This window comes from Mercenaria mercenaria, chromosome 4 (genome assembly GCF_021730395.1).
Source record: "Mercenaria mercenaria strain notata chromosome 4, MADL_Memer_1, whole genome shotgun sequence".
Taxonomy (NCBI): Eukaryota; Metazoa; Mollusca; class Bivalvia; order Venerida; family Veneridae; genus Mercenaria; species Mercenaria mercenaria.
Genome location: NC_069364.1, coordinates 38,066,284 through 38,310,121, shown reverse-complemented (window position 1 = coordinate 38,310,121; position 243,838 = coordinate 38,066,284). Strand labels below are relative to the sequence as shown.

Below are 243,838 nucleotides of genomic sequence, written 5' to 3'. Positions count from 1 at the left end.
AGTAAAAGAAAAACAGCAAAAACGGTACTGGCATAAAAAATTGTAAAAATAAAATAACATAGAAAGTGTGTATCATGTGGTTTATGGTGGAGAAAAGGTCTCCAAAGACATCGGTTCGTCCTTCATTTTCCTGTAGTGCACACCTAGATTTTAATTCTAATAAATAAATAAATGAAGTCATATTTGAAACTTTAAAATTTGAACACAGTCGGAATTATGACACACGCTTTCCCGCATTCATAGTGATAAACAGAAAACCAGATGCTCATATGACGAAGAATGTCGAAACGCCATACAAGAATATGTAATCTCCCGGAAATTATCGACTGCCATTACGGATCGACCACCTTAATTAAAAGAATGACAACTTCATTGCCTAAGTCGCTGACTTCAAATCACTTGCCCCTCATCGATGTTGGTTCAAGCCTCCAATAGTTCTACCCAGGTGCCCGCTCATGATGGAATAATGCACGGTGAGGGACCTGGGGTCTTCCTCCGCCATCAAAGCTAAAAAGTCGCCATATGACCTATACGGTGCGGCGTTAAACCAAAAAAAAATAAAAATAAATACATTTTTTTAGTTACTCAGATGGGCGATACAGGGCAACTTTGATCCTATTGTTTTTTCTTAATTTTTGGACAATTTGTCAAAATCTAATAGGTCCTTTTAATGGTATCTTTTAACCTCCGCGCAGGAATATTGTAACGACCTACAATACCAATAAAGGGAAGTAACATTGTGTTGTAGTTTGTTTTATGAGTCTGGTCAGCATGATTATTATCAAAGAAATAAGATGTTAAGTATAAAATGAATTTCATTATACATTTGTTTTACAATTTTACAGATTTAAAATAGAAAAATAGACGTAACCAAAGTCTTCTTTCGTTGTGTTGCTGCACAGCATCTGTAATCAGAATATAAAACAAAAAAACTTGAGAAAAATACACACATGCGAGTTTGCGATATCAAGAGCTTGTTGAAAAAGTCCTAGAATAATATTATTCGTCTCTCCTGCCATCTTCATCAAATGATTATCCGAAAAGTTCCTCTTTGTTTTAAACCCAAATATATTCATGACGTTGTTTATTTCATATCATATTTGTTGACTTCCTGATGAAGACTTAATAAATAGTCGAAACGTTGAATGAAAATGGAGTTAGCCTTGTAATTCTCCTGTTCTCCAAATATAAATTAAGGTATCCAAGGGTGGTATTATGAACAACTTGAATCTTGAATATATCTTTTAACATTTTTAAAAAAAAATTGTTTATATTGATATCCCTAAAATGTCATAGTGCGGAGTATGAAATATTTTACTCTTTCACTAAAAATCTTCTTGTACCCTTTTTATTCGATAAAATAATGTATTATATATGTATATTCATGAAGTAGTATATTCATTAAATAGTAAAATCAATTCACGACCAAGTCTGATACGAAAGAAGAAGGTCAATTTCAAGGGTTGAGAAAACTTGAAACAAAGAGTTTTACAAAAGAATTTTGATCATATCTTACTCGGAACTGTAATATAAATATAATATTGATGTATAATTCCGGTATCTGTTAATTGGTTTCGCCTATGAGTAGCTTTTTATCGATTCAACGAACCAGATAGCAGTAATATTTGAAAGACAACAATACGTTTCTTATTTATGAACGAAACTTACGAGTGTGAGCATTCATCTTAACCCTTACCCTGCTGAATTTCTATAGTGAACTTGACCATCTTTCAGTTTGAACATTACCATTAACTGTTTAAAGGGGTGCTTACAAAATAAAAACTGACTGAATAGAGATCAGTGCTGATCATGATCAGACTGCACGGATGTGAAGGCTGATCATGATCTACACTGGTAGCAAAGGCAGATACAATCATGTCCAGCATGGTAAGGGTTAATAGATCGTAACCTATCCGACGATCATGGTTTCGAATACAAATTTAATAAAAAGTCTTTTTCGAAATTGTTGGAACCATGAAGCAAAATCTATTTAAAAAAAAATGAAAAATTGGTGTGGAAACATATTTTCTTGCAATTATACAGCAAGGAAAAATTATTGTGTAACCCTGCCTTGTAACGCCCATTTTAAACATAATTAGCCCCATTCGGGGCCCATTCAATGTGGGTGATATTTTCTAGGGCTTACAAATAGATGAAAACCAGAAAGAAATAATCATAATTTTCCTCCTTGCTATAATGAATTATCCTTCTTGCTTTTCATTTAAATGACATTGTGTTCAAATATGAATATTTTCTGATATTGTTTTGATTTTAGGAAGGATAAGGAAGTTTTGTGTTTAACAAAAATGTCAAGAAGAGTATATTTTCGAAGAAAGAAAACATCTCGTGCTATAAATTACCTACAATTATTTCGTTTGCATTAAAAAAAACTTACCTTATCAAACTCGTTGTGAAGACTGCTGTCAGCATAGACCGACAGGATTCCGAACATGTCTTCATCGTGGATGTCGTGATCGGTTTTGAGTTTAGTAGGAACATCAGTATTACGTAGACGTGTTTCTGGTAAAGGCAGTGGTGTCTCACATAGGCCTACTTCGGCTGGTGTTTCAAACACCTTAGGTATTTCATCTAGCGGTCCTGCTTTTCCAGCGGGAACAAACACGTCCGCGTCGGCTTTTGGTTGAGGGTCAATCTTCTGCAACCTTGTATCTCCTGGATGACCAACTCGTTCTGTAGCAGGGATGTTGATGTTGGGAACAAGTTGATCAAGGCATCCTGCAGCCGTACCAGGAACAAAAACTTCCGCGTCTGCTCTCAAACTGGAAAATATTTCTGGGGTTGTTTTTGATACAGTAGAAGCTTTCGGGATTAAACCATCTTTCGGGGTATCCGAGACCCCTACACGAACAGACGTATCAAATTGTTGCTTAGGGTCATTGACTGACAAAACTGACTTCGAGTGTTGCGGAACTCCCGAAGCTTGCATATTTGGGACATGCCTTTCATAGCGAGTGTCTGCGTATGAGACGCCACGGGAAATCGGTAAGTCAGCTGGCCTAATTACAGGCCATATTAATGGATAAATATATGGCATTGCATATGATGCACATTTAGCTGGGTCAGCATGGCCATTGACAGCATCGTGCATATAATTTCTATATTTATTTTCTCTATATCTGTCCCATCTCTCTATCTGTTTTGCAGATCTCTTCCTCTTTCTTGGTTTCTTCTTCTTTTCATTTTCCTTCTCGCCTTTACCTGTCCTAGGACTGCTGCATTTATTTTCTTGGATATCTGTTCATTAAGAAAATGAGTCATTTCATTTAAGAAGCATACTTTGCTTTACCTTAAGGTACTGTCCTCAAGACGTGAACTATTTATTTAAGAAAAGGTTTTGGGAGTATATTGACAAAAACATGTAAATTAGGCCTGATTCCATTTTAGCTCTTTAGTTGCACGTGTTGTTCAATGCAAAATGACGAAATTATATACTTTGCATTTTACATTTACATTTTGTATTTGCATTGAGAAAAACGGAAATTACTCTGTTACTTTCGACATATTTTACACAGACTTAGAGGCGCGTCCCATCGAAAAGAAGGAACATGTTTCATTTAATTGCCTACCTGTAACCCGAGGGGCACTGTCTTGTTGGTTTTCGTTTTGATTCTGCTGAGCTTCTTCCATATTTCAACGAATATACTTGAACATTTAGAGGCTGTTTCAAAGAGACGTCTGCGAGACTGGTTGCTTAGACGCAGTTACTGTGTCGTGACGTCTACAATTACGTGACGTATTTAACGGGCGTCAATCATCAGCGAAATCCACTGCGGGTAGTGGTCTCCCTTTACAGTAAAGTGTATTTGGGAGAGATAATTGCTAAGGGTACCACGATTTTCACTCGACTTTTGCCAGTCTACTTAGATCTACATGCTTTCTCGTGCAAATTTTATTAACACATCAAAATACATTGAACATTTTTAACTGGACAATAAATAATACCATCATATTCATGCCTCATCTTCTAACACCCCGTTTTCTTTTCATATTTTGACAGCTTATTGATTGTAGTTAAGAAATAATAAATCTGTTCCTATATTTTATCAGTTAAATAAAATATGGGCATGATATGCGTAATAATTAAATCACGAGTGCGTAGCACGAGTGATTTAATTATTCGCATCCAAACGACTGCCCATGTTTTATTAATTGATAAAATTATTGGAACATATTTATTATTTCGATTCTAACAACGCAAATAATTCGCATTTTACAGTACTACATTTTCAGCGTATTTACGTCATTTGGGTCATATGCTGTTACAATTTTACCCTCTATGGTTAAAAAGTGTTGCATAGCTAATGGAACGTATAGATATTTGTTTCTTTTTTATCAGAATTTTGAGAAGTATTTATAAATTAGTAATCTAACAGCTTGCAAACTAATTATGAACAGAATCGTCAAATTAGGCGAGTTGACCCTGTGTAACCAGTGACGAGCTTAACTTTTATATGACGTCATACTTTATGTCATACTTTTATGACGTCACCGCTTAATCATACTTGAGCTAACTGAATTTGCTCGTAGAGATGAGAACGTGTTTTACGGTCCTACACATAACGTCACTATAACTTTTTATCATATTTATGTTTTTGAAATAATATATTGAATGAGTACTTGAAATATTGTAACAATGATGAGTTTGTTGTAGTTATTTGTAAATTGTTCAATATAATTTTGGATTCGGGCATTTTTCCCGAAATTTGGAGTAAAGGTATTATTTTACCTATTTTTAAGAATAAAGGTAGATCTAGTATGAATAATCCAGATAATTATCGTGGTATAACAATTCTAAGCTGTTTCGGTAAATTATTTACGGCAGTTCTGAATAATAGATTAAATTGTTTTTTAGAAAGTAATAATGTAATATGTGAAGAACAAGCAGGCTTCCGTAAAGGTTACAGTACAATAGATCATATGTTCTCTTTGAAACTTATTATAGATTTTTATTTAAGTAAAAAGAAAAAACTTTTTTGTGCCTTTATTGATTATAAAAAGGCATTTGATTCTGTTAACAGATTAGCACTATGGCGGAAACTGTTAAATAACAACATAGATGGTAAATGTTTAAGAATAATATACAACATGTAGATCTATTCACTAGCTAAATCATGTGTTAAAGTTGGTAATACACTATCTAATTTCTTTTCTAGTGATACTGGTGTACGCCAGGGAGAAAATCTTTCGCCTGTTTTATTTTCACTATTTTTAAATGATCTTACATCATATATGTCTACAAGGTTTGAAGGGTTATCCACATTGTCTAAAACTACATTTGACTGCTTAAGCAATGAGGATGTTGAAGTATACTTACGCTTATTTCTATTATTATATGCTGATGACACTGTGATCTTGGCTGAAAGTCATACTGAGTTACAAAATGCATTATATGCTATGCAAGATTACTGTGCCTTATGGAATTTACAAGTTAATGCTGCTAAAACAAAAATTGTTGTGTTTACAAAATCTAAAATTGGTAGTAGAAATTTTGAATTTTTCTATGATAATATAAAACTTGATCTTGTAGAAGACTTCTCTTATCTTGGGGTACAGTTTAATTATAATGGTAACTTCTCAAAAACAAAGAAAAGACTGGTTGGCCAGGCTAGAAAAGCTATGTTCGCTTTAATTACAAAATCTCGCAAACTTAACCTTCCAATTTCTATTCAGATTCATTTATTCGATTCTATGATTACTCCTATTTTGTTGTATGGGTCGGAAGTATGATGCTTTGAGAATATTCGAATCATTGAACAGTTCCAATTAAAATACTGTAAGTTTATACTTAAACTTAAACCTTCCACACCAAATTGTATGGTTTTTGGTGAATTGGGTATAAAACCCATTAACTGGTTAAATCCAGATTATTATGTTATTGGAGTAAAGTTATTAATGCAAGGGAGGAAAAGATATGTAAGGTTTTATTTAACACTGTTTATAGTTTACATTCTAATAATATTATCAAGTCACCATGGATATCTTCTATTGAAAAATGTCTAGATGAATTAGGATTATCTGAGTATTTTACAAATCAATCTGTAAATGACACTATTCACTTCAAATCTTTAGTGAAGTCAAGGTTGTATGATCAGTTTTTGCAGAATTGGAATAGCAATGTTTTTAACTCTTCTAAATGTTTGGCATACAGATTATTTAAGACAAACCATTGTTTTGAAGAATACCTTGATTTACTTCCTAGTAATTTAGCTTTTATTTTGTGCAAATTTCGAACTACTAATCACAAATTGCCAATTGAAAAAGGGCGATATATGGATATTGAACAAAATCAGAGACTCTGTCATTTGTGTAATTCCAATTCTGTAGGGGATGAGCTTCATTACTTATTTGAATGTAATTTTTTTAATGATGACAGAAAGAAATACATTGCAGCTTATTACAGAATTCACCCTAATGTTTACAAATTTGAGGAACTCATGAACAATAATAATAGACCAAAACTTACTAAACTAGCTTTATTTTGCAAAATTATTTTGGCTGCTTTTCGATAGATTCATCCTCCATGTAAAATTTCTTTTGATTTAGATAATTTAGTAACTGTAATGTTAGGCAAAATATTTTCAAATCTGATACTTGTAACAATTAACTACATTATCTTATTATGAGAGCATACTGTTCATATGTTTATGTAACTGTTTCTTGACTGTTATATTTTGTTACTTGTGTTGTCATGATCACATGCATGCAATATGCCATGATCAAAATAAATTGAATTGAATTGAATTGAATTGAATTGAAATGCTGTTTTCAAACGTTTGGTCCTGAAATAATTCGTATGTAATGGAACTGAATAAGAATCTCTCATGTCACAACCATAGGGGGGTGAAATGTAACAGCCAACCATATTTTATCGTAGATTCATGTATATAGGCGATTTCACTATATGTTTAATTAGCAATTGCTGCGGATCGTGTCAGAATTTGCGATGACATATGGGTTTCAATGGGTTAAAATTTTAGAAAGTATAGCACATGGATCTAAAATGTTGCGAATTTACTCTAGAACCCTATGGGAAATGTTTTACTGGTATATATCCTATACAATAACGCGCATTCTCCATTAAATATGTAATAAACGCCTATAAACCGTATTTCTATCTTAATAGAAGCTAGAGCTGCCGCCTAACGATCCCCGCTTTCGCCGTCCTGGACCAATTCATAATGGCAACCATTTCTGAAAATAAAAAGTACCAGTGCTATATACAATTCTATATTAGGATGCGTGAGCCAGTAGCATAAGTTACGGTACGGACCCTTTATTTTTATTTTGTGGTCTTGACACTGAAGCAAGGGACCAGCTTTGGCCAGTCTTATCAAACATCTTATCGTATCGTACGACCAAACTTTTGTCTGAACACTTGTTTGATACCAGTAACAAAACACGTTACCAATTTCATGTGTTCAAGATTTCATGTGTAGGCCCACGGGCAGGTAGCATGTTTTCTATATAATGTGTCCATATTTACCTTTCACCTCTTTAAAGAGAAAGAAAAAGAAGAGGTCGAGCATTAACTACATATTGCTTATGTGTATATGAAGGTTAAGAGAAGCAGATGTAATAGTATTCAAGTAATTGCATAGGCACACATACAAACAGACCAGACAGACAGACAGACACCATGGTGACTCCATCTCCTTCCAACTTCGTTTGCGGGTTATAGAAATACTACAGGAGCAAAGGAAATTGAGCCGATATTTAATAAACAACTTAGTTGCTTACAGGCATGCAGTCTTTTTTTTTTACGAAAGTCGCAAGCATTTATACAGTACTGCAAGCAAACATTCATACAGTCAGGACGTCACACCGAATCCTCTTTCATTGAAGGTTATAAACAAAGTGGATCTTTTAGCAATGATTTTATTTAATTTTACCAAACTAGCATTGTTTCTTTATCCACGAAACAGTGGGATTTATATGTAGATCATTCTTCAACTAAGGAAACATGCATTTGTGACGCCAACAATGTGCTATTTCTGGACAAAATCAGTGATCAATCGAGTGTTTTGCTATAATTTTACCTGTAATCAGACTAACACATTATATAAAGAAACAAATCCTGTTCAACTTCCATTAAGATAGAAGTATACACACCAACAAAACACATTAATCACTTTAAAATACTTTTTTCCAACTTTCAGCGGTCAGATTATAGTGTTGGTCAGTCGCAACAGGAAGATGGGGAGTACAGTTGTTTATAGGGCGTGAGTCAAATAATTGTCTTTTATCAGCTAGACCGGTTTTAAGAGGTCAATGGATTTAGAGCGAATGGACGATCTGTCTGTCTGTCCAAGAACTCACGGTTTAAATAGTGATATATTTATGAGCAAACGCTGCCCGGTTATCTTAATCATATGACCCTGTAGGGCTACCCGATGGATACACCAGGTACCTAATATTGGCCAGGACATAAACATCAACGTAAACTATTGTAGTAAGTAACTCAAAATTTCAAGATACGTAACTCGAAATTTCGACTCAATAACTCGAAATTTCGACATAGTAGCTCGAAATTTCGAGATACATAACTCAAAATTTCGACTTAGTAACTCGAGATACCTAACTCGAAATTTCGAGTTAATAAATAACTTACACCTGGTACTAATGCTCTTTCGTATCAAAGATCTTAAATTCAATATTTTGAATTACGAAATACTGTGGTTTGTATTATAAAACTATGCATCCAATACATATTAATAATACGTTTTTTTTAATTTAAACATATCTGTCTTTTCCTTTTTACCTTTAACTCTGATATTCGAGGCAAAATTTATTCGATTTCAGCCATTTTTTAACGCAACTGGAAGCAACATTAAATATTTTTGTTTCACAGTATCCCTTCTACTTTCATGTCATAACAGTGATAAAATTTTCTTTCAAAGAGACACACTGAACATTCCCACACACTTTTGTGGATGGCATGATATGAGGTCAAGAAGAAAAAAGTTTGGTATGCTTAGGTAAATGAACACAGTACTAAGACATGGTCCAGGTGCACCGACCATTTCCATTTAATTCGGTATAAAACGGGTACAAAATGCTTTTAATGATACTTGCAAGACCCAAAACGTATAATTTCAACCATATTTCTCCACTTGTTCTGCGTAAAATTCACCACTCTAACAACGTTGGAACCACTTGATCTGATAAAGCTGAAGGAATATCTGCATCAAGCCGTGTGTCATAAACAAGGCTTTTGAGTGGTTTGTTGTCTTATTTATCACAGTTCAGACTTCAAATGCGCAGGAATTAAACCACGAGGGCTTTAGCCCGTATGGTCTTACATGTAAGCATCTGAACAAAGAACCCTGGGTTTGATCACAAGCCAGTATAAAGTCTCGAGGATGATTTGATCTGCGACACATTCTTTGGTCTTTTCTGCTGTTGTATTTGGAGTTCATTGCCTAGGTCGCTGGCTTCAAATCACTTGCCCCTCATCGATGTGGGTCGAGCCTCCATGACTCGGGGCGTTGGATTCAAAGCTGGAAAGTCGCCATAATTATGACCTATAATTGTGTCGGTGCGATGTTACACCAAACAAAAATAAACATAAATACACTTTTTTAGTTACTGTTTTTTCTTAATTTTTGGACAATTTATCAAAATCTAATAGGTCCTTTTAATGGTATCTTTTAACCTCCGCGCAGGAATATTGTAACGACCTAGAGTACCAATAAAGGGACGGTAACACTGTGTTGTAGTTTGTTTTATGAGTCTGGTCAGCATGATTATTATCAAAGAAATAAGATGTTAAGTATAAAATGAATTTTATTATACATTTTTTTTTTAAATTTTACAGATTTAAAATAGAAAAATAGACGTAACCAAAGTCTTCTTTCGTTTTGTTGCTGCACAGCATCTGTAATCAGAATATAAAACAAAACAAAACTTGAGAAAAAATACACACACGCGAGTTTGCGATATCAAGAGCTTGTTGAAAAAGTCCTAGAATAATATTATTCGTCTCTCCTACCATCTTCATCAAATGATTATCCGAAAAGTTCCTTTTTGTTTTAAAACCAAATATAAATTAAGGTATCCAAGGGTGGTATGAGTAACAACTTGAATCTTGAATATATCTTTTAACATTTTTTTTTGAAATTGTTCATACTGATATCCCTAAAATGTCAAATTGCGGAGTATGAAATCTTTTACTGTTTTACTAAAAATCTTTTTTTTTTTTTCAGTTAATATCAACAATAATTAAAGGGAGAAAAGACGCTCAATTAAAACTCATTTAATGCTGATCAATATAACCTGTGTAGGAAGCGACACAATGTGGTTGCGCAAGGCATGTAAACGTCTGCGTAAGGCTATAGAAAGTCAATCTGGGAAGTTAGCTGACTGCTTGAAGCAAGTAACTGCTTTGTACATGTGACCGCTATGACAAGTTCAACTTGACCTTGATAACCATAAAGTTGTACCCTTTTTTATTCGATAAAATAATGTATTATATATGTATATGCATGAAGTAGTATATTCATTAAATAGTAAAATCAGTTCACGACCAAGTCTGATACGAAACAAGAATGTCAATTTCAAGGGTTGGGAAAACTTGAAACAAAGAGTTTTACAAAAGAATTTTGATCATATCTTTCTCGGAACTGTAATATAAATATAATATTGATGTATAATTCCGGTATCTGTTAATTGGTTTCGCCTAAGAGTAGCTTTTCATCGATTCAACGAACCAGATAGCAGTAATATTTAATTTAAACATATTTTATTTCAGAAATACATGAAATATTTACAGAACAATAGTTAGGAATTGGCCGGAAAGCTATGTCAGCTTACGGTTGTCCTCTCCTTAATGTATAACCCTGCCTTGTAACTCACAAAAAAACTTACCTTATCAAACTCGTTGTGAAGACCGCTGTCAGCATAGACCGACAGGATTCCGAACATGTCTTCATCGTGAATGCCGTGATCGGTTTTGAGTTTAGCAGGAACATCAGTATTACGTAGACGTGTTTCTGGTAAAGGCAGTGGGGTCTCACATACTTCGGCTGGTGTTTCAAACACCTTAGGTATTTCATCTAGCGGTCCTGCTTCTCCAGAGGGAACACGTCCGCGTCGGTTTTTGGTTGAGGGTCTATCTTCTGCGGCTCTGCATCTCCTGGATGACCAACTCGTTCCATAGCAGACGTGTTGGTGTTGGGAACAAGTTGTTCTGTAGCAGGGGTGTTGGTGTTGGGAACAAGTTGTTCCATAGCAGGGGTATTGGTGTTGGGAACAAGTTGTTCAAGGCATGTTGCAGCCATGCCAGGAACAAAAACTTCCGCGTCTGCTCTCAAACTGGAAACAATGTCCGGGGTTGTTGTTGTTACAGTAGAAGCTTTCGGGATTAAATCTTCTTTCGGGGTATCCGAGACCCCTACACGAACAGACGTATATTGTTGCTCAGGGTAATTGACTGACAAAACTGACTTCGAGTGTTGCGAAACTCCTGAAGCTTGCGTATCTGGGACATGCCTTTCATAGCGATTGTCTGCGTATGAGACGCCACGAGAAATCGGTAAGTCAGCTGGCCTAATTACAGGCCATATTAATGGATAAATATATGGCATTGCATATGATGCACATTTAGCTGGGTCAGCATGGCCATTGACAGCATCGTGCATATAATTTCTATATTTATTTTCTCTATATCTTTTCCATCTCTCTATCTGTTTTGCAGATCTTTTCCTCTTTCTTGGTTTCTTCTTCTTTTCATTCTCCTTCTCGCCTTTACCTGTCCTAGGACTGCTGCATTTATTTTCTTGGATATCTGTTCATTAAGAAAATGAGTCATTTCATTTAAGAAGCATACTTTTGCTTTACCTTAAGGTACTATCCCCAAGACGTGAACTATTTATTTAAGAAAAAGTTTTGTGAGTATATTGATAAAAACATGTAAATTAGGCCTAATTCTATTTTACACACAACCTATGCAATAAATAGCTATTTAGTTACACGTGTTGTTCAATGAAAAATGACGAAATTAAATACTTTGCATTTTACATTTACATCCTGTATTTGCATTGAGAAAAAAGGAAACTACTCCCTTACTTTCGACAAATTTTACATAGATCTAGAGGCGCGTCCCATCAAAAAGAAGGAACATGTTGCATTTAATTGCCTTACCTGTAACCCGATGGGCACTGTCTTGTTGGTTTGCGTTTTGATTCTGCTGAGCTTCTTCCATATTTCAACGAATGTACTCGAACATTTAAAGGCTGTTTCAAAGAGACGTCTGCGAGACTGGTTGCTTAGACGCAGTTACTGTGTCGTGACGTCTACAATTACATGACGTATTTAACGGGCGTCAATCATCAGCGAAACCCACTGCGGGTAGTGGTCTCCCTTTACAGTAAAGTGTATTTGGGGGAGATAATTGCTGAGGGTACCACGAATTTTAGTCAGCTTTTGCCAGTCTACTTACACGCTTTCTCATGCAAATTTTATTAACACATCAAAATTATTTATTTCTAACCGGACAATTAATAATACCATCATACTTATTTCTCATCTTCTAACACCCCATTTTCTTTTCATATTTTGACAGCTTATTGATTGTAGTTTGCGATGATATATGGATTTCAGTATAGCACATGGATCTAAAATGTTGCGAATTTACACTAGAACCCTATGGGAAATGTTTTACTAGTATATATCCTATACAATAACGCGCATTCTCCATTAAATGTGTAACAAACACCTATAAACCGTATTTCTATCTATCTAACAGAAGCTAGAGCTGCCGCCTAACGGTCGCTAAATTATACCCCCGCTTTCGCCGTCCTGGACCAATCCATAATGGCAACCATTTCTAAAAAATAAAAAGTACCAGTGCTATATACAATTGTATATTAGGATACGTGAGCGGGTAGCATAAGTTACGGTACGGACCCTTTATTTTTATTTTGTGGTTTTGACCCTGAAGCAGCCAGTCTTATCAAACATCTTATCGTATCGTACGACCAAACTTTTGTCTGAACACTTTTGTTTGATACCAGTAACAAAACACGTTGCCAATTTCATGAGTTCAAGATTTTATGTGTAGGCCCACGGGCAGGTAGCCATGTTTTCTGTATAATGTGTTCATATTCCAAGAAAACAGATATCACAGACCTGTTATCGATTTTAGTCGTACTATGTTTGATAAGACGGGCCCCTGTGTCTTATGCGCTACACATCGACTCATGGTGGTGAATATTTGTAACAAGTTATTTCAGAATCCTTTCATGCATAAAGACGTTATGGCCCTGACACGAAAAATGAACTGACAGACCCTATTTTGAAATTTGACCTCTAAGCATGACCTTGACGTTGGAGCTAGGGAACTGTGTCTTGTGCGCGGGACATCGTTTCATGATGGTGAACATTTGTGCCAAGTTATTTTAGAATCCCTCAATGTATAAAGAAGTTATGGCGGCACGGACACGAAAATTGAACCCTTTTTTACCGTTGACCTCTTTAAAGAGAAAAGAAAAAGAAGAGGTCGGGCATTAACTACATATTGCCTATGTGTATGTGAAGTTTGAGAGAAGTAGGTGTAATAGTATTCAAGTAATTGCATGGACACACATACAAACAGATCGGACAGACAGACAACATGGTGACTCCACCTCCTTCTAACTTCGTTTGCGGGTTATAATTATGAAGAATTACTATAGGGACAAGGGAAACTGAGCCGATATTTAATAAACAACTCAGTTGCTAACAGGCATACAGTCTTTTTTTTACGAAAGTCGCAAACATTTGTACAGTACTGCAAGCAAACATGCAAAAAGCCAGGACGTCACATCGAATGCTCTTTCACTGAAGGTTATAAACAAATTGGAGGTTTTAGCAATGATTTTATTTAATTTTACCAAACTTGCATTGTTTCTTTATCCACGAAAAAGTGGGATTTATATGTAGATCATTCTTCAACTAAGAAAACATGTATTTTTGACGCCAACAATGTCCTATTTCTGGACAAAATCAGTGATTAATCGAGTGTTTTGTTATAATTTTACCTATAATCAGACTAACACATTATATAAAGAAACAGATCCTGTTCAACTTCCAATAAAATAGAAATATACACACCAACAAAGCACATTAATCACTTTAAAATACTTTTTTTCCAACTTTCAGCGGTCAGATTATAGTTTTTGGTCGGTCGCAACAGGAAGATGGGGAGTAAGTTGTTTATAGGGTGTGAATCAAATAATTGTCTTTTATCAGCTAGACCGGTTTTAAGAGGTCAATGGATTTAGAGCGAATGGACGATCTGTCTGTCTGTCCAAGAACCCACGGTTTACATAGTGATATTTTTATGAGCAAACGCTGCCCGGTCATCTTAATCATATGTCCCTGTAGGGCTACCCGATGGATACTCCAGGTACCTAATATTGGCCAGGACCTATACATTAATGTAAACTATTGTAGTAAGTAACTCAAAATTTCAAGATACGTTACTCGAAATTTCGACTCAATAACTCGAAATTTCGACACAGTAGCTCGAAATTTCGAGATACATAACTCAAAATTTCGACTTAGTAACTCGAGATACGTAACTCCAAATTTCGAGTTAATAAATAACCTACACCTGGCACTCATACTCTTTCGTATCAAACATCTTAAATTCAATATTTTTAATTACGAAATACTGTGGTTTTTATTATAAGATTATGCATTCAATTCATATTAATAATACGTTTTCATAATTCAAACATATCTGTCTTTTTCCTTCTTACCTTTAACTCTGATATTCGAGGCAAAATTTATTCGATTTCAGCCATTTTTAAACGCAACTGGAAGCAAGATTGAATATTTTTGTATCACAGTATCCCTTGTACTTTCATGTCATAACAGTGATAAAATTTGTTTTCAAAGAGTAACAACATTCTCTCGCTCTTTTGTGGATGGCATGATACCGGTATGAGGTCAAGAAGAAAAAAGTTTGGTATGCTCAGCTAAATGAACACAGTACTAAGAAACGGTCTAGGTGCTTCCATTTAATTCGGTATAAAAAAACGGATACAAAATGCTTTTATTGATACTTACAAGACTAAAAACGTTTGATTTCGTCCATATTTCTCCACTTGTTCTACGTAAAATTCACCGCTCTAACAACGTTGGAACCACTTGATCTGATAAAGCTGAAGGAATACTTGGACTGCTTAAATGGTTATGGAACACTGAGGAATGTATTGGGAAATAATTATTTTAAATGCCTTGGTAGAGCGAGCTACCTTTCGTAACCCAGCTGAACGCTTTTTTACATGAAAAACTAAACACACCAAGCCAGGTTTCGAATTCACATCGGTGAGGGGCAAGTCAATTTTTTTCAGTGTTTATTTGTCTATTACATTTGTCAGTTGCTTTATTAAAGAACAGCTAAATGCTTAGAAGATATCCAATACAAGAATGTTTATTTGCCGTCTACCGTACCAACTTAAAAATACCACCATATTTTCACCTTTTTTTGCAGTTCTAGGGAGTTTTGCCAATTCTGTTTAAACATTACGTAGGGCTAAATATTGCACGCAGCCGTTCGCCGGCGTCCTGTTTTGGTAATTATGTTTTATTCTAACATGGCTCGATTTGATTGCCAGTTAAACAAATAAGAAGTTCAAGATCTGTATATTCTGTTATTAACCAGAACCGGTAAGAGAAAATGATGTCATATTGATGCAAGACGTTACTACTCGGATAAATGAAGCCCAGCATAATTGTTATCAAAATATTAAAAATGAAAACAACAAAGGCCAAAATCGAACCCCTGACCTCCCGCACTCAAACCTGAGCTATTGAGACGGTCTTTTTTCATCGGAAGATATCATTTGAACATGAGCCACTAACCTACATTTTCCAAAAATTAGCAGTTAAAAAGGATATCCCGTTAAAAAGGTTATCCAGTTAAAAAGGTTATCCAAACCGCAAATAAGTCATCCAAACAGGTACATAGCCTTACCAACTCGATATCCAAACCGTTGCACTACATTCCACGTTTTGTCCTTTTGAATCTTTAGGAACTGTGTACATATCGCAGTTTATGCATACTGACACGAAACTGAAGAAATTCCATAAATTTAGAAGAAATACCGTTCAGATCGCAATGCCAGTCACGGTGGCGATTATTTCTTTGGACATTGCCAGGATTTCTAATGTTTGAAAACGAAACGTGAAATCTGTAAATATCTTCAAGAACTAATATGATGTTCCACTGATTTTTGTTTGTTTGTTTGTTTATTTTGAGATGCCATATTGGACAAATCCAAACTGTAGTTACCATACAGTGCTGTGCTGTGGTAGCTGCCCGATAAACATAATTATATGATGCTAAAATCGTTAATACGTAGGTGGGTATAATTATATCACATAAAAAACACCTGTCATCTGTGGTAGATAAAATCTTGTTATGTTTTATCCATATATTTTTTATTTGATATTTAACTAAAGGAAACAATTGCTAACAAGTTTCGCATGATACACATATTTATTTCCTTTATATCACGGTATTATCTATATTGCATAAAAAATGACACTTTATATACATTTTACATAATCTCCAAAATAAATCTATGTTTTATATCAATTTTACGGTTATTTCATACCACCATAACATTGAAACAACACGTTTATTATTTTGCGCGAGGTTCAGTTTCACACTATTTATATCGCATTGATTTAGAAAAAGGTCACTATTCGTTTGTTTTCTGTCCAGTATTTGAGCCTTGCCATCAGGTTTTGACCCCGCGGCTATCCTGTTGCTGAAAATGACTGTAACATACATGCGCAGAATAGAATATTATGACCCTCCTTAACCCTGAACATGCTGGACACAATTGATTCTGTCATTTGCGATTAGTGCAGGTCATGATCAGCCTGCACATCCGTACAGTCTGATCATGACTTGCACTGTTCGCCACTCAGTCAGTATCTTTTTGGTATGCACCCCTTTTTGACAGTTAATGGTACAAATTGAAAGGTGGACAGTTCATTATAAAAGTTTAATAAAGAACATCTTGCTATAAAGATAAAGTATTTAAATGGCTGTGGTACCACAGTTGTTGTATTAAGATACTTTAACATATTTATTACGCTCGATATTACAAGCAAAAGTTTTAAAGGTGGATAATCAGATTTTGGCCATGTAACGGATTTGTTCGAAACTTTAGCATCTGATCATTTACACTCATTTATGTTCACTTAACACTTAATACAAATTAGATTTTCACTGGAGGTATTTTTAAAATTTCATTTTCCTATCCTGGTTGCCCAACCAAGATAGAGTTATTTCATCATAAGTATAAATTTGATAAACATACTTTGCCTAAGAAAATGTATAAATATTAGACATATTGTAATATATTTGTAAAATATTTGCATTAAAAATTATGTATTTAGATGGAATTCATTAGAAACGCAAGTTTGAAAAATTATTATTACCTCCCTTTGCCTATCTTGGTTGCGCAACCAAGATAGATTGGAAATAAATGAATTCAGAAGCTACAAACAGCTTTAAAACTTGCATTTTGGTTCAGATTGTTCCATAGTTGATATGTCTATCAAATGCAAATGTAAAACTAGACATAGTATCGAAATAAAAAGAAATACCCAGCTTTTTATATACTTTCATATTAAAGGGGAGTAATTACAAATTTTTATAAAAATAATAAAATATACATTTCAAATAGGAATCTAACTCTATGTAATCGGTCTTTTTGTTCCTTAAATAATTCTCTGCCAGAATATACAAAAAGTAAAAAATGTCATTAAATGTTGTTTAAATGTGATTGACCACCTTTAAGGGTTTTCCATTGGTCTTACCATTTTCAACATTTCAAATATCTCAGAAATAGTTAACGATAATTGTTTTAATAATTGCTTCAGAAATAGTTAACGATAATTGTTTTAATAATTGCTTTAATTAATGTTCAAGAAATTCGTTTAAGCAAATCAAGGTATAACCAAGGTAGAAAACAAATGAATAAAGAAGTTTGTAGGAGGTATCTGGTCGGATGTTATCATTATTACCATTATTCAGTTATGTGATTTCCCGCTTGGTTTGCTCAAGAAACTCTGTTAAATTTGATTGGAATCTCTCATAAAGTATGGTAGGCTGGCGTTTTTAGGAGTGTTATATCTATGGGTTTATCAGTGTAACAATCAGTCTTGTGGTCAGTGAGGCAGGTGTCGATACGATAGAATACCACTCGTTACGTTTTAATCAAATGAACTTACAAACATTGCATAAGTGGACTGAACTAAATTGGTAATTAGTTATATGATATAAATTTATATATTCAAAACTCAAATCGAAATTTTTGAAAGTTGCCAAAAAAATTTTTGTTGCAGGTTCAACCTAAACGATATTTTTACAATGTATTTTTTTCTTTTACCGAAGAATTGAAGAAAGACTTTACATCTAGATAAGGTTGTCGATTTTCCGCTTTTTAAGTCATTTACGTGATCCTATCTTGTATTGACTTCTAGATAATTATTTAGGTAAGATACAATACATTAAGACAAATATATGGTAGCTGATTTCTGCCATTTTGTTCTGGCGCGCCAAAACGGCAAACAAACAAACGTCAATACAACAAAAACAGTACATGTATGTATTTGTCGTATCGCTCTTATTTGACAGATCGACAGTTAGCACGCCAATACGACATACATACCCTATTTGTCGTATCGGCACTTTATTTGTCCTTGTGGCGTATTGACGTGTTGGCGTCCTTCAAACGCGCCAAAGCCAGGATGACGAACTAGTGTGCCAATATGACAAAGGCAATACTTGTCGTATCGGTGCTCTAACTGTTTTAAAGGACGCCAACACGCCAGAATGACAAATAATGTGTCATTAACGACAAATACCATAATTATATTTGTCGTACTGGCAGGCTAATACGGCAACACGCCTGTAAGGAGACCTGCTGACCTTTTTTATCTTTAACAAGGGGAGTGGCTGATAATGTTGGTTGAATTTATCTCTAGTATAATATCGCATCTGACAGTCGTAATTGCTAAAATATTTTCATTGTTGTTTGGAATTTGTCAAAAATGTTAATTAAGCACTGTCCATATTTGGTGGAATCTATTCTTAGGTTTGTATCCAAGGGTATTTTTCAAGTTTTCATTGGTTGCTTATTACGCAAATATATATTTTTGAAAACAATAGCCATCGCGCATGTACAAAAAATCGCCCAAACGGACATTAAGAATTTATACACTGAAAGCGAAAGACATATTTTTTAGTCTGTTAGAATAGATTTGTTTTTCTGAGTTTACGAGGGAAATACGTGGCATTGTTCAGTAAGTTTGAATTTTGTTTAACTTTTTATTTCTTATAATTTTAGAATGATTTTTGCATAGTTTAGTAAAGAAATACGGTAATGAGCAAACATTTTTCACTTATTGTTTTTTGACAAGTTCACGAAGTCCTTTGTTAGAATTTAGAACTGATTTTCATTTTTACAAGTTTCTTAAACTTTTCACCTTTCATTATATTAAACATGTTTATTTGTATTTGTTAATTCTGTACTATTACTTATTATATGTTATTGTTAATTTTTGATAACCGTTGTTGATGTACGATATTGTTTGTGGTACTAATAAAAGACTTAACGAGTATATTGAATAGTCCAATTGTAAACCCCTGGAACTCAGATATATCAGGCTCGTGCCAGTGTAAATGGTGCGAGGCCGTGACATTCTTACAACGCCAAAGTGACAAACTATGCGCGGACTGTCTTAATTCATTATGTACAATAAAGTGAGAAAGTATTTTGTTTCGAACACAAGGTCTGGCATCTTGCATGGGGTTTGTATGAATTTCACTGAATTATTGTTAAAGGGAGTTCACCTTAACCCTTTCATTGAACAGACCGACAGATAGGTTTTTGGTACATTAAGAAAGTGATTATCTCTAGCCCTTTAAAGAGGATTTTCCACATGAAACTTTGATATCAGTACCTAATCAAAGTTGTCTGACTTTGATCATTGCCTGTGGTTACTAGATCACACCCTTATTGTTTTTGGTATTAGTTGGTCAAGTGTCAAATACACAGTGACCTTTAGACTGAAAACAGTTTCTGATCAATAAATGAATCTACTGCTTCGGGAAATGACTCTCAAACTTTGTATGCTGATTGAAGGTAAGTAAATGATCCATTTTGTTACGCAGGTTAGTAGATCAGGGAAATGTTAAGGTCACAGTGATATTGAAAAGCCAAACGGTTTCTGATCAGGTAAAACTCTATTGGACGATTGCTGTTGGTTCCTAGATGACCCCTACAGTTTGAAGGTTACAAAAAATTATTTATGATACCTAATTAACTTGGTGTTGGCCACTAAACTTTGAGATTAACAATTACACACCCAGTATCTTTCCTTATGAAGTTGTTGCAAAATAGTAAATGTTTTGCCCAGATAAAAATACTTATCCACCGGCTGTAGGTATTTTGAAAAATAATCAAATCAGTTTTCAAGTAGAATTTTACAGGTATTTAGACCTATAATGAGAAGCCTGTCTGAAAAAAAAATGAATTGGGATAGCAGATTTTCGTACGCAGCTGTTCGTAATATTTGTGATTGATCGGGTCATTAGAGAGTACAAGTTCTATTTTGACCCACATACCTAATTGACAAGGTGATATCATGCATACATAATGGGATCAGGACAGTTTTCAGTTTATACAAAACAATTGACGGGGTATGATTATTAATAATTTATACATTTATTGTAATACTGATGATTTTCGGAAATATTTGACATGCAGAATTGTAAGAATAATTATAGCTGTTTATTTTCTCCTTACTAAATTTGCCTTAGTGGCACATGATAGATTTTAATATATCTTTGGTCATTTGCGTTTACAAGCGCTTTCCTATAAGGGAGTACCTTAACGCTTAGCTTTACATTTTGAGAAAAAAAATCAAACAACACTAAATCAGAGAAAGAAACAGTTGTTTCATAAGAAAATTGAACAGCCTGTAAAAAATGTATATTTTACTTTACAAAACAATTGTCGGTATACTAATATACATCGAATTCCAGAAAAGGACTGCATAAAAGGGCCACACTTTCGGACAGTTCAGCCCTTTAAAAACTCACCATTTTCAAAGAACTGTTACATAATATTATCTTCTTTTCGATGTAGTTGCAATGCTGTCCTAGTGCTGAATTTTCACATAACAGATAGACCGCGAAGTTTTCAGCAATTGTTTATTTTTATTTAAAGGGGCATATAACTTTTCAGAATATTTGAAGTATCCATCGTACAATAGTGATTGCTGGTAAAGATGGTGTTTGTTTATCAAATATTTCTATGTTATGATGATATATTCCTAAACCTTAATGTTTGACCTACGACACATAGATCTGCACAATTCCACAAGATCCGCTGCAAATTAAATGAATCATCAGAAAAACTCGGTAAAATTGAGAAATGTAAAACAGTTGGACCTGGCTTTTAAACATATATGTATGCAGCAATTAGGAATGTTTCGTTGTTTGTTTTTACTTGAAATTGTCTTTTTTTCTCTCGATAAATTGACAGTGACGTCATATAGTACTTCGATATTTACTGGTTATAGATTATTTGTAGGCCTTATACGGTAAGCGATTGGTCAAGTAGATGATCAACTTACGTGGTCTGGAAAAATATACAGATAAATTTAAAAATTTAAAGATTGAGAATGCTTAGAATGGTGAAACTATACAGATAAGTTAGTTTATTAAATCAAATAAAATTAACTTTATTTTGGCTTTAACAACTTAATGTCGCAAAATACCATTTCTACATAAAGGAAGTTAAATTTTACAACCTTTGACAAGAGTAAAATTGGTTACAAGTCTAACAAATAAAGAAAAGAAGACATTGTTGATCGAAACAGATCATTTTTGGTGCACAGGAATGCCACACCAGGAACTGGATTCCAACCGTTACCTAATGTACTAACCGATCAAGCGAATTCTTGAAAGAATCTTCTATGGTATTCTCTTTCAATTTAGGTAGTAAAAATACAACGACAGCATATTGGTGGCGTTCCTTTAGGAATACATTCGAACAGACGTTAGCAGTATCTAAACCTTAATCTAGTGTAGCATGTGTTAATATAAACTATGAAATAGCATTGACCAGCTGGCAGATTGGCAATTTACGTTCCAGATATTTCGATCAATTACAAAAACAGAATACCTTGAAAAAAACATTTCTGAAGAAATATGATATGCATAGCTAATCTCGTAAACGTTGCTGTTATTCACAAATTTTTGATTGATTGGGTCATTAAGGCAGACGAGTGCAAGCACTTCGTGACTTGCGAGGTTAATAGACAAATTTCATGTATACGAAGATGAAAAAGGTCATTTCTCAAAACTGTGACTTTCAATTGTATGTACGTAACTATTTCCTAAAATATTCTTCACACAATGATAGATACCAATTTTCTAATGCCATTTCTGAGGCCATAAGATATCTTGACTCAGGACGATAGCTTCAGTGTCTATTTAACATGCCAAACCCAGACACGTACGTGTATTTGTATTTCTTGAAAATAAATACATGATTTAAAACGCAAGTTCAACATAACTGGACGCATTTATTGGTCGCGTTTAAAGGGACATGCCTTCATATGAACATAAACAAGAAGTATCTTTAAAAAAAGATACACGGCAGCATTAGTCAATGCACACTTCAAGCTACGAAACGTGCATGCACTCTGCAACATTTACCGTGGTACGACTGGGTATTTATAAAGCAAAACAAAATATAATTTTTAAAGTAAAATTTTCATGTTTTTTGATGTAGAACATAATTTACAGAACATATTTTACATCATAATTATATTAATCACATTATATATCTTTCGTAAACAAACGCTTTGTATTTACATTGAATCATATTCGTTCCGGTAAATATAACTGAAGTATACCCCCAGCACTTCCAACGTTTTCAATTGAGTGTATATTGTGAAGTCAACGCAGAAGTAGGGTTTTTACCATCCTCATTGGCTTTCACCCTGGAACAACTGATATTAGACCTTCCTGCTTTCACCGAAGTCGTAAACAGTGCCATGATGCGGTCATTGATTATTAAATAAAAAAAATATGCCGTAACTGTTCACGCTTGCGAATCTACGAACTCCTTTGCGTTTTCAGTGTTTTCCTTTGCTTTTCTAGCATTAAGAAACGGTTGTAGTAATTCACGCACCTTGATTTTATTACCGAGTAATGATTTACTATTGTAATACATATAGTGTATGGTAGAGTGACTTCGGCCAAGAAAGTCCACTATTTCCAGGGGTAACCCGGACTCAATTTTTAACAAGGCATGTTATTTACCGAAATGTTCGTAAAAGTTTGTAGATTCTGAAAGTGTCGGCATAAATGTTGGTGGCGAGCTGAGAAATCCAAGATGGCATCCAAGATGGCCGCTATAAAATGAAAAAGGTGCTTTTTGTAAAAAATAAGGTCTTCTTCATTCACTTTTGATGAAATAAACTGCTGGAATGCATTGTTTTGTAGAATTGTTGCAACGCACCTTTCATGAATTGTAAAACATTTAAATTGTTACAATTAAAGGTAAAAATGTGTCAAAAGGTCAAATTCCTGCTAAAATACAAATTTTACAAATTCATTGTCATTAATTTGCAGTTTTGAAAATTAGAACTTATAAATCCTTTAGAAAGAATTCAAAGAATGACACAAAATGATTATCTGATACAAAGAATGACAATTATTGATGTTTTACAGTAAAACTGTTGTTAAAAATACTCATACTAATGTGACTTTCTTTGCGCATTACAAGCAGGTAAACAAAAACGTACTTGAGGAAGTAGATATATATTGAAACATGTCTAATTTTCTTTCTCAAGTTATGCAGGTTTGAAAAACACATTTCGTGGTCAGTTTCTAGTGTTATTTTATGTTTTATATTCCACCAAGGATAAGGATTTTTTATCCAGTATGAGGTCAGAACATCAGAATAGCTACATATTTGGTTCATTACGGTAATTGTTTTAAGTTTTGTATATTAGTGCATTTATTTATATTTGATATCATGGATAATATATTATCCATAGACAGGTTTTCAATGCTGTTCAATTATTGTGCACATATTGCCTCAAGCAAAGATTTGCATACAAAAATAGAGAATATTTTTGCATGATTTGAAATATATGCACCTTAATAGAACATTATTAAACGTTTCTAAAACGTTCCGGCGATGTCACTGAAATAATTAAAAGTCTTAATAACTCAGTTTTACAGGAGCTTAAAAAATAATCATCGTCATATTTTCCAGAAAATTATATAATCATATTCGGTTTTAAATGTCAAAACTGAAAACAATTTGACACCATTACCCTGCTTAAACGTAAGAAAGATGTCATATATAAACTATTTCTTCAAACCCCTTGATAAATAGTTGACTGATAACCAGTCCCAAAAGGGAATATGGTAGCTTGACAAAAATGTCGCCCCTTATTTGTTAGAGAAAGGGGCATCAAACCTGTGATGCGTGTATGTGGTCGCACGGTCACATTTTTTTTTACAATGGTGTCCCTTTTTTTTTTAGTGTAGTGAGAAATGTTCAGTGGAAAGTACTCTGTGCTTGGGGTTATAATTTCTTAGTGATACAGCTCTGAGTACTTTTCACAGAACATTGATCATCTAGCAGTGTACATGGATTGTGAGTACTACTTACTGGGTAGTGTTCATGGTACTGTACTGTGACTATTGCTCACTGGGAAGTGATCACGTCACTTTCAGTACTGCTCACTGAGTAGTGTTCACGGCACCGTGATTTCTGCTCACTGAGTAGTGTCCACGGCACTATGAGTATTGCTCACTGAACAGTGTTCACCGTGAGTACTGCTCACTGAGTAGTGTCCACGGCACTATGAGTATTGCTCACTGAATAGTGTTCACCGTGAGTACTGCTCACTGAGTAGTGTCCACGGCACTATGAGTATTGCTCACTGAATAGTGTTCACCGTGAGTACTGCTCACTGAGTAGTGTTCACCGTGAGTACTGCTCACTGAGTAGTGTTCACCGTGAGTACTGCTCACTGAGTAGTGTTCACCGTGAGTACTGCTCACTGAATAGTGTTCACCGTGAGTACTGCTCACTGAGTAGTGTTCACCGTGAGTACTGCTCACTGAGTAGTGTTCACGGCACCGTGATTTCTGCTCACTGAGTAGTGTCCACGGCACTAATAGTATTGCTCACTAAATAGTGTTCACCGTGAGTACTGCTCACTGAGTAGTGTTCACCGTGAGTACTGCTCACTGAGTAGTGTTCATGGTAATGTGAGTAGTGTTCACTGAGCATTCACGGTTCTATAAATACTGCTCACCGAGAACGAACTTAAGGACATGTTTTTGCATAAATACTTTTGAAGTCTGAAAATTGAGCTGAAATCATATGCTAAATATATACTTTTATCTATCCGATATTTGAGTTTTATGATTATTTGATTTTTTGACCTTTAATCTGCATAATAATTTTAGGCAATTTATGTTAAAAAGATACTCATAAAATCTGACATATCGTAGTTAAATATTAAACAGAAAAATAATTAAAGTTATTATGAAAATGTAGACATGATAGTGTGTTTAAACATTGTAGTCGTCAATACTTTTGTGGCGGCCATCTGTGACGCCATATTGGATTTCTCAGATCGCCTCCATTTATGCCAATTTATGCCGGCAGCCTGATAAACTTCAGCCCATTACGAATATTTTGGTATATAACTTGCCTTGTTAAAAATTGAGTCCGGGTTCAACTTTTTGAATGGCCTAATTGTCGCCCTATCAGTAAACGACAAGTGCGTATTGATCTATATGCGGCCACTTTAAATCCAAAGGTGTACTGCATTTTATACAAAATGCTCCCTGACTGAGGGAAATATCAAATTTTGATATCTGTCTTCAAATTAATTTTGTGCTTGTACATAATAATTATGTAACGACAGAGGATCATTAGGGCATAACTATACCTAAAAAGGTCAAGAAATTGAAACAAATCATGTTTTAAAAAATTTACGATTCATCACCCTCAAGCAGGGAATAACGTTTAAAATGTCGTCGAACTACGAAATCAGAGACCATAGGTTCGAATCCCGCTCCTTTAACTAAAATTACTAACATTCGATTAGAAATAGTTATTTGTTTCTATTCGTTTTTTTTTTTGTTGCCTCATTTATTTTCTATTATCATGTGCTATGCCTTATTTTCTTGAGCGAAATAGAAAGAAATAGAAAGAAAACTTGAAATTAATAAGAGTCCAAAGTATGAATACTTTACGTTTGACAAGAAGTTTCTGGAATTGGACCGTTCTCTGTATCTTGCACTGTCCTCCAACTAAACTTGCAAATAGTCTTTTAATGAGTCGCCCATATGGGTAACTGGTAACGACTTTGAACAAAGGTATACGTAGTTGGTCCCAGCTGTAAACCTTGATAAAAAATATGATGGGTAAGTGCTTTTATTCTCTTTTTTACACACATATATCTTTTGTTAATCTTACGGTTTATATTCGTTCCTTTGATTAATGTGCAATGTCAACCTTGGTATCGATATAAACTTTTTATTCGATTTTCTTTATCCTAATCCCGCTTACAGGACATTTCTCCTAGTTTACCGGCATTAAGTTGACTTTGGCCTTATTTGCCTTATATGCAACTCCCTACTTTGATATCAATGCAGGTTTCCTACAGCCCAAGATGATAAAGTTGACGTTACCCTAATAGACATGAAGTGGACTTTGATCTAAGCCCAAATAAGGCAATAAGGAGCTTTGTCTTATAATATACTGCCTATTTGCCAAGTTCCGTATCAATTAGTAACTCCAAACTTAAGTTAATGAGTGGAGTGGATCAAGCCACCCATAAATATAACCATGTTAGTATAAGAAAAGAATTTACTCTAGGTTTTATAAAGGTGTCATGATATAGGACCCAGTAGGTGTATTCTAAGAAATGGTTCCTGCTGACAAATGGTGTTCAAAATCCGTTACATTTGTACTTTATGTAATACCAAACTACTTCATAACAAATAGTCAGTGCCATGACATGACATGTCTTTTGAACAATACTTTTAATAAGTTATGTTTAGGCTAAATGCGGACACAGTAGTCAAAGTTTATGACTCCAGTCAATTTTTATAATTCTTTCGAACATAAGCCAAGTATCTAAAATTGTGCATAAAACTGATGATGCGGACATGAACAAGTTGTTCACATTCTCTGAATAAGATCATCGCCGTGGTCAAAATCTAAAACCTGTAAAACCATGTGCAAGAAAATCAGAATAAAAAAAGACTGAACTTCTTCGTACAAAATTTAAAGGCATAATCTTTTAGAAAATATAGAAAATGAATTAAAACCAAACATAAATCTTTTGATGTATCAGAGGTTTACTGAAGACCAGACTGGCGACAATTCTTACACGAAGAAATATAAGGGTAGATAAAAGCCTACAAGAGAAACAGATTCATGTAGACCTTGTGTCTAATCTTTGCTTGTTGCCAATCATAGAGTAAAAACTGTCCACGTTTCTTTTCGAAAATGTAAACTCCAACGAATTACGCCTCACATAATCAACAGCAAAAATCAAGATGTAGATAATTTTTATCTTACTTGCATTATCAAACACAAGTGGACAACAATTAGTATTATAATATTTGCAGTAATTGCAAACGAAGATATGCAGAAGGAAATGTGAAATGTTTAAACGTATGCTAGGAATTTGTTGTTCTTTTAGTATTACTGCGTCCACTTATCACTTTTTGAATGGCTTGTCTAAATCTGGTCGAAGAACTCGGTCTTCTGGCACGGATATCACGTGAGGTTCGTAATTTTCTGAAGTCCCGAACAAGATCTCCAAACATGTCAACGATTTTATCCACTTGCGTCCAGTCAGCAGCCGATACTTCGTACAATCTACATCCGATTTCATCCGCCAGCTCTATACCGTCTGATTCCGGAACATGGCGGTCGTGAAGTAAATCCGATTTATTCCCTACTAACAACCCACACACAGTATTTCTTCGTACACTCTCCACTTGTCGCTTAAAGTTTATAATTTGCTCAAAGCTGTCTTTATCATTTATGGAATATACATAGATAAAACAGTCTCCCCAGAATGCGTAATAATCCTTCCATGCACAGCCTGTATCTGTCACCTGGAAAATACAAGGTCATCATTAATTATACAAACTTGCTTAATATGCAGGCGTTTTCATGAAGGGACAAAGTAACATTTGTTACCTTTAATATAATATACATGTACATATATAGTGCATTTAGGTTAAGTAATATATCATCAAACCACAGAAATATTTGACAAACGAACAACACTTTTACCAACAATCCACCTGCCCAGTACATGTATACATGTTTTGGGCCTATATGACTGGATACTTAAAATACTCTCAAAAAGTTGCCCCCCTCTGAAAATGAACAATTGCTGAAAACTACGTTAAAACCTAGTTAATTGAAGTTTGAGCACTGGGTTAAAATAGTAAATGCCTCTAAACGAAGATATGTAACAGTTCTTTGAAAATGGTATTTTAAAGGCGCAGAACTGTCCGAAAGTGTGGCCTCCGAGTCCTTTCCGGAATTATATGCGTGTCTGAGTAAACTGACAATCGTTTTGTAAGGCATTTGAGCCGTGCCATGGGAAAACCAACATAGTGGGTATGCGACCAGCATGGATCCAGACCAGCCTGCGCATCCGCGCAGTCTGGTCAGGCTCCATGTTGTTCGCTTTTAAAGCCTATTGGGATTGGAGAAACTGTTAGCGAACAGCATGGATCCTGACCAGACTGCGCGGATGCGCAGGCTGGTCTGGATCCATGCTGGTCGCAAAGCCACTATGTTGGTTTTCCCATGGCACGGCTCATTTATATTCATGTTTTACAAGCTGTTCAATTTTCATGTATAACAACTCTTTCTTTCTATGATCTGGTGTTGTTTGAAATTAATTTTCAAAATACGGATCTAACCGTTAACTTGCCTGCTCGGTCCATCTAAATAAGACACTAGTAACGTATCATATACAACAAAGGCATGTGTGTTGTATACAAAAAGCTGTTATTACAAATGTTAACAAATGGTTTTCATCTTTGCTTTGTCGAGTTCTTTTCAAATCTGCGCATAGATCTGATATAATTTCTTTCTAAAGCTGTGTATTAAACATACAAAGAAGCCTCAGTGGCCGGGTGGTTAAGGTCGCTGATCGCTTCGAATCACTTGCCTCTAACCGCTGTGGGTTCGAAACCTCGCCTCGATTTAAAATTCTTTTCTGCGAAGAGACTTTCCAACTGACTTATGGAAGGTTGGTGGTTCTACCGAAGTGCTCACTAGTGCCTACAATAATGCTTGAAGGAGTGTATGTGGGTGGGTGGGGCGGAGGGGCATCTAGGGTTTTCCTTATCTAATCTGTACTATATTTTTATTATATGTGTGCCATATAAAAGTTTTGTCGCAGAGTAGATTCAATTTAATAATTCTTTCCCTACAGACAGAACATTCTACATATTAATTTTGACATATCTTGATATTCATTTTTCAGTTTTTAACTTAAATGAATTTATATTGTCATCGGAGTTGTAAAATAATTCTATCGAAGTGGTTTTGGAACAACTTAATTCCTAACTCCGGATCAAGCTGTTGTCATTGATATGATGCGTTTCTCATTTTTATAAACTGTAGGTGAAGAAGCCACCCTTAAATTTTATTCCTTCAATATGGAAAAATGATTTGATTGGTGTATACCTGACCTGCTGTGTCCAATATCTCTAGTCTTATGTCTTCGCCATCCACGGATGTTTGAACTTTGTGAATGCTTTCTGTAATGGCATATAAATTAAACATTATAAAGTAGAATGCTCGGATCTGAAACCTTTCTCTTTCCCTATGAAAACTTTGCTCAGAAATACTATGTCTAGCTCTATACAGAGGTAAACCCCTTTGCTTTGTTGTACGCACAATTGCAACGAAGCCTTAACGTTTTATGACGAATGAGGGTTCTTACGGCGATTCCACGTCATACTTGACATAGCAGAAGATGTATAGTTTCATACCAATTTGCCCTCGAAAATATGCTAAGAGACAAAACACACAGGCAAACTATTTAACTATAGCCGAGTTACAGCTTAATACCTTATTGCCGAATTTCTCTTGAAAAAGAACACAATAAATCTAGATCTACAGCTCAATTAACTTTGCCAGATTCCTCTGTAGACATAATATATCATATTGTTATCGTGGGTCTAGAAATGCATATGAGTGAGATAAAACGCTTGATATAACGCTATTTATTCTTATTACTGTAAAATGGTGTCTGCTGCAATGCTACTTGACGTTACAACAAGAACGCAGAACACAGTGACAGACCGAAATATCACACAGAGCAGCTAGATATTCTTTCACAGACTGTATAATGTTTTATACCTAATTATGGTTATATATTATCCACCACGCCGAAAGGCAAAGTGAATGAAGAAATGATCTCCGTCCGTCTGTCTACCCGTGCCACTGTGCGTACGTGCGACCATGCGTACGTCTCCAAAGCATATCTCCAAAACTAATGAAGGAATTTTGTGAAAACTTCTCACAGTGACAGAAGCCATTACGAGACAGAGCATTGTGCAAGAACTGTAACTCTGCCATACTTACTTTTAGAAGTATCTCCCTTGGCAATAGTTCACTTCCGTATTAAAGGGGAGTAATACTAGATAAAATGATTAAACATATATTTTTAATAGAGATCTAACTCTATGAAATGGGTCCTTTTGTTTAATAAATTTCTAACAAAATGAAATAAAAATGAAAAATGTCACATAATCTTGCTCAAATTGACTGATCACCTTTAATATATATTTCAAACAAATTTAACCTTCAAGAAAACTATCAAAGGAAGCATTAACAACTGTCAGAAGCCTTCAATTCTTCTTGAACATTTACCTTGGAATGATGATGACAGACTATGTACATGTTCATCAAATAAAATAAACATCAGACGTCCAATATGATAAGTTTTATATTTGTTCATCTACCTGTTTTTATAGCAGCTTTGTGTAACAGCTATTACTTACATGCATATTTGTTTGTAACTGGTCAGTAAGTAACTTATATACATGTACTTATAATATGAAAGAACAACTGAGCTTCTAAACAGGTGTCAAACTATACGTATCTTGTTCTTTATAGGGAAATTTAGGTATAAAACAGCGAACAATATGTAAAATTCTGATCTACGGTGATTTTATCTTTCCTGAAATTCATTTTTAGTTAGAATCAAATTGCTGTCAGTAAATTACTAATATGAAACCATGCCAGCACATTTTAAAATAATTGAAATTCTGAATCTAGCTATAGTGCTTACTTACCAAGTGTTGGACAATATTCTCCAATAAATCTTCGGGTGAGGTATCGAACTGTCAGAGCTGAAAAAAGTATAAACAAAATGCTCGAATTATTACATAACAGTACAATGTCTCCTACAGGTGTACAGTTAAAGGTCCATAACTAAGGGAAAGTGAGTTGGCAATTTTTTTCATAGCCAGTGCATAGACTTCTGCAAGACACTAAATAATGAAGATTGGCAGGCCAAAATTTACGGAAGGTCTTTGGAACTCAAAGAAATGTATGTGTATTATGTTGAAATTTCAATGAATCGACAGAATGACCCCCAGGTCTTTTTAACTTTCTTCATACTTCATAGAAAAATAATTGTACATATACTGCGATTTATTTCGAATTTCTACATACCAACTTTCATTTTCCAATAAAATGAAATAGTTTCTGTGCTTTTTAAAAGAAATTAAAATGTTCACTTTCCTTAGTATTGGACCTTTAAGGACCTACAGTGCTCCGTTAGGACCAGAAGTTACGAAGGCGGAGCGCAAAGCCGAGATGGCGAAGCGCAAAGTTACGATGGCGAAGCGCAAAGCCACGATGGCGAAGTTACGATAGCGAAGCGGCGAAGTGCTAAATTACGGCGCTTTGCCATGGTATATGCATATAGGGAAAATAAACCCGTTTATATTAGCGACGATAAAGATACTACTAAATTATTGTGTTTAAGCGCTTGTTCGATTCCAGAATAACTCTACACAGTTGTTCCTTGGGTTGTAAAACATAAAAAGTGGCTCATTTATTTCTCTGTGTTTGCAAGAACCCTCATTTTCCAACATCTTGAACCGACATGACTGAAAAGTATCTGTTTTTATAAACATTTTTTGAGCCAAGCTATTTGAAGATCCTAGACGTTTGATAAATACAGAACGGATACACAAACCGATTAAGATCTTCATTTTGCATGACGACAGGAGAAAATTAATATTTACACTCAATGATGAGGAACTTTTTGTTCATTTTTATTTCAAAATTTCATAAACATCTTATTCAACGTATAACAATGGCCAATAACCGAAAGCCGTTGTTAAAAAATAACTTGACATCTCCGCCCAGTGTAGGGATTACAATCAAATGTAATGATTTATTCGACAGTGGCGGAAAACACCTTAAACCTGTAAATAATCATTACGTGATTACCGAGGCAGTTACGATAATAAAGGTTAGACACACACCGAGATTACGTCTTGTTCGCAATTTCTTATCATCTACAGTTTCGCTTCAGAATATTACTGTATCGGTAAATGTCTCATAACTTTTGCATACCCCTTTGTCGGCACAATGAAGGGCATTTGATATCTTGGAAAAGAAATATAATTTTGCCATATGTATTCCTTTAGAAGAGTGAAAGTGTTATATCATTTTAAAATGACAATATTTGACAGCATTAATCTTTCTCAGAAACATGAAAAACATATAGCAGAAAACATAATGTAACAAGTGCAATAATGAATGAATGAATATGATTATTTAAGTAAGTAGAAATTGTTTTGACCGTCGTAAAATAGTCTGCATGTTCCATAAATGTCTAAATGTTGATTAGAAAACTGATTTTTGCAAAGAACGTAAAACTAAATACGGGAATAAACAGGAATAATTCCAAAAGAAAAAGAAAAGAAAAAATACAGCCTGATGCATATTTCTGTATATTTGTTCAATCAAACATTTTATTTATGCCAAACCATAGCTTAAGACTAGTTTGGAGTTTCGTGTGAAAGCGTTTCCTTTGCACTGAAGCAAAACGGTTTACATTAATAACAATCGTAATTTTATGGTATTTTTCTAGACAAAAATATCGTTTTCTACGTACTTTGTATTTCATATTTCATTGACCAATGTGCATAGTCGTATCAGGACTGCAAAAGTAATTAGCTGAAAGAGTTAAATTATGCTTCCTGTTTTTTTTTTTTTTTTTTTTTTTTTTTTTTGTTTTGTTTTTGAAGATATTATGTAATTTATGTAAAATAGTAACTATTTTAAAGAGATTTACAATTTTAACTTATTTAACTGCATACCTAAATCAAAAGCATGTTTTCTTTTGTAAAATTTATATAATTATATCCTTAGCGTGATCATAATTTACAATACAATGTTACGAGAAAAATACCAGTGTAGTAAATTCTGGAGACGGACCTGTACTTTTAACAATCATTTTCCAGCAGTGTATTTTATCAGTTCTAATTCTCTTATGTAAAATACGGGCATTTTTTTTTCGGCGACGCCGTCTAAATTCGTTTTCGTTTCCTATGCCACGTGACTTCAGTTTGCAAATCAAACTACTTGATAACGCATTATAGATAATTTATCAAAATGGAAGATTTATGCAACACTCTGCCTGATTGGACGAGAGTGTCAATTTCTTTCACTCTGTTGATTGTGCTACGCTGAGTGAAATGTAGACAAAGCATTTATCCTAAACGACCCTGTTCACAGTTTTAAAGCTAACTTTGGCTCAGTATATTTAGCAAGAATATTGATATATCTCAAAATGATTTTTTAAAGTTTAATAAATATGATAAAAACCTGTTCAAACCTGTTCAAATACCAACATATATCAAATTAAAGAAAGAGCTGAATACGGTCTGCGTATCACATGAATAAGGGTGTGATAAGAGTCTTTTATGTAGAGAAGTGCTTTTTAAAAGATTTTCCTTGTTACAATTGTCGTCTGTATATGAAAAGGTTTCTTGCTTTTGTGACTTATTCAGATTGCATATTAAAATGAGTACTTGTTTGCTTTGATATATTTGTTATATTTGTTATAAATTATTTAACTGATTTATCATATATGAATACTTTCTTTAGTATGGTATGCAAATATTAAAATCTGTTTTATTATATATATGTTATATAATGACTGAATCTCATTACACTGAAATGAAGGTACGCTGCATACAGTTTATCTATGTGATATGACTACGGTCAAACTTTGCTTATGAAACAGAAATATTGAAATAATTACAATTGTATGTTTTGCTTGACCTTCACTTTTTTATAGGTGTGACGTCATTGTCCAAAGATTCATGAATAGCGAATATGCTATTTGTTAAAGCGGGATCAGTTGGCCTATTTTAGAAATAAATAAAAATAATAAATAAAAAAAAAACTTTAATTGATTTTTTCTCATGTATGCTAATCAAACTTGATTTGTAGCATCTTTATTCGGCCCGCAGCCAACTTTGTTCAGCTGGGACATTTGACCCCTTTTAGGGGCTGCTAGAGCTAAAACTAGAAATGCCTTTATACAGCGTCTCATGAACAGCTTGGTGGATCTTTGTCATACTTGGTCTGGAGCATCATTATAAGGTCCTCTTCCAAATTTATTTATATAGGAACTTGGGCCCTATTAGGGACCACTATAGCTAAAAGTAGATATGCCTTTCTTCGCATTAACCACTAAAATGTAATGGATTTATCAAACTCGATGTGTAACAATATCGTAAGGTCTCCTGCTATTTTGTTACAAATGGGGATAGGGACCAATTTAGCTAAAAATATAAACACGTTTAATGACCTCTTCTCATGAACCGCTTCATGAATCTTCATCAAACTACTGCTGTAATTATTCCTCTAAGGATAAACGAAACAAAATTGCAACCATATGAAACCTTTGCGAAAAATTAAAAGAGAACCATTTAAATTGTTAAAGTGCGGTGTTTAGTTTTGCAATTTGAAAAATGTTAGATGAAAGATGAATGTTAGATGAAAAAATCATAAACTTCTTTCCTTATTACAATTCGCCGACCATCATTTTTAAAGATATTTCTTGTCATGTCATAAGAACGTTTGAAACGTCAATCGACGGCGGAAATATTTTTTCTTCGATTTAAAAAAAAAGTTGTTCATCGGAGTTGCCGCAACCACGAACAAATGTCCCAGATTATCTTAAAATGGAATCTTATCACAATAAAATTATTATAATAATATAATAATATATCATGCCACTTATAGTTAGTTTCATAAAATTGATCCTCTGACGTATTTACAGCAATTTCTTGGAAACTTTACACAAACGTTTTGTATAACTTAAATACGGATAAGCAGATTTACAAATTAATTTGATATATGAGCCGTGCCATGGGAAAACCAACATAGTGGGTGTGCGACCAGCATGGATCCAGACCAGCCTGCGCATCCGCGCAGTCTGGTCAGGATCCATGCTGTTCGCTAACAGTTACTCCAATTCCAATTGGCTTTAAAAGCGAACAGCATGGAGCCTGACCAGACTGCGCGGATGCGCAGGCTGGTCTGGATCCATGCTGGTCGCACACCCACTATGTTGGTTTTCCCATGGCACGGCTCAGTTATGTCAGTTTTTTAATTGTGTTGTTTCCTGTTCAATCTATCAGGGTGGGTGGGGTAAGGAATTCGTGTCTTCAGACTTATACTTTTATTAGATTTAACTCCTGCTTTGAATAACATAATGTACGTGTATGCATTTCAGACGTTAACTGGGTCTTTGTTCCAACCGATTTAAACATTAATAAGTGCGAAAAAATGCTGAATTTATTTCGCTTCATTTCTTCGTTCCCATTTAATGTTTTACAGTAAATATTGAAATCGTATATTTTATTGTCATCTGGAACAACTGATACGGGGACTGGAAACCGGCATTTATCTTATCTTATGCTGTTGTCCGATCGAAGCGCATGCCGTAGGTTATTCTGCTATTACTCAAACACTTACGCCTTACAGTTTAACTTGTCCTTTCAGTGAAAATCTGGGAAAGCATTTGTTGAATTTTTTGTTGAAAACAATAGTTCTGCCATGAAATTATTGCCTGCATCTGTTTTTAAATGGAAAATATCTACATTATTGTTACTTTTCGCCCTGTGAAACTGGCTAAATCAAGGCTTGTCTTACCCAGAAAGAAAGATGTCGTTTTTTACATGATATTTGCCTTGTTGATTCAGAGTATTTAGAACAATAAAATTAGGACATATTCTAATGAAAATAGCAAGTCGGAACTGTAAACCGTATTAGACCTTCCTGTTGTCATAACTGTGGTTTAAGGTTATGCATCATAGTTCATAATAACAACCAGTTACATTATTTAATTACACTAGGCTATACAAAATTATTTTCACTCGCTTTACAGTGCGTTTCATTTATACAATCCCTGGAAGTAAAAAGGATGTTCTTAGTAAAAATAGAGCCAAAAAACAAAACAAAAAAATCGGTATAAGTTAAACCCATGCCCCCTTACAGAAATTTGCCATTTTACATCACAGTCATGTGTGTGCGATATATAGATTTATGTATACAAATTTTCTAGAACGCTTGAATATAAGCTTGAAAAGTGTGGTAATCTTAAAATGTACATGCTATTTAACTCGGCATCTATATTTTGAAATTAATGATAGTTCAGACAAAACAACATTATTAAAACTATTATCTGTGAGAAATGAATATATATTTTCTATTTCTATTACCCAAACGCAGTAAATCAATCATCGTTATCTACGAATAGGGCACGTGTCCAGTTTTAATTTCTCTTTGATCCATTTCAGTTTTATCACAAACAAGGTCGACCAGACAAGATGTGGCGCCATGGTTTAAGCATTTTTGTTAGATTCATGATGCTGGTACACCATTTTATACTAACAAAGAAAACGGAAGCTTATCGACACAAATTTTTTGGTAAAAGAAATTTCTTCTTAGAATAAATAAACTTGATAATGTTGTGTGGTTGTAGCTATGTTTGATGTGCACGATACTTCCTATCTTTTAAATTTCGGTGTTCCAGCGAAACAAATCGTCAGCACAGCGCACAGAAAGTGGATAACTGCACTGACTTTAAGAAGCATTTTCCCACATTTATGACGAAATGTACGGAACCTCTAAAGTGACATTCGACACTTTTATTTTAAGTATTATTTCGAAAATAAGAAATATTGTTTCGTAAAAATTAATTTCGTAAAAACACAATAATATTTCGTAAATATGAAACATTATTTCGTAACTGCACACAATAACAAGAGCTGTCTGATGACAGCGCGCTCGACTATTCGAAGAACTGACTGAAGAATGGGGTCAAAATATTTCCACGGATATTCAGACAAAAGAAATAAATAGATTAGACAAACAATGTTCCTGTATTACTTTGATTTCGATAAGTCTCGCACTAAATGGCAATATATGAGCCAATTTCAAAGTCCAAAAAGGGCCATAATTCAGTCAAAATAGTTATGTACTCTTGCCTACAGATGGAAATCATAATGATAAACAAGTATTCAAAGTTTACAAGCCACATGTCCAAAAGTTTTGACAAAACAGGGACTTTTATGAAAACAGAACCAATTTCAAAGTCCAAAAAGGGCCATAATTCAGCCAAAATAGATGACAGAGTTATGTTCTCTTTCCTACAGATAGAGACTATTATACTAAACAAGTGATAAAAGTTTCAAAGCCATATGTCAAACACTTTACAAAAAAATATGAACTGGTACGAAAAACTTAACCAAGATTTCTAAGTCAAAAGGGGCCATAATTCAGCCAAAATCCTTGATGGAGTTATGTACTCTTGCCTATAACTGGACATGGTGATGGTAAACAGGTGTTGAAAGTTTCAAAGCTTTATCTCAAAAGACTTTGCCAAAATATGAACTGGTACGAAATATTAACCCAGATTTCTAAGTCAAAAAGGGCCATAATTTAGCCAAAATCCTTGATGGAGTTATGTGCTCTTGCCCATAACTGGACATGGTGATGGTAAACAAGTGATGAAAGTTTCAAAGCTTAATCTCAAAAGACTTTGTCTAAATATGAACTGGTACGAAAAACTTAACCAAGATTTCTAAGTCGAAAGGGGCCATAATTCAGCCAAAATCCTTGATGGAGTTATGTACTCTTGCCTATAACTGGCCATGGTGATGGTAAACAAGTGTTGAAAGTTTCAAAGCTTTATCTTAAAAGACTTTGTCAAAATATGAACTGGTACGAAAAACTTAACCATGATTTCTAAGTCAAAAGGGGCCATAATTCAGCCAAAATCCTTGATGGAGTTATGTGCTCTTGCCTATAACTGGCCATGATGATGGTAAACAAGTGTTGAAAGTTTCAAAGCTTTATCTCAAAAGACTTTGTCAAAATGTGGACTGGTACGAAAAACTTAACCAAGGTGTGACACCGACGCCGACGCCGACGCCGACGCCGTGGTGAGTAGGATAGCTCTACTTCTTCTTCGAATAGTCGAGCTAAAAAGCATTACTGCGGTTTAATGAAACTGTCTGTACTTTAATTTTAGATTTTACATCTTTACTTTATTTCGTAATAACGAAATATTTTTCGGAATGTACTATGTATTAGTTCTTACTGACAGTAATAATAATAATAAAAAATAACGCAAAAATACTTTGGACTTTCGAAATAGAAGAATATCTTGATGTCACATTACACGCCGGAAAATTAAAAAAAAAAAAGAAAAAAAAAAAAAGAGAAAAAAAGCAGGTACCGCCCACAGACATCGGAACTTACCTTTGCATCACAACATCGTCAATGTTATGACAGCGGCGTTATCAATCGTACTCGTGAGCGTTATTCGTCTTTCCGGAAGTCAAATTGAAAAACTCAAATTTAAATGCATGCGCATGTTTTTATCACTAAAATTTTCCTCAATGTTTTTCGTAAATTTTTCTGTTAGCGCGACCTGTTCTTAATTTTCCGGTGTTTTTCTCACCACGTGAAATGGTTTATTTTTAAGCGTAACCTGACATGATGCCACAAATAGTAATGGAATATTTATTTGACATTACCTGGCAAAAAGACTTATTATGCCAGATTTTTTTTATTCACTTTGTTTAAAGTATAGATAGCATTGGTTTTCTACTTATCTGCGGTCAACTAAAAAATCTAAAGCGGCGCTTCGCATTCGCTCCCAGTTCGTATCTATCTGTTTCTTATTCACTGAAAGTTCCGTCAACATAAAAATATTTGCGATTTGAATGTAGACGAATTAAAGTTTTGTGTAGTCTATGCAGTTCTATAAAGTTGATCTGCATCCTAATTAGCAATTTATTTGCTTTTCTACCATAAAAGACAACAGCTATTGCTCTTGCTAAAATTCTGTATCTTTTTGCTGAATAAGAATTTGTAGATTTCATTGTACTCCAACATGTGCTGTGTTCACTTTAGTTTGGTATAGAAAACTGTCTGTTGAATGCTTCTCCTACTCATGCAGCTGTTTGTTAACTTGATCAGTATTTATAATACAAATGCAATCACTTGGGCAGGTTGAGTCACATGCTAACGGTATTGTCAATGTATTCAAGGACAGCCCTTAGATAGCTCATTGGAAAAAGACATGTAATGGAAATGAAGAGTTATTGGACAAAGGCACTAGACTGCAACTGTTGTCGCTTGTATTTTAAAAGATGGTGGATATTTATTTATTTTTTAAATAAGATTTGTGCTTTTTATTTACATAAATTCTTCACAAATCTATGGACCGACTACCAACCTAATGAGCGATTCTAATTTTTTTTTTCATTTTTCAACTAGAGGCTTGATTCGTTCTGGACAGCGATCACCCATCAAAATAACCGCACTGCGGCGGAGCTCATTGCCAAATAACATTAAATGTTAGGGCTACCAGACAAAACTATTGGTAGACCAATGGGCTATTGATAAATTTGCAAATTTCTGAAACCCTGCCATAGAAGATTTAGAATATTCCGCATAGTTCCGCCCAAAAATCCCAGACTGTGACCGTCGGACAACCGACACAAAATACAACTTGCTTAGACTAGGTAAGCTAATTAATATCGAATGATTTATCATCTTAAGGAAAAGAGTTACCGCTTCTTTTCTATAAACAGCATACCATACAAAATATTTCGACAGGTCTAATTATAACGCATTTAAAAACAAAATCCACTCTAAGAAATGTCTGCAGAACATCAAGTTAAAAGGAACAAGTGGAAAACGTTCTTTCAATTATCAATCCTCATCTTATATCAATAAAATCAACCTTGAATGTAAGGAATGTAGCGATTTTAATAGCGATTCTGAAAATGATCTGTCCCATATACGACTGCAGACTTACCGATTTGCACCGATGTTGATGAACCTACAAAATTTAAAGCCAGTTTGGTGTTTTCTTATTATAAGCACATAAAGACTTGTAAACGTACATTTAACGCTCACCGGACGGATTTTTGGGGGATTTTTTTTTTCAAATGTCCGAATAACTACGCTTTGAGAAAATCTAACAAGAAGATCCTTTGGAAGCATACATCGCAACGAAGTTACATAATTAGAGGTAATGAAATAATGTGCAATACCCCTAACGCCATCTAATACAGCTCTCCATCACACAAGTAAGATCCAAAAGGAACAGAAATTCCCTTACCAAAATATCAGGCTTCTGGCGAACGTTGCGGCAAATTTGCCGCAAACGTTTTGGTGAATTTGCCGCAAACATTCTTTTGGCAAACTTTTACCATGCAAATGAGTTTGCGGCAAATTTGCCGCAAACAATTTATGCAAATGAATATGCAAATGATGTTTGCAGCAAATTTGCGGCAAACCTAATTTGCATGGTAAAAGTTTGCCGCAAATTCGCCAAAACCTTTCTGGCGAACTTCTGGCAATGTTCTGGCGAGCTTTTGGCAAACTATTTATGCAAATTAGTTTGCGGCGACTTTGCAGCAAACAATTATGCAAATTTGTTTGCCGCAAATTTGCTGCAAACTTTTGGCGCTAAAGTAACAGACCTTTTTGTTTTTGAAGAACAAAGGATATATTTTCAAGAAAAGTAAGAAAGGTCTATTTAAATTAGCAAAATATCATCTGCTAATAATGATTTAATGATACAAATTATTGTATTGTATTGTATTGTATTGTATTGTATTGTATTGTATTGTATTTTCAAAATAATTATAAAGAAAAAATACAAATGCACGAGATCATTATGATAAAGTATGTCGTTAGTAAATATATTTTATGCTTACATGGGTTTAAAACTCTTTAAATATTCCAAAGGAACCGTTGTGAAAGCTGATAACTGATTTGCAAAAATTTCCTCCGTGTGCAAATGTCTTAATAAATTTGCAGATTCACTAAATTATTGCAATCTATTAATTGTATCTAATGGTATTTAGGTGATGTCTGAAATAAACAAAGGCTAACCGTATAAAAATCATTCTGGTATTGCATGCGTAATAATGTGAAAACTAACCTTACATCGCAACATTTATCCACGGAATTAAACACAGTTTACTCCGGTGATTTATCCATCTTTTTGTGGAAGTTTTTGTTTAGTAAAGAAACATAAATAATTCATGTTAATACATCGATGTTCAACTACTGTTTGGCAGTTTGAAAATGGAGCCAAACTCTATGCAGCCAATAAAAATAAAGAAGAAGTCATGTGATACTGTTCTGGCAATCCTCTGTCGAACTTTAACATCTGGTCAGATAATTAAAAGATCATATGGCGAATGTTTTGGAGAAGAAAATATAGATAAAAGATTCTGGTGACGTTTTGGTGAACAAAATCATATGATAAAGTTTCTGGCGATGTTATGGCAAACTCTTAATTCAGTAAAGTCTGTGGTGAGTTTGAAGCAAGGTCACCGAAACGTTTGCCGAAAGGTCGCCGCTACCGGCGAACTCCTGCAAACATTTATTACTCTGTTCTGGTGAACTAAAATGTTTGCGGCAAATTTACCGCAACGTTGCGGCAAATTAGCCGCAAACTTTTCATTTTGGTAAGGGTTATAACCTGTCATATTCGCGTTAACTAAAATAACGTATATCCAAAAGAGATACGAGCACAACTTGTAAATGATTTACATTAGGCAAGACAGATGTTCTTGCCGTACTTACTCAACTAATGGTGATAAACAACTGAACAATGCATCAAGGCTGCATCACATAGTATTCAAGGATAGTGGACGTACTTAGCTATGTATAAAACGACTTTACTTCTGACAAAATACAAGGGAAAGAAAGAGAGTTATGATTCTTTGCCTTGTTACTTATTTGATGGCGAAAACCAAATGTAAAAAGATACACAAAGTTATATCTATTACAGTATTTAAGAAAATAAGACCCAAAGAAATACCAATTTATTGAAGTAAGAAGGGCAATAATTCTGACAAAATTCAAGAGAAGTTTGTTGATATTGATTTACGCACTGACGAAATGATAATGAACTAGTATTAGTTTCGCAAAGCTTTAGCTCTTAAAATTTAAGAAGAAAAAATCATAATCGCAAAAACGACTGTTTATGCTTGTTTAATAGCCATTATTATTATTATATATATATGAACCGACATGGTCCTTTCAAAAGTTTGACAAAGGCTTTCTTTCAATACAATGACAAGTGGACTCGGGGCTTTGAACAACGAAAGTAAAAAATCCAATGAAACAAAAAAGTTGAGGGTACGTAGGTACACAAAGGTAATAGAACATTTCCAATGTAGGCGTCGATTTCCAACAGCGTAATAAGGACCTTAGAAACGCATTTCCGCCGAGATTACAGGCGCGGTCTGACGTCATTCACAAAAACTTAAACTCGTTCGAAAAATTCATACAAAGCTGGACACCAGAATTAAAAAAAAGAACATTTCATTAAGTTATACTGGTTTCGAAGCAGTTTCCGTCATAAAATGAAGGTTTTTAAAATACCTTTTTTCTTGAACGTTTTAGTTCCGTAAAATGCTCCCAAAGAGAACACCTTAGCTCTTCTGCTTTACGAAAACATGAATATCAATAGTGTCTAGCGCAGGTGATAACACACAGAGGGGCTCCAAAAGGGGTGAATAAATAGAGCTGAATCGGTTGACTACAGAAACAGTTTCCGTCATTAAATTTTGTTTCAATATTTATGTACATTTTTACAGTGAATACGACTAGAAAAGCACCATCCGTGTTTTTTTAATCTTTCTGGTGAAATTAATTAATACAATTTTAAGAAATTTGAAGGTTCATGTGTTAAATTAGGCTTGTTGAAAACAGGAGGTAAAAATAAAGCAAAACCTGAGACTCGAACTCCCGATCTCATGCTTGTGAAGCCGATGTTCTACCGATGCACAAAAATGACTCATTTTTATCTTTATTATGTATTTTTGGTAAATCATCTGGTTTCGACTGCCAAAAGGAGGAACTTTCAACTAAATTGGGGATTACGGAGTTATTCTTTGCGCATGCGTATTGGTTGCACGTGAAATCCCCCATGTGCGGAATGTAAACAAAACAATTATGGAATGAACAATTCGAGTTTTCTTGGAAAGTTTTTACCCTTTGTTGCTGAAATTTCACAGAGCTCTGGATTGCAGGGTAGTGTTATGGAAACAATCTCGACTTCATTGTGAAGAACGTCACGAAACGTAAAATAACGCGTTGACGGATACTACTAGCCGACGGAAACTGCGTCGAAACCAGTAGGCTAACTTATGGTAAAGATAAAAATTGAACCAACTCGCCTGTATGATTATTTCCTGGATTTAAGGACTCGGGAACTGTATTTTATCCGAAGGCGAATTATAATTTAATGTGAGCGGATCTTTTAACTGTTCTATGATCGATAGCCTGACATTTTTCGTGACTTTCTGATACTCGTGGATAGTAAACCACTTATTTTACAGACAAGATACCACAATGACTGAATCTGTGGGTATTTCTATAGATTTAGATGGGTATAAAACACACTGGGACTTCGTGTTGCCTGGCTCGTCTAAACGCACAAAATAGCATTTAAATCTTGACTTAATGCGTTTCTTCAATTGAACTATTGCGTTATCTGCAACCTCTCCTGTATAAGCAAGCAATAACCGGCATGATAAACAAAAATTGCCAGTTTATAGATGTGTTTATATTTAGATGTCAGAAAAGTTTGCCTGCTGTGGAAACAGTAAAGGTGAGAAATATTGCATGGATGTCTAAGAGGAATCATTTCATCTTTTTTGTGTTATCCCTGGTATTGGTGAGCATTACATGGCTTTGCTGAGTAATATGATATAACTATCTAATGATTTGTTGGTTTGTCACTATGTAATATTTATTATGCATTGATTTGTCATTTGTTTTATCGCTATATTGCCATGTCATGTACACTTGTGCCAAATAAAACTTACTTACTTAAAACTTACTTAAGACGCTTGTTTTATTTTGGCAAACAGACATGCCTTGCATAAAGGCAGTATTTCCATTATAGATCAGACAATGGTCATAGAAAAATTCTCATATAATATTATTAAACCCGTAACGTCTGTTCTCCAGAAATACCGGACTTCCTGGAGTATTTCAAACACTAAAGGAAGAACATCTAGAACACACACATACACTCTCTTGTAAACGTCAATTCCATGAAAGAATAAATGTATAAAGTGTGAGCTTAGTATATATCTTTACCTAAATAGTTTTAGCAGTGCTTTATACCACTTTATTTTATGTTTTCCAGTGAATTATAGAGTTTTCTCAATGAAATAAAAGTGATAATCCACAGTTTTGAAACAGTAGATTATCAATTTTATTTTCACTGTTTTTGCCGAACTAGTTCCGGTCCTCCGTCGCAATTGAAGTCAAATTGTATACCGGGCGTTATGAATACCGGGGACCATAATGACGATGACGTCGTTAAAATGACGTCATTTGTGTTATGCTTTCTGTTGATCTTTCCCGCGATTTTCGACATTTTTATAAATTACGCAACAAAAATAGAGTTTTACACTTAAAATAAAAAGAAAATTTGCTTGTTTCAGTGTAATATCAATTTAATTTCACTCGTGAGCATCAGAAAAAGTCATTTTCACTCGTGGCTACGCCACTCGTGAAAATATCCGTTTTTGATGCTCACTTGTGAAATAAAATTGATATTTCACTGAAACAAACAAATATCCTCTATTTAATCAATGTTATCTAATTAGATTAATTTTGCGATTCGTTAGAAATATGCAATGCCTGCATCAACATAAATCTCCTTTGGTCGGCATTTTGTTTAGTAGATCAACATTAATCTTGCCTTGAAAAGTGAAGCAATATGTTTAATTAATATTTTACTATAATAAGTAATTATTGATAACACAAGAAATGATAATAACCACTTATAGAAGTTGTAGCATTTCATGAAGAAGTGAACTTAAAAGAATTCCGTCGGAAAAAAATGAATATAGAATACAAAGACTTGAACATAAAACATAGTTCCCTTAAAAGCTTTTGTAATGTATTTTACTGATTTCAAGATATACCGTTAATGATTAACACGCATTAATGAGCTCTAAGTAAAATGTTCTTGCTCCCTACATTGTAGAACTGCGCTCAAGCCTACTAGTTAAGAGACAAGATAATTCATTTTCTTTAATATTTATGTAATTCAAACGAAGCCAAGTTTTGAATGTTAATTGCAAATCAAACGTCTGTAAATGGAGGAATTTGAATTTGCTCAGCCTTTCTCTACATATAAAGAGAGAAAACACTTTTTCTACGACATGAAAAAATGGTCAACTTCCCTTAGGCTAGTATAAACGTGAAAAGACGCAACACACTTGCGTTACATTATTGTGTACCACATAAAATCTGAGAGGCATTGTTAAAAAAATTAATTATATTTGTTTTACATATTTGGTAAAAGTCGTTCATACCTACCAGTTTTGCCAACACCAGAATTGCCAAGGAGGACAATTCTACAGCAACTAAAATCACGCTCTTGATTCGGTGTTCTCGGTCTCTGTCCATTAACCAATGATTTTCCATTTTGAACAGGTGGCTTTGTTCCATTCATTTTTTCAATTGATTTTAGTTAAATGTTCCAAGAATTCCTTTCAAACATTGTTTAAAGATTTGATTAATTAATTCCTGATATATAAATACTGGTAATTTGCGTCACAATCCACCATCTACGTCCTGATTAATCACTAAAGTAATTGCTTATATTTCGTCCAGTAAATAATATTTCGCTACTCACACAACATGCGAACAAAAATCGGTTTAAAAAAGGTTTTTGTGCACCTGTAAGTATTTTTACTGAATCGCCACATACTATTCAAACAGATTAAGATCTCTAAGAATTAGCCGATAACACAGTGCGTTACTGTAATTACACCGTACAGGTGAACTTCCGTTGATTCAAATCTTACTTTATCTTTTTGAATCTACGGGAAATGGTAATTGCGCCTTTTCGTTCCTGTTTTATGATAAAACTGGCCAGTTATGCTGTAAGGTTTATACAGAATTTAGAGTGCAAAACCGCTCCGACATGACAGAAGGAACAGATGGGATTTTACATTTTTTATTTTAGGAACATCATTCCTGTATCATTTCAATAGATACATGGCAGGGCAATTTTTGGTGAAATGAATTCCAATATCATCAACAACCTTGTCCATTTTCTGTCGTTTTGATAGAAATTCTTACAAGAAGCGCTCTTTAAAATAGATCACCAATGTTAATCCTACTTTATGTTTTAAGTAAAAAGGTATCTATAACATGTAAATGAAGTCTATTAACATTTTATGTAATATTAGATATTGTATTTAACATTTTTTTTGCAACGGTAATTATTAAAGAAAAAATACGGTCATAAATGGATATTTCCAAAATATTTTATTGTTTTTCCTTTTCATCTGAACAGCAGACATGTGTATCTGTGTATATTGATAATAAATTGAACATGTTACCTCCCTATTTAAGTTACAATACGGCGACTTTCCACTTCTCGGCATTAACACAGAGACCGAAAGCTTATTTAATTTATTCGTACTGCTTCCAGTTTTCGCAAACACATATGAGCCGTGCCATGAGAAAACCAACATAGTGGGTTTGCGACCAGCATGGATCCAGACCAGCCTGCGCATCCGCGCAGTCTGGTCAGGCTCCATGCTGTTCGCCAACAGTTTCTCCAATTCCAATAGGCTTAAAAGCGAACAGCATGGAGCCTGACCAGACTGCGCGGATGCGCAGGCTGGTCTGGATCCATGCTGGTCGCAAACCCACTATGTTGGTTTTCTCATGGCACGGCTCATATGATGTCACTTAGAATAAGAATAAACGTAATTTTAGATTTACTGTACTTTTCATGGAAGAAATCGTATATATATTTGATCAAATAACGTACATTACGGACAGTAGTATTTTTTCCTTAAAATTGAATTCATTTCTAATCTATAATAGCATATACCTTTGCTATATAATTGTTTTTAGAATTTTCTTTCATCTTTTTCACTGTTAACTTTTGTAAACAAATCACCTTAATGGCATGTGTTCTATTATCATGGTAAGTAAATCCTACATTAGCGTCTTATCTTCTACAAATTAAGTTTAAATGGAACTGTAAACCGACGGCGCCGAAACTTTTCATTTTGAATAGTTGGCCGAACTTGTTTGCGATAAATTTGAAATGGATCAAAGGATATCAAAACTCAACAGTGTCCTTTGGTAGATAAAAATGATTAATTCATTTAAAATGGTTAAGGAATATTTAGATCATGTATATTCAGTTTAATCGTTGTATTTTAACTTTTCTCTATTTCCAAAACATGGGCTCATTTACTTAGAAGTCTTAGATACATACTTTTTCTTACTTTATTACTATAGGAAGTGACAGACTTACTACACTCATTAAGCAATCTAGTTTTTAATCAATAGAGAACTGACTTACATTTAAATCATGTTTCTTAAGTTTATAGGAAATATTAAAGGCCTGTCGCTATTGAAAATCGGATAATACCATGGTGTTCGGCAAGTCAAGCTATAGTACATTCGAGGCTAAATGCACACTTTTTTCAGTTATGATATTGACTGATTGAAAAACAAAAATTTAATTATGAATGTGATTTACATACAGATTTTTGGGAAATACAATTGAGGTCGAAAATACAATGTATAATATTGGACCATTCCGCGACAAAACCCGTATTAGTGACAAAAATCAAACTATTCACGAAGGACATTCTTTTACCTTTCATATCTGAAAACTTGAAGAAATTGTTTTCTCTATTTCAAAAGTTACAGTACTTTTAAGTAAGTCACCTGACGCATTTAGAGATGTGATGTCAAGGACGTCGCGAAAGCAGTATGACGTCGTCGTGTAAGGCGTGTATATTGCATGTCATATGTGTGACAAATTATGTATATCACTAATTTAACATCTTAAATTTGAATATTTTAGAGATAGTTTAAAATGTTGTTTCTGAAAATTTCATCACGGGCCTTTTTGTTATAAACCTTTGTATTCTCATGGTGCATAAGTGTTTTGGAATTAGGGTTGCCACGAAACACACAAATGATATATATTTAAAAAATCGTAGACTCTGATTTGTCTTGGGTCACTGAATTATTATTATACTTGTTTCTCGTTTCTAGACGCAGTGACCAACTTGGATTTTAGCGGTACAGTGCCAGTTTTGTGGACAGTATTTAATTAGAAACTCACATGTTACACTAGTCAACGGTTACTCTCTATTGAATAATAAAGTTGTTTTAAAATGAAAATAATATTGTTGCACTTGTTTATTGATCATATCATGATAAAGAGAATGGAGTCACGACTGTCGATTGAAAATAAAAGGTTAAAATGATTTTGTTAACCATCTTAATTTAATAAGATGTTTAGTAGCAAAATACACAACTTCACCTTTGCACGTGTGTATACTGAACAGCACATGCACAATGTACTTTAGTACAATTAGTATTTTACAATACTGCGAAGTTATTATACAAGGAATATCTACGGTGTTCCGTTAAGGCCAGCGCCTGCTCGATGTGAACGCGAAGGGCGAAGGTACGACGGTACACAATGGCGAAGCGCGACAATACGATGGCGATAACACAACAGTACGGTGGTGAAGCGCGACAGTACGATGGCGAAGCGCGACAGTACGATGGTGACATTCCATCGTACTGTTGCACTTCGCCATTGTACTGTCGTGTTATCAGCATCGTACTGTCACGCTTTGTCATCGTACTGTCGCGCTTCACCATCGTACCTTCGCCCTTCGCGTTCATAGGGAGCGGGCGCTGGCCCTAACGGAACTCCGTAAATATCACACGTTAACATTTTCTAGACCTTCGATATTTCTTATTTTACAAGAGCGAGAGAAGAAATATGTAAGGAAGAAATTCGTACAAAATCTGCTTGCAGGTATACTTTTTGTAAATAAGTAATAACGGTTCAATACGGATCATGTTTATATTACACTGTAACAGACAGAGGAGATGTTTCTACACCTCTAACAGTTACAACGTTCGTTAATATAAACCATAAAACACCAATAAACAACTGACGTATTGGCTTGCAGCTCCTCTCTTTTTACGTATAGATAAATCTTTCTCATTAAATCAGCTGTTCTTCGTAAAGTTCTTGCTATATAATATTATTATTTTTAATTAATTTCTTGTTATTTGAGTAACTAGACAATAGAGGGTGTTGACACCGAAACTGGGTCTAACAACGACCCGGTTAATGTCACCCTTTAACTTCACAACAACTTCCCTGTCTGACCTAGAAAACTTCCATAACTACCTCACAAACCCCTGAAAATATCACCCTGTAACTTCCAAAGCAAGTTCACTGACCGATAAAATATCACATACAATAAGATGTAAATGTGTGATAGTCCTTGTATAAGAACTTCGCAGTATCGAAAAGTACTAGTGGTACTTAAATACATTGTGATACAGCTTTAAAGTGTGTCGATGTCGTGTTCTGTCGTGCTGTATTTTTCGTTCTGTCATTTTGACAGCGGGCGTCAGAACGGAACAACGAAATAAGCTGAAAATATCGTTTTTGTAGTTTTGGTGAGAGTGGCAGAATCTAACAACGAAAACACAGCAATATGTCGTTGTGTTGTTAAGGCGGGCGCGAAGGGAATGGCAGGGCGAAAGAGGCAGAAATCAGCCAAATCGTAGCTGGTCCAAACCCCAAGTATCTGCACTATACACATTTCCTGTGGCCCAGACATTCGGAATAAACACGCTCTGTTTAATTTAAGCAGGATCAATAAAAAGTCTTGTTACAAATTCCGGAGGATAAAAATAAAACAGCATGCAACATACGATAACAGTCATAAGATTATAGCAAATGAATGACAAGATTTACAATAACTATATCACAAACGTACAATAACAATATATGAGCCGCGCCGTGAGAAAACCAACATAGTGGCTTTGCGACCAGCATGGATCCAGACCAGCCTGCGCATCCGCGCAGTCTGGTCAGGATCCATGCTGTTCGCTTTTAAAGTCTATTGTAATTAGAGAAACCGTTAGCGAACAGCATGGATCCTGGCCAGACTGCGCGGATTCTCATGGCGCGGCTCATTTTAACAACATAGATGTATAATTTAACAACGTTTGACATATGATATACTATAGTGTAGTAGAATTATTTTGGCTTGATGCAATTCTTGAATTCTGTAGATTAAACATATAAATTTAAAGTTTGGAGGGTTCTTTTGGCCAAAGTTTGTCTCGTGTTCGCCCAAGTTTAGATGGGCCTTTGTGTTTCCATTCTAGGTCTTAGTTTTGGGTGGTGTTAAAGAAGGCTTTGGCCCTAATTGGCTAGGATTATTCCAGGTACAAATAGCATTCTTTCGGAATCGGCGCAGCTAAAAGGTCTAAAGGTAATTCAAATGCCCGTCACAATCAGTGTCTAAAGAAAATTAACTTTCAGCATGCTTTTTATCTCACTTCGTACTCACTGTTTACCTAAACGTAATTGTGAAAAACAGATGTGACAGACAAGTAAATATTATTTACAGGCTTTGTTCTGTGGAAGCAAGTTTCATTTCCTCTGTTTGAAAGACGAACGATAAGGTTTCCTTAAGAAATAAAACACAATCTGCATGTTAAGAGAATATTCCGAAGATGTACACATTATAAATAAACACAGACACGTCAGTGATGTAATAATTATCTTCAAATCGAAGATGATAGATACAGACTGTGCCTGGATGGATTATTGTACACTGTTATATCTATGTATTTTCCATAAAGGATAAATGGCTTGTATCAACTGATATTGTTTAGCTAAAATATCAAAATTTAAACCAAATTTATAAGATAAATAATATCGTAGTAACTTCCGTCTTCCTGTTGTGACAGTTCACTAAAGCCCTAATTAAGAAATATAATTCTGGGTTTTCTACTGATATTTTTTATTTGATGGATCATGGAGAAATTGGAAAGGTATTCTGTTGCAAAAAGGTAGAGAAGTGGTAGTAACCTAATAGCTATCAGGCATTTTTTGCTCTGTAGAGTTATTTCCCTTATTTTTATTGCAATGTATTTGCTGAAAGCACATGGCAGATCTGTACTAGACATTTAGGTAGTTTTTTCGCCATGAATTTGAGAGAGAATTTGTCATGGAAACTTAGGTCAAACACCATGACAACACTTTAAGCAGAAGTTACAGTGTGTTTTGTCTGAAAACAATCCTCTTGCATCATATATGACCCCAAATTTTCTTTTAATTTTATACAACACTGAAATATCAAGAAAATGTTAGTTACAGACATTTTACATGGACCTTTGATATGCTGCAACCACTGGTATTTTCCCAGTTCTATATACAAGAAAGACCAGTTATGTAGTTGGTTTATAGCTTATCACAGAACAATAATGCCAGATGATGTCGCAAATAAGCTATTTTGATTAGAGTCCGATGGAAAATGTCAAATTCATTCGTTTTCCTGTATAAAGATGTTTCACTATATTGGGGTTACTTTTTTCAGTTATCAAAAATATAAACTTACAATCGAAATATTGCCGATTTCTAACAGTGAAAGATGAGACTAGACAGTTGTATGCAGATCAGAGTAGAAAATGATAAAACAAAGATTTATTTAGCGCCCCTTTCACGATAAACACGTTCAAAGGCGGTTTATATAGTGCAAAAGCAGCCACTCGGTGTGCCAAATTTATCATCTACCAGTACAGACACAGAATAATCTGACCAGAGGCATAGAGTGAGACAAAGCCCCTGAATCAGAGAAATAGAAATCTCTTTAGATACCTAGGCCTGTCCGGCTAATTTACCCTAGCTGTTAGCGAAAGGACAGTGTCAGACTGGTTCTTTAACGTGCCCGGTGTATAGCACTATACACACGAAGCCGTCTTTTCAGGAAATAACCAATACTAGCCTCTTAGTTAGGTGGGATACACTAAAAAAATCTCAGAACTTTCAAGTGCCTGTACCGGGATTCGAACCTCGGACCTCTGGGTTGTCAACTTGTCAGTCAATTGTGTTACCACAAGACTACCGGGCTACAATGATGCAATAACTTCACATTCTCAACATTCCCACTGCACCTAAGATGTTCGTCTTATTATTGTCCCTGGCTTTGTCTTGCTCAGAGACTGTGTTGCACACTGGAATGCGGAAAAATACATTCTGGATTTTTTTTATTTTAATTTTGTAAATTAAACAATTTTAAATTAAATTAAATTAAACTAAACAGTCAAGAAATAAAGTGCAATAGTAACGCAACTGTCGGTTGAACACTTCAAATTTACTTTTGACTAGAAAACAACACAGTGGAAAGTCATGGTGATCAATTTTTTGGTGGAAAAGTTTCCATTTTTTCTCGAACCACAGACAGTCGTTCTCTAAGCTCCCGAGAATATTTTATTGTAACATTAGTTTTTAATCTGGTAACATCTACACCTTCTGGGTACTCAACTGGTGACTTCCGGTAGTGATGTAGCAGTCCGACACTTGGATCCACTCCATACTCGGCCCCTGACCGAATCGCCCATACATTGTGTATACCTAACGTAACTACGTCATCAGTCTTTGAGATCATCTTTGAGCGGTCACGTGGTCCGTATATAAAGTCATCCCTCATTAGATAATCTGTCATTAAAGATTTATTTTGTATATTACCTTCACTATTCTTTAGATTTCTAATTACAAACGAGTTCCTGAACAGATAAACACTCTGATCCGGAAGATTTAGTAACATATCAAGCCATGTTAAATCATCTTTTTGTTGCGGAATAATGGCTTCATCAAGATCGGCAGCAGCAATGTAGTGACTGTAACCTTTGCTGCGGTATAGGCAGTCATTTAGTGCAGCAAGTTGCCCACAGTAATGCAGTTTAACATCATTGCAAAGATCTTTAGATAAAGACCATAGCAATGTTGTTACCATCACGCTATTCTCTTTCTCATAAAATTTTAATACTTGCTTCACGTCATTGGATACACTTTTGACGTATATAAGAAACCTTTCAACACCTAGAATCTTATGAAGTTCAATCCATTCCAGAAGCTGTGCACTGTCACTGAACAATGAATGCATAGGCGACAAACACATTGTAAATTGTTTCTGTGTCTTTAATTGCGGTTTTACGTGCACGGGTAAAATGTTAAGTGGATCATGAATGGTAGACAACGTCACAATAGAAACAGCATCTGGCATATCTAAGTCACACAGGTAACAGACAAAGTACGCAGCTGTATGACTGAAAATTTAAGAAGAAACAAACGTATATAACAAAGGTGTAAAAAAGCAAAAAAAAACTTGTGCCCGTATGTTTTCCGTAAGAGATGAATTAAGACTAACAGTATATTGCACGAATAAAAAAAAATAACTAGATGGAAGGCCGGTTCGCCAGCCACGCGCTAAAAGGTAAATGCCAAAATTTTAGTGCAGAATGCTTTCTGTCAGATGGTTAATGTCGAATATTGACTGTTGAACTGTAATTGTCAAATAATAAATGCTAATGGTTAATTGCGAAATGCGAAACAATAAATGCCAAATGCTTATTGTTAAATGCTTATCTACATGAAGACATGAATAAATCAGTGGATGAATACAGCCTTTAAAATAGTCATTGGCCTTCACTTCATAATTTTGATAATTTTAAAACTTCTTTTTTTTCTAAACGATTTAGAGGAAAAAGTTTCCGTCAAATGTTCCCATGACTGGTACGACATGTTATTGCCTCAAATCAGATTGGTAGAGTACGGAAGAGCATTAGTGCCAGGTGCGTTTTATTTATTAACCCGAAATTTTTAGATACTTAACAAGAAATTACGAGTTACTAAACTTGAAAATTTCGGGATACTAACTCGACATAGTATTACGTACCTTTTCCCATGGTTTTCGTTGATATTGGCTATATACGCTTTCACCAGCTTCGTTGTTATGTTTAAGGACTCGTACCATAATATACAGTGTAAATCAGCTTTCGTGTCGTTTGTTATACCAATCACTCGAACTTTCGTCTGCCTGAAAACAAAATAAAAAATAAAATGTACTAGTAAACGGACACGAACATTCGGACAAAATGGGACGTCTTTCATTGGCAGATGTAAATTACATTCCACTGACTTTCCAAAATGTATTATTATATGTTTTCTTTGTTTCCATAATTCGATCACAATCTGTAATAACACAGGTGTAGTAATTCTTAACATACTCAGTGGCAAAATAGGAAATTTAATGAATCGAAAATTATGGTATGTCTGTAAAATAAAACAAGAAATATCTTTAAAAAAGATGGTCGGCGTGATGTAACTGAAGCACAAGTTATATATGGCAGAAACTTGTATTAAATTTTTGGCAATGTTGAAAGGGGCCTCTGTGAAGTTTTGTATAAATGAGGACAGTAGTTCTGAAGAAGACTGTGTTTAGAAATTGTGGAGGGACACACGACGGACACCAAACAATCACAAAAGCCCACTTTGGTGCTTAAAAGATGGTAACAGTAAGCAAACAATATTGAAATACGTTCTATACTTTATTTCTGGAATTGCTGGAAGAAACATCAACCCTTACTCTACTTCAGCTTATTATCAAATTTGTCTATCATTCAGAATATGTACAGTACTGTTTTCACCGGAAAGATTAATTTAAAATTTAGAGTCTAAAATTTAACAGTATCGACATGTTGTTGCAGGTTAATAATGATTTGCACTGGTTAGAAATTGTTGCTGTAATGCAGGGTAAGAGTTAATGGCTGTATAAAACAAGTAACCTTTTTGTAAAAACAAAACTTAAGGAAAGGAAACTTAACAAAACAGAAATAACTTAACAAGAAAACTTAAAAAAACAACATAAAGTTACGCACACCTGTTCAAGTGGTACGCATACAACCCGATGGTGTTGTACTTATAGAGGTTATAGATGACGAACGCGTTGTCATTTCACTTAATGTCACACATGAGAGTGAAGCATTTTCAGCCTTTCCTCCAATCAGCGCCACTCTTACTAAATCTCTCATTATGGCTGAAAATACCGAGAATACCTTAACAAGCAATCCGATTGGTACATTATTCAGGCGGCATTAGGTCATACGAGGTCATAAAATCGTGCTTAATGCGGCACGCCGAAAAAGAAACAAACAAGAAATATCTTTAAAAATGATGGTCGGCGAATTGTAATAAGGAAAGAAGTTTATGAATTGTTCATCTATCATTCATCTTTCATCTAACATTTTTCAAATTGCAAAAACTAAACACCGCACTTTAACAATTTAAATGGTTCTCTTTTAATTTTTCGCAAAGGTTTCGTAGGGTTGCAATTTTGTTTCGTTTATCCTTAGAGGAATAATTACAGCAGTAGTTTGATGAAGATTCATGAAGCGGTTCATGAGAAGATGTCATTAAACGTGTTTATATTTTTAGCTAAATTGGTCCCTATCCCCATTTGTAACAAAAAAGCAGGAGACCTTACGATATTGTTACACATCGCGTTTGATAAAAAAAATCCATTACATTCTAGTGGTTAATGCGAAGAAAGGCATATCTACTTTTAGCTATAGTGGTCCCTAATAGGGCCCAAGTTCCTATATAAATAAATTTGGAAGAGGACCTTATAATGATGATCCAGACCAAGTATGACAAAGATCCACCAAGCTGTTCATGAGACGCTGTATAAAGGCATTTCTAGTTTTAGCTCTAGCAGCCCCTAAAAGGGGTTAAATGTCCCAGCTGAACAAAGTTGGCTGCGGGCCTAATAAAGATGCTACAAATCAAGTTTGATTAGAATACATGAGAAAAAATCAATTAAAGGATTTTTATTTATTATTTTTATTTATTTCTAAAATAGGCCAACTGATCCCACTTTAACAAATGCATATTCGCTATTCATGAATCTTTGGACAATGACGTCACACCTATAAAAAAGTGAAGGTCAAGCAAAACATACAATTGTAATTATTTCAATATTTTTGTTTCATAAGCAAAGTTTGACCGTAGTCATATCACATAGATAAACTGTATGCAGCGTACCTTCATTTCAGTGTAATGAGATTCAGTCATTATATAGCATATATATAATAAAACAGATTTCAACTGAGTTCAATATTTGCATACCATACTAAAGAAAGATATTCATATATAATAAGTCAGTTAAATAATTTATAACAAATATATCAAAGCAAACAAGTACTCATTTTAATATGCAATCTGAATAAGTCACAAAAGCAAGAAACCTTTTCATATACAGACGACAATTGTAACAAGGAAAATCTTTTAAAAAGCACTTCTCTACATAAAAGACTCTTATCACACCCTTATTCATGTGATACGCAGACCGTATTCAGCTCTTTCCTTAATTTGATATATGTTGGTATTTGAACAGGTTTTTATCATATTTATTAAACTTACTTATCATTTTGAGATATATCAATATTTTTGCTAAATATACTGAGCCAAAGTTAGCTTTAAAACTGTGAACAGCGTCGTTTAGGATAAACGTTTTGTCTACATTTCACTCAACAGAGTGGAAGAAATTGACACTCTCGTCCAATCAGGCAGAGTGTTACATAAATCTTCTATTTTGATAAATTATCTATAATACGTTATCAAGTAGTTTGATTTGCAAACTGAAGTCACGTGGCATAGGTAACGAAAACGAATTTAGACGGCGTCGCCGAAAAAAAAGATAGTGGCAATCAGCGTGGTACAGGTATTTTTGGGGAATTTTGAATTGGCAAATTTTATTACAGGTCCGATAAAAAAGGATTTACGCGTGTCGTATGTTTTATTACTATCATTCATTAAGATTACAGTATAGAAATGGTTTCATGTAAAATTATCTTGAATTGAACATGTACAATAAATTATGAAAGTAAGTAAATCAGGAAGACTTTTATGATAACCGAAAAGATCATGAAACCAGGTAAAATTTTCACGAAAACAAAAATAATTATTAAGTTACTGAAGTAAAAATCAATTCTGTTTTAAATGCAGATACTTTATTTACATTGCAAAAACATATTCAATATAAGAATGTGGTCGCAATGGAGACGCCATTTCACATAGGCATGTGCTATTTGATGACACAACTGAAGGACTTCTGGACTACCTTTTTGTACTGTAACCGAGTAGAAAAAATACCGACAGTTCGCATTTGTGATCGTATGGCCGATAGAAAAGCTTTCCTTTGCATAATTGACACTGATATTTAAATGTATATGAAATAAGATGAGAACAATAACATAAGAAGAAATGGGCATCTCTTTCTTTTTAGAACCGAAATAGTCATTGCAATATTTAATTGAATTTCATATGTTGTTAATTTGTGATATTAACACAAAATGAATTACTCGCGAAGTAAAATTACATTAGATAAAACCTACACGAATAAAACATTCAAACACAAATTAACTTAACTGATTAAATCATTGCTTTAAACTTTTGATCACAATATCGTATAGAGATGGTACCTAAAAAATTCAAATTCATCTTTATAGGTTTTTTTCAGAGTGAAATGATAGCTAAGTGCACCAATTTTCTAAATATATTTATGGTTTTCCTCTTCTCCATGTCAAAAACATAAATATTTGATATCTAAAAAATGACTTTCTCAAAATATCTGAAGCAAAATGGACAACTCTTGTATTGACCGTTTTTCAAAGATTTTAGGACTTCCCCAATTATAGTCTATATCAAATGCTCCCACAGCTAAATAAATTCAATAGAGTATAAGGTAAGTTTACTCTACTTTCAACATTTTGAAAGAGCCTATACTGAACTTCCTTGGTCTTTTAATAAAGTCAAATTCCAAGACTAGCCAAGAGTCTAAAACGCTTGAAAAAAATTCTGAGTGAAAGAGAACGACATGCTCTTTATTATAAGCTTACCAAAACCATACCAAAATGTACCTTAAAGAAGTTATTAAAGATTTTATATTGTAAACAAACCCCTACACCATTTTACCATCAATATTTTCCACTCATGAATACACTCAATTCAGGTGATAATTGTTGATATATTTGTAAATGAGAGGCCCCAACAAAAACCTTTTTTCAAGTTGTGTAAACAGTATAAGTTTTAAATTAATGTTGATATCTGAAATTATCCGATTACTTTGTTTTCAACAATAAATAAAACACCTTTTAGTTTGTTTAGGGTAGTTGACCTGTAACGAAAATCATCAAATAGAGTAATCTCCATATGCTTTTTCAGCATTTATTCGTTTTTCAAGGAAAGCAAATGATCGTGCTAGTTCCCTCCAGAGAATGTTTAAATTGAGAATTGCTTAAAATACATTACATAAGAGTCATTACCTGTCAGCTACCTTAACATGTAGTAATTACAACCACTACCTTAAAACATTGTAATTATATTTGACGACAATGAATTTTTGTATTACCAATTTAACTTTTTTTGTTATTTCTCGTTGGATATATACATTTTACATTTTGATATATAAATGTTGTGTAAACCAATGTATCACCATTGAGAACAATAAATAAACAACTTTGGCTAAAAGATCAAAACTTAATAACGTTTCTTAATGTCGTTAATTTTCTTCAAAGGAATGTATGCATTATTCTATATAATCTTCATGCATTACTAAACTTTCTATCAGGGCCTCACTACAACTTACAAAATAACTGTCAGTGTGAGTCATGAGAAAAGCGTGCATTTTGTATATTGAATACAAAGGGATTTAAACAAATGTAGGTCATATTTTGTTTGCCTGATAAGGTGTTTGAAAAAGGACCTATCTGATTTTTCTTTCACTTTTGATCAATGTTTAATGTTGGCTTCAGTTTATTGATCAATTCAGAGTTGTCCCCCTTTGATTTATTTGGGTAGGTACCATCTCTACAATACCGCATGTTCACGCGGCATAATAATATCGTCTGCATATGACACAACAACAACAACTTCGCGCTGAAGTTAATTTTTCTTCCAAATTAGTGGAAATAAACCGTCTGAGAACGAATCAAATTTTTATTTCACAAAAATGAAATAAATATCATTTAAAAGATACATTCAATGAGAGTAGGAAATTACTTGCACCTAAGCTTTCATATCAATGGTTTTATACAAAAAATTGTTTTTAAGAAACGCATGTATGAGATTTTTACACATTTTATATGGAAAATAGAAGGCAAAAATTGACGAAATGATGACATTAAATATCATGTTAAGAACGAATCAAAAATAAAGATAAAATTTTATTTAAAAATACCGTGTGATCAAATGTTGAACTTTGGTAATATCTTTGTACCTAAGGTTTCTTATTTTTAGTAATTTTGTTATTAAGTAAAATGTGTACATACCCTTTTTATTTCTATATAGAAAATCTGACCGCTATCGATTATTGGCCGGAGGAATATTCTTCGGCATGATTCTCTATGCATTCCGGGTTTTTAACACCGAAGGTATACAAGAAATTCAACTAATGCATTTTTGGCACCAGTAGCAGAAACATAGAAGAAATGCAACTGTACTTAATGAGATACAAACAGACAACACAAAACGTATATGTATATTAGTGCAATGGCATTTTCCTTCCTTTTACTATGTTTTTTTTTTCTTATTGAATACTTAACACATGATATCTATTTTACAAAACCATTCCCAAACTGTACAATTTGAAACAAAAGATGATGTAGATACGTTAGTTTTTATTCTAGAAATATGGCTACATGTCTTTTCTTATTGTCCTGTCAGGGAACTTGAAAAGAAATACTTCAAGTCTCGGCATGACATAAAAGCAAAACAAATAGGGTTAGATAAAATAGTTCGTTTTACAAGCCAGCAATATTATTGCTTCGTTTGTATGTGATCTTATTTATAGTCGCTACCAGTAACACCCCCGGAAGAATGTTATTATTCTAGTTAAAGGATAGTGCAATATGTAGAACACTCTCCAATTTCAGCAGCTACCCTGGTTCTTTGGCGTGCCAGGCGTAAAGCATTCATACAAGTGGCTCATGTTTTAATTGGACGAGCATGGGCTCGACTTACGGCCCCTGGTTTCGTAGTCAGACAGTGTTGCCGTTGGAATACTGAATCCACCCTGAAATGTTAATGTAAAAAGTGGAGGGTGCGTTTCCGCAATCATCACTCAGTACACCTGTCACGGTTGGCAATAATATATCTGGTGTCATATTTGATTTTTAACATTAGAAGTTTGTCATTAACCACAGTGCCGGACCTGTTAAACGGGTAGTCATATATTCGTATTGACTTTGTCACACATCTGTATGAAAACTATTGTATTTATTAAATAGGCGGTAGCCCGAATCAATATAAAACAGGTTCAATTCGCACGTTGTATTTGTCAACCACCATTTTACACGCCCGTTTTGAAAAAAAAAACTTACGTATTATGTGATGACACGTGTGTCTGTACGCCCGCCCGTCTGCCTGAGCATATATTTGCATACTTAGGTGGCTATAGGAACCATGTGTAACTGTACTTTTGCTTTGATGTCATTCATTCCGTAAGCTTGTATGTGACTTCTTTTTCTTTTACCTGGCTAAAAGAACAATAGAGGGATAAAAGAGTAGCCACATAAATACCCATACATAGGAACGTCCATCTGTCCGTCCGTCCATCCGTCCGTCATATTTCTTGTCCGGAGCATAACTTACCCTTCAAGATTAGCATATTGGTAGATGATGATAACACGAGGTGCAGGTCGGTTCAAATTTGACCTTCATATTTCGTGTCCGGAGTATAACTTAATAACTACTCAAGGTATTGACTTTAAACTTGGCAAACAGGTAGCTAGTGATGAGAAGATGTACAGAACACATAAACCAGGTTGGCAGGTCAAAGGTCAATGTCACAAATGGAGCTCAAACCAAATGTGTCCTTCATATTTTGTGTCAAGATCACAACTTAATAACTATTCAAGGTACTGACTTTAATCTTGGCATGTAGGTAGGTGGCAATAAGACGATGTGCAGAGTGCACGAATCAGGTCTGTAGATCAAAGGTCAATGTCACTTTAGTACTTAAGCACTATTCAAATTATTGACTGACTTTAAACTTGAAGCACTTGTACTTGGTCAAAGGTCAATGTCATAAATTGATTTCAATCTGTATTTTGTATTTTGTGTCTGGGGTACAACTTTAAAACTTCCAATAAAGGTAGGTTTTAAAATGATGAAGTGACTTGGAGAAGTGCAAAAAAAATCCACATACCCCCCCCCCGCCCCCTCCCTCCCCCCGCACGCAAACACGCACACATTCAATACCCCTCTCCCCCTCCCGCCCCAACCAAAAAACAAAAAAAAATTATTTTTTTTTAAATTCTTGTTTCTTAATATTCTATCACCGCTGCCGCACATCCCCCACCCCCTGCAACATTACATCTCGCCCCTTCCTTCCCCTCATCTGATATAGTACTGTGGTCGTATATTACCCCGTTTTGCGAAACTCTTGTCTTTTTCTATTACTCAATCAACAGTAAACTGTAATTGAGAGGACGTTCAACGTGAAAGGAAAAAAAATGTTTTAATATCTACTTCCACATGTTTTTGCATTTACTAATGTAACAAAGGCTTAATACACATGAGTTAAGTGTCGAGCTATTGTAACTTACCCATCTGTGTAAGCCGAATATACAAGCATTGTTCCCTCACTAGTTACAGGTTGGAAGTCATCAGTCCATGTGTTACGTTTCTCCACAGTGTGTGTTTCTATAAAATTTCTCCTCGAATGGGCTGATGTTGTTACTGAAGCACTTGAACACGTCCTCAGCACTATTTTCGTCCAAGTGTGTGTTAGAGAAAAGAAAAGAAATAATCCAAAACTACATATAAAAACCACGCAGTTAAATGAAATTTTCACCTTCGACTTCATTTCAAACGTTCAGTTTACTATGCGTCTATGGTTTATATGAAAGTGCAATTAAAGGTCATGTTTAATTCTTACCTAGTGTGTAACAATGAAAATTTTATAATATAATAAGCCGATACTAATAAATTGTCTGTTTGGATAGTTGAACGTTCAATAGGGATCAATACATACTAACACAGACGGCTTATACAAAAGCTGTAGGATTACCGGAATTTGGATACCCGTATAAAAACCTGTACATAGCCTTTGGCTAGTTTGTGTGTATATCAGGGGTTTTCTCAAACTACTTGAAAACCTTAAGGAAAGGATATACATTTTCAATTTCACTGTGGGGAATCACATGATCAAAATAGTCTCTTAACAAAAGTTATAATTTGAAGAACATGAAAAAATTTCCTACCAGGATAATATATGAAATTAAAACATAGCCTAACATATGACTAATGAAAGTTGTTAAATTATCATGTAGTTGACTACAATGATAGATATCCTGTAATTACAAACACTAAGGAAGATAAGAAGTATCAGTTTCTTGAAGTGTTCCAGATAATCAGAAAGTGATTGTGATTGAAATCTATGTAGTTTTAGGATACATCTATGTTGCCATATGATAGGCTATATTTTAGATTTACAGCAAAAGTTGCTTCAATATTATCCCAAAATATTCATAAATTTATTTTGGTTTAGAGATTCTCTTGATCATGTGATTCCCCACAGTGAATTTAGAGTCAGCACAAGCATTAAATGATTGCCCAGTCGACTTACAGTGGCTAGTTCGATCACGGATTATAGTTACACTAGTTTGACTGTTGTCTCATTGGACATGTATCTAGTAGGCAGGCATGGCGTAACTGTTTCAGCTAAAATTCAAATCATGACTGTCGGAGATGTAGGTCAGTCAGGTTTCAAACTGGAATATAGAGATAAAAGTTTTATTCTAATTAATCATTCATTTTTATTTTTAAAGGAAAACGTGAACAGCGCAGATCTTTGGAGAGTGCATCAGCCTGGTTCTCATGCTTGTTTAAACGAAATTTTTGACACACTTCAGTCTACAATATATGTATTTATTTAACAAATAATCAAGGCCTTCGAGTGGTTTATCGTCTAATTTACCACGGTTCAGAGTTCAGATGTGTAGAAATTGAACCAGCCCTCGTGGTTAAATTCTGAAGCACCTGATGACGAACCGTGGTGAATTAGACGATAAATCACTCGAAGGCCTTGATTATTTTCATTCTGACATGCTCATTGATATATTTTAATATATATATTATGCTGGACTTCATTTACGCGAGGAGTAATGTATTGGACGTCATGCGGCAATTTGACGTCATAATTGACGTCATAATGCTCTCTTACCGGTCCGCGCGTCAACCGTTGTTTATCGCAGAATAAACAGAGCTTGAGTTTCTTCTTTGTTTAACTGGAAATCAAATCGAGTCATGTTAGAATTAACAAATAATCAAGGCCTTCGAGTTATTTATCGTCTAGTTTACCACGGTTCAGAGTTCAGATGCGTAGAAATTGAACCACGAGGGCGTTAGCCCGAGTGGTTGAATACTAAAGCATCTGGACGATGAACCGGGGTAAATTAGACGATAAATCACAAGAAGGCCTTGATTGTTTTCATTCTGACATGCTCATTGACATATTTTGATATATATTATGCTGGACTTCATTTACCCGAGGAGTAATATATCGGACGTCATGCGGCAATTCGACGTCATAATTGACGTCATAATGCTCTCTTACCGGTCCGCGCGTCAACCGTTGTTTATCGCAGAATATATAGCTTGATTTCTTTCTTTGTTTAACTGGAAATCAAATCGAACCATGTTAGAATAGTTTTTTTACTACAGAAACAACTCAAACGAGTGTGCATAAAGGCGGCTGTAACTAATATAGATCAAGATGTATATGCAGTAAAGTATAGAAATACAGTGGTTTGTTCATATATTGGTAAAATGAAGTAATTCAAATGCGATTAATGCAATTTTATACAAAAAAATAAGATTTCGGTCAAATTTTTATATTAAAAATACAATCTTGCATATAGCTTTTAGTCAATTTTAACAATATTTTGAAATTAATATATGGGCGTATATTGCCGTCTACTATGTAATAATGTATATAGCAACTCTCTTATTTATTTAGCATTTAAAGATTTCACGGTAGCTTAAGTACACACAGTTTCGTGTTTGTTTTGAATTGCATAATAAATCATCTATACAAGTGATGTTTAAACGGGCTTTCAGTTTAAATAAAACATTTATTGACAAACTTCTAAATATTAATGGCAATTGACACATTGTCCGATACCGATTCAACTCGTTATCCATCGAGATACATATGTCACAGCGCGTGTAATAAATAATTTGGTACTGTCATACCAAGAAAGTAATGATGTATGAGAGATTTTAACATCTCACAAAACCACGGTGTTGGTGGAAAATTGCAACGTACATTTCACTTGTCATAATTTTTTAACAGAAACATGTTGTTTTCAACCCATCGTGTTCAGAATCTTCTCAGCTCAGGTAATACACGTCAGTCCATTGTATTGTTAGTCCAACAGCTCATATCTAACATCGTCTATATTTTCTTTCGGATTACAGCAATATAAACAAGGCAGTCTGGAAAAAAAAAGACAGCTAAATCCCCCGCCACTGTTATGGATAGTGAAAGGGTAAACCTTTGACTTTAGCTGTGACCTTGACCTTGAACTGATATGGCTGACTCATGTATTCTGCACAACGTCTTGATGAGGTGATCATTTGACCCAAGTTTCATAAAAATCCTTCATGGGGTTTAGGAGATACAGAGCTCAAACCTTTGACCTTGATCTTGAGTTGACATGGCTGATTCATAAGCTCTTAATGAGGTGATCATTTGACCCAAGTTTGATGAAAATCCTTCAAGGGGTTTAGGAGATATAGAGCGGACACAAAATGGAAGGCTCAAACCTTTGCCCCTCAGTTGTGACCTTGACCTTGAGCCGGCATGGCTGACTCATAAGTTCTGCACATCGTCTTGATGAGGTGATCATTCGACCCAAGTTTGATGAAAATCCTTCAAGGGGTTTAGGAGATATAGAGCGGACACAAAATGGAAGGCTCAAACCTTTGACCTTCAGTTGTGACCCATGACCTTGAGCCGGTATGACTGACTCATAAGTTCTGTACATTGTCTTGATGAGGTGGTCATTTGACCCAAGTTTGATGAAATTCCTTTAAGGGGTTTAGGAGATATAGAGCGGACACAAAATGGAAGACTCAAACCTTTGACCTTGTGTTGTGACCTTGACCTTGAGCCGGCGTGGCTGACGTATGGGTTCTGCACATCGCCTTGATGATTGATGAGGTGATCATTTGACCCGAGTTTGATGAAAATCCTTCAAGAGGTTTAGGAGATATGGCGCGTACAAGAAAGTGTTACGGACAGACGGACGGACGTAGACCATTCCTATAACCCCCACCACTTGTGGCGGGGGATTAATAAGACACTGTTCGTGTCACGGCCGATTTTGCTATATCTGATATTTCTATGGGATCCTTACCAAGTTCCATCATTCTCTCAAGTAATGAATGGTTATTCGTTATTAATGTACTCCAGCGTTTTTTTCCTATTCCGTAGAATGCACTAGTGGACACAGGCACGGGTCCAAGTGTATATTTTTTGTTTAATATAAAAAAAATCCCTTTTTTCACACAATTAACCTTTTATACGTTAGTCAAATGAAAAAAAAGATCGATGACAAAAAATCCGGTCACAGTATCATATACATTGAAAAGGTGAACTATGCGAGCGTAACGCTATGGGAAGCTACTCGGCAAACTTGTAGAACATTTCAAAATCGGAGTTTATACACTTGCAGCCGCTACCTGCATGGTTGCACCTTCGAAACATTTAAAGCCTTCCATAAGTACTAAACTGACCACATAAATTGCTTTGAAAAACACAGTACAAGTCTCTACGAGCGAAATATTTCAGTTATCCCCGGTGATTTCATTCCGGATAGCGGACGTGTTCCTGGTTTTTATCACTTCGTTTGGCAGCTGAAATCGCCGGGGATATTTGAAATAGTTCGCTCCTAGAGACTTGTACTGTGTATTTCAAAGCAATTTATGGGGTCAGTTTAGTATTTATGGAAGGATTTAAATGTTTGCAAGGTGCAATCATGCAGGTAGCGGCTGCAAATGTATAAACTCCGATTTTGAAATGTTCTACAAGTTTGCCGAGTAGCTTCCCATAGCGTTACGCTCGCATAGTTCACCTTTTCAATGTATGTGATACTGTGACCGGATTTTTTGTCATCGATTTTTTTCATTTGACTAACATAATTTATATAAAGTATATTTGTGTGAAAAAAAAACAGATTTTTTTTATATTAAACAAAAAATATACACTTGGACCCGTGCCTGTGCTAGTGGAGTCACAATCATTTAATGTGTGTATAACTAGAAGAGCCATTGAAAGGTTTTCTTCCCAATTCTGACGCTACATCATGCATTGGAATGAGTCGTATCAACTGAAGAACACCAGTCTTGAAGAATATCTTGATTCTAAGAAGTAACAGTCTTGGACACGTAGCTGCAACATCAGAGTCAATACTCCAAAGTGTGAGACTTGTAACATTTTGCTCTCTCACAGCATAGTCTATATGGATGAACATTCTCATGTCAGCCTTTAGCCTCTTCATAGTCTGACTCTAGACACTTTGCTTTCGTTATGATTTATCTCAACTTTAACAGCTTTCTTTGGATCTTTGAAACCACCAGCAAGGAATAATTCAAAAAAAAAAAAAAGTATCGTGGTCGTAACATTCCGGCTCTTCCAAAGAAGAATCATTCGGACCTGACCTGTGGTGATGAGGGCGAGGCGGTGTTGGTCTTTTAAGTCTACAACGTCCAACCGGTTCAATCCCAAACTTACAGGGGTGTGATAGAAAAGACTGAAGAATAGAGAAGTTGACCACTTTTAGCTATAACATTCAGATTATTGTACATGTGACCTTCGGCTGCGTGTCGCTACCCGAGACAATGGCTAAAGGTATTACAGCAACTGCATCCAATGCGCAATTACGGTCAAAGTCTATCAGTCATGGAGTTTAATCAGCATTTGTATGAACTTCCTCCACAAATGATGTAACATGAACAAAAGATAGCTTGATCATTTTGGAAGGTACAACAGCGGTGGATGGGGTGCAATGACCCGGTAACTCTTATGAACTCGTACAAAACATGTTTGACATATTCCTACACAATTCACTCCCCCATTGTGAATCAATCAACCCGGGGCACTGTTTATGCTCAGTTCACTTAGCACGTGACTTTTGTGACGTTAGAGCTAGCGTGGGTTTTCGGAGGGAAACATCAAATATCGTAGGTATTTTTTTCTTCCTACGATTTCTTTTTCTATTTTCTCTCTACTTCTGTCATTCTTTCTTTTCTAATGTCTTCAGTTAAACTATAAATGATTTATGTTGTGTTTTTTTTTTTTTTCATTTTTACCTGTGATTATCATTCAAACTGCTGTATTTTTAGAGAAATAGCTAATGCTACTGTTTTCTTTGGACTGATAATAAAGAATAATACCAAAGATTATTCATAGCTTTAATGTATTTACTGTTTGTTCTGGAGATTTTTATACATACATCCATATCGTGGGACCGATGCCACGATTATGCCCAAACTGGAAATATATGATAGAGTTTTGTTACTGCCTGAAATGAACGGTTGCTACGAAAACAACAGAATGCATGTATGGCAAGCCAATTGTCAAATAATAAAACATAGCGAAAAAATAGGATAACATCGTAAACCATAGTTCACGCTCGTAAACATAGGATAACGACCGAAATTCATAGTTCAATCGAGAAACCTAGTTTATCGAACGTGAACCATAGTTCACGCTCGTAAATGTAGGTTCACGATTGTAAACCCCAGTTCACGGTCGTAAACATAGGTTCACGTTCGTAAACTATGGTTTATGAGCGTGAACCGGGGTTTACGAGCGTAAACATAGGATAACGATCGTAAACATAGGATAACGACCGAAACTCATAGTTCAATCGCGAAACCTAGTTTATCAAACGTAAACCATGGTTTACGGTCGATATATTAGGATTATAGAATCAACAATGAATTTCGGGCGTGAACATGGGTTTACGGCCATGAACCTATGTTTATGGACGTGAACCTATGTTTACGACCATGAACCATAGTTTACGGACCTGAACCTATATTTTCGATCGTGAACCTATGTTTACGAACGTGAACTTGGGTTTACGAGCGTGAACTTAGGTTTACGTTCGATAAACCAGGTTTTTCAAACGTAAAACCAGGTTTTTCAAATACTAACCTATTTTTTTCGAGCGAAAACATAGGATAACATCGTAAACCATAGTTCACGCTCGTAAACATAGGATAACGACCGAAATTCATAGTTCAATCGAGTAACCTAGTTTATCGAACGTAAACCATGGTTTACGACTGATATACTAGGATTATGAAATCAATTATAAATTTCGCCGTAAACTTATGTTTACGGTCGTGAACCTATATTTACGAGCGTGAACCTAGGTTTACGGCCATGAACTACAGTTTTACCTTCGTAAAATTGTGTTTATCGATTTGTAACTATATGGCAAGCCAATTGTCCAATAGTTACGTGAACCCTAGTTCACGGTCGAAAAACTAGGATTAACGATCGATAAACTAGGTTTTTCGAACGTAAAACTAGGTTTTTCGAATACTGACCTATATTTTCGAGCGAAAACATAGGATAACGCCGTGAACCATAGTTCACACTCGTAAATATAGGTTCACGATTGTAAACCCCAGTTCACGGTCGTAAACATAGGTTCACGTTCGTAAACTATGGTTTACGGGCGTGAACCAGGGTTTACGAGCGTAAACATAGGATAACGATCGTAAACATAGGATAGCGACCGAAACTCATAGTTCAATCGAGAAACCTAGTTTATCAAACGTAAACCATGGCTTACGGTCGATATATTAGGATTATAGAATCAACAATGAATTTCGGGCGTGAACACGGGTTTACGGACATGAACCTGTGTTTACGGACGTGAACCTATGTTTACGACCGTGAACCATAGTTTACGACCGTGAACCATAGTTTACGGACCTGAACCTATATTTTCGATCGTGAACCTATGTTTACGAACGTGAACTTAGGTTTACGTTCGATAAACCAGGTTTTTCAAATACTAACCTATTTTTACGAGCGAAAACATAGGATAACGTCGTAAACCATAGTTCACGCTCGTAAACGTAGGTTCACGTTCGTAAACCCAAGTTTACGGTCGTAAACATAGGATAACGACCGAAATTTATAGTTCAATCGAGAAACCTAGTTTATCGAACATAAACCTGGGTTCACGAGCGTAAACTATGGTTTACGCCCGGTATCTGATGTTTTCATTCGAAAATATAGGTTAGTATTTGAAAAACCTAGTTTTACGTTCGAAAAACTTAGTTTATCGATCGTTAATCCTAGTTTTTCGACCGTGAACTGGGGTTCACGTAATTATTGGACAATTGGCTTGCCATATTCATGGATCCGACCTGTCTATCAAACCAATAATATTGGCCAATAAAATAAAGCGTGGTCCGTAGACTTTCAACGGTTGCTAAGGCGTCATTGTGTCTCACAAGCTTACCGTAACTAAGTACCTACAGACTGTAAAGTTCCAAATAAAACAGTATTTTACGTTCTCTTCACGGCCATGTGTGAAAAAAAAGAGATGCTTCACATATAAAATGTAAATATGACATTTAGAAATAAGAAAAGAAGTGACCACATGTAATAAATAATTGAAATAGTATTGCGAAAACCCATGAAGCATGTTCACTTATCACGTGTATCATTTCAAGAAATTGCAGCTATTTTTGAACTGGTTCTCAGACAGGTGTCACAGGATTTTCATTCGATGTTGCACTCGAGAAAACGAAATTCATTTAAGGCAAATAAAACATATACATGTGAACGGCGATCTCCAAATTTCGGCCACACTCCACACATTTTGTATATTTAAGAATTGTAATGCTTTAAATATTCGTGAAATGACTTTTTGCTTTGCTCCTAAGAATGTCAGAAGTAATGTCGAATGCATTATTATTATTAGTTTCAGTGAATATAGAATTAGCGTGCGTTAAATGATCGTATGGTTTCTTTATTTAATAACCACTTAGATGTCCATAAATATCATTGTGTACAGCTTGTAAGAATTACGTCAATTTTTAGCAGTGACTGATCAAATAATAAGATAATTAAATTAATGACATGAATAAATGTGTCGCATATTGAAAAACGTTAACACCTGCTGATTTGTTACTCCTTCTTTTCAATAAAAACATGTAAATTATCAATTACAACTTATAACATACACCCTCTACTTGTGATTAACACCGATATGACGATCAATCTGCTTCCTTTTGTCGTTTGCAGCGGGCGATAACCATGATACCAGCTGCCAAAGTTTAACTTTTGCAAACGGCGGGATATTCCTTCAGAAGGTACACACAAATATTGCAGAATTTCCACACATAACGATGTTTTAGCTAACAGTATTAGTCGAGTCTCCAGAAGAACACAACATATTACAATAAAATACAATGATTTTAATTCACATTTCAATAATATACTGGTACTTATTCGCAAATATAGGAATAAATGAAATTTTGAATCATAATATATCGGTTGCGTAAAAGCAAACATATCATGCACGAACATATAGAATTTACAACGCGCAGGTGTTATTCAGTGAAATAAACACACTCAACTTTAATTTATTTATAGACATATTCCTCTATGCAAGGACGCAACTGTATCGTGATTTCTTTTTATTACATGTATTATACTTTATACCAATTGTCTCCCTTACCAAAATATCAGGCTTCTGGCGAACGTTGCGGCAAATTTGCCGCAAACGTTTTGGTGAATTTGCCGCAAACATTCTTTTGGCAAACTTTTACCATGCAAATGAGTTTGCGGCAAATTTGCCGCAAACAATTTATGCAAATGAATATGCAAATGATGTTTGCAGCAAATTTGCGGCAAACCTAATTTGCATGGTAAAAGTTTGCCGCAAATTCGCCAAAACCTTTCTGGCGAACTTCTGGCAATGTTCTGGCGAGCTTTTGGCAAACTATTTATGCAAATTAGTTTGCGGCGACTTTGCAGCAAACAATTATGCAAATTTGTTTGCCGCAAATTTGCTGCAAACTTTTGGCGCTAAAGTAACAGACCTTTTTGTTTTTGAAGAACATTTTCAAGAAAAGTAAGAAAGGTCTATTTAAATTAGCAAAATATCATCTGCTAATAATGATTTAATGATACAAATTATTGTATTGTATTGTATTGTATTTTCAAAATAATTATAAAGAAAAAATACAAATGCACGAGATCATTATGATAAAGTATGTCGTTAGTAAATATATTTTATGCTTACATGGATTTGAAACTCTTTAAATATTTCAAAGGAACCGTTGTGAAAGCTGATAACTGATTTGCAAAAATTTCCTCCCTGTGCAAATGTCTTAATAAATTTGCAGATTCACTAAATTATTGCAATCTATTAATTGTATCTAATGGTATTTAGGTGACACATGTCTGAAATAAACAAAGGCTAACCGTATAAAAGTCATTCTGGTTTTGCATGCGTAATAATGTGAAAACTAACCTTACATCGCAACATTTATCCACGGAATTAAACAGAGTTTACTCCGGTGATTTATCCATCTTTTTGTGGAAGTTTTTGTTAAGTAAAGAAACATAAATAATTCATGTTAATACATCGATGTTCAACTACTGTTTGGCAGTTTAAAAATGGAGCCAAACTCTATGCCAATAAAAATAAAGAAGAAGTCATGTGATACTGTTCTGGCAATCCTCTGGCGAACTTTAACATCTGGTCAGATAATTAAAAGATCATATTGCGAATGTTTTGGAGAAGAAAATATAGATAAAAGATTCTGGTGACGTTTTGGTGAACAAAATCATATGATAAAGTTTCTGGCGATGTTATGGCAAACTCTTAATTCAGTAAAGTCTGTGGTGAGTTTGCAGCAAAGTCACCGAAACGTTTGCCGAAAGGTCGCCGCTACCGGCGAACTCCTGCAAACATTTATTACTCTGTTCTGGTGAACTAAAATGTTTGCGGCAAATTTACCGCAACGTTGCGGCAAATTTGCCGCTAACTTTTCATTTTGGTAAGGGCTAGCTGTGAACATTTTGTGCCTTCCCAAAATAAACAAATGTATTAAATTCTACGACTTTCATATTTATGAAGACTTTATCAGCACCGACATTTAACAGCTATATTTCATCGATTTTCTTCATGGAATTAATGTAACCTTAAGTACAATTATTAAATGATTCATTTAGCGTGTGATCCGACAGGTTTTTGATCTATTTACAGTAATGAATAGAAGATTTAGATACTTTATAAAAGAGAATCCGTCATAGCGGAATCCGTGATGTGTATCCGCCATTTTGGAGAAAGCTTGTGAGACATAGCAACAATATCCAAGGGGGACGTCCCTTATCAGAAAAATCGGATCTATGCATTATGTATTGTGCAAGGTTTTCAATGAAAAAATGTTTAAATCTCATTTATTTGACCGTGCCAACAACCTGACATCCAGGAAAAATTGTGCTAAGTGGGACACATGATACCGGTGTACCATCAAAATACAAGACTAATTTGAAAATATTGACTTAAAATCAAATTTGATACTTTTCCTTTACGCCATATGTTGTCAAGTAATAACAGGCAAGTAATCGTTAATCGAACTATTAAGGTTACACTTAGGCCAATCCTGGAAATGAAAACGGTTAGGCTAGAAAATATTTGTTGAAAAAATCATAAAAATTATCTCAAGTGAGACATTTACATTTAACAAAACATGTTTTACTTTTGCAGTTTTTTTTCAGTCTGCCATGGCAACGTAGATGGACGACCATACATACAGAACATTGACGGAGGTGTTTTCAGATTTGGAGCATATAGGACGTTTATGTTTTCTTTTTCTTTCTGTTTGAAATGTCCACTCACAACACAACGATATATGTTTGTTTCTGTTTTATACATATTTTTTTTCTGTATCTCATAACTTTCTATGTTAAAGATATTTGGCTTTATTTTGGCCCTTTTTTGGACATGGAAATTGGTTCAGTTATCGCACAAGCCCATATCTTGTCTAAACTGTTTGATATATGGCTTTGAAAATTTGACCACTAATTTACCATCAAAGTCTCCATATGTAGGGGGGACTGCACAACTAGGACAAGGATTTTGGCTTAGTTATGGCCCTTCCATACCTCATGTTTTTATTTCGATGTAAATGAGAAGTGGAACCAAAATTTGCAGTCCTGTTTGGCGCCATATAACCTATACTGTGTTGGTGCGCCGTAAAACCCAAATAAATAAATAAATAGTTATGGCCCATTTTGACATAGAAATTAGTTGATAATAATAATAGTAATAATAATAAGTTAAACGTTACCATATAGTGCAAGACTTATCCAGTTCAACAAATACAGGTATTTGTTTTCCTTCTTTTCTCTGAAAATCTCTGGTTATATATATTTTGCCTCCATACTTACATCAATTCTTCGAATAGCCGAGCGCGGTGTCAATAGACAGAAGACTAGATAGAGAATATTCAAGACTGTTTGCATGAATACGGTTTTTATTTTCATCGAGTGGTATGAAAATAAAATATTTTATACATTTTTCATTTTTTTTATATATCAATAAAAAAACTTGAATTTTCTGTTTATTATACACACAAATGGTTTAAAACATTTAGAACAAGCGACAATAACAACAAAGTACGCATTTTACAATCGAAAGTTAGTCATATTTTAGAAATACAATGTACATGTAAATGAAAAACGTTACATTAGTCACTACCCAAGAATACTAAAATAGTTCCGGAAAACCAGTGAAAACAGAGAACATATGTTTCACTACAGTGAAAATATAGAAAAATATGTTTCACTGCAGTGAAAAATAAATACAATGAAAATGTGAATTATATTTTCATCAATATTTTTCAGTACTTGAGCCGCGCCATGAGAAAACCAACATAGTGGCTTTGTGACCAGCATGGATCCAGACCAGCCTGCGCACTAACGGTTTCTATAATTACAGTAGACTGCGGATGCGCAGGCTGGTCTGGATCCATGCTGGTCGCAAAGCCACTATGTTGGTTTTCCCATGGCACGGCTCATTTCATTAGTATGTATATAAATAATAATGAAAGCTATTCTACTCACCTTGATTAAAATTTTATGTGCAAGATCATTTCTCAGTAACAACTGCATGTTTTGGATTGAAACTTTACACAACGCTTTCCAGTCATCAAACCTACTGATATAGCCATGTTAGATAACTCGTTGTTTGAATTTATACAAATGATGGCCCTTTTTCTACTTAGAAATTTCGATTTAATTAACTATCAAGCTGTGTCTCAGTAACAACTTTATGTATTGGATTGAATCTTCACACAGTGCTTCCCAGTCAACAAAACTACTGCGATTATCTAGTTGGATAACACTTGGTTAAATTTGATATAAAGTGTTTGATTTAGGAAATTGGGTTAAAGTTTGCATGCAAGTAACAAAATTTGTATCTCAGTAACATCTATATGTAATGGACTGAAACTTTGCACAATGCTTCTCAGTCATTAATCTTAATGCAGTAATCAAGTTAGATTACTCTTGCTTGACTTTAGTTCAAAGTTTAACCCCTTTTTCGACTTAGAAAATTCGATGAAGTTTTACATGCGACTATCAGGTTACATTTAAGTAACAACTACATGTATTGGACCCTTCCCAGTCCTCATACCCACTGAATAACCAAGTTAGATAGCTCTTGGTTGATTTTAGTTTAAAGTATCACCCTTTTTCGACTTAGAAAAATCGATGAAGTTTTACATGCGACTTTCAAGTTGCATCTAAGTAATAGGACTCTTCCCAGTCCTCAAACCTACTGAAATAACCAAGTTAGATAACTCTTGATTGGACTGCATTTAAATTAGGACCCTTTTTTGCGGACTACATACGTTTCGCGTATGAAGAGTAACGATTGAAACTGCATACAAGACATCCTTCTCATCAAATTAATTTCCATAACAAGGTTAAAGAACTCTTGCCTTATTTATATACTATAAATATTTATTGTGTAGGCTTTAAATAATTATAGATTATTCAAGTTATAATTGATTTGATTAAATAGAAAGTGTCTGGCACATTTATAATTGATAATTAACAGGAGGTTAGCGGAACATTACCACACTGTAACTCATTACTTATGTCCAAACTTAATCTACATTTCAAGAGGGAACTATCTACCCAACCCTTCTAAACGGAGACTTTTCTCCAGTTGTGGTATTTTCAATGATAAGAAAAGCTGTGCCGGCGGAGGCACTTCCCTGGTAGCGCCACGCAAGCCGGAGTGGTTAGCACGTATAGTCTTTTGAGGAATATCACAACTGGGCAATCTTTTACATTTACTTCCTGGAAAAAAATGACAACAAACCATTCTGGAGATACATCAAGTCAAAAGTCAAGAAAATATTGGAATTGAAGAAAGGTCAACTCTTGAACGATAGAAAAGCAAAAGCCGAAATCCTCCTAGAACAGATTAGTTCAGTCTTTACAAAGTGTCGTGATTGTAACATTCCGGCTCTTCCAAAGAAGAATCATTTGGACCTGACGGACCTCAGAATTACACCAGGCGGAGTTGAGAAATTGTTAAGTGCGCTAAATACGACAAAGGTTGATGGTCCTGATTGTATACCAAACGTCATGTTGAAAAATTGTGCTAAACAGCTATCAGTCGGAATAAGTTGCATTTTCCAACAGTCGGTAGATGTAGGCATGTTGCCGGATGACTGGTTGAACGCAAACGTTTCTCCTGTTTTCAAAAACGGTGATATGCACCTAGCGGAAAATTATAGACCTGTTTCACTAACTTCTGTGCTATGCAAGATATTAGAACATATTATCTACAAGCATCTTCTGAACCATCTAGAACGGAACAAAATACTTACAAATTTGAACCATGGATTTCGTAGTGTTTTTAAGCTCATCTGATTTTTTGAAAAAAAAAAGATGAGTTATTGTTATCACTTGATCGGTGTCGGCGTTGCCTGGTTAAGTTTTATGTTTAGGTCAGTTTTTCTCCTAAACTATCAAAGGTATTGCTTTGAAACTTGTAACACTTGTTCACCATCAATAGCTGACCCTGTACAGCAAGAAACATAACTCCATCCTGCTTTATGCAAGAATTATGGCCCCTTTTGGACTTAGAAAGTATCAGATTTCTTGGTTAAGTTTTATGTTTAGGTCAACTTTTCTCCTAAACTATCAAAGCTATTGCTTTGAAACTTGCGGCACTTGTTCACCATCATAAGCTGACCCTGTACAACAAGAAACATAACTCCATCCTGCTTTTTGCAAGAATTATGGCCCCTTTTGGACTTAGAAAATCAGATTACTTGGTTAAGTTTTGTGTTTAGGTCAGCATTTCTCCTAAACTATCAAAGCTATTGCTTTAAAACTCACCATCATAAGCTGACCCTGTACAGCAGGAAACATAACTCTGTTCTGCTTTTTGCAAGAATTATGGCCCCTTTTGGACTTAGGAAATATCAGATTTATTGGTTAAGTTTTATGTTTTGGTAAACTTTTCTCCTAAACTATCAAAGCTATTGCTTTGAAACTTGCAACAGTTGTTTACCATCATAAGATGACTCTTTACAGCAAGAACATAACTCCATCCTGCATTTTGCAAGAATTATGACCTTTTTGGACTTAGAAAATCATGGATAGGACAATATTTCTATCATACAAAAAATTAGATGCTCTTGTTTCTAGTGAAACGCAGTTATTAGTAACTCTTAACGATCTATTAACATTTAATGATAAAGGCCAACTAACAGACATAATCATTTTTCTAAAGCCTTTGATACAGTGCCACACAAAGAATTGTTCTGTAAATTAAACAGCTATGGCATAAATGGACCTGTTCACTCATTTTTAAAGTAATTTCTAACAGAAAGACATATGCAAGTTGTCGTCGAAGGTGAAACTTCCCAGAAATGTGCAGTTGACTCTGGAGTTCCGCAGGGTACGGTCCTTGGACCTTTGCTCTTCGTGTGTAACATAAACGGGCTTCCGAAATCCGTTGAATCATAAGTACGCCTATTTGCAGACGATTGCTTATTATACAGGATTATTAGAAACCAAAAGACTACATCTTACAGACTGGAAAAATGGGCTTATATCAAGGGTATGAAGTTTAATGCTAAGAAATGCTACGTACTGAGTGTTAACAGCAAAAAACCCACACTTTTATTCCTTATGTGGGCATATGCTCTAACAATTATCAGAAAATCCATACTTGGGACTAACATTGGCTGAAGATCTACGTTGGTCATCACATATAAGTCTTCTTCTTCGTCTTCTTCCGATGATGTACATAAATCCCACTCTGGGACATTGTCGTACAGTGTGATATGTACAAGGCTGTATGAGGCGCGCAAGTATATACAAGCGCAGTTTAAACGATAAAAAAAACTGAGTCCCGTGACTACGGCGTGGCATCCAAACGTCTCTTCAAGGTCTCGACGCCATCGACCATTGTGGCTTGTTCGGGAAGCTGGTTCCGCAGTCTGGGGGCGGTGTGGAAGAATGAATGGAGGAACACGGCAGTGCGGCAGAAAGGGAGAAAGAATTTGACAGAGTGACCCCTTGTGTTGATGGAGGCTGGATGGAAGTAGGCCATGGGTGATACGGTAGACCATCACGAGCTTGGCGTTGGGGCGGCGATGTTCAAGGGGCTGCCATCCAATATCAGCAATCATCTGACTGGTGCTGCTTGTTGTGCGGTAGTTCCCCTTGACCAATCGTGCGACGCGGGGCTGGACGGACTGCTTCTAGTTGTGTGGTGCTGGACTTCGTATGCGGATCACAGGCGGTGCTGGCATACTCAAGGATGGACCTGACAAGGGTCTCGTAACGCTGTGCCTTGATGTCTTGCGGACAGGTTGTCAGGTTTCTCCTGAGGAAGGCGAGGCTGTTGTTTGCTTTCTTTGCAGTGGATGCGATGTGGGCATTCATGGACAGTGTTTCGTCGATGTCGACTCCCATGTACTTACCACCCTTCACTGTCTGCAATTCACTGCCATGGATGCAACAGGTGGTCTTGATCGGGTTCCTCTTCCTGGTAATACGCACGACCTCGCATTTGGTGGGATTGAAGGACATAAGCCAATCTCGTTCCCATTGTTGGAATCTGTCCAGGTCTTCTGGTAAGGCTTTGGCATCATCTGAGGTACGAATCTTCCTATACAAGAGACTCTCATCAGCGAACAGGCGTAATGTGGAAGTAGCTTGGAGTGGGAGGTCGTTGATATAGAGCAGGAAGAGGAGGGGTTCTATGACTGATCCTTAGGGGACATCTGAGATCACTGGAGATGGGTCGGATGAGTTGCCCTCAGCTAGAACTTGTTGACATCTGTTTGCCAGGAAGCTCCGGATCCATTGCAATAAGTTGCCCCTGATACCGTAGTAGTGCAGTTTGAATGCTAGTCGTTCGTGGGGGACCTTATTGAAGGCCTTGCTAAAGCCAAACAAGATGGCATCGATCTCCTCCCCCTCGTCGAGGCCGCTGGCAAGGTCATGCAGTGTGAGGATGAGCTGGCTCTCCGTGGACCTCCTCCTCCGGAACCCATGCTGCTGATCGGAAAGTATCCGGTGCTTGTCGAGATGGGCCATGATCTGGCTGTGCAGAAAGTGTTCAATTAGCTTGCTGCAGACAAAGGTGAGGGAAATGGGCCTGTAGTTGGCGGGGTCACTGTCTGTGGTCTTCATTTTTGAAGATAGGCGTGACGTTGGCATTTCTTCAATCTGTTGGTACTTCACCCTGTCGTACAGATGCTGAGATGAGGGCCAATGATGGAGCCAGCTCCTCTGAGTGGTCCCTCAGAAACTTTGTCGGGATGTTGTCTGGACCTGTAGACTTGTGGATGTAGAGACCGGCCAGAAGCTTCTGCACTCCCTCGACCCTTACATCAAAGTGATGAATGTCAGGGTGGGAACTGAACCGAGTGTTGGTATGTTGGTCAAGTCCTCCCGGGTGAAGACACTACTAAACTGCCGGTTTAGGATGGTTGTCCTCAGACTTCAGTGGGGATACGCCGCTGCTATCGCACCTTTTCTCCTTCACTAGTATAGCTTCTTGGGGTTGCAATCTGTGGTGACCATGTCGTTGATGTAGCGGTTGTAGGTCTCCCTGCACTCAAAACGCATGTCCATTCTTGCCTGCTTGTAATTTGCGATGCCGGTTGCCCTGGCCCGGCGGTATGCCCTCTTCTTTCTTCTGGAGAGGCGCTTGGCTTTCCGGGAAATTAATGGCTGGTTGTAACGAGTGGACGACATCTTGGATGGAACATGTGTCTGGATTATCTTCTCCACCAAGTCTCTGAAGGTCTGCCAAAGGATGTTTATGTCAGTTTCGTGGGTATAACGGGGGGTGAAGACGAGAGTGAAGTCATGGACCGAGTGCGAATGTTGTCGATATCTGCATTTTTCTACAGCAGGATCTTCCGGCGCGGTGGCTACAGTCGTGCTGCTGTGGTCTGGTCATGTATAAGGACAACGTCGTGGTCGCTGACTCCCGGTAGAGATTTGCAACGATCGACCAGTGATGAGCGGTTGGTAATGAAGAGGTCGAGGATGTTCTTCTCTCTAGTAGGGAAGATTACTACTTGCTCCGGACTGGTGTAAAGTACTGTGTCCAGGAAGAGCTGGGTTATGGTCCGGCGTACATGTTACCAGAAATGGTGCCTGTTGCCCAGTCAACATCTGGTAGGTTGATATCACCACCACGCCAAATAGTAGAGGTTGGATAGGCGAGATGAAGGTGGCGTATTTGTGTACAGACTTCTTCCATGTAGGCTTGGTCACTGCTGGGTGGTCTGTCGACAGAACCAATAATCAATGGGTCCTTGCCTCTGCACACGATTGATGCTGCTGCAAATTCTGTATATGTGTCTAGCTTCAAGTCGGCGCCGGTAACTGAGTCCTTGGCATCGATGATGACTCCACCGTGTCTGTCATTGGTGCGGTCCTTCCTGGATATGAAGTGGTAACCATCAGGAAGTACTCCGCGGTCAAACATTCTTGGGTATAGTCAAGATTCGGTGCCTATGATGATGTCAGGGTCAGCTTCCTCAAGTAGGAGTCAGAATGATGTCGCTTTGCCCTCAAACTCTGGAAGTTTAAGACAAGTACACGCAGATTGATTACACCTGGTGGTTTCCTGGCGGTTGCAGGTCTGTGGTGAATTGGGGATGAGGCAGACTGTGGTGAGCCTATGAAACTTGTTGCAGTAGTGAATCTCTGAGATGTTGAGGCAGTGCTCCCGTCAGGGGAAGAGGGCATGTTGGACTCAGAGAGGATAGTGTATGTGGCAATGGACGTGTGGACAGAGTCTGCTGACAGGGTGTTGAACAACGTTCAAAGAGAAGTTCGGAATCCCGCAGCTGAAACAAATCCAACTGGTGTTGGGTGTGAGACCTCTGTAGATGGCTGATTGCATCCCCATGCACTTGGTGTCGCAAGTATCACAGGCTACTGCTTGCTGGTTAGATCTACAGGGCTTTTCACAGACTCCACAAGGAAACTTGTATTGTGGGCCAGGATTCGGATGGCAGTCTCCGGCTGTCAGTGTCCGTAACGTGCAAAAGTTCCACACAGCATCATAGTTGGTGGCCGGTAGAGGAGGTACGCTAAAGCTGACTAAAGCGAGGATGGTGTAGGATAACAAAAACTTACCCAAACCGTTGTGGACTTTTAGAGTAAGCTTAGAAGAACGTCCAAAAAGCCGTATCCGAAATCCTAAAATTGTTACATGATTTCTACCGGAAGTGCGTTTACCGTAAACATTCGAAAAGACGATCAGTAGAAGGTTTATAAAAAACAGTTAAGATGGGATCAACCGGGCTATTTCTGCTCTAGAGTTGATGAAGTTGATGAGAAGGACAATCCTGCCAAAGATCGTCCCTGGTCCGAAGATAGATGCGTGCCGCACACGACCTTGACCTATTACTCAAAAAGCTTATTAAGTTGCAAAAGGGCGAACTCTACAATGGCTCTTCTTAGAAGAAATATGCGTTATTGTCCACTTAAATGTCGGAAAATCGCTTACATTTCATTTGTTCAATATTGGACTATGGATGGATTATCTGTGTGTTCAGCGTCAGGCGGCTAGATTCATAACAGGCGACTACAAATCCAGAGATGTGGGCTGTGTAACAAGAATGCTGAGTACACTCGGACTTCCGAATCTACAGCAGCGCCGTCAGTCAAACCGGTTGATCTTCTTATTCAATGTGGCTGAGGGTCTGGTGCCAAGCAGAGGAGGCACATTAAAATTAGGAAATTCACAGACTTTGAAACAACAAACGTTCTCGAAAAACAAGTGATTAACAATTCACGTGGTTTACTAGTTAAAGACAGTGGCATTATACGCATCTGACTGCACATAGTGTGTTTTGGTGAATGTTTTATAAAAGCAATTTTCAGTTGCTGTGCATTTAAATGTGTTAAATTAATGATAATGCCGCATAAGTGTTTGAAGTTGATGCTTGAGAAATAAAGAAATCGGACTAATAAAATGATTGCTCTTTTCTTCAATCTTCTACGCAGTGATCTCCCTTACCTCTAGGTAGAGATTTATGAAGTTGAAGGGAAGCAACTCCTGCGTGCAGTTTGACTTTTCTTAAAAAGACTGCCCCAGTCAAAATAAGAAAAGTCATATTTGGAAAGTTATTAATTCGTACTGGTAACAGGATGGGTTTGGTATATTGGAATAAAAGCTATTATTTCCTCCAGCCTTTTTATACACACATCTATTTCAGTTGGATTTTTAGTTGAAAAATGCTCATAATTTCACTTTAAACATTGTAAAACTGAGCGATTAAGAAACTCTTTCTTTGTGCAGGATTGGAACTATCTGGAAGACCATATAGTGTGCGCAAAGACAGTACAGGCCTTTAAGTCGGCCCTCCAATATTACTAGCGCCTCTCACGGTGTCCGATACCGTAACTGGTTCTGCACCTACCACATATAGGTACATGCAGATACAGACTTCCTTGCTTTCACTACATTGCACTTGTCGGAGTCTTTTCATACCTCACTTTTCATTTCTCTTTTATCTTTTATTTTTGCGCATTGTGATAGTAGTGGAAGGTCAGTGATGTAGTCGAAAGAAGTCCATTATAAATAGATCATAATTTTCCCAATTTCTGCGCAAATTCGTGTAGAAAGAGTGCTTTAATCACACCTTTTCACTACTAGAATACATTCTGCATGAAATAAGACGGGTTTCATGTTCATACACTCCACACGGCAAGTTTTGCAGATCGAAACCGGAAGTAGATGTTTATTGTACGGACAAGAGCAAATATGCGCCATTTTTAGGGTAGCAGACCACAACTGACTGGCATTTCACTAGGAACTATTCAACCCCCTATTTTCTTTTCATTTTTCGTTAATTTGTGATAGAACTTTCATGAAAAATAGGTGTAGGAAAAAGTGATGTTCTATAAAGATAAGTAAAGAGGTAACACACTAAGATGGGTCAAAGGCTTCTTAGATAATAGGATCCAATCAGTAGTCCTAAATGGTACTACCTCTGATGCCATCCCAGTATCATCAGGTGTCCCGCAGGGGTCTGTACTTGGTCCCCTGCTCTTCCTAGCTTACATAAATGACCTCCTACAAAACATCAGTTCCAAAGTCCGTCTGTTTGCAGATGACACGGCAATATATCTAACATTGTCATCTGCAGACCAATCTGTCACTCTCCAAAATGACCTAAAGCTTCTAGAAAAGTGGGAGTTGGAGTGGGATATGGAGTTCAACCCCTCCAAGTGTCAAGTGATCCACGCCACTAGAAGGAAACATCCTATCCCTACCCAGTATTACCTACATGGAGTCCAACTTGAATCGGTCAGCTCAGCAAAATACCTAGGCGTGGATATCTCAGATGACCTATCATGGGACAATCACATAAATAGGTCAACCAAAAAAGCTAACCAAACCCTAGGGTTCTTACGAAGAAACATTAAGGTCAAATCCCAACCCATTAAGACCATTGCTTACCAGACTCTAGTCCGACCCCAGCTTGAATATGCCTCCGAGGTATGGTCGCCCCACACCCAAACCCAGATAGACCAAATTGAAAGCGTCCAAAGGAGAGCCGCCCGTTGGATCAAGACTGACTACGGCCGTACATCCAGTGTAACAGATATGCTACACTCCCTAAACCTTCGTCAGCTGGATTTAAGGCGTATAGATTCTAGGTTATCACTCTTCTATAATATTCATCATGATCTGGTTGCTATCCCAGTTGTAGATTACCTTACCCCAATGACCCGATGTGTCCGTTATGGCCATTCCCAAAGTTATAGGTTAATTACTGCAACCACCGACTATTACAAGTTCTCTTATTTTCCGAGAACTGTGTACCATTGGAACTAATCCCAATCCGTGACTCTAGTTACCTCCCCTGACGGTCCGTCCACAGAATAATAATAATATCAAACTGAAATGAAAGTGATAATTACGCAACAGGTTGGACTACATTGGAACCAACTTCCCCCAAGTGTCGCCCACCTCCCTACCCTAGAGTAGTTCAGTGCCGCAGTTTGCAGCCTTGAACATGTCTCCCCCTAGTTATCGTGCTAACTCAAGTTTTAACCTTTTTATTTCACCAAAGTTATTTTTTTTTTTTAGTTTCTTCCACTCTAAATTTTTATCACTATATTCTTTCTCTTTATGATTTTGACGCGCAAAACGTCTACGTCCCCGCAAGGGGTTCGACGGTTACGGAAGATAGATAGTAAAGACGGCCTGAATTTGTCGTTTTTTTATATGAAACAAAGAGGGATTTGAACTACTGACCTAGCTTCAACCTAGTGGTCAAATTTTTCAGCATCACGTACCTGTACTGTAGATGCAGAAGACAGAATTTTGCACAGAAAGCATGTTTAATTCTGCTGTACGACCAACAAAGACATTAATGGCTTTTCATTTATAGGTAGCACCTTAAATTATTTCTTATATGTTATATCTCTAATGTCTGTTTTCCTCCCGCGTTTATTTAGATACTTATTTTCCTTTCGTGTAATGATATTCATTTCGCATAAATCTATCGCAGTTATTACAACGTCATCAATACTTGTGTAGGAGGCGAAATGGCAGGCACCGGACAAACTGCAACGGCAAGAATTCAACCGAAGAAACAGACACTGGAGGACGCGTATTCTCCTCCAGCGAATTTTCTAGAGATAGATGTTTTAGATCCACAGACACATGGTGTTGCTAAGAAACGTTACACAGATTATGAAGTCCGAATTCGGGTAAGAAAAAATAAAAACAAATGTGACAGACAACCGGAAGTGCTGAAAATGAAGCAAAATATTTCTTGGATGTTCTTACTTTACCAAAATTGATGTAGTATTTGAAAGTTATGACATTATCTATCTGTTGTAAAATCCTTTTAATGAAGTGAACAGTGTTACTTGTTAAAATCTTGCACCTCCCCAGGTCTTTGACTAGGAAGTTGACTTTGGTCTGGAAGTTGGTCATAAAAATAAGACCAGACACAACATATTTTTTATATGTTGACATCTGTCAGTTATTTTAGGACATATTAAATCCCCATGTATGAAATGTGCGGACGCATTGGCAGATGTGTGTACCCATTGGTCAAGAGAGGGCTAAGACACTTTCCTATGGAGGTAAAGGCCCAGGTTCGTTTCCTTGCTACTCCCAAATTGTGGTGTGTCCTTAGGCAAGGCAAAGAAGTATAAAATACACAGAATGGCAACTGGCTGTAATCTCGCGTGAGCTCGTGTCCGAGCGTGATTCGGCGTTATCTTACTAAAAACAAACATCGGCGAGCATGGAGTTACAATTTGTACCTTTAAAACTACATTTAAAATACATGTTAGCTTCTATAACAAAAATTAGTTTAATTCGAAATGGTCTTAAGACACGAAGTACACGGGGGTTTTTTGCCATCGAAAGAAGCGTGGTCATACGGTGATAATTATTTTACCGATGATAAATGCTTTCGCTTACAAAATTGCGCATGGAGAAAGCGCCACTTCCGGTAAACGAGATCTCGTTTTTTTGTCACGGGAGGTTGGCGAGATTTGCTCTATATGCCTTTCAAGTTGCCAATCTATTTATTTTTATAGCTCTTTGGGCAAGGCACTTTATCACGATTGCCTCAGCTGACCCAGCTGCAAATGGGTACCAACAAATTGCTGGGAGTAAGGTATAATTGGTTATAAATGTTCTTAAAAAAGGGCAGCTCAAAAGCTCTACAGAGCTTCTGTTAATTGTTTCACAAAGGGATGGTAAATAAAATAAAAGTACTACCTGCTAAACTTATTGTGGTCCTGTCAGGTCTAGGATTGCCTGAAGAATGTGCAGTGCTCCAGCTAGGATTAAAAAAGGGCAGGGTGCTGGCACTGAAAAGGGCACTTTGGGGTGGTGGTCGGTCTGGGACCGTGCTCCCCCTGGAAAAAATATAACTGGTCCATGCATACAGTGCATTTTAACATACTTTAGGCATGGAATTTGGCATAATTTAGGCATGTTTTTTGGCACACTTTAGGTATGGTCTTTTAATAGGCTATGTCTGTCATCTCTAATGCACCTATTTATTAACTAAAAATTCTGCTGTTTGTATTTTACTTGGCATTGATTTTCAACTTGTAACATTTCTTTGTAATTGCATACTGAATAACAATATCTATGTGTTTAGGCCTATTTTACTTGTTACAATTTCAGTACACATCTTCTCCATGTAGGCTACTTGATATTTATAAATTTATACCTGTAACATATTATATACAGAAAATAAAGTTTAAACTTCCACTTAAATAAATGAAATCGGGCAAAGTTTTAAACTTACAACAGTCTAAAAGCAAGTTTAGCACTTGTAATAGACATATTCCGGGTATCCAAAATTTTATATCCGGAGATGGTTACACTTTTTTCTAAAAGTCCTCGAATGTCCAGTTTAAACAATATTTTTGAAAAAATATTATGATGCAAAGACAGTTTAACAGCATTTCACAGTATCTGACATTAAAGTGTACCCTGTCATTACATCTTAGTAAACTAATTTCAAAGAAATCTTCATGAAAAATCGGCAATTTCACATAGCAGACGACAACTTACTTTCGATTTCAAAAACTTGTAAAACGATAAAATCAAAATATTTTCCTATTTAAATTTGATTGTGATCGATTTTTATTAATTACATATAAATGTCTGTTGTCTGGACTTAAGTTTCAGTTGTGTATAAAGGGGTATTTACGACTATATTACCGAAAACGAAAGTACACTTTGACAGGTGGCGCGAAATGATAATGATTTCAGACTGGTTTGCAAACTGTTTTAACACTAAGGTTCAATGATTTTAATGCTAGTGGAGCAGTCTAAAATATCATGGTCTGCCTCGGGCACGATTACAGCAGGTAATTGTTTAATTGTTTGCTAATTATGTCAATGCCCCAAGGCGTGTATCACTCGATAAAAAGGGGGCAGTAAAGCAGTGTATTATAATCACTGAGGCAAAAAAGGGAAGTTTGGCTAAAAAAAAAAGAAATGAATGGTTGTAAACGGGCAGGGTGCCTGGCGGGGCAACAGGGCGGAACGAATTTCGGAACGGGCGATGCGCCCTGCTGTAAATAGCTAGCTGGAGCACTGATGTGCATACCAAACTCATTAGAGTTAGACATGGTACTATAACCGCATGAAAATTTTCTGGAGTCACCACCTACCAGTGAGACGTTTGAACCAAGCGGGGCTCTTGATTACCAGATTTTGATGTTGTTACAGACATGAATGTTTATAAATTTAAACACGATTGTGTGAAAACAGACATTTGAAGCAATAATAGCGATAAATACGCATTTAAGGAAATCATTGCCGTAACATAGTAAAACATATTGGTGTCTGATGGCCCTTTTATGCTTCTGTAGAATCAGCATTTTATTACACAGAATTCATTTTGAAAATATTTCTAAAATGTCTAGGTCTGCAGCTGTTAAATATGGAAATATCTTACATCTGAGGCTGACACTTTCAGACAACATCAAAAACAACCTGAATGATTTGAGGAAGTTCCAAAAATCTCCATATACCATTGCTCCATTACAGACCCCTGTGGGATTTGTGTTTATATTGAGTTTAAATATTTGTTTGTAGATGAAAAGCTGACATACCCACCCACTTAGCTCAGTAGATAGAGCGTTGGTCTATGGATCATGGGGTCGCGAGTTTGATCGTCGGGCGGGGTGTATGTTCTCCGTGACTATTTGATAAACGACATTGTGTCTGAAATCATTAGTCCTCCACCTCTGATTCATGTGGGGAACTTGGCTGTTACTTGCGGAGAACAGGTTTGTACTGGTACAGAATCCAGGAACACTGGTAAGGTTAACTGCCTGCCGTTATATGACTGAAATACTGTTGAAAAACGGCATAAAACCCAAATCAAACAAACGAAAAGCTGACATGTTGTGCTAAAGCTCAGGTATTTTCAAATCGTTAGAAAGTACTGAAAATTGACTCCCAAATAACAAAAAAAGAAAGAAGTCCATGATGCGCATATATTTAGACGGGGTAACCCCTGACTATAGACCAGTGCAAATGCGACTTTTGTTTTCAAGTTTAGCCTGTTTACTTTCATTTTCTTTACTTCCGGAAAAGGCTGAAGGTTGTCTGACATCATTTTCTGTGTTAACATACTTTTGCTTGGCGAGATTGCATAAAAATGTGCTAGCAGTCCTATTGGGATATAGAATTAGAAACATAAACTGTATGTATTGCGTATCAGGCTGTGCAACATTGTTGGTCTATTCCAGATGTTGTGTAAACACAAACACTGTATATTTATAGAATCAGTTTTAGAAGAAATATTGTCTTGCAAAAAGTTTACATGGAAAATTGTTTTCATCTAAACCTATTCCATATATATTTAGTAATGTAAGGTAATCCAATAGTCCTTTCAGAATACACATGTCTTTAGACTTTACTTAGATATATCCTGGATAATCCAGGAATTATTTTCCATATATGTTCAATAGCAATGAATAGATCCAGTCAAAAAAAAAAACTCTAGCACAAATAATTTTAAAATTCGTAATTTCATAGAGTTACTTTTCCATGACACTTGACATTCTTCATTGTATCTTTCAGACAAATTTACCAGTATTTAAAGTCAAAGAATCAAGTGTTCGTCGAAGATACAGTGATTTTGAATGGCTAAGAAATGAATTAGAGCGAGACAGTAAGGTATGGGGTTGCTGTTTATAGCTCTTTTATCATGCTAATAATGTAAGTGGATAGTTTGATGTCCATCGGCCTTCATCAGTATTTTTACTTAAACATATCCTATGAAACAGGTAATAGTCAGAATACCACCAAATAATTTTAATTGGTTTGCAGCATCCTGGCTTGGACCTCTCTTTCAATTTGTTTAAATGATAACTCTTGGCTCCTTTTAGGGGCCTCCAGACCTAGAAATAGCAAAAAACAACTTTAAATATATCTTGTTGAACCAGTAGTTGGATCTTCACTAGACTTGGTCTGTAGCATACTTGTATGAACCTCTTTTGTCTGTTCATATTTCAACTCATCTGAAGCAGTCACCTGTCTTCAGCAGCCAGATTGTCTCGCTTCCTTGTCTGGTTGCTTGATATAGGTTTGACTGTATCAGTTTCATGCTGAATATTTTTCATACTAGATTGCATTAATTGATACAATATGTCATTAGGTATATTTAAGGTCAGAAGGTCAAGGTCAGATGAGCATCTTTAGGCCTTGTTGCCATGTTGTAATAAAATTTTGGTATTTATTACAAATGTGCTCTTATGTTCCAAACTTTCAACACTTCATAACTGTTTTTAGCTCACCAGAGCCAAAGGCTCAGGGTGAGCTATTCTGATCACTCACTGTCCGGTGTCCTAAAACTTTTACTTTAAACAACATCTCCTCATAAACCGCTTGTCCAATTTCATCCAAACTTCACAGGAATGTTCCTTGGGTGAAGCTCTACAAAAATTGTTCAAAGAATTGAATTCCATGCAGAACTCTGGTTGCCATGGCAACCGAAAGGAAAAACTTTAAAAATCTTCCTCTCAAAAACCAGAAGCCGAGAGCTTAGATATTTGGTGTGAAGCATTGCCTAGTGGACCTCTACCAAGTTTATTCAAATCATGACCCCGGGGTCAAAATTGGCCCCCCCCCCCCCCCCCCCCCCCCCCCCCCAGGGGTCACTTGATTTTACATAGGGAAATCTTAAAAAATCTTCTCAAAAACCAGAAGCCCTAGAGCTTAGATATTGGCATGTAGCATTGCCTAGTGGACCTCTACTAAAGTTGTTCAAATCATGACTCCGGGTTCAAAATTGACCCCGCCCCAGGGGTCACTTGATTTTACATAGATTTCTATAGGAAAATCTTCAAAAAAATTTAAAAAATAAACCAGAAGGCCTAGAGCTTAGATATTTGACATGTAGCATTGCCTAGTGGACCTCTACAAAATTATTCAAATCACTCACCGTCCGGCGTCCGTAAACTTTTACTTTAAACGACATCTCATAAACCGCTAGGCCAATTTCATCCAAACTTCACAGGAATGTTCCTTGGGTGAAGCTCTACAAAAATTGTTCAAAGAATTGAATTCCATGCAGAACTCTGGTTGCCATGGCAACCGAAAGGAAAAACTTTAAAAATCTTCTTCTCAAAAACCAGAAGCCGAGAGCTTAGATATTTGGTGTGAAGCATTGCCTAGTGGACCTCTACCAAGTTTATTCAAATCATGACCCCCGGGTCAAAATTGACCCCGCCCGAGGGGTCACTTGATTTTACATAGGAAAATCTTAAAAAATCTTCTTCTCAAAAACCAGAAGCCCTAGAGCTTAGATATTTGATATGTAGCATTGCCTAGTGGACCTCTACTAAAGTTGTTCAAATCATGACCCCGGGGTCAAAATTGACCCCGCCCCAGGGGTCACTTGATTTTACATAGATTTCTATAGGAAAATCTTCCAAAAATTAAAAAAATAAACCAGAAGGCCTAGAGCTTAGATATTTGACATGTAGCATTGCCTAGTGGACCTCTACAAAATTATTCAAATCATGACCCCAGGGGTCATTTGATTTTACATAGGAAAATCTTCAAAAAAATTCTAAAAATAAACCAGAAGGCCTAGAGCTTAGATATTTGACATGTAGCATTGTCTAGTGGACCTCTACAAAATTTGTTCAAATCATGACCCCCAGTGTCAAAATTGACCCCGCCCCAGGGGTCACTTGATTTTACATAGGAAAATCTTTAAAAAAAATTCTAAAAATAAACCAGAAGGCCTAGATCTTAGATATTTGACATGTAGCATTGCCTAGTAGACTTCTACAAAATTTACTTCAAATCATGACCCGGGGTCAAATTGACCACGCCCATGGGGTTACTTGATTGTTACATAGAAAATCTTCAAAATATTTCTAAAAATAAACCAGAAGGCCTAGAGCTTAGATATTTGACATGTAGCATTGCCTAGTGGACCTCTACAAACTTTGTTCAATTCTTGACCCCCAAGGGTCTAATTGACCCAGCCCCAGGGGTTACTTGATTGTACATAAGGGAAATCTTCATAAATTTGCTAAAAATAAACCAGAAGGCCTAGGTCTTAGATATTTGATATGTACATTGCCTAGTAGACTTCTACAAACTTTGTTCAAATCTTGACCCCAGGGTCTAATTGGCCCGCCCCAGGGGTTACTTGATTTTACATAGGAAAATCTTCAATTTTTTGTAAAAATAAACCAGAAGGCCTAGGCTTAGATATTTACATTAGCATTGCTAGTGACTCTACAAACTTTGTTCAAATCATGAACCCCGCCATTGGGGGTTCACTTGATTGTACATAGGAAAATCTTCAAAATTTTTTAAAAATAAACCAGAAGGCCTAGAGCTTAGATATTTACATGTTGCATTGCCTAGTGACCTCTACAAAATTTATTCAAATCATGACCGGTCAAAATTGCCATCGCCCCAGGGGTTACTTGATTTACATAGAAAATCTTCAAAAAATTTCTAAAAATAAACCAGAAGGCCTAGATCTTAGATATTTGACATGTAGCATTGCCTAGTAGACTTCTACAAAATTTGTTCAAATCATGACCCCGCCCCATAGGGGTTACTTGATTATACATAGAAAATCTTCTAAATTTCTAAAAATAAACCAGAAGCCTAGATCTTAGATATTTGACATGTAGCATTGCCTAGTAGACTTCTACAAAATTTGTTCAATATCCCAGGGGTATTGCCCGCCCCCAGGGGTTAACTTGATTCATAGAAAATTTCTAAATTAATCTAGATCTTAGATATTTGATATGTAACATTGTCTAGTAGACTTCTACAAACTTTGTTCAAATCATGATCCCCGGGGTAAAATTCCCCCCCCCCCCCCCAGGGGTTACTTGATTGTACATCGCAAAATCTTCCAACAAATTACTAAAAATCATCAGTTTGACATTTGAAACATGTAGCTCATATTACTCAGGTGAGCGATCCAGGGTCATCATGACCCTCTTGTTATTATACCTCTCTTTTGTCTACAATGATAAAATCCCATTACCCGAGAAAGAGATATTTTGACTATCAAAAACATTTTCAACATTTTGACACGTGACCAAGCGAAAGTGACTGTCAGGTCATGTGACCGCGCTTATATTTTGACTGTCATATAAGGGCAATTAACTGCTTCAATTTTTTAGCCGTATGAATCTATGATTGCCTCCCTTGTACACATAAAAATTATATTAGAGACGTCACTATTCAATGTGTACACAGGTGATTACCGCACTAAAGACGAAACTGTTAAATTAAATTAATTAAAAACATTTTTATGTCCAAAATTTTGTTCGGTATTATAAAATAATTATCATATGGCAGCGTGTGTGACATTGATATTGTCAACCCTCGAAACAGAATGTCGCCACTCGGCTTTCGCCTCTGGTGATATTCTGCCCTCGGGTTGACAGTATCAGTGTCACACACGCTGCCATATGATAATTATATATTATTCCTTTATAAAGTAGGTCTGCATATTTTACACAAATATTGTTCTACGATGTAGAATTTTATGTAACCATTTTTTTCAAGACATTATTTTTTTTCCAAAAGAAATTGAGCTAGTAAAAAATATGTTGTTGTGTGCTTGATTTTAGTTAGATGGATTTAAAAATAATTGTCATCCAGTCAATTTTTCAAAGTGGGCTTCTATGGAAAATCACACTTCTGCTGACATTTTCATGTCCACCGCCATGTTCATCTCCACCGCAAGTTTTTTGTACACAAATAAGGGAGAAATTATTAAACTGTTCTATTTGATGATTAGTTGGCATAATACTTTTTAGATACATTTTATGTAAGGTTGACTACAGATTATCAATTACAGATAGTGGTACCTCCTTTGCCTGGTAAGGCTTTAAAAAGACAGCTGCCATTCCGAGGGGACGATGGTATATTTGAGGATGAATTTATTGAGGAAAGGCGGAAAGGATTGGAATGTTTTGTCAATAAGTAAGTTGAATTGATTGAACATAAGCTGCACGTAATTATAGTATTTTAACAGTCTGACAGTGTTACTGTAAGGGTATGAAACAAACAATATACTACCCAAGTGGCACCTTCAGTAAATGTGATATACACCCTACAGGCAACTGATCATTTTAACACCAAGTCTTTTTGGTACCAAAGACATAAAAAACAGCATTGGTAAGATTTCATTATTTATAGCAGCAAATATTGCAAGCAGGAATTGCATGTGTATAAAATAGTTAATTAATGATTGTGAGCTCACCTGAGCACAAAGGTGATGTATTGTGATCACGCTGTGTCCGTCGTGCATGCATAAAAAAACATGGCCGCCAGAGGGGGTGGTCACTTTTCCCTATATTAAGTATATAGTGGAAACTTTAAAAATCTTCTTGTGTGAAACTGCTGACCTGAAAATCTTCTTGTCCAAAAGCACAGGGCCTAGGGCTTTGATATTTGGTATGTAGAATCATCTAGTGTCCTCTACCAGGGTCAAATATGGCCCCGCCCCGGTGGTCACATGGTTTATACATGTATAGACTTTAATAGGGATAAACTTTGAAAATCTTTTTGTCCGAAACCACAGGGCCTAGGGCTTTGATATTTTGTATGTGACATCATCTAGTGGTTCTCTACTAAGGTTATCCAAATTATTCTCCTAGGGTCAAATATGGCCCCGCCCTGGAGGTCACATGGTTTACATAGACTTATATAGGGAAAACTTTAAAAATCTTCTTGTCCAAAACCACAAAGCCTAGGGCATTGATATTTGTAATGTAGCATCATCTAGTGGTTCTTTACCAAGTTTGTTCAAATTATCCCCCTAGGGTCAAATATGGCCCCGCCCTGGGGGTCACATGGTTTATATAGACTTATACAGGGAAAAACTTTAAAAACCTTCTTGTCCGTATCCTACAAGATTCAAATTTGGACCACATGTATAGTTTTGACTGGCTAGATGAACCTTGACATGAGTTGACCTTGATCTTGACCTAGTGACCTTGTTTCGCATTTCTGTAGCTACAGCCTTCAGATTTGGACCACATGCATAGATTTGTGTAGTTTTGTGTTCCGAAATGAAATTTGACCTTGATTTTGACCTAGTGACCTACTTCCACATTTCTCAAGCTACAGCCTTCAAATTTGGACCACATGCATAGGTTTGTGTACCGAAATAAACTTTGACATTGACCTAGTGACCCACTTTCACATGTATGAAGATACAGGCTTCAAACTTGGACCACATGCATCTTCTCTGAATCAATAATAGCTAGAGCCTTGAATTTTGGTGTGTGATGTCAGAGTTGTAGTGTCTAACTATTGCCCTAGGCTAAAGAATGTGTGTGATGGCTAACATAGAAGAAACCTATCAATACTTGTATCATCATTACACTTAAATCCTTATACTCAGGTGAGCGCTTTAGGGTCAGTGACCCTCTTGTTGTTTTTTGTCACTACTGATGCTATGTAGAATTATCATTAAAATGTTTTTATGCAGACATTCACTTCGAATTATTACAGTGAATTTTTTTCTGAACAAACTTCTCGGCATGCCAGTTGCAACATTTGGAAATCTAGCACAGATACTGACTTAATGAATGTATGGTGTTTATTTGCTTTCCTAACCAAGGCTTTGGTGTGAGCTAAGCTGAGCTTAATAGCCCGCCCTCTAAGCTTAACTCTGAGAGTGCAGATCTACATAAATCATGGAGTGATGAGTTTGATCCGCAGGCGAGGTGTATGCTTGCTTTTGTGACGATTTTATAAAAGACATTGTGTCTAAAATCATTCATCCTCCACCTCTGATTCATGTGAGGAGTTAGCAGTTAACATGCAGTTTGTACTAGTACAGAATCCAAGAACACAAAACAAACAAACAGTAGTATTACTTAAACATCTAAAAGACATAGTGTCTGATATCATTAGTCCCCCACCTCCGATTCAAGTGGGGAAGTTGGCAGTTTACTTGCTGAGAACAGGTTTGTACTTGTACAGAATCCAGGAAGACTGGTTAGGTTAACTGCCCACTGTTACATAACTGACATACTGTTGAAATCCAAAACTAACAACCTTAAACATCCCCCATCTGAAAATAGTGGTCATATTTACACCTAATTTAGTCTGTAGCAACCTGGCATGAACCTTTCTAAGGCTTGTTCAAATGGTTTGATTTGGCAGTTTTAGGGGCCGCAAGAGCTGAAAATAGAAAGAAACCTTTAAACATCTGTCTTATGAACAACTTGATGGATTTTACCCAAACTTGATCTGTAGTATCTTTGTATAGACCTTTCTAAAATTTTGTCAGATGGTTTGTTTGGCCCCTTTTAGGGCGGTGTTCAGCCAGAGCTAGAAATAAAAAACCTTGAAGTCAACATCTTCTCATGAACCGCTAATTTCGATTGATTTTCTTGCTATGGGCATATTAAAATCGCACTGTCTGCGTGCGTCCGTGTAAATTCTTATCCAGGCTATAACTGCCATCTGCAGTCCATCATATTAAGATGCTATTTAGATGGTGCATTCTGTGAGGGCATCAGTATCCTACGGACACAAAGTCTAGTTTTCTATGTCAAGGTCACTCTGACCTTCATCTTTTATCTGCTGATCCTCAAAACAGTAGGGAGTATCTGCTGGTCAAAGGCAATCACTCTAGGTAGAAGTTTGACAAGTGTAAGTCGAAGCATTTATCAGTGTCCTTGTCACAGTGACCTTTCACCTAAAACTGAACTACAAACCAGTAGAGTTCACCTACTAACCACAGACAATCGTCCTATGAAGTTTGACAATTGTTATTCCTAACATTCTCTAGTTATAAACTTATTTATTGGAAACAAAATAGTTTACTGACATACAGACAGATGAACAGACAGCAAGCATAACAGTTTTACTTCATGAAGGGTTCATAAAAATGGATTGAATGCTAGATTGTTGTTTAGTGGGGGTTTTAGGTTATAACATGTATGTTATATTTATATTTCAGAGTTGCCGGACATCCATTGGCACAGAATGAAAAATGTCTACATATGTTTTTACAAGAACCAGTTATAGACAAAAATTATGTACCAGGAAAAATCAGAACAACTTGATTCCAAATCACTTCATTTCTATATTTGGACTTTTTTTAATGTGTAATGCATCTTTTTCACACAGACACACAAAATTGCTGACCTCATATTTCAAACAGTTTTGTTAATAATTGGTAGATAAATGTTACTATGGATAATGCTTTTTACTTAGTTATGGTATCATTGTGTATTTTTTGCTGTCAATATATTTTACTGTCATAGCACTACTGTAAAATGTTTGCTTTTAATAAAAATTGCAGTTGGTATGTTTTTATAGAATGTTTGCAACATACAGCCAACATATTGTTAACAGTAACAGCAATTTCAAGTGCGAAAAACATGCAGTTGATGTTACAGCATCCTTACTCACCAGTGAACTGCGAAATTTGTTTGTTTGAAGCAATATTTTATATCTTAGTGTGATGGTACATGCAGTTTAAGATATAATTTGTACAAACTTGTGTTTAATATAGTAATATATTTACGCTGCTGTTTAGTGTATAAATTGTACTTGGTAAAAGAGAAAGGTTTCTTTTTTTGCAGTTAGCTGTAGTATCAGATGGGACTGTAATCTTTGCTTATGTGACATAAGCAGATTTTAAACCATCAATATTGATTTAATATGATAAAGACCATATATATTTCACAGATGAACAATTATTTTAAATGCAGAAGAATAATAAATAAAAATAATCAGGAATTCTTAACAAACAGATTCGTAAATGAAGCAAAGACATACATTTTTACAGCACAAATATAGAAATGTACATATATTCTTAAGACAGAGAAAATAAATTTTTGGATTCTTTTCTGAATTATGTTGGAAAAAATGGGTCATGTAGGCATTTTTTTATTTTCAAGATAATGGTGACCTAAGGTCAAAACTTGTTTAAAAGACAAATAACAAATAAAATCTCTGTATTTATAATATTAGTGCATGTTGTGTCTTTCAATTACCCTCAAAATAATAAAAAATTAATGTTTGTGAATTCAAATTCAAAATATTCAGCCCAATCAGGTACTGTCGGAGTACAAGGAAGTCATTCCTGTCACTGTACACATGCTTAAAGCTATTCCAGTGGAACCAGTAGTGGTGCAGTGTCACTGTACACATGCTTAAAGCTATTCCAGTGGAACCAGTAGTGGTGCAGTGGATTTTCTACCAAACTTGGTCTGTAGTATCCTCATAAGATCTCGAATATTTATTCAAATTGTATGTCTTTCAGTCATGAACCACTTGATGGAGTGTCAGCAAACTTGGTCTATAGCACTCTTCTAAGGTACTCTCTCAGATTTGTTCAAACAGTTCTGCCAGACTAATTAAGTAGCTGCAAGAGCTAAATAAGGAAAACCTTTAAAAAAAACTTAACATGAATCATTACCAGTCTTGGTCTGATGCAGCCTTGAAGGTCCTACCTGATCTTGCACTTACAGTACTGTCCTCTATTTATCTTCTCCAAACTTGTGTAGTAATATTACTTTAGCGTTCTTTAATGTTGTGGCATTATCAACTGTTTTGTTTCAATTTTGATACTTAATGTAAGCCCCATTTCAGATACACAGTTTTTAGCTCATCTGATTTTTTGAAAAAAAATGATGAGTTATTGTCATCACTTGAGCGGTTGTCGGCGTCGGCGTCGGCGTCGGCGTCTGCGTCGGCGTTGCCTGGTTAAGTTTTATGTTTAGGTCAGCTTTTCTCCTAAACTATCAAGCTATTGCTTTGAAACTTGGAAGACTTGTTCACCATCATAAGCTGACCCTGTATAGCAAGAACATAACTCCATCTTGCTTTTTGCAAGATTTATGGCCCCTTTTGTACTTAGAAAATATCAGATTTCTTGGTTAAGTTTTATGTTTAGGTCAACTTTTCTCCTAAACTATCAAAGCTATTGCTTTGAAACTTGGAATACTTGTTCACCATCATAAGCAGACCCTGTACATCAAGAACATAACTCCATCTTGCTTTTTGCAAGAATTATTGCCCTTTGGACTTAAAAATCAGTTTTCTTGTTAAGTTTTATGTTTAGGTCAGCTTTTATCCTAAACTATCAAAGCTATTGCTTTAAAACTTGCAACACTTGTTCACCATCATAAGCTGACCGTACAGCAAGAAACATAACTCATCCTCTTTTTGCAAGATTTAGGCCCCTTTGGACTTAGAAAATATCAGATTTCTTGGTTAAGTTTTATGTTTAGGTCAACTTTTTCTCTTAAACTATCAAAGCTATTGCTTTGAAACTTGCAACACTTGTTCACCATCATAAGCTGACCCTGTACAGCAAGCAACATAACTCCATCCTGCTTTTTGCAATAATTATTGCCCCTTTGGACTTAGAAAATCATTTTCTTGGGTGAGTATTATGTTTAAGGCAACTTTTCTCATAAACTATCAAAGCTATTGCTTTAAAACTTGCAACAGTTTTTCACAATCATAAGTGGACACTGTACATCAAGAAACATAACTCTATCCTGCTTTTTGCAAGAATGATGGCCCTTTTTAGACTTAGAAAATCATGGGTAGGACAATATTTCTATTATACAAAAAAAAATCAGATGAGCGTCAGCACCCGCAAGGCGGTGCTCTTGTTTATGCCTGGTTTCGAAGACCTGGGAAGCATATAGTGTTTGTACAGTCCGCTCATCACTATTTCATGTGTAGTCAACTCCTACAGTTTTCATTCTGTTCAGATGAAACTTGTCACACATCATGAACATGAAGTGGGCATTCGCTTATTTTCATGACTTTTTCATGTCCTCTTATTATTTCTTGAATTATGTCCCCTTTTTTGACTAAGTAATATTAGAACTATATCTGTATCTTGCACACTGGACTCCTGCAGCTACAGTTTTCTTTGTATCCATCATCAAGAAGATGTAGACCTGCTCATATTGTCGGGGGACTTTCATGATTGATCATTTTTTTTAGTTTGCACATTTTTTAATATAATTTATTCTATCAAGAATTTTCAGGGGGCATATGTTACACGGTTGTCCTGATTTAAAGTGTATTTGATATATTTTGGATGGAACATGTTCATCAGCAATCTTTCATTACGCTTTAAGGTAGTAGATGTGTAATAGAGTACCTCCTTTTTGAAGAGTATTCAATTCCTACCATAAACCCACATTTACTGCAATTCTCAGGGGGGCGTAGGTTCAAGCCCTACTGGGACCAAATTTTTTTTCCCCTTATTTTCGATTTTTTCTAGTAAGTTTTTACTTCTTTCAAGACTAATGATAGATTTATTGTACAAAAATGAAAAAAAAACATTTGCTAAGCGATTTCTTGCTGTTCAAAGTGAATTTACTACTTAAACAGAAGGGGTAGAGTTACACATCTGTAAAAATATTGAGTTACATGTGGTAAAAGTTCTCTATTTTGCTTCCATTCTTTAGTTTACATATTGTGGAAGAAATTTAGGTAGGTTTTACATCTGTCCCAAGGTAATTTTTGAATGAAGTAAGCAAAATTCAAACAGAACAAAGGATTCGACCTATTATATTTTTCAACCGTTGAAATTAAATTCTGTATCATTAAATCCGTTTACTTGAGGAACACTATATAAAATGATATCCACATTTTATTTGTGTTTAATAATTGTTTAACAATAGTTTGATGATTCTTTTATTAAATTATGGTAAATGATTCTCTGCAACATTTTATATAGCGCCATCACTTAGAAATTTTTCTCTACTTGAGCTAGAGGAGATACCACAAGTTATACAAAATTTAGAAAAAACGGCATGGTACAAGTTGTTAAAATTTCAATTCAGTGCAAACACGTCATCTTTAAGAATTACCATGCAAATGCCATTTTGTAAACATTGCTATTACACCTCTACTACCTTAATATGAAAACTACTCCACACATGATGGTACAAAAGATGGTGGGGAATTGGCTCAGTTTGTAATCAAAAATAGATATTGGAAAATAAACTCTGATTAAGGGTATTTGTCCACTGTCAGGCAGCTTGAAATACAAAATATCACATCATGCATGTTTAAGGGACCGGTGTTTAACCCTTACCCTGCTATATTTCTATAATGGACTGGCCCATCTTTCAATTTGGACAGTACCACTGATTACTCAAAGGGGTTTTCACAGAAAATTTACTGACTGAATAGCGAACAGTGCAGACCATGATCAGACTGCATGGATGTGCAGGCTGATCTTGGTCTGCACTGGTCGCAAAGGCAGAATCATCTGCCGCCAGCAGGCTAAGGGTTAATGTACACTGTAATACACTATTCTTTCTTGGAAATCTTTTGTTTGTAAATTACTTCAGTCTGCAAGGAATATTGTCTGCTTAATGACTCTTGTTACTCTAAATTCCTGTGTGAAAAAAAGATAATTGAATTAAGATATGCATTTATTTGAAAACATAACTAGATATGAAATTGTTCTGTGATAAAATGAGTTATTTTTAAAAAAAGTCACCTGGAACAAACTTGCATGTACATATATATATGAATATTTTGTATGATTAAATTCAATGTTAGATGGGTGTTGAATGCCAGAATTGCTTGAAAGATGTCCGATTGAGAATATAAGTTAAAGATATTATTATAATTTGTGCCATTTTGATACAAACAGTTATCTGGTTAGAAAAATTTTGACTCCGAGTGTTTATTGTATAATACAAACACTCGATGTACCTCGTATATATTAACAAGTAAATCAGAATTATTAAAACAGTTTGTCAAATGCGAGGTTTTGCTTTTAAAAAAATTGACATTATGGCAACATTGAATAAAATTACACAAACAAAACATTGAATTCATCTATTTATCACGCAAGTGTTTTTGTGTTTTCACTGAATTCTAGATGAAAGTTATGGTCTTTGGTAATATCCTGCATGGTAAAACATTTTAACTCTAGTCTTGCAGGTAGAAAATGTGTTAACTTGAGTTACATGTAACGTTTAACCTTAGTGTTGCAGGTAGAAAATGTGTTAACTTGAGTTATATGTAATGTGTAACTCTAGTGTTGCAGGTAGAAAATATGTTAACCTGAGTTACATGTCAAATTGTTGATAAAATCTAACTTAATATTGGTAAAAAAAACTATTACATTTGTATTGAAACAGTGAGATGTATGTTGATACAAACTCTGATAGTAAATTTATTAATTCAAATTGTTTTACTAAATTATTTATAGTTACTTTGTTGTTGATTGAAGTAATGTTGATTTGTCTGTGATTTGAATGTTAGTGAAAATATCTTCATATGTGTGAGTGTGCAATTGTTTATGAGCCAAATTTATAAATTAAAAAGTAATGTGTACTTATAGTGAACTTTGTTTTACTCCTCTTTATATAGGCTTTTGATGTTGATAAGTTTTCGTGTTTTCAGTGATGCAATACTCAGTTTAAATGTGTATATTTTGTAGCGTATTTGTTGCATAACACTCAAGCAGAACGTTGTTATTCAGAAAACTCTTGTCATCAAAGGGTTTGGTTCTGGGACAAGGTGTGTATAAAAAGAATTTGAACCACGGTTGAACCATTGCATGCGGTAACTGGTAGCGTCTGAACACTTGGTCAGGCTTTATGTCTGTGATTCCAGCAGGCATACAAATTTTAGTTCCATAACTTAATATTCTGATGTAAATGAGATGTGGAACCAAAATATTTAATCCTGTTGGGCACCATATAACCTGCACTGTGTTGGTTAGACACAAAACACTAACAGAAAAAGAGGAACATGTCAACTTCAGTTGTTATTTCTGCTGTGTGTAGACAAGAGTTTTTGATTGAATCATTAGTTGGGGATCAGTAAAATGCATATAGAAATGATGAAATAAAGGTAAAAATAAATTACCAAAAATGAAAGATTTTGAACAGCTGTCCGCATGTTCCTAAGACAGCATTATGTTTGGTGTTTGTGTATTCAAGTATAGCAGGTTAAGTCGATACAGTCATATTGGGCTCAAAAATGAATATCACTCACTATATCTGGGTAAGTCCAAAATATAGTTGTATTTGGAAAACAAGTTACAAAAAACATTCAAGACAATGATTGGCAAAATTTTATGATAATGATTGCAGAGGGTTTTATTAAGCCTTTTTTTATTGACAGAGTATTTATGTCACTGTTGCTTGTATGATGCAGACAGATCTCTTGTTATGGAATTTAGACTATTATTGATACTGACTGTATCTGGGGGGTAGGGGGAGTGTTTGAGTAGTGTTGGGAGACCACTTTTGTATATAGTCATCTTACTGTTGGTGCATACAAAATGTTCATTTGGTGTCCTTACCATAATCAAAAGCAGAAGGAAAAAAATGAAGATAAAGAAACTTACATTAGTTAAATTGATAAATTGTGAAAAAATTTTTTTTAAAAACCACTTTTTGTGCAGGTTCATATGAAAATTTAATATGCAAAGCCACAAATAATCTGCCTATTATGGAATGCATTACTAAATGTAAAAAATATTCTTGTGTCCTATACAGGTATGAAATAGTGTAATGTTTCTGAAGTTAGCAGTAAGTAAACTAGGGACCATGTTTTGTGAGTAAATTATAATGTTTATCTGAAAATTATTGTAAAATTTAAGACTGACATGTTACCTAAGATCAAAATGGTATATGGTCAATATGTCTTGCTCGTCTTGTTAAATACAAGAACTCGACTTCAGCAAAATAAAACGCGAACAAAAGCTTTAAAGTGATAGTAACAAATTTTACCATGTATGTTGTAAATAAACATATTCTTAAATTCTACAGTTTTTGTCTTGTTTCTACCTTATCTTTATGAAACCAATAATGTTTGTACTCATAAAATCAAATGTTCGATATAAAATCTGTTTTAAGTATGAAACCGAGTCAACTAACTTAAAGGTAAAAAGTAGGTCATAATGGCATAATGTGTACAAAATCCAGGTCAAGTTTTAAACTTGGTCATGTAGGGTCAAAGGCAAGGTCGGTATGTCAAATCATAGATAAAACTTGGTTATCATGATCCGCCTGGTTTAAAGCATGTCAGAATGTATGTTTTAATGGAAGTTGGGTGACTGTCAGATTGGATACTAGGTCATCTTGGATATAAACTGAAAGTTGAGCAATACAAGACCTTAATGGCCCTCTTGTTTTAGCTCGACTGAGCACATAGTGCTCAACCTGAGCTCTTGCGATGGCCTTGTGTCTGTTGTCAGTTGTTAGTAATTTCAGTATGAACCATCTAGATCCCACAATTTTGGCCCAATTGTGAAATTTGATCAATAAATCTGAGTGAAAAACTAGGTCACAAGGTCAGATCATAGAACAATCGTTTTTACACACTTATGTCATATTTTGTAACTGATCTTGAAACTTAGAATGTGAATAGTTACGAAATGAAGGTCGAGTCAAAACATGGATTGTTAACACTGTAGAAGCCATGTTTTCAGTATCTACTTTATCATCTGTTATATCTGTATGGACAATAGGTTTTTCTTTATGAAATCTAGCTCAGATTAAAGTTCGGTCATCTACTGTCAAAATAATTCAGATCATGAAAAATCAGTTTTGATGCTCCAGAAAATTTACTATTGCACTAGGTCATATTTTCTACCTTTGTCTTAATGACGTCAGTGGTTATTATAAAGCCAAGTTTACTCGACATAAAATCTAGGTCAAGTGATAGAAAAAGATGAACATTAAAAATCGTGTTTTTGAATTGAATTTCACGAAACTTTTTGTCCATTTACAGGCTTTCAAGTGACCTTTGATGAAAAAGTAGGAGCCTCTGACCTAAAAAGTAGGAATCTGATGATAAATAGTAGGAACTTATGAGAACAAACACGCCAGTTTTAGAACAAAAGCATCACTGGCGCACCTCACCGGCTAAGTGCATAGCGCCAAGAAGGGTAGGTATGGGAGGGGGGGGGGGGGGGCTCTGTCCAAGTTGGGGGAGGGATGAGTTGGGTCTCTCCCTGAATGTTTTTGATACAATGTCTAAGTTCCGAAGTACTGGAGGGGTACTACACTCTTTAGGGGTGGGGGTCAAGGGGCTGTCCTGTGGAAAATATTGAAATACAGGTATGAAATGGTGGGGCTCTGGTGCATTTTTTTGTCTAAATTTTGAGGTATGGGAGGAGGTATCCCAGTCATTTTAGGGTGGTCAGGGGGCACTCCCCCTCGAAAATTTTGCAATACAGGTATGAAATGGTGGGCTCGTGCTTTTTTTGGTCTTAATTTTTAGATATGGGAAGAGGTAGCCCAGTCATTTAAGAGGGGTCAGGGGGCTCTGAAAAACTTTGAAACACAGGTATGAAATGGTGGGCTCTGGTGCATTTTCTGGTCTAAATTTTTAAGTATGGGAAGAGGTATCGCAGTCATTTTAGGGGGTTCAGGGGCTGTCGCCCTGGAAAGTTTTGAAACACGTATGAAATAGTGGGCTCTGGATGCATTTTTTGGTCTATATTTTGAGGTATGGGAGGAGGTATCCCTGTCATTTTAGGGGGGTCAGAGGGCTGTCCCCCTGGAAATTTTTGAAATACAGGTATGAAATGGTGTGTTCTCCTCCTGGAAAATTTTGAAATAATAGGTATGAAATGGAGGCCTGCCTCTGGTGCACTTCTGGGTATAAATTTTGAGAAAATATTAATCCTTAGCCAAAATAGTTGGGTGCAACTTTGGTAAGTATATGTCACTTGTCAGCAAACTGGGGAGGGTGGGGGCATGGGCACCCACTTTCCAGCCCTGGATCTGAGCCTGATTCTTATACATTTACTCACAATTACACAGCAGCACAATATATAAGGTTTTTAGCTCAAGGTGAGCTTTTGTGATCGCCCTGTGTCCGCCGTCCTCGTCAACAATTTGACTGTTAACACTAGAGGTCACAATTTTGGCCCAGTCTTAATGAAACTTGGTCAGAATGTTACCCTCAATAAAATCTTAGTTGAATTTGATACTGGGTCATCTGGGGTCAGAAACTAGGTCACCAGTCAAATCAAAGGAAAAGCTTTTTAACATTCTAGAGGTCACAATTTTGGCCCAATCTAAATGAAACTTGGTCAGAATGTTACCCTCAATAAAATCTTGGACGAGATCTATATTGGGTCATCTGAGGTCAAAAACTAGGTCACCAGGTCAAATCAAAGGAAAAGCTTGTTAACACTCTATAGGTCACATATTTGGCCCAATCTTAATGAAACTTAGTCAGAACGTTACCCTCAAAAAAATCTTGGATGAATTCGATATTGGGTCATCTGGGGTCAAAAACTAGGTCACCAGGTCAAATCAAAGGAAAAACTTGTTAACACTCTAGAGGTCACAATTTGGGCCCAATCTTAATAAAACTTGGTCAGAATGTTACCCTCAATAAAGTCTTGGACGAGTTTGATATTTGGTCATCCGGGTTCAAAAACTAGGTCACCAGATCAAATCAAAGGAAAAGCTTGTTAACATTGTAGAGGTCACATTTATGACTGTATTATCATGAAACTTGGTCAGAATGTTAATCTTGATGATCTCAAGGTCCAGTTTGAATATGGGTCATGTAGGATAAAAAAACTAGGTCACCAAGTCAAATCAAAGGAAAAGCTAGTTTACACTGTAGAGGCCACATTTATGACCATATCTTAATGAAACTTGGCCAGAATGTTAAGCTTGATGATCTGTAGGTCAAGTTCAAATCTGGGTCAGGTGGGGTCAAAAACTAGGTCACTAGGTCAAATCAAATGAAAAGCTTGTTAACACTGTAGAGGCCATATTTATGACTTATCTTCATGAAACTTAATCAGAATGTTAATCTTGATGATCTTTAGGTCATGTTCCAATCTTGGTCATTTGGGGTCAAAAACTAGGTCACAGGGTCAAATCAAAGGATAAGCTATTTAACACTTTAGAGACCACATTTATGACCATATCTTAATGAAACTTGGTCAGAATGTTAATCTTGATGATCTTTAGGTCAATAGGTCAGGTGAGCGATACAGGGCCTTCATGGGCCCTCTTGTTCTATTTTCATGATGCTTTGAGGTCCCCATTGTACATAGCTACCTGCAACCTCTTATGCTACAATATCAAGGTCAGTATTCAACTCGCCTAATGAAGAGTTCACCAGCAACATATCAAAGGTCTCTAGAGCCGCAGTCCTTACATTATGTAACAAAATTCATTATACAAATAGACTAACAACATTTGTTAACACATTTTTTCTTCTTTTGATAAAAAAACAGGAATAGTAGGTTTTTTCCAAAAAAGTAGGAACAGACCTAAAAAGTAGGAAAAAGTAGGACTACTTGAAAGCCTGCATTTATTTCCTACTAAATACTTGCCGATACCTTCCATTATACATTGTGACACAACATACCAGTATATTCGGTTTGAAAAGTCAATGTTTCTGGATGATCATTGTTTTGCTTTGGCTTGCTTGTGATAAATAAATGATGTTATGTTCTAAAAGAACAAAAACATAAAACATTGTTTCTACCTCTACCAGCTTCTGGCTCAACTGTCTCCATCTAAATCTTGTAGTTAATATTATTTTGAAATGCAACCTAAGCAGCGCAGCACATTCCATTACCTCGTAACAGGTCGGACACAGATTGTGCTTTTACTAGCTCACCAGAGCACAGTGCCGGGATGAGCTGTTGTGATCACTCGGCATCCGTTTGTCTGTCTATACTTTCCTTTAGACTGCATCTCTTCTTAAATTGTGTGGTGGAAGTTCATGAAACCTGGCTTGGATGTTCTTTGGAGTCGTCTTCTTCCAAACTTGTTCAAACCGTTCTGCTTGGTTGCACAGTTGGATCTTCATTGGTCTGTAGCATCATTCTAAGATCTTCTCTGAAATTTGTCTAAATGGTGGCACTTTGCCACTTTTAAGGGCCACTAGTTTATGCTAAATACAATTGTTACCATTCATGATTCAGTGTCATACATATATCAAGGTCAGATGAGTGACTTAAGGCCACTATTACCCTGTTTTCTTTTATAAAGTGGGGACAATGAAAATAATTTCTCAATGAAAAAACGACAACAATATAAAGAATATCTTTATTTTTATTTGACAGATGATCATTTTATGATATTTACAATGAAAATGTATTGGAAACAATTACCATAACAATAACAAATCATCACAAAATAAAAGCTTGAAATTCTGGCCTTTGAACAGCTTTTAAATTGTTTTTTGTAAGAGGTAAATTATATATAAAAAGCTTCCTTTTTGAGAGCATGTCATACAAATATAACAAGATACATAACAGACAACCCCATCCTCTCCAAAACTTCAATGTTGGCCCCTTGGACCCTGATGACAAACAAATGCCTATTAACCTTGATGATAGAATAAACCCTTGTGACCTTGACGATGGACAAAGACCTTGTAGTAGACAAACCCCTTTTGAACCGGATGATAGAAAACCATTTCTTTAAATATTTCTTACGATGTTGTAATGTGTTTTTTTTTTCTATTTTAAGTTTATACATTTAAATATGGTAAACAAAGCTAAAACCCTGACAAGATATTCAGAGATGGAGAGGTGAGTGATTACTACAAAATGGCCTTCTAGAAAAGAACGGATCCTTAACAATCCCGACTATACAAAGGCCAAAAACTCAAGCACCTGTTAATATAAATCTATATACAAGTTACAGCACAATCCATATACAAATTACAGCACATTAACTTTAAAATCACAATAGTGTTTCTTATTTCTGTAGCAAATATGTTATTCCTTTTGTAAAGGAAACAAGAAAATGTTACAAAAATGAGGTACCTTTACAACAGTTCAGTTTAGGTCATTCCTTTTCACATTCTGTACAAACTGTAATGAAATTATAAACAAGAATTTTAAGTTGTTAACAGGCATTTAATTCAAACATCGATACAGAGATTCCATTATTTTCTGTGATCAGATTAGCAGAAGTGATATCTTTAGATGCAATAAATATACATGTAACAAGTATGTCAAAGGCACAATTTTGAGCATTTATCATTTAATTGTTAAAAGAAGTTTCATAAATATCTGAGCAAAAAGATTTTAAATCACATTGAGCAGACTATGCAGTGCTTTATTTCAGGGAATGGCACAATGACGTGAAAAATAGGTGTCATTTAGCTTTCTAAATCAAAAGGATATATTTTACTCAAAAAGAGATTTTGTTTTGAACATTTTAGTCAATGTCCCATCCATAATATATGCCCAGATGTATCTACTGTCTGGTGTTTGCACTGAATATACCACTTTGAACAGTATTAATTTTGTTAATACAAAATGCGAAAATCTCAACTTTTTTTAGTCAATTACCCAAGAATATAGCTCTTTTGACATTTATTTCCGGAAAATCTGACAAAATTTAGTTTGTTTTGTTTAGTCAAAGTAATCATTTTATTGCCAAGTAATTAATGACCAAATAACTTCAAAACACTTTTTGGTTTGACAATGAGAACTTTAAGTACCTTTTTTTTTTCAGTTTCATTCCATACGGTATCTTCCTTAGCTCTTTAACACTATTTATTTGGTAAATTTGGAACTGGAATTAACATTTGCAAATTGCTCAAAGGGTCTATTAGACTAACTGTAATGTTTAATTCAGGGATGGCAATTTTACTGAAATATTAAATGAATTTTACAATACAACAAATGTGTGTATCAATTAAAAATAATACATTCCTGAATCTGCATTTTAGAATCAGAATCTTCTAGAAATATTCTAGATGGCCAGACGTCTTTACCATTTACACATTACTCATTTCAGAAAGAACTTCGTTATAACATGTTTAAAATTTTATTTAATTGAAGAAGGTAAAATACATGTATTCTGACCCTGACCTGGTGGGTCTAGGAGGGATTATTAAACACGTTACACAATTGGTGTGATTTTCATGGTATGTACAGGAGATATTGGTGATTAACACACTCTTTAATTTAAAATCACTACTGTGAAATTATTTAATTCGTGGGCATAACATTTTGTGATATTGCCTGAATCTTTTTTGTGGCGATATGAATTTGTGGATTTCAACTTCTTTACATAAAATGAATAAGAATTTTACTTGTTTATTGTGATTCAATTCCATGGATTGAGTCAACAACAAAATCTACGAAAATCAGTCCCTCATGAATACTAATGATTTCACAGTATTCTGGTTTCATCCTGTGTGTAATCTTGAATGCCAGGTGTGAAAGGGGCCTTTCAAAGATGACATTATTTCACACACAGGATGTACTTTACATAACATATGACAACACAGACACAGTTCAATATGACTAATTTCTCAAAAACGAGTCGAATCTACCATGCTTTATATCTGCAACTCGGAGAACTGTAACGTAAGCCTTTTTCGTAACTTTCAAACTACCATATTTTTGTTCCAATTTTGATAGATAATTCCTCCAGCATTATAAATGTTTGGACAATGACTCCGATACAAAATCCATTTTTAGTTTGCCCTTCTTTCAATAATAATGAAATGATGTGGCAAGCTGTTTTCTGAGGAACTGGGAGTAATAAATCTAAATAAGAGAAGCTTCTAGACCATACAGTACACATCTCTGGTACGCAGATCCCAAATAACACTTGAATATTTCATAAATGTGTCTAAAATTATGCACAGGGCTGGTGTTGTACACTGAAAGGCTCTATTTTAGAGCAGAAGTATTGACTATCAACAAAAAATCACAAGTGAGAAATACTAAAAATATAATAATTTATATAACAATTTACAACAATATGATATAAATAACTGTAATTCCCATTATTTTCAATCTAATTTGTACAGCTTGACAAATGTAGCTTTTTCTAGTCTACTATCAGGAAATAAATAAATTCAGAAAATATTCAAAAATAAATACAGCTCAGATTTTCAATAAATACTTTTTGTTTTATTTATATTTTTTAACAATGAATGGACTTGGTAGAATTGAAAATATAATATTTGGAGACATAAACAATAGCATGGTACTGCTGACTAGCAGTAATCAATTCACATAAATTAGATGTGTGTCCACTGAACACTGGGGCCCTCACTTTCTGATGCTACATGGTTATATAATATTTATAATGCAACATTAAATACATTACCTTGTGTTGGGGATGTGATAACACATGGGGGTAAGTATACTTCATAGCATCATCAAGAAACACAAAATCAAATAAACTGAGAGTACTTTTTTTCTCTGTGTATCAAATAAACTGGGCGTACTTTTTTCTCTATGTGTGTGTATGTACTTGTGTGCAGGGATGGAGGAGCGGAAAGTCCCGAATAAAACCCTAGGTGCACAACTTCACATGGTTAACAATAATCCATAATGTTTCATGAATCTATTTCAAATACTTTATTTAGTGTTATTTCTAGAAGGAGCTGTGTTTCAAAACACAAAATCATGTTCCCAGGTGTATGACCAATGATGTTTGTTTTTGAGGTTTTAAGTTTAAAGGTGACGATCATATGAAAGTCAGTTTGCAGATCTTGTAACAAGGTTTCTTGAGTGTCATTATGAACTAAACTCGGTCATTTATGTGGGCCTTAGCACCAAAAATGTTATTAAGGTTTTAAGTTTAAAGGTGAAGGTCATATGGGGGTCAAGGTCATTCATATATGGATCGGTTTTTACGTCTTGCCTCAAGGATTATTAAATGCAGGTATGAACAAAATCGGGTCATTAATTTTGACTGTAGGCAATCTGGTTTATACAGACTGACATACAGACAAACCAACAGTTCAATAGAATTTGCACGGGGCATCAAAAGAGCTGTTTTAAAGGGGCAGAGTCCTTTTTTTATATAGGAAGGGTATCCTAACACTGGTAGCATTTTTTTGACATTTATATAATGAATTTTAAGTTTTATCATATAAATACCCGTATGAAAAAAAAAAGGAGGGTGCTGGAACCAAGACCATGTTATATTATAATACAAAAGGTCTGGTTCAGCATCAACCAATACTCAAAAATTCAAGCTATCATATAAGTAACATGAGTAAAAGTACCTTGAGAATACAGTACCAACTTAACAACAACAGTACATGTGTTCATTGGCGTCAGTCATCACCATGACCTTGCGGTTAAAAGAAGATTAACAACAACAACTATTGTGATATGTGAACTAGTCTATCCAGCCATACAAAAAGAATGTCTGTCCTCAATATTTAATTTAAAGAAAAGTGGCAGACTATTTTTTAAACTTAATTTCTTACCAAAAATGCAATATCCAGATTCTAGTATGTGTACACTTTTGAAATATCATCTGAAAATCGCAATATTCAGTTATGGCAAGGTAGAGGAATAGCATTTAGAGTTTTTACTGATTTTCAGAGCAAATTACTTATCATAAAAAATTATGCTGTCAGTCAGCCTATTTGAAGGAATAATGGAAATAATGCATACAACGATGGGTGTAACACCAAATGTAAATGGACATTCTTAACTTGTTCTTGCTTTCAAAATATATTTTCAGGTGATTTTGTAAAATGATCAGGCTGCATTGATATAAACCATACAATGGTCTGTTAATTTCAATTTTATTGTAATTAAAAACTTGCAAAAAAAAAATGATACATGCACTTCATATATACCATGCAAGTTTTATTTACAGAGCTGATATTAGCGATTAAATTAGCAAAGAAATGAGAGGTGACAGGGCTGGATTTAGCAACAAATCTAAGGTCATAAATTTTGTAAGGGCAGCATGGATGCAGTTAAAAGAGGCAGGGTCCTGCTGACTGACAATAATTAAAACAGGTAAAAAAATAACAAAGTAATGCAAACTGACAATAATCAATACACATAAGCAATAACATGGTATTGCTGACTGACAATACACAATATGCTTAAATGCACATTTTTATAATCATACAATAGTATATTCAAACAAACCGAAAAGAAAGTACATCATGTAAAACTGCTGTATAAAATTCAGTGACTGGCCTTAACTTGGTTATCATGTTCAAAGAGGCAATTTACAAAATGGTCGAGTTTCCTTCTTTAAAAACAAGAGCTGTTTATAAAACAAGTATGCTCCCCCACCCCCAATGATAGGTTGTCCCATTTTCAGTCCTGTGATCACTTTGACTTTTGACCTACTAACCTCCCAAAAAGTAAGAGCCATCAACTTCATAAGCCCAATCAAGCTATCAAATTTGAAGATACTTGGTCAAGTGATTCTCAAATTATCGAGAGGAATAAGTTTTCAAGGTTAGGCTGTCGCACTGACTTTTGACTTACTGACCCCAAAAACAAAAAGGGTCATCCATTTCATTATGCCTATCATGCTATCAAGTTTGAAGGTTCTTGGTCAAGTGATTCTCAAGTTCACATGCAGAAATAGTTTTCAATGTTCAGGTCACTGGGACCTTAACCTTTGACCTACTGACCCAAAAGCCATTGTGGTCATCTACTTCATAAGCCGAATCATGCTATCAACTTCGAAGATTCTTGGTCGAGTTATTCTCAATCTATTGAATGGAAACTGTTTTCAAGGTTCAGGCCCCTTTGACCTTGACCTTTGACCTACTGACCCAACAAGAAGTAGTCTGAGGTTCTGGGTCAAGTGGTTCTTAAGTTATTGGGCGGAAATCATTTCCAACGTTCAGGCCCCTGTGTCACATTGATCTTTGACCTACTGACCCCCAAAACTTCTAGCTGGCATCCACATCATAAGCCCTAGTCATGCTACCTAGTTTTAAGGTTCTGAGTCAAGTGGTTCTCAAGTATTGTACCTATCTTCATGTAAAAGAAATATTATATACACTCACTAAATTGGCAACTAAAGCTAGAATCTGGACTACTTATGGTCCAATTAAATGCACCCTTACATCAGTACAACATGCAGATAATAAAATCGACAGTGACTAAAAACATCTGAAACGCCTGTAATATATATTACTTCGGTATATGACTAGTATCTTTAATATATATATTTTATAACTATGGTAACCTTAACCTTTAGTCAGTATAGTATACATATTATATATAATATGTATACACTTAATGTGTGCGGGCATACAATAAGTTGCCATTTTTGCCGTGAACTCTGATGATTTTGTGACATGTGCAGAATGACTGCAAATCTGTTGTGAGCAACATCGAACAAAATCAATTCCTCGTTGTACACTGTTACATCTAACTTCTATATTGTTGTTTAATGTGTAACAATGAGATTATCTCTTATCATACGACGTTTTGCAATTGCCATAAACAAACATTCAGAAGTGAAAAATTGTATGTATATGCCAGTTTAACAACAAATAATATCATTTTAAACACAAAAATCCTTCACCATTCAAAAACCGTTTCAAAACACAAAATACTCTTGTACTGCAGCTATGTGGATCCAAAACCATAGAAAATTTACATGCAGAATAATGCAAATGCTAAATATCTTTAGTGTAAAATTGTTTCAATATCATGCTTTTTATTTCACAATTCTAGGGAAAACAACACTAAAACTTGAAAATTTTAAGAAGAATTCCAGTAGTTAAAGACTGTTCACAATTTTAAGAAAAAAGTCATGGCTGAGGATTTGTTCAGAAATGAAGGTGCTAGACTGCAAAACAGTAAAATATGGCATTTTTAGAAAACTCTAGGGCACATAACTTACAACTTACTTGTCCAGTCTAGGATATAGGACTGATGAAGAAATGACGGCGTTAATGAGTAAACATAGTGATACATGGCATTTTTCCCCCCGAAGGCACCTAACTGTTCAAAAATTCAATCAAAGAAAATAACCCTTAAAAATAGGCTTGGTACTAAACAATCTACATCAAGTCAGTAGTATAGGAGCAGTAGTCCCAACATACTTTATCTATAGAATGACATCATAGGGACTACAACTGTGTAAAAGATCAATCAACCAAAGAATGCAAAAGAAATGCCAAACTATTCTGCACACTGAATCTTTCTAAAAAGTTGGTTGACATCCCCTCTGTAGTTTCAGAGTAATACAGACAATCTCTTGTGTCAGACTGATGGACAGATAGACAGGACAAAATCAATGTATCTCAAACACGTATGTAGATACACAATTCAACTTTATTGTTCATGTTTAAGTTCAGAATTTCCTTTTATTGTCCACTGTGCCTAATCTGGGGGGTAAGCATATTCTAATCATGCTTAAGTAAGCATGTCTACTTTAACTGATTCACTTGTATATGCTGCGTCATGCCTTCACAGAGATTTGTCCATCACTCTCACTGTCTGATGTTGCAGATCGCTGCCCCAGCATTACGCTTTCCTCGTTGGTTATTACATCAGCCTTTGAAGGGTGGTTACCTATGTTTATGATAAAGAAAATCACAGGAACTTGTCAAATGTAAAACTTAGTTGAAACTACATTATAGATTTCTGTTACATAGTATCACCCTTGTGTATATGCAACCCTTTACTGTCAATCACCCTTGTGTATATTCATCCCTTTACTGTCAATCACCCTTGTGTATATTCATCCCTTTACTGTCAATCACCCTTGTGTATATTCATCCCTTTACTGTCAATCACCCTTGTGTATATTCATCCCTTTACTGTCAAATACCCTTGTGTATATTCATCCCTTTACTGTCAGATTCCCTAAGACAATGTTTTGTCCACAGAAAGAAACTGATCATCGGTTAATTTCCTTCCAAGGAAAGATCTGCATGCCAAGTCAGTATCACATTTACAGTGCAAGGTCATGTGAAGAAAAAACTCTAAACTATGCAGTAAGTATTTGCCCCTTGTTAGTACCATCAGTATCTCCATGACGATATTATATAAACATCTCATATAAACGGTATATCATGAATACAAGAACTGAAATATCATCTAAAACAAAGCATTTACTTAATAACATCTCAGAATTGGAATATGACCTAACGAAAAGCATTTACTGCATGAAGTCTGAGAAATCAAATATCGACCCAGACGACGCATTTACTGCATGAAGTCTGAGAAATAAAATATCGACCCAGATGAAGCATTTACTGCATGAAGTCCGAGAACTGAAATATCATCAAAAAGCTATTCAATATTGATGTATAATACTGAAAACTATTGCCTCAGCTTTGAATAATTAACTTTTATTTACCTCTTGTTGGCTTCTCCTCCACCGTCATATCTGGATCCGAATCATACACAATCTGCTTCGGTAATGTAACTGAAACATATATTCAAACCGGTAATGTAACTGAAACATATATTCAAACCGGTAATGTAACTGAAACATATAATTCATACTGGCAATGCAACTGAAACGTAATCTATGCCGGTTATGTAACTGAAAAATATCATACATATTGGTAATGTCACTGAAACATAATTCAAACAGGTAATGTAACTGAAACACAATTTATCCTGGTCATGACAACCTCCCTATCAACTGTACTGTATGCAGAGGTAAATCCTTACCTAATGTGCTATTTGTGGAGGCAAATCCTTATCTACTGTGCTATTTGCAGAGGAAAATCCTTACCTAATGTGCTATTTGTGGAGGCAAATCCTTATCTACTGTGCTATTTGCAGATGCAAATCCTTACCTAATGTGCATTTGTGGCAGCAAATCCTTATCTACTGTGCTATTTGTGGGGGCAAACTCTTATCTACTGTGCTATTTGCAGATGCAAATCCTTACCTAATGTGCATTTGTGGAGGCAAATCCTTTTCTATTGTGCTATTTGTAGAGGCAAATCCTTATCTACTGTGATATTTGTGGAGGCAAATCCTTATCTACTGTGCTATTTGTGGAGGCAAATCCTTATCTACTGTGCTATTTGCAGATGCAAATCCTTACCTAATGTGCATTTGTGGCAGCAAATCCTTATCTACTGTGCTATTTGTGGGGGCAAACTCTTATCTACTGTGCTATTTGCAGATGCAAATCCTTACCTAATGTGCATTTGTGGAGGCAAATCCTTTTCTATTGTGCTATTTGTGGAGGCAAATCCTTATCTACTGTGATATTTGTGGAGGCAAATCCTTATCTACTGTGCTATTTGTGGAGGCAAATCCTTATCTACTGTGCTATTTGTGGAGGCAAATCCTTATCTACTGTGCTATTTGTGGAGGCAAATCCATATCAACTGTGCTATACATGTATATGGAGACAAAACTTATTTCCTTTGCTGTTTGAGGAGAAGCACATTTACCTCTTGTTCTTCTTTTGATGAGTGAATGATAGACCTGCTTCATTCTCTCCATACAGAGTTTACTGGCCTCGGCATGATTCACCATGGGAACAGGGTAATCCTTGCCCACTATACACTTGGCAGCTTTCTGTACACTTTCTGGAGCATTCCAAGGCTCATAGATATACTGGGGTGGAAAACCTTTCAACACTGGTAAATAATGCCTGTACAAAATGCAACATAAGGCATTAACAACTTACTGTCAGCTGTTTAATTTTACTGGCACAAAATCCATGAAAATTAAATCTCTATAAATACAGTCGACATCGTACTTGCGGCTACCTCTATTAAGCGATTTTTGTATTAAACGACCGGTCAAAATCCCTCCCGAACGTTTTCAGTAAATTAATTCATTCCATTAAATGACTTTTTTATTCAATGACTAGTGACCACATTAATGTAGTCCCGACAGTTAAAATATTCAACAAAAGTATCTATTAAGAAACTGGGTACCAAATTCACGCCGGGCATTTCTTCACCTGTGTTATTAGCATGTACGTTTTGCACCTGCCTGAATGCAATTAACCTTTGTAACAGTCAAACTGACGAACAATCCAGCTATAATGTTCACAGTTTGTAAATATATATACATATATGTATGTTCATAATAAATACAGTTACATTTACAGTTAAAAATAACCTTTCTCTTCACCTCACTGAAATTCAGTAAGAGACCATTTCATTAAGAGACCACTTTTTAGCAGTCCCTTTGGCGGTCTTTTAATACAATGTCGACTGTATGGTAATACTGATTTCAGTAAATATATTTTACCTACATTTTATAGTTTGAACAATGGAAATTTTTAGAAAGCACTGAACAAGGACCTAACGTTCAAGTTAGATTATCTGTAAGTAGCAGGTAATCAAGAAATTAAAGAATTAAGAAATAAAGCAATATCTTCTTACATAACAGTTTTCTATGCAAAATCAAAAGCCTGAAGATTTACAATATCTGTTCCTTAAAATATACTTTTCATGTAATTTTACTGAAAAATATCAACTTGAAAAAGCTTGAAATATGGGCCCATGTCCAAAAATAAGTTTTGGTCTCTCCTGCATCCCTCTTAATGTTATAGATAGTATACCTGATAAAGTCACCAGTAGGATCTGCCTGTTTTCCAAAACCAACAGGACAGTAACAGTTTAGAAACTGTTGGAAAAATGAGCTGCATGACAACCATAACCACATTCCAGCATTCACTGACCAATCAGCATCCAGCAATAACTCATCAAATACCTGAAATATGATAGAGGTTTCTTCCTAGTCTCTTAAAGCTCATCCACTTGTTCACAATGTTTCCTTAAAAGATCAGAAGATGTACAGATTTTATATATAAAACAAGAGGACCATGATGGTCCTGAATCGCTCACCTATCCCCACATGACCCAGTGTTGAACTGAGTATGAAGTCGTTATTTCTATTATTTGACAAAGTGACCTAGTTTTTGAGCACATGTGACCTAGATATCATCAAGATAAAAAATTCTGACCAATTTTCATGAAGATCCATTGAAAAATATGACCTCTAGAGAGGTCACAAGGTTTTTCTATTATTTGACCTAATGACCTAGTTTTTGAAGGCATGTGACCCACTTTTAAACTTGACCTAGATATCATCAAGGTGAACATTCTCACCAATTTTCATGAAGATCTCGTGAAAATATGGCCTCTAGAGAGGTCACAAGGTTTTTCTATTTTTCGACCTACTGACCTAGTTTTTGACCACACATGACCCAGTTACGAACTTGACCTACATATCATCAAGCTGAACATTCTCATTAATTTTCTTGAAGATCCATTGAAAAATATGGTCTCTAGAGAGGTCAAAAGATTTAAATAATTTTAGACCTACTGACCTAGTTTTTGATCGCAGTTGACCCAGTTTCGAATTTGACCTAGATATCATCAAGTTGAACATTCTGACCAATTTTCATACAGATCTCTTGAAAAATATGGCCTCTAGAGAGGTCACAAGGTTTTTCTATTTTTAGATCTACTGACCTAGTTATTGACCGCACGTGACCCAGTTTCGAACTTGACCTAGATATCATCAAGGTGAACATTCTGACCAATTTTCATGAAGATCCAATGAGAAATATGGCCTCTAGAGAGGTCACAAGGTTTTTCTATTTTTAGACCTAATGACCTAGTTTTTGACCCCACGTGACCCAGTTTCAAACTTGACCTAGATATCATCAAGGTGAACATTCTGACCAATTTTCATGAAGATCTTATGAAATATATGGCCTCTAGAGAGGTCACAAGGTTTTTCTATTTTTAGACCTACTGACCTAGATTTTGACCCCACGTGACCCAGTTTCGAACTTGACCTAGATATCATCAAGGTGAACATTCTGACCAATTTTCATGAAGATCTTGTGAAAAATATGGCCTCTAGAGAGGTCACAAGGTTTTTCTATTTTTAGACCTACTGACCTAGTTTTTGACCGCACGTGACCCCGTTTCGAACTTGACCTAGATATCATCAAGGTGAACATTCTGACCAATTTTCATGAAGATCTTGTGAAAAATATGGCCTCTAGAGAGGTCACAAGGTTTTTCTATTTTTAGACCTACTGACCTAGTTTTTGACCGCACGTGACCCAGTTTCGAACTTGACCTAAATATCATCAAGGTGAACATTCTGACCAACTTTCATAAAGATCCCATGAAAAATGTGACCTCTAGAGTGGTCACAAGCAAAAGTTTACGCACGCACGGACGCACGGTCGCACGGACGGACGGACGACGGACGACGGACGCTGCGTGATCACAAAAGCTCACCTTGTCACTTTGTGACAGGTGAGCTAAAAATAAGGACCGTTCCTTGTTTGTGGTTCTAGTACTTCGATATTGTAAAGCTATACGATACCTCTCTTATCTGTAATACATGAGCTGCTTTTAAATCCCTACAAAATCTAAATTCTTAAACTTCATACATAATGCAGATGATAAGAAAAACCTGATGAGAAGTTTTAGGTGACAAATTACTTAAATATTCTGCATCATTGCTGACCTTATTCTAGGGACTAAAAAGTTTTTTGACATGTACCTTGAATCCCTCTTCCCATGATATCCATAAGTCTCCCCGCGTCAAGAAGCAAGCAATGGCATGCCGGGCTAGATGGTGCACCCAGCCTACTTCCCTTAACTGCACCATGATTGCATCGATCCAAGGAAAACCTGTCTTTCCCTGTGAAAAAAAAAAAAAAACATGAACAAAATCTACCTGAAATTATTAGTCTGTAATAACTGAAATGAATGTCTAGCAAGTATAACAGTGTGTAACAAGTGTAACAATGCATGACAAGTTTAACAATGTCTGACAAGTTTAACATTGTCTGACAAATTTAAACATTGTCTGACAAATTTAACATTATCTGACAAGTTTAACATTGTCTGACAAATTTAACATTGTCTGACAAGTTTAACATTGTCTGACAAATTTAACATTGTCTGACAAGTTTAACAATGTGTAACAAACTTAACATTATCTAAGTTTAACATTGTCTAACAAGTTTACAAATGTCTTACAAATTCAACAGTGCCTAACAAGTTTGACAATATGTCTAAAAAGTTTTTCAACATTGTCTGACAAGTGTAACATTGTCTTTCAAATTTAAATTGTCTGACAAGTGTAACATTCATTTTTTTGCTCCGTAGAGCTGTTTTCCTTATTTTCTTTGCTTTTTTTTTTTGATGAAATCACATGACAGATCTATGCTTGACATGTAGGTAGCATTTTCATGAAATAATAACATGAATGAATTTGTCATGGAAACTTAGATCATACACCACCACTACAATTTGGGGTCTCATTTTTTAGCTGATTCTACAGTTTGTGTGTTTGACTGAAAATATTTTTCTTATATCAAATATGACCCCCACTTTTCTTCTGATTTTTATTCAGTACCGAAAATATTCTACAAGAGAGTCATGATGACCCTGGATCGCACACCTGAGTAATATGAGATAGATGTTTCAAATGTAAAACTGATGATAAAATATTAAGATAGTAGGTCAGCAGGTCACATTCATGGTCACTGGAAGTTAGTGTTAAGATTGGTGTGCAAAACTGTACATGTCATCCAAATTTCAAAGCTGTATCTTAAAAAAAAGATATAATTATCATAATTAAACAATCTAGGAAATATGATCTGATAATTTTTGAAGTATTTTTTCCGATATAACTCATACAACAAGTGACGCTCAGTTGCGGGGCCTTTTTTTTCACTCAAGGGGCATAATTTGCGAAATCCTGTTAGAGATCCACTAGGAAATGCTACAACCAAGTATCTAAGACCTAGGCCTTGGACTTTCAGAAAAGAAGATTTTAAAAAAAAATCCTATATGTCTATGTAAAACTTGGGACCCCAGGGCAGGGCCTCTTTTCACCCCAGGGGCATAATTTGAAAAATTTGGTAGAGGACCACTAGGTAATGCATCATACCAAATATCAAAAGCCTAGGCTTTGCAGTTTCAGGCAAGAAGATTTTTCAAGTTTTTTCCTATATAAGTTTGTGTAAAACTTGGGACCCCCTGGGTGGGGCCTCTTTTCAACTTAGGGGCATAATTTGAATAAGCTTGGTAGATGACCACTAGGCAATAGGCAATGCAACATACCAAATATCAAAAGCCTAAGCCTTGCAGTTTCAGACAAGAAGATTTTTAAAATTTCTACCTATATAAGATCGTGTAAAACTTGGACCCTCTGGGCAGGGCCTCTTTTCACCCAAGGGTAACAATATGAACAATCTTGGTAGAGGACCACGAGGCAATGCTACATACTAAATATCAAAGGCCTAGATCTTGTGGTTTCAGACAAGATTTTTGAAGTTTTTTTTTTCCTATATAAGTTTATGTAAAATTTGGGACCACCGATGCAGGGCCACTTTTCACCCCAGGGGCATAATTTGAACTATCTTCATAGAGGACCATTAGATGATGTCACATGCCAAATATTGAGGCTCTACGCCTTGCGGTTTTGGACAAGAAGATTTTCTAAGTTTTTCCTTTTGGTTGCCATGACAACAAGAGTTCTGCTTGGAACATCATTTGTACAACTTCGGGAGAGGACCACCCAAGAATCATTCCTATTAAGTTTCTTTAAATTCCCAGTGGTTTCAGAGGAGATGCTGTCTGAAGGAAAATGTAACACAGACGGAAGGACGAAAGGACATCATGCGATCACAAAAGCTCACCTTGAGCCTTTGCTAAAAATATAAGTTACAGACATTTAAGATGGGTTGGCCATTGGAAATATGTCAATTTTATATAGAATAAAGAAGAACAGATATTTAGTGTGTTGTGACCTTTAACAAGAGTTGTCTGTTGACAGCGCGCTCGACTATTCGAAGAACTGATATATCAAACAGTTTAGACAAAATATGGAATGGTATGTTAAACTTAATTAATTTCTATGTCAAAAAGGACCATAACTGAACTAATGTCCTTGTCCTAGTTATGTAGTCTTGCCTACATATGTAGACTATGATAGTTAACAAGTGGTCAAAGTTTCAAAGCCATATGACAAACTGGCTAGGCAAAATATGGACCAGTTTGAAAAACTTAACTGATTTCCAAGTGCAAAAAGGGTCATAATTCAGCAAAAATAGTTGACAGAGCTATGTACTCTTGCCTACAGATTTATTTATTTATTTATTTATTTGGGTTTTACGGCGCACCAACACAGTATAGGTTATATGGCACCAAACAGGATTACAAATTTTGGTTTCACATCTCATTTACATCGAAATAAAAATATGAGGTATGGAATCAAAATTTGCATATCTTGCCTACAGATAGAAATTATGATGATAAGCAAGTGTTCAAAGTTTCAAAGCCACATGTCAAATAGTTTCGACAAAACATGAGCTTGTACAAAAATTGTACCAATTTCCATGTCCAAAAAGGGCCATAATTCAGTCAAAATAGTTGACAGAGTTATATACTCTTGCCAACAGATAGAGACTGTTATAATAAACAAGTAATAAAAGTTGCAAAACCATATGTCAAACATTTTACACAAAATATGAACTGGTACGAAAAACTTAACCAAGATTTGTTAGTTAAAAGGGGCCATAATTCAGCCAAAATCCTTGATGGAGTTATGTACTCTTGCCTAAAACTGGACATGATGATGGTACACAAGTGTTGGAAGCTTCAAAGCTTTATCTCAAAAAACTGTCAAAATGTGGACTGGTACGAAAAACTTAACCAAGGTGTGACACAGACACCGATCCGTGATGAGTAGGATAGCTCTACTTATTCTTCCAATAGTTGAGCTAAAAAGTAGATTGAAATGACAAGCACCAAAGTTGATAATCAGACTGCCATTCCTTTTATCTGATTTCTACAGATGTATTCATTCTAGAGCAAAACACCATCCTTGTTTTTTTTCTCTACGTGACAAAATACCTTTCTTTCTCTAGCAATAAATATTATTAGCAATGAAACAGACGTTGTTAATTTGACATTTACTTCAAAAATGAGGGTCACAAACATTTCTAGTATACAGCACAAGAACTAGATTTCCAAGGATGATGAATTGCAAATCACCCAGTCTTTGGTAAAAAGCATTACCTAAACCAAGGCTTTGGAAATAGCTTGTTTCTCAGTTTTAGACTGATCTTCTTACTTTTCAGATGAATTTAAAAAAAAGAAAAACAAGAGTGCCAACCCATCTAAATACAAATGTATACAGTCTAACCTGTACTAACGGTCACCTCCGATCAGCGGTCACCTCCGTTCAGCGGCCATTTTATGACGCCCCCGACGGATTTTCCTCTATTTTATCACTTTATTCAGCGGCCACCGAAATTGCCTCCCGACCGCCGTATTTGACCCCTTTCAGCGGCCATTTTTCTTCCAAAATCAATTATTTTTAGGCAATAATCGCCAAAGATACACGATTTTTGAGAATCACGTGATTGCTAAGTTTCGCTTGACTTCACCACAAGAACGACAAAATGACATGAGCTTCTCAATTAAAACTGATAACCAAAGGTGTAATCCCCTTTTTGTTATGAACAAATTGCCAGTAATTATCGGCAATTAGCGTGTCACCTCGTGTCAATTTTGTTGTTCACAGTTTGACCTCGGTTAAACATAATACTCGATAACTAACTAGTAGCATAATATTTGTGATTTTTTTTATACTTCTGTCATCAAAATACTATTAAATTTATACGAAATTAATTGTGTTTGTAAAAAAATATAAACCACTCTATCTTTTAACGAACGTAACGGCAATCGTAGATTTTAGCGTAGACAATAAGCGCGGAGAGTAGCTTCCCTTACCAAAATGGCGAAAATTGTAAACAAACTTGTTTTGAAGTTGGAAAATTGTCTGTAACAATTTTTTGTAGTAAAAAGATCACGCTGGAATTTTAGATTGCTAAGAAGACCATTCGTATTGCGAAGGCAAATGCACGTCATTGTATCCTGGTAAAATAATAATGGGAAACCCCCCAAAAATGGGCCTAAAGGCTATACTGGCCAGAAGTCTGAAAATACATATATTGGCTGCACCTCCGATCAGCGGTCACCTGGCTTTAGCGGCCAAATTGTCTGCTTCCCTTGGCTGGCTGCTAAAGACAGGTTAGACTGTATGCCTGTCACAGCAAATTAATTTTTTATTTAAGAAATAATAAATATGTTCCTATATTTTATCAGTTAATAAAATATGGGCAGGAGTTCGAATGCGCAATAATTAAATCACGAGTGCGTAGCACTTTACAGCACTACATTTCAAGCTCAATGCGTCATTCGGCAGGCTGTTACAATTTACCTCCCACGATTAGAAAAGGAATTTACCGATATTTGTTCTTTTTTAATTAAAGTATAAAGCAATAACAACTGTAAATTTTTTATTTTCAATAACAAGGTAGGTATGATGATAAAAAAATGAAAATTAATACTTTATTCAAAGTTGATAAAGTTTATGCCGTTTCTAAAAATAGCACACGTGTCATCGTGTACACTACACACCAGGATTTTTTTTGGCATAAAAAAATAAAATAAAAATAACTACGTGAAACACTGAATCCTGCACAAGTGGAACAGGGAGTCTAATTTATTTACTGTTATAGTAGTTGATATTGATTGTGCCTGCATTAACTGCACCAGAAAAAATGTGAAATTCTCGACCAGACATGACCCTGTTTACTGAGGATACAGATGTTGAACTTGAAGAAGCAACTTGAAGCTGGCTACACTGGTCCAGTGACTGGAGTTGATCCTTAGGCTCTGATGTTTCAATTTCTACTACTGGTTCTGGTACGACCACTGAACTTACTGGATTATATGGCTTGACCTCAGAAGAATTCCTGCTTTTGTAGGTGAGTGCATTACTAAGGTTATGTTTTTCATCATCATGTGGTTTTATGTAAGATGTCAGACTTTGTACATTCCTGTGTCCAGTAACAGCCATGATTGCTTCATTTGAAAACCCTTTATGACTCAAATGGGTAGACACAAATGCCCGAATACAATGATTAGTGTACCTTTGTGACAATTTTGCTGCTTCGGATAGCCTTGCCATAAAGCCATTTATTTTGTTAACTCCCAAGGGAGAGTTTTCAAACCAGGTTTCAGACTCGGGACCTGCAAATACTCGCTGTGGCCGTTGAAATAATCTTTCACATTGTGGATGGAGCTTTGAAAGGTACTTCTCAAAGCTTTTAAGTGGGCAGAAGTCATCCCCCGTTTCATACATCCTTGGCTCCTTACTTTTTTCTCGACTGTCAAGTCCGTGATGCGTTTTATCTGCCTCATTATAGGCCATTGTTAGGTAACGCCTATCTTTTGCATCTTTTTTTATAACAAATGATTCTTTTTTCAGTGTTTGCAAACCTTCCCTGCCACGGCGTCCAAATTGAGCAATTATTTCATACATTACTTTGTTCTGCAATGTTTCAGGCTTATGTTCTGAAAACACGCCACTTTCATATAATTTTATGTGATCTTCCTCAGAAATGGGCTCTTTGTTTTTTGAAATATCTTTACCTTCTCTTTTCAGACCTTTGATCAATCCAGTGAGAACCTGATTAGATGCCATGAATTCACGATCCTTCATTAAATTCAGCAGTCTCGAGAATGGTGGCGCCGTGAGGTGACGGTTAATACCTGCTCGAATACCAACTAGTGCTGATTTGGAGTAGTTTCCACCTTTCCTGCTCTGCAGACAAGCATAAAATTGCTGAAGAAGCGTGTCCAGTGTTGTCGGATCCAGGTCTTCAAATGATTCATTCAGATACTCATTTTCAGACATCCAGGCTGAAAAATCAACAAAAAGAATCTTTTACTGGAGGGATTATTTATGAAGTCATTAGAAAAATATAGAAAAGTGGAAACTTCGAAGGTGATATTTTAAAATTTAGTGATTTTTTTTATTCTGATGGAAAAGTGTTGGATTTAAAACATAAAGGAAAAATATTAAAGTAAGTGCTACAAACAAAACTGATAAACTGTTGGTATAGACTGGATCACTGATGCATTGGATTGCCTTATTAGCCTGTGTACAGTAATGCCACCTGTCACACAAATGATACTTTCTGAACATTTACGGTACTTTGTGCACACACAGGTGAACTGTCAGTCTTTTGAAATACACTCAAATTGTGTAATAAATTGTTTTAGATCTAGTTTCTACATTTATCAAAATTTCACCCGTATAAGCATTCCAAGAGCTTTCAGACTGAGAAATGGATACGCATATAAGGATTTTGAGCCCAAGTTATGTAAAAGCTCATTATCTCCAGGGTTGGTGCATTTTTAGGGATAGTTATGGTACTTTATGTTAAATTTCCTTTACTGATTTTTGAAATTATATTCTTAGTAATCAATATATTCTAAGTATTAAAGTAATCAATGAGCATTGTTATTTATACTAAATGTCATATGATAAGGCCTAAAAAAATTCTTTGTTTCCGGTAACATACTAGGTATGTTGAAATTTTTTTTGATAATATTTTTTAATTAAGTGAGACTTTTCGAAAATTATTTTTGTGTCAAAAATGAATACAAATAAAGGTGTTATGCCTTTAGAGCATCCGTAAGTTGATTTCTAACATTTAAAGCGTAAAAAGTGCAGTTTTGCAACTTTTTATTAAAAAAGTGTTACAAATATTCTTTAAAGCCATAAAACTTTTAGGGTCAGGCCAAAAATTTAGGCTAGGTCGGGATACTGGAAACAATTTTTTAACACCTTTGTCAAATGAAGTCAGTAGATACCTTTTAATAAGCCAACGGCCCATTTAGTGCTGCTGTCAGTGGTTCTCTCGGTGTTCTGAGCTTTTAATCTTGTTATGTCTGATTCTGAAGCACTCTTGAATCTTTTATTTGGCTGCTCTAAGTCTTGAGGTTCAGGCTCTGCAGTGGTTGGCTCTAAACTACTAATTGCAGAGTTAACAGTTTCCATTTCTATTTCATCAAGTTCATCATCAAGAAAGTCCAAATTTTCATCAAGACCAATCCCAGTGGCATTTTTAAAGAATTCATTTATTTCTTTGTATGTGGAAGTGTACTTTGAAAACTTCAAAGTTGAACAAACATCTAACTTCACCAGAATTCCTTGATTGGGCAACATATTTCATTACCAGTCCATCATACTGGGAGCCAATTACTTGCCAGTCATCGTCAGAACCCCTGACACTACATATTGTGCCAGTTTTGTACTAGGCCATTGTAAACAGGATAGATATTTGATAAATATGTATGTTCTCGCTGGATTTAAGCTTTGCAGACGTACAGGAAGTAGATGCAGGTCAAAATTACTACAATGTTTACGTTCATTCATAGTTAAAATCACGTGACATTGTTTTCATTCATTAACCGGAAGTTAGTACTATTTTACGGTAGCTCTCCTGCGAAACATTTTCCCACGGTGCGAAAAATTATTCTTGCATGCAAATAAATACCAGAATATAATTATTTGTCTCAGAAATTCTTTTTATACTTTGTAATTAAAAAAGTTAGCGCTGAAAAAATGACTTTTTAGATTGCATATCGGAAAAAGAGGTGGAAATTCTTATGTCACAATCTGCGGGAGTGAAATATAACAGCCAACCATATTTTATCGTAGATTCATGTATAGGCGATTTCGCTCTATGTTTATATAGTGATTGCTGCGGATCGTGTTAGAATTTAGTTTTAATGCCGAGTGAACATTGTTAATTTTCACAATTCAAGGGCAATAACTCTAGAGATTTTAATCTGATCTGGTTTGTTATCAAACTTGACTTTGAGTTTTAAGAGATAGATATTCTGTATAAATTTATTGAAGTTTACAGAAACAAGAAGGTCACTGACCCTTAAGCGCTCCCCTGTGTAAAAGGCTTCAAGTGTGTTTGTAAAGGTAGAGTTAGGTTTATAAAACTATCAAGGCTATAGCTATTGTGGATTCAGAGAAGAAGATATTCAAAGTTTCTTTTATATTAGCCTATATCATGCCCATGTCACACACATGGGCATGGCCATTTTTTAACCTAGGCCAAAAATATTAACAATTACGGCAGACAGTCAAACGGTTGAAACCCTAATATCCAAGAAATAGTTGTGTAAAATTGCTTTAAAATTGGGTCTGCATAAAAAACAACATTATATATCTTACCTCTGCCCATTTTGCCAGTGCTTCTGGGTTTTTGTCCCAAGGTACTTGTACACAGATTGAATTACCCGACATTCTGTCAAAATTTGGATTGTCTGTCGCTGCTGTGTAGAAAAATTCCCGCCACAATAACTGACCATGTAATGAAAGTGGTGGGTCACAGTCCTTTTTAATCTACAAATAATAATTGATAATTTAACTAAATAACAGCTTAATTTACAAAATTCATGACATGTTTAACATTGTGGTCATCAGACACCTACAGCTGATCCATTGTCTTACAATCCTTTCATCGTTCATGTGATATTTAATGTTGATATTTAATAGCTTCTTGCTATTGGTTGCTTCATGATTTCATGCAACTGACATGAGATAAATACAGTGAACAATTTTGAGATATTGCAGGACAGTGTTACCTGTGAATTTTTTTTCTCAAACAATTACCAGTTTTTTTCAGTTCTGGGGGAACTGTAGAAGGGTCCATTAGGAGGGGAAAATCATGCAACAATGACTAAAATAAGGGAAAAACTGCATCATAATAAAACAATGTATATCATACATATGGTACACTCTGACAGTAATTGACTTAAAAGTAAATTGTCTTGGGTTTAAAATGGTATGGTATACACATTTATGTAGATTTACTGAGGGCTTTGGTTGAAATATGTATCCTCACACCTCCATAATGAGCAAAAATACTTTTTGGATAAGGGAATGGGACATTTCAGCAAAAAAATTTCTGCAGTGTTAACTTCAAATAACATGACATTCCGAACTAGATATGTGTCACTGTCACCCTCTCTACTTTCAACTGTACATTCATGTGTTGACAATGTATTACCTTAGGTTGGGCGTGACTTGCTGCTAGTGGCAGTGGGGGTATGGATACCATAAAACATCATCAAGAAACATAAAATAATTAAAAAAACTAGAATGTGTCTGTAGGACATAGGGTGTGCCCCCATTGGTACATTTGTCACAAATAAGGGGCAATAATTCAAATGTTTGCTGTGTTAATGAGGTTTAGCCTAAACAAACATTTTATGAAAAGGATTCATTATTCTAGGTCATATATTTTTGAGCTATTAGCATCACAAACAAAAAATCCACTAATCTTGCTATTTCAAGGGCCATAACTCTGTAATAAGCACAAAGATTCTCAAGAACAATGCCAAGTGTGAAAGGTCACATCATGATAAAGACTCTAGCAAGGTTTCATGAATTTACATTAATACTTTTTGAGCTAGGCACATAATTAGGTGAAAATATGCATTTATTAACTATTTTTCACTATTTCAGGGGCCATAACTTTAAAAATATATATAAAATAGGGGGTGGAGCCAGCCAAAAAATAGAAGGTGTGCAAGTTTATATCATGATAAAGACTTATGCAAGTTTTCAACCATTTATATTGAATACTTTTTGAGCTAGGTGCGTCAAAAGGTGAAAATGTGCATTTTTGACTATTTCAGGGGCCATAACTCTGAAAATAGGGGGCAAAGCCAGACAGAAAATAGGAGGTGTGCAGGTTCATATCATGAAAAAGACTCATACAAGGTTTAATCAATTTATACAAAATACTTTTTGAGCTAGGTATGTCACAAGGTGAAAATGTGCATTTTTGACTATTTCAGGGGCCATAACTCTGAAAATTGGGGGCAGAGCCAGACAAAAAATAGGAGGTGCACAAGTTCATATCATGATAAAGACTCATACAAGATTTAATCAATTTATATGAAATACTTTTTCAGCTAGGCGTGTCACAAGGTGAAAATGGGCATTTTTGCCTATTTCAGGGGCTATACTCTAAAACTAGGGGCAGACCAAAACGAAAAATAGGAGGTGCGCAAGTTCATATCACTCAATCAAGGTTTCATGAATCTATATCACATACTTTTGAGCTAGGCATGTCACAAGGTGAAAATGTGCTTTTTTGACTATTTCAGGGGCCATAACTCTAAAAATAGGGGGCAGAGCCAGACAAAAAATAGGAGGTACACAAGTTCATATCATGATGAAGATTCATACAAGGTTTCATCAATTTATATCAAATACTTTTTGAGCTAGGCGTGTCACGAACTTCGAACGGACAAGACCAAATCTATATGCCCCATCACTCATGGGGGGCACAATAAAAGAAACTAAAATAGTAAACAAACAAGGAGCTGCGTTCAATAAATGCTTGATGCCCTCAGTGGCATCCTTGCCTGTAGATTTTGCACCTAAGTCCAAAACGAGGTCATGGTCAAGGTCAAACTGTGGTCAGGTGATGTTTGAAGATGAGGAATGGTCACAGTTGACATCTGTATTAGTATCAATTCATTCTTGTAAGGGGTATTGATTCTAGACGAAACGGTCCCATTTGGTTAACCAAGAGATGGCCCATATAAAGCAACCTAAGTCCAAAATGAGGTCAAGGTCAACGTCAAACTGAGGTCAGGTGATGTCTGAAGATGAGGAATGGTCACAGGTTACATCTGCATTAGTATCAAGTCATTCTAGTAAGGGGTATTGATGGTAGACAAAAAGGTCCCATTTGGTTAACCTCGTATGGTTGGATGGACAAACGAACAGGACAATCACTATATGCCTCCTGCATCAGTAGATGCTGGGGGCATAAAATATGCATATTTATTCATCATTTTTCTTTTGGGGTAAGGGGAAGGGTAGGAGAGAGAATAAATCCCAAATGTGCATAATCATGTCTCATGATTCTATGTCAAATACTTTTTGAGATACATGTTACACAAACTTTTTGTCCCTGTTTTGACTGCAAGGACTTGTTGAGTGAATTCCCCAAAACCCCAGATGCAGAACTTCACATGCTAAATAGCAATCCTCTAAAGTTTCACAATTATAGGTCAAATACTTTTTGAGATATGAACAACACAAACTGCAAACATCAACAGTCAACATATGTGATATAGTTTACCACTAGACGTGTGTTCATAGGACACAGGTGCCCCCACTTCCTGTCACTGAACATGGTTTTATGACTCTTAGGTGATTTTATTTTTTAGATATATGCAACAAAAAAGTTTAAGCACTTCATGTGTGTTTTTTACTAAGTCAAGGATCATAACTCTGGTCTGTCTGAGTGAAATCTAAAACAGAACACCAGATGCACCACTTCACAAGATATATAAATATCTTCTAAAGTTTTATGACTCTAGGTCAAATAGTTTTTAAGATACATGGGACACAAACTTTTATGCCTGTAAGACATATTCTTAAACAGTTATGGGCTTTAACTCTGGTCTTTCAGAGTGAAATCCTAAACAAAACTCATAAATTCAAATGCTGAATAATACTTTTATATGGTTTCATGACTATAGGTCAAATACCTTCTAAGATATATGCAACACAAACTTTTACGCATTTTAAATCAAGGGCCATAACTCTGGTCTGATAGACAGGAATACCAAACAAAACCCCAAGTGCACAACTTCACATGTTGAACTAGAGATGCCTTTGAGAAAAACGCAGTCTCCCACAATGGCCCCTATGAAAAATGTCTAGTTTCTCCAGATGAATTAGATGAGTGGACCCAATTAGATGGCTTGGACGAGTGGACTCAATCAGTAATTCAAGGGCCATAATTCAAAAGTGCCTGGATTTGGCTAGTTATCGAACTTGGCCGAGTTCTTACGGTCAAACACATTTTGTTCAAGTTTGGTGAAGATCGGATGAGAAATGTTCGGTTTAGAGTGCAGACAAGCTTTGTGACACACAGACTGGAGTAAATCAAAAATTCTCCCACACCACTGTGTGGTGGGAGACATAATAATATTCTTATTTTGTTTCATGACCCTATGTCAAACACATTTTAAAGTTTGTGTGACACAAACTTTTATACCTTTTAATGCATATTTTTACTTAGTCAAAAAGTAAAGCTGAAGGGATACTTAGCATATTCTTTTACACATACAAAGATTACAACAAAAGCAACATACAATGAAGTATCTTTATTCAGTACTGAGAATTTAGTAGCATAGTGAGAATTATTTTCTAGTCTGTTATCAGATTTCATTTCTGGAATGACCTTAAATAGCAGCCAGGGGAAATAAAACGAAATGTGTGACAATCTACTTTGACACTGTGTCACTGTCTGAAAGGTGTAGCTGTTATACTTATGACAACAGTCCAGTTCCAGGTCACTGTGACCTTGACCTTTGACCAATTTATCCCCAAAATACAAGGGATCCTCCTGAATGTGTGCTCAGTCACCCTGTAAAGTTTGAAAGCTGAAGCTGAAACACTTCCAGACTCTAGATTTCTTCTGAGACAGAAAATGTAGACAGGCGGACACACAGAAAACGCCATTCCATAATAAGTCTGTTTCCTTTTAAATTACATAACGAATTTCTTGCAGAAATTTTTCCTACACTAAAGACACGTTTCTGTTAGTCAAACTACTCCCTTAAATTCTGCTATTGTTCTACTTTTAAAATGATTTTGGTACATTTATGAAACAGAGATTTAAGGATCAAAAGTGGAAGAATGATATACAGTGTAACTTCCGAAAACCGAACGACCTCCGGACCAGCCTAAATGTTCGGTATTTGGAAGTTTCCGGAATTCAGAAGTTTGGAAATTTGCAGGCAAAGCAGACGAGGTGCACTATATTTATCTTTTCTTACACCTTTCTTACACATCTTAGGATGAAAGAGATTATTATCCTTTATGATAATTGAACAAGTTTGTATAAAGTAATTAATTAATATATAAATGAATTAATTACAAACATTAAGGATAATCAAGTATGTATAAAAAAATTACCGACATAAGAAATATGAAAACATTTCTTTAATAACAGCATTTACTCAAATATTATACACATACAATTTACCTTCATTGAAGTTCGAGTTTGTCAATATTTAATAGATGTTTATATTGCATAGTTTACTCGATTTTACTGAATCAATTAAAACATCAATCTTTCTTTCATTCAAACATTTAGAAGAGTTTTCACACTTAAGGTATTTAATTCATCACGTTTTCATAAATTTAAAACAAGTTAATCGCCAATTACTTCTTTACTTTTGCATCAAATGATCATTGTTATTATAATGCGTGTCAAAATAAACATGCGCCGCTAATAGATACACAAAAGAACATGTTGACAACTTGCCATGAATGGTTTTGGATTTACAGGTGACACTTTTAATCCGGCAAATATTTTGCTGTTCGGTTTTCAGAAGTCAATTTAAGTGTTAAAATATAAATGGTCCTTCAAAAATCGTCCAGTTTTCAGAATTCAGAAGTTCCGGTTTTCAGAAGTTAAAAGTATAGAGAAATAAGAACAAGAAAAGAGGGACTTTAAGTTTTATGCGGTTTTCAAAGGTTTCCGGTTTTCAGAAGGTCCGGTTTTCGGAAGTTCCACTGTATAAGTTATGTTATACCTTTCTGTATAGTTCTTGTAATTTCCAGTAGAACAGTCGCGCTGAGATACAACCAAACCTCAAATATGGACTCAATGTTGTCTGACTAGGAAACAAAGACTGTGATGTCATCTTTGGCTTTTCAAAACTCGCTACCCATGCCTGCAAAATATAACAATGATTTCTAACGTGGGTTAAAATGTCTATATATAAAATCCACCTTGTTCATTTACATACTTTTTGTCTGAAAAAAATCTCCCTCCCTGTTATACCAAATATCAATCTACTGGACAGTATCCATTTCACCCTGAAAAACATCATTCTGAGTCACTGTATATGCCAGTATATGTTTAAAGCTGTTACTGACTGCAGTACAATTTCTAATTGGACAAGGCAGTCTGAAAGACAGCTAAATCCCCCGCCACTGCTATGGATAGTGAAAGGGTAAAACCTTTGATTTCAGCTGTGACCTTGACCTTGAACTGACATGGCTGACTCATGAATTCTGCACAACGTCTTGATGAGGTGATCATTTGACCAAAGTTTCATGAAAATCCTTTAAGGGGTTTAGGAGATACAGAGCTGAAACCGTTGACCTTCAGTTGTGACCTTGACCTTGAGTTGACATGGCTGACTCATGAGTTCTTGATGAGGTGATCATTTGACCCAAGTTTGACGAAAATCCTTCAAGGGGTTAAGGAGATACAGAGTGGACACCAAATGGAAGGCTCAAACCTTCGACCCTTTGTTGTGACCTTGACCTTGAGCTGGCATGGTTGACTCATAATTTCTGCACATCATTCTGATGAGGTAATCATTTGACCCAAGTTTTATAAAATTCCTTCAAGGGGTTTAGGAGATATAGAGTGGACACGAAATGGAAGGCTCAAACCTTTGACCTTCAGTTGTGACCTTGACCTTGAGCCGGCATGGCTGACTTATAAGTTCTGCACATCGCCTTGATGAGGTGATCGTTTGACCCAAGTTTGATGAAAATCCTTCAAGGGGTTTAGGAGATATAGAGCGGACACAAAATGGAAGGTTCAAACCTTTGACCCTAAGTTGTGACCTTGACCTCGAGCCGGCATGACTGACTCATGGGTTCTGCACATCGTCTTGATGAGGTGATCATTTGACCCAAGTGTTATAAAATTCCTTCAAAGGGTTTAAGAGATATAGAGCGGACACAAAATGGAAGGCTCAAACCTTTGACCTTGAGTTGTGACCTTGACCTTAAACCGACAAGGCTGACTCATGGATTCTGCACATCGTCTTGATGAGGTGATCATTTGACCCAAGTTTCATGAAAATCTTTCAAGGGGTTTAGGAGATATGGACCGGACACGATTTTGTTACGGACGGAAGGACGGACGGAAAGATGGATGAAAGGACGGACGGACGCAGACCATTCCTATAATCCCTCCGCCACGGCGGGGGATTAAAAATGTATGATTAAAAAAATTAAGGTATTTCTTCAGTTGGATATTGGTCAATAGCCTTTACCATACTGTACAAACATCAGTTCAGATTTTTCGGTTGGATATTGATCAATAGCCTTTACCATACTGTACAAACATCAGTTCAGATTTTTTGGTTGGATATTGGTCAACAGCCTTTCCCATACTGTACAAACATCAGTTCAGAAATCTCAGGTATATCACACTTAGTAAAACAAGAGGACCATGATGGTCCTGAATCGCTCACCTCTTCCCACATGACCCAGTTTTGAGTATGACGTCGTTTTTTCTATTATTTGACATAGTGACCTAGTTTTTGAGCTCATATGACCCAGTTTTGAACTTGACCTAGATATTATCAAGATAAAAATTCTGACCAATTTTCATGAAGATCCATTGAAAAATATGGTCTCTAGAGAGGTCACAAGGTTTTTCTATTATTTGACCTATTGACCTAGTTTTCGAAGGTATGTGACCCTGTTTTGAACTTTACCTAGATATCATCAAGGTGAACATTCTCACTAATTTTCATGAAGATCTCATGAAAAATATGGCCTCTAGAGAGGTCACAAGGTTTTTCAATTTTTATACCTACTGGCCTAGATTTTGACCGCACGTGACCCAGTTTCGAAACTGACCTAGATATCATCAAGGTGAAAATTCAGATCAATTTTCATGAAGATCCATTGAAAAATATGGCCTCTAGAGAAGTCAAAAGATTTTAATAATTTTAGACCTACTGACCTAGTTTTTGACCGCAGTTGACCCAGTTTCAAACATGACCTAGATATCATCAAGATGAACATTTAGACCAACTTTCATACAGATCCCATGAAAAGTATGGCCTCTAGAGAGGTCACAAGGTTTTTTTATTATTTGACCTACTTACCTAGTTTTTTTAAGGCACGTGACCCAGTTTCAAATTTGACCTAGATATCATCAAGGTGAACATTCTGACCAATTTTTATGGAGATCCATTCACAAGTATGGCCTCTAGAGAGGTCACAAGGTTTTTCTATTTTAAGACCTACTGACCTAGTTTTTGACCGCACATGACCCTGTTTCGAACTTGACCTAGATATCATCAAGATGAACATTCAGACCAATTTTCATACAGATCCCATGAAAAATATGGCCTTTAGAGAGTTAGCAAGGTTTTTCTATTATTTGACCTACTGACCTAGTTTTTGAAGGCACGTGACCCAGTTTCGAACTTGACCTAGATTTCATCAAGATGAACATTCAGACCAATTTTCATACAGATCCCATAAAAAATATGGCCTCTAGAGAGGTCACAAGGTTTTTCTATTATTTGACCTACTGACCTAGTTTTTGATGGCACGTGACCCACTTTCAAACTTGACCTAGAAATCATCAAGATTAAGATTCTGACCAATTTTCATGAAGATCTCATGAAATATATGGCCTCTAGAGAGGTCACAAGGTTTTTCTATTTTTAAACCTACTGACCTAGTTTTTGACCGCACGTGACCCAGTTTCGAACTTGACCTAGATATCATCAAGACGAACATTCAGACCAACTTTCATACAGATCCCATGAAAAATATGGCCTTTAGAGAGGTCACAAGGTTTTTCTATTATTTGACCTACTGACCTAGTTTTTGATGGCACGTGACCCAGTTTCGAACTTGACCTAGATATCATCAAGGTGAACGTTCTGACCAATTTTCATGAAGATCTTATGAAATATATGGCCTCTAGAGAGGTCACAAGGTTTTTCTATTTTTAGACCTACTGACCTAGTTTTTGAAGGCACGTGACCCAGTTGCAAACTTGACCTAGATATCATCAAGGTGAACAATCTGACCAATTTTCATGAATATCTTGTGTAATATATGGCCTCTAGAGAGGTCACAAGGTTTTTCTATTTTTAGACCTACTGACCTAGTTTTTGAAGGCACGTGACCCAGTTTCGAACTTGACCTAGATATCATCAAGATAAACATTCTGACCAACTTTCATAAAGATCCCATGAAAAATGTGACCTCTAGAGTGGTCACAAGCAAAAGTTTACGGACGCACGCACGGACGCACTGACGCACGGACGGACGACGGACGACGGACACCGCGCGATCACAAAAGCTCACCTTGTCACTTTGTGACAGGTGAGCTAATAACTGATGCTCAAGACTGAAAGGGGATACTCGCAATGAACTAGTTTTTCAGGGTTATGGAACTCTCAAAATAGAAAATTCAAAAGGCCCAAATGGGCATGAGTCACTCACCTGAGGAGAACTCTGACCTTAACACCTTGCTTCAGGCCAAGTTTGGCGAACATCCATTAAGCAGTTCAGTAAAAGTTATTTCAAAGTCTTTCTATTTGTTGCTGTGACACCCCTAAGAGCTGACATTCAAAACCCTTTGAATACATATGAGAGAGGTCCATACAAGAAAGCTACAGACATTCATCAAATGGTTCATGAGAAGAAATCATTTAAAGTTATAATATAGATTTCATAAAGGAAAACAATCTGACAAACTTTTATAAAGGTCAGGTAGAAAATATACATGTAATTCAGACTTATGGGACATGCACCTTTCACTATGTTTTATTCATCTCAATAATTTGCATATAGTTTCAATTCAGTATATGCATTGACTTTGAGGAGAACAATATGTATGCAAAACTTCAACCTAGATTTTCTAAGTCCAGGAAGGGGGCTGATTATATCAAAATAAATGTATAAGTTATGGGACCTGATGCTGTAACCTTGTGTTAATATCAAAAAGATGAGTGTGAAGTTTTTTACATATCTGGAATGGTTAAAACACTGTACTGAGCTCTTTGAAAAGATTTAAGAAAAATTTCTAAGTTAAAAAGGCACTTAACTCTAAAAATATTGTAGGTAGAGTTACAAAACTTATCACACTAATGAACATTGTCACTATGAGCAAGTACAGCAAGTTTCAACTGAATATCTTAAGTAAACAAGAAGATATATGACTTCACAAAAAACTTAAACCAATACAGACACCATCAAAATGTCAAGCTAAAAATAAATTCTTGTATGAGAGATGGGGCAAAAATTTCCCAATAATAGAATTTGTTCAAAGTTTGTATATGAACACAGTTAGAAACAGAAAAATGCAAAAGCAATCATAAGTCACCGTGCTTGTTTAGGACTTATCTGCCCTTAAAACTGGATTTTTCTTCAAATTTGCATATTCAAGGGCAGATGACTCCTGAACAAGCATGGTGACCTTCGATTTGTTTTCATAATTCTGTTTCTAACATGACACTGTGTTCATATACAAAGTTTGAACATATTCTATTACTTTAAAATCATTAATATTCGTGGGGGACTAACTTTCGTGGATTTCGTGGTTGAGTCAATCCATGAAATTTAATCCCAACGAACAAGCAAATTTCCCATCCATTTTATGTTCAAAAGTTGAAATCCTCGAATTTATATTCCCCAAGAAATTGCCCTTTTGACAAAAACCAAGAAATTTAATGCCCCCGAAATTATATGATTTTACAGTATTGGGATTATTTTTTACCCAAAACTGCAGTCCCTAACTTTACCAAAATGCATTTCAACACAAATATTCCAGTTATATGTAAAACTAACCAAAGTACTGATTATATACAGTTTGGTTCAAATCCTACCAGTAGTTTCAGAGGAGTAGTTGTGACAGACAGACTGATGGACAAGATAAAGTCTATCTATCTCCCCATAGTCTTTCAAGTTTGCTAGGCTATATTGTAAAATTCAAACCCCTGTGAAACTTGTTTTTCTATTAAGTTGGTTCTCACCTTGACATTTCAACATGATATATTACTTGGAAGTATCTCAATTACATAAAACCTTCCTGTGGAAAAGTCTCATTAACTCTCAAATTTCTCTCACAAATCTACCATATTCTAACTTAATCAATATTTCAACCTGGTTATGGTACATGTAGGTTTCTAGCAAAAAACAACAACATCTTTTCTGGAAAATTTTAATACTTTTAACTGGCACAAAAATTATCTACTTGCCTTAAACTGTAAGGGACTGAGGCTGACTGGTAGGGGGCTACCTAACTTCCTACAGCAAGAACTTGTATGTTACAGTGTTACGGTCGCTAACACATAGCTTGTAAGTTTAAAACCAATCTCTGACAACTGCGTCAGGGAGTTGACTCTTTGTCTCAGTGGTTAGAGCATTGGACTTCCACCCGTGCGACCCAGGTTTAAATCCCGCCTCGGGCACTTGGGATTTTTCATCATAAAATTCTATCCTTTTCAATTTCTGTTATGCTCTTAAGTCGTAAGAACAGTAAAATTTTGATAAAGCCAATTTGTCGCCTATCTGAATTTCTTATATGCAAGGTTGAATAATTTATTGTTAGAGACTAATTAAGTTATTCAAAGTATTCTATCATAAAATAGTATCCTTAGCTTTAATTATCTCTCGTGTTTGAAAGTGAAACTTTTATTATCTCTTGTCTGATATTTAGATATAGTTGGTATGCTATTACCTGTCTATTACATCCCATAAAGCAGGGTTTCAGAATTCTGCAAATACTGGTAGCCCAGCAGGACTGACAATACTTTTGTCTGGTAGCACAAACATTTTGGTTTCTTTGGCAATATCTGCTTAGTGCTTGTATACTATATAATATTAATAAGGTTTCCTAATTTTAGCCTTCTGCATACATGACATATGTTGTTATAGATTTTATTTCCTAAAATAGCAATTATCATTACTCATTTTTTCTCTTGGATTTTCTCATTTGAGTTAAGAAGACAGAACTAGTTAAATTGGGAATTTTTCTCCCTTTAATTAACGCAAAATGACAATGTCATAAAAGAATTGTCAGTCAGTTTTTATTAACTTGTAAATCCATTACAGCATTAATTATAAAATCATGTAAAGTCAATGAATAATGCCATCTGCACTGTGTATTCACTTATCCGAATTTTTGTCTGTCCAAAGTACTGTATAGTTTCTGATATGAGCTTGCCGATTTTTGCTAAATAATGGTAAATTTTTGCTTGCTGTGCAAGAATTTAAATTGAAAAGCATAAACTTGATAACTTGATGTAAACACTAAACTAAACGTAGTTTGGACATCTTTTTTGGTGACCCCTTGCTGGAAACCAGTGATACAATGTGGTACATGCTATAAAGTTAGTGAAGAATTTAGAAATTATATGCTTGGTAAAAGACATGCTTAAATGTCATCTAACTGACATGAGATTTTTGACCAAAAAAAAAAAAATGCCCCCCACCAGTGTTTAAGGTTTCTTAGAAAAGCATGATTCAGAAACAGCCTCACACAAGAAACTTTTCTATGTTATTTTTTATCATGATAAACATGTCAATTGTGTCAGATTGTTTCTGCACACTGTTGCTTTCTTAACTTCATTTTTGTCAAAGAAAATCTATCATCTATAAACGTACATACAATTTTTCATGATCTAGTCCAATATCAAACTTGTCCAAAATTAGGTTGGAAAGAAACCTGACAAATTAGTAAAACAAACTACAGACTGTTTATTTTTGCTATAAACAAATGTCTCCCAACCCTTATAAAGCAGAAATTGTAAATTGCCAGAAATCAAGGGCCATAACTCACTCTGAACCATAACATTTCAACTATATATACAACTAGGCCTGGCAGTGCTCCTGTGAAGTTCTGTATTATCCTGATGAAGGCGTTAGCCGAAACGTTGATGAGATAAAAAAAACTATACATAATACGTGTTGTTGTTGAAATATCTATCGCACTGTGAAGTTCGGTGGAATACCAAGCAATGGTACAGGAGTAGTAGCAAAGATATAAACTAACTGTATCCAATGGACACAGATGCCTCCACATACTGTACCATCCTCTAAATAGTAGACTATCTTCACATCAAGGATGTTTGACTAAATGTTTGAATCAAATTGTATTCAGATAAGATCGTGTATCTAAGCAACTTTGAATCCATTCCTTCAAAAAGTGTATGAAGCACTAACACATAAATTTCTTCACTATGGCCTATTTTGTGAACATAAGAAAGGGCTATAATTCTAGAACAAGAGGGTCATGATGACCCTGGATCGCTCACCTGAATAATAAGAGCTACATGTTTCAAATGTCAAACTGATGCTAAAATATAAAGAAAGTAGGTCAGTAGGTCACATCCATGGTCACTGAAAGTCAGTCTTAAGATCGGTGTGCAAAACTGTATACATTTGTATTATGTCATCCAAATTTCAAAGATGTACAAGTCATGTATCTTAAAAACAAGAAAGTAGGTCAGTAGGTCAAGGTCACTGTCAGGTGACCCCTAATTACTTGGGGTTGTCAGGAAATTATAATTAAACAGTCTAGGAAATATGATCAGATAATTTTTGAAGAATTTTTTCCTATATAATTCATATACAAGTGACCCCCGGGGTGGAGCCTCTTTTCACCCAAGGGGTATGATTTGAACAATCTTGTTAGAGAACCACTAGGCAATTCTACATACCAAATATCAAAGGCCTAGGCCTTGAACTTTCAGACAAGAAGATTTTTAAAGTTGTTTTTCCTATATAGGTCTAGGTAAAACTTTTTACCTCAGGGGTATAATCTAAATAATCTTGGTAGAGGATCACCAGGCAATGCAACATACCAAATATCAAAGGCCTTGCTTTGATAGTTTAGGAGAAAAGCTGACCTAAACACAAAACTTAACCAAGAAATCTGATTTTCTAAGTCCAAAAAGGGCCATAATTCTTGCAAAAAGCAATGTAGAGTTACAGTACTTGCTGTGCAGAGTCTTCTTTTAATGGCAAATAACTGCTTCAAGTTTTAAAGCAATAGCTTTCACCGTACAGGAGAAAAATTGACCTAAACGCAAAACTTAACCAAGAAATATGATATTTTTTAAGTCCAAAAGGAGCCATAATCCTTGCAAAAAGCAGGATGGAGTTATGTTTCTTCCTGTACAGAGTCAGCTATTGATGGTGAACAAGTGTTGTTGCAAGTTTTAAAGCAACAGCTTTGATAGTTTAGGAGAAAAGCTGACCTAAATACATGAGGGTCATGATGACCCTGGATCGCTCACCAGAGTAATATGAGCTACATGTTTCAAATGTCAAACTGATGATTTTTAGAAATTTTTTGGAAGATTTTCCGATGTAAAATCAACCCTGGGGCAGGGCCAATTTTACCCCGGGGGTCATGATTTGAACAAAGTTTGTAGAAGTCTACTAGGCAATGTAACATATCAAATATCTAAGATCTAGGCCTTCTGGTTTGTTTTTAGATAATTTTGAAGATTTTTCTATGTAAAATCAAGTAACCCCATGGGGCGGGGTCAATTTGACCCCGGGGGTCATGATTTGAAAAATTTTATAGAGGTCCACTAGGGAATGCTTCACGTGAAATATCTAAGCTTTAGGCCTTCTGGTTTATTTTTAGAAAATTTTTGAAGATTTTCCTATGTAAAATCAAGTGATCCCAGGGGCGGGGTCAATTTTGACCATGGGGGTCATGATTTGAACAAATTTTGTAGAGGTCCACTAGGCAATGCTACATGTCAAATACCTAAGATCTAGGCCTTCTGGTTTATTTTTAGAAAATTTTGAAGATTTTTCTATGTACAATCAAGTAACCTCTGGGGCGGGGTCAATTTTGACCCCAGGGGTCATGATTTGAACAAATTTTGTAGAGGTCCACTAGGCAATGCTACACGTGAAATATCTAAGCTCTAGGCCTTCTGGTTTATTTTTAGAAAATTTTTGAAGATTTTCCTATGTAAAATCAAGTGACCCCTGGGGCGGGGTCAATTTTGACCACGAGGGTCATGAGTTGAATAAATTTTGTAGAGGTCCACTAGGCAATGCTACACGTGAAATATCTTAGCTCTAGGTCTTCTGGTTTATTTTTAGAAAAATTTTGAAGATTTTCCTCTATGTACAATCAAGTGACCCCTGGGGCGGGGTCAATTTTGACCCTGGGGTCATGATTTGAACAACTTTAGTAGAGGTCTACTAGGCAATTCTACATGTCAAATTTCTAAGCTCTAGGGCTTCTGGTTTTTGAGAAGAAGATTTTTTAAGATTTTCCTATGTAAAATCAATTGACCCCTGGGGTGGGGTCAATTTTGACCCCGGGGTCATGATTTGAATAAATTTGGTAGAGGTCCACTAGGCAATGCTACATGTTAAATATCTAAGCTCTAGGGCTTCTGGTTTTTGAGAAAAAGATTTTTTTAATTTTTCCTTTCGGTTGCCATGGCAACCAGAGTTCTGCATGGAATTCAATTCTATGAACAACATTTGTAGAGCTTCACCCAAGGAACATTCCTGTGAAGATTGGATGAAATTGGCCTAGCGGTTTATGAGGAGATGTCGTTGAAAGTAAAAGTTTACGGACGACGGACAACGGACGCCGGAGGGTGACTGATCAGAATAGCTCACCCTGAGCCTTTGGCTCTGGTGAGCTAACAAACCAGAGTTCTGCATGGAATTCAATTCTTTGAACAATTTTTGTAGAGCTTCACCCAAGGAACATTCCTGTGAAGTTTGGATGAAATTGGCGTAGCGGTTTATGAGGAGATGTCGTTTAAAGTAAAAGTTTACGGACGACGGACAACGGACGTCGGACGCCTGACGGTGACTGATCAGAATAGTTCACCCTGAGCCTTTGGCTCGGGTGAGCAAATAAAACTTAACCAGGCAACGCCGACGCCAATCAAGTGATGACAATAAAGGAGGCATAATTCATGAAAAATTGCTGCTAGAGTTATGTACCTTGTATCATATGATGTGGGCGATGATGTGGAACAGTTATTTTAAGTTTGAATTAAATCCATTTTAGTAATAACTGAGATAGAGTGAAAGTACATCAGAACTTTAACCTAAAATTCTAAGTAAAAGGAGGGATAATTCATGAAATATTGGTGTGAGAGTTATAGCCTTTGTGCCATATGATGTGGGTGATAATGAGGAATAACTATTTCAAGTTTGAAACAAATCTATCTTGTAACTAGCAGATGCTTTTGTAGAAAAGCGCATGTCTCCCCCTCTGCATAGTCGTATAGGCTATAAGTCAATAGGGGACAGGAGCGAAAGTCAGAGACACTGATGGTTGGCTGCAATCCGGATCATCTACTTGGCATGTCCAATCATCCCACTAAGTTTCAACATTCTGGGCCAAAAACAATAGTAGGGGGAGACATAATTACAGAGATAAAGAGAAAGTACATCAAATCTTTAACCAAGCTGCGTATGTGGAAAGATGCCGACGCCGGGTTGAGTAAGACAGCTCTCCATACCTACAGTCAAGCTAAATAGAAATATCTGATAGTCACCTTTCTTTCTAAATGTCTGTGTAACCTTTGAAGTGCTTCTGTCTCCCCACCACGAAAAACTTTTGAGTTAAGCTCAGCTGTATCAAATCCTGAAATGTAAAACACATTTTACACCTAGCACTATGTTATTACTATTGTTTTCCAGAATGTTTTTTTTTAAAAGAAACAGAATGAGTTGAAGAAATTTGGTAGAGAGTCACCAAAGGAATATTGCTGTGAGAAAGTTTCTAAATTGGGGAAGCACTTTCTGAAAAGAAAATTTTCAAAAGTTTCCCTTTGGTTGCCATGGCAACCATAAATCTGCATGGATAGCCTAGATTTAAAAGATTTCTGAAGGTGACCATCACGGAAGTTCTGTGAAACTGGTTTGTTGGTTTTGGAGGAAATGCTCTTCAATAATCTCCAGTCTTACTCCCACCATCAAACACTAGAAAAGTTGCCATATGACCTATATTTGTGCAAGCTGGTGTAACTTTAACCCTAACCAAAAAAAAGAAACAAACAAAAGCATCAGGCTTACATGTCAATGTTTGGAGATTTTTGTTTACACTTAAAATGAGTTTCCGTGACAATGTGAATATTTCAAACAACTGTGTACTGCAAAATATTATTTGTGTCAGTAAACTGCTTTGAAAAACAAGAGACGTCTGTAAGACAGCCAATGCTGGACTATTTGAATTGTTGTCCGAGAAGCAGGAATATTACACTAAATATTAAAATATCTGTAGAGTTTCAATCCAGTATCTGCATTAGTTTTGGAGACAGTAACTTATATGCTAAACTTTAACTGGAAGTTGTTAAGTTCAAGAGGGGACATAATTTTGCAAAATACATGTCAGACTTATGGGACTTGATATTGTGAGGTTGGTTTTGACCTAGAAAAAGAAACAAGAGCTGTCACAGGAGACAGCACACTAGACTATTTCTATACTGGATAGCGCACATGGGCACATCTGAGATGGGCATATCTGAGGAAGATGGAGCTGTCACTGGAGTGTTTAAGGCATAAAAAAAAATTGTTTGTTTCCGGTATCCCGACCTACCCTAAATTTTTGGCCCGACCCTAAAAGTTTTTTTGGCCTTGGAGAATATTTTTTCAACATTTTAACAAAAAATTGCAAAACTTCACTTTTTATGCTTTAAACATGGTTAGATATGTTAGAAATCAACTTACTGATGATCAAAAGGCATAACTCCCTTATTTGTATTCATTTTTTGACATAAAGATAATTTCCGAAAAGTCTCACTTAATAAAAAAAAATCCAAAAAAAAGCAAACAAGAGCTGTCACTATTGGTGACAAATGCCCCCGAAGTAGGCCCAAGAATGCCACAGTTGTATTCGCAAAAAATCACACATCATTTTGTGACATTGACCTAAGAGGCCTCGGTCGTAAGTGTGACACATCTTCTCAATATGGTTAACATTTGTGTCAAATTATTTTCAAATCTCTAGATAAATGGCAGAGTTATGGACCAGACAAGAAACACCTTTGACTTCTAAATGTGACCTTGACCTTTGAGCCAGGTTTCTGCGTCTAGCACATGACACCTCATCTCATTATAGGGAACATTTATGCCAAGTAATTTCAAAATCCCTTCATCATTGGCAGTTATGGACCGGACAAGAAACAGACCATGTTAACCTTTGACCTCTAAGTGTGACCTTGACCTTGACCTTGGAGCTGGGGGTTTTGGTTTTGCTCATGACACATCGTCTCATTATGGTAAACATTTAAGCCAAGTAATTTCAAAATCCCTTAATGAATGGCAGTTATGGACCGGACACGAAACATACCCTGTTGTTCTTTGACTTGTGTGACCTTGACTTTGGAGCTAGGGTTCTGCGCATGACATGTCGTCTCATTATGGTAAACATTTATTTCATGGATGAAAGAGTTACAGCCCGGACAGGAATTTACCGGACGCAAGCGGACACATGCAAGTGCGCACGCACAAACAGACAGTGCGATTTTAATATGCCCACCTTTGGGGGCATAAAAATTTTCCGATCTACCTACCCTAATTTTTTTGAGAATGTTACCAGAAACAAAGAATTTTTTTTTTAGGCCGAATGATTCCAATGTGGATGAAGATATTGCACAATAGCTTGAGTCTGTGTCAAATGTATTAAGTAATATAAGAGATAAAGATAAAGTTCATCAAAACATTAAATAAGTATAATGCTAAGCATGATGAGGAATAACTATTTTAAGTTTGAAACAAATCCATCAAGTAATTACAGAGATAAAGAGGAAGTGCATCAAAACTTTAACCAAAGTGCGGATGCGGAAGGACGCAGACACCGGGTCAAGAAGGACAGCTCTCCATACTTCGTATAGTCAAGCTAAAAATATCCTCAGAATGATCATTATTACTTAAATGAAGCTTTATTTACCCAGCTCTTCTAATGATGGCACTCCATATTGTTCATCATGGTCAAGTGTAATTGGAGTCTTTGCTTCTCCGATAGTTTCAAATGTTATTCGCTCTTCTGGTTTATCTGGTAAGCTCATTCGGGACAACACTACTTGGAATCTCTTAAATGTGAGTGGAGGTATTCCATTGTTTTCTGCAATTATTCTGAAAATAAAAAGACATAATAGACAAGACTGTCAAAACGACACAATAATCACCTGCTATACGACATGTAATTTTACTTATGAAACACTCAGTGAAAATTGTAGAAGATAACTATTTTCTTCTGTTTTAGAAACTGTTAAACCTTGGACACTTTTATTTGATCATCTTCATGTTTACAAATTTGACAAGTAAATTTTATTTTTTCTACTTTCAGAAATAATAACTATGAACCCAATGGCTCTATAAACAATCTAAGACTTGTTCTTTAAATTAACTTCCAAAAGTCTAAGTTTCATTTGATTCCGATTCAATCCTTGCTTGAAAGGACATAGTTCACTAAAACCTTATATGGCCACACAATTTGGAAATTTTTTAAAATCATTATAATTAGAACAAGGCAGTCTGAAAGACAGCTAAATCCCCCGCCACTGTTATGGATAGTGAAAAGGTAAACCTTTGACCTTGAGCTGTGACCTGACCTTGAACTGACATGACTGACGCATTAATTATGCACATCATCACGAGTTGTGACCTTGAACTTGAGTAAACATAGCTGAATCATGAGTTCTTGATGTGGTGATCATTTGACCCAAGCTTAATGAAAATCGTTCAAGGAGTTTAGGAGATACAGAGTGGACACAAAATGGAAGGCTGAAACCTTTGTGACCTTGACCTTGAGCTGGAACGGATGACTCATGAGTTCTGCACATCGTCTTGATAAGGTGATCATTTGACCTAGGTTTCATGAAAATCCTTCAAGGGGTTTAGGAGATATGGAGCGGACATGAAAGTGTTATGGATGGACAGAAGGATGGAGACCATTCCTATAACCCCCCCCCCCCCCACCACTCGTTGCGGGGGATTAAAAAATATACATTGTTTGCTCGCAGAATGTTTATAATATAGTGAATTCAGTTTTTCAGAAACAAATTTATTATTTTGATCATAACATGTCAGAATATATCTGAAATCACTGATTTTGGGGGAATTTTTTTTTGCCATATTTAGGTCACATAGGTATGTTTTTAGAAGTGTGCACACTCAAGGACCACAAAAATATTTTGACCTTTCACAGAATTTATGGTCATTTTTTTATTGTGGTCAATGGCTGTGCTCATATTGAAAATTTCAGATTTCTTAAAAAAATTAGTTAAAAACTGAAGGTTTCTCATACCCTTCATGTTAAAAGTATTTTCATTTACGTCTGATATTTTCTTTGATAATGAATAAATTGTAAAATATTTCATGCAGTTTTTATAAAACAATACTTCTTGATGAAAGAAAACTTGTTCTTCACTCCATTTTGAGACTTCCCGTTTTTAGGCCATTTTTGGGCAAAAGTGAACCTTCTTTTGCTGACTATAGGCAAAAGCTTTCTTCAATTACCAATTGGAAGCTGATTTTTCACTAAAGATCACTGCAACCTTGACCTCTGACATACTGACCCCCAAAACAATAAGGTATTTACTGACCACAGGTAATTATCCTGATAAGGTTGATGACTGCGGATTGATGCATTTTTCAGTTATCAATTACATACAGACAGACAGATGGTCCTATTACTACACACTGACCCATTCCGAAGGAGGGAGGGGGGAGCATTAAAACAGATTTGAGACTTTGTAGCTTCCAAACAAGTATTACAACGCCCTGTGGTTGAAATGAAGAAAACAACATATCTTATGTCTGTGTCAGAATTCCAATATCTGTCTGATTTGCTTGTTTGTATCTGCGTCACTTATGAAGGCTTTTAATTTGTTTTCAATATCGCACATGACCTTATACAGCTAGAGCCATAATGGAACCGAAGGTAATAAAAACAATTGTCTACTATATTAATCATTATTCATTGACAAACATTTGACAAACATATCAGAAAAGCTAAAAATAAGATTATACAAGAAATTTGTATAATTATGTTATACTAGAAATTTGTATATTTATGTCCATAACAAAAAACGTGACAGAAACATTATATGAGCCACGCCTAGAGAAAACCAACATAGTGCATTTGCGACCAGCATGGATCCAGACCAGCCTGCGTATCCGTGCAGTCTGGTCAGGATCCATGCTGTTCGCTAACGGTTTCTCTAATTACAATAGGCCTTGAAAGCGAGCAGCATGGATCCTGACCAGACTGCGCAGGCTGGTCTAGATCCATGCTGGTCGCAAATGCACTATGTTGATTTTCTCATGGCACTGCTCATATTATAAACACTTAAACTACAATTTTTACCTGCATGAACACATGCCTAACTTAAAACATACTAAATGCAATACAAAGGACAAGTAGAGCCTGTATCATATAGGCAAGAAATCAATAGGGGTCAGGAGCGAAAGTCAAAGAGACACTGATGGTTGGCTGCAATAGGGATCATCTACTTGGCATGTCCAGTCATCCCGCTAAGTTTCAATACTCTTGGCCTAGTGGTTCTCAAGTCACTGTTCAGGCTCCTGTGACCTTGACCTTTGATCAAATGACCCCAAAATAAATAGGGGTCATCTATTTTGCATGTCCAATTATCCTATTAAGTTTCAACATTCTAGGTCAAGTGGTTCTCAAGTTATTTTCCGGATATGATTTTACATGACCAGGCCCCTGTGACCTTGACCTTTAATAGACTGACCCAAAAATCAATGGGGGTCATCTACTCTGCATGTTCAATCATCCTATGAAGTTTCAACATTCTGGGTCCAGTGGTTCTCAAGTTATTGATCTGAAATTGTTTTCCATGTTCAGGCTCCTGTGACCTTGACTTTTAACAGAGTGACCCCAAAATCGATAGGGGTCATCTACTCTGCATGTTCAATCATCTATGACGTTTCAACATTCTGAGTCAAGAGGTTCTCAAGTTATTGATCGGAAATGGTTATCAATGTTCAGGCCCCTGTGACCTTGATCTTTAACGGAGTTACCCCAAAAACAAATAGGGGTTATTTACTCTGCAGGAACAATCATCCTATGAAGTTTCAACATTCTGGGTCGAGAGGTTCTCAAGTTATTGATTGGAAACAGTTTTCGATGTTCAGGCCCCTGTGACCTTGAACTTTAACAGAGTAACCCAAAAATCGATAGGGATCATCTACTCTGCATGACCAATCATCCTATTAAGTTTCAACATTCTGGGTCAAGTGGTTCTTAGTTAGTGACCGGAAATGGTTTTCAATGTTCAGGCCCCTGTGACCTTGACCTTAGACGGAGTGACCCCAAAATCAATAGGGGTCATCTACTCTGCATGACCAATCATCCTATGAAGTTTCAACATTCTGGGTCAAGTCGTTCTCAAGTTACTGATCAGAAATGGTTTTCCATGTTCAGGCCCCTGTGACCTTGACCTTCAACGGAGTGACCCTAAAATCAATAGGGGTCATCTACTTTGCATGACCAATCATCCTATGAAGTTTCAACATTCTGGGTCAGTCTGTGACCTTGACCTTTGACGGAGTGACCCCAAAAACAATAGGGATCGTCTCCTCCATAAGCCATACCAACCTATGAAGTTTGAAGGTTCTAGGTCAAATGGTTCTCCAGCTATTGCTCGGAAATGAAGTGTGACGTACGTACGGACGGACAGGGCAAAAACAATATGTCTCCCCCAGACATAATTACAGATGAGAATGAACATAATATTTGATTTCAACCAAACATGTAAAGAATAAGTAACAGAATCATGGAAATTCCATAATGCCTTATAATAAGAATAAGCCCTATCTACGTAAAATGACAGGTACAGGACACAACAAAAATAGGGTGATGAAATGACAAACTTTTCTGTTCAAGTTGGCCCCCTATCCTGCCGATTCCTGATGCTGGGAGGGGTGCCATGCATCAACATGTGGACACAACAAAAAATAGCATTTTGTCACGATCATTCTATCGTGCTGGGAGGAGCAACATGTGACAACTGGACAAATTATATTGTTGTTGCTTCCTCTTCTGATTGACATGTGAAGTTAAATTACACATAATCGTTTTCAAATAATGAAGGTAAATGAAAGTAAGTGCTCATCACTGAGCCAAGATTTTATTTAATGCAGTTGATAAAATTATTTTCTATTGTCACGATCATTCTATCGTGCTGGGAGGAGCAACATGTGACAACTGGACAAATTATATTGTTGTTGCTTCCTCTTCTGATTGACATGTGAAGTTAAATTACACATAATCGTTTTCAAATAATGAAGGTAAATGAAAGTAAGTGCTCATCACTGAGCCAAGATTTTATTTAATGCAGTTGATAAAATTATCTTCTATTGTTTCGGCTTGCCATTTAATAATCTGCGGGATGGGCAGGATGGCAAATTTATCCCAGATTTTCAACGGCTGAACACTCTAGGTCTTATGAAGATCAAGTAGGAAATACTGCCTCTTGACTGTTAACAAGGATTTCTTATGAGTTATTCTAGTGACCTACTTTTTGACCTTAGATAATCCAGTTTCAAGCTTGACCTAAAATTATTCTGACAATTAGGATGATTCGGCACAAGATGTTCACAAGTTGTTTTTTATTACTTGATAAAGTGATCTTACACTAGTTTTTGACCTTAAATAACAAAGTTTCAAACCTGACACAGATTCCAGAGAGATAACTCTCTGATGAAGAAGATAAAGTGGAAAAGTTGGCCTAGAGTGTTTGACCTAGTGACTTTAATAACAGTCAGGTTACCCTGATTCTAATCTGACCTTAATCTCGTAGAGGCAGACATTCTAACAAAGACTATTTGATCTTGTCTGTGATTTGACCAAGTGACCTTGTTTATGATCTCCAGTAATCCAGTTTTGAACTTGACCAAGATTTTATACAGACAAATATTCTGACAAAGTTTCATGAAGATCAGGTAGAAAATGTGGCCTCTATGGTATGGTGACCAGGTGGTCTAGTGGTAACACTCTACTGGAAACTCGCCTGTCAATCCAGAGGTCCAGGATTCGAATCTCGGTCCAGGCACTAGAAATTTCTGAGACCCTCTTGAGTGTTTCCAACCTAACTAAGAGGCCAGTACTGGTTCTTCCAAGGAACGATGGCTTCACATGTATCGGTGCTATACACCGGTCAAGTAAAGAGCTAGACTAATTTAGCTGGACAGGCCTGTGTCTAAAGGATTTCTCTCTCTCTCTGTTCTGGGGGCTTTCTCTCACTCTGTCTCTCTGGTCAGATTACTCTAAGATTTGACTTAGTGACTTTGTTTTTGACCAGATGACCCAGTTTCAAATTCACCTGATTTTTTAAAAAGAGAAACATTGTGACCACGTTTCAAACTAAGAAACTGTGACCTCGATAGTGTTAACAGTAAAATTTCCCCACACCCTTGACCTTTGAGCTAGGAGTCTGAAAGTTGTGCATGACACATCGTCTTATTATGAGGTACATTTGCGCCAATCCCTTCATGGATGGGCGAGCTATGGACTGGACAGGAAAAAAGCCCTGCTGACCTTTGACCTCCAATTGTGACCTTGACCTTTAAGCTAGGGTACCAGGTTTTGCACATGACATGTCGTCTTATCATGGGAAACATTTGTGCCAAGTAATATTAAAATCCCTTCATGGATGACAGAGTTACGGACTGGACACAAAATTGTGGACAGACGGACAGAATTACAGAATGACGGAAATGCGCATTGCTATAGTCCCTAAAACTGGTTTTCAGCCAGTAGGGGACTAATTACTTGTGCACCCACTATTGATAACTTACTTTCTGGTAATGAAAACCTAAATATATCTGTCTTTGCTAAAGTGCAGCAATACACTGTTGCCTCTAAGCAATTCTCTGCGTGACCAGGTGACCATTGGAACAAAATGGCCACATGCAGCACATTCTTGGTACAAAGCAGCAGGGCTCTGGAAATTTTGAAACCCCAATCAGTCCTAAACGAGTCACGTCAATTAAGGTTACCCCACCCAAAGTATATATATGTAGTCTCATTTATAATGAGATAGTTCAAAGAAAGTGTTACTGGTACTGATGATAAACCCGAACAGAAAATGAGGTTTTTTACCTGTAACTTTTTTATTTCTGCAGTTTGTAATCAATGGTCGGTATCAAAATAAAGCTTAACCTTTGCTGAAAACTTTACATAATTCAAATTTATATTTTGTAAGCAAACTCACACGAAGTGAGGCCCTGAAAGGGGTATGTAAAAATGGGACTGTATGAACGTTGACTGATGATAAATTCGGACACTTTGTCATTTACAAAATTTTCTTGGTATTATTATATTGAAACTTTCGCCAAAAAGCTGCAACACTCATTCCTGATCAAGTAATGAAAAGTTACCAAATATCAGGCCTTCATGTTTCGACAGTGAGCATGCGCAAAAAAACACCCCCTTCCCCAGTAATTTTGGATAAATATTTTTTATACAAATTTATGTAAGTCATTTATTTATACAGAATATTTACCAATTTTGTTTTTGTTTACACCAATTGGTGTTGTAAGTGGAAACTATAAGATGGTGTGTTCAATTTTATATATAACCGATTGCAATCGAATATTTCCAAGGTGGTCGGCTTTATCATCTGTCCGGGTTTATCATCAGTACCAGTATATCTGATTGTTACTTTGTTGGAATATTCTTATTTTATCGAAAAATACCGTAATGGACAATTTTGCCAAGGCATTTTAGCACCAATTTACATTTTATTTAACCACATTATACATCATTATGTTTATTTATGACTGTGAGAAGTCTCATTAAAATCTACATTGTAGAAAAATTTCTAATCGCGAAAATTCTATGAAAGTTGTGATTTTCCCATAGTCTCCCAGTATGAACAAGAGGACCATAATGGTCCTGAATCGCTCACCTGTCCCCACGTGACCCAGTTTTGAACCGAGTATAACGTCGTTTTTTCCTATTATTTGACAAAGTGACCTTGTTTCTGAGCTCATGTGACCCAGTTTTGAACTTGATCTAGATATCATCAAGATAAAAATTCTGACCAATTTTCATGAAGATCCATTGAAAAATATGGCCTCTGGAGAGGTCAGAAGGTTTTTCTATTATCTGACCTAATGACCTAGTTCTTGAAAGCACGGGACCCAGTTTTGAATCTGACCTAGATATCATCAAGGTGAACATTCTCACCAATTTTCATGAAGATCTCATGAAAAATATGGCCTCTTGAGAGTCACAAGGTTTTTCTATTTTTAGATCTACTGACCTAGTTTTGAAACGCACGTGACCCAGTTTCGAACTTGACCTACATATCATCAAGATGAACATTCAGACCATATTTCATACAGATCCCATGTAAATATGGCCTCTAGAGAGGTCACAAGGTTTTTTTATTATTTCACCTACTGATCTAGTTTTTCACTGCACGTGACCCAGTTTCGAACTTGACCTAGATATCATCAAGGTAAACATTCTGACTAACTTTCATGAAGATCAATTGAAAAGTAAGGCCTCTAGAGAGGTCACAAGGTTTTTCTATTTTTAAACCTACTGACCTAGTTTTGGACCGCACATGACCCAGTTTCAAACCTGACCTAGATATCATCAAGATGAACATTCTGACCAACTTTCATAAAGATCCCATCAAAAATGTGACCTCTAGAGTGGTCACAAACAAAGGTTTACGCACGGATGCACGGACGGATGGACAACGGACGCTGTGGGATCACAAAAGCTCACCTTGTCACTTTGTGACATGTGAGCTAAAAATGGAGTGAGGTTCAAATTTTTCAAATCAGTCTAGCAAACAAGAGGACCATGATGGTCCTGAATCGCTCACCTCTTCCCATATGACCCAGTTGATAAACATTCAGACCAACTTTCATACAGATCCCATGAAAAATATGGCCTCTAGAGAGGTCACGTTTTTTCATTATTTGACCTACTGACCTAGTTTTTGAAGGCACATGACCCACTTTCGAACTTGACCTAGATATCATCAAGATGAACATTCTGACCAATTTTCATGAAGATCCATTCAAAAATATGGCCTCTAGAGAGGTCACAAGGTTTTTCTATTTTTAGACCTACTGACCTAGTTTTTGACCACAGTTGACCCAGTTTCGAACTTGACCTAGATATCATCAAGATGAACACTCAGACCAACTTTCATACAGATCCCATAAAAAGTATGGCCTTTAGAGAGGTCACAAGGTTTTTCTATTATTTGACCTACTGACCTAGTTTTTGAAGGCACGTGACCCACTTTCGAACTTGACCTAGATGTCATCAAGATGAACATTCTGACCAACTTTCATACAGATCCCATAAAAAATATAGCCTCTAGAGAGGTCCCAAGGTTTTTCTATTTTTAGACCTACTGACCTAGTTTTTGAAGGCACGTGACCCACTTTCGAACTTGACCTAGATATCATCAAGGTGAACATTCTGACCAATTTTCATGAAGATCTCATGAAATATATGGCCTCTAGAGAGGTCACAAGGTTTTTCTATTTTTAGACCTTCTGACCTAGTTTTTGATGGCACGTGACCCAGTTTCGAACTTGACTTAGATATCATCAAGATGAACATTCAGACCAACTTTCATACAGATCCCATGAAAAATATGGCCTTTAGAGAAGTCAGAAGGTTTTTCTATTATTTGACCTACTGACCTAGTTTTTGATGGCTTGTGACCCAGTTTCGAACTTGACCTAGATATCATCAAGGTGAACGTTCTGACCAATTTTCATGAAGATCTTGCGAAATATATGGCCTCTAGAGAGGTCACAAGGTTTTTCTATTTTTAGACCTACTGACCTAGTTTTTGACCGCACGTGACCCAGTTTCGAACTTGACCTAGATATCATCAAGGTGAACATTCTGACCAATTTTCATGAAGATCTTGTGAAATATATGGCCTCTAGAGAGGTCACAAGGTTTTTCTATTTTTAGACTACTGACCTAGTTTTTGATGGCAAGTGACCCAGTTTCGAACTTGACCTAGATATCATCAAGATGAACATTCTGACCAACTTTAATAAAGATCCCACAAAAAATGTGACCTCTAGAGATGTCACAAGGAAAAGTTTACGCACGGACGGACGGACGCTGCATGATCACAAAAGCTCACCTTGTCACTATGTGACAGGTTAGCTAAAAATCAAGCACACGACCCTATCTATTTTATTTTGCAGAATTTTCTAAGTGTATTCCCAAGTTTTGTAAAATCAGAGTTTTATCAAATACTAAATTGTAAGAAAATTTCAATCCAAACATGCAGAACAATCCTTAGTGTATATGGATGGTGGTTAGATATACATACCTTTGAAGATCATATAATGTATGTGAGGATCTCTTAACTACCTCCACACCGACTTCTTTGGCCATTGCTGTAATTGCTGCATCACGATTTTTGCCAAAAGGCTCTGGATCCGCCTCAAAAGAAAGAACTGTAATATTCCATTCCTGCAAACAATATCAACATAAAACTGTAACATTCCATTCCTGCAAACAATATCAACATACAACTGTAACATTCCATTCCTGCAGATAATATCAACATACAACTGTAATATTTCATTCCTGCAAGCAATATCAACATACAACTGTAATATTCTATTCCTGCAAACAATATCATCATACAACTGTAATATTCCATTCCTGCAAACAATATCAACATACAACTGTAACATTCCATTCCTGCAGATAATATCAACATACAACTGTAATATTCTATTCCTGCAAACAATATCATCATACAACTGTAATATTCCATTCCTGCAAACAATATCAACATACAACTGTAATATTCTATTCCTGCAAACAATATCATCAGACAACTGTAATTTCTTTGCTTAAGCTTCACTAACAAAAACTCTAGGTGAGTAGGTTATGGTAAAGATTATTCAAGATAACTGCTGACATCTGTTTAAAAATTAAACTGGTGGTCCAAATTTCTATGCTGTACCTTCAAAAACAAGAAAATAGGTCAGAAGGTCATGATTAAGACAATTCAAGATGAATATTGAAATCTGTATCAAACATTATGCTTGTGGTCCAAATTTCTTTGCCACTGCTGCAAATAAGTCTATGTAAATCAAGGGACCAAATGGGTGTGGCCTGTATTGACCCCAGGGTCATAACTGAACAATCTTGGTACAGAACCACTAGTGGAATAGTAAGTGGTGCTGCCCAAATTGAATGACGGATCAATCCATTTTAGAAATTTTGCAGGGTAAAGGTTTATAAATTTTCGGACCTAATAATTATATGAGCTTGCAAAAAATATCATCATCTGCATGGTAACATCACAAGGTACTTATCAAAGGCAATGCATGAAGCATGAAATACACAGTCAGGTGTCATCAGTTTAAGAAAACAGGCAATAAAAAGGGCACTTGAGGAAGGCATCATGATGCATAAGAAAAGGTCATGGCGCTGCCCCAAGCTGAAAAGGCCTGAAACATGATCAGGCTGATCATGGTCTTCAATGTTCGCTATTCTGTCAGTAAATTTCAGTGAATACCCCTGCAAATAATAAACGGTATTGCCAAAATTGACTGATGGACCTGTCCTTTATAGATATTTAGCAGGGTAAAGGTTAATGACTCCAGGCCAAATCTTTTTCCGATAATTTATTTATTTATTATTTGGGTTTTACGGCATACCAACACAGTATGTGACACAAACTTTTATACACTTTAAGCATATTTTGACTAAGAAAAGGGCCATAACTATGGTCTGGCTGAGTGACATCCAAACCAAATCCCTTGTGCACAACTTAAAATGCAGAATAACATTTCTATGTTTCCTGAACCTAGACAAAAAACTTCTTGAGATACATGGGACACACATTTTTATGCCCTTTTATATAATTATATCTTTGTCTTAGACACTGACCACATCTTTGGTCTGGCTGTGTGATATCCGAAACAAATCCCAAGACGCACAAATGCCCAACTTCTCATGCTAATTAACAATAGAAATTCAACGGGATAGAGATTACCTAACAAGCCCTCAAAAAAAACAAACTGCAGAGGCAAAAATTGGTTCAAATCGAAAATAAAACCTCACGAGAATCAACGGTTAAAACCATTTTCTTACACTTTTAACTTCAACCAGATTTGTGTTTATAGGACACTGGTGCCCAAATGCCAGTCATATGTTACTTGTTGACAATGCAAAACAAAGTAAACTTTCACTTTACCTTAAAGAGGGGTGCATGTTGAGACAGTTATGGGTGGTGGGGGTGGGGGGATACAGCAAAACATCATCAAGAACATTTAAAAATTGGTCAATTATAACAGAAATCAAACTTGGTCTGTATCCTGTAACTGTCTATCAAACATGAATTCAGACCATTCATTTTTCAAGAGGAGTTTGGGAAAATTAGTGGACTGTAACCAGGATCCTCCTCCACCTCTATCTTATAATGATCATAAACCCGTGTACAAAAACTGAACACAATCCATCTATTCTTTAAAGAGCTATTGCCAGTGCATATACAGACAGATGGAAGGAAGGATTGATGCATTGACACTGCAATTCCACTATTACCCTCTTTCAAACTACTGTGATATAATAACAGATACTAATAAGTGGGTGGGTACAAAACTGAATTGTATGTGGAAGTATGCATTAAGTGCTAATTAACTTCTGGTATATTACAGGAAACATAATCTTCTTATGTTAAGTACACTGAAAGTATTTCAGACACTTCCCAGTAATGTCAGACACTAACATCTCTCTAATCTTCTACTGAGTGGTTATGTATTTAGTGTCATACAAAAGTAACCAAACAAACAGGGCCATAGTGGCTCCAAGTCGCTCACCTGACCTTGACTATTTGACCTTAAATATATGTGTGCCATTCGGAAAAAAATCTGGGACAGGACCTTATAATGATACTACAGACCAAGTTTGATGAAGATCAATCAAACAGTTCATAAGATGTTGTTTCAATGCATTTCTATTTTTAGCTCAAGCAGGCCCTGAATGGAACAAAGTGTCCCCATCTGAATAACTTTGAAAGAGGTCCTTACATTGATACTACTGACCTATCAAGCAAGTCATTTAAAGGAATTTCTATTTTAGCTTTCCCCTGAAAGAGGCCAAGCTCTTTAAACAGGGCCAAGATGAACAATTTGAATAAACTTGAAAGAATTCAAGCCAGAATATTACAAACCAATTTTGAATGTAATTCTTACCAGTAGTTTCAGAGGAGATATTCAAGTAAATGTTGATGCTGAATGATGGACCATCCATCCATACTAAAATCTCACCCTGAACACTAACAACTTTGGTATTTTCCAGACTTTTGTTTCTCTTTTTGAAAAAAAAAACTGACATGACCAATTTAGTCAATCTGCAAATTCTTTTCACAAAAAAGGAAAGAAAATGCATGAACAACTTTCAACTTAGAATTATTTGTTTCTTATGCAAGAACAAGAGTGCCAGAATGTCACAATATACGCCCGTCACAGCAAATTTCTTTACTCTAGCACCTGTATTTGCAAATGGAATTTTAATTTTGTGGTTGTTTAGTAATCATTGTAAGTCATTTGTTTTTCTAAGTCCACAAAAAAACTCCTTACCAGGTAGAGATACCTTAAAATACACCTAAAATTTGAAAGTAACATCCCTGTTGTACCACAGAAAAGTGGTCTTGTTTTTTCCCTACGGTCAATTATAAAAAAGTTACAATATAAGTTATTTATAGTAACAACTAAGGGAAGATAATCTTAAAAAAAAAAAAAAAAAAAAAAATCCAAAAAAAATTGTAAGTCCACACAAAAATCTTTACCAGATAGAGATTAGTCAAAATACACCTCATAATTGGATGTAGCATGCATGTTGTACTACAGAAAAGTGGTCTCGATTTTTCCCTACAACTAGTAATGAAAAAGTTACAATATAAGCTATTTATAGTAACAACAAAGGGAAGTAATTCTAAAGAAGGGAATTGCGCATGACACTTCGTCTCATAATGGTGTATAATTGTGCCAAGTTAAATCAAAATCCCTCCATGCATGAAGAAGAAATGCTTCGGACAAAGTCATTCTTGTATCTGACCTTTGGCCTCTAAGTGTGACCTTGACCTTTGACCTAGGGACCTGGTTCTTGCGCATGACACTCCGCCTCGTGGTGGTGAACATTTGTGCAAAGTTATATCAAAATCCCTCTATGCATGAAGAAGATATGCTCCGGACAAAGTTTTCTTTCTTGTATCCTTTGACCTCTAAGTGTGACCTTGACCTTAGAGCTAGGGACCTGGTTCTTGCGCATGACACTCCGTCTCATGATGATGAACAATTGTGCCAACTTTCATCAAAATCCCTCCATGCATGAAGAAGATATGCTCCGGACAAAGTCATTCTTGAATTTGACCTTTGATCTCTAAGTGTGACCTTGACCTTAGACCTAGAGACCTGGTTTTTGCGCATGACACTCCGTCTCATGATGGTGAACAACTGTGCCAAGTTTCATCAAAATCCCTTCATGCATGTAGAAGATATGCTCCGGACAAAGTCTGTGGACGCCGCCCGCCCGCCTGCCCGCCAGGGGCGTTCCCATAATACGTCCCGTTTTTCAAACGGGCGTATAAAAAAAAAAATGAAATCTACATATCAAGCTTGTTGATCTGTGAAAGTATAAAGCAATTCAGATTAATAGTCTGTGATGAGTTGGCCACACAAAATATTCCATATAGCAAAAACTATCAAAGGGCCATAACTGCAGTAAAAATATTCACAGAAAACATTCCTTCCTTTATGGTCATCTGCACATCAAGCTTGTTACTCTGTAAAAAGTTTGAAGCAAATCAGACTAATAGTGTGGGAGAAGTTGGACACACAAGATTTCAGGACATACGGACGGACCGACGTACGGACAGCAGCAATGCTATATGCCCCCCATATAAATGTGTGGGGGCATAAAAAGATTTTATCTGAATTCGCAGATCTACCTAAAACTGAAGTACATCAAACTTGGATAAATGAGGACTTCCTGGATCGCTGTCCCCAATCTGGACTTTTCTACAAAATCCACCATTCAATGGAGTATAGGGTTATAGGTGACACAGGTCCCAATGTGTTCTGTTTCAATATTAAAGGGCCAGGATAGCCCTAGATTGCTCACCTGAGTTACATCGCTTGCTTGAATAGTTTTTGTAAATGGTTACACACGGAAATTTCTTTGAAATCATTTTGAAATAGTGCCAGTGTTATCTGACATGAATATTTCAAAAGTTTGTACTAAATAAATATGGTTGGATAATGTATGTGTGTGTGTGTTGTGTGGCTGTGGGGGAGGTGGAGTACGAGGTTGGGGGAATGATGACATAGGATACTAAGAGACAATATCAAACAGGAAGATTTTTAAAATTTCCAACAATAACATATTGGGAAAAGAGACCACACCCATGGTGGCAGTGTTTTTTGACAAACTGGAATAATTTGTATCTTTGCAAAGGTCCAGTAGTTTCTGACAAGCAGATGTTTAAAATTTTATCTATACACACATAGGGAAAATTGGACAAATCAGAAAAATTGAGCAATCTTGGTAAAGGGTCACACATTGATCATTTGTCCCAGCAATTTCATACAACAAGATTTTCAAAGTTTCCGCTATATACATATAGGGAAAAGTGACCAAGCTCCCTGACAGGCATGCTTTTTGACAAATGTGAACAAGTGAATGAAGTATTGCCATGCAATACAAAGTCCCCTACTGGAAGGCACCTAATTTTCTCTTCTGCAGTATAACATAATGAACTGATATCTGTCAATGATGTATGAACAATATTGTACTATATATACAATAAAATATAACAAAGAACTTGGATTAAAATTTGCATATATAAAAACGTACAGTTGTTTTCATTTGGATTTTTTTTTTTGGCCGATTATACAAAAAATTATCATAAAAGATATTTATAGTAACAACAAAGTGAAATAAACCCTTAAAAAAAAAAAAAAAAAAAAAAAAAAAAAAAAAAAAAAAAAATCTATAAAATATAAGTCCACAAGAAACTCTTTACCAGTAGAGATAGATCAAAATACACCTAAAATTTGGATGTACCGTGCATATTGTACCACAGAAAAGTGGTCTCAATTTTTCCCTATGGCCAGTAATAAAAAAGTTACAATATAATCTATTTATAGTAACAACAAAAGGACATAATTCTAAATCAAAGGCCTGAATGGCCTGAGTCGGCTAATGATTGATGTACTGACAGTATAGTCTACCAGTTTCAGTTTGGTTTTAGTTTTTTTCTTAAAATTTCATAACACAGCTCGATATTTACCCAAAATATTATATCCGGATACGATTACACTTTTCTCCAGTTTGAACAATATATTTTACAAATTGTGATGATACGAAGACATTTAGCAGCAATTGGCAGTATCTGACATTGAAGTTTACGGTAAAATTACCTCTTTTATAAATCTTTTCATAAAAAAGTTGTTTCGTTTCGCCAAACATAGACGATCTACTTTCGATTTCAAAAACTACAAGAAAATACAATTTAATGTTTCGCCGATTTGTTTATTTCTCGAAAAATAAGAATTAAAATCATTTTTAATATCAGTAGTAACTAAACAAACCAGTAAGAGCTTCTTCTTCCGATAATTTATCCGTTTACTGACTGCAAAATTCAACCCACAGACAGTTTATAGAAATCATACGATGCGTGTTTACGTTCAATGTGGGAGAATTAAGGCTGATCGGCTATGTTACCTAACGCATCCAGACGATTCAGATTTTGTTTTTAAAAAAGCATTGTGTGCGTTTCTGTAATTTTATATACGTTTTTATACGCTTAGAAATTATTAGACATGCGTATTTGCATTATTTCTATACGTAATTTACGCTAATACGCATCTTATCTGGAACCCTGCTGGAACTATTTTTTGTCTTTCGCTGGATGTTACCCAAGCTTTGTAAGCCTGCGCAATTCTTAAAATGCACATTTATGCTTAATGAGTTACATTCGAGAATTGCACAATTACAAGTCATAAATATGACAGATTACATCGTATATTGGTCATAGCAAAGGGAATTGACACAACTTAACTTCATTCATGCAGTGAACTGTTTGAAGTTTGAGAAATCTATCGGAACTACATCCCTTCACTGTGTTATTTGGTCTATTTAGAGAATCGTTGGATAGCAAGGACTCGTCAAAAGGCTTTCAGCCTTTAGCCGACTCAAAAAAGTGCGCTTCATAGTGGTGAACATTTCTGCCAAGTTACATCAAAATCCCTCCATGCATGAAGAAGAAATGCTTCGGACAAAGTCATTCTTGAATTTGACCTTTAACCTCTAAGTATGACCTTGACCTTAGACCTAGAGCCGGGGCTTTGCGCACAACATCTTGTCTCATCCAGGGATATGTTTGTGCCAACTGATATTCAAATCCTGTTTTGCATGACAAAGTTATACACCTGACAGGAAAAAAATCCTTTTGACCTTTGATCTCAAAGTGTGACCTTGACCTTTAAGCTAGGGTTCTAGGTGTTGCGCCTGACACGTCGTCTCATCATGGGGAATATTTATGCCAAGTAATATTGTAATCCCTTGATGGATGACAAAGTTCTGGACCAGACAGGAAAAAAACCCTATTGACCTTTGGCCTCCAATTGTGACCTTGACCTTTGAGCTAGGGGTCCGGATTTTGCGCATTACATGTTGCCTCTTCATTAGGCACATTTGTGCTAAGTAATATCAAAATCCCTTCATGGATGGCAGAGTTATGGACCGGACTGGAAAAAAGCCCTGTTGACATTGGACCCCCAATGGTGACCTTGACCTTTGAGCAAGGGCTCCAGCATTTGTGCAGGACATGTTGTCTCATCATGAGGAACATCTGTGCTAAGTAATATTGAAATCCCTTCATGAATGACAGAGTTATGGACCGGACAGGAAACAGACCCAGTTCAATGCCATGTTAACATTTGACTGATAAGTGTGACCTTGACCTTTGAGCTAGGGGTCTGAAAGTTGTGCAAGACACATCGTCTTATTATGAGGTACAATTGTGCCAATTGATATTAAAATCCCTTCATAGACGGGAGAATTATGGACCGGACAGGAAAAAAGCCCTGTTGACCTTTGACCTCAAATTGCGACCTTGACCTTTGAGCTAGGGGTGCAGGTTTTGCGCATGACACGTCATCTCATCATGGGGAACATTTGTGCCAAGTAATATTAAAATCCCTTCATGGATGAAAGAGTTATGGACCGGACACGAAACAGACCCTGTTCATGCCATGTTAACATTTGACTGCTAAGTGTGACCTTGACCTTTGAGCTAGGGGTCTCAAATTTGTGCATGACACATCATCTTATTATGAGGTAAAATTGTGCCAAGTGATATTAAAATCCCTTCATGGATGGGAGAGTTATGGACCGGACAGGAAAAAAGCCCTGTTGACCTTTGACCTCCAATTGTGACCTTGACCTTTAAGCTAGGGGTCCGGGTTTTGCGCATGACACGTCGTCTCATCATGGGGAACATTTGTCCCATGTAATATTAAAATCCCTTCATGGATAAAAGAGTTATGGACCGGACACGAAATTGCGGACGGACGGAATGACAGAATGACGGAATGACGGAAAAGCGCATTCCTATAGTCCCCGAAACTGGTTTTCAACCAGTAGGGGACTAATAACCTGAACAGTCCTGGTAGATGGTCACCCAAGGACCATTTGGTGGAATAATTTTAAAATTGAGCCAGCAGTTTTTATACAAGACAATTTTTGAAGTTTACATTTTAATCATATAGACAAGAGGACCATGATGGTCCTGTATCGCTCACCTGTCCCAAAATGACCCAGTTTTGAACTGAGTATGACGTCGTTTTTTTTTCTATTATTTGACATAGTGACCTAGTTTTTAAGCTCATGTGACCCAGTTTTGAATTTTATCTAGATATCATCAAGATGAACATTCAGACCAACTTTCATACAGATCCCATGAAAAATATGGCCTCTAGAGAGGTCACAAGGTTTTTTCATTATTTGACCTGCTGACCTAGTTATTAAAGGCATGTGACCCAGTTTCAAATCTGACCTAGATATCATCAAGGTGAACATTCTGACCAACTTTCATGAAGATCCATTCAAAAGTATGGCCTCTAGAGAGGTCACAAGGTTTTTCTATTTTTAGACCTAATGACCTAGTTTTTGACTGCAGCTGACCCAGTTTCGAAACTTGACCTAGATATCATCAAGATGAACATTCAGACCAACTTCCATGCAGATCCCATGAAAAATATGGCCTCTAGAGAGGTCACAAGGTTTTTCTATTATTTAAGCTACTGACCTAGTTTTTGATGGCACATAACCCAGTTTCGAACTTGACCTAGATATCATCAAGGTGAACATTCTGACCAATTTTCATGAAGATCTTGTGAAAAATATGGCTTCTAGAGAGGTCACAAGGTTTTTCTATTTTTAGACCTACTGACCAAGTTTTTAATCACAGTTGACCCAGTTTCGAACTTGGCCTAGATATCATCAAGATGAACATTCAGACCAACCTTCATACAGATCCCATGAAAAATATGGCCTCAAGAGAGGTCACAAGGTTTTTTTCATTATTTGACCTACTGACCTAGTTATTGATGGCACGTGAACCAGTTTCAAATTTGACCTAGATATCATCAAGGTGAACATTCTGACCAATTTTCATTAAGATCCATTCAAAAGTATGACCTCTAGAGAGGTCACAAGGTTTTTCTATTTTTAGACCTAATGACCTAGTTTTTGACCGCAGCTGACCCAGTTTCGAACTTGATCTAGAAATCATCAAGATGAACATTCAGACCAACTTTCATACAGATCCCATGAAAAATATGGCCTCTAGAGAGGTCACAAGGTTTTTCTATTATTTGACCTACTGACCTAGTATTTGAAGGCACGTGACCCAGTTTCGAACTTGACCTAGATATCATCAAGGTGAACATTCTGACGAATTTTCATGAAGATCTTGTGAAAAATACGGCCTCTAGAGAGGTCACAAGGTTTTTCTATTATTTGACCTACTGACCTAGTTTTTGAAGGCACGTGACCCAGTTTCGAACTTGACCTAGATATCATCAAGGTGAACATTCTGACTACTTTTCATGAAGATCTTGTGAAAAATATGGCCTCTAGAGAGGTCACAAGGTTTTTCTATTTTTAGACCTACTGACCTAGTTTTTGACCGCGTGTGACCCAGTTTCGAACTTGACCTAGATATCATCAAGATGAACATTCTGACCAACTTTCATAAAGATCCCATGAAAAATGTGACCTCTAGAGAGGTCACAAGCAAAAGTTTACGCACGGACGCACGGACGGACGACGGACAACGGACGCTGCGCGATCACAAAAGCTCACACTGTCACTTTGTGACATGTGAGCTAAAAAGTGACCAAGTCCCCTGGCAGCCATATTTTTGACAAACCAATAATCTGAACAGTCTTAGTAGAGGATCACACAAAGACCGTTTGTGTAAAATTATTTCCAAATAAGACTAGCGATTTAGGAGGAGATATTGTTTTAAGATTTATCTATTTTTACATCTGGTAGCCCCTATGTGCAACCAAGTGGAACCATTTGAAAAACTTTGGAAGAAGACTACCCAAGGAACATCAGGGCCAAGTTTCATCAGCTCGCACCTCATGGTTTCAGAGATGTTGTTTGAAGAAAAGTGTGTGTGGACAGACGGACAATGGATGGTGAATGGTCACAAAGCTACCCTGATCACTTTGTCTAAGGTGAGCTAATAAAACAGTTCATACCTTAAATAATCTTGGAAATACTTCTGCTGGTTGTCCTCTCACAACATAGAGCCTGGAATTCAATTTCCGTAAGCTTGAATCCAAATCTTCAAGACACTGCAACAGGAATCTGTAATTATAACAGGTATCATTATGGCTTGGTACTGACGATTTGTAATTTTGATTTAAGAAAAAAAGTATGACCCAAACAGCCATTTGTCACTGAATAAAACTAGCATTCTTTGGAGCTAAAAAGGGCTGTGCCCTCGATATATGATAATACACATCTGAATGACAAACAATGATTTTATTCTCCTTGACGTCATCCATCAAATATTTGCCTGTTTTATGTGGTATTCATAATATGTGACATAATATTTACATCATCATGTTTGGATATATACCATACTGACTGTGATATTTTTTAGCTCACCTGTCACAAAGTGACAAGGTAAGCTTTTGTGATCGCACAGCATCCATCGTCCGTCCGTCCGTGCGTAAACATTTGCTTGTGACCATTCTAGAGGTCACATTTTTCATGGGATCTTTATGAAAGTTAGTCAGAATGTTCACCCTGATGATATCTAGGTCAAGTTCGAAACTGGGTCACACGCGGTCAAAAACTAGGTCAGTAGGTCTAAAAATAGAAAAACCTTGTGACCTCTCTAGAGGCCATATTTTTCATGGGATCTGTATGAAAGTTGGTATGAATGTTCATCTTGCTGATATCTAGGTCAGGTTCAAAACTGGGTCAACTGCGGTCAAAAACTAGGTCAGTAGGTCTAAAAATAGAAAAACCTTGTGACCTCTCTAGAGGCCATACTTTTCACGGGATCTGTATGAAAGTTGGTCTGAATGTTCATCTTGATGATATCTAGGTCAAGTTTGAAACTGGGTCAACTGCGGTCAAAAACTAGGTCAGTAGGTCTAAAATTTGAAAAACCTTGTGACATCTCTAGAGGCCATACTTTTCAATGGATCTTCATGAAAATTAGTCAGAATTTTTATCTTGATGATATCTAGGTCAAGTTCAAAACTGGGTCTCATGAGTTCAAAAACTAGGTCACTTTGTCAAATAATAGAAAAAAACGACGTCATACTCAAAACTGGGTCATGTGGGAACAGGTGAGCGATTCAGGACCATCATGGTCCTCTTGTTTAGATACAGTACTACCTCTGTTACTAACACCTCCAAGGAGCAAGTATCTTCATCCAAAGGATGTTAAGTCTTTCCCAACAGACATACGTTATTCATAATAGTAAATTAACATCTCCTGAGCAACACTTGCTCTGTACAACCAAACAGATTCCTGTTTTCCGTCGGATGTCCACTCTAGAGAGTTTGCACTGTATAACTCTTGTCAACATTTATGCAGCAATATTAAAGACATATAAAATATTTAAAATAAAAGTACAAAATCCAATTATATATTAGAATACAAGACCAAAAAGAACTAATATTTTATAAGTTAGTGCAGTTTGGCCTTGACAGTACAGGATTGTATTAAATGTCTACGAGTGTTATCACAGACAAGATAACACCACAAGTCAAAATTACATTTCTGACAAAAAGTTACTTGCATTGTACAAAAGTTCTGGTCACTAACTGATGAGTTTCCAGATAGTGTTTAAATGATCCAAAGATTAAAGAATATAATTGCTAAACCATATTATTAGTTAATACTCAGAAACACCAGAACCTCTCATTACAGTATCATAGTTACCTTAAGCAATATGAAAGATTTATGCAACAGCTCTTGTTAATTGAATGAACGTGTTCAATTTTTCATGTTGTGTCTTGTGCAACGCTGAGTCTCTGACAAAGCGTTCATCCCAAAGGACTGTTGTTCACAGTTTCAAAGGTATGTTTCTGTCTGCATGTTTAGCAAGTATATTGTATAGTAAATATGTCCAGTAAGTTCAGGGTCATACAAATACTTGTACATACTGCATGTTTTATTAACAGGTGTGGCTATTTAAGTCTACCAGGTAGAGAAGGATGAGAGAGAAGGGTTTCTCACCGGGTAACAATTTTTCTTTTGTGAGCCATTTTCTATGAGAATCCTGATGTATTAATAAGTTTATATTGAAGAAAAAGTGTACTAGTATATGCTAATTGTGCTGATTAATATGACCATGACAGTGATAAAAGAACATGACAGTGATAACAAGAGCTGTCAATATTGGTGACAAATGCCCCCGAAGCATGCCCAAACAAGAGCTGTCACAGGAGACAGCGTGCTCGACTATTTCGATGCTGGATAGTGAAATTGGGCACATCTGAGGAAACTAGAGCTGTCACTGGAGTGTTAAATGACTCCAATTGTGGATGAAGATATTGCACAATAGCCTGAGTCTATATCAAAAATATCAACTTAAAGTAATAAGAGAGGTAAAGATAAAATGTATCAAAACACTAAATAAGTATATCCTAAGCAAAAAGGGGCATAATTCATTAAATACTGGTGCCAGAGTTATGCACTTTGTGTCATATGGTGTGTGTGATGATGCTGAACAACTATTTTAAGTTTGAATCAAATCCATTCAGTAATAACAAGAGACAGAGTGAAAGTGCATCAAAACTTTAACCTAAAATTCTAAGTAAAAAGAGGGAATAATTCATGAAAAAATTGTGCCAGAGTTATGCACCTTGTGTCATATGGTGTGTGTGATGATGCTGAACAACTATTTTAAGTTTGAATCAAATCCATTCAGTAATAACAAGAGACAGAGTGAAAGTGCATCAAAACTTTAACCTAAAATTCTAAGTAAAAAGAGGGAATAATTCATTAAATATTGGTGCCAGAGTTATGCATCTTGTGTCATATGATGTGGGTGATGATGCTGAACAACAATTTTAAGTTTGAATCAAATCCATTCAGTAATAACAGAGGTAGAGTGAAAGTGCACCAAAACTTTAACCTGAAATTCTAAGTAAAAAGGGGGAATAATTCATGAAAAAATGGTGCCAGAGTTATGCACCTTGTGTCATATGATGTGGGTGATGATGTTGAACAACTATTTTAAGTTTGAATCAAATCCATTCAGTAATAACAAGAGACAGAGTGAAAGTGCATCAAAACTTTAACCTAAAATTCTAAGTAAAAAGAGGGAATAATTCATTAAATATTGGTGCCAGAGTTATGCATCTTGTGTCATATGATGTGGGTGATGATGCTGAATAACTATTTTAAGTTTGAATAAAATCCATTCAGTAATAACAGAGGTAGAGTGAAAGTGCACCAAAACTTTAACCTGAAATTCTAAGTAAAAAGGGGGAATAATTCATGAAAAAATGGTGCCAGAGTTATGCATCTTGTGTCATATGATGTGGGTGATGATGCTGAACAACTATTTTAAGTTTGAATCAAATCCATTCAGTAATAACAGAGATAGAGTGAAAGTGCATCAAAACTTTAACCTGAAATTCTAAGTAAAAAGGGGGAATAATTCATGAAAAAATGGTGCCAGAGTTATGCACCTTGTGTCATATGATGTGGGTGATGATGTTGAACAACTATTTTAAGTTTGAATCAAATCCATTCAGTAATAACAAGAGACAGAGTGAAAGTGCATCAAAACTTTAACCTAAAATTCTAAGTAAAAAGAGGGAATAATTCATTAAATATTGGTGCCAGAGTTATGCATCTTGTGTCATATGATGTGGGTGATGATGCTGAACAACAATTTTAAGTTTGAATCAAATCCATTCAGTAATAACAGAGGTAGAGTGAAAGTGCACCAAAACTTTAACCTGAAATTCTAAGTAAAAAGGGGGAATAATTCATGAAAAAATGGTGCCAGAGTTATGCATCTTGTGTCATATGATGTGGGTGATGATGTTGAACAACTATTTTAAGTTTGAATCAAATCCATTCAGTAATAACAGAGATAGAGTGAAAGTGTATCAAAACTTTAACCTGAAAATCTATGTGATAAGGGGGGATAATTCATGAAATATTGGTGCCAGAGTTATGGCCCTTATGTCAGATGATGTGGATGATGATGAGGAATAAGTATTTCAAGTTTGAATCAAATCCATCAAGTAATTACAGAGATAAGTTGAAAAAAGAGAAAGTGCACCAAAACTTTAACCATGGTGGGGATGCGGAAAGACGCCGACGCCGACGCCGACGCCGCGGCGAGTAGGAAAACTCTCCTTATACTTCATATAGTCGAGCTAAAAATGCTACAGCTGTATGCACAAAATATGCCAAAATACAGTTCAGTTAAGAATCATTTTGTGACCTTGACCTTGATCTGAGAGACACTACTTCTCATTAACATTGGTGTCAAATTATTTTCAAATCCCTTGAAATGGCAGAGTTATGAACCAGACAAGAAAAATACCATGTTAACCTTTGACTTCTAAGTGTGACCTTGACCTTGGAGCTAGGGCTCATTATAGGGAACATTTAAGCCAAGTAATTTTAAAATCCCTTCATCGATGGCAGAGTTATGGACTGGACAAGAAACAGACCATGTTAACCTTTAACCTCTAAGTGTGACCTTGACCTTACAGCTAGGGGTCTGGATCTTGAGCATGACACATCGTCTCATTATGGGGAATATTTATGCCAAGTAATTCCAAAATCCCTTGATGAATGGCAGAGTTTTGAACCGGACATGAAAAAAGACCATGTTAACCTTTGACTTGTAAGTGTGACCTTGACCTTGGAGCTAGGGGTCTGGCTACAAGTTTGAAAAACCCAGAGGAGGCCCTGGGTTTTAGCCCATATATAATGGCAGAGTTATGAACCGGACATGAAAAAGACCATGTTAACCTTTGACTTGTAAGTGTGACCTTGACCTTGAAGCTAGGGGTCTGGCTACAAGTTTGAAAAACCCAGGAGGCCCTGGGTTTTAGCCCATATATAAATAAGACCTCTACCCAATAGTGCATAATCTGCCCATTAGCAAGCAGAATGGAACAGGGCAGTAAAAGCAAGAAATAGTAAGTTGGGGGTGGGGGATGGGGGGGGGGGAGGGAGAGAGAGGATGGAGATACTAAGAAACAAATAAATTTATGTTCAAAAACACTAAACATTTCATGTCGAATTTATATCCCATTTTGCACTTTTATCAAACAAGAGGGCCAAAATGGCCCTATATCGCTCACCTGTTATCATTGCACTTAAGGACAAGAAGGTCAAATAATGACCTAGTTTTTGAAGGCATGTGACCCAGTTTTATACTTGACATAGATATCATCAAGGTGAACATTCTCAACAATTTTCATGAAGATCTCATGAAAAATATGGCCTTCAGAGAGGTCACAAGGTTTTTCTATTTTTAGACCTACTGACCTACTTTTTGACCGCATGTGACCCAGTTTCGAACTTGACCTAGATATCATCAAGGTGAACATTCTCACCAATTTTCATGAAGATCCATTGAAAAATATGGCCTCTAGAGAGGTCAAAATGTTTTTCTATGTTTAGACCTAGTGACCTAGTTTTTGACCGCAGTTGACCCGGTTTCAAGCTTGACCTAGATATCATCAAGATGAACATTCAGACCAACTTTCATACAGATCCCATGAAAAATATGGCCTCTACAGAGGTCACAAGGTTTTTCTTTTATTTGACCTACTGACCTAGTTTTTGACCGCACATGACCTAGTTTCGAACTTGATCTAGATATCATCAAAATGAACATTCTGACCAATTTTCATGCAGATCCTATGAAAAATATGACCTCTAGAGAGGTGACAAGGTTTTTGTATTATTTGACCTAATGTCCTACTTTTAGACCGCATGTGAACCAGTTTCAAACTTGACTTAGATATCATCAAGGTGAACATTCTGACCAATTTTCATGAAGATACATTGAAAAATATGGCCTCTAGGGAGGTCACAAGGATTTTCTTTTTTTAGATCTATTGACCTAGTTTTGGACCGCAGTTGACCCAGTTTCGAACTTGAACTAGATATCATCAAGATGGACATTCTGACCAATTTTCATGCAGATCCCATGAAAAATATGGCCTCTACAGAGGTCAGAAGGTTTTTCTATTATCTGACCTACTGACCTAGTTTTGGACTGGACATGACCCAGTTTCGAACTTGACCTAGATATCATCCAGATGAACATTCTGATCAATTTTCATGAAGATCTTGTGAAAAATATGGCCTCTAGAGAGGTCACAAGGTTTTTCTATTATTTGACCTACTGACCTAGTTTTTGACCGCAGTTGACCCAGTTTCAAACTTAGCCTAGATATCATCAAGATGAACATTCAGACCAACTTTCATGCAGATCCCATGAAAAATATGGCCTCTACAGAGGTCACAAGGTTTTTCTATTAATTGACCTACTGACCTAGTTTTGGACCGGACGTGACCAAGTTTCGAACTTGACCTAGATATCATCAAGATGAACATTCTGACCTATTTTCATAAAGATCTTACGAAAAATATGGCCTCTAGAGAGGTCACAAGGTTTTTCTATTTTTAGACCTACTGACCTAGTTTTTGACCGCATGTGACCCAGTTTCGAACTTGACCTAGATATCACCAAGATGAACATTCTGACTAATTTTCATAAAGATCCCATGAAAACTGTGTCCTCTAGAGTGGTCACAAGCAAAAGTTTACGCACGGACGGACGGACGGACGACGGACGCTGCGTGATCACAAAAGTTCACCTTGTCACTTTGTGACAGGTGAGCTAAAAATAACTGAAAGTGACAAGAATAAATTTATACAGGACATGTATATCAAAACTTTGAACCCATTAATGAGAAATAAGTCAATTACTAAAAAAAGAAACAATTACCTAGTTTTTTGCACTACTGTCAACATATAATGTAAGGGTAACGCATGTTTTTTCATGTTATAACATCTCCGGATTCTGCAAATGATGTAACACGAAATGAACATTATATGCTAATGCTATTCTAGCACAAAACTCATAAAAAACTAATAAATGAATACATTGTCCATCAACGTCATTAAATTTCCACGAAATACGCAGGAATGTCTGAGTTTTTTTCAGACTGATGTCATTTCCTTTTGAATTATCTGTATTGGGGCTTTGCCACGGAACGTGCATAAATGATAAGGTGTTTTAACAGCTTGTGAGCATGAGATTCTGTTAACACACATTTTTTTTCAATAAAACACCCTGAAAAGTAGTTTTTGCTAGAACAGAAGTTAACACACTTTTAGATATTTTTCTTAAAGTCTACTAATTAGCTCTTAAGCCACACCAGACTGATTACCTGTTTGTCGGATTTCCCGCACCAATCTGACAGGAAATGAAAAAAAAAAATTTAGATTTTTTTTTGACTGTCCGCACCTGGCGTATTCTTTGCGCTGGGTCGAAATCAGTAGGAATGAAAAAAAAGAAGACGAAATTCTGAACTTTAAACGCACCTTGCTTGTAATTTATCGGAACATCGGAAGAACATGTTCTCTGACACAGCCACCGATTTGAATACATAGCCTCCCTACCACACAGAAGGGATAATTACCCCGGTAGTATCAGTTTATTCGATTAATTTTTTGTAATAGTCGATCACTAAAACAATCGGGCATAACAAAATGGAAGACCCCTATATCTTTTTTGTCTCATGCAGAGATGATGAACGGCAAGTATTTCCAACAGCAGCTGTTGAGATTTCTCAAGCTGCAGTTTTACAGAGTTGTTTAGGGCTGCTGCGCTATACAATAAGATGAATCATTCCGCAGATACAGTCGTATAAAATCCGCCGAGGGCTTGTGTGTTTTTCAAATGCAGGTGTCTGTTTTTGACTTTCGTTGATTCTTTATTTGGTTTGAGTGATATGAAAGATGATAGACATTTGTTTATATGCCACTCAAAAGTGTCAACATTTGTTTTTGTTTACTTTGTATAGTGAAACCCTCAAAGTGCTTGATTTTCATTTGATTGCTGACAGGTAAATCCAGCCTGCTGACTTAGCACCGAATAGTACCACCTCAGATTAACAGGTTCATTTGAGTGCTGATCTGCATTTGTAACAGATACATGTTGTCCAGCACTTCAAGGGTTAAATGGTCTAACATCACAAGCAGAGAAAATTGTTAAGTGATATGGGACAAATAAGTCATTTCAGAATAACAGCGCTGATGATTTGAAAAGAAAATATTTTAATTTTTTCCTCGCTCGCTCATCCCAAATATTTTTGAAAAAAAAATCCGAAGAACAAGACATCAATTTGGTGTGGCCTTACCAGCAGATAGCTAGATATTATTCATAATCACCTTGAAATTATTTTCAAACAAAATTTTACTAGTATGACCATTCTGACTTATAATCAATCTTCCTGCAGAAACTGCAATGCACCTCTAACCTTAATAAACATACTTTAAATAAATGGCCATAAACTGTTCTGAGACTAATAAAATAATCATTTCTCATCTTGTCCTTAAGCACGTTGCATAAAATGTGAGTACCTATATAACCTTTAAAAAAGCAACCCAGTTACTTTTTCCAATAGAAACATAGCATCATAGGAAGTAAATAGCTTCCACATTCTAGCCACCTTGAATAAAATATTATAACACCTAAAATAGCATAATCAATTGTTGCACAAGTCTCAATGCTTAATGTCACAGTATTATGGGTGGGGGAAGGTATTTTTAGCAGTATGTAATAATTAAACAATCATCAACATTCCGAAATATATATAATTATGAAATTAGTTCAAAAGATGGCTTGTTGGCACAGGGGATGAGATAATTTTGCAGTGATTCTTGTGTGATTGTTCCAATTCTGCAGGCATCTTTATTCTTTTTTATATATTTACATTACATAATATTTTTTGTAGGTTTGCTTTCTCTAGTTTTTAATTCATTATTCTGATCAGATTAAATCAAACAATACAGAAATTTATGACTGGGAACTGCTATTTAAAGTGTAGTACAAGACTGGCAATGCTATAAATTTATTATTAGACCTCTTGTCCTTTAAAATATCACTGGAAAACTTCAAATTACCATTACATACCTTAAATATTTTGTGCCTCAGAAGTTTTTACAATAAAAAAAATGGGAAGGTAAAATTGCCTATACTATATCGATAAAATATGGTTGGCCGTTACATTTCACCCCCTACGATTGTGACATAAGAAAGACTACTTCTGTTCCACTACAAATGAATTATTTCAGGACCAAACGGTTGAAAACAACATTTCAAAAGCATAATTATGACAAAAAGTCATACTGACTGATGTGTAGGACTGTAAAACACATTTTGATCCCTATGAGCGAATTCAATTAGTTCAATTATGATTCAGCGGTGACATCGTACATGTATGACTTAAAGTATGACGTCATAATGATGTGACGTCATATAAAAGTTATGCTTGTAACTCGTAACACAGGGTCAACTTACCTAATTTGATTATTCTGTTCATAAATAATTTGCGATTTGTTAGATAACTAGTTTATGGAAACTTCTCAAAATTCTAATAAAAAAGGAACAAATATCTATACGTTCCATTGGCTATGCAACACTTTCCAACCATGGGGGTAAATTGTAACTTCATATGATCCGAATGATGTATTACACTGGAAATGTAGTACTGTAAAATACGAATTATTTGCATTCTTAGAATCGAAATAATAAATATGTTCCAATAATTTTATCACTTAATAAAATATGAGCCCTCGTTTGGATGCGAATAATTAAACCACTTGTGCTATATATGCACCCGTGATTTAACTATTATAACTATTATTACATACTCATTTAAAAACTCCATTAAGCTTCAATGGAACCTGAAACGTCAATATTTTTCCATATTGACGTTGAAATTTCTTATCCTGTGTGTGAAGTCAGATTCATTTATGCCGTCGCGTTTAAAAGCTCTTTAACGACGATATTTACAATTTCACTCAGGCTTAATAACAAATTTTAATAATTTATGTAATAATTTTAAATGTAGATGTGTATGTAATAAAAAGATTATTAGATTTGCATAAATATGCATTCGTTCTTTCGCGGAATAATATTACGCTCCTAAAATCGGCATCGAGAAATATGTGTTCGTTCTTTCGCGGAATAATATTACGCTCCTAAAGTCGTGCAATATTTCCGCTGCAGAACTCATACATATTTCTCGATACAAACCTAATAACCTATAAATACTGACGTTCAAAGTTCATATCGGGTAAGTGACGTCATTTGTGACATCAGTTTCATGTATGCTGTCGCGTTTAAAAGTTCTTTAACAACGATATTTTCAATTTCACTCAGGCTTAATTACAAATCTGAATCCTTTATATAATAATTTTAAATGTAGATGCATATGTAATAAAAAGATTATTAGATTTGCATCGAGAACTATGCACTCGTTCTATCGCGGAATAATATTGTGCTCCTAAGGTCGCGCAATATTTCCGCTGCAGAACTCATGCATATTTCTCGATACAAATCTAATAACCTATAATTATGCATCCAAACTCCTGCCCATACTTTATTAACTGATAAAATATAGGAACAGATGTATTATTTCTTAAATCAAATAGCCTTTGTAATAACAGAGATACTGGTACTGATGATAAACCCGGACAGATGATAAATCGACCAACTTGGAAATATTTGATTGCAAGCGGTTATTTATAAAATTGAACACACCATCTAATAGTTTCCACTTACAACACCAACCGGTGTAAACAAAAACAAAATTGGTAAATACCGGTATTCTGTATAAATAAATGACTTATATTTATTTGTATAAAAAATATTTATCCAAAATTACTGAGGAAAAGGGTGTTTTTGCGCATACTCACTGTCGAAACATGAAGGCCTGACATTGGGTCACTTTTCATTGATCAGGAATGACTGCTGCAGCTTTTTGGGGAAAGTTTCAATAGAATGATACGAAGAAAATTTTGTAAAAGACAAAGTGGTCGAATTTATCATCAGTCAACGTTCATACAGTCCCCATTTTACAAACCCCTTTCAGGGCCTCACTTCGTGTGAGTTTGCTTACTAAATATAAAATTTGAATTAAGTAAAGTTTTCAGCAAATGTTAAGCTTTATTTTGATACCAACCATTGATTTCAATTTGCAGAAATAAAAAAGTTACAGGTAAAAAACTTCATTTTCTGTTCGGGTTTATCATCAGTACCAGTACAGTGAAAATGCATCGAAATTAACATAAAATTTTAAGGAAAAAACGGCATAATTCATGAAAAACTGGTGCCAGAGTTATGGACATTGTGTCATATGATGCTCAGTAATAGCTGAGATAAAGTGACAGTGCGCCAAAACTGAAATTATAAGTAAAACATCACCCACTAAAACTTTAACCTAAAATTATAAGTAACAAAAGTGCCAGAATGTCACAATATACTCCCCTAAAAGAAAACTATTTGATTTAGGATTTGTTGGTGGTCAGAAATGTACATGTACTTGTTTTAGATAAAGTCTGTGGAAGTTGCATTTACAACAGTTGGCTTGACCCCTGAAAAGCTGATCTTGACTCTTGAAAATCTGATTTTGACCCTTGAAAATTTAGGCTGAAAAGTCAATGACGTGAGTTTCAGAGCCTACCAAACGCGCAGAGTCTTTGATTATCACCTAACAATATGGCTTTATTACTCTGGCTTGTCACCAGGCCCTAGAAAAAGCTAGGACATATAAACCCCAATTTGCCCCAGCATATGCTGGAAGTTAAATAAAACTGTGCAAATATTATTGATAAAAAGGGTTTTGTCTGGCTCTTCTTTCCAGGTTTGTTAGTTTTATCTTATATTTTGTACTTATTATTATTAAAATGAATTAGATGTGGAAACTTAAATTCTTGTTCATAATGTTATATCACACTATTCCAGATAAACATTAATTTTAATGTCATATCAAAAGGTTCACATTATATCTAAGTATTAACTTGTTTGTCCTTAATTTATATTATTACATAATTATATATTATTAATATTATAGTTATTAAAATTTTAAGGTTAAAAGGTAGGGCTGGAGCAGGTCTTTAAGGTAACTGCTATATAACAGTTGATCATGAAGTTATACAGACTATGTAGGATAGTTCTTATCAATGTTTAAAAATAATTGTAAATTGATATGATGGAAGTTACAAATGTAAATAAAACTGTACAAATTGTTAAAAAAGGTTTTGTCTGGCTCTTCTTTCCAGGATCCTATAATTAAGTGCAATAGCTTGTTGATGCGTTGCAGCAGTTTATAAAACATGAATTGCGCTCATTGCATTGAATTCGTTTAAAAATACTGCTTGAGTAAACGGTAACTACTGGAAATCACTGCTAAAGTTTCATATTCAATTTTACATGCCTCAAACCCGAGCGGAAGCTAATTATTAATATATATAAAATACTTATTAAAAAACGTAATAAGTTAACAGTAAACTTATGACAAGTAATCATAACTTTGACCTGCAATTACCTTATTATTATAACTGGTAATACAGTACATAATAGTACATGTATATATAGTGAGGTTTTGTGCCGTATTGAGAGCTGTCTGGCTGATATTGTCTTGCAACATGCTGAAGCTCAATGCTAATAGAATTGAGGTAATGTTATTCACATCAACGCATAACTCCAAGTACATTTGAGGACGTCTCGGTGAAGGTCGGTGACTGATAAAATCCACAAAATGTGTTAGGAATCTTTGCAGTATTTGACAACAGTATAATGAATATGGAACAACAAGTCAACTCTGTGTGCTGGGCTGGATATGCACAACTACACAGAATAGGTTCAGACTCACAGTGTCTTACCAGTGATGCCACAAAGACCCATGTCAACAGCCTGGTTACCTCACGGTTTGACTACTGTAATGCCTTATTAAGTGGTATTCCAAACAGCACACTTAACAAGTTGCAACATGTCCAGAACATGGCAGCTCACGCTGTCACTAAGACGCCCTGTCGCAATCATATAACACCGGTTCTGAAGGAGCTCCATTGGTTGCCAGTGAAATACTGGGTGCAGTACAAGGTTCTGACCAAAATCTTTAAGGCTCTACACAATCAGTTCCCTGCCTATATAAGGGATATACATGTAATAGAAGTGTATAAACTGGCCAGAAACCTAAGACCATGCGACACGCTGTCACTGAATATGCCAAAAACTAAAATGTGATGTATGGCAATCGCAGCTTTTCGTTCACTGCTTCCAAGCTTTGGAACACCCTTCCTGTCAAGATCAGGGAAGCTCACATGCTGGCTGCTCTCAAAATATAAAAGTATATATATGAAAGCCTGATAAAAACCCACTTCTTCGTATTATAAACATTTTGTTAACTGACCATTATACATTTTATTCTTTTTATAATACAGCACAGGACAGTATTTTATCCTAGGGTCACTTAATAAATACTTTTAAATATATATGTATATATATGTTCGTCGTGTTTTATCTTTATGTTTTACATGCATTTTTGGTTCCTGTTGAATGCGTATTTGTTTGTATTGTTTGCAATTTGTTGTGTAAAGCATTTTTGAACGTGTACATGTGCATGAAACAAGAATGCTAAATAAATGTGGTATAATAATAATATCAATATATACGTCTGGTTACCGGACCCTAGCCAATTCCAGTTCCAGTTATGAATGTACATTAACATGCAATAAAACTAGTAAAAGTTTTTTTAGTGATCCGCTATCGGCGATACAACTGTAACAAAATGGTCTGATGACTAGTCAGGTACTGTTAAACATCCAGTCATTAACTGCTGTGTGTATTATTCATTTTGGAATATTTGAGAACAAATTAATTCCAACAGTGTCCTTGAACATACTGTCATAATGGAAACGAGAATTTTTAAAAAATAACAATAAATATTAAGATCTCGAATTTTGTTGAAAATGAAATATCAAATTAGTTTTAATAAATTTCTCCTAAACTTTAATCTAAATGGTATATACACCCAACCCGACTGTTTACATTTTCTTCGAAAACATAAATGACAGACAAACTCCAAATGAATACATGTATATACTGTTCTGTGTCGATTAATTTTTATCAAAATATACTGTACTGGTACTGATGATAAACCCGAACAGAAAATGAGATTTTTTACCTGTAACTTTTTTACTTCTGCAAATTGTAATCAATGGTCAGTATCAAAATAATGCTTAACCTTTGCTGAAAATTTTACATCATCCAAATTTATATTTAGTAAGGAAACTCACACGAAGTGAGGTCCTGAAAGGGGTATGTAAAATGGCGACTGTATGAACGTTGACTGATGATAAATTCGAACACTTTGTCATTTACAAAATTTTCTTGGCATTATTATATCGAAACTTTCCCCAAAAGCTGCAACAGTCATTCCTGATCAGGTAATGAAAAGTTACCTAATGTCAGGCCTTCATGTATCGACAGTAGATCGACAGTGAGCATGCGCAAAAAAACCCACCCTCTTCCCCAGTAATTTTGGATATTAAATATTTTTTATACAAATAAATGTAAGTCATTTATTTATATAGAATATTTACCAATTTTGTTTTTGTTTACATCAGTTGGTGTTTTAAGTGGAAACTATTATCAGTACCAGTACAGTTGATAATGTTCAGATTAAATAAATGAATTATATTGGACATTCAGCAGAAAAAAATAAATTAGGGCTGTCATCGATAGAAACGATATCGATGTATCAACGATATTTATTTGTCGATCGATTATCGATTCCCATTTTCAAAAATCGATATTTTACAGAGAGAAAAAACTATCCAAATAAACACTCAGACCCTCAAAAACAATTAAACTTACAAAGTTGTAAATTCAGATAAATGCAAAAGAGAAGTGAAGGCAAAATAAAAATGAAAGATTTTATTAATTTTTATTTGTTTCTTTTATTTTCATAAATACAAATACAACACAATCAAACAGTAATATGAAAAGTAGGCAATAAAACTAAAAATAGCATTTATGCATACAGGAAGGTATATAGTATGCATATGAACAAATAGGTTGTTAATCTAACTTAATAATCGATATATCGATGTATCATCGATATTTGTCTTCTGATATATCGGTATCGTCGATATGAATGCGGGTCAAAACGGTCCATACCAAGACGGCCCAGTCCAGGACGGCCCAGATATATTAAATATACCGTAATATACCGTTATGACAAATTAAAGATGCTATTTTGTAAGATCATAGTTGATTTAGAATAAAATTATATTAAGGGACAATTATTTTTTCTGATTTAATAATCGCTATTCACTTCTTAATTGCTAGAATAAAATAATTTATTTTTGCTTTTTAAGTGTCTAATGATCGTATCTATATAACGATATAAAATAAATTTAAATAAGACATAAAAGTTAAAAAAAAAAGATATGGCTTATTTTCGTACTTCCTATCCATATTCATTTATCTTTTATGGGCATTTAATTGCTTTAATTGCTTTAAAAATTAATTAATGTTCATTTTATAGATGTTTTTTTCGTGTCCTGCCCTGTTGTCCAATTATATGTATAATAAAATTTGTTGTCATTTTTGCTATGTAAATAAATAAAACATAAATAAAAAGAATTATTTGAAATTCTTGGTTATTCTTGGTTATTAATGAAAACTGGTCCATCATGGTATGGGCCGTCTTGGTTTTTGGCCGTTTTGGTGCCGGACCGTCATAGATTTGGGCCGTTTTGACCCGTCACCGTCGATATGCCTAAGACCCAATCAATGACAGCCCTAAAATAAATTGTTTAAAAACAAACTTTATGACATGACAAAGCATATGCAACTATCTATGTTATTATTTAATAAATAATTTACAGTATATCAGTGTATATAGCAAAACAGGCTTGTCTATAGCCCTAACAGTAAAATATTTGATTATGTGTCTAGCACCTGTGCTAGTAACAGGCTTGTCTAGATACAGTAGTCGGATCCATCCGTACCTCCAGATTCTTCAAAAAACACTTTTATACTGCAATAACGGAACAAGTTATATACATTTTGCTTTACCTCTTTTTTAAACGTTATATAAAATTGTGCTTTACCTCCATCTGTTGACACCGACTTGTGATACACCTGCAAACCATGGGTCCAAAATGTAAACACACCGGTAAGTTTGAGCTCCTTCTAGAGCAGCTCGTAGCGCCGGGTTATCGTGTAATCTTAAACCTTTCCGAAACCAGTGTAGAACTCTACGTTTCGGTTGTTTAGTTGTGACGTCCATTCTTATATGTTTTATCAGTTTGATTAATCCTCCATCATTCCTTGAAAATACATTGTCAATTTATGATAAAATTAGATGCAAAGTCACGTGACTGTGGTAAACATATTATTCGGAACGCTTCTTATTTCATCTCCTTTTTTTTGCAGAGTTAACGTTCCTTACACTACCAAAGGCACATATGAGCCGCGCTATGGGAAAACCAACATAGTGCGTTTGCGTTTGCGACCAGCATGGATCCAGACCAGCCGCGCAGGCTGGTCAGGATCCATGCTGTTCGCTTTCAAAGCCTTTGCAATAAGAGAAACCGTTAGCGAACAGCATGGATCCTGAATGGATATTGAACAAACAGTTTCAGTCTGTTTTTAGCCCCAAATCACCACTAAACCTCGCCTTGCTCAGCAAAATGAAACTAATTCCAGATGGTAATACAGTTTCTACTATGCCATATATTAAGATAGGCACAAATGGTATTGAGAAACTTCTCAGCAACCTGAACCCCTGTAAGGCCAGTGGTCCTGACAAAATTAAAACACTCTGTAGAACTACCCCCCCCCCCCCCCCCCCCCATCCTTGAGGTCATATTCCAGAAATTCCTGGAGGAAGGATCACTTCCATGCCAGTGAAAATCCGCGTATGTTGCCCCCCCCCCCCCCCCCCCCCCCCACATTTTTAAAAAGGGTGATAGGTCAAATCTAGTAGGCCAATTTCATTAACATGTGTCCTATGCAAAGTTCTTGAACACCTTGTTTCCTCATCTGTTGTTAAGCACTTCACCAACCATGGTATTCTGTATGACCTACAGCATGGATTTAGAGAAAAAAGGTCATGCGTTACTTAGTTAGTTATGTTAGTAAATGATTTGGTCACTTCAGTCTACAATAAGAAACAAGTAGTTATACTACTAGATTTCAGTAAGACTTTCGACAAGGTTAGCCATGAGAAAGTCCTTATAAAAATGCATGAATATGGAGTCAAAGGTAACACACTAAGATGTGTCAAAGGCTTCTTAGATAATAGGATCCAATCAGTAGTCCTAAATGGCACTACCTCTGATGCCATCCCAGTATCGTCAGGTGTCCCACGGGGGTCTATACTTGGTCCCCTGCTCTTCCTAGCTTACTTAAATGACCACCCACAAAACGTCAGTTCCAAAGTCCGTCTGTTTGCAGATGACACGGCAATATATCTAACTTTGTCATCTGCAGACCAATCTGTCACTCTCCAAAATGACCTAAAACTTCTAGAAAAGTCGGAGTTGTAGTGGGATATGGAGTTCAACCCCTCCAAGTGTCAAGTGATCCACGCCACTAGAAGGAAACATCCTATCCCTACCCAGTATTACCTACATGGAGTCCAACTTGAATCGGTCAGCTCAGCAAAATACCTAGGCGTGGATATCTCAAATGACCTATAATGGGACAATCACATAAACAGGTCAACCAAGAAAGCTAACCAAACCCTAGGGTTCTTACGAAGAAACATTAAGGTCAAATCCCAACCCATTAAGACCATTGCTTACCAGACTCTCCGACCCCAGCTCGAATATGCCTCCGAGGTATGGCCGCCCCACACCCAAACTCAAATTGACCAAATTGAAAGCGTCCAAAGGAGAGCCGCCCGTTGGATCAAGACCGACTACGGCCGTACTTCCAGTGTAACAGATATGCTACACTCCCTAAACCTTCGTCGACTGGATTTAAGGCGTATAGATTCTAGGTTATCACTCTTCTATAAGATTCATCATGATCTGGTTGCTATCCCAATCGTAGATTACCTGACCCCAATGACACGTTGTGTCCGCTATGGCCATTCCCTAAGTTTTAGGTTAATTACTGCAACCACTGACTATTACAAGTTTTCTTATTTTCCGAGAACAGTGTACCATTGGAACCAACTCCCCCCCCACCCCCCCCCCCCCCCCCCCCCCCCCCCCCCCCCCCCGCCTCCCTACCCTAGAGCAGTTCAGTGCTGCAGTTTGCAGTCTTGAACATGTCTCGCCCTAGTTATCCTGCAAACTCAAGTTTTAACCTTTTTATATCACCAAAGTTATTTTTAGTTTCTTCCACTCTAAATTTTTATCACTATATTCTTTCTCTGTTTGATTTTGACGCGCAAAACGTCTACGTTCCCGCAAGGGGGTTGACGTCTACGGCAGATAGATAGATCCTGACCAGACAGCGCAGATGCGCAAGCTGGATCCGTGCTGGTCGCAAACGCACTATGTTGGTTTTCTCATGGCGCGATATAATGATTCTGTTGCAATGTCTGTTTTAAATGTTGGTCATTAGTGCGTGGAACCCCAGGATATAGGTCTCTAATTATAATAAACTAGAACAAGATTTAGCTTACCAAAAGTTTCCTTAATTCTAGCGCGCGCATATTTAATATTCTTTTTAAGGGATCTGTTTTAGCATTACAGATGTCTAATAAAACAAACAATGATGAAAACGTGTTTTGTTAGTTTACGTGCATCCTTAACTATCTAAAAAATATTCAAAGTTATTTTACACAAACATTTATTTAACCCAGCCAATAAAGAAAGAACCAAACTGATAAACAGCTAACAATTGTAGGAAAGTTTCAGTTATAAATGCAAATGAGAATTTCACTAGTAGCGAACCTAGCTATAGTGCTATCCTTACTGAAGAATTCAGCTTATCCCTTCGTATACATAATCAATCAAATGAAAGTAGAAATGTTACCCTAAAACATTAACACATACGTAGGTAATCAGAACCTACAAAAGTTATAATCAAACAACTTTAGATAAGCGATTCTTCCTAAATATCAACAGCCGAAAATAAATAATATAGACCATCTATCAAAATTTCGGGAATCCACCGTCGGAACCTTCCTTAGTGGCACAGATCGGAATTTGGCCGTCTGTATGCCACTTTGTAAATGCACACGGACATGGCTGGGAAAAGACTTGTGAGGTGCATGCTTTGCGTTCTTTGTATGTTGCTTTGCCTGTTGGACTTTTGTCCTTGCTTGTAGGTATATAATTTAGAGTACTACAGAATATGTTTACTGTATTGCTGGAACAAGATTGCTGGTTATAAGCAAAGTCTACAACTGATTAAGTCCATTTTAAATGTATCTTCATCAAAATGTTTGAAGAACCTGTAATTAACTGAAGTCTAACCTAATACCAGTTCTAGATTTTCCAGAAAAATATGTCTGAAAATGACCTCCTCCATCAACGGGCGGGACAATCACTGCAGTTATTTTATCTGGACAATTGTGTAAATATGATCGATTAGGGATACTTGGCTTACATATTCTAGTTGAGGTTTTAACCAACTGTTTGAAACCTAGGGAATCTATTACTGAGGACCATTTTGCATTATCAAGACTTGTATCTGGAGAAAATTCGAAGTTACAGTGTCTACAAGACAATGGCCTCTTGGATTTTGCAAACTGCATATTTCATTTGCATTTCATATGAATGGATCCAATTTAGTTACTAATTTGAGGGCTGGGGTTTGAAGTTAAGTAAAAATTAAGGGCTTACTGTATTGTAAAGCCACTTGTATATAATACTCAGTTACCGATTTCAAAGTCAAATATACCAGAAACTGGTACGTTTTCCTTTACCTATACTAATAAGTCACCACCTAGTTTTCCTAGTCTGTCGAGTAGCCATCAATCAGAAGTTCTTTAGTCTTAGGAATGTTTCGCACAAACCTACATGTATGGAATTTTCATTACGGATCATTTTTATTTCATCAAGTTTTGGAATAACAGAACCTTAACGAATTCAGTTAATTTGTACCTTTATTAGAGGATTGCTGAGGACTGTTTGTGTGGCTGTAATAACGTTTTCATAGCACAAATCATTTGAACTATCAGATGTAAGTACGTTTCTTACACACGTCTGGGTTAGCTTGGCTTAAATTGTGCACAGCGAATTAAAGCAAGTTACGCACGCGATAAGTCAAATCTGGAGGATGAAGTAAAATTCAAGTGCAAGGCTATTGTAACGATTACTGAATGCATAAAGGGAAGTAATTCCATTAATATGCAAATTTGCAAACCTGTCAGTTGTCATTGGAGTAAGATGACAGTATATATGCACATTAAATCACCTTTGGTGATGAGCTAGCTTTTCACCGACGGGATTTGTGTGGCACTGAAACGTTACAAATGGTGGCAACGGTGGGATGAAGTCAACTGCCGGACTGGATTTGCCTTACCCATGAATTTCCTAGGCCAAATCTCGGGACGAGATTTCTCGGAGGGGAAAGTAATGTAACGATTACTGAATGCATAAAGGGAAGTAATTCCATTAATATGCAAATTTGCAAACCTGTCAGTTGTCATTGGAGTAAGATGACAGTATATAAGAGCGATAAATCACCTTTGGTGATGAGCTAGCTTTTCACCGACGGGATTTGTGTGGCACTGAAACGTTACACTATTACAATAGTAGCTTGGTCTGGGATACTGTATTCGGCTTGTAATGACCGTTTTAAAACAGAACGGAGTAGGGTTTTGTGCACTATTTCTGTCATGAATATTAATTATTGAAAGTAGTCCGGCAACATTTTACTATAAAAGTTATTACGCACCTCATATGAGCTGTAAGGTATCAAAACTACTTTCTGTATAAAAAAGAGATCTAATGTACAAGCACTGCATACAAAAAAATATATTATTTTAATATTTATTGTTCTTATACCGGTCTCTAATTTTCCCGGACCTTGAACTTTGACCCTTTCGGCATTGATGCTATCTTTTGTGGACTGCTGCGATTATACGACGTTTCATACATTTCTTCATTTTTGAAAATTGTTCGTGATCTTGCTCATACTTTTAACTGTTTCTGGCTCTGCATGATGTAAAAATTTCTGTTTCACATGTAGTATCTTGTAATAAATATGGAGGATCATGCAATTTCAATAAAATGCTCAGTGTTTTTTCGTTAACAAGTGCCATACAAGGTGAGAGTGGAAAGATGGGGTTTGCCGTCCGGAATTATATATTTATCTTAAAGAGAATTCCTATAGTTTTTTTCCTTTCATAGAATTTTTTAAATTCACATATATTATAGGAAAATTTGTGCTGAAAACAATGAACAAATAAAAACAATAGGTCACCAGGCTTGTTTTTGTGAAAAAAATGTTTTGAACACATCCACTGTTGCTGAAACTACCAGCGATTTTTCAACATTTTCATAATTTTCTTCTTTTTTATAAATACCAACCAAAATATACACCCAGGCAGCACAATACGGTTTTTTCTTTTTACAGATTTTATTATATACTTATTTGATATCATAGTCATATTTGTAATACTCTATCCTTACAATAATGGGTACAAATGAAAAAGATATTGTTTCATATTTACTTTTCTGAACTTTTTTCAATGAAAAATACCCATAGTGAAGAATTTTTTTTTTAAATTTTGAAAAAACTCTTTCATAGAATTTTTTCTTTTTCTTCTTGTGTATATATAATTGTATTGTGAGCATAAAAATGGCTAAAAATGTATGGGTCACCAGGCTAAATTTTATGTTAAGACCGCTAGAATACAACACCTGTTCGGACGGAAATGACGCGAACCTGGCCAAATTGATTACATGTATGTCTGCTAAAAGTTAAAAAAAAAGTTTTAAAAATTCTTAATTCTTTCTATAATTGAATACTAAATAATCTGAAAGGTGATATTGTCTTATCAGTACTAAGTCAATTGTCTTACATTATATGAACAACACTGTCTTTGTACTAAAATGCGATGTGAAAACACAACCACAAAAATAGCAAGATACCTGTCAGGCATGACACTTGTCAATACAACATAAACCAGTATCAACATTTGATTACTGATATAACTTATCAAAAATGTTATTTCATTCAAAATTCCTCATATTTAAGATTGTCTGTAACATGTTTCAACAAATGTTGACTTCAGTTCAGTTTTCCATAGAAAGTGTCGGCTGCGCAGAAAGATGCGCATAAAAAACTATACGATCAAATTTTTTCGACAGTTAAGATTTTTTTCATACCTTGTGAGCTTGAAGAACATTTAGTTTCTAAGACATTTAAGAGCAGAAAAAGCACAAATCACCACACTCGTTTTTACTTTATAGGGCATATTCTTCTCCCACTGTTTAAGCATTTTTGAAATTAAAGTAAACTTGAAAAATGGAAGTACTTTATAAAACACATATCTCACTCAATGTTAAAGGGATTTCAGATCTTACAGGCTACTATGGATACATGCAGATATCAGTATTATATAAGCATAAATGTCACTAACAAATCTCTTTCATTTTTACATGTTGATATAATTACCATATCCACTTTTTTTCAATGGAAAAACGTATTTGAATCCACAAAAAAATCTGTTGTTCAGAGTTAAAGAAATATTTTGCTGCTTTAACGACACACAAATATACTTCAAAATGGAACGAAAAAAGTTTGGGCCACCGTACATTAAAAAAGTCCTGTAAAGACCGCACGGTGAATTTAGGTATTTTCAGCCCTTTTTGTTTTAATTCATACCTCCTAGATAATATTTTCAAATATCTAAGTGGAACAGGTTGGTTCTGATATTTTCCTGACTATAATAGTAATAATAATAAGCTACAACTTAAAAAAAAATGTTTTCAACATAGCACTTTTTATTACATACTCGTTTCTATTCCCCGTTAAGTTACACCGGTACCGGAAACGTCAATATTTTTCCATACACTGACGCCTGAATTTCATATCGGGTGCGTGACGTAATTCAGTGTGTGTTGTTGCACTATTTTTTCTATTTAGTTCAGTATTGTCAATCCTATTCAGGCTATTGAACATATTTATGATATTTACATAATATTTATACATGTAGATGCGTATGTAATGAAAAGGTTATTATCTTTGCTTCGGGAAATATGCACTAGAATATTGCGCTCCTAAAGTCGCGCTGAAGAACTCGTGCATATTTCCCGATACAAAGCTAATAACCTATAATTACCGACTCCTTACATCAGATTTCGGAATAACCTTTATTAGATTTTTTTCATTGATACAAGTGTACAGGTATAGCAATTTTAATTCTTGAGATGAGATATGAAATAATTACCTGCATTTGAGTTCACTGTTGTATATGATTCTGCGTTGAATGAAATTTTGATTCCGCCGGGTTCTGTGATCAGAAAACTTTTTCTTTATTTAGGCTTTGATCTCTTGTTTCAGCAGCTCCAATCGAAATTCTGTGATTATCTCCAGTTTTCTGTGATTGGCGCTTAATCCACTTCTTTATTTTCCGTCATAATTTTAGTTAGTTTAAAATACATATTATAACTGATTAAATGCTTTAGTCTAAAATTTAAGTTCGAGCGTTTTAAAACCACGAGTCAAAACTTAAGATAATTGATATTTGCTCGTTATATAAAAACAGAACATTTAAGTGTATTTTGAGACTTTCTGACAGTTGGTAGAGGTCATAACTTGAAAGAAATGATGTCTTTTCACAATCTACTTAACTGCGTCCTTCCGTCCGTCACACTTCGTGTCCCGTCCATAACTCTGCCATCCATGAAGGGATTTTGAAATAACTTGGCATAAATGTTCCCCATAATGAGACGACGTGTCATGCGCAAGACCAAGACCCCTAGCTCCATGGTCAAGGTCAGACTAAGAGATCAAAGGTTAACAGGGTCTGTTTCGTGTCACAGGTGGCAGTAACGTACCTAGGATACAGTATGAGTCCATGAGCCATATACACTTAAATGTATTACAATTATAATGTTTTCTGCAAAAGAAAATGCCAAAAAGTCGTTTTGAAAACATTATAATTGTAATGTATTTAAGTGTATATGGCTCATGGACCCATACTGTATCCTAGGTACGTTACTGCCACCTGTGTTTCGTGTCTGGTCCGTAACTCTACCATTCAAGGGATTTTGAAATTACTTCCAAGCACAAAAGTTCCCCATAATGAGACAAGGTGTCATGCGCAAGTTCCAGACCCCTAGTTCTAAGGTCAAAGTCACATTTTGAGGTTAAAGGTCAACATGGTCTGTTTCTTGTCCAGTCAATAACTCTGACATTCATCAAGAGATTTTAAAATTACTTGGCACAAATGTTCCCTTTGAGTTGATGCGTAAAGGCCCAAACTAGCTCCAATGTCAAGATCAACTTTGGATATAGAACTTATTTTTGTCTGGCTTGTTACTTTTTTATGCATTGGGGTATATTCAAATAACTTGTCATGTGCAAAGGTCAAGGTCACAGGCACCCAAGTTAACTTTCTTCTTTTTTGTTTGTACATGAGATTACCTCCCTGATAATTCAACATTAGTAAACTAAACAAGAGGACCATGATGGTCCTGAATCGCTCACCTGCCCCCGAATGAACTGAGTATGACGTCGTTTTTTCTATTATTTGACACAGTGACCTAGTTTTTGAGCTCATGTGACCTACTTCTGAACTTGACCTAGATATCATCAAGATAAAAATTCTGACCAATTTTCATGAAGATCCATTGAAAAATATGGCCTCTAGAGAGGTCACAAGGTTTTTTATTATTTGACATAATAACCTAGTTTTTGAAGGCATGTGACCCAGTTTTGTACTTGACCTAGATATCATCAAGGTGAACATTCTCACCAATTTTCATATAGACCTCATGAAAAATATGGCCTCCAGAGAGGTCACAAGGTTTTTCTATTTTTAGACGTACTGACCTAGTTTTGACCGCATGTAACCCAGTTTCAAACTTGACCTAGACATCATCAAGATGAACATTCAGACCAACTTTCATACAGATCAAATGAAAACTATGGCCTCTAGAGTGGTCACAAGGTTTTTTCTATTATTTGACCTACTGACCTAATTTTTGTCCGCATGTGACCCAGTTTCAAACCTGACCTAGATATCATCAAGATGAACATTCTAACCAATTTTCATGCAGATCCCATGAAAAATATGGCCTCTACAGAGGTCACAGGGTTTTTCTATTATTTGACTTACTGACCTAGTTTTTGACTGCACGTGACCCAGTTTCAAACTTGACCTACATATCATGAAGATGACGTTCTGATCAATTTTCATGCAGATCCAATGAAAAATACGGCCTCTACAGAGGTCACAAGGTTTTTCTATTATTTGACCTACTGACCTAGTTTTGGACCGGACGTGGCCCAGTTTCGAACTTGACCTAGATTTTATCAAGATGAACATTCTGACCAATTTTCATACAGATCCCATGAAAAATATGACCTCCAGAGAGGTCACAAGGATTTTCTATTATTTGACCTACTGACCTAGTTTTTGATGGCACGTGACCCAGTTTCAAACTTGACCTAGATATCATCAAGATGAACATTCTGACCAATTTCTATGAAGATCCCATGAAAAATATGGCCTCTAGGGAGGTCACAAGAATTTTCTATTTTTAGACCTAATGACCTTGTTTTGGACCGCAGTTGACCAAATTCGAACTTGAGCTAGAAATCATCAAGATGAACATTCAGATCAATTTTCATTCAGATCCCATGAAAAATATGGCCTCTACAGAGGTCACAAGGTTTTTCTATTATTTGACCTACTGACCTAGTTTTGGATCGGACGTGACCCAGTTTCGAACCTGACCTAAATATCATCAAGATGAACATTCTGACCAATTTTCATGCAGATCCCATGAAAAATATGACCTCTAGAGAGGTCACAAGGATTTCCTATTATTTGACCCACTGACCTAGTTTTTGACCGCAGTTGACCCGGTTTCTAACTTGACCTAGATATCATCAAGATGAACATTCTGACCAATTTTCATACAGATCCAATGAAAAATACGGCCTCTACAGAGGTCACAAGGTTTTTCTATTATTTGACCTACTGACCTAGTTTTGGACCGGACGTGACCCAGTTTCGAACTTGACCTAGATTTCATTAAGATGAACATTCTGACCAATTTTCATGCAGATCCCATGAAAAATATGACCACCAGAGAGGTCACAAGGACTTTCTATTATTTGACCTACTGACCTAGTTTTTGATGGTACGTAACCCAGTTTCGAACATGACCTAGATATCATCAAGATGAACATTCTGACCAATTTTTATGAAGATCTATTGAAAAATATGGCCTCTAGGGAGGTCACAAGGATTTTCTATTTTTAGACCTACTGACCTGGTTTTGGACTGCACATGACCCAGTTTCGAACCTGACCTAGATATCATCAAGATGAACATTCTGACCAATATTCATAAAGATCCCATGAAAAATGTGACCTCTAGAGTGGTCACAAGCAAAAGTTTACGCACGCACGCACGGACGACGGACGCTGCGTGATCACAAAAGCTCACCTTGTCACTTTGTGACAGGTGAGCTAAAAACCATCCTTGTTCAGAGTATTCCTCAACAACACCCAACTGAAATTCATAAAAACTTCAAAGGACTCTTCACTCGCAAGAGGAGATGCACTTGCTTCTCAGGAGTTCTAAGAAAATTCTTGGGAAGCTTTACTACTAAGACAAGGTATGTGTCCAGTCAATGAATTCCACTTTTGTTCTTTTAATATGTAAAAATCATTTTCCGGGGAGAATCCGTTTTTTCGATATTTTCTTATTCAATAGTTTCCACTTAAGGAACATTCCTTAAAACTATTTTGAAATCAGGTCAGCAGTTTTAGTGAAAAAGTCATGCTATAGGTGCCAGTAAGAATTGATTACTGTACTCTGTATGTCACAGGTAGCAAAATGGACCTCCTTCAGTACAGGGGTAATCCTACTATGACCAGATGTTCTAGTTATATTGTGAGCTGCCATGTTCTAGACGTGTTGTAGTTTGTCCAATATAGTGCTAGGAATACCACTGAAGAATACATAACAGAAGACCGATTGTGAGATAACCTGGCAGTTTATTAGTGTTGGTTGCATTTCTGGTTAGGTACCATATGATCTGGCCTGTTATGCATAGTGGTGGATTTACAGACCTGCATGTGATCTTGTTAGAAGTCTAACATTGCCCAAGTTTTCTCATATTTTTGATTTTATCTCAGTCACTGGTCTGGTGAAATTACAATTTGTGCTATTTCCTATACTGGTCTCATTTTTATTATCTCATCTGTGATATCTAGATCGTACACTAGAGGTCACATTTTCTATTCAGTCTACATGAAACTAGGTCAGAATGTATGTCTTGATAAACAAGGACAAGAAGTTTAAGCCTATACCATGTTAACAAGGTTTTTCTATGATTTGACCTCGTTTAACAACTACAATAATCCGGTTTCAAATCTGACCTAGACTTCATAGAGACAAATATTTTGACAAAGTTTTATGAAGACAAGATAGAAAATGTGGCCAGAAATGAACCCAGTAAAAACACTTAGAGGGTAACGTTCAAACCAAGTTTCATAAAGATTGGGCAAAAGTTATGACCTCTATTGTGTTAATAAGGTTCCCTTACTATTTGACCTAGTGACCAGTCACCTAACTTTTGACCCCAGATGACCAGGTAACAAGCTCTTTCGAGAGCTTATTAAAGGTGACATTTTGACCAAGTTTCATAAAGACTGGGCCAAAATTGTGACCTTTGGAATGTTAACAATACTTTGACATATGTTTCGACCCCAGATGAGTAAGTAACAAACTCTTTTTTTATTGAAGGTAACATTCTGACAAAGTTCCATTCAGACTGGACCAAAATTGATATTTAGAGCATTGACAGTCCAACTGTTGACTATGACGGACAACCACAATAACTCACCTTGATCACTTTCTGCTCAAGTGAGTTAAAAGTCTAACACAGAAAAAACAAGAGCTGTCACTAATGCCCCCGCAGCGCCTTGACCTTTGACCTGGTGACATTGACCTTTGACCTGGTGACCCCAAAGTCAGTAGGGGTCGTGTTCTCAATAAGTATTATCAGCATGTGAAGTTTGAAGGTCCTGGGTGCAGTGGTTTGCGAGTGAAGTGCCTTCATGCAGAAAGTTAATGTTGTGATGAACGAACGGACGAACGAACTAACGGATGGACAGTTGAAAACTACTATGCCTCCCTTCAGGGGCATAAAAACTAAAATTAATATTTATAATTTAGAGAATGTGCAAACAAAACAGTGGTAGCTGTATGAAATCTGGAATACAATAAATCAGAAACTTCCAATGTGTTTCAAATTTTATTGTTTTTCATTTTTCAGAATCAAGTTTAATACAGACATTCCTTGCCATCTATCAGTTTTAAACTACTGAAAAGTAAGGGCATAATGTGCACAATGTTTTTTCCCCTTATTTTTAACAGATCTGTACAAACACAATATATCCCAACTAATTTTCTGTATGTCCCCTGAGACTGACATGTAAAAAGCACATGTCAAAAACCTAAAGGTAAAAGCTTCGGCAACACTGCCTATTCTCGAGTACAAATAAAACACCTCTACGTTTCCTTAACAATGTGGTTCTATTCACAGATCTAGCAACAGCAGTCTTCATCAAAATATGTACAGTCTTTAACCAGTTCTATTGCACTCCTGTTCTGTTCAAGTTGAAAATAGGTTTTTTACCCTTACTCTGCTAAATTTCTATAATGAACTTATCTATCTTTCAATTTGGACAGTACTATTAATTGTTAATAGGGGTGCATACCAAAAATACACTGACTGAATGGCAAACAGTGACTGTGTAGATCATGATCAGACCACAAGGATGTGCAGGCTGATCATGATCTACACTGGTCAAAAAGGCAGAATCAGTCATGTCCAGCATGATAAGGGTTAAGAGTCTCAGATACAAGAAATTAAATAGTTTATAACAACTTCTCTGTAAATCTGTTCATTTCTGTGTTGAACACGCCACTAACTTTACTCAAAAACTTTCAGTTCAAAAAGCGCAAACATAAATCGCAGATCTTCTGAGAGAAATAATTTATATTACATACAGGTCTGTTAACCATTAACCACTGCCTATACAACAATAAACATCCTATAACAAACATCTATTAACACTTCTTCACATACTGCTGCTTCAAAAGGGAATAATTTCGATGATTTACAGGGGTACACCTACAGATGCAAATCTTTACACAGACGGCTGCATCTGTTAAATATCAAAATGTAAAAATCAATATTACCTTCATTTTGAAGAGTTTTTACACAAAGTACAGGACCTGGTATTCTTTTTATATACAGGTAATATCAATATTTAGCATGTGACTAATGCAGTCAACAGCCTTTTGTCAGACTACATAAGGGTTCACTTATATACATATTACATAATACTCACTCATTCAGGTTTTACCTTTTGATCTACTATTACTAACAAATGAATGTAATCTGTTATAAATCTGATATGAATCTGTAGGTGTGCCGCCCCCTTGAAACAGACAACTTTTGAATTATGGATTATCCATAGTGATTTGTGACAATAATCACTCAACAAACCAGCTAGGCATACTGCTGACATTTTAGACTGAAATATAACAGTAGTAATCCAGATCTTTGTATAAAATCTGTTACTTCTTCATCTATAGGCAAATCTTAATGAAACTTTATCACCATTTCTCCACTGGAAATTGAGAATATCTTGAGGAAAAAACTGTAACTTGGCACAAACTTGATGAATGATGATTATGATACATGTAAACCTCCAACACGAAACGCTCCTCCTACCCCAGAAACACATTTCTCATGTTGAGCTTTTGTACTTCACTTCTTAAAGGAAAATCTCAATCAAATTTAAGTTTTCTCCCATTAGAGTGAATAAACCTGCAGTTTTTTTAAAGAGAAAAGTGTCATTTTGAGCGTTTTTGTTGCCGACTTCGGTAAATGTCATTAACTGGTGGAGCAGGTCCTGTGTTAATGTCCTCGTCATCACTCCCTTCATTTTCAGTTATACGTCGTTTCCGACCCGAGGCATACTCTAAGGACAGGAGAGTTCCGGCATCCATTTTAACTGGGGTGTCTAATCCATTCTCTAGCACTGGAACTGTAAATCAGAAACAAATCAACTAGAGCTATCCCCAGAGATGATTCATATACCCACTAAAAGCCTTGTTTGAAAAGTTCATATAACAGTAATACATATAATACTCCATATGAACTTTAAACAAGAGCTCTGCCGAGCAGGGCAATATACGCCTGAAAGGTTATATCAGAGGATGGAAGCAAAATTTAAAGAAAATGCAAAATAAGAGACTAAAGGGCAAGAAACTAAATGAAAAGAAGACTTTTTTTGGTGGGGTTTGTAATGTTGATTGTTGCAGTCTGCAAATCGTCACATCACCATCTGCCTATATTTCAAGTTTCAAGTCAATACCTTTAATAGTTTTTAGGATACCGGTACACTCTGGACATGAAATACGCTGGGCAGATTTGATCTTGCTGTGACCTTGACCTTTGACCTACCACCCTGGTTCATGCACTCTGCACATTGTGTAATCACCACTTACCCACATCTCAAGTTTAGAGTCAATACGGTTAATAAGTTATGCTCCGGACACTAAATATGACAGACAGATTTGACCTTAGAGCTCAATTTGTGACCTTGACCTTAAACCTACATACCCATTTCATGTGCTCTGCACATCGTCTCATCACTACTCATCTACATCATAAGTTTGAAGTCTCTACCTTGAATGGTTAATAACTTATGCACCAGCACAAAATATGACCAGCAGATTTGTGACCTTGAACTTTGTCCTACAGAGCCAGTTCAAGGGCTCTGCACCTCGTCTCATCGCTATCTACCTATATGCCAAGTTTAAAGTCAAAACCTTTAATGGTTATGAAGTTATGCTCCAGACAAGAATTATGATGGATGGACAGACGGACAGACAGATGCACACACAATCACATAATACGTCCCATTTCTTCAAAATGGGCATACAAAAACTACGAACTTCACCTTTTATGTCCAATGTGAAAGATCTGTTACATGGAATTCCTTCCAAGAGATTAAAAGTTATTGTTCCTAAACAACAAAATGTTTACAAGAGGGTCATGATGGCCCTATATCGCTCACCTGAGTAGAGTTGTTTGCTTGAACAAATTTCCTAGCTGAAGCTTTAAGAATAGCAAACTGATGCTAAAATATTAGAAAGTAGGTCAGTAGGTCACATGGTAACTAAAAGTCAGTTTTAAGATCGGTATGCAAAACTGTACATGTCATCCAAATTTCAAGGCTGTATCTAAAACAAGAGGGCCATGATGGCCCTATATCGCTCACCTGTTATCATTGCACTTAAGGACAAGTCTTCAAGGTCAAAAGATCATAATAGAAATCAATCAAAAGAATTATGAGAAAATATAGTTGAAATTTCCTTTAAGTAACTTTAAAAACAAGATTTGAAAACTTTTTGTAGAGGTCCACTAGGCAATGCTACATGTCAAATATCTAAGCTCTTCTGGTTTATTTTTAGAAAATTTTGAAGATTTTTCTATGTACAATCAAGTAACCCCATGGGGCAGGGTCAATTTGACCCCAGGGGTCATGATTTGAATAAACTTTGTAAAAGTCTAATAGGCAATGCTACATGTCAAATATCTAAGATCTAGGCCTTCTGGTTTATTTTTAGAATTTTTTTTTAAGATTTTCCTATGTAAAATCAAGTGACCCCTAGGGCGGAGTCAATTTTGACCCCGGGGGACAAGGTTTGAACAAATTTTGTAGAGGTCCACTAGGCAATGCTACATGTCAAATATCTAGTCTCTAGGCCTTCTAGTTTTTTTTAGAAAATTTTTGAAGATTTTCCTATGTAAAATCAAGTGACCCCTGGGGCTGGGTCAATTTTGACCCAGGGGGTCATGATATGAACAAATTTTGTAGAGGTCCACTAGGTAATGCTACATGTGAAATATCTAAGCTCTAGGCCTTCTGGTTTATTTTTAGAAAACTTTTGAAGATTTTCCTATGTAAAGTCAAGTGACCCCTAGGGCGGGGTCAATTTTGACCCCCGGGTCATAATTTGAACAACTTTAGTAGAGGTCCAATAGGCAATGCTACATGTCAAATATCTAAGCTCTAGGGCTTCTGGTTTTTGAGAAGAAGATTTTTTAAATATTTTCCTATGTAAAATAAAGTGACCCCTGGGGCGGGGTCAATTTTGACCCGGGGGCCATGATTTGAACAAATTTTGTAGAGGTCCACTAGGCAATGCTACATGTGAAATATCTAAGCTCTATGCCTTCTGGTTTATTTTTAGAAATTTTTTGAAGATTTTCCTATGTAAAATCAAGTGACCCCTGGGGCGGGGTCAATTTTGACCCCGGGGTCATGATTTGAACAATTTTAGTAGAGGTCCACTAGGCAATGCTACATGTCAAATATCTAAGCTCTAAGGCTTCTGGTTTTTGAGAAGAAGATTTTTTAAGATTTTCTTATGTAAAATCAAGTGACCCCTGGGGCGGGGTCAATTTTGACCCCGGGGTCATGATTTGAACAAACTTGGTAGAGGTCCACTAGGCAATGCTTCACACCAAATATCTAAGCTCTAGGGCTTCTGGTTTTTGAGAAGAAGATTTTTAAAGTTTTTCCTTTCGGTTGCCATGGCAACCAGTGTTCTGCATGGAATTCAATTCTTTGAACAATTTTGAAAGGGGGCCATCCAAGGAACATCCCTGTGAAGTTTCATCAAAATTGGCCTGTTGGTTTAGGAGGAGATGTTGTTTAAAGGAAAGTGTGGACGGACGTACAACGGACGGACGGACGGACGGACGCCGGACGGTGAGCGATCACAATACCTCACCCTGAGCACTTTGTGCTCAGGTGAGCTAAAAATGTGAAAAGTTAAGAGGGGATAACAACAAGAGCTGTCTGTGACAGTGCCCTCAACTACTTAGGAACTGATGTAAGTATGGGGTCAAAATATTACCAGATTTTTAGAAAAAAAAGAAGGAAAATAGATAAGACAACATGAGATGTCACAGGAGACGGCGCGCTAAACTATTTCCATGCTGGATAGTGAAAATGGGCACATCTGAGGATGCTGGAGCAGTCACTGGAGTGTTTAATGACTTCAAAATGGATGAAGGTATTGGACAATAACAAGAGAGAAAAAGATAAAGTTATCAAACATTAAATAAGTATAATGTTAAGTAAAAATTCATGAATTATTGGCAAACTGCTTCTTAATGGTGCGTTCTTCATGATTCCCCAAAAAGTCAGTAAGAACCCTGTTCTTATTTCGTAATTTTTAACTGACAGGTTTAATTGGAAAGGTCATGATAAGACCACAATCAAGTGATAAAGGCAATTTATTTATCAGACTCATTTATTTTGGTGTACTTTACAGGAATGCAGTGACATACTGATATTATGAAGTGTGAAAATATTTAATTAAACATTTAATTCTTTGCTCAACATAATCCTTTGAAACAAACTGAAAACGGTCCACCATTTTGCTAGACATTTACATCTGTTTTGGCTCCAAATTACAGACAAAATAAATGAGGTAATTCACACTCAGCTTATACCTCTGAAGACACAAATTTGTTTGACAACAGCAATTTCATGGTTAATTAGGAAGGTCAGATTTCTTCACCCCCCACATATTTGCCAATAAGTAGGTAAGACGTTCTGATAACCGGGCTTTGCCCGGTTATAAAGCCCGGTTATCAGAACCTCTTACCTATACATACTGGTGCAAGGGTGATGCACCTTGTGTCATATGATGTGGGTGATGATGTGAAAAAACTATTTAAGTATGAATCAAATCCAATTGTAATAACCGAGATAGAGTAAAACTGCACCAAAACTTTAACCTAAAATTCTAAGTAAAAAGGGGATAATTCATGAAATATTGGTGCAAGATTAATGGCCCTTGTGTTATATGATGTGAGTGATGATGAAGGGCAACTATTTTAAGTCTGCATCAAATCCATTCAGTAATATCAGAGATAGAGTAAAAGTGCACCAATACTTTAACCTGAAATTCGAAGTAAAAAGGGGGCATAATTCACGGAAAACTGGTTCCAGAGTTATGGCCCTTGCATCATATGATGTAGTTTTAAGTACCAGATATTTATTTTAATTGTTGACAGCAAACTGTGGACCGTCCTTCTATATTTCCAGCTCACCCTGAACCTTTGGCGTTGAACGGACAGATGACAAACATCCAGCGATACTAAAAACTCATCATGAGAAGTATGTGCTCAGGTGAGCTAATCAAAAGCTTACCATCAGGAATTTCCAGTTGACTGAAATGATCAAGGAACTTGTCTATGATGACAAACGGACCCTGAAAAACATACAAAATGAAAATCGATCAGTTTGCTCATGAATAATTGTTTAAACTTTTTTTAAAAAAAATACTGTGGTGGATAAAAAAAACCAATCAAGGAATTAATTTACAATTTATTCTCTATTGTAAGCCCTGGCAGCCACTAAAAGAGGCCAAGAAAACAGTGTAAACAAACTTAAGAGAGAACAATACAAGAATGCTACAGACAAAGTTTGGTGATGATCCACGAATCAGTTCATAAGAAGAAGTTGTCTGAATGTTTTAACAACTTTTACCTCTGGCAGCCTTTATAATCCGTCAAGCAGAACCACTTGAATGAACTTAAAACAGTATCTCACAAGGATGCTACAGACCAAGTCTGGTGATGATGCTTCGTTCGTTTGTTGGATTTAACGTCGCAACAACACAATTATAAGTTATATGGTGACTTTCCAGCACTGATGGCGAAGGAAAACTCCGAGTGCCCCTCTGTGCATTATTTCATCGCCTGGGTAGAACCACCGATATTTCGAAAGCTAGATGGATGGCTTCCTCACATGTAGGAATTCAACACACTGAGTGAGACTCCATTGATGAGGGGCAAGTGATCTGAAGTCAACAACCTTAACTACTCTGCCATGGAGGCCAAATTGGTGACGATGCATCCAGTGGTTCATGAGAAGAAGTTGTTTAAAGGTTATTCTATTTTCAGCTCGGGTGGCCCCTAAAATCAGTCCAGTGGAACCATTTGAAAAAATTTGAGAGAAGACCTTTCAAGGATACTACAGGACAAGTTTGGTGATGATTTATCCAGGGGTTCATGAGAACAATTTGTTTAAAGGTGAAAAGCTCACACTAGACCATGGACATAGGCCCATCACACTACTCTGGTTAAGTGAGCTAAAACTTAGTCTAAAAGTTCACAATAATTGAGCAAATGAGACACACATTTACATAAGGAAATGAACAGCTGAACAGGTTTACCTTAAATAGTAAAAAATATATGCAATGACACTTACATGGAAACATTCTGGAGGAGGCATCATCATCATTAAAGCACCAGCTGGTGCTGGAGGAGGGAAAACACCGCCAGGAACCACATGGGCATCTTTCGCTGTATAAATATAAAATTTTGCTTATTTCAACAAAGAATAGAGGATGCAACACTTATAGTGTCCTTGTTTCTTTACTACCTGTACAGTCTTATCACATGAACATAGCACTTAAACTTTTCTATAATTTACATGGCTGCAACATCAAGATAAAACAATTATATAAAGTAATGAACCAAATAACAATATGGCTTTAACCAACTACATCACTGTCCTTGGTATTGCATACTCTTGTACCTGTCCAAGAAAATTTATTGCTACATACATGCTTATTTTGAGAAATGTGTAGCACCAATATCATGGGACAAAGACAAATTTTTCATTGGATAGACAAAGGCAAATTAACTGCCCCAGTTAGCAATTTCAGGGTGCAAAAAGGATGTGGTTGACGTTGAGGAACATCTAATTTAAGTTTATAGCAAATTTATCAAAAATAACAGAGATAAGTGGAAAGTGTAACCAGAAATCTGATGCAGCTGCAGACACAAGTGTGAGTGAGATGTAGTCAAGCTAAATATGAAGTTGTAACTGTATACTTACGAACATTGATTTTAGGTTTAAATGGAAGCCACTGCTCTGTATCAGGTTTCGGATATTCTGGACGTTTCAAGTTTTCATCTTCTTCCATGACAATCTTTGTGACTTTACTAGTGGGTAACTCTACCACCTGCTTTCTGATTAAATCCTGCCAATTTCCCAAACATTTAACAATGTAGATTATGCCATAACTACATTTTTTGCACATTTTGATTCAAATTTTGTTGAACTAGTCAGGTAGCTAGTGTAAAGCACTTTTTACTAAACTGCTAATGTATTTCAATGTAAGTTTTACACTATCTGTGTATTGAAAATGGAAGTTTTATAAAAATCAATTATTTAAGCTGGAAATGTAGTGGCATCCACTTGGCAAAAGCTCCCAGCAATAACCATTGTAACATCTCTAAGTGCTCTCAATTCTTCACATACCATCAAAAATTGATAGAACTGTAATTTAATGTAGATAAGGAATAACAAATTTGGAAGAAGTCTTATATTAATCCCACAGAACAATGAAGATTCATCAAGTGGTTCCTGATTTGTAAAAGTCTTTTATCTATTTTTAGCTCTAGTGGGGCCAAAAGCCACGATTTAACAAGCTGTTCATGAAAAGAAGTTATTTAATGGTATTTCTGTTTTTACCCTCTTGTAGCTCCTGAAACGGGCCAAGTGCCCAAATTTGAACACAACTGGAGGATCTTTATAATGATGCTAAAGTTCAATGAAGATCCATCAAGAAGTTCAAGAGAAGAAATTGTTTAAAGTTTTCTTCTTTTAGCTATAGCTGCCCCTAAAAGGGGCCAAGTGCTCACATTTGAACAATTTTGGGATAAAACAATGATGCTACAGACCAAGTCTGATGAAGATCCATTTAGCAGTTTATGAGAAGTCATTCAGAGGTATTTCTTCTTTTTTCTGTTTGAGTTTTGAGATCCCAACTCCAGATGAAGAATAACATTCTGAATTCTGAGCTAATCACATGTATGCCTTAGTGGTAGTGATGTTGCCTTAGAAATGGTAAGTAAATAATGTTCATATTCTGTGACCTGTAAGGCAAGTATTCACCTCCTGTATGTTCTCATCTATCATTTTTCAAATTTCAGCAAGACAGAACCAGACGAAAGCGTATTTTCCCCAGGTATCTTTTGAACACCCTTCTTACATGTTTGGTTCCATGCATTACTTCCTGCCTCTCTTTTTTTAAACTATTAAACTGTGAAATATTATACATCTACTACAAATAAACTTTTTAGATGAAAAAGTGTAAATTTTACGTACGTGATACCCTAAAGCCTTTAACTCCGACTGACTACAAGGGAAAAGATCTGCATATTTGTATCTATCTATCAACAAAGCTGTGTCTTTACCCTCAAATTCTTGTATCTACAAAGTAAAAATCACTGTTCTGAACACATAAACAATTTATAAAATTAGAGAAGATACATGTAAAGTCGAATATTCATTCAAAAGCAATTAAAAGGAAAATTCAGTCAAAACCAGATTAACTTCAAATAAGGATTTGAAAACATATGACACTGTAAGAACGGAGGATATGAAAACATATGAAAACAATGACACTGTAAGAACGGAGGAAGATCCAACAAGTACTACTGTTTGACCCTCCTTTTCTGTGACAAGGTATTTCCTTGATTTTTCTTTAAATATTACACAAATCCATTAATATCATACATCATTCTTAAGAACTCCAAGGGTCGTAATAAGAAATCTGATTTTCAAAAATATTTTGATTTTGAATTTACCATCAAAATGTTTTTCTGTGGTATTTTCCATTATAAATGTCAACCATTACTGATATTTTAGTCTTTTTAGCTCACCTGTCACTTAGTGACAAGGTGAGCTTTTGTGATCACCCTTCGTCCGTCCGTCCGTGCGTCAACAATTTCTTGTCTGCACGATAGTGGTTTCATTTACGATTTTATTTTAACCAAACTTGCACACAACTTGTATTACCATAAGATCACGGTTCCTTTCTTGAACTGGCCAGATCCCATTATGGGTTACAGAGTTATGGCCCCTGAAAGGGCCAAAATTAGCTGTTTTGACCTGGTCTGCACAATAGCAGCTTTATTTTTGATTTGATTTTTACCAAACTGGCACACAAGTTGAACCACCATAAATCTTGGTTCCTTTCTTGAACTGGCCAGATTCCATTATGGGTTCCAGAGTAATGGCCCCTGAAAGAGCCAAAATTAGCTATTTTGACCTTTTCTGCACAATAGCAGCTTCATTTATGATTTTATTTTAACCAAACTTGCACACAACTTGTATCACCACAAGATCTTGGTTCCTTTATTGAACTGGCCAGATTCCCTTTTGGGTTCCAGAGTTATGGCGCCTGAAAGGGCCAGAATTAGCTATTTTGACCTTGTCTGCACAACAGCAGCTTCATTTACGATTTGAATTTAATCAAACTTGCAAAAAACTTGTGTCACCATAAGATCTCGATTGCTTTCTTGAACCGGCCAGATCCCATAATGGGTTCCAGAGTTATGGCCCCTGAAAGGGCCAAAATTAGCTATTTTGACCTTGTTTGCACAATAGCAGCTTCATTTATGATTTGATTTTAACCAAACTTGCACACAACTTGTATCACCACAAGATCTTGGTTCCTTTCTTGAACTTGTCAGATTTCATCATGGGTTCCAGAGTTATGGCCCCTTAAAGGTCCAAAATTGGCTATTTTGGTTTTTGCAGCCATATAGAGACTTCATTTATGGTTTTATTTGATACAAACTTCCAAAATATCTTCAACAACAATAAATCTTGGATTCCATGACAAATCAGATCCAATCGTAGGTTCCAGAGTTATTTTATATCTGATTACCTCCCCTGATTGTAATCAAAATGGATTTATATCAGTAAGTACTTATAGGACTTATTTGAAATTTCATTATTGACATTAGTTGGACTGAGCCAATCTGTATAGATAACTATGGACTGATTTTATGTCAAATTACCTCCCTTTTTTTCAAATTAAAATGGGTATATCTCCGTAACTAATGAAGATACTGATCTGAAATTTCATTTATGTCAACAGATTTATTTGGCAGATCATTCTTTTGTTCACTTACAATATTTTTTTTTTCAATTACTTCCCTTTTACGTTACTATAAATAGCTTATTTTTAGTAACTTTTTTATTATTGGCCGTAGGGAAAAACCGAGACCACTTTTCTGTGGTACAACATGGATGGTACCTCCAATTTTAGGTGTATTTTGACATACCTGTACCTTGTAAGAATGTATTTTTCTTTTTGGTTAAATTTCTTCCCTTTGTTGTTCCTGTCCTTTGGATTTAGATTTTTTTTCTGAGGACCTTCTTGTCCTCAAGCGCAATGATAACAGGTGAGCGATATAGGGCCATCATGGCCCCCTTGTTTTCTTTTCAAATTCAATTTTATTTGTGAATGGATTGTCGTAAAACTTTCAATATCTTGGCAAAAAAAACAACATTTCCATGAAAACATTCTGAAAAATTTCTAAAACAGTTTGGTTTTTGAAACTGTGATGTTGTCTGAATTTTATAAAGGGAGAATATATTTCTGGCCTTAAAATGGACATTACTAAAGACAGTTTTTGAAATTCAAATAGATCCTATTACCACCCAAATATACCATTGAAATGATGTATATTTTATTTCTAGGTCTTACAAAATAAGGCCACAATTCACCAAAGACCTTGTTATGAATTATGAAGATCAAACAGTAACCATTATTTCAGGCAGGCACCTGCACCAGCTAGATGACTTCCTCATGAATATACTTCAACTGTGAGATTATGTTTTTTCACTTATTTCAACCACTGGCAATGGACACCCCTATCAAAGTGGGATTACATTTTTATCAATTTACTAGTCAGCACAATGTTCATACCTTTTCAATAGCTTGAGATCTACGTTTCTCCACTTTGAGTATACTAGCTAAATCACCAACCTCCGATTCAAAGGCAAGAAAACGACTCCATATATCTCTGTGAAAAGAGTATTATCATATAAACACAGATATCAATATAAACACGATAATTTTCCAAGTAAACTATTTGTAAAAAGATATTCTTTTTTTGCAAGGTAATGGCCAATTGACCCAATGAGACAGCCTGTTTACTGGATTACGGCTGTTCTGTGCCATTGTACTTTCAAAGACCATGTTTTAAGTCAGACAACTGACCAAACAATTGAAAACATTCTTTACAGCTGTTCTCTGTGTTATTTTTGTGCATCTGTTCTGTCAGTTCAAAAGCTGATCCCGCTTCTGTTACAAATTTATATGTTTTGCGTTGTTATTTTTTTCTTTTTCCTTTGAAAATCAAGACACCAATCCTTTTAAATGACAAGATGGATTAACTTTGCAAATTCTTTTCTATTTCTACTGTGATTGTCCCAATCTTTAAAATTACTTACATTGATTTTTCTGGAGGTATTTGACCTGATGACAGCACTCTTTCAAACAGCACTCTTGTATTGTTATCCTCTAAAATGTAGTATAATTTATATAGACAAGAGCATCGCCTTGCGGGTGCTGACGCTCATCTGATTTTTTTTGTGTAATAGAAATATTGTCCTACCCATGATTTTCTAAGTCTAAAAAGGGCCATCATTCTTGCAAAAAGCAGAATAGAGTTATGTTTCTTGATGTACAGTGTCCACTTATGATGGTGAAAAACTGTTGCAAGTTTTAAAGCAATAGCTTTGATAGTTTATAAGAAAAGTTGACTTAAACATAATACTCAACCAAGAAAATGATTTTCTAAGTCCAAAAGGGGCAATAATTATTGCAAAAAGCAGGATGGAGTTATGTTGCTTGCTGTACAGGGTCAGCTTATGATGGTGAACAAGTGTTGCAAGTTTCAAAGCAATAGCTTAGATAATTTAAGAGAAAAAGTTGACCTAAACATAAAACTTAACCAAGAAATCTGATATTTTCTAAGTCCAAAAGGGGCCATAAATCTTGCAAAAAGCAGGATGGAGTTATGTTTCTTGCTGTACAGGGTCAACTTATGATGGTGAACAAGTGTTGCAAGTTTTAAAGCAATAGCTTTGATAGTTTAGGATAAAACTGACCTAAACATAAAACTTAACCAAGAAAACTGATTTTCTGAGTCCAAAAGGGGCAATAAATCTTGCAAAAAGCAAGATGGAGTTATGTTTCTTAATGTACAGGGTCTGCTTATGATGGTGAACAAGTATTCCAAGTTTCAAAGCAATAGCTTTGATAGTTTAGGAGAAAAGTTGACCTAAACATAAAACTTAACCAAGAAATCTGATATTTTCTAAGTACAAAAGGGGCCATAAATCTTGCAAAAAGCAAGATGGAGTTATGTTTCTTGCTATACAGGGTCAGCTTATGATGGTGAACAAGTATTCCAAGTTTCAAAGCAATAGCTTTGATAGTTTAGGAGAAAAGCTGACCTAAACATAAAACTTAACCAGGCAACGCCGACGCCAACGCCGACAACCGCTCAAGTGATGACAATAACTCATCATTTTTTTTCCAAAAATCAGATGAGCTAAAAATAAATACATACATACAGTGCAACATTTGTATAGTTAATACCAGAAAGAAGACAATAACAGTTTTATTCTACTTCAAAAAGACTTTAGCACCTGTGTCAGATCATCTTTTACCTGTGTAATAGATCATCTTGTACATGTGAAACAATTCCTCTTGTATCTGCCTAAAATATTACCTAGTACATGTGTAACACATTATCTAAGTACTCATGTAACAGATCATCTAGTACCAGTGTAAAAGATCATCTACACCAATCAGGAACAAAATCTCCATTTAAGTTATCCGTTTAAAACATTAAATATCAACAAGGTCTTCTGCTTGAGATATTACTATTCAAAGCTTTTAAAGTTTAATCTTAATTTTTATTTCACATTTTGATACATTTCTCTTCTCAACCAAATTAATAATTTAGAATGTAAGAATGGAGATTACTTCATAATTAATCAAAACAGAGGGACTGTTATGGTTCTTAGGTCCTTTTATTTCATAGGAGCAAATGTCATGTTTTGTACAAACAAATGATTCCTGAAAAATATTTTTTGGTGGTAGTATAACAAGATATCAAAGTTTAGACTGCTCTATGAAAATATCTTCCATATCCAAAATGATGTATAAATAGTTGAACATATCAACAGAACTATATAAAATAAATACAATACCATTTAGATGGGACATGAAGTCCACATAGGCTCTGATATAATCTGGAACATCACCAAATTTCTTTAATCCCAGCTCAAATATTTTTAATGCTACTGTCTTTTCCTGTAATTAGAACAAATTGCAAGGAAATCAGTTGATCTGACTGATATTCCCAGATGGTGTTTAGTCACAAGATTAAATGCATGTAGCTTGTTTTAGAAATGTGCAAATTTGAGAAAATTCTGCATGTTCTTGTGACAGAGATAAAGTTCTTGCGATCTTCACTTTGTTTTAACAGTGATATATAATAAAGACTGCAAGTTACAATGAAATACCTTCAGTACTCTTAAATATTTACACCAGACAATAATAAATTATGCTTACTAAGAAAGAGAGAAATAGACAGAGAATAATTCTGTATACATTGAGGAAGGATAACGATTCTTGCACTCACTGCGAAACCTTAACCAAAAAGATGTCTGTCTCTTACTGAGATCAATCCTTATTTGAGGTTTGATGATTACAGGGGCAGTAGTTAAGAAAGTATCATGAAATTGAGAAGCTTAACATAAAACATGAACCAAGAGTATTATCAAATCTGACCACAGAGACCATAACCTTTGAGGAAGATGACCCTAAACCAAAAGATGTCTGCCCCTTATTCTTAGACTATCAATCCTGTGAGATTATTCTATCAATCTTTCTGTGAGGTTTGATGATTACTGGTTAATGTGAAGATGGATAGTAATAGGGACTGTAGTTCAGAAGATATAGTCGAACTGAGACGCTTGCCACAAAACTATGGGTGACGCCAAAGTCAATTTTGCACCCGGTTAGTAAATGTCGATCCTGCATCCGGTTTAGTACAATGAAGTGTTGCTTATTCTCTTATAGTCGAGGAGAACCTCATTCTATTGTTTAACCAGTAAAAGATCATTATAAGGCTTCGTACCTATTAAATTTCATTCAATATCCCATACATAATTTATGAGAACTAGTCCATACAAATTTTATCTAAAAATTATCATTAAAGGCCCAAACTCTGCAAAAAATAACTTGACAGGTGTATGCCTAAAACATGCGCACCTCTTCTTCATAGTAAAGCTTCCTGTGAAGTTTTGACGAGTTCTAGAGAGTGGTTTCCCACGAATAGTCCAGACAAGACAGTCGGGACGGATGGACACATGGATGGACAAGGCAACTATATGCTCCCCTAAATATTCTCAGGATACATAAAAAAGAAATAATATGACTGTGTATTTCTTCACCTGAAATTACAATACCTATAGTTTCAAATTTGTAAAATCAATTAGTATCATTGTTTTGTGTCAAAAGTTGTACCTAATGTTCCATATTAATCTATCAGAAGTAGACAATATCAGTTTACATGTTTATTCCCATCTGCAGCCAGAAATAATGACACCCACTCAAGAAAGAAATTTACAGACCTTACTACAGTAGTACTCCATCAGAGCGGCTGCAACAAATACATGGTAAGTGGAACGTTTATCTTCTCTTGCTAATTTAAACACCTGCCTCGCAGACTTTATACCTTCAGCTCTCCTAGCAAACTTCATATACTGTATATACACCTGCAAAAAACATCACCAAATAAAAACATGATTTCCCAATACAATGTAAATAGGTTATGCTCAACTTAATAATTTTCTGAATTTCTGGAAATTCTTTCATACCTTTACAAGCAAGTTTTTAACAACTTATAAAAAGTTGCCAATGTAACAAGGACTAAAACCACTAATAATCATAGTTTTCCCATGTGTTCTATTGTTCTCATACTTGTGTATGTTACCTAAATATGTAAATGTGATGTTAGTTTGTATTATATTTACATACAGTCCCATTTATACAAACTAAATCACCACCATAATATACCAGACCAGTTACGGCAAAGCGCCTAGTAGTACAAAAGAGCATGCACATGCCACAGCAAGTCCACTAACCCAATAAAAGATTTATATACGTGCCCGAATTGTACCACATATTCGTACTGGTTCAACATTTGCATATATACTCAAATCTCTGTTTTCTCGTCTCAGAAATCTCTGTTTTCATGTCTCACAAATCAGTTGTGATATTTTAGTCTTTTTAACTGATTGGGACCAGAGAAACTATATTTTCTCTCTTTGAAAGTTAACTGGATCTCGGGGATACATTGAATCTATAGTTTGCATTAAGGGATATACAGTCGAATATCGTTACCTCGATATCGGTTAGCTCGAAACTCCAGATAACACGATGTGTTTTAGTCGGTCCTGATTTTTCCCTAATTATTTTAATGTAATTATTTATCAATACCTCGATATGATTAGCTCGATGAGATTTTTCAGTCCCGTCAACTTACCTGTACTGTTTTTACACCTGGTTTTGTCGATATCACAGCTTGTTAAAAAATATCCATGCTATTTGTAAAGTGTGAAATTAAACCTGTTGTTGTCCAGTGATGTATTAATCATGTTCAAAATAGTTTGTGTGTTTGTTTTGTTTGTTATTTAATCTTTAATCCAATTTAAATGTCAGGAAGTTTGCATTTAATTCCCAATAATTAGTGTTATAAAACACCGTACAAGCAGGAAAGCTGTTTTCAAATATAACAACTAATTTGGATGAAATATTTTCTGTTTGACGGAGTAAAAATCTGCCATTTAGGATTGAGTAACAATATGCGTAATTAACTGGCAAATTTTCGTTATTGAAGCACAGTCAAAATGACTACTCAACTAGGAACGTTAACGCTGCATTCAGACTCGTTTAGAGAAGGAATAAAAATGCTTATGTTTAAACGTATATTTTGAAAAATTAAAAAGTTGTATGTATGTATTTAAGTAAGATATTTTATTTGTAGATAAAATTAAAATCGTATTTACGTTTTATATTATTTCTTTCCCCTTTCAAACCCTCTGAAAAAAAAAAACAAGCATTGGATATAATGACAATATAGACGTCCAACACAAGTACAAAGAAGTCCCAGATAGTCGATATCATTACGTCGAACTTCGGATACGTCGATGCAATTTTTACAGTCCCTTGAATATCGAGGTAACGGTATTCAACTGTAATTAAATTCAGAACAGTTGACTTTTCCATATGATAAATCATTATGTAGTAGAGAGAATTTATACAAACTAAATCACCACCACAATATACCTGACCAATTACGGCAAGGCATCCATGTGCACTTGGTAAAATATACTTGTGTGTTTGGATTTAACATCATTTTTACATATATTTCAGTCATAAACGCTGGTGTCTACTTGTAGCAGTGGTCACAATGCCCAACTTTATAGTACTGCCTCACTGGAATATCACACCATAGATACGTGAACCCATCTGGTCACATTATGACCCCACCTGGTCACATTATACACCAGGCTGACCAGTCCTAGAGCTATCCTCTTAATGCTGATTGCCAAGCGAAGAAGCTACCAATATCATTTCTCACATCATTGGAATGGTGAAAGCAGGGAGCCAACCCATGATTCCTGCACTCAAAACGGGCTTTCATCCACTAGGCTACAGTCCGTTAATTCAACCTGCAAATGTACTATCTGTGCCCTTATTTTCAGTATCAAGGTGCATACTTTGTGCCTTTGCTGGTAACTGCTGTTGCATGTACTGATGTATCTTACCATGTTTATGTGAAATGAATGATTTGTTAGACTTGCACTTTGTAAAATATACTTTGATGGTTTGCACCTGAAGTTTTGCCCTTGTTCAAGGTATTTTGTAACTTTGCAGGCCAAATTCGCACCATAAGAAATGGAAGAGATCTACACAACAACAAGTATTAAAATGCCTTAAATATACACTGACAATGTTAATGGCAACATACATACCAGTGATGGGTCTATAGATTCTACAGCTACACATCTTTTATAAATGCTGTGAACTTTTTCATACTTCATCCGGCTCTGAAATAATCATGTACATGCATTAAACCAAGTAAACAAATCAAATAAACCGTAAGGAAGATACACTGTATAACAAGAGCACAGCCTTGCGGGTGCTGACGCTCATCTGATTTTTTTTGTGTAATAGAAATATTGTCCTACCCATGATTTTCTAAGTCTAAAAAGGGCCATCATTCTTGCAAAAAGCAGGATAGAGTTATGTTTCTTGATGTTCAGTGTCCACTTATGATGGTGGAAAACTGTTGCAAGTTTTAAAGCAATAGCTTTGATAGTTTATGAGAAAAGTTGACTTAAACATAATACTCAACCAAGAAAATGATTTTCTAAGTCCAAAAGGGGCAATAATTATTGCAAAAAGCAGGATGGAGTTATGTTGCTTGCTGTACAGGGTCAGCTTATGATGGTCAACAAGTGTTGCAAGTTTCAAAGCAATAGCTTTGATAGTTTAAGAGAAAAAGTTGACCTAAACATAAAACTTAACCAAGAAATCTGATATTTTCTAAGTCCAAAAAGGGCCATACATTTTGCAAAAAGCAGGATGGAGTTATGTTTCTTGCTGTACAGGGTCAACTTATGATGGTGAACAAGTGTTGCAAGTTTTAAAGCAATAGCTTTTATAGTTTAGGATAAAAGCTGACCTAAACATAAAACTTAACCAAGAAAACTGATTTTCTAAGTCCAAAAGGGGCAATAAATCTTGCAAAAAGCAAGATGGAGTTATGTTTCTTGATGTACAGGGTCTGCTTATGATGGTGAACAAGTATTTCAAGTTTCAAAGTAATAGCTTTGATAGTTTAGGAGAAAAGTTGACCTAAACATAAAACTTAACCAAGAAAACTGATTTTCTAAGTCCAAAAGGGGCAATAAATCTTGCAAAAAGCAAGATGGAGTTATGTTTCTTGATGTACAGGGTCTGCTTATGATGGTGAACAAGTATTTCAAGTTTCAAAGTAATAGCTTTGATAGTTTAGGAGAAAAGTTGACCTAAACATAAAACTTAACCAAGAAATCTGATATTTTCTAAGTCCAAAAGGGGCCATAAATCTTGCAAAAAGCAAGATGGAGTTATGTTTCTTGCTATACAGGGTCAGCTCATGATGGTGAACAAGTATTCCAAGTTTCAAAGCAATAGCTTTGATAGTTTAGGAGAAAAGCTGACCTAAACATAAAACTTAACCAGGCAACGCCGACGCCAACAACCGCTCAAGTGATGACAATAACTCATCATTTTTTTTCAAAAAATCAGATGAGCTAATAAAACTGATAGGGCAGTCAATGTTAATCTTGATATCACTGTACTGCAGGATTCCTACACTTTTTAGGTCATAAAATTCTAAAAATACCAAAACAAAACAAGAGCTGTCCATAAGACAGCGTGCTTGACTTTTCTCAGTGCTTGACTCTGAATTAGAGCTTTGCCAGTAAAAAAATTCCAAGTTAAAAAGGGACATAACTCTGTCAAAATTATAATCAGAGTTATGGAAATTGTGTCTCCTGGTGCAGACTTTGATAGTAAATAACAATTTAGAATTTCAAGTCAAAAGCTTTAATAGTAACAGAAATATTTGACTTTTAACAAAAAATTCTAAGTTAGAAAGTGGCATAATTCTGTCAAAATTCAAATCAGAGTTATGGGGACTGTGTCTCCTGGTGCAGACTGTGGTAATAAGTATTTTAAGTTTCAAGTCAAAAGCTTTGATAATAACAGAGATATTTGACTTTATCGGAATCTTTAACCAAAACTACTAAGTTAAAAAGGGGCATAATTCTGTCAAAATTCAAATCAGAGTTATGGGAATTGTGTCTCCTGGTGTAGACTTTGATTGTAAACAACTATTTTGAGTTTCAAATAAAAAGATTTAATAGTAACAGAGATATTTGACTTTACAATTTAAAAAAAAAAATCTAAGTTAAAAAGGGGCATAATTCTGTCAAAATTCAATCAGAGTTATAGGGATTGTTTCTCCTGGTGTAGACTTTGATGGTAAATAAGTACTTTAAGTTTCAAGTCAATAACTTTGATAGTAACTGAGATATTTGACTTTATAACAAGAGCTGTCGGAGGACAGCAACGCTCGACTATTCAACAGCCTTGTTGATTGAATAAATACGAGTCGAAAAAGGGACATAATTTAGTAAAAAAGCAAAACAGGGTTATGGAACCTGCATAGTGCTTATCAGCTCAGGACAGTGGACAAGTGTGTGAAGTTTCAATCCATTCCCATTAGTGGGTACTAAGATACCAGCTTACATAATAGGAATTTAACCAAAAACTCCTAAGTCGAAAAAGGGGCATAATTTTGTAAAATGTGAAGTTGAGTTATTGACCCTTTGCATTGCATGTCATATCATGACAGTGAACAACTGTGTGCAATTTCAATCCTTTCCTATTAGTGGATACTGAGATACCAGCTTACATACAAAAACTTAACCAAAAATTTCTATGTTGAAAAAGGGGCATAATTTTGAAAAAAAGCAAAATAAAGTTATGGGACCTGCTTTGTGCATGTCAGATCATAACAGTGAACAAGTGTGTGAAGTTTCAATCCATTCCAATTAGTGAGTACTGAGATACCAGCTTACATACAAAACCTTAACCAAAAAATTCTAAGTCGAAAAAGGAGCATAATTTTGTAAAAAAGCAAAATAGAGTTATGGAACCTGTGCAATGTAAGTCAGTTTATCACAGTAAATAAGTTTGTGAAGTTTCAATCCATTCCCACAAGTGGTTACTGAGATACCAGCTTACATACAAAACCTTAACCAAAATTTTCTAAGTCGAAAAAGGGGCATAATTTTGTAAAAAAGCATAATAGAGTTATGGAACCTGTGCAATGTAGGTCAGTTTATCACAGTGAATAAGTGTGTGAAGTTTCCATCCATTCCCACAAGTGGTTGCTGAGATACCAGCTTACATACAAAAACTTAACCAAATCGGGACGCGGACGCGGACGCATGGGCGAGTCCAATAGCTCTACTATTCTATGAATAGTCGAGCTAAAAAACTTTAACCAAAATTTCCAAGTTAAAAAGGGGCATAATTCTGTCAAAATTCAAAATAGAGTTATGGGGATTGTTTCTACTGGTGTAGACTTTGATAGTAAATTACTATTTTAAGTTTCAAGTCAATAGCTTTGATAGTAACAGAGATACTTGACTTTATCAAAAACTTTAACCAACGGCGACGCCGACGCTGGGGCGAGTGCAATAGCTCTACTTTTCTTCGAAAAGTCGAGCTAATGATGTCCAAAACTTTGTCATACATGTTCTGTCACTTTGGTTACATTTATTGAGGCTATATAACTTTCTTTAAAAACAAAAGCAATGCTTGACTATTCAACAGCATTGTCAAATGAATAAATATACAATTCAAAAAAGGGGCATAGTTTTGTAGAATTACAAAACAGGGCTATGGAACCTGTACAATGCATATCAGCTCATGACAGTGGACAAGTGTGTGAAGATTCAATCCATTCCCATAAGAGGGTACTGAGATACCAGCTCACATACAAAAACCTGACCATAAAACTACTGAGTCGAAAAAGGCGCATAATTTTGTAAAAATGCCAAGTAGAGTTACGGACCCTGTGCATAGCATGTCAGATCATGAAAGTGAACACGGGGTCACACATTAAACTGGAATCCACCTAAAAACCGGAATACACTTTCCATAACCGGAATACACCTGTATTTTTTAAGTTTTGTGTTTTAAGTTTTTTTTTTGACGGTTTTTGATATAATTAAATCATATATGATGTGATGTTTAGAGATTACCTCTTCAAAATCTGCGTAGGTGAAGTATATGAGCATGTTTGCTTTCATTGTTGTTGTGATTGCTCTCTCAAACAGAGCAGCTGCTTCATCAGCAAACATCTTACCAGCATTCTGGTCCTGTAATATATTAGGTTTACAGTCAAAGGAAGTTTACAATAAGCAAGATTTACTTAAATAATTCATGAGAAATAGTAAAAGCAACATGGAGCAATTAGTGGAATTCTAGGGTCATTCGGGACTTAAATTGGCAGCCTTCGCTGTGGGAACCGTTAAACAACCTGATCTACAGGGTCAGAATTCAATTTCTTTTTGCACTTGCAAATTTTTGAGTACAAAATATTTTAACTTGCAAAATATCAACTTCACTCGCAATTTTGTTCAACCATATTAGGTAGGAACTTTATATACATAAATACTTTCATATTAATTTGGTAACAACAGTGATATGGTGAAACAAGAGCTGTCTCCATAGGATGACACATGCCCCCGATGGCACTTTGAATGAATAGTTATGGCCGATGTTAGAGTTTAGGAACTTTGACCTGGGTCTTGCGCGCGACACGTCGTCTTACTGTGGTACACATTCATGCCCAATAATTTTAAAATCCATGCATGAATGACAAAGATATGGACCAGACACGCCCATCAATGCATTATCATGAAAAATGACCTTTAACGTCTAAATGTGACCTTGACCTTTGAGCTACGGACCTGGGTCTTGCACGTGACACGTCGTCTTACTGTGGTACACATTCATGCCAAGTTATTTGAAAATCCATCCACTGATGACAAAGATATGGACCGGACACGCCCATCAATGCACTATCAGGAAATATGACCTTTAACGTCTAAGTGTGACCTTGACCTTTGAGCTACGGACCTGGGTCTTGCGCGCGACACGTCGTCTTATTACGGTACACATTCATGCCAAGTTATTTGAAAATCCATCCATGGATGACAAAGATATGGACTGGACACGAAAATTGCGGACAGATCGACAGACTGACAGATGGTTCAAAAACTATATGCCTCCCTTCGGGGACATAAAAACATCAAAATTAAATTGAAATTCTAAGTAAAATGGGGATATAATTCACGAAATATTTGCACCAGAGTTATGTACATTGTGTCATATGATGAGGACTATGATTTGGAAGAATTAGTTTAAGTTGGAATCAAATTCATTAAGTAATAACAAAGATATAACGAAAGTGCACCAACATTTACCTGAAATTCTAAGTAAAAAAAAAGGAGGCATAATTCATGATATATTGGTGAAAGCGTAATGACCCTTGTGTCAAATGATGTGACTGATGATGTGGTACAACTATTTTAAGTTTGAATCAAATCAGTTTAGTAATAACAGATAGTGAAAAGTGCACCAAAACTTTAACCTGAAATTTCAAGTAAAAAGGAGGCTTGTTCATAATATGGTACTTAAAGTCTTAATCAAATCCATTTGGTAATAACAGATATAGAGTGAAAGTGCATCAGAACTTTAATCTGAAATTTTATGTAAAAAGGGGAAAGAGTTTTGACTCTTGAGTTGTATGTTGTGAGTGATGATGTTGAACAATTGTTTAAGTTTGATTCAAATTCCTTCTGTAATGACAGAGATATCGTGAAAATGCATCAAAATTAACCTAAAACTACAAAGTGTTTTTGTCCCAAAAACGTATGTCTCCCCCCTATGTCTTCTAAGAATGGAAGAGGGGCATGTTTGTTGGTATGCACTGCTGGGATTGGTACTGATCACCCCTGTGAAATTTCGTCGAAATCCAGCCAGCAGTTTGATCTGTGAAAACCGGACAAGATTTTCCTATTTTTAGCTTTGGCGGCCATTTTGTGCAGCGAAGTGGAATGTGTTGGTGATATGCACAACAAGGCTTGGTACTGATCACTCCTGTGAAGTTTCGTCGAAATCCGGACAGCAGTTTCACCTGTGAAAGCAAGACAAGGTTTTTAGCTTTTGCGGCCATTTTCTGCAGCGAAGCGGAACATGCCGGTGATATGCACAACTAGGCTTGGTACTGACCACTCATTTTAAGTTCGTCAAAATCCAGCCAGCAGTTTGACCTGTGAACGCTGGACAAGCTTAATGCGGATGGATGGACAGACAGAAGGCAAAAACAATATGTCTCCCCCATCTATGGGAAACATAATTCTAAGTTGAGGTTAGCAAAAATTAAACCCTCGCAAAAAATTCTGCTTGTACATACAACACTATAAAACTTACTCCTTTTTCTGTCAATATTTTGCTGGACTGTTCTAAATAGTTGGCTGCCTCTATCCATACATCAGGGTGATATGCCAAACAAAGAAGTGACTGTTCATATGCAAACATAACTGAAAATATAAAAATTGACTGAAGTTTAAGACAAACTTAACGATAGATAAAACTATAGATTGCTTTGGAAACTAGATGTGTGTCCATTAGACACTGACACTTCCACTACTTGTCACTATACAGTTACATGTTACTTGCTGACAATGCAAGTCTAAACAAACTTTCATATTACCCTGACTTGGGCTGTAAGCGCTATAAAACTTCCTCAAGAAACACAAGATAAAAGAAACTGAAAGAATAAAGTAGTATTTTTTTGTAGGGACAAATAGGGAAAACTAGCCCGGCCCCCCTCCCCTAGTGGCCATGCTTTTAAATGAAACAATGAATTTGGTAGTGTCATCCAAGGAATACTGCTGTGAAATTATTTTAACACTCAGCTCATGGATCCAGAGAAGAATTTCAAAGTTTTCCATAGTGATATAGAGAGAAACTAGAATGATCTAAAGGAATTTGGAAGTGTCACCTAAGTAACATTTCTGTGAAATCATTTAGAAATCAGACCAGAAGTTTCAATGGAAAAGATTTTTAAAGTTTGTCCCTGTCGATTGCCGTGGCAACAAGAATTCTGCACAGTAGACCTAGATTTGTCAGACAGATGGCAGACAAACATTCAACGTTCACATGTTTCTAACAATCTAAAAAGGTGTTTAATTTTTTTTAAAGTTTGTGTTACAAATTTCAATGGTATTTAATACAAGTACCCACCCCTTTTTGTGATGAGAGCCTGGTCTTCTGTTCTGAGAGGGTTACTCTTTTCCCAGGCAATATACTTCTTCCATAATTCAACCTGTAAATATTAGAAATAGTATGTAGGCGTATTTTATGTAATTACTTTCGGACTTCAAAAATGCTAGCATTTCTATAGTTTGATTGATATGTCACTGTAATTTTAGAAAAGTAGTCTGAACAAAATTTTGTTGTGGATTTGAGTTTACAGTGCGCTAACACAGTACAGCTTACAAGGCATGAAACAGGACTAAAATTTTGGTTTCACATATCATTAACATAAAAATAAAAATATGTTATATGGATTAAAAAACTTTTATACTTGTGGAAAATCAGAGATGCAACAAAACCAAGTGTTCGGACTTGTACGTCTCCTCTTAAATCATGCAAGGGTAAAACAATTGTTTCAATTCTTTTCATACGCAAGCTATCCTAGAAAACTTTTGTGACAGACGAACAATAATCAATATATCTTCCTATACATGGGGAGATATAATGATAACTTCAACTTACCTGTGTAGCTTCCTCAGGTGAATTTGTGGGATGGACAGAAGGGAGGTTTCTGTTAAGACCCCTGGTAACAACCTCGTATTCCTTTGACACACGTCTAGCGTTCATGTAGTCCCTTCCTCTATCTTCTATCATCTTCTTGGCTATCAGTGGATTTATACTCTGGTAATGAAACATAAATTTTTATGTTATATTGGCATATGTACAATGTTTTAGTCTGTTTCTTCAAAGTACTAAATACTTTATGCCATATCTATATTCACTGTAAGATTTAAGGAGGGTTGAGAGCGAAACTATTCTATCCGATTCTATTTCTATATACAGATAGACAAAATTCGCTCTAAGCCCTCGAATTATTATGTACATTTTATGAGATTACAAACTGACTTTGCTCACAATACTCCATCTCCATGAGGGTAATATTTACTCCTAATATATAAGAAGATTGCTCTATGCATGTCAAAAGTTATTGTCCAGACAAAATTGGATGGACACTTGCACTAACATATGCACATGATACTAGAACATCCATTGTGATAACTTTGTGGAGCTCGCTGCAAGTGGGCTTGACAAACAGATATAATTCCATTAAAATGAAAGCAACAGCTATGGAACCTATGTCACTCCACCAGTATTATCATGGCAAAAAAGTGAGTGAAGTTGTGATGTGAGATACTAACTCCGTGATAATCATGAATGAACTAGAAAATGCTTTTGTAAAAAAGCGCATGTCTCCCCCAATGCAAAGTCCTATAGGCACGAAGTCAATAGGGGTCAGGAGCGAAAGTCAAAGAGACACTGATGGTTGGCTGCAATAGGGATCATCTATTTGGCATGTCCAGTCATTCCGCTAAATTTCAACACTAGTGGCCTAGTGGTTCTCAAGTCACTGTTCAGGCTCCTGTGACCTTGACCTTTGATCAAGTGACCTCAAAATAAATAGGGGTCATCTACTCTGCATGTCCAATCATCCTATTAAGTTTTAACATTGTAGGTCAAGTGGTTCTCAAGTTGTTTCCAAAAAATAATTTTACATGAACAGGCCACTGTGACCTTGACCTTTATTAGACTGACCCCAAAATCAATAGGGGTCATCTACTCTGCATGTTCAATCATCCTATGAAGTTTCAACATTCTGGGTCAAGTGGTTCTCAAGTTACTGATTGGAACTGGTTATCAATGTTCAGGCCCCTGTGACCTTGACCTTTAACGGAGTGACCCCAAAAACAATAAGGGTCATTTACTCTGCATGAACAATCATCCTATGAAGTTTCAACATTCTGGGTCGAGAGGTTCTCAAGTTATTGACTGGAAATGGTTTTCCATGTTCAGGCCCCTGTGGCCTTGACCTTTAACAGAGTGACCCTAAAATCGTTAGGGTTCATCTACTCTGCATGACCAATCATCCTATGAAGTTTCAACATTTGGGGTCAAGTGGTTCTCTAGTTATTGATTGGAAATGGTTTTCAATGTTCAGGCCCCTGTGACCTTGACCTTTGGCGGAGTGACCCCAAAATCGATAGGGGTCATCTACTCTTCATGACCAATCATCCTATGAAGTTTCAACATTCTGGGTCAAGTGGTTCTCTAGTTATTGATCGGAAATGGTTTTCAATGTTTAGGCCCCTGTGACCTTGACCTTTGATGTAGTGACCCCAAAAACAATAGGGGTCGTCTACTCCAGCAGCCCTACAACCCTATTAAGTTTGAAAATTCTAGGTCAAATGGGTCTCCAGTTATTGCTCGGAAATGAAGTGTGACGTACGGACGGACGGAAGGACGGACAGGGCAAAAACAATATGTCTCCTGGGGGAGACATAAATCCCAGGAGACATAAATACTGTTGAAACAAAAATGAAAACAAGAGCTGTTTGTAAAACATATGCCTCCATGACTTTTCACCGGAGGCAACTGGGTATTTAATTTTGCAGCTGTGACCTTGACCTTTGACCTCAAAACATCAGGGGTCATTACTGAGTACAGACAACCATCCTATGAAGATTGACAGCCAAAGGCTTCTTTGATTATTGAGCAGAAACTACATTCAGCCTAGAGGTCACTGTGACCTTGACTTTTGACCTACTGACCACCAAAAACAATTAATGTCATCTACTAACCACAGGAAATTCATTTTTATGCTTTCTTTAGTCATTGAGCAGAAACTTAAGTCTCTAAGTTATTGTGGACTTGAACTTTGACCTAACAACTCCTACAGCAATAAGGGACATACTTGTCATGGGCAATCATTCTACAAAGTTTGACAACTGCAAGCGAAAGCATTCTTTTGTTCTTGAGCAGAAACCTTTTCAAGTCTATAGGTCACTGTGGCCTTGACCTTTGCCCAAACCCTAAACACTTTAGGGATCACCTATTGACCAAAGGCAATGGTCCTGAAGTCTGACTACCGTACCTTTTTCAATCTAAAGGTCACTGTAACCTTGACATTTGATTAATGAAATTTGACTAATGCAAGATAAAACATTCTCTAGTTATTGACTGGAAACCAAATGGTCTACTGACAGACAGTCTGACTGTAACGGAAGGACGGACAACAGAAATTAAGCAAAACAATATATCTTCCATTCTTCAAAATGGGACATAAATACGGCTTAGTACAAAAAAAAGGCACAATTTAATTAAAACTGTAGTAAGAAATATGGTCTCCTATGTGATGTGGTTGGTATTATCATGGGGAAGACACAAAAGAAGTTTCATGTAGTTATGATGAGCAATAACCAAGATATGAACTACATGAGAATAGTAATGAAGGTGTCTACAAGGAAAGCTGACGCAATCAAAATGTGAAGCTTGTGTGCAGTAGGCCAAAGCATTCTTTACTAACTGGGCAGAAACCGTTTCCTGTCTCGAGGCAACCTTCAATTTACTCAACCCCAAAACAACACAGGTCATCTGCTGACCACAGCCATGAAGTTCAAAGACTGTACCAAAAAGCATTCTTGACTTATTGAGTGGAAGCCTTTTTTCAGTTTCAAGGCCAATGTGACCTTGACTATTGACCTACTACTGACCAAGGCAATCATCTACATGTTAGAAAGCTGTAGGTCTAAGAGTTCAATAGTTACTGAGCGGAATTCTTCTTAAGTCTAGAGATAACTACGACCTTGACCTCTGACGTATTATCCCCAATAAAGGAACCTACTACTGACCACAGGTAATCATCTTACTAAGTTCCAGTGTTATGAGACCAAGCTTTCTCTACTTATTGACTGGAAACCAAATGGTCTACTGACTTTCAAGTGTGACTGTTACCTTTGACTCACAGGCTAAGTGAAACAATTTTGCTAAGATATATGTGCTGGGTCTTTGACCCAGGCTGCAATAAAACAAGAGCACCGCCTTGCGGGTGCTGACGCTCATCTGATTTTTTTTTGTGTAATAGAAATATTGTCCTACCCATGATTTTCTAAGTCTAAAAAGGGGCATCATTCTTGCAAAAAGCAGGATAGAGTTATGTTTCTTGATGTTCAGTGGCCACATATGATGGTGAAAAACTGTTGCAAGTTTTAAAGCAATAGGTTTGATAGTTTATGAGAAAAGTGGACTTAAACATAACACTCAAGCAAGAAAATGACTTTCTAAGTCCAAAAGGGGCAATAATTATTGCAAAAAGCAGGATGGAGTTATGTTGCTTGCTGTACAGGGTCAGCTTATGATGGTGAACAAGTGTTGCAAGTTTCAAAGCAATAGCTTTGATAGTTTAAGAGAAAAAGTTGACCTAAACATAAAACTTAACCAAGAAATCTGATATTTTCTAAGTCCAAAAGGGGCCATAAATCTTGCAAAAAGCAGGATGGAGTTATGTTTCTTGCTTTACAGGGTCAACTTATGATGATGAACAAGTGTTGCAAGTTTTAAAGCAATAGCTTTGACAGTTTAGGAGAAAAGCTGACCTAAACATAAAACTTAACCAAGAAAACTGATTTTCTAAGTCCAAAAGGGGCAATAATTCTTGCAAAAAGCAAGATGGAATTAAGTTTCTTGATGTACAGGGTCTGCTTATGATGGTGAACAAGTATTCCAAGTTTCAAAGCAATAGCTTTGATAGTTTAGGAGAAAAGTTGACCTAAACATAAAACTTAACCAAGAAATCTGATATTTTCTAAGTACAAAAGGGGCCATAAATCTTGCAAAAATCAAGATGGAGTTATGTTTCTTGCTATACAGGGTTAGCTTATGATGGTGAACAAGTATTCCAAGTTTCAAAGCAATAGCTTTGATAGTTTAGGAGAAAAGTTGACCTAAACATAAAACTTAACCAGGCAACGCCGACACAGACGCCGACGCCGACAACCGCTCAAGTGATGACAATAACTCATCATTTTTTTTCAAAAAATCAGATGAGCTAAAAACTCAATATTTCATTTGCTTACATTTTCATATGTACCATAATCTTTCCACAATGCTTCAATGTTGATCATCGGGTTGACAACACCTCTCTGAAACACCTTCCGTACTGCTGTGATACGTTGATTCTCTGCATACGATCCTACTGCATCACTGAAATACCAAAACCATTCAGTTGCAATCAGTTGCTCTGTTATAGGAATGACTCCATTTCAACAATGATATAAAATCTGCAGTCAATTACATCCCAAGTGATGCTGTTATGCCATATAGAACAAGGTATGATAATCACCAAGGAAATAAAAGGTCTTACAAAGACACAAGGATTGTGGTGTAGCTGTGCCATACAGAACAAGTTTGTTTGTTTTGAGTTTAAAGCCATGATTCAACTGTATTTCAGTCATGTAACAGTGGGCAGTTAACCTAACCAGTGTTCCTAAATTCTGTACCAGTACAAACCTGTTCTCCGCAAGTAACTAACAACTTCCACACATGAATTATCAGAGGTGGAGGACGAATGATTTCAGACAAAGTGTCTTTTATCAAATCGTCATGGAGAACATACGCCCAGCCCGGGAATCGAACTCGTTACTCCACGATCCATAAATGTGTGCTCGTTCATCAAGAATACATTAGAGGACATACACTGACTTAAGGAATGAGGTTGTACAATAAAGAATGAGACACGGTGTTCATTAAGAATACAATAAAAGAACTTACACAGACTTGAGGAATGTGATGTAGTCATGCCATATAGAATGAGACATGATGTCCATCCCCATCTTGTCCAGGGCAAAGTCATAAGCTTGAGCCATCTTTTCCCTGTATAACAACATATAACATATTTTATGCACCATTTATGACAAACAAAAAAGAATTATAGAAACCTGTTCTTAATAATTTTTTTCTCCTGTTTAACTTTTTTCATTATTGGTCAAAGAAACGTTCGACAATAATTTTCCTTTAAAATGAAATAAGCTACTTTTACTTCTCAAGGTGGACATATGAAATTTTATTTGTCATTTAATAATCTAAATGACATGATTAAAACTAAGTTTTAAGTTAATAACAAATTTCAAGAGACTATTCAGTAATGATGGTCAGTCTCAGTTGGAATTTAACCTTAAAGTTTGAGTAAAATTGGTATTAAAATTTCAAACTCAAACTCAGCTGAGACAAAAAAATGTTTTGTGAACACGGGGCCTGGTGTTCAGTCGTGCAAGGTATTTCAATCATACACTGAAACAAACAAATATCCTCTATGTATTTGAATGTGATATAATAACTTCAGGTAACACTGTTGACCATTAACGTTTACTGAAGGATCAGAATGTAAACTGGGAACAATTTTCAATACCTACCTGTATAAATTGTGAGTGATAGACAGAGAGATAGGACAGAGAGGAAAGAAAGACTGTGATAGAGCATTCAAATATCATGTAAACATGTACATGTCAATTGAAATATTTATTTCAATTACACCAAACAAACAAAAATCTCATTCAAATTACAATCCACAATCTCTCTGTATAAAAATAAATTACAATCATCTTAAAATAAAATCTAAGACAAAACTCCAGCATAAAACTACATCTACATGTATTGCCTTCCAGACAATTCAAAATTGTAAATTCATTTAAAAATTATTACTAGACAATTATAATAGAAAAACAAGAGCTGTCCGTAAGACAGCCAAGCTCGACTATTCAAAATATTATCCCAGAAGCAGGAAAATATTACCCAAAAAGGTTAAATATCAAAAGAGTTTTAAGTTCAAAAGGGGGAATAATTTGACCAAAATGCATATCAGTTATGGGACTTGCTGCTATAAACTAGATTTATAACCCCGAAGACACATGTGAAGTTTCAAATCAATATCTGCATTAGTTTTGGAGATAGTAACTTGCATGTAAAACTTTAACCAAAATTTTCTAAGTCCAAAAGGGGGCATAATTTGCTCAAAATACATGTCAGAGTTATGAGTCTTGACCCAATGAGGTTGGTAATTGATCTAGAAAAAGAAAAAATAAGTTTCAAATCTATATGCCTTTTAGAAGTAGCTGTATGTACTTGCACGCAAAACTTTAACCAGAATTTTCTAAGTCCAAAAGGGGGCATAATTTGGCCAAAATGAAGGTCAGAGTTATGGGACTTGCTGCTATCAACTAGTTTTATAACCCCGAAGACACATGTGAAGTTTCAAATCAATATCTGCATTAGTTTTGGAGATAATAACATGCATGTAAAACTTTAACCAAAATTTTCTAAGTCTAAAAGGGGGCATAATTTGCTCAAAATACATGTCAGAGTTATGGGTCTTGACCCAATGAGGTTGGTAATTGATCTAGAAAAAGAAAAAATAAGTTTCAAATCTATATGCCTTTTAGAATAGCTGTATGTACTTGCACGCAAAACTTTAACCAGAATTTTCTAAGTCCAAAAGGGGGCATAATTTGGCCAAAATGAAGTCAGAGTTATGGGACTTGCTGCTATCAACTAGTTTATAACCCCGAAGACACATGTGAAGTTTCAAATCAATATCTGCATTAGTTTTGGAGATAGTAACTTGCATGTAAAACTTTAACCAAAATTTTCTAAGTCTAAAAGGGGGCATAATTTGCTCAAAATACATGTCAGAGTTATGGGTCTTGACCCAATGAGGTTGGTAATTGATCTAGAAAAAGAAAAAATAAGTTTCAAATCTATATGCCTTTTAGAAATAGCTGCATGTACTTGCACGCAAAACTTTAACCAGAATTTTCTAAGTCCAAAAGGGGGCATAATTTGGCCAAAATGAAAGTCAGAGTTATGGGACTTGCTGCTATCAACTAGATTTATAACCCCGAAGACACATGTGAAGTTTCAAATCAATATCTGCATTAGTTTTGGAGATAGTAACTTGCATGTAAAACTTTAACCAAAATTTTCTAAGTCCAAAAGGGGGCATAATTTGCTCAAAATACATGTCAGAGTTATGGGACTTGACCCAGAGAGGTTGGTTATTGACCTAGAAAAAGAAAAAATAAGTTTCAAAGCTATATGCCTTTAATTGATGGCTGTATGTACTTGCATGCAAAAACTTAACCAAGGTGTGACGCCGACGCCGATGCCAGGGTGAGTAGAATAGCTAGACTATTCTTTGAATAGTCGAGCTAATGAGTATACACATCAATGGCGTTAAAGAAAATATCAGGCTGCCGAGAACATGTAACATTGAATTTTTTTTAACATCGTTACACTCAACTGCTTTAGCTTCAATGCTTCAAAAATAATTTATTTGGGTTTTAAGGCGCACCAACACAGTATAGGTTATATGGTGCCAAACAGGACTACAAATTTTGGTTTCACATCTCTAAAATAAGGATAGAAATACATATTCTTGTTAAACACAGTGACCTTGTTTTACACATGACCTAGAGTAGATATCTTAAAACACAATTTTGGATAATTGAGCTATTGATATTTCTTTCATGCACATATAGGAATGTGAACACTGCTCAGCTTAGGTCAACCATAATTACATTAAAGGCATATTAACTACTGAAGCTTTTGTAGAAGGCAAAAGGTAAAGGAACTGTTTCCAAGATAACTTCAATAAACAAGAGCACCGCCTTGCCGGTGCTGACGCTCATCTGATTTTTTTTTTGTATAATAGAAAAATTGTCCTACCCATGATTTTCTAAGTCCAAAAGGCGCCATAAGTCTTGCAAAAAGCAGGACAGAGTTATGTTTCTTGCTGTACATGGTCAGCTTATGATGGTGAACAAGTGTTGCAAGTTTTAAAGCAATAGCTTTGATAGTTTAGGAGAAAAGCTGACCTAAACATAAAACTTAACCAGGCAACGCCGACGCCGATCAAGTGATGACGATAACTCATTTAAACAAGAGGGCCAAGATGGCCCTAGGTCGCTCACCTAAGAAACACTCCATAACAGTGTAAAACATGTTTGACCTAGTGATTTCATGGAAACAAATATTCTGACCAATTTTCATTAAGATTGGACCAAAAAATTGGTCTCTTGCGATAAAACAAGCATTTTCTTAGATATGACCTAGTTTTTGACCCTAGATGACCCATGTTCAAACTCGACCTAGATTTTATCAAGGCAATCATTCTGACCAAAATTCATGAAGATCAACTGAAAAATACAGCCTCTATCACATACACAAGTTTTTTCTTTGATTTGACCAAGTGACCTAGTTTTTTACCTCAGATGACCCATATTCAAATTCGACCTAGATTTCATTAAGGCAATCAACCTGACCAAATTTCATAAATATCAACTGAAAAAAACAGTCTCTATCACATACACAAGATTTTTCTTTAATTTCACCTAGTGACCTAGTTTTTGACCTCAGATAACCCATATTCAAAACCGACCTAGTTTTCATCAAGGCAATCACTCTGCCCAAATTTCATGAAGATCAATTGAAAAATACATCCTCTATTGCATACACAATGTTTTTCTTCGATTTGACCTAGTGACCTAGTTTTTGACCCCAGATGACCCATTTTCGAAATCAGCCTAGATCTTATCAAGGTAATCATTCTGGCTAAATTTCATGAAGATCAGTTGAAAAATACAGCCTCTATTGCATACACAAGGTTTTTCTTTGATTTAACCTAGTGACCTAGTTTTTGACCCAAGATGACCCATTTTCGAACTTGGTCTAAATTTCATCAAGGCAATCATTCTGACCAAAATTCATAAAGATCAATTGAAAAATACAGCCTCTATCGCATACACAAGGTTTTTACGTGATATGACCTAGTGACCTAGTTTTTGACCCCAGATGACCCATTTTCAAACTTGGCCTAGATTTCATCAAGGTAATCATTCTGACCAAAATTCATGAAGATCAATTGAAAAATACCGCCTCTATCGCATACACAAGGTTTTTCTTTGATTTGACCTAGTGACCTAGTTTTTGACCCGAGATGACCCATTTTCGAACTCGTCCTAGATTTCATCAAGGCAATCATTCTGACCAAAATTCTAGAAGATCAATTGAAAAATACAGCCTCTATCGCATACACAAGGTTTTTCTTTGATTTGACCTAGTGACCTAGTTTTTGACCCCAGATGACCAATTTTTGAACTCGGCCTAGATTTCATCAAGGTTATCATTCTGACCAATATTCATGAAGATTAATTGAAAAATACCACCTATATCGCATACACAAGGTTTTTCTTTGATTTGACCTAGTGACCTAGTTTTTGACCCGAGATGACCCATCTTCGAACTCGGCCTAGATTTCATCAAAGTTATCATTCTGACCAATATTCATGAAGATTAATTGAAAAATACAGCCTCTATCGCATACACAAGGTTTTTCTTTGATTTGACCTAGTGACCTAGTTTTTGACCCGAGATGACCCATTTTCGAACTCGGCCTAGATTTCATCAAGGTTATCATTCTGACCAATATTCATGAAGATTAATTGAAAAATACAGCCTCTATCGCATACACAAGCTAAATGTTGACAGACGACGGACGACAGACGACGGACGACGGACATCGAGCGATCAGAAAAACTCACCTGAGCATTGCTCAGGTGAGCTAAAAAAAAAAAAAATCAGATGAGCTAAAAACAACATTAACTGATTACAAAATGAAAATGTGATGTTGGTATTTTTCTCATTTTATCCATAAATTCTTTTGTATAACCAAGATACTTTGAAGAAAATCCATTCAGTAACAATATTCTGAAAAACAAACAACAAAGAAGATCTTATTAACAAAATGTTGAACAAGAGCTGTTTGTAAAATATATAGCCCCCATGATGGCCTTTCAGAGACAAGTTGGTATGTAATTTTAAATGCTGTGACCTTGACCTTTGGCCATCTGATATCATCAGTGTTCTTTAATTATTAAACAGAAACCATTTTCATTCTAGTGGTCATAGTGAACTTGATCCTTGACCTACTGACCCAAAAACAATAGGGGTCATTTACTGACCATCTTTCAGCAATCATTATATCAAGTTTGATATTTGTAGGCTTACATCTTCAGTTACTGAAAGGAAACCGCATTCAGTCCTGAGGTCATTATTACCTTGACCTTTGACCAATGACCACCAAACAGGGTTGATAACATGGCCAAAGTGAAAATCCTGAAAATAGGACAGGGATAAGGTGCTACAGATCCCAACAGGTTTAAAGGGCACAGGCCCTGTCAGGGACTTTGGAGGGTCTACTGTGACCTTGGCCTTTGTCCTACAGATCCCCAAAATAAACTGGGCCATCTTCTACTGACCACAGACAATCTTCCTATCAAGTTTGACTATTTGGAAACAAAGCATTCTCTAGTTATTTACTGGAAACCAAATGGTCTACTGAAGAACAGACTGGCCTGCAGACCAACAATGAGCAAAACAATATAACCCCCACTCCCCCTCTTCAAAAAGGGGCATTAAAGTTCTCTTGGCCTCAAGAACAGTAAAACAAATATCTAATACATTTAAACAGGAGACACCTCTTAATCGCTCACTAGAGAATGTTTATACAAAGGGAACTACATGTACTTAAAAACATCTAAAAGCAAACCATTTCAATAAAAACACTAGGTAAGAAAAGTCAATGTAAGGGTGGTGAAAATCCATAAATTAAAGGAAGCTGTTATGATGTTATTCCAAAACAGTTGCTGTAAATCAAGTTTGGCAAACTACTTCCCCATTTTTAACCAAAGGATGTCCTTGCAGTAGGTCAAAACCAATTTAAGTAATCTAAAAAACATGGCTGATTTAGTCAGTTTTATGACCAAGCCTTTGGCTCAAATGAGCTAAAAACTGCCCCTTAATTCATTATCAATACAACTGGGCAATGCTGGGATGGCAAGACAAGCATGTTCCATAATAACATGGCAATGAATTTTATTTGATAAACTCTAAATAAAACAAAATGATGACTGAAATGCCGGTTGACACCTGTATGATGGAAGTTTGCCCTTCGTATCTTTGATATATGATATATACAGCTTCCATAGGTCTATATTGAGAATCTTGATCAAGCAGCGCTGGAACAACTGAAAATATAACATATACACATGAGAGAAAATTTTATTTATCTGGAAATGGCTACACAGAAAACGTAAGCAATTAAAAGTAACAAGAGGACCATGATGGTCCTGAATCGCTCACCTATCCCCACATGACCCAGTGTTCAACTGAGTATGACGTCATTATTTCTATTATTTGACATAGTGACCTAGTGAAAAATATGGCCTCTAGAGAGGTCACAAGGTTTTTCTATTATTTGACCTAATGGCCTAGTTTTTGAAGGCACGTGACCCACTTTTAAACTTGACCTAGATATCATCAAGGTGAACATTCTCACCAATTTTCATGAAGATCTCGTGAAAAATATGGCCTCTAGAGAGGTTACAAGGTTTTTCTATTTTTGGACCTACTGACCTAGTTTTTGACCGCACATGACCCAGTTACAAACCTGACCTAGATATCATCAAGCTGAACATTCTCACCAATTTTCATGAAGATCCGTTGAGAAATATGGCCTCTAGAGAGGTCACAAGGTTTTTTCTATTTTTAGACCTACTGACCTAGTTTTTAACCCCACATGACCCAGTTTCGAACCTGACTTATATAACATCAAGGTGAACATTCTGACCAATAATCATGAAGATCTCATGAAAAATATGGCCTCTAGAGAGGTCACAAGGTTTTTCTATTTTTAGATCTACTGACATAGTTTTTAACCCCACGTGACCCAGTTTCGAACTTGACCTAGATATCTTCAAGGTAAACACTCTGACCAATTTTCATGAAGATCCATTGAAAAATATCGCCTCTAGAGAGGTCACAAGGTTTTCCTATTTTTAGACCTACTGACCTAGTTTTTGACCGCACGTGACCCAGTTTCGAACTTGACCTAGATATCATCAAGGTGAACATTCTGACCAATTTTCATGAAGATCCATTGAGAAATATGGCCTCTAGAGAGGTCACAAGGTTTTTCTATTTTTAGACCTAATGACCTAGTTTTTGACCCTACATGACCCAGTTTCGAACTTGACCTAGATATCATCAAGGTAAACATTCTGACCAATTTCCATGAAGATCTTATGAAATATTTGGCCTCTAGAGAGGTCACAAGGTTTTTCTATTTTTAGACCTACTGACCTAGTTTTTGAAGGCAAGTGACCCAGTTTCGAACTTGACCTAGATATCATCACGATGAACATTCTGACCAACTTTCATAAAGATCCCATGAAAAATGTGACCTCTAGAGTGGTCACAAGCAAAAGTTTACGGACGCACGGACGGACGACGGACACCGCGCGATCACAAAAGCTCACCTTGTCACTTTGTGACAGGTGAGCTAAAAAAGATATTTATTTGGTTACGGATCATAATCCTCTGTCACTGCACATAACACTAACAGCAATTAAAAGATATAAACATTCAAAAGTAATTACGTAAAGTCTGTTATCATTATTTAACAAGAGGGCCATGAAGGCCCTGTATCGCTCACCTGACCTACTGACCTAAAGATCATCAAGATCAACATTTTGACCAAGTTTTATTAACATATGGTCATAGATGTAGCCTCTAAAGTGTTAACTAACTTTTCCTTTGATCTGACCTCGTGACCTAGTTTTTGACCCCACATGACCCAGATTCAAACCTGACCTAAAGATCATCAAGATTAACATCCTGATTAAGTTTCATAAAGATATAGTCATAAATGTGGCCTCTAGAGTGTTAACAAGCTTTTCCTTTGATTTGACCTAGTGATCTAGTTTTTGACCCCACCTGACCCAAATTTGAACTTGACCTATAGATCATCAAGATTAACATTCTGATGAAGTTTCATTAAGGTATGGTCATAAATGTGGCCACTACAGTGTTAACAAGCTTTTCCTTTGATTTGACCTAGTGACCTAGTTTTTGACCCCACCTGACCCAGATCTTAACTTGACCTATAGATCATCAAAATTTACATTCTGACCAAGGTTCATTAAGGTATGGTCATAAATATGGCCACTACAGTGTTAACAAGCTTTTCCTTTGATCTGACCTGGTGACCTAGTTTTTGACCCCAGATGACCCATGTCCAAGATTTTATTGAGGGCAACATTCTGACCAAGTTTCATTAAGATTGGGCAAAAATTGTGACCTCTAGTGTGTTAACAAGCTTTTCTTTTGATCTGACCTGGTGACCTAGTTTTTGACCCCAGATGACTCAATATTGAACTCATCCAAGATTTAATTGAGGGTAACATTCTGACCAAGTTTCATTAAGATTGGGCCAAAATTGTGACCCCTAGAGTGTTAACAGTCAAATTGTTGACGATGGACGGACGACGATGGACACAGGGCGATCACAAAAGCTCACCTTTGAGCACTTTGTGCTCAGGTGAGCTAAAAATGAATGTAGCGTAATTAGTCTATTGCGAATGAAAATGTGACCTTATTTTATTTAAACTTATTTCAACAAACAAATGACAATACAGTAACATTTGTTTCTCTCTTTCAGGTCCACAGTACCTTTTCAACCCTTTCATAATTCTTCGACTTCAACTGAAAGGAGATAAAGCAAGAATGTGTAAATTAAAAACCTCTATAACAGAACAGAGATGACAATCATGTTCGAACAAAATAAATGCAACTTTTGTGAAAGTAAAATGACGACACTACAATGAAACTAGACGGTGCCCCTACTTACTGCCACTGCACTGTCATATGTTACTTGCTGACAATGAAAGACTAAGTACCTTCGGGTTTGAGGGTGAGGGGAGAATAACTCCCAAATAAAGCCCCAGGTGCACACTTTCATGTGCTGAATAACATTCCTATTAAGTTTCATGACTCCCTATTAAGTTTTATGCCTCTAGGTCAAATACTTTTTGAGATACATGTCACAAACTTTTAGGCCCTTTAAAACGTTTTTTTTAACTAAGTCAAGGGCCATTACTTTAGTCTTGTGGAGTAAAATCCCAACAAAAACCCAAGGTGCACAACTGTAAGTCTAACTAATATTCCTACAAGGTTTCACGACTACATCAAATTCTTTTTGAGAGATGTGTGACAAACATTTAAATCCTTTAAGCATACTTTTTGACTAAGTCAAGAGCTATAACTCTGCTCTGACTGACTAAAATCCCAAACAAAACCCCTGGTGCACAACTTCATCTGAATAACATCCCTATAATGTTTACTGGCTAAATATTTTCATCACTCTAGGTCAAACACTTTAAATGCAACACAAACTTTTAGGTCCTTTATGCATTTTTTTACCAAGTCAGGGCCATAACTCTGGTCTTACTTTGTGAAATCCCAAGGAAAACCTCACATGGCTGAATATCAAAACTATAATGTCTGACAACTCTAATTCAAATACACTAATATATGCACAATGCAAATAGGATGGACAGATGAACGGAAGGACAGACATATGGACAAAAGCAAATCAAACTGTCCCTCAAAACATTTTTAGTGGGGACAAAAATTTCATACAAGAGTTAAACAAGTATCCAACACAAAGGCTTTTGCATCCAATCTCTTTTTGAAGATTCACAAACTTCAAAATTAATAAAGCATTCACCAGTAAACTTAATTTTATAAATAACATAGTATTAAAAGATTTTATATCAAAATTACCTGTCTGATTTTAAACATGTAACATAAATATATGAAAATTACCTGTTTGAAAGTATTTTCTACTCTGCAGACACTGTAGCTAATATATTATTTTTGGTTTGGTTTGGACTTTTCAATTTAATTAAGGCAAGATATCAAAGAACTGATCCAAACTGAAAATATCTTTTCATGCCATAACCATGTACAAAAAGGGGCACACTTTCTATGTTTTTTTGTCAACAAATTCACCTACAACAGCACAATTAAAACAAACACTTTTATTGGTGGTCAATTAAACGTTAGTCCAGAAATGGATTTTGTTTGAGAATGTAACACATTTTCAGTTATGAAACCTAATCAGTGTTCCTGGATTCTATACCAGTACAAACCTTTTTTTCAGCAAGTTAATACCAACTTCCCCACATGGATCAGAGGCGGAGGACAAATGATTTCAGACACAATGTCTTATCAAATAGTCAAGGAGAACATACATCCTTCTCCCAATTGAGCTAAACCAGCAAGGATCAAATTTTGACACAAATATCATAAGATGTTGCTTAAATGTGATGGACCATCTTGAAAAACAAAGTTATTGTATGACAGTTTCATCTTTGTATGGTCTATACAATCAAACCCTATCATCTCTTATCATTTGAAAGGACTTAAATATTTTCCGCTGCTTCAAATAAGCTTTGGTTCGAAATAAGGACTTGTGTTCATTTGAATACTGCCTTTTTTCAGTCAGATAAAAATCCGATTATACAGCCAAAGTTCTATTGAAACTTTTCTGCTATGCTCATAGCAAAAAAATTTAATTTTCATTTCTGGGTAGTTCAATAATACCTGATTAGGACAGAACTTCTATAAATACTACTCCAGGTTTTGACAATCATAAGGCTAGAATATTTTTGTTTTAAATAATATAAGTAAGAAGTATTTAAACATAATTTGTAGTTAAAGCATTTTTACAGGTTATGAGTATCTGTATAAAGGTTAAAGGTGCAATGTCCTGTTTTCTATTATTTAATCTTGTGTAAATTTCACCTGTATTTGTGACACCTGAAGTGCTCCATTTTTCTTGCAAAAACAACGCGACTGTTACACGAAGCTGAAAAATAACACCACCCAAGGCTTGGAAACTTTTGTTAAAACTGAAGTTATTTGTTAAGTCTTGCATAGATATGAATAATGATGCAACATGCATGGAAAACATCATTTCTGCTAAAAAAATTCATCAAGGTGTTACCAAAAGTTTCCAATGCTGTGACATATACTTGATCACTCTCTTACACAAATATTTGTTTTCGTAAATCAATATTCCGACAACTACATGTCTGATGACACAAATACATTGTCTCACAAGCACTATACCAAACTGCTAACAATTACATGGATAATTTTTTTTTGCAGTCAATCTACACTGTCAAATAACTTGTCATTATCGCATAGTGCGGCAATTTTCCTTTGATCTTTGCAGCATGTTATACATAGTAACACACATTATTACTACAAAACTGTGCTGATATCTTACAAAACTGTTGCGATATATATCAACACGGAAATCTCTATAGAGTTTCATAAGAAAAAAAGTGTTCCGATATATATCAGCACAGTAAAACTGTTCCGATATATATCGGAACACTTTTTCTCTATTGAGGTCCTATCAAGGGAGTATATTTTTTTCCTTTCAAAGAAAAGATGATTTTAGCTCCAATTTACAATTCACAGAGAAATAATTGTCACAAACACCTACATTTATAAAGTAAAAGAATAAATAAACTAGAATATTTCAAAAACTTGATAGTTATTGCCAAATTCAGAAATACATGAAATATATGAAATTCTGAGATTTCTCAAATGTTTCTTTTTCTTTGATTTTTTTTACAAACAAAACAACAAGTTTTACAATATGTCTGGCCAATGAAATGCAAAGATTTAAAACCAATGCAGAAATTTGTTGGGTACTTTTATCTGGGGAACACATTTTCTAAAACAGAAGTTTTAGTGTTTCAGTCAGCGAGGCGCAGAAAGGGAATCAAAATAGTAAAAATAATAATAAACAAATTTAAATGAAAATAATATATAAATTTTAATGATAAACTATGCGATAAAACAGTTATAATATGTAGTGCTCGTGTGTTACCAGGATATATCAGAGCTAGGGGTACATCTCGTTATTTTTCTCTTCACATATCTGTCTCGGCCTACCGGCCTCGACGATATGTGCAGAGAAAAATACCCTCGATGTACCCCTAGCTCTGATATATCCTGGTAACACACTCTCACACATACTATAACTATTACAAACTGCATTTTATTTTTACATGTAATGTTTTAAGCTCACAGTCACATATAAGGAGAAGAAAGAGACCAAAACCTTCACATAAAGATAGCCCAACAAAACAGAACACTTGCAAATAAGAACAAAACAGTCGCATGTAAGGAGAAGAAAACAGTCACAAATAAGAACAAAACAGTCACATAATAAGGAGAAATAAGAGATCCCTATTAAATGGCTCTATACTGCTCTGCTCACCTGACCTAGTTCTTACCCCAGCTTAGCTAGTATTCTATCTGAACTTTTAAACATTCTGACCATGCTTTATTTACGTCATTAACCAAATTATCAATCACTAGACCTAGTTCTTGACTAGTTGGCACATGTATATATCCTCAATGATGACTTTTCAGCAGCAAGTAAGCATGTCATTTTTTATGCTGTGTCCTTGACCTTTGACTGATCTCAGGAACAACAGGGATAATCTACCCTATGAATACTGACAGTCAAAGCATTCTCTGATTTTTGAGCATAAACTGTTTCCAGTCTAGAGGTCACTATGACCTTGACCTACCAACCCCCAAAACTATAGGGGTCATCTACAGACCAATGCAATTGTCCTATGAAGTCTGACAATGTTGTTAGTACTTTGAATTAATGAATGTATGTTTCAATCATATTCAGTTATTGCAAAATAATACTCATATTTTTCCCAATTTTGAGCAAACACTGCTAAAATTCCCAATCCCAAAGGTATGGGTTATATTATAGTGTTATATTTAAAGTTTGCCTTCCACCTACAAATGCTTTAACACACTCATATATTCCATCTACACACACATTACCACAGCCATTTGTTCCATCTACTTACACTTTATCATGCCCCTGTATTCCACCTACACATACTTCAACACTCACTTATTCCATCTGCTCACACTAACACACCCATGTATCCCACCAACTCGCATTTTAACATGCCCAGGTATTTCCTCGTACTCATACTTTAACACTCCAAGGTATTCCACCTACTCACACTTCAACACACTCAAATATTCCATGTACTCACACTAACACACATGTATTCAACCTACTCACACTTCAATACGCCCATGTATTCCACCTACTCGTGCATGCCCATGAATTCCATCCACGCTCATGTATTCCATCTACTCACACTAACACACCCGTGTTTCCCACCAACTCACATTTTAGAATGCTCAGGTATTTCCTCCTACTCATACTTTAACGCGCCCCAAGTATTCCACCTACTAACACTTCAACACACTCACTTATTCAATGTACTCACACTAACACACCTATGTATTTCACCTACTCATGCATGTCTATGAATTCAATCTACGCTCATGTATTCCACCTACTCACACTTTAAACACGCCCCTATATTCCATCTTCTCACACACACCCATGTATTCCACCTACTCACACTTAACACGCCCATGTATTCCACCTAAGCACACTTTTAACATGCCCCTGTATTCCATCTACTCGAACACATCCATGTATTCCATCCATGCCCGTGTATTCCACCTACTCATACTTTCACACGCCCTTGTATTCTATCTTCTCAAACACGTCCATGTGTTCCACCTGCTCACACTTAACACGCTCATATATTCCATCTACTCACACTTTAACATGCCCCTTTATTCTACACCCAAAGAGAAACTCTAAACCATGATTTATTCTTAAATGAAAATGATTCAAGACAAGATGAGTTGGCTTTCAAATACTGAAATACACTGAACAATACTGGGCACATGAATTACAGCAAATACTTGACTAAAACGCAATGTGATACTCTCCAGCATTCAAACATTCAGTGCACCAGCTCTATACAATCTGAATGTGAACCATCCAGATATATATAGTCAGCAAGGCACATTATCATCTAACCGTTCTCTCACCAACACAGCAACACCTAGGGTGGTGGCAAGGTTTTTATATGACTTAAAGAAATATCAGAGCAATATCTTATATTGATAAATACATGTAGTATTAGAACTATGAATGCATATAGTTTTTTCTTGTTTGTTATTCATTAACAATGAAAACAGATCTGAACAACCAAGTTTCCACACTGGTATTTGTGTATGTTTTTTCATCTTTAAAATGCCTAAAATCAAAGTCACACTGCATAAACAATCATTGCTCTGACACCCCTTCCATGTGAGTCATTAAGCAAATTAAGGAAACGGGTATCCTGCCTGAGATAAAATAAGTAACAAGATAAACAACAGCACATACCTCATGCTCTATGTAGATTTTCCAGTATCTACCAGCATTGCTGAACTGTGAAACCAACCTCTCATACACAGGTCTTGCTTGCTCTATCAACTTAATCTAAATAAGAAATTCATTGCTTAATAGATTACCATCGTACTGAAACATTTCTAACAGAATATTTCATTTTTCTAATGGAAACCTCTAGGTTACGCAGGAGCCTACAGTGTTTCAATGGCTGGTTATAAAGCTGGTAATGAATGAGATATGAAATTGGAAAAATATATTTATTTATTATATACTTAAGAAATTTCTGGCTCAAATACAGCATGTATTCCACTAACAAACACAAAACTCTACATTTAACCCGCACTGGATACGGAAAAATATTCAACCGGAAATGACATGATGAAACAAGTTTTCAATCTTACTTTTAATAATAACCCTATCATATTTTCCAAAACTGCTGATAAAAAATCCTAATCCTGATAAAATTATATTTACAACTACACTATTGCAGCAGTGAGTAAATGTACACAGTATGTCATTTTCTGAATTTTTCCCTGCATTTTCTTGAAGAATTCACCCTAACGTAACTGAAATACCAAGCTACATTTAAATGTGGTAGATCACATGAACGCAACATTTTTGAAATTCTTTAATATTCCTATATTATATTGCATTCAACATGTTCAAGATGTATCCGAGTACAAAAAAGGTACACGATGAATCTTTATTCAGGCATACAGTAAACACAAAAACATTTTACAGGTGAACAATAATTTTGAGTTTGATTAGACGGTAGATGAAGGATTCCAATGATGTTCAAGAGGTACTAACTGATGAGTTACTTACTCACAATCAGTTGACAAACACTTTTATGCACATGTATGTCATTTAATAGGTCAATGAAGTTGGATGTCTAAAAAAGTGCAAAGATCCCTAGAAAACATACAATGTGTTTGAGCCATTCTATTACATTCAACTGAGACAAACCTGGGCATCTCTGATGAGCACACTCCATGCCTCTGTGTCATGTGGTGATACCTCTACTCTCTTTTCTGCTTTCTTTACTTTGTCAGCTATAAAACCCTCCTAAAACAATAAAAAATATATAATTTTATCATCTTACATACATTCATTAGGACATGAGTTATCTTTTTAAACACTGCGATAAATTTAACACATTTTGAAATAGTAATTAAGTTGCATTTAATCGTTCGAAAACATCAGGAATATGTTTGCTTATTTGAGAACCACATTTAACGGGTAAAGAAAGCCTAATACTACCCGTTAAGAAGATGTTTCTCATTTGCAGCTGTTTACTTGTGAAACACTTCTAACACCTGTTTACCCTCTGTAACCTCTGTACATGTCTTTGAAGCTTATTGGACATGTCATCGGGAGTTGTGCGTGTACATTTCAGTCATTGGCCTAGTTTTAGGATAAGCAAGTTGCAAACACTTGGTTAGGCCTAAATTAAAATTTTGTTTGTTTGCCGCTTAATTTGTTTTATTTCTGTTCATTAAATTTTTTTTGACTTGTATCATCTTGTCGGATTTGCAGACTTCCTATTGCTTTAAAATTTACAGAGAGTGCTCTTATTCAGCACAAGTTTTATGTGACTTCTGTTTTCTCAATACAGTTTCTGGAATAAAAGATGTACCGTAATACAATCACGCCATCGGTTTATTTACAGTATTACTGTGTCAAGCACTAATGTAAAAGTTGAGTAAGCCCGTTTATCCGAGTTGGACATGTGCACTTGTGTACCCTAATCCTTTGTAAGTTTGCTTTTTATCTAAAACACTGGTCGTTTGAAAGAATGCCATGAAATAACATCTTTTTATCATTATTGTGCTTTTTTTTCATTATATCCAGGCAATTTGCATCTAGAACTATTTTTTGTAAGTTGCTAAACATGTCATAAAGAAAACATTACTAGATTTCTGTTATCCATGATAAAAACAAGATTATTAATTTTGTCCAGTGAGCTTATTTTTAAAAAGCTAATGGTGGGTAATTGATTGCAGAGATACATTTAATATCATATCCGTTTTTCCGCATTTAAAATATTTGTGACAATTGCTGGTACCCATTTACAGCTTGGTCAACTGAGGCAATTGTGATAAAGTGCCTTGCCCAAGGACACACCGCAATGGGAGTAGCTAGGAATCGAACCAAGGACTTCACCTCCGTAGGAAAGCGTCTTAGCCCTCTCTACCAATGCGTCCACATGGGGTAGATATCTTCTTGCACCTGTTCACATCATATTTCCGAATATTTAAGTCTCTTATTTAAAATTATGTGTTAAATTCAACCTATCTAACTTTCCACATGAATATTAATGTTTAATTTATGGGAGCAAGTAAGTCTGACCAGTATTTCATGACTTTGTCTTTGTTTTCCTAACAGTAAATTGCAGATACGGGATGACAACTATAAAACAGGAAGTGGCTAGGGGTCTGGTAATCAATGTACATGTTCGTATTATATACTGTATTACAAGTGTATATTAAAGTAGGTCCTACAAAGTATTTGCTGGTAAAAGTTATAGTTAGGCGTAAAAAAAAAAAATTGTTTGTTTCCGGTATCCCAACCTACCCTAAATTTTTGGCCTGACCCTAAATGTTTTTATGGCCTTGGAGAATATTTTTTTCACCTTTTTAACAAAAAATTGCAAAACTGCACTTTTTATGCTCAGTGATGTTAAAAATCAACTTACTGATGCTCTAAAGGCATAACCCCCTGGTTTGTATTCACTTTTTGACATAAAAATATTTTCTGAAGTCTTTTTTAAAAACAAAATCAAAAAAAAAAAAAATTTCCAACCTACCTACCCTAATTTTTTTTAGCATGTTACCGGAAACAAAGAATTTTTTTTTAGGCCTTAGTTGTCAAAAAGCTGCCGATAACGTTATCATATTTTTTGTAAATATCTAATGTCTATGTTATATGCTATCCCTGACAAAGCGCCTGCTAGTTATAATCAATAACGAATAAGAAAACAGAGATTATGGGCATTTCATTTTTATATTTTTATTATATATTTATTATTAGCTTTCACTTGGGTTTGCAGCAGACTGAATATGAAATTTTAACAGTGATTTCCAGTAGTCACAGTTACTTATTTACTCAAGCAGTAAAACGAATTCAACAATTCATGAACACAATCCATGTTTTAAATACTACGGAGAGCATTGTTTTAATATTATTTTAATTCATCAGTCCTGAAACAAGAATTTGATAAAAGCTTCCGAGTACAACAAACAAAATTGCTTTTTATTATTTACTGAATCTTAATTTTCCCACCAAGACTAAATAATTATAAATACTCATATTTCTTGTCATTTACAATATATTTAAAACGACGAGAAAAGTACAAGAGCAAACTTTTGAAATCATCTCCAGTTTTTAAAGATAAAATATAGTATCCTCTTTGTAAATACCATTCTCAGTATTCATATTGATTACCAGACCTCTAGACAGCGCTGTACGGGTTGTCTAGAGGTCCGTAACAGGACCTCAAGACTCTGACTAGCCACTGATCATAAAAGAGGTCATCCCCATAAACCAAAGGAGTAAGACTACTAAAAGCACAGATGGTACAGAACTCGCCCTGTAAGCGCTGTGAGGAATCCGGGTTCGAGTCCCGTACTGACTGCCAAATTTACTCTTTGATTGAATTGAAACATGAGAAGCCGAATTTTTTTTAAAATTTAACCGACGCCATGGCTAGATTCTATATTTTAATCATCAAAATTTCCCACCTGATTAGATGACATTGCTGTGCAGATAACTATTCAGTCAATGCCTAGTTATAAAACAATAAATCTTTGTCTATAACATGGTATTTTGCTGCATTAAATAAACATCTACACACGATTCTTTAAAATGGCCGATAAATTCAAAGGGATAAAAACAGAAGTTTTCCAAAATTACTTTGGTTCCCAGTTGCGACCCGACAACCAATGTAATGCTACAACAGCTGTATAATTTATCTAAACCACTAATATTCAACGGGTTCCGTAGTGTAGTGGTTATCACGTCTGCTTTACACGCAGAAGGTCCTGGGTTCGAGCCCCAGCGGAACCAGTATTTTTTCCACTTTTGAACATGAAATTTTTACACTTTTTTACTAAAAATTGACCAGTTGACAAAACAACGAAAGGTAAATTATACTAAAACCATGTCTTTATAAATCTGTGTAGAACAAAATGTTTTAAATGTTTATTTAATTCTATTATTTCTGTTAAGGATCGCGGGGTTGTGAGTTTGATCCTTGAGCGGGGCGTATGTTCTACGTGACTATTTGATAAACGACATTGTGTCTGAAATCATTAGTCCTCCACCTCTGACTCATGTGGGGGAAGTTGGCAGTTACTTGCAGAGAACAGGTTTGTACTGGTACAGAATCCAGGAACACTGGTTTGGTTAACTGCCCACTGTTGAAATACTGTTGAAAAACAAACAATTATTTCTGTCTGTCAAACTTACTGTATACTGGTACTGATGATAAGCCCAGACACAAAATGCTGTTTTTTACCTGTAACTTTTTTATTTCTGCAAATTGTTATCAATGGTTGGTATCAAAATAGGGCTTAACATTTGCTGAAAATAATTTAAATTTATATTTA

General features: G+C 35.8%; 8 protein-coding genes, 2 long non-coding RNA genes and 1 other non-coding gene across 11 annotated transcripts; 4 read left to right on the top strand and 7 right to left on the bottom strand.

The window, feature by feature from the left end:
- Positions 1 to 586: 586 nt before the first annotated feature.
- Positions 587 to 3,981, bottom strand: LOC123552820 (uncharacterized). The gene is made up of 3 exons (XM_053540951.1): positions 3,588 to 3,981; positions 2,396 to 3,255; positions 587 to 905 (listed from the first exon to the last, which is right to left on the bottom strand). Exons 1-3 carry the CDS (start codon positions 3,646 to 3,648, stop codon positions 840 to 842), a joined length of 987 nt encoding a protein of 328 aa, XP_053396926.1. The 5' UTR covers positions 3,649 to 3,981; the 3' UTR covers positions 587 to 839.
- Positions 3,982 to 9,884: 5,903 nt separating this feature from the next.
- Positions 9,885 to 12,290, bottom strand: LOC123552819 (uncharacterized). The gene is made up of 2 exons (XM_053540952.1): positions 12,160 to 12,290; positions 9,885 to 11,803 (listed from the first exon to the last, which is right to left on the bottom strand). The coding sequence occupies exons 1-2, from the start codon at positions 12,218 to 12,220 to the stop codon at positions 11,073 to 11,075; spliced, it is 792 nt and encodes a 263-aa protein (XP_053396927.1). The 5' UTR covers positions 12,221 to 12,290; the 3' UTR covers positions 9,885 to 11,072.
- Positions 12,291 to 27,641: 15,351 nt separating this feature from the next.
- LOC123551481 (ras-related and estrogen-regulated growth inhibitor-like) lies at positions 27,642 to 46,514 on the bottom strand. Its single transcript, XM_045340453.2, has 4 exons — positions 46,029 to 46,514; positions 31,412 to 31,468; positions 29,796 to 29,869; positions 27,642 to 28,201 (listed from the first exon to the last, which is right to left on the bottom strand). The coding sequence occupies exons 1-4, from the start codon at positions 46,162 to 46,164 to the stop codon at positions 27,758 to 27,760; spliced, it is 711 nt and encodes a 236-aa protein (XP_045196388.1). The 5' UTR covers positions 46,165 to 46,514; the 3' UTR covers positions 27,642 to 27,757.
- A 6,416-nt stretch (positions 46,515 to 52,930) lies between these two features.
- On the bottom strand, positions 52,931 to 62,525 carry LOC123553340 (beta-1,4-galactosyltransferase galt-1-like). The gene is made up of 3 exons (XM_045343073.2): positions 62,181 to 62,525; positions 54,473 to 54,613; positions 52,931 to 53,843 (listed from the first exon to the last, which is right to left on the bottom strand). The coding sequence occupies exons 1-3, from the start codon at positions 62,438 to 62,440 to the stop codon at positions 52,931 to 52,933; spliced, it is 1,314 nt and encodes a 437-aa protein (XP_045199008.1). The 5' UTR covers positions 62,441 to 62,525.
- A 16,400-nt stretch (positions 62,526 to 78,925) lies between these two features.
- Positions 78,926 to 79,252, bottom strand: LOC123552818 (uncharacterized). Its single transcript, XM_045342562.1, has one exon. It carries the CDS (start codon positions 79,250 to 79,252, stop codon positions 78,926 to 78,928), a length of 327 nt encoding a protein of 108 aa, XP_045198497.1.
- A 5,452-nt stretch (positions 79,253 to 84,704) lies between these two features.
- LOC123551480 (sorting nexin-12-like) lies at positions 84,705 to 97,162 on the top strand. Its single transcript, XM_045340452.2, has 4 exons — positions 84,705 to 84,904; positions 88,764 to 88,859; positions 93,028 to 93,152; positions 96,148 to 97,162. Exons 1-4 carry the CDS (start codon positions 84,740 to 84,742, stop codon positions 96,251 to 96,253), a joined length of 492 nt encoding a protein of 163 aa, XP_045196387.1. The 5' UTR covers positions 84,705 to 84,739; the 3' UTR covers positions 96,254 to 97,162.
- Positions 97,163 to 100,036: 2,874 nt separating this feature from the next.
- LOC128556307 (uncharacterized) lies at positions 100,037 to 102,956 on the top strand. The gene is made up of 2 exons (XR_008370557.1): positions 100,037 to 100,247; positions 100,457 to 102,956. It is a non-coding gene; the product is annotated as an uncharacterized LOC128556307 (long non-coding RNA).
- A 4,253-nt stretch (positions 102,957 to 107,209) lies between these two features.
- LOC123552817 (cleavage stimulation factor subunit 3-like) lies at positions 107,210 to 243,107 on the bottom strand. The gene is made up of 33 exons (XM_053540940.1): positions 242,972 to 243,107; positions 240,198 to 240,296; positions 239,226 to 239,321; positions 233,591 to 233,623; positions 231,011 to 231,108; positions 224,801 to 224,902; positions 224,107 to 224,233; positions 219,719 to 219,877; positions 219,185 to 219,266; positions 218,369 to 218,478; positions 216,133 to 216,249; positions 212,284 to 212,358; positions 209,878 to 210,021; positions 208,450 to 208,552; positions 206,680 to 206,749; positions 206,153 to 206,249; positions 203,539 to 203,643; positions 202,264 to 202,408; positions 201,631 to 201,725; positions 200,569 to 200,629; positions 196,256 to 196,380; positions 182,280 to 182,431; positions 166,339 to 166,447; positions 155,874 to 156,016; positions 146,468 to 146,652; positions 144,072 to 144,160; positions 133,341 to 133,481; positions 127,942 to 128,112; positions 119,383 to 119,523; positions 117,416 to 117,567; positions 116,292 to 116,494; positions 115,235 to 115,303; positions 107,210 to 114,444 (listed from the first exon to the last, which is right to left on the bottom strand). Exons 1-33 carry the CDS (start codon positions 242,984 to 242,986, stop codon positions 114,332 to 114,334), a joined length of 3,726 nt encoding a protein of 1,241 aa, XP_053396915.1. The 5' UTR covers positions 242,987 to 243,107; the 3' UTR covers positions 107,210 to 114,331.
- Positions 124,405 to 126,933, bottom strand: LOC128556305 (uncharacterized). The gene is made up of 2 exons (XM_053540939.1): positions 126,564 to 126,933; positions 124,405 to 125,606 (listed from the first exon to the last, which is right to left on the bottom strand). Exons 1-2 carry the CDS (start codon positions 126,916 to 126,918, stop codon positions 124,405 to 124,407), a joined length of 1,557 nt encoding a protein of 518 aa, XP_053396914.1. The 5' UTR covers positions 126,919 to 126,933.
- LOC128556306 (uncharacterized) lies at positions 124,531 to 126,205 on the top strand. The gene is made up of 2 exons (XR_008370556.1): positions 124,531 to 124,669; positions 125,350 to 126,205. It is a non-coding gene; the product is annotated as an uncharacterized LOC128556306 (long non-coding RNA).
- A 116-nt stretch (positions 243,108 to 243,223) lies between the features above and the next one.
- On the top strand, positions 243,224 to 243,296 carry Trnav-uac (transfer RNA valine (anticodon UAC)). Its single transcript has one exon. It is a non-coding gene; the product is annotated as a tRNA-Val (tRNA).
- The last annotated feature ends 542 nt before the right edge of the window (positions 243,297 to 243,838 follow it).

Coding starts and splice junctions, on each gene's coding strand:
- LOC123551481 (XM_045340453.2), bottom strand. CDS start 46,164: ATGAATGGAACAAAGCCACCTGTTCAAAATGGAAAATCATTGGTTAAT. Junction 29,870..31,411: donor AGAATATTGTCCAACACTTG/GTAAGTAAGCAC, acceptor ATGCCATTACAG/AAAGCATTCACAAAGTTCAA. Junction 28,202..29,795: donor TATTGGACACAGCAGGTCAG/GTATACACCAAT, acceptor TGTATTTTCCAG/GTGACAGATACAGGCTGTGC.
- LOC123552819 (XM_053540952.1), bottom strand. CDS start 12,220: ATGGAAGAAGCTCAGCAGAATCAAAACGCAAACCAACAAGACAGTGCC. Junction 11,804..12,159: donor CAGTGCCCATCGGGTTACAG/GTAAGGCAATTA, acceptor CTTAATGAACAG/ATATCCAAGAAAATAAATGC.
- LOC123552820 (XM_053540951.1), bottom strand. CDS start 3,648: ATGGAAGAAGCTCAGCAGAATCAAAACGAAAACCAACAAGACAGTGCC. Junction 3,256..3,587: donor CAGTGCCCCTCGGGTTACAG/GTAGGCAATTAA, acceptor CTTAATGAACAG/ATATCCAAGAAAATAAATGC. Junction 906..2,395: donor TTCACAACGAGTTTGATAAG/GTAAGTTTTTTT, acceptor TTCTGATTACAG/ATGCTGTGCAGCAACACAAC.
- LOC123553340 (XM_045343073.2), bottom strand. CDS start 62,440: ATGAAGTCGAAGGTGAAAATTTCATTTAACTGCGTGGTTTTTATATGT. Junction 54,614..62,180: donor TATTCGGCTTACACAGATGG/GTAAGTTACAAT, acceptor TTTTGTTTTCAG/GCAGACGAAAGTTCGAGTGA. Junction 53,844..54,472: donor AACGAAAACCATGGGAAAAG/GTACGTAATACT, acceptor TTAAATTTTCAG/TCATACAGCTGCGTACTTTG.
- LOC123552817 (XM_053540940.1), bottom strand. Junction 208,553..209,877: donor TGGAGTACTACTGTAGTAAG/GTCTGTAAATTT, acceptor TTCTAATTACAG/GAAAAGACAGTAGCATTAAA. Junction 115,304..116,291: donor CATCAAAAGAAGAACAAGAG/GTAAATGTGCTT, acceptor TATATGTTTCAG/TTACATTACCGAAGCAGATT.
- LOC128556305 (XM_053540939.1), bottom strand. CDS start 126,918: ATGTTGCCCAATCAAGGAATTCTGGTGAAGTTAGATGTTTGTTCAACT. Junction 125,607..126,563: donor GGCCGTTGGCTTATTAAAAG/GTATCTACTGAC, acceptor TTGATTTTTCAG/CCTGGATGTCTGAAAATGAG.
- LOC123552818 (XM_045342562.1), bottom strand. CDS start 79,252: ATGGCCCATCTCGACAAGCACCGGATACTTTCCGATCAGCAGCATGGG.
- LOC123551480 (XM_045340452.2), top strand. CDS start 84,740: ATGGCAGGCACCGGACAAACTGCAACGGCAAGAATTCAACCGAAGAAA. Junction 88,860..93,027: donor AATTAGAGCGAGACAGTAAG/GTATGGGGTTGC, acceptor TATCAATTACAG/ATAGTGGTACCTCCTTTGCC. Junction 93,153..96,147: donor TTGGAATGTTTTGTCAATAA/GTAAGTTGAATT, acceptor TTTATATTTCAG/AGTTGCCGGACATCCATTGG.